The sequence below is a fragment of the Crotalus tigris genome, unplaced genomic scaffold (genome assembly GCF_016545835.1).
Source record: "Crotalus tigris isolate CLP2741 ecotype Arizona unplaced genomic scaffold, ASM1654583v1 scf7180000023830.6690815, whole genome shotgun sequence".
Classification (NCBI taxonomy): Eukaryota; Metazoa; Chordata; class Lepidosauria; order Squamata; family Viperidae; genus Crotalus; species Crotalus tigris.
This window is the reverse complement of record NW_024100214.1, coordinates 4062932-4351289: the sequence shown is the minus strand read 5'-3', so window position 1 is coordinate 4351289 and position 288358 is coordinate 4062932. Positions and strand designations below refer to the sequence as shown.

Here is a 288358-nt window from a genome sequence, read left to right as displayed (position 1 = left end):
AACTGCTAGTGGGGAAGAGGGGGCTTTCATGGGTTGGTTGCAGGTCAGTGCTATCTCTGGTTGGCTGTACAGTTGGTTTGGATTCTGAGGGGTTCGTAGGCTAGTTGTAGGTCAATGTGTCTGTTGATGGAATTGCCTGTGAGTGCCAAATAGATGGCCTCTTTGACTCCTTTCAAACCAGTGGTCCTTTCTGTCCAGGATGTGGACTTTGCTGTCTTCAAAAGAGTGACTGTCAGAGAACTAATGACCGACCTTCAGAGTGCTTACGACCAGATGAATGCAAAGAATATAAATCCTTCCATTCCCACCATTCAGTCAGAACTGAAGAAGCTTCTTGGATGAGAAGTGAAATATTTTCAATAGAAAAAAAAACCCAAGAAAGTCCAGCTCCTTTTTTGCAAAGCACCTTCAGGACAGGAAAAATGGTAAATTCTTTCTTTCTCTCCCTCACTCCCTTCCTTCCCCACTTCAGCAGGCAAGGTGATCTGCCAGTCAGTAGAGAAATATGGCCTGGACAGAACATCAAATCTTCAGTGTGATTGAAGCAAAGAAAAGGCTTGAAACTTAGAAACCAACTTCATTTTCAGTGAGTTTATTTGTGGGAAAGGAGGCAGAAGAGAAAGAGACAAACAACACAGGTCTGAAGTGTGGAAACGTTTGTCAGCTATTTAAGTTCCACTCAGAATTTGATTTGATATTTACACTATTTGAGATGAGTCTGCATAAAATTAAGAACTTAAAAAAACAGTAGTTTGTTTGTTTTTTTAAGTTGTTTTGTGTTGCTCAGGGCAAACGACTCAGGTATGTTCTCAACAAGTTTTATTCAAGAAGTATAAACAAAATACAAATAAACTGCACCTGGAACTAAGGTGTACTCAAAGCTGTTATATTCTCACTTGTGTTATTGTTTATGTCTTGATAAGAAGGCCAGCTTTCAAAAACACTATCATTGTTACTGTAAGAATGGAACATGTACAAATCACTTCTGGATGACAACTTTATATGCCACAGTTTATTTGTGTGTGTGTTTTTTTTTCCTTCTGGAATCAGACATCTAGAATGTGCAGTGGTGTACTTCAATTTATGAGTGTATGAAATAGACTAGATCAAGCCTCTGGGGTGTGTTTAGACATGAGAACATTTTACCTCACTCCTATAGTTTCTGGTGCAGAGGGGAGTGCGTGTGTTGATTGCTATTTTCCATATAAAAAAGTTACAAGTATTGAAAAGGGGAATCTAGTACAGAATGACAATTGATCTACCTCTAGGGCAGGGGTGTCAAACTGCCGGCCCACAGGCCGGATGCGTCACGAGGAAACTGTGCCCACTCCATTGCTGGCAATGGAGGAAAAGCTCTGATATGTCGCGCGATGTCACGTTACATCATGAGTTTGACACGTCTACTCTAAGAAGAGTTAAGTTATTTAAAATGGAGAATGGAGGATAGGATAGCCTTTGACAGTTTTTCAGAAGGGTGCTTTTTTCCTTCTTCATCTACTAAAACCTTTGGGAAAAAGCTAAATCTTCCACAAGTTCTTATGAAATTCCAAAGGGAATGTGAAGGATTAAAGCAAGTCCACACAGCATATAGTCAAAGTTGTGGTTTTCCCAAAAGTGATACATGGCTGTGAGAGTTGAATCATAAGGAATGCTGAGCTCCAAAGAGTTGATGCTTTCGAATTATGGTGCTGGAGAAGACTCTTGAAAGTCCCTCAGACTGCAAGCAGATCAAATCAGTCAATCCTAAAAGAAATCAACCCTGGTTGTTCTTTGGAAGGACAGATACTGAAGCTGAAGCTCAAATACTCTGGCCACTGAATGAGAAGAGAGGACTCCTTGGGAAAGATGTTGAGAAAGATTGAAGGCAAAAGGGATGGCAGAGGTGGTTAGGCAGTGTCATCAATGCAGTAGGTATGAGTTTGGGCAGACTACAGGAAACAGTGGAGGACCTGGTGTGGGGCCTGGCATGCTACGATCCATAGGGTCACCAAGAGTCAGATACAACAACAAGAATAACAATCACACAGCAGCCTCAACTGCTCATTTCCCATTCTGCTCCTGGATCTTCTGGAACCCCGTTTTCGAAATTGCAGCTTGGTTTAACAACAGGGCTGGGGCCAGTGCTCAGTCCAGTTTATGGCCACTACAGGCCATAATTGGTCTTTCTCTGGCTTCTTGTCTTTCATATCTGCTGGCTCTGCATAGATCAGTGTACCAATGCTTGCCTTTTCCTTTATGGAACTGTTCCATTCCTCAATAGTCCTTATACTTCTCTTTTCCTTTTTCAGATCTTCACACACATGGATGCCTTCATAAACCTTTCCCAAGGGAACACAAATACATGCCCTTTCTTTCTCCTCTGCCCCTTCATTTCCCCAGAGTAGGGGAAAGGGGGGGAAATTCTTCACCAAGCCTGGCATAAATCAAAAGATAGCCCCACAGAGATGTAAGGATGAACTGAATGGAAAAAAAAACCTGTAGAGAGATTGGGAAAATATAGGTTGAAAAAAGACTTAACAGTTGATTGTTGGATCGACCCCAAAGTAAGTTTAAAAATGGAACTGCTGACCAGCAAAGAATATTGCATCTCAGCAGCCCAAATGACATGACTGCCCAGGACAATGATCAATTTACTGGAGGAGTGGAGACATGCCAGCAATCAGTCATAGCTGAGGCTTCAACTAGAATGGTATCAAGTACTTCAGACTATCTATTTTAAAGAGCTTAAGACACAACAGGTTGGAAAGTAACAGTTTTGAATGAAATGGCCTTGGGGCAAACAGAAAGTATGAATCTGCCCTCAGACTAATCTGATTCACTTTGGACCATTTCAAGAAAGATTCACTTCAGTTTGGAAAAGGCAAACATCTCCAAAGTGACCTATGTTGCAGTATTAAGATTTTGCCCGAAAGAAATGCACAATTAATGTTGCTGAAGTCTTCCTTCTTTATTCTCCTTTCTGGATAAGAGGGAGCATTATTTGTTTAACTAAGGAAATTGTTACTGGAGTTTGCCTAGAAGAAGACCAGTAACCATGCAATTCCTTCTATTACCTCCAACTAACCTTGTTACACCACTGCTCCATGAGCTGCATTCATAACCAGTCTGCTGCTGGATGTAATTCAAGGTCTTGATGGTCACCTTTAAAGCCCATCATGGTATGGGATCAGGTTACTTGAGGGACCATCTCACCCCACTGGGATTGGCCCGTACCACTCGTGCTGGCAGAGGAGATATGTTGTGGGTCCTGTCAGCCTGATTATTCCAGTTGGCAAGGTCTAGGAGGAGGGCCTTCTCTGCTGTTACTCCTGCCTTCTGGAACATCCTGCCCCCCGATGTGAGGTTGGCCCCAACCCTCCTATCTTTTTGTAAGGGCCTAAATATGTGGCTGTGCCAGTCAGCTTGGGGCCCCAGTGGGTTGAGTGAATAATAACAAATCCCACCTCTCCCCAACTCTGCCCCCGCCATCCCTATGCGTCTTTGGTTTTAATGTTTGATTTTAATGGTTTATGTTTTAGCTTATATGTAACTGTAAGCCATCCAGAGTTTTCCTATGGTAAAATGGGTGGCCAATAAATTTTATGAGTAAATAAATAAACGAAAAGCTCTCATTATAGTGCGGAAATGTCTTAGTTCTCCAGAATTATTCAGATTATATATTCAGTAAAACTCCAGTGGGTTATAACTGTAAGAAGAAGTTTCAGGGAAAAGCCCTAAAATGCTGGTTGGTGTAGCTTGTATCATATTAAGCTGGAATGTGTGGAGGTGGTATACAGCCTTAATTAAATGAGTGACATCTAAGATTGCATAATTACTCCTGGATAGAGGGAATGGCAAGTCTTCCTTTGTTGTTGTTGTTAATTGCGAAGTTGTATCCGACCCATCGCGACCCCATGGACAACGTTCCTCCAGGTCTTCCTGTCCTCTACCATCTTCTGGAGTCCATTTAAGTTCACACCTACTGCTTCAGTGACTCCATCCAGCCATCTCATTCTCTGTCGTCCCCTTCTTCTAATGCCCTCAATCTTTCCCAGCATTAGGCCCTTCTCCAGTGAGTCCTTCCTTCTCATTAAGTGGCCAAACTATTTGAGTTTCAACTTCAGGATCTGGCCTTCTAAAGAGCAGTCGGGGTTGATCTCTTCTAGGACTGACCAGTTTGAACGCCTTGCAGTCCAAGGGACTCGCAGGAGTCTTCTCCAGCACCATAGTTCAAAGGCCTCAATTCTTTGGCGCTCAGCCTTTCTTATGGTCCAACTTTCACAGCCATACATTGCAACTGGGAAAACCATGGCCTGGACTATACGCACTTTTGTTGGCAGAGTGATGTCTCTGCTTTTTAGTATGCTGTCTAGAAGTCTTCCTTTAGCACCATACAATAAATACTTCTGGTAATTCAGATAAAAACCAATGAATTATTATCTTATGTAAAGCTTGGCAGATCAGAACATTTTGATATAAAGGAAATCTGTGATGGATTTCTTCTCCGATCCTATCTCTAATACTGAAGCAATATAAAGAGACAAACAGGTTTCTCTACACAGCCTTAAAATAAATAAAAATACTGATAAAAAGTATTTGTGAAAGCCACACATGTCAAGATATCTGGGGTGAGAGAAAGGAAATGGCATTACTGTTGTTTATGAGAATAGCCAAAACAAATTATGGACAGCCGTAGAAATACAATCCCTTATAATTACATTAGAACCCTGAACGGAATCCTTGAGCAATGTGCTGAAAAAAACAACTTAATATCCATAAAGCCTGAGGTTGCAGCGAGTTCTGTGTTGATCCAGCAAGTTAGTCTATTATTTAAGAAACCAGCTGTTTGGCGGTTTACTACCAACCTTATTTGGAATAGTTATCAAATTCAGAAAACTAATGGGTAGGGATTTATTTAGAACATAACCTTGACCAATGCTTTGCATGAATGAAAAAAAGGCATTCAAAGGGATTTCATATGATGTGAGGAATTCCTCTTTATATCCGTCCACATTATTTCAGTATAACAAATCAGAAAATACTGAACTCCATAACCAGCAATGCTTAATATAGCAAACCTACACAATGTGGGGTAAATATAGAATATTTCTATTGGTTTCTTTAGCCAATGCCAAACAAACCTAGAGAATTTATCTGTACCCTTGTATTATTGCAAGTCTTGGTATTATCCCACACATCTCTTTTGCATCTTACAGTTCTTGTACCTCAAAGCAAGTACAGTAAAGGCTGTGCTGTGGTCAAGAAATTTTAAAATGCTACAATAGAATCAAAGCAATATACCACAGAACAGTTCACTATGCCTTTCCTATATAGGTCCATAGAAACTTGGTAGCAAGTAAGAACGGATAGATGGGCTTCAGTGAAATAAAATAGCAAAATTCCTACATTGCAAACAAATTATGTTTTGCAATGTTACAGAAAAGGAAAGAGTTGCAATATTGTGTGGGGAGGGCATAGGAAAGTAAGAAGAGCATTGTCCAGAACCGAAAGGATGACTGGCCTTTAGGAAACGTAAGGCTGAATGGAGCATGAGTTTCATTGACTTAATGGGGGTTCTATCTCAGGACTCTGAAACCAGTGAGGGTGAACCTATGACATGGATGTCAAAGGTGACACATCACAACATTTCGGGTGACACGCCAGTGTTCACCAAGACTCGACAATAACTATTCTCAAAACCACTCCCCATTCTCACACAATTTTTGGAGACCACAGAGGCCATGTGAGAAACAGATGTGTTCTCATGCAGCTTCTGAAAGGCCCATAAGAGGACTTGCTCTCATGCAGCCTCCAGGGCCTCCAAAAATTTCTCGAAAACAAGGCATGTTTTGGGACAGTTTTTAGAGGCTGCAGAAGAGCATTCTCCAAAGCTGTTTTAAAGACAAAGGTCTAGTAGAGCAGCCTTAGGTAGGCTACAGGGGACCTGTCAACAGAAAGAGAACACTACCTGATGGTAAGTGATGTGAGAAAGATCTTGGAAAACATTGAACTGCAGGGGCAATTACATTGTCCCCCAAGATTTGCACACCTTGGGGAATGGCATGAGATGGCCTTTCTGAGTGGCAAGGGTGACACTAAGTAGAGCCGAAGCCTCTACTTTAGGCTAGCCTCAGGACAGCCATCAAATGCCGCTGTCCAGGGTGACTAGGTGGGGAGAAAGAGAGAGAGAGAGAGAGAGAGAGAGAGAGAGAGAGGGAGGGAGGGAGGGAGGGAGGGAGGGGGAGGGAGGGAGGGAGAGATAGAGAGAGAGATGCCAACATAGGCATTTTCTGAATTTTTAACACACCCAAAAGGTTTGCCATCATCATTTTCTGAATTTTTGACACACCCAAAAGGTTTGCCATAACTGTTCTAAAACAAAACAGCCACCTCCTGAAAGCCTAGAATGAAATGGCTGCACAGGACAGTGACCAGCTGCTGGAGAGGAAGGACTTTCTGAACCCTGCAGCCAATGGAACTGGGGCTGCTGTTAGAATTGGAACAAGGTTTTGGAGATTGTCCACTCTGAAGGGAATAAGAAAGCTCAGGTTAGGAAATAGTTGTTTTGAACTGAAGCTGGAAATCAAAGGAATGGGATGAAACTGGAAATCATGTGGGTGCATTTACAAAGGGGCAGAAGTGAGAGGATGACGTCTTCTGATCTTGTTCTCAGAAACCAGTGAGTGGCCTGTACTGATCATGGGCTAAGGAAAAAGTGAAATCTCTATGCTCTCTCACTCACAAGATTTTTTTAAAAAAAAAGGATAAATACTATATATGGTACTCTAGGATCTTAAAGAAATGCTTCAATAGAAATTTTTTGAAGAATTTAAAAGCAGAGATGACCTATGGAAAGCTACAAAGAACCAACACTGGATGCAACCAACAGAGGAACTGGCACCTTGGTTTGGCAAAAGTGGGAAGTGTGGAAGTTGTTGAATAGACTGTGCATGGGTACAATAAATCCAGAGACACTTTGAACAAATGGGCTATCCGGTGGCTTCTTCCCTTTGCGATTGTGATAACATGCAGACAACACATATGTAGAGTTAAAACAATTAATCAGTGGAACAACCTGCCTCCAGAAGCTGTGAATGCTCCAACACTGAAAGTTTTTAAGAAGAGGCTGGACAGCCATTTGTCTGAAATGGTATAGGGTTTCCTGTCTGCGCGGGAGGTTGGGCTAGAAGACCTCCAAGATCCCTTCCAACTCTATTATTATTATCATTATTATTATTATTATTATTATTATTATTATTATTATTATTATTATTATTATTATTATTTACCTGCCCTTTGGGTCCTGATCAGTGCACACAGGACCTCATGGCAATGCAACAGAACACAGTTAAGGTTGTTAGTTTCTGGGCAAGATCTGTTTAATCTTCTATTTTATATTTTAAATTTTATGTCATATAGTATGCCTTATTTAAATGGTGATGCTTCTGACACAAATAAACAAACAATGGAAAAGTGATTGGTATACAATAAAAAGATATCCCTTGATTCATCTTCATCTGAAACCCTGAAACAGTCCAACTGTGTCTTTTTTACCAGTCACTTACCATGGCTGGGATTCACTTATATGTGAACTGAATGTGTGGGTATGGGCAAATATGCTGAGTGGTTTGCCCATCCTTTGTTTGGGATATGGCAATATTTGTTTTTGCCTGGGCTGTCTCTGCTCCCCAACTGAATTGTTGGCCCACAAGCATTTGCTCCGAGCCAACTTGCCCATGATGATGAAATTGAATTCCCATTTCTATTTTAAAGGAAGGAAGTTGAGCTTGAATTATCTGATTGCCAAACATGTGTCAGACCTGTAATTTCCCCAGGTTTTTGACTTTAAAAAAGAGCTACTTCCTTTGTTAGAATGCTTTTTCTGAACGTTCTCTCCTCTCTCTGCACCTAAACAGAAACAGCTCTATCCCAGCAATCTGTTGACTGATAACGTCTGGGATTTTTAAAACTGGTGTTTATCTAGCATCCTCCTGCCCACCAGGTTTCCTTCATTTGCAATCCTCGGGATTCTTTCTCTGTCTCCTTTGACTGATTGAAGCTGGATATGAGAAGCCCAAAGGGTGCCTATCCAAGGATCCACCCTGTCACGTGTTTGGTGTTACATTTTGTGCAAATCGTTTTTTGCAAAATTGCTCAGGCTAGCTGGTGGTAAGAAAACAGGAAGTTCACCACACTTACGTTTCAAGTACTCAGTCTCCTCCTTGGATGAAATCAAAATTGCAAATGTTTGATGACCAAGAGTGCCTTGAACTAATGACCCAACATTGAGATGTACATCTTCAAAATTGTCAGTGGTTTAGGAGACAAGAAGTATGCATCAGTTTGATGTGGCAATATAGCCACATATATAGCACAGAAGCACGCTACCTTTTTATGCATTTTGAGCACAGGTTGTAAGCAATCGTTGATTGTTATAGGGAGGAAGATTCACTGTATTAGTCCTATTGCATGATCTCTGGAGAAAAAAAAAATCATCAGTGGATCACTAGCCTGCTATGAAATGCATAGAGAAATGTTGTGAAACATTTCTTTGAAATGGAAGAGCAAAACATTTCTTATTTAGAATCTATTATTACTTATCAATCTGGCCTAGAAATGTTTATATGAACATTTTTTGGTGAGGCTATTAATTGTGAGTTCACAACCAAATTGAAGTAAAAGCAGAGGAAAAGTTTTTGTTTACCAACAGATAGTGACATAAGTCACATGCTGAATGTGATCTTATTAATCCTATCAAAGAATATGACCATGTGCATATGCTGCCAGTGTATGTTTTATTCACACTGTTGTTATGGCACAACCATGTCATAATATTAAGTCTTCTCTATTAACAGAAGCATTCATTAATTTATGTTCTTACCAGTGTTTAAGGTCCTCACCAAGAAGATATTCCTCCCATGGATAAGATTAACAATGTGATTCATTGATATAACTATTGACTCCATGTTAACCTAGGCATATTTAAACATATTTTAAATAAGAGCTTCCATGGGGGAGCAAATTACTGGTCCCTGCAACTGATAGTCATGCCTCCAGCAATGGCCTATATACTTAATTCAGCAGCAGCAGATGCCTCGTGACCAATTTTGAAGAACTGCTTGCAGAAAATAAATACATTTTGGAACATCGTTCTGGTTAGATCTTACTTTTATTTGGGTCTTACATGGTTACTGTAGCAGCATCTATCCAGTGCTTTTTTTGTAAAAAAAAAAAAAAAAAGGTGCCGGAACTCACACATCATACAACTCGCCTTGCCTATCCTACAAGGTTCCATCCAAAAAAGGTGCCGGAATTGCGTTCTGGGCATTCTATGATAAAAAAAGCCCTGCATCTATCTCACTCACACATGCATGAGCACACTTCCTCTAACATGGCCATGAGAAAGACTTAAGAAACTGTGACTTTAGTTACTTGTGTTATCTGAATTCAGTAAACAATTGAATATTGTTTCCTCCACCCCAGATGAAATCCACCCCTCCTAATTGTTGTGCCTCAGCGTTGTCATGATACTGCCTACTAATTTTTCAGAATCAGAAATATTCATATTCTGTATTCAATAGACTTCCTCAAAAGGATCATCAGTTATATCAATGAAGGAGAGTTATCCGTTATATGTCTGCTTTTAAGCAATTGCTGGCTGGGATGAACCAGACTGAGATGGGGACAATATACTCACCTGGTCCTCTCCTGGCTGATACTCAGATTCTTAATATTGTTTTAAAAGCAGTTCTAGACCATATCAGGTCTTATGTATGGAGTGAAATGGATTCTGATCTGCCTTTCTTTTGATTTGTATTTTCATGCAAGGGTCTTTGGCTCATAATCTTTTTAAGCTTCAGTATCGAGAGAAATTATATAGAGCATACTGTTTCTCTTCTTCAGTAATATTGGTATATTCAACATTTTCTCCACTGAGTCTTGTGTTAGTAGATTCGCAGAAACATTGTTTTGCAGGTCTAATCTTAACAATTTGGTTAAAAAATTATTAAGATACTACATAGAATCTCTCAAAAAACTCCTCTCAAAATAATATGTTCTCGATTTTAAAATATTTTCACAAAGAAATGTACTAAAAATGAACTATGAACTTCATTCCTCTTCTGAAGCTTAATTTAAACTGTATCATGGCATGGGCTGAAATGCCATCCATATGTTCACCTAAAAGACCAAACATAATTCTCAGAATATTTTCTTTTTTCCTCTTTTTTTTTTCCTTATTTTGTTTCTCCATTCCACATTTATGTGAATTCCCTATTCTGCCCCTTAGGGCTATCCCTGAAAAAACAGGAAACGCATCACTTTGCTTATCCGATCTTCGGAAGGATGCAGGGCCTTTTCTGTAGCAGCTTCCTTATTATGGAGCTTTCTCCCCAATGTGGTTAGGCTTGCTTCCTCTTTTCATCCTATAAATGGCTGGGGAAGGCATCACTGTTCATTTGCTCTTTAATAGTATATTTACTTATGTACTGTATTAGTATGCCATCCATTCCCAAAGGCTCTGTAATAGTTAATTGCACTTTATGACTTCATTACTAGGCCCTAGTTTTAATGTGCAAAAACATTTGTAAACTATTTGTACATATATTGTTTATATTGTTCTCCATGTGACTATTGTCCAGAGTGTCTATGGGCAATAGAGTAATGCAAAAAGATTCCAATAAATAGGATTGTTACGAGATGACTTCCAAGTGGCTTTTTTCCTTTTGACTGCCACAATACGAAAACAGAAGATGGCTGATATATACTGTCTTCCTGTGTTTGCTTCCATTAGAAAATGGATTATTAAACAGGAAATAAACTCTCATAAATGTGTAATATTCTGAACTCTACTCTATTTGAGGAGGCTATATATTTTGGCTGAAACTGAAATGGACTAGCAATGCTTAACATCTTTTACAAAGAACGGAATCTCCCCTGGAAACCTTTTGAAAAGTTGTCAATGCTTCCCAATGAACAAATGCCACTTTGCATATATTTTGATTTATTATTACTTATTATTTCCCATATTATAGGATAAGGGTTAAAAACACTGTGTATGCTATTTAAACATTGGGCACAAATTAAGTCCCTTGAGTATATCATTTTCCCTTTTAATTTGTCCATTTTTTGAAAAAAAAATCTCATTGTTTCTTTTTTCACCACAATTGCTTCATGATGTCAATGTACCATTGAACTACATAGAAATGATAATAAGGTTCCATTTTAAGGTCTCTCTCTTCCTATTCATTTATAACCAGTCCTTCCAAGACTAACATTTTGGTGAGAAAAGGCTTGTATTGCCCATTTTGCCAATACCTCTCAAATAATTTTGGAGGCAGTCAATAGTAAAACAAGCAAAATTATCATTGCAAAATATATAAACAAATAATCAAGCAAATTACAAGTATCGCAACAAAGAAAATAACTGAAAAGGAAAACACTGTTTAAAAGGAGCCAGTTTTTGATAGAGAACTACTAAAATGAAAGTGCCTGTCAACCTGCCAGTTTAAAAAAAAAAACCTGCTTGGAGGTTTTATATATTTTTTTCTTTTCAAATGTACAGTTGTATATCTTTCTTTATCCACATTAATCCAAATATGTAAAGATCACCATCATATTGTTGTTGATTCCAAATTGATTGGCATCTTGAGTTTGACAATGCTGCATACAAACTAACCTACAACAGACTCCTGTGTTTTTCCATGTATGAAAATAAATGTCATTTTTCAGGGGTATGCCCCCATTTTCCAGGATTCCACCATAGGAGGCTTGGATGGAGAGAAAAAAAGACCTTGAAAAGGTTGTTTTAGATTTATCGGTTTTTCCTTCTTAAGTTAAAAAATTTCACTTGTTAAATAAGGATACTGCATAGAAGAAATAAGATTATCTAAATAAGTAAATAATGACAGCTAAATGAGAGAATAGCAGAAAGGACGCAGCTTTTTAACATTTAACTTTATGGTCTGACATATTTGCACGGAAACAAATTTCATTGTTTTAATTTCTGTTTTATTCATTTATAAAATATACATATACCATAATAAGGTTCCCATTAAAAACTCCCCAAATGGCTTATAAACAATAAAGTTTCGATGCAAAATAAATAAATAAAAACCGTTCACAGCCAAAAGAAAAGAGAAACTAGCACTAAATCAAAAACGACGCACAGAAAAAAAGTAAAAATACATAAACTTTATTAAAAGAGGGAAGGGGAGGGGGGTATAACATAACAAAATATCTTCGGATCGCTACGATCACCCCGTCCCATACACTTTTGTTGCAAGCAGAATCACCAGCTTTGGGGTTTACGCTTTCGGGAGGGAGGAAGGCAGAGGCTGCCCAAAGAGGACGCCCTGCATTATTTTCAGGGTGTTGTGTTGTTTCGGTGCAAACAGGGTGCTCAAGGGTGGAGATTCCGGTCAGCCTTCCCAGAACTATAAAAGGCGCCCCTCCTGTCAGTCGCAGCTCCCCAAAAGGCGCCACGAACCCCAACCTCTAGCTCTCCTCCTCCTCCTCCTCTTTCCTGAGGTCGCAGCCCGGCCTCAGCCTCCGAACGCAGAGCCCCAGACGGACCGACGGGCGGAGATATGCAGATCAGCTGGGCTCTAATAGGTGATTCCCGGGCTCTCCTCCCCCTTGGCTCGGCCCCTCGCGGCTAGCGTTTTATAAACAGGCGGCTTTCCAGCGAGGCACAACAGGAGTCCAAGTGGGCAGCGTTGGCTGGAAGTAGAGAGGCGGCGGCGAGAGTTTGACGAGGGCGGTGGGCTCTTTGCCGGGCCCCTTTTCTCTCGGGGCCACTCTTGGCCTCTGCCGGGGCATAAGGCCATTCCTTTCCGACTTCAGCTACAGTGATAGCTAAGTTTGGAAAGACCAAAGAGAGGGAAACCGTGGCGTCCTCCTGCACCCCTTTTAGCCCCCCCTTCCCGAATCACCCCGCGTTTCTCTGCTTTCTATAGATCTCTCTCTCATATACTTCCACCCCTCTGTCTCTCTCTCTCTCTCTCTGTTGCCTCTGCTCTTGAAAGGGCTTGACAGCCTCCGCCACTGAGCAAAAAAAAAACAAAACACAACGGGTCGAGAGGTGACCGCGGATTGCCATGGCTCGGTCTGCAACAGAACGACAAAACAGCCAAGGCTGTTGTGGTGAGTGCGCGGGGGCCAGCGGGCTGGGCTTGAAGGAACGGCAGCGGTGGGGGAGGCCGTGCTGGAAGGGTTACACGCCTGTGGACCCGGTGGGCTCGTCGCGCAGGGAAGGCGCTTTTCCCGGGGCGCGAGTGGGGCTGGTGCGGGTGGAAAGGATGGAGGGGCGGGCAGGGCAGGCGGCCAGTCTGCAAAAAAGAAAGAAAAAAAGAGAAAGGAACGGGGAGGGGAAGCATGATTCGAGTATCAAGTGGACTGTCGGGAAGAGAAGAGGGCTTTTCCTGTTGTGCGAAGTTGACTCCAAGCATAAAGGAACCCCCGGTTCTTTTTAGAAACTGGGTTTAAATAATATTGGGCCACTGGAAAGGAGGGGATGCTGCTATAGAAATTCTCTTTTTGCTCTTTTGATAAAAGATGCTTCAGAGCATGCCCTGACCAACTGTTATAAGGCATGACGTTCGGGTCCAGAATGATATCAATGAGATTAATGTCCTCCTGCACATATAAAATGATCAGCATATATGTAGAGAGAACTGCAGATAGTTTGGGCTATCTACAGGCTGTATGATTGGGGACCATTTTTCTCGGGTTACCATCCCCAAATGGGATGTTTTCTGGCAGAAAATTGAGTTTATGCAGTTGCTTGTATGCCCTTTGGACAACTTTCTGCATTAAAATTCTAACTGGTAGGTGAACCCAGTTATCCCTTCTATATTTGATTGGAGAGCTGTCCTTCCAAGTGTATGTACAGCACCTATAAATAAAAACATTTGTGATGAAGGATATTATGGACATAGAATGGGAGTAATGGAGATGATCAGGGACCGCATAATATGTTGACTAGCAAAAGGTATTACAAAGCAGTTAATAGACTTACTATTAAAGGATGGCAAGTATTTCTTGAAATATTTACATTAATGAGTAACTGTCAAGTTACCTTAGCAGTAGAAGTAAAATAAATATTCATCACATTCAAATTCTTTAAAAGAAAATTCTGAATAGTATGGTAATAGCAAACACTTGCAGTAATAATTTACTAGACATCAACCTGTGTTCATTACAGTGCTTTGTTCTTTCCATCCTAGAATCCTGTATTAGCTATTTGACATCTGCAAAAGTCCTCCTGTACTTTGGACATGCCCTATCCACTTGGGTAAGTGAAATAAAACCACAGGAATTTGCATTTGATTTGAGGATAATTAATATGTATTATAATTACTTGGATACAAGTGCATTTATATTACTATATTATAGCTAGCAAAAATACAGCCAGTAAATTTTGCTCTGGCATAAATTACAAAATCACTCCTTTGGAATACTACAGTCAGTAATACTGCAATTAGGACTGGAGTTTGGACTTTCTAATTTATGGATAAAGCCCATGATTCACTGATTTTAAAGACCCTTATACAGTTGTTGAAAGGTAGGTTCAGATGCAGCTATATTTAAGGGTAGATATTTTGAAATTGGTGAACCCTAGCCTGATAATTATAAATTTGTTCCCTTGGTTTCAATATGTTTACTTAAAAAGTCACTGGCTGGACTCAACCTACTGTTTACAAAACAAAATGAACTTTGCATGTGATTTGAGGCATTTTTATTCTTTTGGCAAGCTTCCATTTTTTTCAAACAATGCTTGCAGCTCAATAATCAATGGATTTAACTCTTAGTAACTTTTGATATTCTATGGATACGAAGTTTGAGGTTTTGCATTGCAAATAGAAACTACTTCTAGAAATTAATTGTTCAAGAACTTGGATTTGCATCACAATTTTGTGGAAGGAGAACTTTTTAAAAAAGCAGATAGAGTACATTGCATTTCCAAGCAAAATTTAAAACAGCAGTTGGTAATTTTTATGTTAGCTACTGATTTTTAGTTATGTTAATTATTATGAATTGTGACCTATTAATGTTTAACAATGTCTTTATCTTCAGAATTTTAGAAGAGTGTTTGTGTTATGGTAGATTGAAATATTCATTTTTCCTGCAGTGTTCTATATTTGAATTTAAAAAATTATTTATTTTTTCACTACAGTAGTAAGAGTTTACATGAAAAAATATCTGATTGGCAACAATGTTTGAAAAAAATATTTACTCAATCTACTTTTATTCTGCCTTTCTACTTAAAAATACTCAAGTAAATTAGAAATAACATTCAAAATATATCCTATATTTAAAATTATGATTAAAAGTATGTATGAGGGAGAGACAGAAAAAGTATTAGGTTGATGAACCTGACACCTATATTTTGATTTAAATCTGATTTGATTATAAAGTTACTAATTAGTGTAAGAATTTAATATAAAAGCATTGTATATACTCTACTATGACTTCAGCTTTGTGTCATGAATAGTAGTTCTTAATATAAGATCATGACCATCCTCATTAAAATGTCCAAAAAATGTCTATCATTTTATTATCATAAAAATGTATTTGATATTTCACTGATTAAAATTAATAACTATAACAATAGCACGTTTGATTATCTCTTGATTTAATGAATTATATGGCTAGCATTATGATCTAATAAGGAATTAAGCATTATTTATTTCACTGGATTGCTTTTGGGAATTTAGAATTATGGCATAATTTTAAATGGCTATGAAGTTCGTATGATGCCAGAATATACTTGTAAAAGTTTCTGCATAATTCATTAATGATAGCTTAGACTCATATATTGTCTGCCTAAGTAATTTTTTCTTTAAGTAGAAAGTAAACAGGCAAATATAATAATATTGTCTGGCTAAAACATTTTTTTTCTTAAATAGAAAGCAAACAGGCAAATAAATACTTTTATAAAGTAGCTAACCTTTCATACCATTAGTTAAATTAACTTTATAAATATTGCAACTTCAGTAAATATCAGTATTGCTTGTTTAGCTATTAACTTGGAAATAAGAAACTCTTGCTAGAACTTCAAAAATAGCATGTTTATATCTTAAGTTAAAAACTGTGGCTTCCACTTCATGGCAAAGTCAAAAGTAATTACCTTTTCAGAGCTTCCTTATTAGACCTGTGGTAATTTCATTAAACTGTGGTCAGTTCATACCTTATGCAAAAGCAAACTCAGAAGTGAAGAGTACATTCCAAAGAGTTGATGTTAATCATGATTTCCTAACAAACTTACCTCATCAATCTGTATACTGTATTCCTAACTTATGTTTGCCAGCGGACGCTGAAGTACCTTTAAGAGTGCACATAAAATAGATTGGGCCAATGTCATATGCTTTATATACTTGGGTGGATTCCCAAGGAAGCATTTGTAGTGCAAACACACCTTGCCTTATTGTCAGAAGGTTTATGAGAGGCCAAATGAAGGGTATTTCTAACCCAGTGTTTTCTCAATACTAGTTTTTTCTCTTCCTCTAACAATATATTTTTTTAAAAATGAATAATTGCACAGATACTTCAGATTAATAATACTCTCGTTGTTGTCAGATTATTTCTTCTATGATTGCTTGCATTCAGGCATTTATATATGAGCAACTTTGGTATTATTGTTAGTTACCTGATTTTTTTGTTGTTGCTAAGAAAAGGGGACAAATACGTGCAAAGAATGGAGATAATGCATACACACATAACAGATAGGCTGTTAAAATATGAGCATTGCAAAAGAAATGGTCATTAGAGATATCAGCTGGCCAGTCTTGTTTGGTCGTTTTCGGTTCTTTCAATGATTTGACTAGGTATTGAGTTAACAGGAATCAAAATCAATAATTCCTATATTTTTCATGGACAGAACAATGGAATGCTAATTGATTGTAGCAGAGCTACTTATTATTAGGACTTGTAAGAAAACCCAAACACATAAGTTGACAGAACAACTGACACCGCTCCAAGTTGTCCTGTGAGTAAGATAAGCAATCTTTAAATTCAATAAACAAATAAATAAAAATTCCTGCCAGCCTAGACATTAAGAGACTTTTCACTCTGCTAGTGGTAATGTTGTATTTTATCAGTGAGGCAGTATGTAGGCCTTAAGAGAGTCTTTTCCAGGTTCCAGGTATTTTGAGATTCACAATTTCCAGTGGCCATGCAATCCAAAGATATTAATGTTATAATTGTAGGTTTGGTTGAAGGTTATTTATTTGTTGTTTTCAGTGCAGAGAAAGTGTACAATACAGCAAATATAAAAAGAATAAATATAAATAACAAAAATTATATAAAAACCATCTCTCACACACTTAAAGCTTGTCAGAAGTAGATAGATTTATTGTGAAACAATGAAAGGAAAACAAGATGTTCCCTAGCAAGGTACCCCTACTAAAAAAGCACGCCCCTATTCAATTTGAATGTATTTCATTGACGATACCGTATTAGCAATGACCTCCCTGTGTAGATGTTGATATTAATTAGTGTATTTTATATATATCTAGGGCAGTATTTCTCAACCTTGACAATTTTAAGGCATGTGGACTTCAACTCCCAGAATTCCAGAGCCAGCATTGCTGGCTGTGGAATTCTGGGAGTTGAAGTCCACATGCCTTAAAATTGTCAAGGTTGAGAAACACTGATCTAGGGTATCTTGTCCAAGCATACCTCTTAGCACTACAATGCGGATACAGTATTGTTGGTAGTCCTAGTTTATATACATCCTGAGTTGCTGGATGTATCATATGTATAATGGACTTTTTAGAACTTGGGAAAGAGAATGATAGTTTTTAAAATATTCCCCGGGATAGAACATGTGTACATTCCACCTGTATTAGCGAATTAAATAGCAATTTCCTTACTGCTTTAGGAAGCAGCCTGCTAAGGGGATCAAAGAATCCCCATCAAAAATAAAAGCTGTTAATAACTGGGGTACTAAAATCCATGTATCTTGTTCTCAAGATTCTGTAACCTATCCCTTTTTTCCCTCTTAATGAATCCAATTATTAAGATTATATGAGAATCTAGCCATTTTGGATAAGAGTGGCTGAAAATGTAATACCGGTATATACATATTTAAGTGATACATGTTTTGGCTATTTTATTGATATTTACTTTGAATGTTGTATAACACCTTACAATCTGCCCAAAGTTTTCTACTTATTTGCAGATTTAAAAAGCAATGAATAATGTAACATATTGTATTCATTCTAGGGGGATCGTATGTGGCATTTTGCAGTGGCTGTCTTCCTGGTTGAATTATATGGAAACAGTTTGCTCCTAACCGCTGTTTATGGATTGGTTGTGGCAGGATCAGTTCTTATTCTAGGTGCCATTATTGGAGACTGGGTAGACAAGAATTCAAGGCTCAAAGGTCAGTAGTGTCATACTTCGTGATTGAAGGATATTTGCATGGAATAAGGGAAATCTAAATCACAAAAAAAGCATGGAATTTGCTGAAACAATTGTGTCACTGCCAAGTTTTTAATTACAGTGTGCTTAATTTACAGTATGCCCATTTGGCTGATTGCACCTAATTAAGCTTGAAAAACTTTACCAGACTTATTGACCATCCTAAAATAGAATCCTCAGCTGCATAGCACCACCTAGCCAAAGATTTCCATAAAGTTTCAGAGTTAGTTGATTTTGGAAGGTTCTGAAAAGTCTACAGAAAAGCCACTTACATGGAAGATCATTTGAAAGCCATGGGCTAGACTGATAGATTAAACAAACATAAGGGAGCAAACCATTTTTTTTGTATTGCTGCCAAGAAAAGTTAATGGTCATGTTCATCAAGCACCAGGTATCAAGTTTGACTTAAAAGCAATTTTACACCTTTACTCTTTAATGCAAAATTAAAGGGTCACATCCCCACTTCAGAAAAAAAAACACTGGCTTTTCTGTTAACATTGATGTAAAGGAGGCTATGAAAATAACAAATAGACTACCCATTCATATCTGCGTTTACTTATTCTTCAAGAATTACAAGCTTCACTGGGACTTATTCCATAATGAGGCATGACTCTATAGAACCTGCAACTACTTTAGAATAGTAATTTGAACTGTTTATTAAAAATGCACAGTAGGGACGCTACCTCATACTTCAGTGGCTTCCATAATTATGTTATGTGCTCTTCAGAATTAATGTTTAAGTTATTAATATGACTTAAATCTTGTCTAGGTGTTTGACTAAATACTTCACAAATAATTATCTAGTGTACACAAAGCTAATTTTGAATAATGAATGTCCATTAAATGTAAATATCAACTACTCAAGCTGGGTGTTTCCTCCTTGGTAGTAGCGTTAGCAATTTGAAAACAATGCTTTCTCATCAAGAAGGGACCGTCCATTGTCTACTGCTGTTTAAGCACTAATGCAAAGGTGAATGTCTCACTTTCTTTTACTTGTTAAGACCATATTTAGGACATTGGCCTAAAAATGTTGTCTTGAGAACAGGTGTAAACATCTTGATTTAATAATAGACTGAAATATTTCCTATTTATCGACATTGTGTGCCCTTTCTTTTCTCCTAAACAGTAGCCCAAATGTCCTTAATTGTGCAGAATGCATCCGTTATTTTGTGTGGCATCCTTCTGATGATCGTTTTCCTGTTTAAAACGCAGCTTATAAATTTGTATCAAGGATGGCTTCTTGTAAGTGCACAGAACTTAAAAACATTTATAAGCATATACAAAGTACTTTGCTATTAGCTGTTTTTTGAAAAATATATTAATGTTTTGTAATCAGCTTCAAGCTTTAGGTAGGTTTTTGATCAGCTTTAAGCTTTAGTGTGTGTGAATTGTCAATACCTATACAGTCAACTCCATTTACGCCAGTAAAGCCAGATCAGTTTGCCTTCACAAGTTTGCATTAGCGCATCGTGAGTATTGATTGCAAAGAACTACTGACTGCAAATGGAGATATACTGATTCTTAAAAAGAGTGAGAGATCAGGACTGCAGAAATTTCAGACAGCTAAAGTGTTTTATATCAGGGTAACTAGTGATCATTTTTGCCAGCCTTAAGCAGAAGGATTATATCAAGCTATGCTATGGCTTATGATAACTGTTCTTTGTTGACTAAACTTTGTTGATAACTGTTCTTTGTTGACTAAATTGTTTGTTGACTAAATTTTGCATAATTACCATGGTTCATAAACCACAATTAGCTGTATTTACAAAGTATCTTTGATAGGTTCACTATAGAATAATTACAGGGGTTGAATCCAGAGAATTGTCCATGGAAAGAAGGAGCAGGTTCTGGATTTCCTGTCTTCCTCTGTCCCAACCAGCCCCTAGAAAACCTCACAAATCTAGCATTATAGTTACAGGGTCATAGGAAGCATGGCTAGGAGAGTTCCAAAACAGAAGTCTCTGATTTTCTTCAAATGTGTTTCATCCTCCCAAATAAAAACAAGGTCTTTAGATCCTGGAGATATTTTGGGAGAGAGCTTTGGGGCTAGGGGTTAAGGAAAGAGTAGGGAGATCAGTTTATGCTTGTTCCCTATGTGGCCAAATATCTTGAGATGTAAAATTCATGCAAAAATCAGCAGTTCAGGTGGGAATGTTGATTTAAATAGTGAGGGGAAGGCCTTGCTTTCTTTTTCCATAAATAAGTTCTTTCCATTCCCATAGACCTTGTGCTATATTCTAGTCATCTCAATAGCAAACATTGCAAATTTGGCCAGTACAGCCACAGGAATCACCATACAGAGGGACTGGGTTGTTGTTGTTGCTGGTGACAATAGAAGCACATTAGCAGGTAAGGTATATTTGTTTACCTTATTTTATTCTGTATGACTGGGTTTTTAAAAAAATGAATTTAACACGTTTTGCTGAACCCATTGTGAGAACATGAGTTTAGATTTCTTTTTCAGTTCTTCTTTTTCTAGTTTGGATAAAGCAACAGATCAGAGAATTATCTAATTTGTATGAACAAGTAGTCAACTCTAAATCAATTATAGTTTCATCAAGGTTTAGCAAACAAATTGTAATACTCCTTAAAATACTTCTTTGTCACTTCTTTGTCAAAACAATATTGTTTATATGGTAAGGAAATAATTATTCAGCAATTCATTGAGTTAGTCAATCAATTTATGTAGATGCCTACTCAACATGCAACTCAGGATAGTATTCACAGTTAAAAACAATAAATACTCATCATCATCCAAAGAATAAAATACAAAGTGCATTGTGCCAGAAACAGCTCAGATAATTCAAAATAATTAATCAAGAAAAGCTCACAAATTCTCTTGACTTTGTGCCTGGTGGAGAGACCAAATCACTAGAGCCATTCAGAAGCGGGGCAGAATTGGGGACACATGGATTTTGGAAGGAATGCTGTTCCATGGAGCAGGCATAGAGACAAAAAGACACATCTCCTGGTCCCACCAGATGACCATGCTTAAGTGATGGAATTTGGAGCATGCCCACCTGGTCATCTGACATCAGACAGGCAGAGGTAATTGGAGGCAGGCAATTTTGCAAGTAACTAGGCCCATTCTACTTCTACCAAATTAGATAGGATCATGCTACTTCTTCTGTAGAAAGAAGAGTAGGTTGTGTTGCAAACTGACAACAGCAGCCTTAAGTTCTAATCCTAAGCATTCTTGTAATGGTAACTGGATAAGGATGCAATACTAGTTAAATACTAGAATTTCATGAAACAAGATGTAACAATAATATATAAAAGATTAACTATCTGGTTTAAGGTTAGTGTGGGTAAGAAGACTGAGATAGACATAATATCTCTGCACCCAATGATATTTGTTTAGAACAAATGTTACTACACTTGTGCATGAATATTTATTTAACATATTTTATCTAGCCCTCAAGGAAGGTTTATGAAACAATCTAAATATCTAAACATGTATTCATACTAAGCCAAATATTTATGCAACCAGAAAGTGTAAAATTGACAAAAACCCAGGAAAAAGTCGAAATGATCAATAATCAAGATTTAAGAAAAGACTAAAATTATATTTGCAAAGCCTAAAAAATGGCGTTCTTTTTCTTCAGTAATTGTTTTATTGCAGTAGAACATGTGAATAATACATTATGAAATACATATATTAGCTGGACACAATGGTATAAGCTAGAAATTGTTCACACATAATAGTTTAGATAATTTGAAACTTTAAAGATAAGAAGAAAAAAGTTCATGTTAAATATAAGTTCTAAAATGTTGATAAATATAAGATTGTTTAAATTATCCAATTAAAAATAAGTGTAGTAATGATAGACAGTTGCAAAATAAATGCTTGTATAATATAAAAAAGGTTTCTACCTTTATCTTAATGCTTATTATTAAGGTCTCCATTGTATTATTGTTGAGATGATTTATAAATATTAACAAAAATGAAAAGCAGAATAAAAGAAAAGAGAAGCTGCTTGGTAAAGTAAGCAGTTTTTCAACTGGACTCATAAAAATTGCCATTTCTGAGCCTGCCTTTCATCCTGTAGGTGTGGCACAGAAAAGAGAGTTAGTTTGTGTGACATTGTCAAGTACTAACTTCCACATTGGCTTATAGATATGAATGCTACCATACGAAGGATTGACCAGTTGACCAACATCTTGGCTCCATTGGCCGTGGGACAAATAATGACTTTTGGATCACCAGTGATAGGGTGTGGATTCATTTCTGGCTGGAACTTGATTTCCATGTGTATAGAATATATGCTGCTCTTCAAAGTGTACAAGAAGACGCCTGCTTTGGCTCACAAGGCTGGTCCAAAGGGTGAAGAGTCAGAACTGAAGCAGCTCAATGTACAAAAAGGTAACAGGATTTCAGAAGTTATCTTTGATCAAATAGCAGCGATCTTTTGCGTACTTCTTTTGTCATTTTACGTTCAACTGAGTTAATTATTCATTCTGTTTCCTTATAATTCTTTATATAGTATACTTTTAAAAATCCATTCCATTCCATTGGAAAAGGCAGTAAGACAGTGGCACACCTGCTGCTGAAGCACTTGATGCTAAGGATTTATTTGACATACTCAGAGCTCTAAGTCAGAAGAGCAGACATGAGGAAAGAGAAGCATTTGGTGCTTTCCTGCATTCTTTGTCTTTCTAATGGAGTGGGGGGAAAAAACCTTTCCAACTATGCAATGGGAACCAGTTTTTACATGTCAGCCAATTGTTTACAACCTGGCTCTAGGGTGGAGCTCTAAAGTTCCTTGCTAATAGCAGATCTGTTGTTCATTGGCGCAAATTTGTTTGAATGGGCAATCCTTATCTGCTGCTTCTTTCTGCAGATGGTGAACCGAAAGGTACTGAAGGAGTCCAGTTAATTCACAAGAAAGAGAATGCTGTTTCTGAGCCTGAACGGGAAAATACTAGCTGTCTTTCTCGCATGACCGAGCCCTTCAGTACATTCCGTGACGGATGGGTTTCCTACTATAACCAGTCAGTGTTCCTTGCAGGTCTGGCCCTGGCATTCCTTTACATGACTGTCCTTGGCTTTGACTGTATTACTACTGGCTATGCATACACTCAGGGACTGAGTGGCTCCACCTTAAGCTTATTAATGGGGGCCTCTGCCTTGACTGGAATCCTGGGAACAGTAGCCTTCACTTGGCTACGTAACAAATGTGGGTTAGTTCGCACAGGCATCATCTCTGGAATAGCCCAGTTGTCTTCTCTTCTTTTGTGCGTGATCTCAGTGTTCACACCAGGAAGTCCTTTGGATCTCAGTGTTTCCCCATTTGCTGACATCAGTGCTAGGTTGTTTGAAAGCAGTCCATTACCCACCCTGGCGCCTGATGGTGATATCCTTGAAATGGCTTTTACCACTGAAATGCCTGCTTTGGTCAATGCAACGTCTTCTGATCCAGGACTAGCTCCCAGCCCAGTGCCTCTCATCTCTGTTAGCCTTCTGTTTGCGGGAGTGATTGCAGCAAGAGTTGGTACGTATATTCCTGTATAAAATACTCACCTTAGAATACAAATCTATACTTCTGTAGCAGTTGTGGAACTTTCATGAATCATGTATTAATTTTAGATCAGTGGTTCTCAACCTGTGGGTCGGGACCCCATTTGGGGTCGAACGACCATTTCATGGGGTTCACCAAACAACACAGTCCACCATTTTTCCCCCTTTTCCTTAGCTGTGCTACTCCCTTTTATTCTATTGGCTTTTGAAAGCCAATAGAATAGACTCTCTTGAATAGAGTCTAATTCTATTGGCTTTCAAAAGCCAATAGGAATTGTCCAGGCTGTCTCTGCCCTGCTGAGCCCGCCAAAAGTCCCATTCTGCAAACGGTGCTGCACCAGTTGAGTAGTCCTCGACTTATGACCGGTTGAGTAGTCCTCGACTTACGACCGGTTTGGGGGGGTCACGGCATTAAAAAGGTTGAGAACCACTGTTTTAGATTTTCAGTTTGGTCTCTAGATACAGTTGGATTACAATTTGTGATGTATTGGATTGCAACTCCTAGAATTTCTAGGCAGCTGAGCATTCCAGGACTTGCTTCCCATTCCCAACACAATTGAAGAAGATTTTATTGATAAAAAGCTTTTAACACCATGTTCCTTTGCATAGCCATTCAGAAGCAAGTCTTGTCACATGCAGTGGGGAAAATTAAGCATGGGTTTAGGTGGCCTAAATTGTCTTATTCTTGTAAACAAATGCAAGATAAATAAAATGGACTAAAAATTATAAATCTCAGCGGTGCAGAAATAGCGTCATCCTAGTTGCTGGGTGTATACAAGTGTAGCCTGCATTGCAGAAAGAAGAATTGGAAGTGGTTATCTATTTCCATATCCCAGCCTTTTTCCAATCAGCAGAACTCTTCTGATTGGAAGACCAGAGCAGAGTTTTCCCATTGTATATATTTGCAAAATGCAATGGCAAGACTCTTAACTGAAAAGATGAGGATTTGTTTGAAGAATAGAGATCTGTGCTTAATAAACAAGTATTCTTCTCTTTCTCCTGCCCCCCACTTCAGCTGGAATTAAATACTTTTTCCTTTTGTTTGCATTGAATAGGCCTGTGGTCTTTTGACCTGACAGTCACACAGTTGCTTCAGGAAAATGTGATAGAGTCCGAACGAGGTATCATAAATGGTGTCCAGAACTCCATGAATTATCTTCTGGATTTGCTGCATTTCATCATGGTTATTCTGGCTCCTAACCCTGAAGCTTTTGGACTTTTGGTACTCATTTCTGTTTCCTTCGTCGCAATGGGTCATATCATGTACTTCCGTTTTGCTCATAAAAGCTTGGGGAGGCACGTCATTCTTTGCTGTACTCCTGAGGTAAAGTCAGTTGCCAATGAGCCCCCAAATTCTGATGAATCCAATGCATAGAGAGGATTTTGTCTCCTCCAGGTGTTTTTTCCAGTCCAAGTTGACTGACATGCTTTATTATGGGTCAGAAGCATTTGGCACCTTCTAAAATGGTGTTCCTTTCCAACACCCAAGCCCACAACTTACCTTGTTTTCCTTTGCCCTTGGGCAGGTAACCAGGTATGGATTTTTACCAGGTGCAAGAGATACACTTATTTATTTAAGAGGATATTTCCTCAAGAGTTAAAGTTTAATTTTTTTTAAAAAAAAAGGCAGTTGACTAGAAGGACATAATGTTGATTCTTTTCAAATACACAATTGCTATTGATTGGATTGGGGCAGAGATTAAAAAAAATAAAATATGCTCTTATATTTAATATGATTAGCAGGTGTTACTTTTCTTATACAGCATAGATGTGTAGTTTTTTTTTCTTTTTTAAAGAAATAGATGTGAAGAAAACATTATACAAATCAATGACAGCAAAGTTTATTGATAAAGTTCTCAAATGTGCCTTTAAACAAACAAACAAGACCTCTCTTCTATGACATTACTTCTAGTTCAGTTTTGGAGAAACATCTGGGTTATTTTAGTATATTATCTATATAACAAATAATGCAAAATATTAGAGAATATGTATGTAGCACTTCATAGGAGGCAAGATTAACCTAGCATAAGCCGAAGCTATTTATATAATACATTATAGCATTGTAAATCATAAGGGGGAAGTATTTTTGGTTTTATAAATTTTCAATAACATATTTACTAAGCCTTGGTTTCATAGTATTAAAGGCCAAATATAGGAAGTGTGAGAACTAGGATGTGTGTATGTGTGTGAATGAAAGAGAGTGCAAGAGAAAAGAAAGATGCAATCTTTTTTTTTCAAAATTATTTAAATTATTTAAAACACCTAAGCTGCAAACTGCAACCATTTATTTTACAATAGCCCCCCTAATATCTTGAAGAAATCAAGAATATGCCACGAGCAATTTCTTTATATAAAACCCATTTCAAATGAATAGGAATTGACAAAAAAGCAATTTGCTTCCTAGATGAACAATATGAGACATTATGTATGAATTCTTTGTGTATTCCTATCTTATGTATGTCAGTAATTTGGAGAAGAAATAAGCTGTAGCATGAGTGTAACTTGTGAACACATGATTAATAGTTTAATCACAATTAAAGTAAAAGCATGTCCCTGATTATAGATCTATATCTGAAAAAGCAACTTGCATCCAGAAGGATGCATAGAAGTATTTGTATTATCAAACAGCTTCTTGGCAGCACTGCTGTTGGCAGCTCCAAAAGTATGTTGGGGCAAAAGTTTGGTGAAGACTGACAGTGGTGCATATCTTCTATTCAGTGGCAGGATTAGTGTAGTTCCGCTGTGCTAATCAGCCAGCATGGTTTGCACTCAGAAGAAGGATCAGCATGCAGAGAGTCCTGTTTCACTTACACTGGTGAATTGGGGCACATCTGTATAGTTTTAATGTTTTGCAGAGCTGATACCCTTATGTACTCTGTTTTTTTAAAAAGTACCTTTTGTACCCTAGCTTACTAAAAATGCTATTTTAAATAAGTTGCAATTTGTTTGGGATTTGTGTGCGTGTGCGTGTGTGTTTATATTTTTTTTTTAAAAAAAAAAACTTGTTAATGTAAAAACAAATTGATTATCAGTGACCGACAATGCCATCTATGTACGAATTGCTTTTGGAGACATTTTATGGTATGCAGAAATGAGTACAATGCTTTTTACAGTAAGTTTCATGCACTTTTGTGGAAATTGCAGTAATAATGCTACAAGCACTTTGCTTTCAAATAGAGTTGAATCCTCTTACTCTACTCTGGAGTTTTGCTAAATGTAATTTTCAACTTCTGTTGTTAAATATTTGTAAAATATTTGTATGCATAAATATAAACTATTTTTCACATTTTTGCCTTTTCTTTATTTGGCTAATATATTTTGCACACAATACAGTTAATCCCACATCTGAAATTAAGTGGCAATTCACAGGATCTGTGTTTAGAATTTTCTCTAGAATTTTCAGTCTTAAACTGAAACTGAATTTTATACACAGATAAAATGGAGATACGATTGCTTCTAGCATAATGAATTGTAGACAAGTCTTGGATTGATTTGAGAGAATTATAGTAGCAGTTCGAAAGCAAAACAAACAAAAATCCCATATACTGAATGTTATAATTCATTGTTGCATATATTTAATTTAGTGTCAACTCAATACTGTTTTCAATGTCATTACAAAATTGTATTTAGTCCAATTTTAAACTTTCTTGATAAATAACTCGAGGATAAATATATAGTTACTTTCTTGGATCAAAACATACTTGGATTGGACACTGAGTGGCTAATGTTTTGCCTTTTTAAGGGGGATTGTAATATCCCAGCATTTCTCTGATGATGAAAATGATGAGTGGAGAAGAAACATATAATCTGAAAACATATAGTTTGGGAGACATATCTATTTGTATAGCATGCCTACTAAAATTGACCAGTAAAGTGCATTTTAAAGAAAAGAATAATAAGAAAACATACCTATTTTATTTATAGAATTTATATCCCACCTTTTTATTTTATACCAATGATTTCTGACCTCTGAAAATAAAATTTGTCCATCAGAAAAGACAATATGAGTTTGGCTGGCCTCAGCAAGGAAGCAATAATTTGTATTGACCGAAAAGGACATATGATCTTTCTCACTTAATATGTAACTTACAATCAAATGACAATAGTTAGCATCATGATGCCATGATGCTTGGACAACTTTGTCTCTCCCTTTTGCAAAATTATGCCTGAAAATTTGTGGAGATCAACACATTCCTTCAAGAGCTTACCTGAAACACCACAATCTCATGCAAGACCTCTTGAGACTTTGATATTCACACCCAAGTTATGGATTGCAGGTTTCTTACCTCCTAGGTCAGGGGTAGGCAACCTCGGCTCTTTTATGACTCATGGACTTCAACTCCCAGAATTCCTGAGTCAGTAGTCATAAAAGAGCCGAGGTTGCCTACCCCTGTCCTAAGTCATTGTGCAACATTGTGCCATGGGGGCCTGAAAATGTTAATTGATTATTAAGCAAATTCAAAGCTTGGTGAGCATTAGTTGTAAATGAGGAGGTACAAATGAATGTGTTCTGCTTCCCTTTTTACGTTAAAAAAGTATTTTAAATCAAGCTTCTCTCCTGCTGATGGATGCTCTTGGCAATTTTTGGTTTGTCAATGCCACCTTCAAGAGAATCGCCATTGGCAATGAAGACCCTCTACGTGTGGAAATTCTTCATCAGATTAAGAACCTTAGAAAAATAAGATTTGAAATCATATTGGGGGATCTACTGCAGACAGTTGCCCCATATATGAAGGTTATGAATATGAAAGAAAGAGTGATTGCATGCCTTAAGGCATCCTCCTTCTCTGTAGCGCTAATGTGCCCCTAAAGATGCCCAAAGAGGGCTTTAAAAAAAAGGACTTCTCTTGTGAATTTGCAAGAACAAGAAACCGGTGTGTTTACTGAAAGGCCACCAAAGGAGGACAAAGTGCATGCTGTACAATAATGCTTATCCAAATACTTCAACCTGTTCTACAATCAGTCAATAGTTCTTTATAGTTAATGTTTTCCTTGCTGCATTTTGCAAGAAGAAAGGTACATAACAAAGGGCATAGAGTAGTCCACCTCCAAATATCTCTAATGACAAATATAACCATATCTTAAAGACATGACCTCACTTTTAAATGGGAAGAAGTCAAAGGTCTTAGCTGTAATGATAGTGAAATCTAGGAAACTTGTGTGGATCATTGAATAGTATGTGGATCCTACATTTTGGTCCCCCCCCCCCAAGTCTTTTTCTCAGAATTGACTTTTTGCAATGTGAGGCTGAGAAGTTCGGGTATCTTAGATGTGATCTTTTATCATCCCGAATCACTTGACTAGCACATTTTTCAAAGGAAATGAGGATTTAGTTCTAAGATACTAACAGATACCTACATTAATCTCAAAATAACTAAGCAAATTTAGTTAACAAACTGATGATACAGGGGGAAAAATCCCCTATGTAATGATAAAACTGGTGACCAGTCTTGACACCTTTATTTATGGATGTGTTAAATGGAATTTGTCGCAAAACAGTTTGGCAACATATATCTACCACTAGAAATTGATCTGACCACTAAACATTTTATTTTATTTTTATTAAGGAAGAGAAGAATAAATATTTTTTTTTCTTCAAAACTTCCCTTAGCTATGCTTTGTAAATTTATAGCATTCAGTTTTGGGATGGACTACCAGTCAAATCATAACTTGCTGTCACTTTATGAGAGATTTAGGTTAGCAAGTCTGCAAAGACAAGAAAAGGGTTTCTTTCCCACCAACTTGTTTTTTTTATGATACAGGAAAAGGTGAGCGGGAATGAACTTCATAGCTTCATTGCAACCCTAGCAGTTCCATATCAAAACAATGAAGTGATTCCTGAGGAACCTACAAATCTGTAGCAAGATGGCTTGGAGAGAAGATTTCTTTCCCAGATTCATTGTCCTATAGTCCCCTAATGACGCTATATAAGGCATACTGGAGACAGAACGGTTGCTGGAATTGGGTATGTCTAATTCAGTGTTTCTCAACCTTGACAATTTTAAGGCATATGGACTTCAACTCCCAGAATTCCACAGCCAGCACTGCTGACTGTGGAATTCTGGGAGTTGAAGTCCACATGCCTTAAAATTGTCAAGGTTGAGAAACACTGGTCTAGTTTAACGAAGAGAAGGATGAGGGGGGACATGATAGCAGTGTTCCAATATCTCAGGGGCTGCCACAAAGAAGAGGGTGTCAAGCTATTTTTCAAGGCGCCTGAAGGCAGGACAAGAAGCAACAGGTGGAAACTAAGCAAGGAGAGAAGCAACCTAGAACTAAGGAGAAACTTCCTGACAGTTAGAACAATTAACCAGTGGAACAACCTGCCTCCAGAAGCGGTGAATGCTCCAACACTGGAAGTTTTTAAGAAGAGACTGGACACCCATTTGTCCAAAATGGTATAGGATTTCCTTCCTGAGCAGGGCGTTGGACTAGATGACCTCCAAGGTCCCTTCCAACTTTATTATTATTATTATTATTATCATCATCATCATCATCATTATTATTATTATTATTATTATTATTATTATTATTATCTTAATCATAAGATCTGCATTTCATAGTTCCAAAGGGAAATCAGCCATTTTACTATTTCTCTCTTGATTTTTATATCCTGTCTATAAATATTGGGTTTTTTTCTCCTGCTGCTTTTTGAGTGTGTTAATGCTTTGCTAACTGAACGCAATAAAATGTGTTAGGTTTATTTATTTCATTAATTATTAATTATTTACACACAGGGGGTTCCAAACTTACAAAAATCCACAAAATAAAAACTCATAAAAATTCACCCTTCCCCCCCCATAACTATTTATCAACACAATCAAATCAACCATTTGATCGGTGCCATTTCCATTCATGCTCCCCCGGCCTGTTGACATTAATGCAGCTTCAAGAAACGTAAAGAAATTGTTTTTGTGAACACTTACTGCTAAAAAAAAAAAAAAAAAAGCCCTTCCATCTTTCTAAGTTCTAAGTACCTTAGCCCTCTGGCATCTCTGCAAAACCATGTTATTGTTTTTGGTTGAGCAACAGAAACTGGGCTGTGGGCAAATATCCATGCCTATGTTTGCTCAGCTGTTAAACTAAAAATGTCAATCAATGTGGGTTTATAGCACAAAGTGCCCTGTACTCACCTGAACCAACACACAAAGCCCAGAGGTCACTACTGGGACACAACTTTGACAGAGGATACAAATAACAAAGGGAACAACATTTGCATGGTCAAATGTCTTTCTTTCTTTGACACTTTGACACTGCCACGTTTTCACTTCCCAACCTTTCAAAAAGGATTTGAAGTCAACTTACCATTATCTCAACTGCTGCAAGGTCTCAGAACCCTGAAAATAGCCAAGAGATCTTCCTTTCTGATATTAAGAGAACACAAAGCACATCCCTGAATCAGGTCCCCACCCCAGATCCTGCCTGCCACGTCTTTAGTTTTTATGTTTTGCACCTTGCTGCATCATTTCTTTTTCTCCAAAAGCAATCCTTATAAGGGGGCAGAGATCTTCCCTAGAAGGGGAGCTACAAAGCCACAAAGTCACTATTCTTCTATTGTGTTTAAAAGATCTACAACCTATGTGGAGAGAGCAGGAGAGAGAAGCTGGTCTGAGCCGAAAAAACAGGAGATAACAAGAACCTGATAAGAATACATACAGTACATACAAAAGCTTTGCAGCCCTCATATTGTAGAGAGTAAGACTGTCTTCTGTACGATCCTGGAGACACTGAACCAAAAATAGACTCAACGCAATGTTGTGAAATCAACAAGTGAGAAGGTACTTCTGCAGTTGGGTGTAGAAGAGCCTTTTCTTTCACCCAGAGATCTAATCTATGTCAGGGATAAGTCTAAATTATTATCTGCCTAGGGCATATTAGAAATTTTGTTTTCTCAAAAATAAGGTCAATAATAGCAGAAGTATGTCCTTGACTATTATAAAAATAGTACAAGCAAAGAGGAACATGGTAGTGAGATATACCTTTTTCACATGGAAAAAAAATGAATGGGGAAACTTATTCCCATCTCTTGTAATACTATAATTTGCGTCACATAACATAATAGTGCAGTATTATGCACTGAGTTGTTGAGCCATTATTTATAGAGGGTAAGCTTAGTATAGATCAGGAGTCTTCAAACTTGGCCCTTTTATGACTTGTGGACTTCAACTTCCAGAATTCCTCAGCCAACATGCCTGGCTGAGGAATTCTGGGTGTTGAAGTCCACAATTCATAAAAAGGCCAAATTTGAAGACCCCTGGTGTAGATTAAATAAATCCAGGGAAGATATAGCTTACTTGACATGCCACTTTCAGAGAATGAAGCAGCTACCTCAATAAAAGTGAGCCACAATATGTACATAGTGTGTCTTCATTATATTACCAACAGTGGTCTTTTTATGACACCCCAACCTATAATAACAAGGGCAATCATACATCTGAATATCAATATCTCAGCCACATAGTTGGGAAAGTATTATTTCATTCACTGATCCAATGTAATCAGCTTGGTCATTTTGAGAATATAATGCTGAACCAGATGAGCCATTGGTTTTAACCAACAGACCTTGTCTCCTGTTAACTACTTGTTCACAACACCCCCATATTTTATTGCAATTTAATATATATTTCCTGTAAAATATTCATACAACAGCAGTGCGTTCTGGGGTTAACAATTAGACCAAAATATTTTGTGTTATTTTTACTATTTGCTTTGCTCTCTTGCGCAACTCAAAATGTGACTCAGCAATTTCTAATCAGCAAAAGAAGCAGCCTCAGAATTACCTGATTTGCCTCTGCCTAATTGCTGGCACAGTTCACTCCTTATGTCTTATCTCCATTCACGTGATACAGCTATCGCTTTATGTCAGATGTAAAGCACAGACCTAATGTTTTCTTATGGACTGGATGATTGTGCTAAAATAGAATACTTGATACATAATATGCCTGCAAGGGTTTTTTTATCAGTCTTTCTCAGTTTAGTGCCTTCCAGATGCACTGAATTTGCAAGTCACAAAATTCCCAACAAGGGTAGCAGTTCTCATGTTGGCTAAGCAGCTAAGCAGAGTCTTCAGTCTGTGGGTAACAGATTAGGGCTTTACTTTATCAGTTCTCATTGGTTCTTTAGAAGTATGGAGGACACAGAATTGTTTTCACCTACCCCAAGAAGTAAAGCACTAAGAGCAACTGTTCCTTCAACCTGTGTCCAGTAATCCCTAGAGCTTTTTTCATCTGCAATTACTCAAAATGGCTGAAAAGAGAGAGACACAGAGACAGAGATGTTCCTTGACTAGGATATATAAAAGTTTAATAGGAATTTTAAGAAGTAAAAAAAACCTAATAAGTTTATGGAAGATTTTAAAAAGAGTGAAGAAAAAAATAAATTAGTACATGGAAAAATTGAATTAATCAAGTTGTAAATTCTAGTAATCTTCAATGTACACATTAATTATCTTTCAATATTTTCCATAAATACAAATAGAAGATTTCATTTTGTTGTAAGAATTGTGAGATGGGCAACTTTATAAGAGAGGGGGGGAGAGAGAGTGGGAGAGAAAGAGGGAGGCAGAGAGGGAGGGAGGGAGGGAGGGAGAGAGGGAGAGGGAGAGAGGGAGAGAGAGAGAGAGAGAGAGAGAGAGAGAGAGAGAGAGAGCTGGTTTGCCCACCATATGCTAGCTCTTCATACCTGGTAGCTCTTGGTCACACCACAAACATTAAGAAAAGTATTTCTCAATCTTGGCCACTTTAAGATGTGTGGACTTCAATTACCCGAATTCCCCAAGCATAGCTACCTGGCGAAATCTGGGAATTGAAATCCACACATCTTAAAATAGTCAAGATTGAGAAATCTGGTCAAGAGTGACCCATATCTAAAGACAGATAACCAGAGAGCAGAAAACCCATTTTCTTCATCCTAGCCTTCCTCATTGTGTTGTCATATAGCTTCTAATATCTTTGATTGCTAGCAACCTATGCTGGTACTGACAGCAATCATACTGTAGGTCAAAACCACTGCCTAAAGTTGAAAAAAGCTTTGAATTCATTTGGAACTCTAACTCTCCCCAGATCTGCTCTGAAGATGTACTTGATATTGACAGGAGGTATCTACAGTATGAAGAATAAATTAGAGGTGAAAGGGAAAGCAAGCCCCAAGAATTCCACTTTGGTTTTATGGCAACTTTTAATCTTGATCATTGGCAAAGAAGGGAGAAAGTCATTCTCATCCATTCTCTTTGAAACCTCTTTATATATATAAAGAAATGTGGTGAGAAGTCAAGGCAATCAAGAAGCTTGTCATCATGCTGTCAATAAAAGTGCACACCCTAGATGTTCCATCACATGCTGGTCAGAAGTGAAAAGCTGGGAAAATGTATTGATTTTACCCACGTGAAACATTCCCATAAAAATCTTAATTGAAATTACTTGCTGCGTAGTCATAGCCAGGCAACCTTTTGCTTTATGAAACTACTTCTTTCAGGACATTGCCATGTTCTTTCCATCCTTGTAAAATTGCTGACAAATGTTTGTTTCTCATTCAGCTGATCTGGAGAAGATAAGGCAAGGTTCAAAGAAGGACAAGTAAAGTTTCTCGGTACACACAAGATGGAGTTCCCATCCCAATATATTCTTCATTTTACAGCTGCCAAAGTGTTGCCCTTGATAGTGCGGCACTTCCTTGAGTTGCATTCTATTGAATAAAAGTGTTACTGGAAGAGAATAAATATTTTTTTTCCATCATGGCATAATTTTCTTCACCACCAAATTATAATGACATTTGTCTATACATGAAAGCCAGTTTGGTGTAGTGATTAAAGGCTCCAGAAAAAAAGCCAAGGAGATTGTGAGTTCTAGTCTTGCTTTAGGCATGAAAATCTGCTGGATAATCTTGGGTCAGTCATTCTCTCTTAGCCATAGGAAGAAAAAAACCAAGGGCAAACCACTTCTGAAAATCTTGCCAAGAAAACTGCAAGGACTGGTTCAAGGAATTGCCAGAAATCAACATTGACTCAAAGGTACAAAATAGATACCACACAGCTCCTAGACCATTCTTCCACCCATTAATCTGGAGCTTATAACATTGTAATATAGTAAATTGTTTGTGTTGTGCTCAGTTACTTAATAAAACCATACATCTTAACAGGAATTATATTTGTTTATGAGAGGATTGACCCCTGCAAGCACTTTTAAGACAAAATGGGATGTTAGGACTTTCTCATCTTTACTTTGTTCTCCTTTTAATACGCTGCTGGTACTTCCTAAAAATGTCCAGAGTCAGTTTTGATAGTGAAATGGGCAGCATATAAATTTAATAAATAAATCAATGGTTATTCCTCTGTGTTGAAGAACATCTGCTCTGATGTGTATTATGCTGGATGGGAGAGGAAAATTTGCCAGATAACGCACAAACAGAACTGGCTTTGATACATGCCAGGAGCATTTTTATTTTATTTTTATTTATTAATTTTTTATGCCACCTATCTCTCCTATAAGGTGACATTGGAAGCTGTATCTTGATCCTTTTAATCGTATCTTGATTCTTGTAACTGCAGAATACTGCACAAAGCCATTTTAAAACTGAATGCAGGGCAGGTTCTATATTTCAATAATAGATTCCACAAAGCTATAAACATGAATTCTCTCTCATTATTTTATTTGAGAATTTATAGGACATCCAACTCAAACAGCATGATTCTGACTGGCATACAAGAAACAACCAAGATAAAAACAATAATCAGCATTAAACAATATTAACAGGAAAAAATCCATCATAAAGAGCCCACAAATTTAAATATACAAGTTAGAAGGAAATATTTTCCTCAGAATGCAAAACTTGCATTAATTTATCAACTGGCAAAAAAATCCACAACGCATCAATAATGGCCTAATCCAAATAATGCTGCACTAATGCTGTGTTATTGTGCAGATATGGGAGTAAGATTGGAGAAGCTTGTCATAGTTAAAGTTAAAAATATTCATAAAAATCTATTTTAAACAAATATATGCTGAAATGAAAGAATTTCAGTGACTACGCAAGAAACATAGTAACCTGAAGATGTGTTCTCAATTTGCATGGAACTAACCCTGCTTTTAGGAATTCTGGCAAACTAGTCTTCCAAGCACTTTTCCAGTATGGTGAACTACAAGTCCCAGAATTCTCAAGTAGACCCAGCAAGGCAATTTCTTAAGCTAGACCAATGATGGCGAACATTTTGGGCACAACAGGTCAAAAATTCAGAAAATGCTTAATTCTGCTGGAGTGTCATCCTGCCTTCACCCATGAACAAAAGAAAAAACTTCCCCTTCATCTAGGCTACTCTAAATCATGGCACTTGGTGGCAGCCCTAAGCCTGGGCCTGAAGTAGAGGCCCACCCTTTGACTTCAGCTCTAATGCCACCATTGCCACTCTAAAAGGCCACATTGCACCATTATACAATAGGTGTAAGCCTTGGGGAACAGTGCAATTGCTCCCACAGCCGAGTGCTCCCCAGGCTCTGTCACACATTGCTCACCTTCAGGCAATGTTCTCTTTCTGTTGACAGGCCCCTGCAGCCCACCCAATGCTGCTCCAGGTCACACAAAGCCTTTGTTCTTCAGGTAGCTTCAGAAAATGCTCTTCTTAGTCTTTGCAGTCTCCAAATATTGGGTAAAATCACACTCTGTTCTTGTGAGATATGGAGGGGGTGTTTTCTGGATGCCATGCAAGAGCACAGCCCATTTTTGCACAGCTTCTGCAACCTTTGAAAATCCTGTGAGAATTGCTAAGGTCTATAAACCGTTGTTGAATTTGAATTTGGAAAGTGAATATGTAAAGCAATGTATGATTCAGTGGGCAAGGAATAAGATATAAAGTAAATTTGGATATAAGGTAAAGCTTGAACAATGGGAAAATATGTGGACGAAGGTTTAAAATTTACATTAAATTATAATTTAAAAGAACATTTTTATAAGAGGATATGTCACTGGTGTTTAACACCAGATAAGTTATTGAGAATGTATAAAGGTATTTCAAATGAATGTTGGAAATGCAAACATAAAGAAGGGACTTTTTTATCATTTATGGCAGACAAGAAACATTGGAGTAGAATTCATATTCTAATACTAAGGTGACCAACCGTCCTCCTTTAGGGAGGACAGTCCTCCTTTTGTAAGTTCTATCCTCCCTCGAAAAGTGTCCTCCTACATGTCCTCCTTTTCAATATTTGAAGACTAATCTGCAGGGCTTTTTTTTTCTCATAGAACGCTCAGAACGGCGTTCCGGCACCTTTTCTGATGGTTTTTTTTTTCAACTTTTGCATGAGCTGTGCTACTCCCCCTATTGGTTTTTGAAAGCCAATAGGAATTGCTGCTGAGCACGCCAAAACAGCCGGCCAGCAAACTTTGCACATGCAAGTTGTCTGCAGCAAAGGCGAATTGGCAGGAACTTTGCACCCCTCCCTGCTACCCAACTACACCATCTCCTAGTTAGTCCTGAAGATACCTGGAGGAGACTAACTTCCATTTAGGGATGGAAAAATCAAAAAAGAGGAAATGCCTTTTCAATGATAAATTGAATAAGGAATTTCCATTCATCACATCAAAGAAGGATAACATTGTTTTCTGCAATATTTGCAGCGGAGAATTTTGTATTGCAGTTGGGGGCAAAGCAGCTATTACGAAACACTTGACCACCAAGAAACATAAGCAATCGTCAGATGTATCTGCTTCCAGTTGCAAAGTAACAAGTTTTTTTAAAACTTCATAGTATTCTGAAGATGAAAAACAGTTAGCTGCAATGGAGGGAAATTTGCATTCCATACCATACCATAATTCACAATCAAAGTTTTTGTAGTATGGATTGTACAACTAAATTATTGAAAAAGTTTCACAATGCTAAATTTTCATGCGCCAGGACAAAATGTGAGGCTATTATTAAATCAATATTTAAAAATTACTGTGACAAAATACTTACGGAAGACTTGGAAACTGCAGCATTTGTAACGGTTTTATCTGATGCATCCAATCGTAATGAAACTAAATTGTATCCAATACTAGTAAGATATTTTAATGTTACCAAGGGTAAAAAAATTAAATTTAGAATCCATTGAGGGCAAAACTGCTGAAATTTTGTCAAACCATCTATGTTGTTGTTGTTAATTGCGAAGTCGTGTCCGACCCATCGCGACCCCATGGACAACGTTCCTCCAGGTCTTCCTGTCCTCTACCATCTTCTGGAGTCCATTTAAGTTCACACCTACTGCTTCAGTGACTCCATCCTGCCATCTCATTCTCTGTCGTCCCCTTCTTCTATTGCCCTCAATCTTTCCCAGCATTAGGCTCTTCTCCAGTGAGTCCTTCCTTCTCATTAGGTGGCCAAAGTACTTGAGTTTCAACTTTAGGATCTGGCCTTCTAAAGAGGAGTCGGGGTTGATCTCTTCTAGGACTGACCGGTTTGAACGCCTTGCAGTCCAAGGGACTTGCAGGAGTCTTCTCCAGCACCATAGTTCAAAGGCCTCAATTCTTTTGCGCTCAGCCTTTCTTATGGTCCAACTTTCACAGCCATACATTGCAACTGGGAAAACCATGGCCTGGACTATACGCACTTTTGTTGGCAGGGTGATGTCTCTGCTTTTTAGAATGCTGTCTAGATTTGCCATAGCTTTCCTCCCAGGAGCAAGCGTCTTTTAATTTCTTGGCTGCAGTCCCCATCTGAGGTGATCTTTGAGCCCAGAAAAATAAAATCTGTCACTACCTCCATTTCTTCCCCATCTATTTGCCAGGAATTGAGAGGGCCGGATGCCATGATTTTGGTTTTCTTAATGTTGAGTTCCAAGCCAACTTTTGCACTCTCCTTCTTCACCCGCATCAAGAGACTCTTTAGTTCCTCTTCACTTTCTGCCATTAGCGTGGTATCATCTGCATATCTTAGGTTGTTGATATTTCTCCCGGCAATCTTAATTCCAACTTTTGGTTCATCTAGCTCTGCCTTTCTCATGATGTGCTCTGCATATAAGTTAAATAGGCAGGGCGACAATATACAGCCTTGCCGGACTCCTTTTCCAATTTTGAACCAATCAGTGGTTCCGTGTCCAGTTCTCACTGTTGCTTCTTGACCCGCATATAGGTTTCTCAAGAGACAAATGAGATGGTCTGGAACTCCCATCTCTTTAAGAACTTGCCACAATTTGTTGTGATCCACACAATCAAAGGCTTTTGCATAGTCAATGAAGCAGAAGTAGATGTTTTTCTGGAACTCCATAGCTTTCTCCATGATCCAGCGTATGTTGGCAATTTGATCTCTAGTTCCTCTGCCTCTTCGAAATCCTGCCTGTACTTCTGGTAGTTCTCGATCCACATACTGCTGGAGTCTAGCTTGTAGGATTTTAAGCATAACTTTACTAGCATGTGAAATGAGTGCAATGGTGCGATAGTTTGAACATTCTTGGGCATTGCCTTTCTTTGGAATTGGAATGTAAACTGACCTTTTCCAATCCTGTGGCCACTGTTGAGTTTTCCAAATTTGCTGGCAAATTGAGTGTAGCACTTTTACTGCATCATCTTTTAAGATTTTGAATAGATCAGCTGGAATACTGTCACCTCCACTAGCTTTGTTGTTGCTCAGATTTTCTAAGGCCCATTTCACTTCACATTCTAGGATGTCTGGTTCGAGGTCAATGACCATCTCATTGTGGTTATCTGGGATGTTAAGATCATTCTTGTATAGTTCTTCTGTGTAGTTTTGCCATCTCTTCTTAATCTCTTTTGCCTCTGTTAGGTCCCTGCCATTTTGGTCCTTTATCATGCCCATCTTTGCATGAAACGTTCCCTTCATATCTCCAATTTTCTTGAAGAGATCTCTGGTCCTCCCTATTATGTTGTTTTCTTCTATTTCTTTGCACTGTTCATTTAAGAAGGCATTCTTATCTCTTCTAGCTACTCTCTGGAATTCTGCATTCAATTGGGTGTATCTTTCTCTTTCTCTTTGCCTTTCGCTTCCCTTCTTTCCTCAGCTATTTGCAAAGCTTCCTCAGACAGCCATTTTGCTTTCTGGCATTTCTTTTTCTTTGGGATGGTTTTAGTTGCTACCTCTTGTACAATGTTGCGAACTTCCATCCATAGTTCTTCAGGCATTCTGTCTATCAGATCCAGTTCCTTAAATCTATTTGTCACCTCTACTGTATATTCATCAGGAATATGATTTAGTTCATACCTGAGTGGTCTAGTGCTTTTCCCTACTTTTTTCAATTTAAGCCTAAATTTTGCAACGAGAAGCTCATGATCTGAGCCACAGTCAGCTCCTGGTCTTGTTTTTACTGACTGTATAGAGCTTCTACATCTTTGGCTGCAGAGCACATAGTCAATCTGATTTCTATGTTGACCGTCTGGTGATGTCCATGTGTAGAGCCGTCTCTTGGGTTGTTGGAAAAGAGTGTTTGTTATGACCATCGTATTCTCTTGACAAAATTCTATTAGCCTGTGCCCGGCTTCATTTTGTACTCCAAGGCCAAACTTGCCTGTTATTCCGGTTATCTTTTGGCTTCCTACCTTAGCATTCCAATCCCCCATGATGATAAGGACATCATTTTTGGGTGTTAATTCTATAAGGTGCTGTAGGGCTTCATAGAACCGGTCAATTTCATCCTCTTCAGCAGCAGTGGTTGGGGCATAGATTTGGACTACTGTGATATTGAATGGTTTGCCTTGGATTCGAATAGAGATCATTCTGTCATTTTTAGGATTGTATCCCAGTATTGCTTTTCCTATTCTTTTATTGACTATGAAGGCTACTCCATTTCTTCTGAGGGATTCTTGCCCACAGTAGTATACCTGATGGTCATCTGAGTTAAATTCACCCATTTCTGTCCATTTTAGTTCGCTGATTCCTAAGATGTCGATGTTCAGTCTTGTCATCTCTTTTTTGACTAGTCTAGCTTGCCTTGATTCATGGATCTTACATTCCAGGTTCCTATGGAGAAAAGATCTTTACAGCATCGGACTTTCCTTTCACCACCAGATATATCCACAGCTGAGCGTCCTTTCGGCTTTGGTCCAGTCGCTTCATTCTTTCTGGTGCTACTAGTACTAGCCCTCTGCTCTTCCCCAGTAGCATATTGGACACCTTCCGACCTGAGGGGCTCATCTTCCAGCATCATATCTTTTTTCCTGTTAGTACTGTCCATGGGGTTTTCATGGCAAAGATACTGGAGTGGTTTGCCATTTCCTTCTCCAGTGGATCACATTTTGTCAGAACTCTCTGCTATAACCTGTCCGTCTTGGGTGGACCTGCACGGCATAGCTTATAGCTTCATTGAGTTACGCAAGCCCCTTCACCATGACAAGGCAGTAATCCATAAAGGGGAAACCATCTATACAGAGTAATAAATGAAAACAATTTGAAATGATTGTAATACAAACACAAATTTTGCTGGGCGAAGACGCAAAGGGGTGAATAATGTGTATGTAAAATTACAAGATTTACTCCAAAAGAAAATACTAGGAATAGGTTGTAATGCAAATATTTTGTCAAATCAAACAACAATCAACATGGCGTCATGTGCCGTGCCAATTGATGTAGAAGTAATAATAACTACAATTTATTTGTATTTTAGTCATTTTACCGTTCATGTGGCTACTTTAAAACAATTTTGTGAAGAAGCGAATGTTCAATACAAAAAATTTTTAGGATATTCAAAAGTTAGATGGCTTGCTCTAACACCTGCAATAGAGCGTGTTCTACAATTATTTGAGCCTCTCCGTTCATATTTTTTAAGTTTAGATAAATGTCCTAAAATCCTGGAATCGTCTTTCAATAATGAAATACTTGAGATATTAATGTATTTTGTACATAATCAAGCATCTATTTTTCACAAAATGATTCAAAAGATTGGAGGTGAATACATTTCAGCTACAGAAGTTAGTCTTATTTTGAATGACTTTATCCTTCAATATAAAACTCGATTTGAAGAAAAATTTCTTCCTTTAGTTATAAAAAGAAAATTGTCAGACTTAGAGGAATTCAATCCGGGCATAACGGAAAAGTTTATCAAAGAAGTGCAGAATTTTTACCAAACATGTTTTCAATATATCGAAGAATTGTCTGAAACAAACATCACGAGAAATAACAGTTTTCAATGGTGTTTTTTTACTTCATCGCAAGTATATTGGACAGATATTGAATCTTGTGTTGAGTTTTTATCTAAAGAAATGCCAGACATTAAAATAGACGACAATTGTCTCTTTGAAGAAATTAGAAGACTGAATGTATTTTTAAATTCTGAAAAATTAATACAATGGGAAAATAAACACGTTGAAATTGATAAAAGATGGGTGGAAATATTCAGCCATTTCAAAAATGAACATATTCCATGTGAAAATTTATTTATTCTTGTTCAATTTATGTTGTGCTGTCCTGGAACTAATGCAGCAGTTGAAAGGGTTTTTTCAATTGCTAATGATTTTTGGAAAAGTGAGAAATTGAGATTGATTGTTGATACTCTAGCTGCAGCACTTGCTGTAAAATTCAATATGAAGGATATTTCTTGTTCAAATATTTCCAATATATTGTTAGAAGATGATACATTGATAAAAAATATTCAATCAATGAAAAAGTACTCATTTAAATAATAATTAATAGGCATGTAAGCATAATTACAATATAAAATGTTATTGTTACAAATGTTTTTATTATGCATTTATCATATTATAGTGTATTCTGCATTATTGCTGCAATGAATAAAATGTTTCTTTTATTTACAATATTTTTTTCTTCAATTTATTTGTGTCCTCCTTTTCATTGTAAAAAAGTTGGTCACCTTACTAATACAGAAGATTCTTAAAGTGAATATAAAGATAAAACCAGAAACTTTTTGGGGGGAGGGGTTAATGGAAAAAGACTTGGGGAAAAATTTGGAACTTTGATGTTGTTGCTTTGACAGCAGCAAGATTACTTTATGCACAAAAATGGAAGGACGCTTCAATCCCCACAATGGACAAATGGTTGAAAAAGCTGATGGAGTTAGCAGAGATGGCTAAATTGACTGCTTTGATAAAAGAAAAAAAACAGAAGTACTTTTGTTTCTATTTGGAAACCGCTTCTGGACTTTGTGCTTGAGGTGGAAAAAAAATGAATTTTGGGTTTTACTGATTAGATAGATCTGTTGTTATAGAATTGGCTAGTTTATACTATTATGTAAAAGTAAAAAGTTGAGGTTCGATGTTATTTCTTATTCTACTGCACCTAAGGGAGTCGGAAGTCAATGTCTTTTCTTTCTTTTTCCCTTCTTCTCTACACTTTTCTCTTCCCTTTTCCCTCCCCTATTTTTCCCATTATTTGCTTTTGTATTTTTGTATTTTATATCATAAACTAACAAAAAGGATTGACATGGAAAACAAAATCACATGAAAGTAGGACATGTTTTCAAAAATAATTGTCATGGGTCAGTAAATGCTGGCATGTCCTCAAAACGCCACAGCATGTCACCTCTGACATACTTGTCATAGATTCGCCATTACTGAATGGATTATGCATTCAGAGTCACTTTGCACAAATTAACCACGCCTTAGCTATAAAGGAAATCAGAATATTAATGTTTAATTTTTACATCCCATTTCTGTGTCATGATGATTCCAATAAATAGACACTGACTAGGAAAAAAATAGTCTGCCCATGAATAATAACAAATGAGTTCACTTTAAGAAATTTGCCAGGTTTGATTCAGAAATAAAAAAGCGAGAGTATGTGAGAAGAATGGGGAAGTGAGTTTTTATTTCTTCAAATATCAATGGTTCCCAAACTAAAGCCTTCTTAAGTTAATAAATAACTTCTCAATCTCATCTGCTGTAGGATACTGACAAACATAACCGAGGAAGTGTATGTGGGAGAAAAGAACAGAGAACTGAGTTGTTCGTTATTATGATTTGATTACCCTTGTGTGCTTCAGAACGGGAGTCCCTATGCCATCTGATTATAGAGACCATCTGAATAGCAGAGAAACGCATGGCCTTACATGATGGGAATAATTTAATAAAAATGTGATTTTTTTTTCATGACAATAATGAGTTCAGGAACCTGTATCTACCGGACAGGCCATGCAGAGAGCATATGAATGCCTCAGTGTCTCTGTGTGCTAGAGAGGAATGGAAGTTTGGAGTGTAGCCAGCAGATAAACCCCTTCAGCCCACTCACTAGCTATCTGCATAATGAGAGAAATCCACCCTCCTCCAAAAACCATATGCTCAGAGGATCTCAAAAGCTTTCTGGTCATCTCTTATTTTTCAGACTCAATGTAGAGCAAAGTTCAGCTTCCTGGTCCTCTTGCTCTTGGCAAGCAGTCTAAGCTTAAATTTAACTGTAGATGGAATCTTGCCCAGTTTGAGCTCGCTCGCTCTCTCTCTCTCTCTCTCTCTCTCTCTCTCTCTCGCTCTCTCTCTCTCTCTCTCTCTCTCTCTCCTTTATGTTATATATATTACTCTGCCCTTCACCAGTTTTTAAAACAGATTATCATCTCTTTTAAACTAAACATAAATTCTATTTGTTCATCATTACACTTGCAATCGAACAGGCCCAACTCAAAACACATTTAGAGAATGGAAATGAAACTGTGCATGATGTACCGATGGGCAAACATTTATATGTTCCTGTATTGACAATAATGATTCCCAATCTAACCTGCTAAATTTGGGTAGGCAATGCTGCGGCAGCCACAGGGTGTGGAGGAGGGCAGGGGTGGAGCTTGAACTGATAGTGTCACTCTAAATTGGTTTCCTCTTCTCACAAAAGACTGATTTGGAAGACTTTGGGGTAAATGTATACAGGTAATCCTTGAGTTATGAATGTAATGGAGCCTGCAAATTAAATTTGTAATCCAAGGATTTGTAGAAGTGAATCACGTAATTTGAATGTGATCATTCTCTTTCGCCCACGCATTCGCTAATCAAATGTGTGGGTCGTTAAGTGAACGAGGTATCTCAGGGTGGGGAAGGCCATGAGGAGCCTAGTGCTTCCGACTATCCAAGGCCTCCCCCAACCCACAAAAATATCTCATGCTTCCCCCTCCCCCCATCTTGTCCTACTGGGTCACCTATCTTACATAGCTCTCAATGATCAAGGAAGCTATCTCCTCTCCAGCCTCTCTGCCACGGTTTTGCTTTGAACAAAGGCTTGCCAATGCCTGCAGGGACGAGAGATTACGTCCCTATAAGCTCCGGTTGTCTTTGCAAAAAGTTTTTGCCACTGAGAACAGAGCCCAAGAGGGGCGTGCGTGTCCCTCCGGGCCTCTGTTTACTTACAGCAGCAAAGGCCTTTCCTCAAGGCCTTTTTCGCCATGAATGAAGGCCCAGAGGGAAGTGTGTGACCCTCCTGGCCTCCATTCTCGACAGCAAAGGCTTTTTGCAAAGATGGTGAAAGGCTTTGCAAACAAAGGGAAGGCTTTGGTGCTTCAGGCCTTCCCTCCGCTTACAAAGACTTTTGCTGCAGATCTCAAGCAAGCCTCTGTTTGCAGAGAACAGAGGCCTAAAGTACCATAAGATCACGCAAGATCAGTAGCACGCAACATCTCACACTACTGATCTCACATGATCTTGTGGTACTTTAGGCCTCCATTCTCTGTGAACGCATCAAAGCAGGCCAGGAAACTGAAGCCTTGCTTGACCTTCACAAGGTACGTATCCACAGGCCCAGTACCTGTGGACACCCAGCTGGGAGGGGGGAATAGGCAGAATGAATGTTGCAGTATCTCTGCAGTCATTCGTAAGGGTGAATGATTGCCATGGTGCTAAAACATTCATAACTTCGGGACTGAATTGTAAGTATTTGGGGGGGATGTTATGTTGTAACTTTGAACTGTTGCTAAGTGAACTGTCATAAGTGGAGGATTACCTGTAATTTTAACCCCTATGCACATGACAAATTTAGAATTTGGGTTATTCTCATTTTGAAAATACCATGGGGTAATTTTTTTAAAAAAAATGTTACAGACAATTAGAGATATTAATACTTTGGAACAAACCTATGCCAGTCAAGTCTCCAGGTCATTGTGTATGGAATTTGGATTATCTAAAATCGCGACATTTTGCAGTTTGGCAAGTATGCATCAGCTACATCTACAACTTCTGAAGTGTTGTTAAGGCTAGTTACTACTATTGGAATATACGCTTTGGATCATCCTAAATCAACAGTACTTTTAAGAAAAAAATATGCTTCTACTTTTGGCTCTTTGGGCTTTAAATTCTGGTAAAATTAAAAGTGATTGAAATGAAATGGCACTCTATGTGTAATGAGAACAATTGCTCCAAGTTTCAAAGGTTACTTCCTGAACAGTAATAATATGTATGAATGATTCACACCATGTAGCAATAAATGGAAGACTATGGGAACTGGTTTGATACTTTTGGAACATTGGAGAAGGTTGCCATACATCTTCCATAATCCTAATTAACACCAGCTCCCACTATTAGGTATGAGCTGGACTCCAATTTATTTAAATACTATGGGAAAGGGTTGGTAGGAATTTCTGGTTAGCCAGATCATTAAAATAGGAAAAGTAGAAGGAGAAACTTCAGTAGAAAGCAAGACTCATCAGATGGAGAAATAGCTAGTGCAGCTAGTTCAAAGCACATAAGATTCACTTTTACAAGGTTTGATGATGAACTTCAGACAACCTTCTGAATATGTTTGGATGAATAGATTAGCCAAGCCATTACAAATTGTTGATTCTTTTTTATTTTTTGCACATACTCCATAACTCCTCAACTGGCTTTTAGTGCACATATTAATAGTATTGACCAAGAGCACAAGACAAAAAATACAAGTTGGTTTGCATATTTCTGTGTTCTGCTTAACAAAGCATAACTCTAATGAAACATACTGTGACTACGCTGGCATAGATTCAGTTGTGGAATTCAGCCAGTTTGCACCAGTTCGGCAGAACCGGTAGCTAATTTTTTGCTGCCCAGAATGGACTTCCGGAAGCGGCATCCACACAGAGAACCAGTTATTCGCATATTTGAATCCTACCACTGCATAGACCAAAGGCCTCTTTAGCATTCAGTATCCTGTTTTCTACACTACTGTCTCAGAATACCATTGGACAATCCAGGAGCAGTAATAAGTACAATATTCATTTTTCCTGCCACACTCCTCAGCACCTAGTATTTAAGAGTCAACTCTTCTACTCAACGGAGCATCTGATATTGAATTGAAAGAGGATCGCTTAACTTTTCCGAGACGGCTTTTTCAGACCATCTCAGAAATTTGACCTGGAAATCTGAAAGACTACAGTGCCCATATGGCATGACCTGTTTGTCTGCTTCAGTTCTACTCTATAATATCTGAAAATGAGCAGCAATAGTATGTAAGTCTTGCAGAAATCCAGCGAAATCCTCAATTTCATCAGTCTATCCTATAAACAAAAGAAAGGTTTTTATTTAAACATCAAGCCGCACAGTAACACATCTCTCTTTCAGTAAATGAAGTACTTCAAGATGATTAAGAAGCCAGCCTTATAATTTTTCATTCAACAAAACATCATCAGGGTTTATGACCTATTTTATGTCTTAGGTAGACTACACCCTCATACACCTGGCAGTAAAAAGTATCAATTAAGAGAAGATTCATTATAGAAGAATCACTCAAATACTAGAAATGCTAGCAAAATAATTTGCAGCTGCCCATCTTTTTAATGTGAGGCTAATTTAGTGGATTGTTTTACATAAACAGGTTCCAATCTTGTAAGTGTTGTTGTTATTCCTTTTGGATTCCTCAAATTATAACTTGAGTCTATTTAGTAATGGACAATATCAGCAAGTCAGATCTGCTCTTTAATGATAATATGAATATTATAGTCAAGTATTCAGGGCTCTGGAGTAAATAATACTGAACAATCCCAAAACCCGGTACAGCCTTTATAAATAGCATGGCTAATAAGATTTAAGATTAATACTGGAATCAACTATATGGGTTGCTGAAATGATTGCCCAATCAAAGCCTAAATCCTGTTAGGGTAAAGTTTTTGGGACAGGAGTGAGAAGTCATTCAGAGACGAGGTCCAGTTTTCTTCTCTCTGTTGCTTCCATGGTTCCACATGTGTCAGTTGCAAGGCAGATTTAGCTTTTAGGAGAGACCAATAATGAGAAAAAACGTGCTGTATGCAGACGTCAAAAGGTTGAACTGAATAAAGCATTGAAATGGAATATTTCATCTGTTTCCTCAAATCCCCACTCTTCTTATGCAGAGGGGATTTGACCTGTGTCCTCCTGGAACAAGAGAATTTCAGATGTAATCAATGAAGTTGATAAAGGAGAACTCTCAAGTGTTCAGAGGAATGTGATAGAAACTGTTTCAGTCCGTTCTGTTGGATCCAGAGGGTTGAACACTCATGGACGGGACCACTTGGGACAAGTATGGGGCCTATACACATGATCCTGTGCTCCTTAACAGTACTTTGTAGTGCATAATACTGAATAGGACTACAGTCTTTTATGGGTCAAAACCAACTGTAATTTTGTCTTACTGTGCTTTTTTTCATTCCTCATAAAGGGTTTCCTGTTTTTTTCCTTATGATTTATAAAAATAACATTTCTGAATGGGAAGTCAGACAGCTGATTTCAAGATGCTTCTGGATGGTGTGTTGCCTAAGTGTGTGAAAGCATATGACTATATAAATCAAAGAATTACAGAACTGTAGGGGGAAAGAGAAGGCAAAATTAACTTGTTTGCTTAGAGAAAGATCAACTATTAACATTTTATTAGTGGCTGGAAGCTCCTTATAGCCTTTTTTGGTGAAAAAAGAAATAATGAACTTGTGATTTATAAGTTTGATGTTAGAAATGGTAGCTTAAGGGAGAAGAAAATTATTATACAACCTTAGAGAAAGAGGATAAAACATGAACACATAACATGTTGTATAACTGCTGTCAAAAAGATTGGATGCTGCTTCTTTATAATGTTTTCTTTTTTTTCTTTTTCTACTTCTATTTCTTTTTCTATTTTCTTATTCACTAGTCTTTTTTGTTTTTCTTGTTTCTTTCCTAAAAATTGTATTGCTTTTATCTTGTTAAACATTTCTTTAATAAAAATTATATATAAAATTGTAGAGGAAAATAGCCTCATGGGTGTCTACAATGAGTGAGGTGAGTGTAGCGCAGTGTAGTGTAGTGTAGTGTAGTGTAGCGTAGCGTAGTGTAGTGTAGTGTAGTGTAGTGTAGTAGAGCAGAGCAGAGCAGAGTATAATGTGACTACCTTTACACTATCTACTCCCCACTCTACCCAGTGAAATACTGTAGCCACTACCTATATAAAATCCAAATATTTATCCAATCAATTTCTGAGAGCCAGATTAATATAGTGGTTAAGATGCTGATCTAGAAACAAAGAGACTTTGAATTCTAGTCCCACTTTAGCCATGAAAGCTGGCTGGTGATTTTGGGCCAGTCATTCTCTTTCAGTCCAATTCACCACACAGGGTTGCTTTGGAGAAAATAGGAGGAAGAAGTACAAGGTATGTTCATTGCCTTGAGTTACTTATAAAGTAATAAAGATAGGATAAAAAAAAATCTAATGAAAAAATTAAAAATATAGGGAATGAGCAATACATCAAATTGTATTTTGCCTGAGGCAGCAATATATATTAGCGTATTTCTATGCCCGAACACTGATTGCAATCCTTAAATAACTTTGCTGATAAAACTTATCCTACTCTCCCTGCTTTTTAGTGGTTTATCGGGATTTTTTTACTGACTTTTAAACTAAGAGTAGTTTAGATGGGTAGCATATAAATATTGACAAATATAAATTCATTTAGGTTTGGCCAGATCATCTAATTTTGTCCTTTTATTTTTGGTGTATTGTTAAGCCAAACTTTTTAAATTAAAACTTTGAAGTGAAAAAGAGGAGGATTATAATTTTCTTCCATAAAACTAATAGCTATAAGCAATGTTCTAAAACAGAGACTCAGTGAACATACTTGAAAATCAACCAATTCATTATTTTCCTTTGGGGTATGGTAATGTTTGCATTATTATTGTTTTCCATTAAATGCTAGGATTGTTGTGATTATTACCCATTAAAATGAATGAATTCTTATCAAGGATTGAGAGAAAGGCAACCTCTTGCTGAAATTGCTTACAGTCTAGGAAGAATTATGCAGAAGGATCAACAAATACATCATGATAATTGTATTATCTCACAGAGGAACCCATGAGTGACTGACAAGAGAGACAATTCATTTGTGGCTTTTCCACAGAAGAAAAAAGGTCCTTCTACAAGACGTTGTAATTATTTCTCAAGGGGCTGTAATTATCACAGTGAAAATTACATACATAAAATGATCAAGGCACTAGACCTTTAGACAATATCGCAAAAGAGAGTGAAACATGGCTTAAGAGCAGGAGGATAAATATTTTGAAGGAGATATCTAACTCTAGCAATGCAAATGCAAATGCTTCCAATGAGTCATGTCTATATTCTTTGAAGAAGATGATCCACAGGAGCATCATCTTCAAAGCATTCTGATAGTTTGGACTGAGACTAGAACAGCAAAATGACACAAATACAACATACAATTTTCTGGGCTGTTCAGTGATTAGTAAAGACCTGAAAAATAAAATAGGTCAGGACAATTGATGATAGTCTTATACACATATTTTTATAGTATAAGAACTGAAATTATAAGTAAAAGGTTGCTACAGGTGATGTCAAATAAAAATAAAAAGAAACTTTAATATATCTCATGGACAGCCTGGAACTGGAAGTCGGTGGTTATGAATCATTTATAGTAATAAGTCCACTGAAAGATCAGTTTCTTAACTTCATTCTTGCCTGTGCTAGCCTTTAACTGGGGAATTCTGGATGTTCTCAGTTAAGAAACCAATCTGGTTTCAAGCCTGCTTTTGGGACTAAAATAGTAATGAAAGTCTACATGGGACTAGATTCAGGCTATGTAATTCTTCTGAAATTCTCAGATGCTTTTGCAGTTAGTTAAAAGTGTTTCAAGAAGATAAAACTCAGAAATTTCTTTTTAGCCCATAATCTTGGCTTCACCATGGTCTCCTGGTTTTCAACATTTACATGCTGTGGAGAGCCATTTGGGATTTGTGTTGATATGTTAGGTACGCAGGTGTTATTCACTATTGCCCCAGATTTTCATCTATTGATCTACAAAACTCTTGAATTGAGATTTGAGGGTTGTTTTAGGAAGGATGAGAATAAACAAGTGAAACTTGATTCATACCAGTTGTTACTAATATATTGCAGTGAAGGAGGTTTCAACCGATCTTAGGTACAGTTCTATTCTCACTGAAAGACAAAATGCAGAGTTAGGAATTCTGGATTATTTACTACGACATCTGGAGCAACAGTGTTGGCCAGGAGAGACTTTTTAGCAGCTTGTGCTAATATACTAGCTACAGTCCTATCAGGATTGGTGTAATCTTATCAACTATCTGCACTAAAGTATTTTAATGTCCATTACATAAGACAGGTTGGATTTCAGTTGACGGGAGCACTTGGTCAACTTTGTATTTGGAAGCTAAGCTAAGCTAACCTAAGGGTTAGGTCTTAATACTAGAAAAAGTTAGATAGAGAAGTAAAAAAAAAGTCTTTGAAGAAGTCAGTGGCAAATGACTTCCATATTATTGTCAATCCATGCAGGCACCAGGAGTTAAGCTTAACGTGAAGGCTACTTTATTTTTATTTTGGTGTGACTGTCTTTAAATATGGTTTGGTAATTTCAACTGATGTACAATGCGCCCTTCTGAATATTCCTGGGAAATTGAGATTGGTTAATATAACATCTATATTGCTTCAATTGCTGTATTATTAATGAATTTGTTGTCAGATTTGAGATGCTGACTTTAGCCAATAAAACCATTAACTGTTTGAGTCCAGGTTATTTGAAGGACTGGAATATAAAGACTCCTCTATGTTTGCCCACTGCCGAGAGCAGTAACATTAGTGGCCACGATGAAGAAGGATTTTTCAACACTGAATCTACATCTTTACAGCACTTTAGCAACAGAGGTTTCTCAAGTCCCATCACCAAAGAAAAGCTGATTATTTAAGCTGTATCCTCATGCAGCTGGAATATAATTTTTTAAAAAGATGCAGTTTACAATTCTTCAAATTAAGTTTTGCATGCTTCAACCAAATACATTTTCCTCAGACTTTGTGATGTACAATCTATCTCATGCCAGCAATCAATCACCCTATCACCCAGATGAAGTCCAATATGGCAGGGGTCCTCAACCCCAATCCATGGACCGGTACTGGGCTAGGCATGCCAGCAACCGGTCTGCACAAACAAAGCCTCATCCCCAGGATGCAGGCAGCACACAAAACCACTCAATCTCCAGTCTGCGGAAAAACTTTCTCCACAGAATGGGTCCTTGGTGCCCAAAAGGTTAGGGACCTCTGCAATATGGCACAGAGCCCAAATCTTGGCCATTTCTATAATCAGTTAGTTGCTCACATATTTTTCTTTTCCAACCCTTTTGTATGGACCAGAAGGATGAATGAAAATAACACTTGAGCCTCAAAGTTCATTATCTTTTTTCCTAGAGAAATCTAAATTACTTAATATGGTCATAGCTCTTCTTGTTAATATCATCTGTCCTCTCATGGATGAGTAGGGTAGAAGGAGGCCCATATAGAACTTCTGGTTCATGCAAATGTCTCCTTTCCATGCATGTGTAGAAGTATAGGGGAAGGACTGACAGAGTCAAGGGGACAGGCACAGTAAAAGAGGCATCAGTTTAGAATTATTATGTAGTCACAAACAAAGTCAACTCCCCCTTGTATGCCATTGACTCTTATCTAGTTCTAACCGGGTGCTAACCATTAGTGTGAGAAGATTCCTATGCATAGGTTTAACAATAAGGTGACCAACTTTTTTACAACGAAAAGGAGGACACAAATAAAGTGAAGAAAAAATATCGTAAATAAAAGAAACATTTTATTCATTGCAACAATAATACAGACAACTTGCATGTGCAAAGTTTGCCAGTCGGGTGTTTTGGCGCACTCAGCAGCAATTCCTATTGGCTTTCGAAAGCCAATAGTGGGAGTAGCACAGCTCATGCAAAAGTTGAAAAAAAAAACCATCAAAAAAAGGTGCCAGAACGCCATTCGGAGCATTCTATGAGGGAAAAAAAGCCCTGCAGATTAGTCTTCAAATATCGAAAAGGAGGACATGAAGGAGAACACTTTTTGAGGGAGGACAGAACTTACAAAAAGAGGACTGTCCTCCCTAAAGGAGGACGGTTGGTCACCTTATTAACAATAAACCAAAAATTTTGAACTTTTACATTTTGACCTGGTTTTTTGTGCCTGGCAAAAAGTTTGGAAAATAACAGCCCTTTCCCCCACCCTTCTTGTTTTGAATTCATTTGGTGTTGGGAGGTTAGAAGACATTGCAAAACTTGTAGAAAGTTAAAGTACCTCTTGTAGATTTGCAATCATTCTTTTAAAAAAACAGGAATTTTGATATGTTCTTGCCAATGTGCTACCTAACTGATAGGAGCAATGTTTGGCAACAATTCTTCTCCTTCTACTGTGGTCAGTTTTAGTTGGTGTTGGTGTGTGTGGGGGGGGGGAATCTAACCCCAGCCACCTGAAACATAGGATGCCTCAGAATTCAGAATTGAATAAGATTGCTGGCCCGTTTTTTACTGATTGCTCAATCTTGTCTATTATTATCTGTAACTCTCAAAGATCGGAATTGTTTGTTACCTGAATGTTAATGCTGAAAATTAGAAACCTGAGAACCTTTGCATGCATACTGGTAAATATTTCTTCCAGAACATATGGCTATATCTACAGTATATTCACTCATTCATCCAAAGGCAGAAAACAGCGGTGGTATTCTGAAATAATCATAATACACAAAATGAATGTGAACATTGCACAATATATTGTTTTTCTTCTTAATCCTCCATCTGTGGGTAAGACAGATCACATTTTTGGTCACCTTCCCAGCCACTTAACTATTTGTTGTTCCAATTCTTGCTCTTGTGAATTCTTTAGCCTGTTACTTTCTTAGGAAGCTAATCTGTGACTAGCTAATTAAAAATATTGCTGATGATGCATTTATTGGTGCTATAGAACAAGTCTTTCATCAGTTTGACTGAACTATCAATTGAAAACTGTCAATTGAAACCTATTGAGTCAAATATGCTGTTATACAGTTAAAATCTGCTGTTTTGAAAATAGCAATAGGTAAAAAATATCAATTAAGATTGATTTCATTTTTAATCTTATTGCAACTTGATATGAGAATTAATCTGGAAGCAGAAGACTTACAGGCAAAGATTCAAGGATGTGGTTTTTGATAAAATAGCTTGATTACCTGATGCTAACAAAAGTCATTAGTATAAAGAAAGCCAGCAACTGAAAACACAGTTAACACTGTTGCATGTTGCTATAAGGGATCCGTCCAAACTCAAGCCCTCTGATTCCAACTAGTCCAATCGAACATTTACTGATGCCCTGGGGCAATTTTTTTATTCATGGAATCTCCCAGATACATTGCAAATCAAGACTCATCCTCCCCCTCACAGGGCAGTATTTACAGGAGCCAAACCAAATCCATCTGGAAGAAGATGCTAGATCAATGCCATATGACAGAGGCAATTACGACATACTTTAAAAAGATAGTCTAAAAGATACTATGATGGGTAGTAAAAAGGAATTTTTCCCGACTTCGAGTTGGCACAATGCTATGGGATCCGGATTCCCAATTCCATTCTGGAACTCCAGGCTAATTTTTTGAAAGTTGGCACAGATCACTTCCTTCAGACAGCCATTCTGGGAGTTGAAGTCCACAAGTTGCCAGGTTTGGAGACCCTTTGCTTTAGAACATGTGTTTTAAAAAGTCATCCTGTTTGTTATGGAGAAACAGATCTCCTTTCCCTTTTCTTGTCTTTTTGCATGTCAGGCGAGGAAGACTTTTTAAGTTTTCCAGACCTTTTTGTAATCTTTCTAACCAACTTTCTTAGTTGGTTATATTGGAGACACTGCTTTTTAATTCATTATATACTATTCATGTTGTGTGTTGGTATTAGTGTATCATTATGAGCAGGGTGGGAAAGAGTCTATTTGGAGAGAGAGAGATCTTAATAATTGGTCTTGCAAATTGCAACAGAAGAAGGTATTTTGGGGGGGGGAATGTTATCTATATCAGAGGTCCCCACCCCCAGGCTGCAGCCCACTACCAGGCCGTGGCCTATTCGGAACCGAGCTGCACAAGTGGCGGGCTAACACGCTCGCGCACACCCACAGCTCAACTTATGCGAGCGGTGGACCTCAACATGCACAAATCGAGCTGTGTACACATGTGTTTGTGCGCTGGGCTGCCTCTCATGCAAGTTGACCTGCATGCACCAGGTAGTGACCTAGTTTCCCCCTCTCTCCCCCCCCCGCCTCCAGCTAGGCCACCAAGTCACAATGGTTGGGGACCGCTGATCTACATTATAGATACTCTTAGTGCTTCAGTGTTTCAGGAGAGAAAAAAATCTCATGCCGTCTGTCATTAAAGAATTATTAATTGAGTACCAGGTGCAAACTCAGAGAGAATGTGTTTCATGGCTGAGATCCCACCACAGGTTATTCTATCCTCTTACAGTTACTTGACATTTTACTTGATTGGGACCGTTGGGGCTGTGGTTGATCGAAAGCAGGGATGTATTGGGGTTTCCATTTGAAGAAAAGAAGCTGAGGCCGCAGGCCTAAAGGTCTGTAAATGTTCTTTCACACTCAAATAGAACATATTTTAATGTTATTATTGCTTGTTGTTTGCCTAACATTTAACATAAATGACTTTAAGTGTTTCTCAGGTAATTTTAAAAGAAATTTGCTTGCTTAATACCTTCTGTTGCATAATAATGACTAAGATTATGCATTGAAAAATTTCAGATTCAGATCCAAGTTAAACAATACATTTTCTGAGGCTGTAATCCTATACCAATTAACTTGGGAATAAGCACAATAGAGCTTAACATTTTTTCTTCTTTTGGGTAAGTTTATATATTGTTTTTTATTACAATTAGCTCTATTGTAGTTGATGACTCAGCATTACCTACTAATTCTTCTATGCAGTACTTTTTTTGTTAAAAAAAAAGTGTCGGAACTCACACACGTCATACAACCCGCCTTGCCTACCCTACAAGGTTTACCTTTGTAGTTGGAAAAAAAAACCCTTCAATTTTTAGTGTATCTAAAAGACTAGGATTTTGTTCAAGGTAAATTAATACTATTAATATTACCATGCACTGTGTGGCTTTAAATTACAAGAAGGCATTTTATTAATCTTTTGGGACATTTACCACTGGCATACCCATTTAGTTTAATGTGTAGAAATGTCAGCTTTCTATGTGGAATAAAATTGGCCCAATAAAACAAAATTTGGTTGCTTGTAAAAGATTGAATTATTTTTAAGAAGTTGTCAAACAAGGTGGAAAAATTTAAATTTGGAGTTTAATATGGATATTGACTTGAAACAAATTAAAGTTGAAACTTTGTCAGTGAACAGATTGCTTTTAATTTACCTTTAAGTTACACCAATTTAATAAATAGATCTGATTAAACCTTATACTGTAGGTCTACCTTTACATCTGACCAATACATAATTAATATATATTATTAATAATAATAATAATACCTCTAAATCACAAGACATTGGCTTTATTCTTATTCTTCCCCTCTGCAGCTTGAATATAAAGTATAAAAGACTAAAAAGAGATTTTCATAGATTTCCCAGCCTTCAGGAACTGAAACAGCAAAGTTTCACTGTCGGGCAAGCTTCCACGCCAGCCACCTTTCTTTCCTCTCGCTTTGCCTCTTTTTAACCTCACACACACTTCACCTTCTGTAAGGGAAGGCAAAAGATTCACTCGTGAAAGATGGCCTCCATGTTTATGTGTCTCCCACCGCCACCATTGGCTTCCACACCATATGGTCCGACCCAGCCAATCAAGCCGTGCTCTGGCTGTGGTGCTCTGGCACCTTATGGCTCCTCCTAGAGGAGCCAGACAGCATCGGAGGGGACCCCACTCGTACCGTACCACCAGCAGGGCATTTTCAAAAACAAACGAGGATAGGAAGGGAAACAATAGGAAAAGAATGCAACTCTGGAAAATCCGTCAAAAAAAGGTGCCTGAACTCTGTTCCGGTGTGTTCTATGACAAAAAAAGCCCTGCTTCTATGTACTAATTCATTCTCTTAGCATTATCTGATATAGCCAAAATGCACTCCTTAACTTAATGAAAAGTTCTGGAGAAAGTACACGCTTGCTCCATACTTTCAGAATTTTAACTGATTTTAATAAATGTATTTTATTAACATATTAATAAACATTTTAATCCTACTCCTAATGCAGTGTTTCTTAAACTTTTTTCCTCAAAACCCCTTTCCGCTTTTAAAAATTGTGGAGGACCCTAAAAGAGTGGTATTTTTTAATCTATATTTATCATATTTAGAATTAAAATTGACATATTCACCGTGACTATGTCTCACAATTCTTTGATGGGATTTAATATTTTATTGTTTTTCAGTATAGGCTAGCAAATAATTTTGATTTCACAGATCCCTAATAGGGTCTCGGGGAACAATATTTAAAAACATTGCTCTAATGTGTTGTCCATCTGCAGGTTTTAGAATCTGAAGTACCAAAACACAATATGAAATCTTATTCTGTAAATGTATGTCCAGTATCATAATTGATGGCTTTTTAGATTTGTCAGCCAGTGTGAATGTAGAAGTGTCATCAAGAGGCAGGATAGCATACATTAAATGGAGAAAATATCACCAGCAGTGTTTTACAAAATCATCGCAGTGAGAAACAATTGGAATTGTCTGTAAAGAAAATGGTACAGGAATGTTGCTATTCTTGTTCTTATTATTCAATTAAATCAAAAATTCAGCATCTGGTACTGCATGGCCAAAGATAGGACAAATGAATAGTGAATTAAAAGTCTGGTAATTATGGTTGAAAACCAGGTTAGCAACCCAGGCGCGATCTGTGTCCTCACATGGTCGTCCAAATATTGTTCCTGGCCAGCTCAGCAGAGCCTGGGAACTGCTTTGCAGAATTAGCTGATTCTTCTATTTCACTCACTGCTAAGTTTGCTGTGTGGGCACTTTCTAGCTTCATAACAGGAACTTGAGTCACAAGCCTTGCGATCTGTGACCACCAACTCAGCTACCTGAACTTTTTAGGAAAGCACCGCCTAGGGAAAAAAGAAAAGAAAAAAGAAAAACTTTGCTTTTTTAATTAAAAAAAACCCCAGCACAATGTGCTTACACACCATGATATCGTAGTTTTTTGTTGTTGTTGTTGTTATGGTATAACATTTGTGCACTGACCGATCAACAAAAAGATGCATCTGCTGCTGAAACCTTTTGTATTTATTCAGTTACTGCAGTATCAAGCCCATATACAATACAGGAAGAACATTGCTGGGCAGAACCAGATAGTCATGTTGCAGAAAACTGGCATGTCATTTGCTACCAAAATCCTTTTCTGCAAATAGTAACAAAGCTGTGAGGTAGGAGAGAGATGAGTAGACCAGATACTTGAAATGGTGTATTTAGCTACCTCCCAAGCTGTCTAGCAAACAGGTCTTAGGCATAATATTTTCCATACCTTTCTCCTATCAACCGGCTATTTCTAGAAAGGCAGTAGACCTGTTTTATTGAGTTTATTCTTTTTCCGAAACAATACTTAATCTATGCCCAAAACTAGACTAGCTGAAAAGTCACAGGCATGGAGGAGGAGTGCATATTGAAGGGGGAGGGGGAAAAATCTACACTGAGCAAGCTCCATTCACAACTTGGATTCCTATGGACTGGCAGTGAATCCAGTCTTTCCTCAAGGCTGGCAACACCTGGAACTGGCCATGAAGCCAGAATGAACTGGGTAAAATGGTTCCACTCTTCCAAGTCATAAAAATAATAAAAATACATCCATACATAAAGTACAGCCACTCTCCATTGGGTGAGTAGTAGCAGAATGCCTGTACTATAATCAAATGAACTAGCAATACACTATATTATACATCATTATTATAACATTATAATATGTTGTATATTTATATTATTATGTATTATGATATTAATATTATAATAAGGTTATTATATTATAATAATAGTATAATACACCATTTTATAAAAAAGATGTAGAAACTCTGAAAAGAGTCCAGAAAAGAGCAATAAAGATGATTTGGAGGCTGCAGGCTAAATGAAGAACAATTGCAGGAATTAGGTATGTCTAGTCTAGTGAAAAGAAGAACTAGGGATGACATGATAGCAGTGCTCCAATATTTGAGGGGCTGCCACAAAGAAGAGTGGAGTCAATCTATTTTCCAAAGCACCAGAAGGCAAGACAAGAAGCAATAGATGGAAACTAAGCAAGGAGATGAGCAACCTAGAACTAAGGAGAAATTGCCTGACAATGAGAACAATTAATCAGTGGAACAGCTTGCCTTCAGAAGTTGTGGGTGCGTCTTCACTGGAGGCTTTTAAGAAGAGACTGGACAGCCCTTTGTCTGAAATGGTGAAGGGTCTCCTGCTTGAGCAGGGGTTTGGACTAAAAAACTTCCAAAGTCTCTGTTATTCTGTTAAGACATAGCTGGCAGCACCCTAGCTCTTATCCTGGCCTAATTTCAGCTCTTCTGCAGCAAAAGATCAGTGCCCCCTTGAAAATGCCATTTAGGTTTTACATGCGAAGATGCCTCTTTCCTACAATACAAGAGAAAATGGCCTGGAAATGCCCAGCAGCCCGAGGAAGGGCGGGGTGGCCCATAGCAGTCTAATGTGGTCCTAACCACAATTAAGTATCCTAGATTATCTCCAGAGTGAATCTTGTTGGGCAAAGTTGAAGCAAATTGCCAATTTAAAACAGGAAGAGTGAAAAGTGAATTTAACCTGGTTAATCTGCGGGTGGGGAGCAGGTGAAGGCAATGTCTCGAGGACGTGGCATAAAGTAATTATTAGAGGGAGTGAATATTTGCTCACTGTTCATTTTTCTTTTCATTCTCAGTCTAGATCTAACAACAAAGTGGACATATCCTCTGGATCCATGTGGCAGAAGCCTACCATCTTTGACAAAAGAAATCAAGTAAGTGAAAATAATTCCTGGGTATTTAAAAATGGCAGAATTGGGCAAATGTTTTGGATTCCTGCTAGGTAGTGATAGGGGAAAGACTAAGCAATTCATGAAAAGAAAAATCAGGTAACCAATTTTTATTCCATCATTTTCTTCAGTGGTTCTCAACCTTTTCTTCACCACGGACCTCCCTTAAATACATTTTGTGGCCACAGTTCATGGCCATGGACCACTGAGACTTAATCCAAGATTTAAATCATAATATTTCTTCAAGCTTTCGCAGACCCCCTGTGACAACAACGCGGAGGCCCAGGGATCCGCAGACTACAGGTTGAGAACAACCAATTTACTTCATTTACTTCTATGTTGTTCAATCACTTTAGTTCCAATGAAGAAGTGTGAAAGGGACTGATGAAGTAAAGCTTTGGCTAAACAGATCATAAAGGTCTTGGGTGCAGAAAAGATAATCCAGAATCTACTGTGACATTGGGTTCAGTTCTAGTAGATCCCATCCATCCAATAACAGAACCGTTTCCTTTTAGAGTCTAAGCCTGAGAACTTAAAATAAGGAAGAATTGTAGATGAGTGATGCCATACAGTCCCAATATCACTAAATGAACATCCTAACTCAGATTCCAGATACAGCGTTGGATTCTTTTTCCAAAACAATGACAGTTTTCAATGGGAAGAGTATAGATGTCCACAAGAGCAACATGTTACTTAGTACAGCAAGTTCCACATTTGAATAAATTTGACATCTTTCTACATATCTTTAAATGCGTAACTACTTCAGAGCTGCGTAACTTAAATGCATAACTACTTCAGTCACATGTAGAGTAGTACAATGCATGGATTAAGGGAGGAATTAAGAAATGCAACTAAATGATTGGCATCATTCACAAATTCAAACTTTTACAGTCAATGAATTGTTCTGACTTGTAAAATAGAAACATCACTGGTTAGAATTCTTTAATTTTCTGGTTTATGTTAAGTCTTGTGATACTTATAAATAATATTATGGGATATTTTCACTCTTTGATTCAAATCCAGGAGAAACAGACCGTTTCTGAATTTCAGCAAGAACATTTTCAGAACACACACAAAATATTCTTTAATTCATCTTAAAAGAACAAGATAAATTGTCCAGCTGGAAAGGAAGACAGATCTCTTATATTTCTAATTGCTGCGTAGGAGTTTTGGCAAATATAATTTGGCCTGGAAAAAAAAATACGCTGCAATTCCCTTTCCTACCCAGTCAATAAAACTTGCATCTGATCTATCCAGATGAAAATGTAAAAATTGTCATATCCAAAAGCAATTGGGATCAGTATTGCCTTCGCTAATTGATGTGATTGTAAAATGCAACACATGAGACCATGGAAAGTGGTGCATACTGATGGAAACTCCAGCACATCTATTTGCTGTCATTAGGTAAAATACCATAGTTCATTTAGCAAAGACATCCTATGGTTGCCATTTGCAATCTCCTGTCGGCTTCCCCATGGATTTTGCTTGTAGAAAACCAGCAGAGGTCACAAATGGCAAACATGTCATTGCAGAATGCTGTAACATTGTAATTATGAGCCAGGTACCAAGCACCCAGATCACAGTCACGTAACTGTGGGATGCTGCAACCAATTGAATGAGAGGTAGTTAAGCAAGGACCAGTTGAAAGGTACCGTATATTCCAGAGTATAAGGCGACCCGGCATATAAGACGACCCCCATCTTCGGCGCCGAATTGCATGCCTAGAAAGTCATCTTATACGCCGGAAACTACCGTTATTTCCTGCGTATAAGACGACTCAGCGTATAAGACGACCCCCGATTTCGGCGCCGATTTTAACGCTTGAGAAAGTCATCTTATACGCTGGAAAGTACGGTATATATTTCTATTTGGAAATTCTTCCAATTTTGAATGTGTCTTTTTATGAATCTAAGTAAGAATGCAGAATCTGTGACCTTCCAAATGTTACTGGACCCCAACCTCCCATCTTCTCTGACCATAAGGGACCTGCAGAAATGTTTACAGTAGTTGGGGAAAATTCACAGCATGGATTGCTACAACACTTGTATGAATTTTCTTCTGAGTATATCCTGTTGTTTAGAGTTGTGATATTTCACAACTTATGCAGAGAAGCAAAAGCTCTTGGGAATTTGAACATTAAAGTTGAAGAGTGCTATAGACAAGTTTCATGGAGCAGAGATAATTTAATTGCACAAACACAAAACAATAAAAAGTTGGATGAATATAATGTTCACACTGGATATTTTTGACATTACCATCCAAGGAGATTCTAAGTTAAATTTGGTTGTGTTCACAGCATTTCATATAAAACTACTATTTGTGTCAAAATGTATGTAAGCAAACCATGGGTTAAGGCAGGGGTGTCAAACTGCCAGCCATGGGCCGGATGCGTCATGGTGAAACCGTACCCACCCCATTGCCGACAATGGAAAAAAAGTCGCGATACATTGTGACACATCACATAATGTTGTGAGTTTGACACCCCTAGGTTAAGGCAATATATACTTGTACATACATAATGAGAGTTCCTAAGTATGCTAATCAGATTATGTTACTGGTACAAAGGCATGCCATTATTTAGCATTCAGAGCTCACAACTTGCTTGCTGGAAATTTATATTGATTTTGTTTTGTTTTGTTTTTTTCCTGCAAAGTTATAGATGAATAAAATATATTCAGTATACAGCATAGCCTATGACTTCATGGAACAGCCTCCCAGTTGAGAAGTCTAGCGTTCCACTAGACTTCTAGTGACTTCTTAATTATGAACAAATTCCAGGTGGAATATTTAAATCTCTCTGTCAATTACAATTGGACTTAGCTTTAATTCTTCTTCAAAAGCATCACCGAGTCACCTTTAAGTTTTGGATCATACAGCACCACTTTTTGTTTTCTTTCCTGTTGTGTGTAAATATTCAGGGACCCAATTCAGATTAGAGCCACCATTCACAGAGAAGAGGAGCTACGCCTTGGCCATGAATTACTTTTGCATGCCATGGCAATTTGTAATTTTTCACCATTCAATCAACTCTCCACAAGCATATTACATAAGGAATAACTATGCTACCTTGGGTGATGAACCTGAGCTGGACCGAACATGATCTGGATCCTGAGTTGCTTTGCATCTATTTTCTCCTTTAGAGGAAGGCCCAAGAAACTCAACTATCCCTGATAATCATAAGGAAGATTTAATCAAGGAAATGGAACAGCCAGAATGTTGAGAAGAACAAACATAATGCTTGAGTTCTTCATTTTAAGGGAAATAAAAACAATGCCTTTAAACACTTAACTTGGACTTATGCAGGTTTTAATATTAAATAGCTCCCCGTGTCAGGAGAAACTAATAGCTCCAGATTCATAAGCCTCTGCAAGGGAACAGGGAAGTGAAAATGCAACATAATGCCACAAGACAAATCCCATGACTGACATCCTTGTCTCACATCAGGTTATGAATGCAAAAGGACTAGGTTTGCATTGTGATATTCTTTCACATCAGCCATTTTTTTCATTACGCAGAAACCTGCAGATAGCTATTGTATGTCCAGACTTGGCCTAGAATATCAAGCAAACACTCTCTATGAAAGCTTGATAGGTAAACTTTGAGGTGGACAGGTGACTAAATTACAGGAAGGCTTTCAAGCACTCCATCTTCTCTGAAGTGAACTCATCCGGCCAACGCCAAGTCAGAATTTCTGAAGGATGATATCTACAGGGAGGCAAAATGATGAAAGCACCATGACAGTAATGTGTCACAAGCCTTGTCCCTTTTGTACCTGCAGATTTTCTGCTCACACATAAATGGGGTGGAACATGCAGGAAAATGTCAAAACCTGACTGCCAAATCCTGTGGAACTGCAAAAGGAAATTATGAAAATTGCCAACCATCTTTAAGTAGGGGAAAGCTGATTTTAACTGCAGTTACAATTGCTCATTTTGATGAAAGTTAGTGTTCTTAAACTCTCCTCTAGAGTTTACTCACATACTTGTGAGTAATTGGTATGACCTGAGAAATTTTAAAACTATTCTGTTCTTAGCAAGATACTGCTTTGGGAGAGTGATAATACAGGAATTTAGCATGGATTTGGCAATGCAGAAATGCTCAAGTCCTGTCTTCATTGCAGGAAATGATTTGCGTGGTAGGGTGGATGAACAAGCAAAAGACACAGAGAGCCACTCCTAGTCCTTCTGAAACATGGGATTATAACAATACATACACATAATGCGAAAAATTGTTATTACCAGAAGAAGAGAGGAGGTATTGGCAGGTGTAACACTGGACTTAGTTGGAAAAACTTATATGCATCACCGAATTATTAACGGACTCAGTCACCACATTATTTATGGAGCACCTGTTTGTGAAAATAGAAAATCAATAAAATATTTATTAAAAAAAAAGAATGGATTTCCACCTAAGAGGCAAATTAAAAATAATATGCGGATGATCTTGAATACATTGGAATACTATGAGATGCACCCTGGAAAGCAAATGGCACTGATCTTCCTTGATGCACAGAAGGCATTTAACAATGTGAACTGGCAATTTATGCTTTTACAATTAAATATATGGACTTTGGAGAGAAATGTATTAACACAATTAAGGCAATATATTAGAAACAAACAGCAAAGGTGATTATAAATGGGGACCTGACAGAGAACTTTAATATAACTAAGGGTACAAGGCAAGGATGTCCCCTATCTCCATTGTTATTTATTTTAACTTTAGAGGTATTAAATATTAGGCAAGACAGTGGAATAAAACTCATGAAAATAAAGAAGGGGGAGTATAAACTACAGGCATTTGCTGATGATTTGGTGTTTATTTTAGAAGAACCACAAGAAACAGGACCTAAACTAATTGAGAAAATAGAAGAATATGGTGCAGTGGCAGGATTGAAAACAAACAAAGAGAAAACCAAAATATTAGTTAAAAACTTTACGGATAAACAGAAAAGAGAATTTGCAAAGATGATGGGTATGCAGATTGCAAAGAAAGTTAAATATCTAGGAGTTCAACTAACAGTAAGATGTGTAATTATCAAAGAAGATAACTATGATAAATTGAAAGCGCAAATTAAAGTAGATTTGTAAAATTGGAAAAACCTACAACTGTCCTTGTTGGGTAGAATAGCTACAATTAAAATGAATATTTTGCCAAGATTATTGTACCTGTTCCAGACAATTCCGATAAGACTAGGGAAAAAATACTTTGAAGAATTAAATAAAATGATATTAAAATTTATATAGCAAGGTAAAAAAGCAAGAATAAATGTAAAAATGTTACAAGATGCCAAAAATAGAGAAGGCTTTGGCCTTCCAGATTGGGAGCTATATTATCAACCATTGGTAGTCACGTGGGTGAAAGAATGGATTAATTTGAGGAACATAAGATAGTTAACATTGGAGGGTCATGATCTTCAATTGGGATGGCAAGCATTTTTATGGTATGGGAAGAATGATATACATAGCTACTTTCAAAGACATTATATTAGGAATGCATTACTGCTAGTATGGACAAAAATTAAAGAATAACAGTATTTGAAAATACCAGTCTGGTTATCTACAGTGGAGGCGTTAATACATCCGAATATAATTAATATGGATAAAATTATAAGATACAACTATATATTAAATGAAAAGGGGGAACTTAAAATTAAACAAGAACTTAATAGACTAGGTCAGTGATGGCGAACCTTTTAGAGACCGAGTGCCCAAAAACCGCCCCCACTCCACCCATCCCGCCCCCTCCCCCACACCCACACCCTGCTCTGCCCCCATTCCGCCCACCTCCATGACCCGCCACAGATCGCCCAGGCAGCCCAGCAGCGCCATGGTGGCCATGGCCTCTGCCCACACCCTGCAGCATCTATGTGCAATGGAGTGCAAGGGTGGAGTCTTTCCCCGCTGCCCGGCTCCATGTGCTTGGCTGCGCTGTTCTGTGTGGGCCACACTTGCAGGTGACTCTCCTCCGGGGGGGCTGGTGGTGAGGAGGGGGCCGTGGGGGGAGGCGGGACTGGGGCAACAGCACATGTGCCCACAGAGAGGGCTCTGAGTGCCGCCTCTAGCAAGCGTGCCATAGGTTCACCACCACTGGACTAGGTATTGACATCATGGTGGCTACAGTTACAGATACAATCCATATATGAAAGAGACAGAAAGTTATATGGCTTTTATAAAGAACCAACTGAATTGGATCAGATTCTAATGGGGATAGACAAGAAATTAATTAAAAGGATATACAATTATTTACTAAGTACTAAATTGGAAGAGGAACAAGTAAAGGAGACAATGGTAATATGGGTTAAGAATTTTGGCTATACAATAGAATTAGATAAATGGCAGAAACTGTGGGACAGAAACTATAAACTTACAATGTCAACAGCATATAAAGAAAATCTTTATAAAATGTTCTGCAGATGGCACTTTTCACCTGCTAGACTAGCGAATATGTATAAAGATAAATCTGCTAAATGTTGGAATATATTGGACATGCCCTAAAGCAAAAAAAAATTGGAATAAAATGCACATATGGTTGAAAGCAATGCTAAAACAACAAATAGATCTAAAACCCAGAGATATTCTTACTGGGCATGTTACCAGGAAATTACAATAAAGGTAATATTTATTTAGTTTTACATATTTTAACAGCAGCTAGAATAGCATATGCACAATTTTGGAAAAATGAAGAAACTCCTATAGAGGAGAATATAATTAAAAAAATACTGGAATGTGCAGAAATGGATAGGTTAACGTTAAAAATTAAAGAAAAAGAAGAAATGGAATGTTATATGACATGGGACCTTTTTTACCAATGGTTAGTTGATAAAAACACAGGTTAGAAAGTTGGAAATACGAGAATATGTGCATTATGTGAGCAAGATTTATAACGGATTAGTAAATACTTTGATTGTTATATAACTAACGTTAATGCAGGTAACACTATTTTTAACAATTTGATGGCTATTTTTAGTATATGATTGTATTTTGATAAGAGTATTATGAATGTGATGATTATTATGTTTAATACTTGTGTACCTAGACAACACACTGTTCAGTGTAGAAATGGATTTTTTTAAATAATAATAATACCAAATTTTAAAAAACCCAATACATATATTTGATAAGTCTATAATACTATAGAAAAGTCAGTGTGGTGTAGCAATGAGGGCACCAGACACCGGGCACCTTGCTTCACAATGCAAGGTCTTCCCCTTTTATAGTCACATCCTGCCCTGAGATTGTGAATTCTAGATACAAAGCCAGCTTGGGGGGGAGAATGCGCTTACTTCATGTATCTCCCAGACTTGTTGATGTAGATTGTAGAAAGAATCAAAGATGAAAAAACTATAGCCACATTTCTTGTCATTAATCATTACATACTATCTTTCATCATTAGTCTGAGAAAATCCTACCGCTAAGACAAACGCTTATTAAAATTTCTAAATAATAATTAATGAACAGGGAGAAAAACTCTTGTATATTTTGAATGACAAGTCAAGGCAGTCATGCAGGAGACAAACATGTAAGTAATGACAGTCATTCTGCAATTAACTCATAATACAACAGATGCTACCCAACAGCGTTGCAATCATAGAACTTGTTAGACATTAGAGTTTTGTTAGCATCCTACCATTTTCTTAATGGAGCAGATTATCCTAGAGTGTTGTATTCCTAAATACTGACAAACAGATGAAGCAATCTAATACACTGAACTTGTTTTATTGGTTTGTAATGTGCAAGGCCAACTGCTACAGTATTTTTATTTCCAGGGTCAGAAAGCCAATTAGCTAATTACGTGTTTGTTGAAGGGTGGATGTTTCAGAGAACTATAGTGCATATTCTATTTTGAAACTAGTCAGAAGTTGTATTGTGTCCATCTATAATCCAAAAATCCACAGATTAGACATTCATCCCCCCAAAAAAAAAGATTTGAACCCCTCACAAAGCAATCCTGTGCTGTCCATGGGCTTGATACCATATGATGCATCTGAGATTATAGCCTTGGCCAAGGGGCTTGATACCATATGATTAACTCAGATGAATCTGACAACTCAGGAATCTCATAGCACCTTTTCAGACTAACAAATGTTATTAAAAGGCATTCACTTTTGACAGCTGTAGCCCATGTCATCAAATGCATGAGGGACAAACTGATATAGGATTTAAATTGGAGGAAGTGGGTGGGGAAAAAGAGGAGGTGGTTACACATATGCAGATTATACATGGAACAATTTACAGTTACTTTCATCAATTAACAGTTGTAAAACTGTATGTTAAAATCCAATTATATCTAACTTTTGAGAAAGCCTGAAATCTTTTGATATATGCGAGTTCAGCAGTCTTTCAATTGACTTGTGCCATTTTTGTTTTGTTCCAGACCAGTACTTTGAGATCAGTAATGGATGCTTTGGTGGTTAAAATGCTATATTACTTTGTCTATTTTGATGTCAAACTTGTGTCCATTCTTTTATGTTTTTATTTGATAACCTACCCTTATTATTTTTATAAATAACTCAGGGTGGTGAACATATGTATTGCTCCTTCTTCCTCCTATTTTCTCCATAAAAACCCTATGAGATGAGTTGGGCTGAAAGAGACTGGCCCAAGGTCACCCAGCTAGCTTTCATGGCTAAGGCTAGACTTGAATTCACGGTTTCCTGCTTTCTAGCCTGGTGCCTTAACCATTAAACCAAATGGCTCTGTGCCTAACTATTTGTCCTATACGAGCCCAGATGCTATTTGATGATGGCATATATCACATTAAAAGAAAAAACATGTATGGATGCTCCTAACCTTGTATGCAAAGATGTTGGAGTCAGTAATAGTGATAGTGATGTAAATTTTGTGGGGGCAAAAGAGATGTCTGAGTTTCTTGGTTTATCTTAGTATCATCTTCCTGTTGTTTCTGCTTGCTGGGAGAATCTGCTTCAGTTTGGATGTCTGTCACTATATAAGCATGGGCATTCCACTCAGTGCCTGAGAAAATGCAACGTCATTGTTCATTTTGGGTTGTAGCTTATTAACCCTTCAGTGTTTGAGTAGCTTGAACTGTGATGGCAACACGATAGATGCTACGACACTGGGATATACTCACCCATAACTGCTTAATCTCTGAAAACAACATAAACCTGCAAATCAGTACCACAGCCCCGGACATATTCATGGCTCTAAAATATGCCAATATTTTCATGGCTTACCTAAAACACTTTATCAACTCTTAACCCCAAAAGCTGTTTTTATCGATATTGATTCACCGATGACATGTTTATCATCTGTATTTACCAAAAAGATCAAATTCTATGAGACCCTCAACAATTTCCACCTCACCATCCACCTTAACCTCAACCTATCTACAGAACAAATCCACTTCTTTTATGTCACAGTAAAACTATATAAAGGACATATAAATGCCATGTTATACATGAAATCTCAGATCACTGTGTATCTTTTTTCCAAATTCCCATCAGGGACACCCAATCAGATCTATGAATATATTCTGGCATAATAGGGATATGGTTTCCTTCAAAGCTTCATTTGTTTCCATATAAAATTAATACAAAATCCAAGCCATGATTATTAGTAAATAATCTCAATAAATGATGGATAAAAGTTCAACAAAGGCACAAGTTCTATCTGGTTAGCATTCCCCAAAATTATTTTTATCTAGCTCCAATCAGAGTTCAGTGACTGCTTTAAGAAATTATTTTATGATGCAACATGGGCTTTTAAGTTCATTTTGAATTAGCTACTATTCACAAAGCAGTTTTAAGTAAGTCCAATCTAGTTCATAATGGGAGGTGATTATCTTCAAACAAGTGACTCTCCTTTCATGTCTCAAGTTAATTTGAAAGCTATCCTATTATTAGTGTCAATCAGGGCAGGTGGGGGAGAAAATCCTAGCTTTTGGGATTGTAGAAATGTTCTTCTGTTATGATTAAAAAATTAGGTAAAAAAGCAATAGTGGATCGAATATATTACAGGTAGTCCTCAACTTACAATCACAATTGGGACCAGAAGTTCCATCCTAAACAATGTGGTTAAGTGAATCACATCATTTTTTTTTACAATTAATTGAATCATATGGTCACTAAGCAAATCCGGCTCCCTTCTTTGCTTGTCAGAAGCCACCTGGGAAGGCCAGAAATGGCAATTATGCAATTATTGTAAATCAGTGTCAGTTGTCTGCGGGGATGCTGCAACTGTCATATGTCTGAAGACTGGTCATAAATTTGAACAGACATTAAGCCATTGGTCGTAAGTTGAGGACAATCTTTAACGAATCCAGATTATCAGCCAAATATAAGACTGTATTCTGTTCTAGATGCATCTATAATTATTCCTATTCCTGCAAGAGTGTTCTTGAAATCTGGAACCAAAAAAGAATTTGTTCAAAAGATGGCAGATGAGGAAGTGTCTTATCTCTGAAGCCATCACTCATCAATTGAAGGATCTATGGGAAAGAAATTCAAATGCCTGATAGACTTTAATCTATTCATTAATCTATTCCCAATAATGTATTTACTAACAACTGAGGTCTGTAGTTTTTCTTAGTTCCCAACACTGCAGTCATTTTTTTCCTGGCACTTACACCTAATTAATGTGATTCTGTATGGATCTTGATTATATGCTGCTGTTAAAGGCTTGACAGTCATTGTTATTACATTTCTCATACAGTACTACAGTGATTATTTCCCCGTTATTCCAAAGCTGATGTAGACAAAACAGGTGCAGTCTTAAATAACGGGCATCCATGTTTACTCCCAATCCTGAAATAATTTTTTTAAAACATTATCGTGAAGATCCACATTAAATCTTTTTTGGGTTAATGTACTCATTGCAAAAATCGTTTTGCTGGACTTCTGGAGAAGCAATAGCAAACTGAAGGTGGCTCCACTGAAAGCAGAACTGACTGTGGCAGAATGATGAGCCGGTGAAGGGCTCTGCTTCTTGGAATTTCTCCCCAGAAAAGGAAAGGACTCAGGACCATCCACAAGCACTCCAGATAGTAGCTTCCTGTGAGGACACCATAAGATAGTAATCTCCACCAGGCTTGGGGCTCTGGAGAGCTGAGGGATTGCCATCTTTGCCCAAGCCACAATCGGCACCATTATAGGCTCAAGGTTGGCACACTTCCTTTCTTAAATCGCTTCTGAAAATTGCTTGTTAACAATTTTTGGGATGTTAAGAATCTCCAAAACAGCAAGTATCACATCAGGGAAAGACATTTCATGCAAGTTTAAGGATTTTTTTAAAAAAACCCACTTATGTCAGAATAAACAGCAAAAGCGTGATTAGAAAATTGATCCTGAAGAGGTATAAATAGACTAAGGAGCTAGATGAAATTTGAAATAAGAGTGATTAGAACATTGGTTCTGGAAAGTTATAACCAGACAAAGAAGCCAGATGAATCTGAAATAAGACTTTGAAATTAATTTCAAGTCTTCCTGTTGAGTGGTTCAGAATTCTATCAAAAATATATAAAGATTTTGAAATTAAACAGAAGAAACCTTCTCATAAGAAAATGCTGCTGATTAGGAAAATAATGAGAATTTCAAGCTTTGACGCTAGAACAGTGGTTCTCAACCTGTGGGTCGGGACCCCATTTGGGGTCGAACGACCATTTCACGGGGGTCGCCAAACAACGCAGTCTGCCATTTTTTCCCCCTTTTCCTTAGCTGTGCTACTCCCTTGTATTCTAGTGGCTTTGGAAAGCCAATAGAATAGACTCTCTTGAATAGAGTTAATTCTATTGGCTTTCAAAAGCCAATAGGAATTGTCCAGGCTGTCTCTGCCCTGCTGAGCCCGCCAAAAGTCCCATTCTGCAAATGGTGCTGCGCCAGTTGAGTAGTCCTCGACTTACGACCAGTTGAGTAGTCCTCGACTTACGACCGGTTGGGGGTCACGGCATTAAAAAGGTTGAGAACCACTGCGCTAGAGGGAACTAGAAATAATTTTCCTTTTTTTCCCCTTAGTTTTTTTATCTTTAGAACTGTAAACTTTAATGCAAATCATTTAAAAAATAGTTTTGCTGGTGATTTATACAACTTAGAACATTTTGGGGCAGTCATTCTTTGTTTCTGAAGCTGTTTTTACCGCAAGAAACAGTGCTAAGGGGAAAACCATTCTGAACCAACAAGTTGTTTACAGTATCAAATTCATAAGAGCCCCCTCATCCCAGCATACACAGTCACACACGCCTTAATGCTTAAAGCAATTTTCTTTTCTGATCAACTGTTTTGCACAGACTGCTATTTTTCAGCATCCTCAATGACCTCTTCATTAGCTATTTCATTTCTACTGTATGCATTTGACAAAAGGGGATTTGTTTTGAATGTTTTACAATTTCCAAACTCTGCCCCAGGCATCTCTAGACGTTTTAGGAATGCAGATTAGCAAATACGTCTTTCAGCTCAGAATGGGTTACTGGTTTTCTTCTTAAGCAAAAGATCCCTTAGCTTCCGTGTTACAGCATTATTTATTTTTTTTAAAACACAAAGCAGGTAAATGCTTCCTATGTCTAAAATAAGATGCATTTATTTACACAAACACTTGAATTGCAACGCTCTTGAATCTTGGCCCAAAGTAACACATAAAAGGAAAGACTCTTCTAACAGTTGAAGCCCTGTTTTCACCACAAAGCTCTCTCTTTTTTTAGGCAAGCATGCTCAAGCCTAATGATGGGTGATGTCTAAGAATGCCCTGAAGATTTATTTTATATTAATAGCAAAAGTGACAAAGAAAGCTAACTTTTATTTGGCATTTTATTAAATTACTGGAAGAAATATGTAAAAAAGAAAAAAGAAAGTCTGCAAATGTCACAGGTTTAGAGTCCAGAGGCCCAGCTGTAGTCCAATTTCCTTAATTTACGAAGTTCTCTTTCCTGAAGTTTTGATAATTTAGATACACTCTCCCCAAAGCATTCTGCTGTCTGTGAAGCCTCTGGGCAAACTTCAGTAACCTCCGATTCCTCTTCGGACTCCTTCTCTTCACTGTCACTTAGCATTTCCACTTCATCAGCAATTTCACTAGTGCTGTTTAAAAAAAAAAAATTATGTAAGCCATTCGTCTATTTGTCTCAAAAACAAATTTAGAGAGGTCCTAAATAATGCCAAAAAAGCCCAGCAAGTTATCTCAGTCAACAGTTCCACTGCAAATAGTCCTCCTTTCCTCTTAAATGTTTTCCTGAACGGTTTTAGTATAAAAAGCACCACAAATTCCTCAAATACGTATTTTAAAAAAAAAAAAATTTCTAAACAGGCACTGATGGAGTTTATATATATACCAGGCTACATCAGGGAAAGCCAGGCATTTTCCTTGAGATGCCAGCATTGTATGCATTTGCAATATATCCTGGGGGGGGGAGGAGGAGCTATTATTAGGTTAATATGCATACTTGGCAGTCAGATACTTTGTGCTTTGGGAGATTAATAATGAGGCCTTGAGTTGGGTTTTGTTCGTTTGTTTTTGACAGATATTTTGCCTCCTGGCAAGGCTACATTGGTGCAGCAATTCAGTGGGAATTCCCTTGTGGCATTTGTAGAGCTGAAATTTGAAAAGTTGAAATCAAGAAGGCTGGTGATTGACAATCTCCAGGGTCTTGGGGCAGAATCTCTGCAAAAAATCGGATCAATACCAGATTGATTTGATTAGGACCAAATCCAGATTGTAATCTGAAGAACCCAACTGGGACTACCTCTATTCCAAGTACTCCATGAATCCACATCGTGTCTAATGAGATACTCCAAATGATTAAATCCTCCCCTCCTTGAAAAAGCTCCAAAGAGTAAAAAAACAAAACAACCTGGATCAACCCTCTAAAGACCAGAAAGAACAGCCCTGAAGGGATTATGGTCATTGGCAGAGATGTCCAAACAGGATCAAAAAAGTCAACGTTAAGAGTCACAAGCCATGTGATCAAAACTCCACATACAAGACTGTAAAAAAAAGGGAACATGTTGATTGCATGATTGCGTGTCCTGGCCTCCTTCCTGCAGACAACTTTGGCAGAGGGCCGAAGGTTTGGGGTCCACAAATTTCTAAACTTTCTAGATCAGTGGTTCTCAACTTATGGGTCGTGACCCCATTTGGGGTCGATCGACCATTTCACGGGGGTCGCCAAGCAAGGCTGTCCGCCATTTTTTTCCCCTTTTCCAGTGGGTGCCTTACCTCCCTTGGGCTGGGCCAGCTGGTGGCCCAGCCGGTGGTCGGCCTGCTCCGTCTCTGCCGCTTGCCAGCTATGCCTCGGCCGGTGCAGGGGGCGGCACCACGCATGCGCGGCGCTCCTGGGCAGGGAAAGTCCTCGACTTACGACCAGTTGGGTAGTCCTCAACTTATGACTGGTTTAGTCCTCAACTTACGACCGGTTGGGGGTCACGGCATTAAAAAGGTTGAGAACCACTGTTCTAAATATATCCTAAATACAAGAGGAAGCATCCCTCTCTTAAGCTGATATTTCACTTACTTTCCATCGGTTGGACAAAAAAGGAAAGTGTACAAAGTAAAAAGGGCAAAGGAAGGACACGCGGATGTTTCACATCCTGCGCCTTGGCAAATAATCTAATCCTAACAGGTGATTTGGGGGTTTGATTTGAGAGGTGACAGTAGTTAATTCATTTTTAGAACTCCTGCCAGGGCAGATGGGATATCTCGTAAATCTCTGAACACAGCAGCATACATGCAGCCTACATGGATATCTCTGCGCTTGGATCCCCTCTCAACCAAACTTGGACAATACATTTTAGTATATTACATCTGAGGGACCTCTCAGGTTTCTTACCTTGTTCTAGGCACCAGCAAAGAGTGAATAAAAAGAGGACATAGGAAAGAAGCTGAAGGTAACACATGTGCTGGAGTATGAAGCAGCTGGGGAGAAAACACAAGCCAGTGAGACTAGAGCACTTTCTTAAGAGGTCATTGCAAAGGTATAAATTCCGAGTATGACTTAGATCCATTCTTACTTCTTTAATAGCAGGTGATTCTTGACCTAGCAGATTCTGCACGGGAACTTTCCCAATATCCATTCCCTCTTTCATTTGCTGCCGATGCTTCCCCAGCAAGAGGTAAAAAGGAGTCATGGAAATGTTCTCCTCAACTGCTAACTAAGAAGGAGATGGAAAAACAACCACATCTACATTAAGGCATAGGCAAATAATTTTCAAGCACAGGAACAGAAGTGCTACAAAACAAGAAAACAGTAACTTATCTTTGGAGCATATGCTTGTTCAGCAGTCAGGTGCAATAGGATGATAGGCAGTCATTAACTAGGTCAGCCTTTGTATCCTGGTGGAACTAGAGTGTCTATCTATACCAGTGTTTCTCAACCTTGGCAACTTTACGATCGTAAAGTTGCCAAGGTTGAGAAACACTGATCTATACTATGCCACCAGCAGAGGGAATTGTAGAAAGCATCCTTCAACTTGCTTAGGAGGTACCAGATTAGGAAGGCAAGGTTGAATTAGCAATACCTGGCCAGAAGATTGGTGCAATCCATAACCAGCTTGGTGCCTTCTCCGTGATTTTTAAGAGCCCCAAAACTCCAATAAAGATACTATAAATCCTTGAGATGAAGGCCAATTGTCATTTGGAATTGCTTTATCTTAACCCAATTGTAAATTATAATATATATTTATACTATTTAAGGTAGATTTTTAATTTGGAAAAATTAAATATCATACCCATCTTGGATCAATCCTTGGATGCAGTATTTTCTTCCAAGCAACCTTCACTCTTTCAACTAAAACAAAGCTAAAATTATCTGCAGATATCGTTTTTACTTAAGCATTCAAAACTTAATTGGCAACTCTCACTATTCATCTTTATTGGTATCCACCATGTAGATGGGTGTCTCAACTTTTTCCATAGTGTTTGCCATCTTAAATGAAAAAGATTCAATACTATCCTGGCCAAAGAAGGTGAAAGATAGGTGTCCTGTGATGAGACATGAAAAATTAAGAACAATGTGAAAAGAGATAGTGTTGTAGATAGAGCAGGGGAAAAATTTTTGACACAGCCTTTTGGATTCAGAGACACTCACTGAGGTAGGCCTTGCCTTAAGACACTGAAATATTTTAATATGACTCAGCATTCAAAAAAGGGTTTTCATTCATTTCATAAGTCATTTAGCTATGAAAATTAATACCTGTCTACTGGAAGGCGTAAGTCTCTCTTCTGGGGTCTTTGTGCTAAAAGTCATTAATTCCTACACAATCAGAAGGGAAAAGAAAAGCAAGATTACAGACAGGAAAGGTATCCTTATAATTACATGAGTTTTTAAAATGGCGCACACCATTCAAAATACCAGTCCAGAAGCATATGGATATAGAACTAGGTGAATTTAAATATGAGATGTGGCTGTTAGCCAAAACATGGGGGGTAGTAAAAAAAAAAATTTGCTACTCTTTGGAACAATGCCTTTCCTTTTAAATATTATTATAGGGAATTTCCTTTCCCTCTAATAATGACCAAATAACACTCTTTTTTTAGTGCTGTTGGGGAGAATACATTACCAACAAACCAAGTACAGCATTCATATAAAGCAATATTGGATTTAGACAGGCCGAATTTCATATCGGCGTAGTATTGCTGGCTGGAATTAGATTGCAGGAAAATAATCTATATCTTGACACAGTTAAGAGTTATGCAAAATGCAGGTTGCTCAGAGAAGCCCATAAATGTCAAAACATTTGACAGAGCAAAATCTCTATAGCTGGCAAAATATAGTTTATCTAAGTTGCAATCCTAAATGGAGTTAAGAGCCTCTGAACAAACAGGACCTATTACTAAAGAAGCATGCAGAGTGTGTCATTAGTACTTGCAGAAGTAATATGTATGTATACAATTTCTATAGCTGTCCATCCCAGTCAATAATTTTTTTTAATTTAAAAAAATATATTGCAATTAAAAATACTAAAAACATTTTGGAAAAAATAAAAGCATTCAGATTAAATATACATTCTTCTTCTTCTTGTGCCATATCCGTTATCGTACATTGGCGATCAAGTGTCAGGAACCACAAAAGTCTTTAAGTTATTTTTTTCTTGTTTCTACCTCCCACCCCAACTAGGACAATATTGTAGTGACAGTCTATTGGAAAGACTGGCAAAAATGAATATTATAGCCTCTTTTCAGATCTCTTAGTCATCCCTATCAGTTTCACTCTAAGTGATGTGTCATGACATATCGCAGCTTTTTTTGCATTGCCGGAGCTGGGGTGGGTGTGGCCTCGGCATGAGGCAACCAGCCCACGGGTCGGCAGTTTGACACCTCTGGTCTAAATTATTTTAATAAACTCGGAACTTACGTGCGTTTCAGTGAGAAAATAAAACTGAGACTGGCTAAGCCACTGATATTTTTCGGAGGTAATATATTCAGGAACATCTCTTGGAACAAAGATAGCCCACTGGACTTTCCCTTTGCAGACATTCCTTTGGATACACAAGGGCCGTGGTTCGCTGGGCTTGAACACAAACACTAAAGCAGAGAAGAATATCTTTAGCCTTTGAAAACAACCCTGTCTGTTTTTCTGACTCAGAGTTGAAGTCATTGAGTTACAAAGCCACAACGATCCCAAGAGCATGGAGTCCCAGCCTTGATATTGCTAATCAATCTTGTATAAGGCCAACTTAACAATTAATCTGGCAGGAAGAGCCAAACTGGATCATTATAGTTGTAATAGTGTGAGAAAACCACTGCCAGATGACACCTCTTGATGAGAAATAAGCTAGCTGAGCCTTCCCCAACTAGTCCCATTCATAGATTGGGACTCATAACTCCTTGAATTTCCAACTATCATGCTGGTTCAAAATCCTAACCTCTAGATTTGGAGAAAATCAAGTAGAGATGGCTACTGTTCAGGAAAAGGAATGGTAAAAAAGATTGATTTTTTCATATGGCCTTCACTCCTACCTACCATGACAGTTTTTTAACAATGGGATTCAGACACAGAACTCTGTACTTTTTCTGTTATTTTCTCAACCAAAATGGCTTGTTCATAAAGCGAAACAGTATTATTATAAAACTGATATCAAGATTACTAGGTTCTCTTTAAAAACATCTTTTCTTCCTCTGTAACAAAAATCTGAAAACCAGAAGCTGCTTTAACACTAAGAGATTAAGTAATAACTAACAGATAGATACCCCCCAAAGGAAAACAACTCCCTCTATATGTTATTTATTCCAAATACAGTGAGTAATTGGGTTTTGATCCTAAGATAAAATTCATTTCAGAAGTTCCACCATTAATCAATTTTTGGCAATTATTCACTTCTACCTCAGCATCGCTCTGTACCTTTACTCATATTCAAGAGGACCCAGCCCTCTGCAGAAAGGTCAGGCAGTATCAAAGCAAAGGAAAAGATTGAAAAACTAACTACACTGAATTTCCTGTTACGTTTTTGGTAGGATCTAAGTTTCCAGGTTCAGCCTAGTTAAAAAGTTTGTTTTAAGTGGCATTAAATCTAAAATATTTTTCTAGGCATGATAATACCACAACTGGGATCAACCATTCTACACAAAGTAGAGAGGTCTCTTTGTTCTCACCATCTGAATATTCTGAGTGCTGAGAAATTGCGACAATATTCTCAGACAGATGATCAGGCTGAAGAATGTTGACATGTAACTGGGCACTCCATTCCACTGAAAAGAAAAATAATCAGGTCAGTAAAAAGAACCACAGACTATGCAAAGAATTATTTTTTTTCTAGGAAGGGCACAACTTGCAAGAGAGGCAGATTCAATTCAAATGCAACTTTCAAAATATTTTGAGTAGGGTTTGCATAAGGGATGAGACTAAGAGGGTGTTCCCCAATGATGGCTGGCCTAAGGTTACCCAACAGAACAAAAAAGTGTCCTGAAATCCATCAATCACATTTTGGCCGCCATCAGCTCTAAAGATTCTGTTTAGTTCATCTGGAAAGGAGAGACCATACAAAGTGGCACGGGATAAGCATAACCCTGATAGATTCACATTTTGAAATCATGAACCGTTAGAACTCAACTAGTCATATAATTTACTATTAGTCTTTTATTTAATAATAAAATACATTAAAATGTGCTCCAGTAGACAATTAGTTTTCTCTAAATCCATAGGACAAAGGCAGATTACACTTTGCCAAGAATAAAAACAGACAAAAAAAATCATAATTTTCATATAATGGTTACTATTTAGATCCCTTTAACAGAGAGGTCCTCAACCCTTGGGCTGTGGCCCACTACTAGGCCGTGACCTATTCCCAACTCACACCCCCCGTTTCCCCTCTCCTTCCCCCCCCCGGCCAGGTTGCCAAGTTTGGGGACAGCTGGTCTAACACCATAGTCTTCTCAGGTAGTCAGGAGAGACCTGCTCAATGTTTCAGGGCTAGGAAATGGGATGTTTTCTACTGAGGCACCCAACTCTGCTGGTCCTCCTCTTGTTTGGTTATTAGAATATTTTGTCTTGTGGCTTTCAGATTTTGTTTAGTTGCCTGGATTTCTGTAAATCATTTATTTATTCCTAAAATAGGTCTTTCTTCCCACCTCTCCAGCAGCTCCTCAAAACTCTTCTGGAAGAACTTCCAATTCTCTGAATTTATAGGAGAGCAATGCAAGGGGACAGGCAGTTATCCCTCTCCCAACTCCACTGCAGGCTATCCGCATATAAGTGGCATTGAGTTTCCCTCGTTGTAAGACTAACGAAATAACTCTTCCTGACAGGATTACTAACAGCATCCTAAACTAGACTACGGAATAAATTTGCTGATGCTAAATGACTCATTTCAATTTGTATTTAATATAAAAAAATCCATCTTATTTTGTACTAGCTGTACCCAGCCACGCGTTGCTGTGGCTCAGTCTGGTTAAATGGAAAAGAAAGAAAAGAGAAAGCGCACGTTTGTAATATGTTTAATTTCACAATGCTTGTGGGTATACAATATTTTTTGTTGTTCCATTGTCTGTGCAGATATAGAGATTGTTTGGTTTGCCGGCGCTGTTTTTCAAAAAGAGCATGTTTTTATCTGTCACAGGTGTGACATCTATAGGTGTGATATCTAGTAAGTATATAAAAACACGTGCGTATTCGAATGCAACGTTGTGTCAAAATTTCAAAGCAATTGGTGAAGAACTTTCGGAGATTTAAGATTTTGAACAAACGAACATTTACATTTTTATTTATATAAATAATGATCTTCTAACAGTTGGACTTCATGCATCTCTTTAACAGCTTAGTTTTCAGCTGAACAAAAATTTTGGCCATTTGTCAAAAAGACACAGATTAACTCAGTATCTTTTGGCAAAATGTACCACAAATTAATAATAGCAGGCAGCTGGTAGTTAGTAACAGTAATCCAGGGCATGTGCTAGTGGATTAACCTGCCATTTATTGTTAAACATTTACCATATTTTCCGGCGTATTAGACGACTCGGCATATAAGACGACCCCTGACTTCAGAGCCGATTTGCATGCTTAGAAAGTTGCCTTATATGCCGGAAACTACTGTAATTTCCGGCGTATAAGACGACTCGGCGTATAAGACAACCCCCGACTTCGGAGCCGATTTGCATGCTTTAGAAAGTCGCCTTATGCGACGGAAAATACGGTACTAAAAGGATGTTCTTTTCCCAGATGAAATGAAAACTGAAAAGGTTTTGTTTGCACGGACCCCTTCTTTCAACTATTGGGTTACTGCAGCATAAAATTCCGAGGGAGAAAAGAAGAGGCAAGAAGTAAAAGCAAAGACTTACATGAACAATTCAGCAAGTTCCAGCAGCACAAAAAGCCACTGCTGGTGGTGCCAAGAAGATATTTGGAAGAAATGAGCCTCCCAAAGCATAGGCTCCTAAAGGAAGGAAGGAAGGAAAGGTCAGAATAGTTGCCCAACTCCCAATCTCGCCAGTAACATTCACTGCTACATTCGTCAGCATCCAGGATTGAAACTGGTGGAAAAAGAGCTGATCGTCCCCAGTTCAGCGAGATATTTCATAATATGCCCCCCTCTACATTATCCAGGGTCTATCTCAGAAACTCATTTCTCCAATTTGGTTATAAGACTCTTATGCTGGCCAAAGATACACCTCAAAGTGATATACTGTATGCTCAACAGCAACTTATCTATCGTGGTTTGGAGAACAAAGGTAAACAAGAAGGACATCGAAAAAGTTCCTGCAAAAGGAAGGACATCACTGATGTTCTGGCCAGCTGGACGTTCAGGAGTTAAGGTTAGCCAAAGCCTTCCAATTTCACCACTGAGCAACTTTATGGTCTTTTTAACCTACATGTCCTAGCAGTGACTATATGTACAGACCTGGGAACAAATTCCATTTTACAACGGTACAATTCAAACCGCCTACTAACAGCAATCAAGCAAATGTTTACCCAAAAAGGGTCAAGGAAGTCATTTGAAAAAAAGAGCACCTTCCGAACAAACGGTTCTGTTGAAACCATTTCAGATAACAGGGCTCTCTGCAAGTGCTGACAGGCAGGAGGTCACGATCAATTTTAGACCTTTTCAGAAACTGTCTTGCTGACGGAACAGTAAATTAGGAGGAACTGGCTTTGACTGCGGTAGCAACCAAACGTGAGGAATTCAAGCCGACTGAGGGCAGAGAGGCATTGAGAACTATAGCCATCAATTTACCTATTTAAGAATATTGTATCACAAGCGCTCACACTTCAAAAGGGTGATCTATTTACTGAGAAGCACAAATGCAGCCACAATCCTTAGTTATAATGAATTGTTGATTTAATCATTCATGTTAACCAGACTCCTTTTACTGGCTGCGGGAAGTTCAGAAATGAATACAAGAGAGGGCCCAATGACTTTGCTTGTTATTCCAATGCGCATTTTAGTTTCATAGAAAAGCAATTTTACATTTTTTTTTAATCTCAACCTTTTCCCCGCTATCTCTCTTCCCTCGTTTTATTCTTAACCCAAAGGGTCCTGATCTAAGCTAAAATTATACATACTGCATGTGCTGTTCCAGGCACAGAAAATGAGTTAATTTATGAAGACTGTTGTCTCTATTGTCAGATCCTGTTCTAAAATTAATTAGGGCAGGTTGTAAGCTGAGAAGAGCATTTCAGACTCACTTTTGAAAACTGCAACATTACACTTTTCAAATGAACTTTTTAAAAAGCCATTTAAATACTAAATAAGCAAAGCTATAAGACCCGGAAGAGCAAGCATACAAAATACATACGTTATAGTCCCTGGAGGATGGCAGAAAGTGCATTTTAAATCCCACGTTTCAGAATCCCACAGGGTGATCGTTTTGTCAAAGCTAACAGCGAGTAAAGAGCCATCTTCAGAGAAGCAGCAATTTGTAGCTTGATAATTATGATAGCTGCCCACAAAATCGCAGGTCCAAGTTACGCTTTCACCTGCTGGGGAAGAGGCACACGGATTTAGGAAAGGAATATAAATGGCATGGAAAAGATCATGGGAGAATTTTAATTTCACAAATTTGGCCTGGTTCGCTTGTGAGGTATCCACTTGCTCCTTTCCTTGCAAGAAAACTCCCAATTCTTTGCAATGGAGCAATATCAAACTAATGTGGGACCAACGAGACCCCATTTTCTTTTTCCACTGGAACAGAAGAAGGAGAGCTTAGTCCATGTTGATAGTCCAGTGGATCAATTCCACACAAACCGCACGTTACTCTCTCTTTTTCTGAAGCAGGAAAAGCCACAGATTGCTGGGGAATATTTCTATCCAAGAGACAGAAATTTCTGAACCAAGAGACCACTGTGTGGGAGTAATACTTGCCATGGCAAGCAAAAAAGTGAAAAAACCAAATCTTTGCTATTTAAGTTTATTTCTACACAAAATGGAATCTTGCTAAAAAGCACGGCCATATATAAGTGACTGTATTTTTGCTGGCACTTCGTTCAAAAGAAATCCTAGGCTACCAGCCACAACTGCAGAGGTTTGCCTGAGGCAAACATAAATCCAGAGACTTCACTTTTAAAAGGCTTCTTAATAAGCTATTTGCAATCACTAATTTGTGCCCAGGGCTGCAGTTTTTCTTGGAATCCATCTCCTTTCAGACCACATGGAAGAGAGAATTTAGAGTCATGAAAGACACATTACATTTAATACAACATCTGAATATACCACATCAAGAAACGAACAAACAAAAAAAGCTCAAACACAACACTCAAAATAGCAAGATAGATGCTTCTTAAATAGGTGCTCCTACCTGCCACTTTAAATGCCCAGATTATGAAAACCATAAATAACTTTCAAGTATAAACAGCACTCTTTTCTACAAGAGTAGGTATTTTACACATGGAAAAATGCAGAAACTTAAAATTAAGGGGGAAACAAAAAAAATCTGACAATTCCACAAAAATGTCCCATAAAGATTAGCAAGCTTTCATGATTGAATGTAAAGGGGTAAGAAAATACTACAGTTACAGAGTTCCTATCCTATCCTAGTTGCCATCAATCACAGAAGTTCAATCACAGCTACGCTAAAGTCTTTTTCTCTTGTAATATATATGATTTTATTCCAGTTGCAAAGTTTGCCAATGGTCAAATTTGACCGCACATAGAACAGCTGACATAGTCATGTCTCTCTGCATAGAGCTAATTTTTACCTATTTAAATACATACATATACAAATACACACAAATACGTACGTACGTACTCCAGAAGGAAACAGAAAAATAAAAGTAAGTCATGCTGCTTATCTGAGTTTTAGAAACGTCATAAAGATCCTTTTTTCTTTAGCCTTTAGCATGGCCTTTTACAGATTTAGAGAACCAACCAGGAAATGGTCACCTTGCACTGTAATCAATCCTCGGCTGTTCCTCCAATTCCTTAATTTCATTAAAAAGCCCAAACTGAACACTTTATTCACGTTGCAAATGAATGAAGGCTACTCTCCCCATTTTACTTACTTTCACTGTCTTTATCCATCAGCAGCATCCAGACCTTGAAGTGTCCATCATTGCTGGTTGTTACCAGAGTAACATTTTCAGAGCCATCTGTGTCACGGAAACACATCGCTGTTATGCAGTCCTCATGTGGTGTATTTATTCGTGTGTTTAGAGTAAAGCTAACATCAAAAAAGTATATATTAAAGTATTCTCATAAAGGAAATGGGCTTCAAGGCTTGTCATATTATGCTGGCTTGATATATTACATATTTTAATTCTGAACAATGATCATATCAAGTAAATGGATGATGTAATTATTGGATATTACAATTTCCAATTGATGGTGTTGCATTTTTATCCTCAAATAAAAGTGGGGCATTCTATACTACTGTACCACTGATAGAAATAGTCAGTATAAGAAATAGATCTGGTTATAAAGATATATCAAGATATAAAACGTAGTAGTTGCCTCTGAGTTGAGCTTGACTCCTGACGAATTACACATAAATATTCATACAACTTTGCCATTACCTTATTTTGAAGTGTTGTTTCAACATTCTCATTTACATTAAACAGACCTCATAGAAGAGTGTGTCTTTCCTGTACAGTTAATACTCTTCTATCGAATTCATATCCTCGAACATTAAAAAGAGGATACAGCAATGTAAGGCTTGTAAGGCATCTCTCTACTTATTGAATCTAGGAGGTGATTTATAGATATCACTGGAATTGCCCAACTGTCAGAAACCATCTGTTGTATTATGTTAATTATATAAATGGAATAGGAATGAGAAATAAGGTAGGTTGCCACTCGTTCCATGTCATCATTCGGTTTCCTAAGTACTCCGCTGATAATTAGCATGGTCAACTTAGGGTAAATGATATACATTTATACTTGTACAAAAATAGAAGCCAGAATGTAAAAGTAGCTGAAACACCGGGAACACTGAGAAGATGCTTGCCATCCAAGTCCTATCGAGGTTAACCTGTGTAACAAATCAGAAATGGAATACCAGCTTTCTCCAGACTGATGCCCACTAGGTTAACTTGGGACTTCAGTTCTTTGGCCGTTTTAGCTGGGAATGCAGAGTGACAATGTTAAGATTAATTGGAGGCTCAGCACATAAATCACAGATTTTTTTTTCCTCAAAAATCTATCTCTCCCTGAAATAAACGATGTTACTGCCCACTTGCACTATGTCGTGAAGTCACTGCTCTGCTTCCCTGGGGGCCTCCGTTCCCTGGGGCTCAAAACAACGCTGTAAAAAAGGCCAATTATGAAAAAAAAATGACCCGTCCTTGGGCTCTTGAGACACTTGAAGTCTTGATATTCATTCTCCATGTCTAAAAGCAAAATCTATGCTTTAAAATGATCTCGGGGTTATGTGTCTGCTCTGCAAGGTAGAAACTATAGGAATACAACTCCCTTTGTCCAGCACAAATTCAGACCTGTTTACCTTTGGGTCTGCTCACTATAGGCCCAGAGCTTCAGCTGCATCTCAATCTCACTGCCGCTTCCTTGCCGTTGTTCCACAGTAGCCAGCCAGTCGCCTTTGGAATGAAATGCAGCTTTCATTAAGTCAATCTGGTCCAGACCCGACTGATGAATATACTCCTGCTGCACAACATCCAGCTGGGCATTTCAGAAAGAGGGAGAGGCAAAAGAGTTGTTTAGGCTCACGTACATTGGGAGGCAAGTCAAAAGCAAATCAGTACAAAAGACTTTGCAGGAGGTATATCAAATCTTCTCTAAACTAAGCAATATCCGTAGTTCTTGACTTACGACTGTTCGTTTAGTGACCCATTCAAAGTTAGCACTGAAAAAAAAGTGACTTATGACTGGTTTTTTCACCCTTCCAACCTTTGCAGCATCCCCTATGGTCATCTGATCAAGATTCAGATGCTCGGCAACTGACTCGTATTTATGACGGTTGCAATGTCGTAAATTGCAAGGTCATGTGATCGACTTCTGCGACCTTCTGACAAGCAGTCAATGGACAAGCCAGATTCACTTAACAACTGTGGAAAGAAAGGTTGTAAAAATGGGACAAAATGAACTTAGCAACCGTCTCACTTAGCAACAGAAATGGTGGGCTCAATTGTGGTCGTAAGTTGAGGACTACCTGTACAAGGAAGGAGGCAACCTAAAGTTAGGGTGAGTAAAGGAGACATAGATACCAAAATGCATTCACACCATTCTTTAGGGTTTGCTACCAAGCCATCTGTAGTTGGCGTTCTTTATAAAAATGAACAGTTGTTTCATTCCATTATATTGCTCGGTCAGTAAGATCAAAATTTTGGATGATCTCTGTTATTTTGCATGTCTTACGTTGTATACAATGCGACCCTTTGATGAAAGTATTCAATTTCAGCCCATTTCAATTTGTTGATGCTTAATATGTTCATGTTTCTAGTGGTTTATTCATTTTTTTAGTTTTGTACACCAATAAGAGTCCGCTGGAGCTGGGCGGCCAATATATTTAAATAATTTAATTAATAATAACATGTGGTCATTTCACCTCATCTTTCACTGTGTTAAACAAGCATAAGGTTAAATTAAAATTTCAAAATAGCATTAGATTAATGCTATACATTAAAGTATCTTGTATCAACTGAGAACTTTAGGTTACTAAAATCAATAATTAACTACAATATCTTATATGATTCTTAAGTCAAAGCAAAAAGTTACAATATAACTTTTTATAAAGAATTCCATCCTTACGTAGAATTAAAATTCATTAATAGTTTCCAAGCTGAATTCTTCTTATTTGTTTTTCATATGTAAGGGTATTTGAAAATACATCAAGTCTTGGAGCCATAATTTACTTTGCCATTATTCTATGGATGGAATTATAGATGTTTTCAAGTGAAAAACATAGTTACCATATGCAAAACTAACTTACAAAGTCTTAGTCACAAATAGTATGCAAATAGTATACATCTGCAATCCCATACTTCCAGTCCTCCCTGGAATACTTTTTGCAAGTCTTTCACTTACAAACTTAACAGCAACAGTTAATTCTACTTCTTGCTGTGAAATAAATTGCCATGCTGTCTATGCTGTGAAATAAATTGCCACTGACATTGAAATCAGTTCTGTCATCATTACCATTCAGAAAGGGGCATATTTCCAATTATCTATCCAGGTTTTTTAATATTTTACTCTTTATCGTTTATTGGTTGTTGTTTTTTTAGAAAATATGTATTGTTGCCACTCCTATCCCCAAAACACCATAAAATGATATAATACAGTGGTTCTCAACCTTTTTAATGCCGCGATCCCGAACCGGTCGTAAGTCGAGGACTACTCAACCGGTCGTAAGTCGAGGACTACTCAACTGGTGCAGCACCGTTTGCAGAATGGGACTTTTGGCGGGCTCAGCAGGGCAGAGACAGCCTGGACAATTCCTATTGGCTTTTGAAAGCCAATAGAATTAGACTCTATTCAAGAGAGTCTATTCTGTTGGCTTTCAAAAGCCAATAGAATAAAAGGGAGTAGCACAGCTAAAGAAAAGGGGGAAAAAATGGCGGACTGTGTTGTTTGGCGACCCCCGTGAAATGGTCGTTTGACCCCAAATGGGGTCCCAACCCACAGGTTGAGAACCACTGATATAATAGAACACTGCCTTCAGAAAGATTGAAACAAGTACATACAATCAGCTGGAAGAAGACTGAATATATATATATGAAGCTGCCTTAGCCCATGATCCATTCAGGCTCATCTCTTCAAACTAGTAGTGTTAGAACTACTTTCCTATTGTCTACAGCTTCTTAATTTTGTTAATTAGGCTTTGCTGAACATTCTGCATGAAAACATACAATCCACTAATTATCTTACTATCCTTTCTAGAGTAAAAATAAGAGGATATATAACTATTACTCTCATGCAATTGTAAAGTGTATTTTGATTTTTTTAAAAAAATAAATAAATAAAAGGGCTTGTCTTTTCGTAAGGACACAGTCCTTTACCATGCTTTTTCAGTGGCTTCCATTCAAAGCTTTTGCATACCTCTATGTATAACTCAACCATCAACATCACTTGATATCACCATATTTCTTTGCTTCTGTATAGAAACTCAGAGACTTTATTCTCTTTAAGCCCATTATCCATTTATCCTAATGGCGTTAGTGACTTCTACTTATGTATGACAGAGTCTACCTTTTGCCCCCCTATCACGTGGCCTTTTCCAACGTCAGCAAAGCTTATCCTGAAGTTCAGTACTTCACCTTATCACATCACCATCCCCACTCCCAATCCACGTCATCACACAACTCTATGGCTACCCCATACAGAGACAACTCGCTTAATTTTCACACAAAAAATCCTTCCCACAACACCAAGGTATTGCTCACCCTGCCTTGTTGAGTACCTTGAGGATGGCATTTAAAAGGCATATATTTAACAACTTGTCTGGTAAGTAATTAGAACAACCCATTAGCAACCTTGGAGTCTCTTCTTCTTTTCCACTATCTCCTTGACTAGACGAAGAGAAACCTACTGCTCAGTTCTAGTTCCCTGATATTAATTTACCTAATAAAATATATTTTTTTCAGCCTGTTATGAGGTCAATATTGGGTATTTTCCTTCTCAACTGGTTGAATGGAAACACAAGCTCTTTTGTAAACTAGCAACTTCCCTGAATTTACAAGGTTTTATCACATATTCACTAATTTAACTTACATTGTACAATAATTTATCATTTTGCAGTGAATAGAACTGCAGGTGTCCAGGCTTGCCATTTAGAACCAAAGCTTTCGTTCTTGGATCAACTATCAAACCAGTCTTGACATCACTGCCTGAAATAAAAAAAAAATGGTTTGAAGCAGAATGCCATTTTTTCCTAAAACACAAAACACAATTCCATCCCCACCCCCACCCCCCCCATCCCCAAACCTTTTACCCTACATACCTTTGATTAATCCTTGAATTACTGCAGAAACTTTCAGGTTGCTATGTATGATTACTATCTCTGTGTGTATAAAAAGAAGTTAATAAACGTAAGAAAAAAAAAGGCTCACAGAAGGTAGAGAAAAGTTATCATCTACAACTGGACAATTCAGAATATCTGCTAGATCAGAAGATACTTCTATTGGGGGGGGGGGGAAGAGCTTGCTTTTGAGGGCTGTTTAAATCTTGGTAGCATTTCTGTAATTGGGCCTGGAACAATTTGGTTGAAGCAGCAACCGACAATACTTTGGTTCAGCAGCTTTCACAGAGGCCAGCAAACCTCTTTCTAGGACGGGGTGTCAAACTGCCGGCCCACAGGCCGGATGCGTCATGCCAAAACTGTGCCCACCCCATTGCCAGCAATGGAAAAAAAAAAGTCGTGATACATCACGACACGTCACGTTGCGAGTTTGACACCCCTGTTCTAGGATAAGGCTTTGAAGATAATCAAATGTCAGGTGACCTCAAAAGTAGTCCACTGTAATGTGTAGCTATTCTTGAAGGCTGTTCAAAATTAAAATTACTTTAAAATAAGGTAGCAGGACCATTTTGTACTGTAAGTCACTGTAAGTAGCTAACTCCCTCCTGTGCAACATGGATCGGGTGTATGTAGCTATCAGAGCTTGATAGATGTCAGCTTAGGTTGTCTAATCAGCACAGTAAGTTATGGAAACTGGACTCCAAAATATCTGGAGGCCAACAGCCCCCCACTGCAGAGTTGCAGCAGCCATAATTTTTGGACCAAGTAATGGGGGGGGGGAATCTGCTGTAACTTTGAAGGGTCACTAAACGACCAGTTGAGGACTACCCGTATATTATAATAAATTTCGTATGTAAAACCAAAAAACAATGACAAATCTTCCCGGTCTGGTCTTACTGTTATCGGAATGTGAAGTACAAAGAAGAGTTCCATCAGGTGAGACAGAGATATGCTGTATTGTGGCCCCTAAACGAGGCAAGAATTCCTTTTTAGCATCTGACCCATCTCGCCACTGAACCAGCACTGATTCAATCCCACCACTCAAGAGGCTAGTGCCTGTTGTTCCAAACAAAAGGAAAAAAAAAATGAGTCAGAGGGCGGATGAATCTATTAACAACCAATAAGAGAATAACTTATAATAACTTACAGTAAGAATAACAAATAAGAAGCCAAGAATAACCGAGCAGCGGTTCTCAATTGTTTTCAATGTACTCCAGTGATTTAAATTGTTTTACATTTATGCCATTGCTAATAAGAAGTAAAGCCAATTCTTGCTCTGGCTGAGTAGCCAGTACAAGTATTTGGATCCTATGAGGACTTGTCATACTAAGTGGAAATAAAAAGGGCTATAAGACCACAATCTTGCACAAAATGACTGAGGAATGAGCTCAGTGAACTGACTCCCTCCAAATTGTGCCAGCTCTCTGTATGATAAATGTCCTGCTGGAAAGGTGTATAATGAGCATATCTTTTTATCTCTGTATATAACAGGTCTCACAAACCAAAATTCAACTTCTATAATGCTATGGTTAACATTTGCTTTAACAAGGGATTAAGGTTTTTCTTTTCACGTAAGAAGCAGGATTTTCAAGCCAAACCTTAACGCTTTGCTTACGTTAGCAGAAAAATATGTTCTGCTGCCACACAGCAAAATTCTTCCTCTTTCCTGTTCAAATAAGAAGCCAAGAATAAAATAAACACCACAGAGGCCACCTCAAGTGCTTGGCAAGGTCCAGAATTTTCCAACAGAGACAGCTGATTTTCCCCCAGCTACTTAGGGAATGGCTCAGCTTCCCTGTTTACATACCCTGATATAAACAGGCATAACCATTTTATTACCTTGCCATTAATCAACCCATAACCTTGATTCTGTTTTTGCTGTGAAACCATTTCTAAAACCTCGTCTTTGATAGATTTACAGGTAGTCCTCGACTGACAACTACAATGGAACCCAACATTTCTGCCCCATTTTATGACCTTTCTTGCCACGGTGGTTAAGTGAAACACTGCAGTTGTTAAGTCAGTAACGTGGTTGTTAAGTGAATATGGCTTCCCCACTGACTTTGTTTGCCAGAAGGTTGCAAAAGGTGATCACATGACCCCGGGACACTGCGACCGTCATAAATATGAGTCAGTTGCTAAGCGTCTGAATTTTGATCACGTGACCATGGGAATGCTGCTATTGTTGTAAGTGTGAAAAGTGGTCATAAGTCACTTTTTTCAGCCTCATCATAACTTTGAACGGTGACTAAACGAATGGTAATAAGTTGAGGACTACCTGTATTTAGCATATCAAACTGTTTTTCTCATATGTTTGATGCTTCTGTGTTACATTTTCAGCAGTCTGCATATTTGCCGGTCATCAAAATGTGTATGCTTAAAAGATTAGTAGCATATAGAATACCCCAAAATATTCCCTCTTAAAACTGGGCTTTCATAACTCGGGCAATTTTACCTTCTACAGAGAAAGCAAGATCGATAACTTCATTGTGATGCCAGTGCATTGTAGAAAATGTATATTCTCTCTTATGGTTAAAATTTCTCCTGTAGGAATAAAAAACACATTGAATTGCTATTAACTTCTCAAGAGTTAAAGAGGAGCTAATATACAAATCACTTGGTCAAGTGTTAAACCAACCTTTCCCCAATCCAGTGGTGTGAATTTCTCTCTCTGGCCCGCCAGTGTGGCCAATACAGAGAACTGAGGACACTGAAATCTATGTATCCAAAGACACTTAAGCTGAAGGCATCTGGGCTACATATTTTTAATTCTTAAGCTTGCAAAGTAAAAATGTTTACTTTTTACATTATCCCTAGTTCCTACCAAAGAAAATATAGGTGAAAACACATATCTGCTTTCACAGGTGTATCACTTGCCTGGGTATAAACTACTGTAAAGGGTTAAGTAATAAGCATTTTTGAAAAGCAAAACCTTTACATTTGACTCAGAGAAGAGTACAGAAGACAATTGCTCAGGGATGGGTCAGATTTGGAATTTTGAGAGCACACCTCTGTCACATACAAAATAGTTGTCATGAGAGACATGTCTACTCACAAAATAAGTGTTACAGTGGATGTGACCAGTTATAAAGAGCCATTTGCCAAAGGCAACAAAAGCCTCCATCTAGACATTTTTTAAACTATCCCATCCCAAGGAACTTTCTGGGTCCAAAGACACTGTTGTAAAACAAATGTGCTAGAACATGGTGCCTTGTAACAAGCATACCAGCTTTCTATTTCATTCTCGATTAGTGTTTTGAATCAAGTGTGTATCCAAACGTATAATGCAAGCGTCTTCAAACTTGGCCCTTTTATGACTTGTGGACTTCAACTCCCAGAATTCCTCAGCCAGGCATGCGTGCCTGGCTGAGGAATTCTGGGAGTTGAAGTCCACAAGTCATAAAAGGGCCAAGTTTGAAGACCCCTGGTATAATGAAATGTATGCTTTTTTCAATGCCATCAAAAACTATTTCATTTTTTTCCCTTACGTATAGAAAACATCTGGATTAAGAACCGAACGCCTCCTGCTATCATTCATTGATTTATCAAATTTGCATAGCTTTGCATACATTTGTTGTCATTAGCCCCAAGGATGATCTCAAAGCAAGTCCCATCACTTAAGATAAGTAGTTTTAACTACAATATCCCTGCAAATCTGAATTCTTTGCTAGAAGACTGTCCTCTAATTGCGACAGCCTTCTGAAAAAAAAAAATCTTTCCTTTGTTATGTTCTGAATGCAGCCTCATACCATATTATTAATCCACATTCCCATGAAGGATAATCATCGCCTCTGATTAAAATTTAGGAACGTTAATACATTTAATCTACTATCAGAGGAAACATCTGCTACAAGTCTTCCAAGAATGAGCACTATGCTGCTTATTGTCAAGGCTCGTTTAAGGTTTTATTTCTCTGTACAAGCCCGTTGGCAATGTGGTATTTCAAGCTGGGCTTGACAGTATTAATTTTATTTATAATCTTGTGATCTGTAATGGATTGAATCCCCCTCCAATCTCTTCAGAGTGACATTTTTCTTAATTTGCAATAAATCAGTGCCATCTTGCAATCTGCATTGAATTCATTGGAAAACAGCTTTTTACCAAGCTCTAGACCAGGCACACTCAACCTGCAGACTGCGTACAGCCCTGGACAACTAGTAATGTAGCCCCAAGACCATAATGGAGGTTTGCTATCTATATACATTTAACTATATATGGTTTATATGCAGCCCAGGACAACTCCTCTTCACTCAATGAAGCCCAGGGAAGCCAAAAGGTTGGACACCCTTGATCTATTCTAGGCAATACAGTTTTGCCATACACTTGGGTATACTGGTGGCCAGAGGTTATTACTCTGACCTTACATTTTTCAGGAAGTATGTGCTTAGAAACAGCTGCCAATCCCAAGAATAACAAATGCTTGCCTCACCAAAGACGAATTTTGCCATCTTTGTGTCCACTTGCTATGCAGTCTTCCTTTGGGTGACAGGCTACACAGGTGAAATAGCTGGTTGAAGCATTTCTAAGATTTTTACCTATAGAGAAACTTCAAAAATAAAAGTTAGAACTTAGTTAGTTGCAGCTATTAAGCAGAATTATCCAAGAAATTAACAAAATTAAAATGCTATCTGCAAGAGCCATTTCCTAACCAGAATGCAGCATATGTAACAACACAAAGGTAGAAGACTGCAATAGCGTCTACATGAGACTACCATTTGAAGTCTATTCAGAAACTGATTCAGAATATTTCTGCCATCTCTGTATCTATTTTGACATGCATTTCATTTGCTTGGTGTTCAGGAGTCCAGCCATCTTCCAACTTAATTATTTGACACTCCTATGTTCAAAAGGTTTGGGAGGTAGGAATGGATTCTATGAAGAAGAACATATATATCTTTTTAATTTCTCCCTTAATCTATTTTCCTTTCTCTTTCATTGCTGTCCTGGATGGAAATCAATTATACCAGCTACAGAAATTGAATGGACTGGAAATTCTGGAACATTTAAGGACTGAGTTTGAAAGATACTTGACCTTTCCACCTCTTTCTCTTCTAATAAAGAATTCTAAGAAGCCAAAATAGAAAATGCTTACTCAATATCCACAGAAACCTTTAAAATCTGGGCCAACCAAATAGTGGTAAGAATTTGATCTTTTTGCATTTTTTTTCAAATTGCATGTTGTTATTTAAAGCAAATCATAACAACAACTCGCAACAAGTTGCCTCTAGGCAAGATGGGCAGTACAAATAAACAAATTCATATTATTACAATAGAATACATTTCTGGATCGCCAAATTATTTTTATTTAAAAGTTTTATATATACATCCATCCTACGAATCAGAATCCTGGGCAGCTTATAAGCAATAATAAAACAATAAAAACAAGCCATTAAAATCCAACAAAGAATCTCCCAATGCTCCTGACACACCTAGGAAAAAAAAAAACATAAGATTTCCCAGGGCTCCATCTCCTATACATAGTAAGGATGTGTTAAAAGCCTTCTTTTAAAAACCTCTTCCTAGGTTTTCACAAGGCCAGCAGGATAGGGGCCTGTCAAATTTTAAGGGGAAAGGGTGTTGCAAAAGGACAGGGCTGGCTATCGAAAAGCCACACTCCTAGGCCCCACTAGGCCAGGGGTAGGCAATCTTGGCTCTTTTATGACTCGTGGACTTCAACTCCCAGAATTCCTGAGCCAGGCTGACTCAGGAATTCTGGGAGTTGAAGTCCACAAGTCATAAAAGAGCCAAGGTTGCCTACCCCTGCACTAGGCAGAAATATTCAAGGGAAGGAACCTGGACCATGCTCACCCTATTCAACCTGCTGGAACAGGAAGACATCCTCAGAGGGAGACAAGTATCCTGCCCCCTTGTCATTCATGGCTTTAAAGATGAAGCCAGAAACTTCAAAAAAGCACTTTCGTTACTGGTTTATAAATAGTTTTTATTTGTAGTAGCCACACATCCTTACAGAAAATCTAATCAATTAACTCAGTGTTTCTCAACCTTGACAATTTTAAGGCATGTGGACTTCAACTCCCAGAATTCCACAGCCAGCAATGCTGGCTGTGGAATTCTGGGAGTTGAAGTCCACATGCCTTAAAATTGTCAAGGTTGAGAAACACTGAATTAACTGGTTAAACCCGAATTGGATGTTCTTTTTTTAAAAAACTCAAATCAACAGATTCATCCCTCTATAGCCAAAAGAGGAAGTAAAGAAGAACTGATTCATATTGCTTTGGATATTACACAGTAGTCAACTTATGCTTTTAATTCTCACCTGTAAATCTTATTCTTCTTGAAGAAACAAACAACAAGACGAAGCTTCCAGACTGATACTACATATTCACCCTGTCATAATGAAAATATAGTTGGAGATTTCAACCAGCTTCAACTTACATCTTACTTTGCTTAAGCAATTTGTTGAAAATACCACTTTAAGTTGCGAACCGGGGCTTTAGAATATACGGATGAGTGCATAAATTGTAATAAGCCAAAATCAAGGGAAAAATATAGCTTGGGGCCAGGTATGAACTTGGATTTACTTTCTGTCAAGATCTTAAATCTTTACATCAAGATGCCTGTCAAGATCAAAACATTCATTTGACTATAAAAATAATTAGAACAGTTGGGAAGCCCATTAATTTAAAGCAACCCCCGAAAAGTGACTTCATGCACCGGGAGGCGACCTGGTGCCTTGCAAATATTTTGGACCTGCTTTCATCGGCCTCAGTCATTATGATACATGATAACGGATCGTAGAAGTTGTAGAACAAGACATCTGGAAATCATTAGGCTACTCATTCCATTGTTAAAAACACCAAGCGGTTACATGTTTGATAATGCAACTCAGCTGTCACTGAAATGAACCGTTTCCACATCACAAACTGGACAGGGAGCAAGGCTTTAGTCAAGAAAAAAAACTGTAATTTATAAAGTTTACCATGAAGGAACTTTGGGGAAGGAAGAAAGGAAACAGCATGTATGCTGAACTGAGACATATAAAGCACTGTTGACTCCCTGAACAGGCCATCTATTTTTTTATCACCCGTGTCATAGATAGGTGCCCAAACTTTTGCTTTTCTCCTGCAGCAGACTAATCAGAGAGATAAAAAGAATGATCTGGAGCCTGATTACCCCAAACATTTCTCGGTATAATGTGTATGTTACGCAGGTATCCTCCTTGCCAGACAGTAGACTCAGAAATCCATTCATCTTCTGGTCTACTTGGAGAATTGCATTTATTTAAAACTAAAATAGATTGTTACAGAGTTCATCTTGTTTATTTTTGATGAAATTGGTTTACCTCCCAAGGAGGGAACAAAAGCCTGAAAAACTCTAGTCCCTTGCCTATACACTACCTCAGAGGTCCCCAACTTTGGCCACTTTACGATTCGTGGACTTCAACTCTCAGAATTCCTCAGCTAGCCATGCACTACCTGACCGAAAGTAGTGGCTTTTTTTAAAAAAAAAAAAAAAAACTTTTAATTTTTGACCATTTGATCATCAAAAAGGCAGCACAGATTTTGGAAAAGAGTGGGATGACTGATGGTGTCCTCCCATAAGTGACAACAGGGAATTACCAAGCCACTAACCCATCTCCACAGGATCAGCCATTTTTGCTACAGCATAACAATAAAGAAAGTATACATACATCTCTTCCAAATGCAGTACATTTGGGCGACTGGCTTACACCATTTAAAACCATTTCTAGTTCATTGGCTTCTACTTCTTGATCGGGTGTTTTTGGAAGTTTCACTGTCATTAGTTGAAACGTATCTGGTGAAATAAATATTTCTTATTAATAAATTGGTACAAATGGATACGAGCTGACAGTAAGATATTAATTTAATCATGGCTTGCTGATTAAGGAATAACAATCAGATTCACATATAATATTGAATCAAAATTAAACAGCATTTTAGTACAATGCATAAATCATTTTCTCCTATGGCTTGAATTATAGAACACATTCACTGAACTCATAAGAGAAATTTTTCCTAACCTGCTCTCCCCATCTCCCAATTCTCTCTAGAGAGATAAAGAATTGGAGCTACATTTAGAAAAATCTACTTTGGCTTCAGTTTTGGGATAAATTCATGATGCTCCTTCATTTCACCCATCATGGAAAGTCAATGAACATCACATTGATAGGTTGCTTTTTAGATCACTAATTTACAAAAACATCATAATAAAATTATTAGCATTCAATCGCAGCGCTTCATATTGTTTTTGCAACTTGCCACAAGTATACATCTAAAAATCCTGTCAAATAGTTAGCAATCCTGAGCTGGGGAGAGGAAAATAACCTTAAAATAAAGTCAGTAATTCTGAGAATGTAAGAGAGCTCATACATACCTACTTTTATTTTTCATAATACAAGAGGTAAAGTGCCACAAGCAGTGAATTTATTTTACCCTAGACTTCCATTCTTTAACCAAAGTTTTAAAGAGGTTTACGAGAACATAAGATCTACAGAAGAAAATAGACATAGGTTACAACATACCTGATTTTTCATCGTTAGGATTTGAAATGATGATAAACGCAGAATTCTCCAAACTTGCAAGGGTGTAAAATGCAAAGAGTTTAGACCCAACAACAAATGTCTGGAAGAAAAGAACACAGCAACACAATATCTCTATTAAGTCTCAGCCAATCTCAAGATGAAATCCTGGCAAGACATACAATTTGTCCTAAGTTCCAAGCAGCTTCTGAAAGTAGGAGAACAAGAAAAAATACTCCCTGTCCCATATTCCCAACGTGGTTTATTGTTTTGGTTTGGCTTGGTTAAAACATAGTTGCTCTTATGCCAGTACAACTGAAATTACTGCAAGAAAATTGTAATAACAATCATACTGAGCAACCATAACCAAAGATAATATACTATTTTTTCTAGTCTTAAAAGCCACTGAAAAACATAAAAACTTGCCATCTATATATCAGGTTAAAATAATAATAAAGTAAAAAATAACATCTACTAATATGAACATTTGTCTAAACATATAAATTTGGAACATTGATGACATTAAACAATATCTCAATATTGAAAAATAACAGGCTCACAACATCCCAAATCCCCAAAACCTCCTGAACAGCCAGGTTTGCATATCCTTCAAGATCATTATGAGCCATTTGAATTTCTGGATAAATTTTGTTTGATACTTTAAATTATGTCTTGGATTACATTTCATGTGCAGTAAATGATTTCATTAGCTAACATGTGGCTTGCATGATAATGGCATATTATAACCTGGCCATCATACAAAAATCACACCTAACATAATCCCATGATAGATAATGCATATTACTTAATTTAACTGCTGAAAGCAAGGGTATTTTTGGCATCATTAGGTACAAATCTATTTATTAATCTGTGATTTGATATCTCTGTGAGCATAAATTATGAGTGATGTGTAAAAGATTAAAGAAAAGGAAAATTGAACAAACCTTGATAAGAATTCCATCCATAAAATCCCAGAGTTTAATAGTGCCATCTAGAGACGATGAATAAAGCTAGTACGGAAAGAGGGAAAAAGAAGTTATCTATAAGTTCCAATGTAGATAGATGTAGAAAAAAATGTTGAGTTTCAGTACTCCTAGTGGCTCTTGCTATATTTATGACATTATAGCATGTGATAATTTTAATGTATTGGCTAAAGCATTCATTTAGCTAAAAAATCATGTGCACATACCGTGTTTCCCTGAAAATAAGACCCACCCCCAAAATAAGCCCTAGCCTGATTTTGGGGGGTGGGCCTAATACAAGTCCTACTCCAAAAATAAGCCCGGGAGAGGGGGGGGATCCTAGCTGAATCTTCAATCATCAGAGATAATGGAAATTGAGATCCAAAAAATTTAGAAGAGTTTCCCTAATTTTGTTTTAAATTGTGCAGGCCTCAAATGGCATGGAACTTTTAACTGCACAAGAAACAAGTAAGTTAATGCTGCTGGACTGATATATGTCCAGCAATTTGATCCAAAAGTTTAGCCTTCTAGATAGTGAAAAGTAAAAGCCATAGACAGTGAAAAGTTAAAGCCAAATTTAGAGTGATCGTTAATCCTACTTTCAGCAGACTTCAATTTTCAATTATTAGCCCTTTATATGTTAGTCTAATCCAGGGGTGTCAAACTGATAGTCTGCAGGCTGGACGTGTCACAAGGAAACCATGCCCACACCATTGCCGGTAATGGGGAAAAAGTTCCGATACGTCACACAATGTCACAAGTTTGACATGTCTGGTCTAACCCAATGATGTTTGAATGAAATGACATGCAAGAATTAAGTTAAAAAATGCTTTAATCAAACCGATAACAACCTGTAAATGATTTTGAGGATTCAACTGGATTCCTGTCACTAGATTGGTATGACCTTGTAAGATATGTAGACATTCTTCTGTAAGTGTACTATAGACTTTAATGTAGTCACCTGAAGCACATAGGAGATACCTGTAAATGATTCAAAAATAATAATTTAAAAGGCATCTATGTAATTCTAACAACATACTGCATATTAATTAGAATTAGAACATGATTCTTCAGATCTTTAACATTAAAGCTAAAAGACTAAAATAAAAAGGTGCTCAAAATCTACTAAACTATGTGACAGATCAGCACTAAAACTCTGTATTAAACCTAGGGTGCATTCATTCAAAAGCAGAATACATGATAAAGGTATTTCAATAACTATGAAGCAATAATAATTTTATTAAGATTCATATACTTGTATTATTTTATATTTCACATCAATACAAAACAAAATATAGGCCCACCACCTGAAATTTACAAGCCAAAATCCCAAAGAAGTGATGTCCTTAGTCTACAGGAAAACAAAAGGGTTGTGTGTCTATTTTTACATGCTCAAACATATTGACCTAACTGAGAATCCCAAAGGTGCTTTTTCAGAGTTGTTGCCTCTTGAAAAGGCATCTTTGGGACAACTATGACCTGGATGCCTGAGAATTTCTATAGATATGGATCTAATTGAGAACTAAATCTAGATTCTCTATTCAGAAAAACTAAAGATTACAGCACGAATCGTAATAAAAGGGAAGCCACATTCCAACTGCAGATCCTATGGCACTTTCTCCTTTTGAAGTGACATTACCGACTGCAAATTCATCTAAAGAGGGAGTAAATTTTTGGAGGTCAAAAGCAGTTGCCTAAAGATATCAACAGCATATAACCCGACCATCTATTCAGAAAAGACATACCACTACAATCAGTTGAATATTCCCGCTTATATGTCTGCAGAATGTATAAGTGTAAGCATTTTATATACAAGTGTATTGCAAGCGCGCAGGTACATGTCAATAAAATAAACACCATCCTTCCTGTAATCGCAGCTTTTCGCGTAATGGAAACTCGCCGCCTAAGAGAAAAGAAAAAAACTCTTCAACTCTGAATTCTACTAACTTCGAATCCGCAGAAAACACCGCGCGACACCCGCTCAACCAGCTCCCGCCGCAGCGAACCACGCGGAGTTCCTCCCGCGCCACCATTTTTCCACACGAGCCGACCTCTAACCTTCATGTCCCTCCCCTCCAGGAAATCTAGGAACAGCCGCAATCTCTCTAGCTAAAATATTTCCTGCAGCTCTATCGTATTCTGTCCTCCTTTCCTATAAAGGAAGTGAAGGTGGGGCGAGTTCCATTTTGTTGCTTATCGTTTCAAGCTTCCGATTAAAGTACTGATACATAGAGAGGGATTAGATTACCAGAGTGTCTCTCTTGCCCCAGCTTGGGGAGGGGTCATATTGAAAACGGAGGAGGTTTGCTTGAGGAGGTTGGTGTGAAAGGTAATTTGAGTTTGGCTAGCAAGACATTTGCATAGGAAAATACATCTGCGCAAAGTTTTGCCATAGCTTTGTAACGTTAGTGATTCCCCCGACTTGCAATTTAAGATGCAAAGGCTTTAACTATGGATTTACGGCAGTGTAGAGCGACACCGCTGAGTTGCAGAAGAGGTTGTCCGAGATGACTTATAGAGAAAAGTTTGTATAGTGTAGTAGTGTATCCAGCCTGTGTCAAATTTCCTATTTGAATCGAAGCTGCTCTGTTTTCGCAATAGTTCCGGGCTCAGTTGAGTACATCGGCTAATAAAACTTAGGGAACTAAAACGTAAGTTGAAAAAATGCTTTGTTATTAATTTTGTGGGTTCTATGAATTGTTTCAAAAGACATGCTATCTTACATACGTTAAAACCATTGCATACACTAAATGCATTTAAGAGCTAGTTTCGTGTAATGATTAAAAGGCACAAAAAAGGCCAGCTAGGTAATCCTAGATCAGTCACTCTCTTTCAGTTCAGAGAAGCAGGCAAAAGCAAACAACTTCGGAAAATCTGGCTGAGAAAGTTACAAGGATTTGTCGCCAGGACTCAATACTGACTCGAAGGCGAACACTCACCCCAAAACATTTAAGTTAGAGCAAGGATGGGAAATAGAAAAGTATTGTGACTGCAAAAATGGGGTTCCCACAAGAAAGATAAGCAATTCGCTCAATACGAAAATGCAATTATTCTCCAAATTTTATAGTTTGAGTGTCATCATCAGTCTTAAACAGCATTTTTGATTTGCTGACTTCCTCCATATAGGATATAGGACTGTCTGGATAAACAAAAAAAATCAAATCATACACTATATCAATTAGGATATGAGTCAATCCTATTTGTAACAAATCTATGCTAAACATACTAAGCCCCGCCCCCGCCGGCCTTTTCCCACAGTCCTCTTCGCATCTCGTGCTCCAGTTTTCGCCAGCTTCACTTCAGTGGTCGAAAGGCGTGCTCGTCATATCGCGCACCCAATCAAAATCAGTGTGGTCATTCAATCGCTTCTGCTTCAAAGTCTCCAGGAGAAGCAGACGAGCGTGGCAGCAGGGTGGACTAAAATTGTGCGTATGTCTGCGAGAATTAAATAACCAGATTAATATTTTACAAATTTTTAGAGGCGGGCAGCGGTGGGAGGGAGCTTGTTTTGGGGAGGTTAAGTCTGAAGATACCCTAGAGCAGGAGCGGAGGAACTATGGTCCTTAATTTATGACTTATAGACTTCAACTCCAGGAATTCTGGGAGTTGAAGTTTGCAAGTCATAAAGGGGCCATAATTTTCTACCCCTGCTCTAAAGTTTCTGGTTGAGGGTGGATTTACCTGCTGTGAGTCGCTTACTTCCTTGGCCTCGTGTAAACCAAGAATGGACAATATGTACCCCTTCAGAGGCCTCTTTAATGGGGCTGATGAGGACATGCTGGGCCAAGGATGCCTTTCCTTACAGGTGTTTTCTGAAACAGCAACCCCACGCGGTGCTTGAGAAGGAGTGAACTGCTCAAAATCACCCTAAGAATTTTATAGCTGAGAATAGATTTGAACCTGGACCTCTCTGATCCTGAGTCCGATGTTTATTTAATTTATTTATTTATATCCCACCTTTATTTATTTTTTTAATAAGTCAGGGCTGGAAACATACCTAATACACTTTCCTCCTATTTTCCCCACAACAACTACTCTCTGAGGTGAGCTGAGAGAGGGGACTGGCCCAAAGACACCCAGCCAGCTCTCATGCCTAAGCTGGGATTTGAGGATCAGTTCATATTGCTGGGGTAGAGAATATAAAGAATATATAGAAAAAGAAGTGACAATGCTCACCTATGTTGTGCTCAAAATTTGGCTCCCATAAAGCATCTACATCATTTTGAAGATGCAACATAATTATATCGGCGTGTGGTCAATAAAACAGTATTTCCTGGACTCCCAGCTGAGCCTTGGCAGTGTGTTGGCAGCCCTGAGCAAAGGCAGAATGTATACAGGCTTATACTGTATATAACTAGTGGTAATGGCTATTATTGATAATGGCCTACTACATTATAAAGGCAGGACAAAGAAAAAGGCAGACATAATGTAAATTACAGCATGACATTGGAATATGTGAGATAAACCTATCTGGCTGACCATATTATTTATTTATTTATGAGACTTATATACCACTTTAAGTGCAAGCACTCTCTAAGCGGTGTACACCAGTAAGCAATGTATATATATATATATATATTTACATTGCCCCCAACAATCTGGGTCCTCATTTTATCCCATATTATTTATCCCTTCCAAGTATGGCAGGTGCTATACTTGGAATATAGTCAGTAAATAGTAACAATGTGGTTTCCTCAGCCACAGGTTCCTGATACATTCTTCCTCCTGGCACTTCTAAGGGTGAACGCTGCTTGCTGTGAATGTTTTCTTACACTGTTCCTTCAAGCAGCTCAAAAGAATTGGGACGGGGATATCTTGGAGGTTTGGTTGTGAAAGCAGCTCAAATGCATATGGGAGGGGTACTTTTATCACCACACCTATTCACAAAAGACGTGCAGCTCTCTTCCTTTATATGGAGATTTTGCATTGGCTACTGGCTGTGAATGTCATTGGAGAATTACTCTGGTTTCTTGCTTTCTTCAGGTCTTGAGATCCTGTCACCTTTAAACTGTCAAAGGAGCAGTAAGTGATTATATCTGGCATCGAAAAAGAACCTGGGCTCTTCTGACCAGTCAACAGGAGCAGATGTCAAGCCCGGCACTACTAGGGGAAGGGGGGGAAGGGTCAAAGTTGCCTGATAAAGAAGAGCTGAACAGAAAGGTCAGTGGAAAAAGAGTGAAATTATAAGAATGAGAGACACTAATATGGACAAGGTACATCTGTAAATGCTGATTGTAGAATCTTGATAAAATAGCACTAAACTATGCTTTTTACAAGATGCGACAGAGTAACTTTCAGAAAGGAATCCTGTTTAGCGATACCAACAGTTTTATAGCCCAAAACTAATATGCTAAACACACATTAAGGATCAGGCTTCATTAGACTTGGGCTTATATGCAACCTAATGTAGTTTGTTAAAATAATAATTTCTCTTTAAAAATATGATTGTTCTTTTAAAAAAGCAATTCTCACTGAAAGGGGATGCTCCTTTTAACAAGGAAATACAGTTTGGATTATTTTGAATTTGTAGAAACTGTCAAAAGTATGCATTTTTTCTCCTTGCTGAAGCTGGAGAGTTAAAATATCTTCGGTTTGGCTTGTTGCAAAAATTATAGGTGAATATGAAAAAAAATTGCTGGATGTGGGAAAATAGATTTGTCATCTGAATCCATGTGATAATGATAATAAGTGTCTTAAAATCTGAGCTTTAAAACTTTATATTTTAATTATAGTGGATGCAGTCTCTAACTAAGTTTTCTTGTTGACTGAATCATTTTAACCATGTTTGGGATATAAGTATTTCTGTATAAAATACCATTTATTGGAATGACTTAAATGTATATTTATCTGAATTAAATTCTGTGTTTCTACTCATGTGATTATTCAAGTGAATTATAAGGCAATTGAAAGTTAAATGGTTGGTGAAAAGATGGCCCTTTAAAAGTTTTCTGAATGCAGTGGAAACTAAGCCATAGCTCCTGAAGAAGTAAATTCTATAGGCTGCAAGCAATATAGAAGAAGCTATCCGCCAGATAGCTCAATCTATTTTAGTAGGGCCATCTCCTATTTGCATGTTCCTTGACTCTTCTGCGTGAAGAAGATGGTAAGAAGCCTACACAAGAGTTTCTAAATAGACATCACTTCATCAGATTTTATGATGGAATAAACTTGATACATGTAAATAAGATGTTTATTTTACTTTTTTAAAATGTCTGTCTGTGTGTGTGTGTGTGTGTGTTAGGTAGATTTAAAAAGCTAGTTTACAAATTATGCTTAGAAATCTTGGGCTTATTTTTCATGGAATTGAGACCTTTTTTCATCTTGCAGATTAAAGAGCAAAAAATTGTAGTTGATGAACTTTCCAACTTGAAGAAGAATCGTGTAAGTTAGTGGTTCTTAACCTGGGCGATATTGTCCCCTAAGGGACGATTTCATTTTTCAGGGGGGCAATGGAACGAAAAGGGGGCGATATGGGGGTGATGGAGAGAGAAGTTTTGGGGACACTTTTGAGACTTTTTCATACAGTGAATTGCTGTATATCTGTCGTACAAAAACATCAGATCGCTCACTATTAGTGGATTGAATTGTGTTTTCAAATGTTCCTCCAGCTAGCTTCAGTACAGAATGCCGTACATATGTGAAGATGCATCGCTTATCTTCATGCGCGTTGCGCAGCAGCCTCTACCCATACAGTGGCGCACCTTTGGCCAGAATATGGGAGATATGGGAAAAAGACTGGAAATAAATTATTTGCATCGATATGTCCTGATGACAATTTTGAAGAAAACAAAAAAAGTGTTTGCATAAATTGAAGAATTATTTCCTATGTTGTGATTGAGAGGTTATGTTGGGGGAGGGGGGCGATGACAATTTCCTCATTGGCTCAAGGGGGCGATTCGTTCAAAAAGGTTAAGAACCATTGGTGTACGTGACTACAACTGTCCTAGATAGCCTAAAAAAATAAAAAAATAAAGCTAAAAAAAAATCTTATCTCTTTAGTGTTGAACTTTTCAGACTGTTTCTTCTTAATTTGCAGAAAGTTTACAGACAGCAACCGAACAGCAACATATTCTTTCTAGCAGACAGAACTCAAACTCTCTCCGAATGCACAAGTATGTTCCTCAAATACATTTATATTTTAGATATGTTAGACATATAACTTAACAAAGATGATAATGTTCAGTGAGATGAATGGACATTTTTGTTTTCTCACTCTGGTGTTATAAAATATTGACATTTCTATATATGCTCAATGGATTATTTTTATCTGAAGTTATAAAATAATGCTACAAGTACAGAAATTCAATATGTGTATGTGCAGGTAGTCTTCACTTAACAATGGTAATTGGGACTGGAATTTCTATTGCTAAGCAGTGCCATCATAATGCAATGCAATGCAATATGACCACACTGCTTAGTGACAGGAGTTCCAGTGCTTTCATTAGTGTCAATGAGCAAATTCCATGATATCGTTAAGCACAGCATCACATGGTTGCCATTTGCAACCTCCTTCCAGCTTCCTCCTTCCTTTTGCTTGTTGCAAACTCAGTGAAAGCCATAAATGGTGACTACAGGATGTTGCAATGCCATTATTGCAAGCCAGTTGCTAAGTGCCCAGATCGCAATCGTGATGATGGGGATGCTGTGAGTATTGTGTCAGAGCATGCACAGTCTTATTGCGCTGAGGTAACCCAGGAGAAATACAGTAAGCAGTGGTTTGTAATTAAATGGTGGTTTATATTACACTATATCTACAAATATATACTAAAAATAAGATACATACACGTGGTGAAACAGCAAACTCAAATACACAGCAGTCAAACGGATGAGAGAGAAAAAAACTAAAGTAAAAAACTCCCCTTTTATACTCAGTCTCTTAAAGGGATACACACACCTGCTGAGTCATTCCTATATTGCATTATCCACATTACATTACATCAGCTGGTTAGCCTTTAAATTATTACCTTGACATGTTGTAAGTACAAGAGCCAGTAATAAGTACCATTTGTTCAGTGCTGTTTTAAATTCAAACAGTTGCTGAACAAATGATTGTTAAGCAAGGACAGCCTGTATAAACTTATGATAAGAAGCTCTGAATATTAGATGGGGAGCAATGATCCAGGTCTCTCTTTAAATATATCCATATGACCACTTTGGAACTGTATCTTATGAAAAGGACAATATAAAATGAACAGACTTTTGATCTTAGCTTTATGAATAAAACAGTGACTAGGTTGGCAAGAAAAAGTCTTGAAAAGTAGGTAAAATTCTGACTTCTGGCGAAGAAAAACCATACTGAAGATAGTTCCTCTAAAGGCAGAGCCAGCAGCTAGGGCAGAAAAAAGCTGGAGAATAGACTAGTTCTTCATAATTCTTATCCAAAAAGGAGGAAAAAACAAATCCAAAAGATACTGGGTTTGCATAATTTCCTTTTCTAAGCACTTTTGGAAATTGCTTGTTAGCTACTTTTCAGCTATTAGGAACCTCTGAATCATCAAACTTTATAGCACTGGGTGAGTTTTCTTCAAGCAAAATAAAATAATGGGAGGGAAGGAAAGCATAAGGGTTATTAGAACTTTGATTGTGGAAAGTTATAAACAGACTAAGGGCCCACACAGATTTGAAATAAGATCCTGGAATTGATTATAAGAATCCTTCCCATGGGAAAATACTTTTTTTAAAGCAAAGAAGCAAAATATTTTAACATTGGATATATTGAAGGATGTTTTTGAACAATGGACATTAAAAGTTTCTACCTTCTTTATTCAAGAATAAGTTTTACTGGACAAGATAGACTGATCTGAAAGTGGATTGAAAAATGACTGGCTACAAGAATGATAATAGAAAAAGGATACTACACTGGGCCTCCAAAGGGAACCAGCTAATTATTCATAATAATTAAAAAGGGTTATACAAATAACAAACTAAGAGAGTGACCTGGCTAATTTGTCTGTATTGTATTTGCAAAAGAGGCTTGTTAAAGCATTGAAGAATTTTGTGAAAAAGGACAAAGAAGAGATGAAAAAAAAATGAAGTTGTAGGACATTATTTGAAGGAACTAGAGATCAAAATTATTAAAAGTAAAAGGAAGGTATATAAAGTTGGTTTATTTGATCAAGGTTAAAATACATACATTGTTATTTCTGATAAATTTGAATGGATTTCCACTGATCAGGATTGAAATGACTTGGCTTTAAGGAGTTGCTGATTGTTAAGAGCTGGGATATGGAAACAAGAGGTCATTTGTTGTATTTTAAGAGAAGACAAATTATTAACATTGTTATTACTTACATAATGACAACAAGTCACGGGGGGGAGTCATTTCTTTATATATTTCTTTCCCTTTCTTATATTCTTATTTATATTCTTTATTTTCTATTATTTCTATTTTTTACTTTTTTATTTTGTAATTATAATTTTTAATAAAATTACAATTAAAAATAAAAGGTAAAATTCTAAGCAAGTTAAGAACTTATAACTGCCTGGAAAAATAAATAGATTTTTTTTGTTTGTGGCATCAAATATATCTGTACAGGAGACATGAGCAATCTTTGACTATCAGAAATTGTTGAAGTATAACTTTTAGTAGTGCCAGCTGGTGTATGGTTAAATATAGTAAAATTTTTAGTTCAGTAGTAACTGGAATGTCATGTATTGCTCATCCCTTCCCTTTGGGAATGATCCTCAGTTGTGCTATAGCAGAGAAGACTCTTTCCTTTACCATCAGGTAACACAACACGGGAATACATAGCCTCCCGGCAGATCTTCAGGAATGGGTCTCCAACTTTTTAGAACGTGAAAGTTAGATACTGTTATTTAAGTTAATGTTAATTAGGTAACTCCAAAACTCCCTAAAATAATTGTCCATCTAGCTATAAAGTTGTAATTCTGGTGATTTGATTTTGAGCGAATTCAAGATATCGCAGTCAAGATTATATATCAACATTTTAATTATATTTGTTTGACATTTGCATGAAACCAAAAGGTTAATGTTTAAATCGACTACACAATCAGCTAGCTAATGTACAACTGGGGAGGTTTCATTATGAAATATAATTATACAGATAAGGATCTGATATTTTCATTTCAATTATAAATGCGGCAGTAAATATTCTGACGGGAATTACATTACTGTAATTAGAAAAGGATTTAGCAGATATTTTCAGGTACTGCTTTAAAAATACTGAATTGAATGATAGTACATTATCTCTATGGGAGAGTTTCTTTCATAAATCATTTTGACAGTATGTTCCAGTAATAATGCTTTTTCTTACTGTTACATTTTCCATATGTAAAAAAGGCAGTAACCGTAAAGAAGACTTTTTTCCATTCTGTACTTTGGTTGAGATGTCCCTGAATAACTGACCAAATCAATGGTCTTTTGTTGCACTCACTTCTGTTAGGTAGGGAATGAAACACATGGACCTGCTATTTATTCCTGCTCTGGATTAGTATATTTGGAAGCATTGTAAGGTAGATTCCTGTGCGTGGGTTATGGTAAATATATGTGCATTAATCTTGCATTGAACAAAATTGCATATGTACTTAGGGCTACTTTAAATATTTGCGTGATTCTCTACACCTTTTAATTAATGTGTTAAAAATGAGATTTTCTTTTATCCCCAGTTACTTTAGATGAACTAAAGAAAGCTCATCAAGAAATAGAAAACTCAGAAAAAACCAAGACCAAGAAATAGTTAAATCCAATACAAGTTTACAATGTGTGGAATTTGCTGTGTGGTCAGCTTATCTGCTCATGCCCCTGGAAGTAATATCTTGAAAGAAGATATCCTAAACAATCTTAAAAGAAGAGGACCCGATAGAAGCCAACAACTGGAAAAGACTGGGTTTCATCTTCCATACTGGTGCTTATTTTCTGGCCATGTACTTCATTTAAGGGGGCTAATGACTCCACAGCCATTGGAAGACTCTGGTAATGTATTCCTTTGGAATGGAGAAATCTTCAGTGGAATGTCTATGGAAAGGGAAGAGAATGACACACAAGTTATTTTTCGCCAACTCTGCTCTTGCAATCGTGACTCTGATTTTTTGACAGTGCTGTCCTCCGTTCAGGGTCCATGGTCTTTTATTTTTTATCAGGCATCCAGGCATTGCTTATGGTTTGGCAGGGACTACTTTGGTCGTCGAAGTCTGCTGTGGCAGTTTAATCAAGAGAGTGACACTGTTCTTGTACTGAGTTCTGTTGGTTCCGCCTCTAATAATCAGTGGCTGGAAGTTCCAGCATCAGGAATTTTTCAGATGAATCTGCAGGATTGTGTTGTTCATAAATCTATTACTTTAATGTTACATCCTTGGAAATTTCCTCGCAGAGAAAATGTAGTTGAAAATGTAATCTCTGGAGATTTAAGCATAGTTTCTAAATCTCTGCCTACTTATGTGTCTTTTGTGATAAATGCATCCACGTCTTTGATAGCTCCTATCATTCCTTTAAATGAGGAAATTTCTGACATGACAGTAGAATCCCAATTACTTAGTTTTCCCTCACCTGTAGCTGATGCGGAAGTTCTTCAAAAATTTCTTGCAGAACATCACAAGAAGGAAAGAGTCCATCAATTTATTGATGTATTGAGCAGAGCTGTAAAGAAACGAGTTTTATGCCTAATGAGAAACAGTGATCCATTCAGAGGAGAAATATCAGATATAGATCTGAGGAAATCCTATATTGCAATACTTTTTTCTGGTGGCCTTGACTCCATGATTATAGCTGCCCTTGCTGACAGGTATGTTCCCTTGGAGGAACCAATTGATCTTCTCAATGTGGCCTTTGAGGTTACAGGTCAAGGTAACCTGAACAGTTCCATTAAGAAATGCAGCAAAGAGAAGAAACGATTTCCCCCTTGTCAGGAATCTTTAAATGTCAAGAATGCTGTGACCAGTGACTCTTCTCCTTCTTTTAATGCTCCTGATAGAATTACTGGCAGGGCAGGATTAGAAGAATTGAAGATAATTAATCCTTCAAGAACTTGGAACTTTGTGGAAATCAATGTTACGCTTGAGGATTTAAAAGCAATGAGAGTGAAACATATAAGACACTTAATTTATCCACTGGATACTGTTTTGGATGACAGTATAGGTTGTGCCGTATGGTTTGCTTCCAGAGGAGTGGGTCTACTTACCAATCAGGGAGCCGTTCTACCATATAAAAGTCCTGCAAAGGTACGTAATTATTGAACTTCTCCCTTGTCTCCAATATACTAAAACTCACACTGCACACACAACTTACATAACAGGCATAGCTGTAAAATGGAGAGTGTTTTGTAGTAAAATAATGCTACCAATGATGAAAGAGGTTTAGGGCAGGGGTCCTCAACCGTGGCAACTTTAAGACTTGTGGATTTCAACTCCCAGAATTCCAACTTTGCTGGCTGAGGAATTCTGAGAGTTGAAGTCCATAAGTCTTAAAGTTGCCAAGATTGAGGACCCCTGGTTTAGGGAATGTTTGTAGTATACAAGGAAGTAGATACACTGACTTTAGCATTGAAAATTGCGACAGAGAAACAAAAAAAAAAAGTCTCCGTTTCGGGCCTTATGCATAATTTGCTTTTTACATTTACAATTTAAATTTCTTTTGTTATATTTTTTGATGATTATACTTCAAAAACAAATAATTTAATAACCATTTTTTTCTTTTTTGTGTTTTGGAACTAAATGGTTTTCATTGTGGTTTTTATATAATCATGCTACATCTTGTGGCTATGGCTAGATTTTCATTTGTTAAACATTTGTATAAATTAGATTCTCTATTGTCAATTACTTTTAGATTTATTTGGAATATAATGCTGATGTCTACATTAATATTCTGTAATCTCTGCTCATTACATGTTGTATTTCTATATTCATTACAGATTGTCCTTACAGGAATTGGAGCAGATGAACAACTTGCAGGGTATTCCAGACACCGTATTTGCTTCAAAAAAAGTGGTTTTGAGGGCTTGACTGACGAATTAAGAATGGAACTAAGTCGCATTTCTTCTAGGAATCTGGGTCGAGATGATAGAGTTATTGGAGATCATGGCAAAGAAGCCAGGTAAGCAGCTGTGCAACAGATAAGACTATCCTTGACTGGACGTACTAAAATTCAGATAGTGATAAGGAATAAAGGCAGCAAATATCTAATAGATAAATGGAAGAAACAATTCACGTGTTATGGTAAAAGAAGGCAGAGTCTACTTTCAAAAATCCTTTTTTGTCATACACTATTCTGGTAAATATCCCAGAGTTGAATAATGTTAATAGCTATTAATTCAGTACTAATAATTGCCATATCAGGATAAAAAATGTTTGGAATGGATCCTTGAGATTTGTTTGTGAAGTTCTCACAGACATGAACTATGATGCATTTCTCTCTTGGGGTGGGGGAAGAACATAGAACAATATTTAATAATTTTTATCATTGATTTTCTTATCTGTGTGCAAATAATCTCACTGGGTCAGATCCAAGAAATTCTCCACTTATTCTGTGAAATAGCATTAGGAAAAGAATGTTGAGACTAAAATGATATCTGAGCCCTTTAGGGGGGGGGGGTTATTGAAAGAAAACAAAAAAATGCACTTATTGAAATTGGTGATTATAGAAATAAAATAAATAAATTTTCAATATTTCTGTATGCTGTAAATAGATAAAAGGTAGATCTGGACTAAAGCATTGAAATTAATGGGAACAGTTAATTACAATTGTCATAGCATTCAGGACAGCAGCTGCCTACAGTTTTGCACTAATGAGTCTTTACAGATGAATGTATTAAAAAAAGACATTTTTTGAAATATGTAATTAACCAAACCAGTTCATTAAAGAAAGCTTTGTTTACATTTGTTTTGTTAAAACTTGATTTTATACTTTTCTTGCTATAATTTTCCCTTTCAGGTTTCCCTTTCTTGATGAAGAGGTTGTATCATTTCTTAACTCACTTCCTGTATGGGAAAAAGCAAACTTGGCCCGGCCTCGTGGGATTGGAGAAAAATTGCTCTTGCGTCTAGTAGCTGCTGAGCTGGGTCTGACGGCCTCTGCTGTTTTGCCAAAACGGGCCATGCAATTTGGTTCTCGAATTGCAAAAATGGAAAATACCAGTGAAAGGGCATCAGACAAATGTACAAGACTTCAGACAGCTTCAAGAGAATAAGTATATATAATTATATATAATTTTATATATATATATATATATATATATATATATATATATATATATATATATATATATATAATTATATATATATATAATTATATATAAGACCTACATACAAACACCCGCGAAAACCTCAGAAAACAAATATCGAACCTCTACGGGGAGGAAATCCACCATCTGACCAGGACCTATGAAAAACTTGAAGTCAAAAGAGCTTCCATTTTATGTGACCTCACATTCCTACGCAACTGCCGAGATCAAAATTTAATCCCCACATGTTTCCAACTGAAATTCCACTCCAACTCTGCAGCTACCAAATGCATCCTGAAAAGAACAGAATTGGCCCTAATCAGAAATGAACTTCACACAAAAAGATTCCTCCTAGACTGAATTAACAAAGATCTCCTCACACTTCACCTCAAACTCAGCAACAAGATCCACCCCGCACTTTGGGACAAATCCAAACAACTCGCCGTCTGGAGAGCTGAAACACAGACCACCCTCAAGACAGACACACACACCAACAAACTCCGAAGACTACAAGAATGCCAGAAACAAACCCCTCCTCCCTCACAGCCACACATGAAACAAACAGTGCATAACATCTCAGATAGGATCCTCACCAAAGCCGAAACCAATGTCCTTTCCAAAGGATTCAACTTTGCAGTCGCTCCCAAGCACATCCCCACTGAAACCATTATATGTGGAGTTGAAACCAGCCTGACCAAAATCAACCCTGACGACGCTAACAGAATCAGACTCAAAATCACCAACTTCCTCTATGCCAGCAAGCCACCCAAAAGCAACTTACCCAAAGAGGAACAGACAGCACTAAACCTGAAAGAAGACACCAGCATAATAATCCTACCAGCAGACAAGGGCAACGCCACGGTTATGAACACATTTGACTACCAAACCAAATTAACCAACCTACTCCAAGACTCCACATACAAACCCCTAAACACAGATCCCACCACCTACCTGGAAAAAACCATTAGATCCAAAATAAAAGCCTCTCCCATTAGCGAAGAGATCCAGCAAAGAATCATTCCCAGAGAGAAATCATCCAGATGCCCTAAGCTCTATGGTCTCCCTAAGATACACAAAGAAGGAACCCCACTCAGACCTATAGTCAGCTCCATAGGCTCACCTCTACAAAACCTAGCCAAATTTCTCGCCAAACAACTACAGCCCTATGCAGAATCCATCACCTCACACGTAAAAAACTCATTCCAGTTTATAGAGATCATAAAGAAACAAAACTTACAGCCCAGCGACCTACTAGTGAGCTTCGATGTCATATCCCTCCTCACCCAAGTACCTATCAAAGAAGCCTTGACAGCTATTCAAAACAAATATAACACCCCCAAACACATCTTAGATCTGACCAACCACTGCCTATCCAACACATACTTCATCTACAATGGACAAAAATACAAACAAACAGAAGGAGCACCCATGGGACACCCTTCTCACCTGTCAATGCCAACCTCTACATGGAACACTTTGAAACCCAAGCTCTAGAAAAATCTGATCACAAACCCCAACTCTGGCTCAGATACGTAGACGACACCTTCATAATCTGGCCACATGGGAAAGAAAAACTGGACAACTTCCTCACACACCTCAACAGCCTACACCCCAAAATACAGTTCACCATGGAAACAGAAGCTAACAACCAACTTCCCTTCCTGGATGTCTTAGTCTACAAGAAATCCAATGGCTCCCTAGGACACACCATCTACCAGAAGAAAACACACACAAACCGCTATCTGCACGCTCTCTCACACCACCACCCAGCACAGATCAACTCTGTAGCCAAGACACTCATCTCCAGAACAAAACGCTTAGCTGACGAACAACACCTAAAACCCGAACTACACACTCTCACCAATGTACTAACATCCAATGGATTCCATAGAAATAAGATTACAAACCTAATCCAAAAAGAAACCCCCACTAAAATCCAAGACAAAGAACAAGAAAACGGCAAAGCCCTCCTCCCATACATAAAAGGCACCACAGACAGAATCAGTAAGATCCTCCATAAACACAACATCAAAACAGCATTCTGCACAAACAGAAAAATATCCACCATCCTTAGAAACCCCAAAGATAAAATTGAATTAGAAAATCAAGGAGTATACGAAATCCCATGCACCACTTGTCCCACCACATACATCGGACAAACCAACAGAAGAATAAGTGCACGCATTGAAGAACATAAGAACTCAGTCAAAAAAGAGGAACCAACATCTTCCCTGGTCCAACACCTTAAAGCCACAGGACATGAAATTGACTTTAAAAATACCAGAACCATTGCCAAAAGTGAACATTTTAATAACAGAATAATCAGAGAAGCCATCGAGATAGAAAAACGCCCACACAGCATGAACAAGCGAGATGATACCTCCCGCCTACCAGCCATTTGGAAACCCGCCCTTATTGACAAACGACTCCCTAACACAAAAAATGATACCAGACCCACACTCACAAAAACCACACAGGATGTCACCACCACACATCCACGCAAAAAACAAACCCAAAGCCACACCGATGACGAGACACGACCACAAACCAGAAGCCAGACCACAGCTGCATCATTAGCCACTTTAAACCATAAAATCCATACATAAATCCATACATGAAGCAAACTGACACCCCCCATGAAGAGGAGGCACGACCACGAACGCGAAGCCAAAAAATAGCAAGGCAGCCCAAAATCTTAAACCCCTCTGCAACTCAGACTAACCTGAGCACAACCAAACAGAACACTCCCCCAGCCAATCAGAGCACAGCCAAGCCCCTAACCATTCAGAACACACCTCCACACAATCAGAACACAGCCAAGCTCCCACCCAATCAGTTCATACCCCCACTGGCAGTTAAAAGGAAGAAACAGCTAAGACCACACATTGCTGCTCAAAGCACGAAGCTGAAAACACCAGCCTGAAGATGACGAATGGTACTTTGTCAAAACGTCGCCAAGACACTTCCGAGAAAACCCGAACAACCAAAGACCTACATATATATATATATATATATGTGTGGGTGTGGGTGTGGGTGTGGGTGGGTGTGTATATATATATATATACATATATATATATATATATATATATATATATATATATATACACACACACACACACACACACACACACGTAAAAATTTGACTCTTGGGAATTTCCATTTTTTATTAAAATAATGATCACCAAGAGAAATTTAAGAAATAAAAGTTTAATCAACCAAGCTTTCGTCAAATACACTTGACATCATCAGGGTTAAAAGGTAGATGCTGAAAGAAATCTTACATATAGTTGTTAAATGCCTATCTCTGGTTCCCAGAGTGCTTTGTTGGATCCAGTTGGCCAGGCTGCGTTTTACGTGCACTTAAGTTAACGTATATTCCTTTCTTTTGTTTGAGTCCCTTATACGTTGTTTTATCTGCTAGTTCGGAGATAGGTGGGTTTAGGCTGGAGATACTCTCCCCTCACCTGTATCCAGTTCCTCTATCGTCCTGCGTATGGCTTTCTCTGATGGGTGGGGGGGTGTCTGATTTATTTTTCGTGCTCCTGTGGGTTTGGGGTCTGTTTTGCTTTTGTTTATTTATCTCTGAGCCACGGTGTAAATTCCTCCTCTCATTTCGTGTTATTCTTCCTCTTAGCTTCTCTCAAGTGTCGTCCTTATCGGTTTGTTGTTTGTTCCGGCGTCGCTTCTCTCGCACATGCCCAGAGTGTCATCTGTTATGATCTCATTGATAGTACTCCGTTGCTCAGTCTGTTGCCAGTGAGTGTTGTTTTTATTTGTTTCAGATTTTCCACCTTCGTCTCTTATGGCACTCTCCTGTCTTGGCTGTAATTGCTGTTCAACCGATCGTCCTCGTGTTGAAAGCAGGGAGGGAGGGGGAGTTTCTTTTTATTCGATTTTGATCGGGTTGTCATCTCGTGTTCCACAGAGCAACTGGAAGGAGGTTCCTCCTCGCAACCACCCCCAGATTTCACCACGTTTCGTTCATTCTGCAATTTCACGAGTCTTATACCATTGCTTTGCATATTATCTTTCCGTTCTAAAGGGAGTCTACTTACAGGGTGTTGTAGGGAGTCATGCAAAGACTGTTCGTTATGATTGATGTGTTGATGGCTAAACGGTAGTTGTGTGTTTATTGGTGGGGAGCTGTCAATTAGAGCTCCGTTCATATGATCAAGTGGGGAGGGGTGGGGGGTCAGGGGGTTGTCCTTATGACGGTTATATGGTTTACAACTGAGTCTTCTTTGGAAGTTGGACTGGTAGCTAGCGTTTAAAGTTCTTAGAGCCTGGTGTGCTGAGCATAGGTCCACATGTCGGTTGATCGAATCTGTTCCTGAGAACCATGCTTCTTTCAGTAGGCGGCCTCCCTTTGTAGCGTCATTAGCTAAGATTTGGGTGTTCTCAAAATCAAAGTAATGATCATGCTCAGCTATATGAGCCCAAATCTGTGAATGCTGTTCACCTCGTCTAATTGCTAGTTTGTGTTCACGTAGGCGTGTTTTTAATCTCTTCGACGTTTCACCTATATAATAACTCTTGCAGTCCATACAATTAATCTTATAGACTATAGCTGATCTCTCGGTGGTGGGGAGTTGGTCCTTAGGGCGCATTACTTTTGCTCGTAAAGTCTGGTTGGGCTTGTGGGCCACCTGTATATTGTGTGGTGCTAGTAACCTGGCCGTGGCTTCAGACACATTGTTAATATATGGTAAGGACACACGTACGGTTCGTGTTGGGGGTTCATCCTTCTGCTGTCCAATGTGGGATTTAGATGCCATGCTATGTCGTTTAATGAACCTTAGGGGATATCCGTTCATCTGGCAGATGCGGAACAAATGTTTCTTTTCTTCTTCTTTTGACTCAGCAGTGCTGCAGTGCGAATGCACCCGTTTAAATAAGGTTTTAATGCAGCTGACTTTATGGGAGGTAGGATGATTGCTTAAGAAGTGCACTTAAAACGCAGCCTGACCAACTGGATCCAACGAAGCACTCTGGGAACCAGAGACAGGCATTTAACAACTATATGTAAGATTTCTTTCAGCATCTGCCTTTTAACCCTGATGATGTCAAGTGTATTTGATGAAAGCTTGGTTGATTAAACTTTTATTTCATATATATATATATATATATATATATATATATATATATATATTCCAAACATCAAAGACTTTGGATACAGTTACATTAGGACCATGATTCTGAATGTTTCTTTGGAAATAAGCACCTGAGATTTTATATTATTTCTTAAAATGTTATACATAGGAGTAGGGACTTCCCATTGAGGTAAAAATTAAAGAAATAATAATTAATAAAAAGTGTCTTATAGTTTTGTCATAACTATTTGAATTACCTGCAATAAATTTTATACATTTTTTGTCACAGATTTATTCATTAAAGTAATATATTGGCTGCTGCTTCAAAGAAATGTTAATCAAATCAGATTCTTTGCTTGTTTAGGTTCTACAATAGAAACCTGAAAGTACTCAAGTGATTCAAACTGCCAAGAGCAAAGCATTTGTCATCTTTATTCTGATATTTCATTGTATATCCAAGGGTATGCAACCTTGGCTCTTTTATGACTCGTGGACTTCAACTCCCAGAATTCCTGAGCCAGTATGGCTAGCTCAGGAATTCTGGCAGTTGAAGTCTATGAGTCATAAAAGCCAAGGTTGCCTACCCTATCCAGTATTCATCCGGAAAGTCCTCAGAATCCCAGCTATTGTTTTGAGAGAATGTTTATTAATGGATAGTTCTAAATCTGTTAGCTTTTTTTACTATTGGCTCTTCCTTCTTGAAATTTTAATGTGTGAAAATCACACGCATCTTCTATCCGGTGTCTTTGACTAAGTGTGACCAGTAGGCAGTTCTTATCTCTGCCAGACAAAGCAATGAGCAATCAACATGTGATGCCAGCTTCATAGCAATCTATTCAGTCATCTTGAAGGTACCCATATTTTTAAAAAAAACTTACTTAGACCAAGTGCTACTATTGGAAAAGCTTAACATGAGATGAGATCCCCCTCTTTGCTCCCAAAAGATGTAAATTCACCAATAGTAGGATTCTTTTACTGTTCTATGGTATCCATAGTGACAACCTTTCCTTTCTACTCCCTTCTTCACCATGTAACAGCTGAGGCTGTGAGCTGGAGGCTCTCTAGCCCTGGGACAAAAGGCAAGACTGCCACTTATTGATATATTTACAGGCATGGGTTTGTGTTTCAGTCACCTTGCTTATCTGGGATTGAGTTTCCAGAGACCTATTAGAATTTTTTTTTTTTCTGGTTTCTGTTCTATTCCCTGATTTGGGAGAGGTAACCTTTGAATGGTTAGGGGGTATCGGAGGTGGCTTACTGCTTTTTCTGCCTTTTCAGTCAGGATGCTTAAAGAGCACGAAAAAAAGTATGCTTCTCTTTTCACGCTCCTCCCTTCCCTCAGGCTGAAATAACAATCCTACCTAAAAGCAATTTTCCATCAGACCAAGGGCTGAAGGGATGACTGTTAGCTCAACAATGGTAGGGATACACATGACCTCTATAGCTTGTATGTCGCTACCCAGTCCTGGTTCACTTCCTGGCTAGATTCATGCCTCAAGCCATCTGTTTTATTAAACTACAATTGGTTATATCCGTGCATTATGTTCTGTCAAAGCCAAGCAGGCTACAGCTTGGCGCAATGTGTACACCCAGTGACATCTTTCTGGAATACCTAAAGAGCTCTTATATGAGGGCCAGTTTGATGGTAACAGTTTTTTTAAGAGGCACTGCTTTGTCTCCTACATCTACGCTGCAGATGGCTAGAAAATCAGAATGCTTGTTATCTGCACTCAAACTTTTCATTCCATGTTTAGGAAAGCCCCTCAACTTTTTATCTTCTATGCTTTTACACTTTTTTTGTCCAAGAATTTTTCTGACAAACTTTTTTGCTTACCGTGTGAGCAATAGTTTGCTCTGCATTGATTTTACTAAGTTCAAATTATTGCTCATATGACATATTGTCACCTAGCTATCTTTCCTGACAAAAATGGGACTTAAACTCACAGCGTCCTGCTTTGTAGCTTGGTTCCTAAACCTCTATACCAAACTGGCTCTGTAAAACTCAGTACTATTTCTTGTTTTTCTTATATAAGTGAAGAAGACATAGATAAAGCAGTCACACATCTTTTGACTGATTGCACTGCAAACTGTCTGCTTAGAAATATCCCTGCTATTGTTAACTGTATTGCTTTCTGAAAAAAAGAAAAGAAAAAAAAAAGAACCAGAAAGAAATGAAATAAATTCTTAACACTACCTCCTGGCCTTATGGAGATGAGGCAAGGAAAATCAACCACATCTTCCCCCTTTCCTTTTTGAAAGGTCAGCCAGTCTCATAAAAGATATTCAAATCTCAGGTACTGATTTATCAGGAGCTTCCATTTAAAAAAATACAAAGGAAAATAAAAGACTCAGATTATAAGATGATGCTAGTCTTCTAATGAAGAGCTTGTAATATGCATAAAACGATAAGAAATGAGCTTGTACTATTACCAGGGATAACATAATCTGACTTTAAACACACAAAAGACAAAAAACCTATCCTTTAAAAAATAGTTGTTTTCCTTTAAAAAAAATATATATCCATCTATCTCCAGTCTTTCTGGACAGCCCTTCTAGATCCCTGAGGATTCTAATCAATTTTGAGGATTTTGAGGAGATAGAATGTGCTCAGTTTCTTCTCTCAGACTGTTTCCAAGTTTTTGGAATTCCTCAGCCACAAGTCTTAAAGTGGCCAAGTTTGAAGACCCCGATTTAAAACAACTCATATAGTTGTTTCTTGTGATGGGGGTAATTACGTCATCTCCAGTCATACCCTATTTGTGCCTCAGTCATCTTGAAGTATAATGAATCTCATACAATGTTGACTGTAAGTGAATGTGGTGTGGGGCTTTCCTGAACATCCCCTGCACACCTATATTGTTGCTTTCTCTTTTTTCAAATGCAAAATTAAATCTAAATTTAATTTATTGTTAATTTTTGTGGATCAATCAAGAGATTCCAAAAGTCACAAAAAACAAGAAAGCTGTAGGCTGCTTCTCACACCATTAATAAATAAATATCCATATAGTTTCACTTCCCTAGAATATCATTTGGTCACAAAATGGTAGAAAAATAATAAAAGTCTACTAAAAGTTCATTGATTTTAATGGCTATATTAAAGTGCTGTTTATCTCCCACTAAACAAACAAAAAAAATGGTTCTATTCGTATTCTGTTATAGATGGGTTGTATTCAAATCATTTCCCTTCTAGTTCAGATATTCAACTTTAGTATTACAGGTAAAGTGTTATGGTTTTTGCTCCTGTTCATATTAATATATGTCCACACTAGTCACTAATTCAAATAATCTAAAAATACATTAATAAACTATAAATTAAAAAAGGACAGAACCTGATTCAAATCTCAGTACTGTAAAGTATAAAAAAATCTTGTAAAAAACAGAATGTTGTTTCCAGGCATTATAGCTAAATAATGAATGTCCTATTGGAGAAATAAGAGGGAAAGGGCATACAGAACAATATAAAATGAGAGTAAATCCCACTCCCTACTAACACTGATGATGTTTGGTAATGAAATGTCTGCAGAAAAACAACCAAGTTCAGAGAGCACCAAGGACCCTTCGTATATTTTTCTTCCAGCAAATGTTACATTGCTTAATTTTAACTTTTAACTTCCTTTACCCCTCACCCCAAAATAATTTACATTTCAAAACAGCAGAACGGAAAATTTTGAAGGATGTTGAGACCAATTAAGAAGCAAGCCCTTAGAAACGAGCAAGCAGATGAAGCAGCCTACTTAGCCCACCTGGCAGCACAGAGGAATGCTAGTGCCTTCTTTGAGAAGTACGAGCGAAGTGAGCTTCAGGAACTACTTACCACTTCATTCTGCAGTTGGTTGGCATCCAAAGACGACATGCGTCATCCATTAGAACTTCCCAGTGGACTTCTGAGTCAGATGAAAAGCATCAATACTTCCATAGCAATTATACTTATGCCAGTGGAGCCAGGCTTAGATTTGGACTGTCGGGAAATTCATCAAATGATCAGGGAGTTGGCTGTGGGCATTTATTGTCTGAACCAAATCCCTTCTATCAGTCTAGATGCCAATTATGATCAGAGTACTTCCTGTTCACTCCCTCCGGGGTATTTTGATACAAGAATAGGACAAATATTAATCGCGGTTGACTATATGTTGAAAGCCCTATGGCATGGAGTATACATGCCCAAGGAAAAAAGGGTACGGTTCTCTGAACTCTGGCGCTCTAGCATGGATATTGATCAAGACGGGGTTCCCCAAACATTAAAAACGCCTGCTGCAGAGTTCTGTCAAGCTGGTAAGTTTTGTGTTCACATGTTTTTGACCACTGCATGAAACGTGGTTCAATGTACATAGGAAGTAATGATCAGGATGAAAAGGTATCACATAATATAACTGTACATATCTGAAATATGCATGTTGTGAATACATATCATGAAGCTTCCATCACTCATGGCTGCTTGCAAATGTACATCTAAGTGAAACACATATAGGACCCAGAGCAGTCATTGAAGAGATTGTTGTCCTGGTTCCACTCCAGAGGTGCCACCCAATGTCACTCCCCATCTCTTCCCCAAATAGCCAAGCTTAACCAAATCCCTGAGTGCCCAAAACCAACCAAAAGGTTGAGTACCTAGTTCCAGGCAATTGTTCAATGTTCTTTGCAGTCACAAGCCCCTTCCAGCAGGACATGTGGTGGCAGTCAGACCAGACCCCATTGCCGAGACCAGGGGTAGGCAACCTTGGCTCTTTTATGACTTGTGGACTTCAACTCCCAGAATTCCTGAGTCAGCATGGCTGGTTCAGGAATTCTGGGTATTGAAGTCCACAAGTCATAAAAGAGCCCAGGTTGCCTACCCCTGGCTAGACTCATCCATTACTGACCCCTCCTGGAAAAGCAGCACACTATTGTGCGACTCCAGCAGCGATGTTTCCAGAACTCTACACTCCCTTGTATCCCTTACTAATCCACTATTTGTTCCTGTTACCTCATCTGATGAGCACCACCTCTCAGACTCCGTTACAGGAAGTTCATGTTTGAGCTACCAAAGTTTCTCAAGTCAAGGCCATTTACTTCTTTTTGCAGTCCTTTTCAGTAGGTACTTTATCTCCATTCAACATAGTTCTTTTCTTCAAACATAGTCCTGCCCCTCCCCAACACTTCTCTGCCAGATCCTGTTCGCTTTTTCTCACCTCATTGAAAGGCTCCTTGGCCACTACCACTGCAAGATGCCAACTTCTTTCTTCCCAGTTCAGCAACTCACTGCCACACTCCAAAGCTGTAACTCACTTCCTTTCTAAGTTCTACACTTTAATCCATTACTATTCACTTTTCCCCGGCATATCCCTTAATGATAACCTCTTCCTTAACATCCTCAAATGTCACTAAAAATTATGTCAGTAATGAAAGGCTGGCCCAAGGCCATCTTAATAGCAATAATCTATAAAGTCCTCAATCTATTATTTCCCCCATGCCCCAGATCGCCAAACACTGTACTCTTCTTACTGATTGGTACTTCAGGATGTAGGCAGTAATGGAGGAGTCAGGGAAATATAAGGCAAAAAAGAGCCCCTATTAGCTGTATTGAATACAGTTGCTTAAGCATTACACTCTTACACATTCAGATTCACCAAGCCTCACTACAATACAATGCAGGTAATGCAAGGAATGTTGGAGAACACAAGATGTTTGACAGAGGGTTGCATGCACAGATCTATATTTAAGCCAGGAACAGCACAACAGTGGTGTAGATTGGCCCAAGATGGATATATCAGCATTTTAGCCATTGTCTATCTATTATAGGATGAAGGCCTCTTCCGCATGTTTCCAGCCTGTAGGATATATCTATATTTTAATATGTTTATCTTTAATATATTTATAGAACTTATATGTGCATGTATATGGTATAGGTCTAATAGATATTACAAAGGAACCAGAGTTCCGAGGAATCTATGATGAAAACATGAATGAAGATCCAACTTACAATCCTAACAGCGTAGAAGAAAAAATGTTCTTTATGCAGTTTGCGGACCATATAATACTTAAGCTGACATTTGCCACTACAAAGATTCAACAGTATGAAGATGTGTTCCTATTTGATGCAGCGTACAACCTCACCAATGCAATTAGAATGACTGAGGACCACCTCGATGCTTTTTCATACCAGAGACTACAGCAGAGGCTCACCCTTCAGCTCAAACTTGTGAAAAAGCATCTAGAAAAAAAAGAAGACATTCAAAAGAACATAGCATACATGAAGCTGATATGCTTTCTTATCCCATTTATCATTAATTTAAAGAGAAAAAATAAAGTTCCAAATTTAAGCCGGCTTCTTCAGCCCTATTCAGGTAAGAGTATGCTGTGTTTGTTGAAAGAGATTTCTTAGTCAGACAATAAAAGCCATTGAAACTGGTATCACTGGGATGAAAAAAATTGGGTAGTACCGTTACAATTACAAATGACAAACACACAATTATTCATGCCACAAAAATAGGTTTGAGTAGACTAGAGTCTAGTCTATGGAGATTCTCAACCATCCAGACGGTTGACCCAAAAGTGCTTTTTTTTCCCCCAAAATTAGCTTGGCGTTTTTTTCTTTTTCTTTTTTTTTTCTTTGAAAACATTTTGCTTCTCATCCAAGAAGCTTCTTCAGTTCTAACTGAAGCTTCTTGGATGAGAAATGAAACATTTTCAAAGAAAAGAAAAAAGAAAAAAAGCAAGAAAGCCTTTTGGAAAGAAGCATCTTTGTGACTAGAGTCTAGTCTATTCTCTGTCTAGATAGGCCAGGTGAACAGGGTTATTTTTTAAAAGAAAGAAAGAAAGAAAAACTATTGAGGAGGCCTCAGAAACAGTAAGTGCCAAAATGGAGAAAGGCATAACAGCTATAACACTGGAATTTCCTTTATCATTTGTAGTATGGAGTGTGATAATACTACATTTTAAACAGTTTTGCCTTCCACATACCTCCCAGAAACTGGTTAGATTTTTCATCTGCCTGAAGACAAGAAATGAGGCTGTAGAAAAAAAATAACCCCAGTCCTGTCAGAATTCAGCATACAGCACAGTTGTTGATCCTGTATCTATTGGATGATGTTGCTTTTACAAGCAAGTCTCTGAAAAGTCATCTGGGTTCCTCCTTGGTTTGGGGGCTCAAGACCCGGGGTGTCAAACTGCCAGCCCCTGGACCGGACACATCACGCAGAAGCCGCGCCCACCCCATTGCCAGCAATGGCAAAACTGTCTCGATACATTGCGCGACATCACGTGACGTCGTGAGTTTGACATGTCTGCTCTAGACTGTGATCCAGAGGCCTTGTCCTATTTTGCAACACTGGTAGGCTGAACAGGTACTATATAAGAATCATATAATTAATTCTCATACCTCTTTTTACAGACTGAACGGCTGGGTTGAGACATAATGGCTTATAGCAGTCCTGCAAATGTAACCATTTGTATTGCTTGTCAAAAGTGGTATGCTCTTTATTTGGTCTAGAAAACCCAAGAGAGTGACTTGAAGGGCATACCAGTTTCAACATGCACTATCAATGGTAAAGTTTGCAGGATTGCTATAAGCCATGATAGCCATTAGTGTTGCCCGCAAATTGTTACCATAAAATGTTTAATATTTGGTTTAAAAATAAAATAGTGTTGACCATGAAAGAATTCTCTCAGTGATCTGGCGCCAATAAGTTCTTTTTTTCATCTGCCTCAAATAAAAACCTGCCAAGAGAGGGGAAAAGTGACAAAGACCATTTGGCCTCTCTTTTTATTTTCTAAAAGCATGGGTGTATAACAGAAGGACAGTGCTTAAAAGGATGTGGGCTTGGCAGGTTTTTTAAAAAGAACCCCAAGATATTAGGAACCCCCCAAACCAACCCAAACAGCACCAAGGAAACTCATTAGCTACAAAAGCTGACCAGCTAGGGGAGAAAAATTGAAAAACTGAGTGAAAAAATAAGTAGAATGAAAACCTATATCAGAAGCTAACAGACATTTTTACAGTTGTGGATAAATGTTTTTTTTTCATTGCTTATTCTTAATATTAACATTAATGGATTGTTTTATACTGACCAGTTGATTCTTCTTTACTGTTATGCCTTTTTTCAGTTGTGTACCCAGTTCTACGAATCTCAATGAATCGCAAAAGAACTTTAAATACTGTTCCTTTTAAATGCTTGCATTTATTATCCCTAAAATATATGTCCTTCATTATAAACTCATTAGTTCTCTGAGTAGCCATTTCAAAAGTTTTTTTAAAAAAAGTTTATTTGTATAGATATGGGTAACTTAAATAAAATATGTTTGGGATCGTAAATTTGATTTTTATTCATTTTCCAAGCAAATTGACTTTTGGGGGCCATGTTCCAGAACTCCTTTCATTTGAAAATTCAGTTATTGGTTTTATTTTAATACAATATACTTTAAAAATGCAAACACACATTTACATATATTCAGTAGCTTTTTCTTTCTATATTGTTATAGCAATAATTAATTTGCCAAAGAAGCAGTCCTCTTAGTTTGATGAAAATATTGAAAACTAGTTTCTAGAAGTTATCTGGAAAGTGTAATTTCTTTTTTAAAAAATTGCCAACACGGATTGATCAATAGTGACAGTCATCATTCTGAATCAAAGTCTGTTTTTCCTTTTTATAGATGACAAAGTTAAAACCGAACGTGAATTACCCCCATTTATGCTTGGAACAGATTTCAAATGCCAACATTTTTTGTATGCCCAGAATCAGTATTTCCATCTCCACGGTGGCATTGAATTTGATGTTGGGACGCCTTCAGTTGAAGATGTTTCCAAAGAAGTTAAGGTATCAAGCTGGGTTTTTTTTTTAAAGAACAAAAACAACCGCACTAGTTATTCTTCTATCACAGAGATGGATGGGGGGATGGATGCGGGGAAAGAAAGGGAGAAGGAGAGGGAGAAAGAGGGAAAGGGAAAGAGAATTACTATCTCAATTGTGGGCAGAAGCTTATTTGAGTTCAGTTGTAAGGTTAAGTAGTATTTAATTTGAAGGCTCTGCTTCATAACTTGAGAGTTCGGGAAATCAGCTTCATTGGGTATTAATATAAAAGCAGCAGCACAGAATACTTTCAGATCCAGATTTCTGTAATGACTTTCTGTAATAGAAACTTAATTAGCCAAAATTATCATACATACAAGAATATTTTTTTGTTAACTGTCTCCTTTTGTTCATTATAAATTCTCTATATATCAGCATGCAAATTACAATACTATATGGGATGTTCCTCTCTAGAACAGAGGAAAACGTGGAAATATGTTGCAAAGGTAAAATATTTATGATAACAAAAAATTTGTGGTAAATTTACAAATTTGCTAATGTCATTAGATATATTTAGCATGTTCTTGTTATATAGGCTGCCTATGATGAAATGCACACCTGTGCAATAAATCATCTTACTCAACTGCTGGACCCAGATGCCCCCTACAGAGAACATTATTCTATACCAGTAATGGATTTTGATGGCAAAAGGTAAAGAGCATGTAAAAATATTTCCATTCATTGAGAAAATTCACCAGATTAAGTTCAAAGTAGCTTAAACATTTTGAGTCCTTTAGGTACTCAAATTGTAATAGTAATTGCACTTAGACTTATATACCGCTTTGCAGTGCTTTATAGCCCTTTGTAGTGCTTTACAGAGTCAGCATATTGTCCCCAACAATCTGGGTCCTGGTTTTGAATTTCCAATAGCCGCCCCTCCCCTGGTGGTCATGTGATCGCATTTTGGTCACTCACAGCCCACATTTACAGCCATTTGCAGCATCCATCATTTTACAATGGATCTGGCAAAACCCAGCATTTACTTCTGGTTTTCAATTAAAAAAAAACTAGCCTATAGCAAACCATTGCTTTGCAGTGTATGCTTAAGGACCATGGTGTTTGCTTAGCAACCACTGCAAACAAGATTATAAAATCATGTCGGTTATGTGAGTGACTCGATTTACTATTATCACAACTTATAACCATGATGGTCAGGCTCCATTATGGCTGTAATCTGAGGACTACCTGTAAGTAACAATGCAGAAATTATTACAAATGCTGACAAGCAATCAGAAATGTTAAACAAAAAAGAGAATTTCCCTATAAATTAATTAATTCAAACACACACACACACACACACACACACACAGAGCCCTATAGAGCAGGGGTGTCAAACTGCCAGCCCGCAGGCTGGAGCGTCACGCCAAAACCGCACCCACCCTATTGTGGGCAAAGGGGAAAAAGTCGTGATATGTCATGACACATCACATGACGTTGTGAATTTGACACCCCTGCCATAGAGTCTCTCTACAAAGCCATTGTGGTATGGCATTTGATTAGGAGGTGTAAATTAAAATTTCTCACAAGCCATAAGATTTACTGAGTGACTTTGAATTCTTCTCTCTGAATTTAGTAAGAGTTATCATTTATCAAATTAAAATACTGTGATGGCAAACTGTATAGTCTGTTAAGGAAGGGAAGATGAGATAAATTAAAATAATTCTATTCTAGTATATGTATGTCACCTCTCCTTCACTGGAGGTATATGAATCAGCTTTCCCTAAATAGGTGGCTTCCAAATGGCTTGGTTTAATTAAAACTCATTAATTAAAACATCTACAAAGTTAATGGTACAAAGCTGTAGTCTAAAAAATCTGGAGGGCATTAGGTTTGGTCAGGTGATTGAATTGAATTAATTAAATATATACACAACTTGTAACCAGTCACACTGCCATCCAAGTATTGGAGACTGCTAGATTTCAGTTCAATTTAACTGTCAGAAATGAAGTAGAAATAGCTTTATTTAGGACTAATGAATATAGATTGTGCTCGGTTGAAAGATTACCACTAGTGCAGATTCCTTCCAAAAGCATTTGTTAAATATACGATCCATTAAAATATTTGATTATTAACATAATGTGGCTTCTTTTTTTAAAAAACAGATATTACGTAATTGGCATTGAGCTTGAAGCTTTTTATATGCTTTTTAAAAGTCAGTGGTGGGGAGCTATCAATGAAATAATAAGCATCCTTAAACCAAAAAGGCTTCCATTAACTGACACGCAAGCAATGGATCAATTCAAGAAAAGATTTGGCTATAAGAAAGCTATTAAATGTAAGGTATGTTTTAAGGGTTTCAATATTCTAGAGAACAAATCTGTCAACACCTGTATTTATATTCTTATTGCTATGACAATTATCTCTAAGCAGATGTATTAATCACCAAAACAAACTAATCTTTATTACTGTCCTTCAAACACAACTTCTGTACCCTTTCTTCTAATGCTTTTCCTTTCTGCTCCTTGATTTTGTATTTAACCTCCATACAGAACAGGGCTTCTACAGTTCAACAGCTGTAAAATAGCAATAATAATAATAATAATAATAATAATAATAATAATAATAATAATAATAAGAAGAAGAAGAAGAAGTAGTAGTAGTAGTAGTAGTAGTAGTAGTAGTAGAGTAGTAGTAGTAGTAGTAGTAGTAGTAGTAGTAGTAGTAGTAGTAGTAGTAGTAGTAGTAGTAGCAGCAGCAGCAGCAACAATGGTGCATTGGAAGATCTGCAAGAAATATCATTTGCCTGTAAGCAAAAACTGGTGGGATCATAAAATAGAGAAAGTCATAGAAAATGATAAAGTTAAACTGCTCTGGGACTTCAGAAGTCAAACAGACAAGCACCTGCAACATAACACCCCGACTTAACAATTGTCGATAAGAAAGACAAAAAAGTCTGGATAGTGGACGTGGCAGTGCCTGGAAACAGCAGAACAGACGAGAAAGGACTGGAGAAGATAACAAAATACAAAGACCTACAAATAGAAATAGAAAGACTATGGCAAAAGCAAGTAAGGGTAGTACCAATAGTAATAGGCGCCTTGGGTGCAATTCCAAAACAGCTGGAGCACCACTTGAACACCATTGGCATTGACAAATTTGCCATTAGTCAATTGCAAAGGCGGCCTTACTAGGAACTGCTTCCATTCTGCAACAATATCTGTAATACCATCAAACATCCGCATCTGCCTATCCCAGGTCCTTGGTAAGGACCTGGGATAATGCCAAATCCAGTCTGAACATCTGGCTGACTGTGTGATGATCAATAATAATAATAATAATAATAATAATGGTATTACAGATATCGTCACAGGATGGAAGCAGTTCCTAGTAAGGCCGCCTTTTGCAATTGACTAATAGCGAATTTGTCAATGCCAATGGTGTTCAAGTGGTGCTCCAGCTGTTTTGGAATTGCACCCAAGGCACCTATTACTATTGGTACTACCCTTGCTTGCTTTTGCCACAGACTTTCTATTTCTATTTGTAGGTCTTTGTATTTTGTTATCTTCTCCAGTTCTTTCTCGTCTATTCTGCTGTCTCCAGGCACTGCCACGTCCACTATCCAGACTTTTTTGTCTTTCTTATCGACAATTGTTAAGTCTGGGGTGTTATGTTGCAGGTGCTTGTCTGTTTGAATTCTGAAGTCCCAGAGCAGTTTAATTTTATCATTTTCTATGACTTTCTCTATTTTATGATCCCACCAGTTTTTGCTTACAGGCAAATGATATTTTTTGCATATCTTCCAATGCACTATATCTGTAATACCATCAAACATCCACATCTGCCTATCCCAGGTCCTAGGTAAGGACTCGATAGGTAGTCAAAAAGCCAAATCCAGTCTGAACATCTGGCTGACTGTGCGATGATCAATAATAATAATAATAATAATAATAATAATAATAATAATAATAATAATAATAATAATGGGGTTTATAATTTTGGCGCAAAACTATTAGACTTGCAAGAGCCCAATGCAATTTTGCAAATGACTCTCTGTTGGTTTATTTGTGATAACTCATCCACACATTGCACTTTTCAAGTGATGAATTTGCATCCTGGTTTCTTACTGTTTCATTTTTGAGCAATGTATGCAATGGAGGGCCAAAGTAGACAATGTTAAAGTGGTCTTTGAAATTAAACTTCTGTTTTTTTTAAAAAAAACAACTAATTAACTTCATTTAGGAACTGAGGTAGATAATTAATAGATGTGTACATATGCTAGAGGAGAATTCAAATTTTTCTCTCTGTGATGTAATAGCAAACATCTTCCAGTAAAGATACTACTTAGATTTGAAAAGAAAACTACCAGTGGCCAGTTTCATATTCAAAAAATAATTTTCTCTTGAGGACTGGAGGGGGGCAGTGTGTGAGACCTGTAGGAGAATTTCCTTATACATCTACCAGAATTCCCTCCAACTGCCATATCATTTTTAGAATATAAATAATTTCATCAGTTGATAACACATTCCATTAATCTAATTTTTAATATCAGTCTGTAGATTTGTTTCCAGCTATATAGAATAATTCTCTTTGCTGAAACCCTGATTCAACAGAATTCTTTTATAAATATCAAGATTCATACTTTTTAAATACAATTCAGCATCACAATTACATTTTTTTACTTTATATTCCTTTTAAAATAATAACAGAAAAGAAAAAAAGAAAGAAACAAAATACCGGCATGATTATAACACAAATACATTCTCAAAGAAAAAAAGTAACATATAAAAAGGGCTTTAAAAGTGAAAAAATATAGCAGAAAAAAAAAAGAAAGGAAGTATATTATTATACAATGGTTGGTTACACAATGAGCCAGATGTTTAGAGTGGGTGGCATTTTTTTTAATCCACTTAGTTCTTCCCAAGGACCTAAAATAGGCAGTGGGTGTTAAAGGTATCATGGCAGAAGGGAAGCTGTTCCAAGTAGAACTGCCTTTTGCAATTGACAGATGGTGATTTTGTCAATTCCAATATTGTTCAAGTGGTGCTCCAATTGTTTTAGGATTGTCCCCAAGGGACCTATTACTGATGCTACCTTTGCTTTCTTTTGCCACAGTCATTCAACTTTTATTTGCAGATCTTTGTATTTTGTGATTTTTTCCAGTTTTTTTCTCTTCTCTTCTGCTTTCTCAAGGTACTTATTATTATCATAACAATTACATCTTAAACTACATCCCCCCTCCAAGATTAGAGTATCATATATAACAGTGGTTCTCAACCTTTCTAATGCCGCGACCCCATAATACAGTTCCCCATGTTGTGGTGACCCCCAACCATTTATACATCACCGGGTGCCAGGGGCATGGCCAAAGAAAAAGGGGAAAAAATGGCGGATAGCCTTGTTTGGCGACCCCCGTGAAATGGTCATTCGACCCCAAATGGGGTCCCGACCCACAGGTTGAGAACCACTGATATATAAGGACTTGAAACCAAGAGGGAATCATAACTGAAAGCACAAATAGAGTGAATGACCTTCACTGTTTTCATTTCTGTGGTTTTAGAGCCTGTCTTTTGGCATGAAATCTGCTGCTGATAGAGGACTGGCTGCCATCTTCCTTACCTTCTGCCGCAGGACCTCCATCAACAGTCTTGCTATTACAGATGACAATGGTTATGCATATATCCATCATGCCGCTATTTACAACCGTGTGGCAATTATAGCTCAGGTGGTTAAATTGCATCTAACTATTAATCAAAAGCGTTCTATTCCAGCGAGCCAAGGTAAGAAAGAGTAGATGCTGCCAACAACTTGTGAGTGTCGGAGTTCTACTCCTTCCCATTTATATGAAACACTAAAAGTCTGAATTTAGAAACTATATATACGTATATATAAAAAGAAATGGATATGGATATTCTGCAAAGTATTCATTTCTCGGGGTGTCATTTGTTTTATTTTCCAAAACTTATGAGATCTTGTTTTGCTCCTTCTATAGGTTTCATAACTTATGGATGTGGGATTCACACTCAATATCTGTGCTCAACATTTGTCCTTAATATTCTGTCATCTAATTAGGGCAATTTAGCTAACTTGGCATGTTGTTTTCCAGTTTTTATCCTACAGACTAATTAAGAACCCAAGGCTTGAATGTTTACTTCAGTGGTTGGGTTCACAGAGCATGCTTTGTCAGGATTTGATAAACATAGTTTGTTGAGTAAACTCATTCAAGACTAAGCTTCAAGGTAAGGACTAAGCCAAAATCAAAGCACACTATAGCCTAGCTGAATATATGAACGGGGACGCTGTAGACTTTTTTAAAAAAAATTGAGATTAAAACTGCAAGGCATACACAGTAGTCACTTAATCCTCACCTATTAAATCACCCTAACATTGTCATTCCACAATCTTTACTTAGTAATGAGTAGTAAATGTTTAGAGGTTATCTTTTTATGTGTGCTATATCTGTTATTAATTTATTATTTATTAATTGTCATATGATAAGGCAAACTATCATATAAAAATACAGTAACAAAGACAATATCAACATAATTTTGGGTTGGTTGTTTTTTTTTTTTTTTCAGGAAAACGTTTCCAAAGACCAGAGACAAAAAGTGGTATGTTATAAATTTATTCTCCTCTTTTTATATAAAATAAAGCTTTAGCAGCTATCCCATTTTATAATCAATACTATTTAGCAGTAATGAGACAGAGGTCTTCCAATAGTTGGAAGCATTGCGGGAGCATTCATGCATGCAAATTCAATGTTATGTGAAAAATTATTTCAAAAATCAGTTTTACTCAAGAACCAGCTGGAGGGGCAAACTAATTTAAAGTGAAGTTTATAGCATTTTGTGAAAGCCCTAAAAATTCTGAATAATTGAGATTATTTTGATTGTGTGTAATACTAAGTCAAAATGACATTGTAGCTAAATGTGATATGCTTTTATCATATTATAGCTAGCTATAGATAGATAGATAGATAGATAGATAGATAGATAGATAGATAGATAGATAGATAGATAGATAGATAGTCCTTGACTTATAACCACAAATGACTCCCAAATTTCTATTGCTAAGCAAGACAGTTGTTGCCCCATTTTATGACCTTTCTTGTTAAGTGAATCACTGCAATTGTTAAATTAGTAACACGATTGTTAAGTGAATCAGGCTTTCCCATTGATTTTGCTTGTCAGAAGGTAGCAAAAGGTGATCACATGTCCTCCGGGACACTGCAGCTGTCTTAAGAGCCAGCTACCAAACATCTGGATTTTGATCACGTGACCACGGAAATGCTGCAATATGTGAAAATTGGTCATAAGTCATTTGCTTCAGTGCTGTAATGAATTCAAACGGTCACTAAATGAGTGATTGTAAGTCAAGGACTACCTGTACAAATTATAACTATGACCTGAAAGTGATCTATTTTTTATTTTCAGGAAGACCTGCCTTCATAGAAAAGGATGTCATGATTGGAGAAAAAAGTTGTGAGTAAACACAATAAACCCAGGATTAACATTATATTTATTAAGGATATTTGCACACATTTTTGTGTACAAAATTGCCTTATTTCAAACACTGACTTTTTTTTTAACAGAAGATGCTGGTAATCATCTCCCATTTGCAGATTTTCCTTTGTACTCTTGCAGTTTCTTCCGTTTTGTGGAAATGTGTGTTAAGAGGAGAATCATGGAATAGTGGTATAGTCAGTGGTGGGATTCAGATATGTAAACAACCAGTTCTCTGTGTGGATGCCGCTTCGGGAAGTCCATTCTGGGCCTGGGCAACAAAAAATTAGTTACTGGTTCTGCCAAACTGGTGCGAACCGGCTGAATCCCACCACTGGATATAATGCTTCTTTCTTAAGTAGGAGTACAGAACGTACCCTTTGATATGGCATGTTGGTAATGATTACCATGCTCCTGCCCTGCACACAAACTTCTCCCCTTCTCCAGTCACATAGCCTCCTTTTTTGAGATCCAACTTAAAAAAGAGAAATGACTTCCAAGATTTTAAAAAATATCATACAGTTAGGACATGGTATTGAAAGTAATTTATGTTTTTGAATTGCATTAAAAAATTAGCGTAACTGGCACCTGCTGAAAATAAAGTGAGATAAGTTGCACTAGATCCATCTTGATATCAAATGCAAATGTTCATAGCTATTTCTCTTGCTATCACATCTGATTGCCTTTTCTATTCTAGTACGTATATATTTTTTAAAAAAGAAAACATTCCCTTCTCATCCCTCTGGGTGGTATGTGTCCTCCTCAATTTCAGGTTGTCTAACAGAGGCCTGGGAGTCTGAGGGTTCTGTGCAGGATCTTAGCTGTTCCTAATGCTGCATTCTTCTGGACAGAGAGCTCTGATGTTGTTCTTGGGATCTGTTGGGACCGCTTCCCCAGCTGGATAGTGCTTAATAGCACAGTGGTTAAGAGTGCTGCCTTTGATGCAGAAGACTGAGATTTAAATCTGGCTTGATCCATACCTTACCAGTAGGGGTCCTTGGGCAAAGACTCCTTAATGCAGGGGTCCTCAACCTTGGCAACTTTAAGACTTGTGGACTTCAACTCCCAGAATTCCTCAGCCAGCTGGGAGTTGAAATCCACAAGTCTTAAAATTGCCAAGGCTGAGGACCCCTGCCTTAATGTTTCACCTGCCTACCTCAAATATGCGAGTGGCATGAACTAAGAAAGCCATGCTGGCTTGGATGTGACCCAAATTAACAAGGTCCACCTCAGATGTTGGGGAATCAGGACAATCTGATGATGTGGGCTACTGAAATAAACCATACATGGACAAAACATGAACATGTATGTACGTACTATGTATAGGTATATTAATACAATACACACACAAGGGCACTTGAGCAAGTTTATAGTCATGTCAAGGAATACTGAAGAAAGATAAAATTTTATCTGGACTCACTAGAGATCGCTGGTTCCCTCCTTCCCTGTTTCAAGAAATCCTGAGTACAATCCGTCCAAATGAAGCACGTTGATCCAAATCCATTTATTTCAAAAGAAAGAATTTAAGAACGTTATGTATTCCCAGCTGTCCCTTTGAAATGCTATATAAGAACTAAACATACTTAACCTTGACATTGATCATTTGCTTGTGCATATTAAAGTGCTAGTCGTCCATACATTTTAACTGCAAGATATCAGGCCCTAAGATACATATGAATACATGTGAATGTCAATGTTTCCAAAGTATACATGTAAGAAGAAGATAAAATGGAAAAAGAAAGCCATAGTGCCAGAGCTGCAACAGCTCTAATGCAGCTTGAGAGCTTCTGTTTTATGCAGTGCAAAGTGAAAATCATTAAATATATTCCATGAATTCAAATTCACTCTCTTTAATTAACATGAATGGATTGAAGTCAAAATTTTGTTTTCAATCTGTTCCCATTCCATGTTGACTCCATTTTGTTCTGGTCCCACCCTCTGCCTATTTTTTGGAGCGTCATCCCTATTTTGCCCAGTGGAACCTTCAGCTAGAAAAGTCTGCCATAAAGTATTCTTACGCTTTTATGAGATGGTTAAAAACACATTGGTTATAAATTTTCAAATGTGCGTCATTTATAGTTGGCCCACCGTTTATTTTGTTTTGAGTTATTAAATGCCAGAATGCAGTTCATTTTATGCCTGTCTGCATAGGTTGCTTTTCTGACATCAAGAGCTGCAGCTGATACAGCTTTGGATAGCATAACTTTAATGTTAATTATGCAAAAACCAAATGAGGAATAGAGCACAGATACATAGCTAGCATGTAAGCCTTCTATTCTGTAGAGCTTTAGCTTTCCTTCCTCCAGGCCAGTGGTCACTCTTGCCTCTTGTCATCTCTCAGCTTGGGGACCCACAGCTTTGCACCTAGCAGCCCAGTGCAGCTCCCTTGAAGCGCTCCATTTTCTTCTGGCTTTAAGAGCAGATTACCAAATACCCGATGATCGAGGATGGTTGCCTATCCATTTTGCTGCCTATTATGACAACGTGGCCTGTATCACAGTCCTCTACCGAAAAAACGCAGAGCTAATAGAGGCAGAAACTCAATCTCTGTGAGTAAGCAGAAGCAGGCGTCCCGGAAGAATATGGGGTGGAGGGGACCAGAGACAGGTTGCTTGGTGGGTTTAGGAAGCTGGTAGAGTTGAGAATGAAGAAGTGGGTGGGTGGAATGAGAGGGGTGGTGGTTCTGGACTGCTGTGAAGCCAGGTCAGAGTGAGAAGACCTGTAGTATTTATTTGTTTGTTTGTTTATTCAATTTCTATAGCTACCCAACTCAATCAAGTGACTCTGGGCAGCTATATACAGCAATTGGATGGGGTTGTCAGCTGCTACCTGCACTGACTTGGTTATGGAGTGGAGCTTCAGTGGAAAGGAAGCCTGAACAGAGGCTTGGGAAGAGGGTGGAAGCAAGAATTTTGGCAACTGACCCTCAAACACAACAATCTAAGGCAGGGGCTGAGAGTTGAAGTCCACAAGTCTTAAAGTTGCCAATGTTGGAGACCCCTGATCTAAGGCATGCTAGTAAGGAATCTGGGCAGATAGAATGAGGTCCAGTCAATGAATACATATGCTTATACAGGTAGTCCTTGACTTATAATAGTTCATTTAGTGGCCGTTTGAAGTTACCAAGGCACTGAAAAAAGTGACTTATGACCATTTTCACACTTATGACCATTGCAGCATCCCCATGGCCACGTGATCCAGGCACTTGGCAACTGGATCATATTTATGATGGTCGCAGTGTCCCAGGATCATGTGATCACCTTTTGTCAGACTTTCTGACAAGCAAAGTCAATGGGGAATTCACAACAACCGTGTTACTAACTGAACAGTTGCAGTGATTCACTTAACAACTGAGGCAAGAAAGGTTGTAAAGCAGGGCAAAGTTCACTTAACTATTGTCTCACTTAGCAACATCAATTTGGGGCTCAACTGTGGTCGTAAATCAAGGATTATCTGTATATGCATAGATCTTCTGTGCTAGCACCAATGTGTTTTGTTAGATAAGGTCACTCCTGAATCAATTTCCCATGTCTCAGTGTGTGCAAATTTTATCTAGCTTGCCACCTTGATTTAATAATAAATCCTAGGAAAGATCAGCAGAGGGGAATGTAATATTATTGGAACAGAAATTAAAAAACAGACTTTAAAAAAAAGGATATGAAATTCTGCTAGCCTCCTTACAGAAATTTCTGTAAGGAGGCTAACAATTTACCTCAATTTAACCCTAACCCTTGAACTAAGTGATACTTGTCCTTGATTCTTAGTATAGTTCACCAGAAAAGTGAGTCTCATCTAATAGTTAGTGTCAGTGGCCTAGACTAGTAATGTGCTGTGTAAGTTTAATTTATTTACTTAGACTTCCATTGAGTTTTTTAGATAGATGAAGTATAGGTAGTCCTCAACTTAATGAGTGCAATGGAACTTGCTTGTGACAGTCCTAAGTCATGGTGGTCATAAAAGTGAGTTCACCACATGACCAGACCTGTTTTTGCAAACTTTTTTGCTGGTGGCCACAAAGCGAAGCCGTTGTTCACTATGGGGCATATTTGTAAATAACAGTTTAACATGGTAAAATGCAGTCACATGATTGGCAGACACTGCAAATGGTCGTAAATGCAGGCCAGTTGCCCTGTGCCCAACAAGTGGTCCCGTGACCAGGAACTTCAGAACTGGGTCATAAGTATCTTTGGGGGAGTCCATCATAATTTTGAATGATTGCTAAGCAACTAGTCCGAAGTCAAGTACATGAAATAAAAGCCACTGTATTTCTTTAGATTTGGTTCAGTTTGTTTCATACCACAGTATTTTGTTCTTTTTCTATCAATAGATATCATTCCACGCCACTTTTGCTTGCAGCTGTATCTGGAGCACTAGATAGTATGAAGTATTTGTTTTCTCTTAAAGCCAACTGGCTAAAAAAAGACAGTGAAGGAAATAACATAATACATTTGGCTGCACTGAACTTCCATACAGAAGTTTTAAAGCATTTAATTGAGCTGAATAGCCCTGATCTCCCAGTTTGGAAAACTCTTGTTGGTAAGTACCCTATACAGTAATTCTGATTAAATCAGAAAACTTTCAGGGTGGGATTAAAAAGGTAAAGGTTTCCCATATCCAGTCGTGTCCAGTTCTAGGGCATGGTGCTCATCTCTGTTTCTTAGCCAAGGGAGCCAGCATTGTCCGAAGACACTTCCATGATTATATGGCCAGAATGACTATAAGCCATGATTATATGGCCAGCATGACTATAAACCTTGATTATATGGCCAGGATGACAAAATGCTGTTACTTTCCTACCAAAGTGGTATCTATTTATCTATTCACATTTCACATAGTTTTGACCTACCAGATTAGCAGGAGCTGAGGCAAGTAACGGGAGCTCACCCAGTCGTGTGGTGCTTGATCTCAAATCTGTGCTATCAGCTTTCCATCTGATAAGTTCAGTGTCTTTAATCACTGAGCCATGATTAATATGCCAGCTTCATGTTTCCCTTCTCCTGGGTGACTAAAGCTCTCTTTTGGTGACAACATAAGGGTGACGTGATAAAAAAAAAAAAAACATTCTGGAGACGTGCTACAGCAGCTGATGAGAGATTCCTACTCAATAAAGATAATGCTGCAAAGGACCTATCTCTACTGCTAGTTTGCCTCATCAATACAAGCCACCTTTTTTGGATAGCAGGAATAGACAATAGCATTCTATACTCATGATTTACCTATCACGGAAACAGTCTTCGTTTCCCACTGTGCCTTCAACATAATGTTTTTTGCACTTTGGCTACTTTGCACAGGTAGGAACATCTCCTTAACTCGATCAGTGGATGCCATGGTCTTCTAGAGAGCAATTTTGGAATAGCCACAATTCATTGCATATGTATATGCAAGTGTGTGTATGTGTTCAGTAAGACCTCTCCTTAGAAAGGAAAGCAATCGGTCATTGATACTTCCAGAAAGGACAGTTGCAAAGGAATTGTTCATTGGGAGGGCCTGTAGTTTGCTTTCCCAACTGAATTCTTTGCCAACTGTTGCTAGATTGGACAGAATTTTCTTAAAATGGCTTAGTCTAGTTAACAGGACCCATAGGACAGAAGTGCCTTAAGGGTGTACTGCAGATAGACCAACAAGGAAACTGGATGACCCGTTGGTGGCAGCACAGGCTATAATATTATCATAGGGGTTATAAAAAATTTGCGCCATGACCCCTAGAATTAAAAATATGTGTTTGGGTACATACAGACAAACAAACCTGAGGGACTTTGTATTAGGCAAGAAATAAATACATCACTGACTTTTAATATGAAAAAAAATCTGTATATAAAATAAAACAAACACAGATATTTCCAAATTTATAAAATCAATCCCCTTATTTAGAAATAAATAGTAATAAACCAACAAATTTAAAAGTAAAAATGTATCGACAATGAGAAAACCTCCTCACTTTTGCAAAACTCCAAAAATCTGGCTATTGGTTTTGATACAGTTACCTTTGTTTCTGGTTCCCTATTGATTTTAGATCAATATCTTTTTCTGATTTCTGGAAAACCTTGACTGTTTGCTTGCTTACTCAGGCAGAGCAGATGTGGATGCTGAAGGTGCTCTTTGGGTGCATGTGCTGTGAGGCTTGTAACTCAAAAGTTATAGTAGGACCCTGTCAAGTTTATTTCGGGCTTTGCTTGAGTAAGCTGGCTGCTGGTTTGTCCAGTAAAGCAGAAGCAAGTTTTGAGAACGATGCTGCTTTGTCAGTAGAAACTCCCCAACCCAAGTTTTGAATTTCTTCCTCAAATTTGCTTCTAATCCAGCCCACAGTTGGAGAACCTCTGTAATAAGAGAACCACAAGCCTTGTATTCACCATTAATTTTCCTGTTAGACTATAAAGAAAAACACTGTTATAAGCCAGAATTAAGACAAATGCCACGGGGCTGGCCATGTTTAATGCAACCATTAAATGTTTAACAAATTATTTTTAAAAATCTTAACAGGCATGCTGAATTGCGAGTCCTATAGTAGGAAAAAAATGGCAATACGGTGTTTAGAAGTACTTTGTCTTGCCAAAGATGATTACTGGAAATGTATATTGCAGGCAGGTGAGATATTATGTGTACCATTTGTCACTTTTTCTGCTAGAAGTTATTTTAATAATAATAAACATAGTGAAAGATATCAAACCGGCTTCTCTGTCTTCTAGAATAGGGGTCCCCAACCCCTGGGTCATGGCCTGCACTGGTCCACGGCCTGCCAGGAACCAGGCTGCACAAGCAAGCAAAGCCCAATCTGTGCAGCGTGTGAAGCCACGCCCCTCCAGTCTGCAGAAAAACCACCCTCCACAGAACCGGTCCCTGCATCCAAAAAGTTGGGGGGGGGGGGCTGTCCTAGTATACTATTAATCTGTAGCCTAACAGTTTGGCTGCCTGACACAGCTGGTGTGACATTTGGTTACCTAAAATTCATGTCTAAAGGCACTTTAATGTCCAGGCTGAGATTCCCTACTAAAAAGTGGCTCAGGATTTAATTTTCTCCATTATGACCAAGGATCCATAACCATACATGAAACAGGGTCTATTAGATTTGGTGTTTTCTTTGAATAAAAGCGGTGAGGTAGCGTTGCTTTATGTGACCCTTTTATCATCTTCCTAGACAAGTTCATTCCTAGCCTTGGCAGGAATGGGCTGGAAGAGGGGGGGATGTCACTTAAAGTGATCCAATCAAATTGCCTAAAAGAAGCATTTCTCAAAGGTTTATGAAAAGATACTCTTCCTTTACCTGACAACTCATTGCAGTTAATAGTCCAACCTCAAGCATTTCATTTCTGGAAAAGATAAAGGAAAAGTTGATAATTTCACAACTGCAGACACACCTGTGTAATATTGATTATCTGGATCTATTTCAATTGGGCTTTTTATCTGAGACAGAGGGCACTTAGATGAGCTATGACTGAAGAAGAATAGAGAGAGTACAGCTCATCTGATATTACATTCAATAATTTTCCCAATAAAACAAATTTATACTAGGGAAACATTTATGCAAATATTAAAAATATTTCTGGAAATAACTTATCAAAGCATCTACTTGAAGCAATTATCTGAAAAATTGTATATTTGCAAATTTACAAAACAAAAATATGCATTTCAAGAAATTGATATCAATACGCAAATATCAATTGGAGGGGCAGGGTTAAATAAAAAGAAAAGGGAAATACAGAGAAAATACTGCTTATTACTTTATTGTCTGCCTTCCCATGGCAAAGGCACAAATGCCTTTTTTATCTTATTGGTTTAGCAACAAGGAAGGTAATAGCAAGCAAAATCTAAGGATCTGCATATTCTGTGAGGTTTGCTTGTCAGCATAAGTTTATATAATGGCCGTCTAAGCCATTTTAGGAGCTCAGGCAGAACCAAATAGCATCCCACCCCCCACTGGAGTAGGATTCCTAAAAAATGTGCTGTAACATTCAGGCACCCAGTTTTGCAGTCCACCATCGGTATATATACTCATTCCATAGTGCCATTGGTTCCCCCTTCAGATTCCACTGCATTTGCTCCCTACTTTTGTCAGTTGCTCAGAAGTTTTTAACCAGTGGTTCTCAACCTTTTTATACCGGCGACCCCGGTCATAAGCACGCAGCGCGCATGCGCGACGTGGCATGCATGGGTGGCGGCGCTGCCCCATGCGCCCCCCCATGCGCGCCGTGCATGCGCGGTGCCACCCCCTGCGCTGGCTGAGAAAAAAAATGGCGGACAAAATGGCGGATCGCGTTGTTTGGCGACCCCTGTGAAATGGTCGTTCGACCCCAAATGGAGTCGTGACCCACAGGTTGAGAACCGCTATTTTTAACCAAAGGCATACAATCATCTAAAGAAGTCGGAACCTTGGAGAGATTCATAGCATGTTGCCTTGCTCTAACTGGTGGGTTACTTTTGTTCTTGGTGGCAGGTACCATACCCTCATTAATCAGCTTGTTGAAGAGCAAAGACGTCAAATTGGAGTGCATCACTCTGGGAGTGCTGAGTAACATCTCCACCCACGACTCAATTGTCAGAGCCTTTGTAGAAGCTGGAGGCATTCCCGTGTTAATTAAGCTCTTGACTATGGAAGAACCTGAATTGCTGTCTCGTTGTGCAGTGTTTTTATATGATATTGCCCAGCTGGATAATAATCAAGTCATCATCGCTGAACTGGTAAATCTAATCAGGAAAAAAATGTTCACTTTGGTGGCTAGCCCTTCTTCAGTAAATTAATTAGAATAATAAGAAGATGGGCATGTTTTGCCATGGTAAGGGACACACCTTTTATTATTTGTGACATTATTCAGACTTGTTTGATGTTTACAAGTATTACAAGTACAGGCCTGAGTGGATTTGGCCACTTCTAAGTGCTGTTTTGACATTGCAGCCACAACTGTGGCTTTTTTTGTTCTTGTTGTTGACTAGGTTTGAGAAATCAGGAACAAGCCGGATGAATGTAACCCTTTCTTTCCGCAGTAACCTTTGAAATGAATTTTTTCCCAGTGTTAATGATTGCTGAGCTATATCTTGAACTAATTTTAATTGTAGTTAAGGTTAATCTTGATCATTAGGATTCTGCTTGACTTAGAATATGAAATTTTTAAATCACATCTTTGGATAACAAAAACACTGATTCACTTGAAAAGGGGGGGCCATGTTGTTGATGAATTGAAGGCGGAAAGGAGAAGTATCCTCAAGGTTAAATGTATGCAGTGCTTTTATTCTAAAAAAAAGAAAAAGGTGCCGGAACTCACACACATCATACAACCCGCCTTGCCTACCCTACAAGGTTCCATCCAAAAAAGGTGCCGGAACTCCGTTTTGGGTGTTCTATGAGGAAAAAAGCCCTGAATGTATGCATCTTGAAGGTGGATTCTGTTTTGTGAACTACAGTGTATTTAACATGACAGATTAACTTGAATCCAGACGTTTTTTTTTTATTATTATGCTAGAGTTCTGAAAGAATAGTTCTGCTGGTGGAGAAAAGGAAAGTAATCCTCACTGATTTTTCCCTTCCTTTCATTCCACCGACCCATCAAGGCTAAGCAAGATACCATAAACCCTACTTCCCCCCCCCCCGCCATACTCCAGCAGATCTCAAGAACTGTGGAGAGAAGGAGAAAATTAGGAAAGATGACCTTTTTAGCTTATGAAAAATGGAGATTTTTGTTAGATTCAACCCACTGTATTGTTTGGTTCTTAATTAATTCTACTTTTGCCTACGTCCCTTACAACTTTTCTTAATGTAGGGTGGAATTCCTGCTCTCATCGATCTGTTGGAATATGACTTACAAGATCTGCTTGTGAATGTAATGAGCTGTATCCGAGTATTATGCAAAAATAATAAAGAGAATCAGCTGAAAGTGAAGGAAATGATAGGCATTGAACCACTTGTCCAGTTCTTACGTTCAGATTCAGGTAAAAACAAAAACAGCAAAATTAGGTAATCGGTTTTAAGGAAATGACACAGCTTGCTGATCACTTAACTTTCTTGATCATTTTACTTCTGGGGTGATGGGACTTGCAGGAGAAGACATCCCCTTCACCAGCCGTATCTATTTTCTAATAGGCAGACATAGTTAAACTCAAATATGAAGTGCAGCCTTAGATGTCTCAGTGCCACGGAGAGCAGATATTTTTACTAGAAACTTTACCTTCTCATTCTTGGTTCCATCATTCATTTGTATAACCCATTAAGGAATATCTTGCTTTACAAGTGCTAGAAAATTGATTTTAATACTTTGAAGGGGGAAAAATCTAACATCATTATCTAAGTACTTAATAATTACACTAAAATGCTTAACAAATCTTTGTCAAGCATTTTAGTGTAATTATTAAGTCAGGAAATAGATATAGTAAAGAATAAAATAAGACCATATGCACTAATACAGGGGTCTTCAAATTTGGCCATTTTATGACTTGTGGACTTCAACTCCCAGAATTCCTCAGTCAGGCACGCTGGCTGAGGGATTCTGGGAGTTGAAGTCCACAAGTCGTAAAAGGGCCAAGTTTGAAGACCCCTGCGCTAATATTTTAAAAATCTAACATCTACAGTTTATTTATTATTATTTATGTACATTGTTATTTCATAATTTTTCCATGAACATTGAAAACATATACTCCTGGCCTGTCAATACCAATATAAAGAGGATAATCTGCAATAATGTCTTCTTTTAAAGTGGGAAGATTAGATGAAGGGTATACAGTAAATGATTATTTCAAAACTATATGTATAATAGTGACTACCCTTTGGGGATGCATTGATGATTTTGAGGTGATCTATCATTGGTCAGAGAAGTAAAAAAAAATCATTCAAAAGAAAATATTCAATTTGTAAATTGTCATTATTACTATAAGTAATAAGAGTCATTAAAAGATTGAAGCAGATTGTACATGTATCTGGCTTTTATTTTTGTAAAAAAAAATTTCTGCTTAAAAGATGTCCTGGTGGCAGTGGCCTCAGCCGTAATTGCAGAAATTTCTCGTGGGAATATGGAAATGCAGAATGCTATCGTGGCGGCCAATGTTATTGATCCTCTAATTCAGCTTCTCAGAGGAAGGAAAATCAGTGTCCAGGTTAAAGGAGCAATGGCAATTGAGGCCCTCTGTGAAGGGAACACTCTTATCCAGATGAAATTTCTATCCAGATCTGTGACCAAGTTCCTCCTGAAGCTCCTAAAGGCAAGTTTCATTTTTTTAGTGGGTTGTCTTACCCAAGTCATTGTAGATAAGGGATGAGGATGACGATGATGAAGACGGTAATGATGATGACCACGTGCCATCAAGTATTGTCAATTCTTGGAGACCACATAGCTAGATTTTCCCATGATTTTATTTGTCCCTAACCTGGTCCTTCAAGTCTCCCAACAATAACTGAAATCATCCACTTGGCTGCTGTGGGTCCTCTTCTTTCCTTTCCTTTCGTCTTTCCCCAAATCAGAGACTTCTCCAGAGAGCTGGGCCTTCACATAAAAGCTTTAAAGTAGGATAATTTCAGCCTCGTGAGATCTGGATTGGTTTGTTCGATGGTCCATTGGCTAGTTTTCTTGGTTCTCCGTGGTATTATCAGGAGTCTTCTTCAACAGCAAAGTCCCAAAGCATCAATACTCTTCCTATAGAGTAGGTATACTTGTGCTTGTAAGTTTTCATATATAGCTTTCTCGTTTTGGTCCAACTTCCAGGCCTTTCACTTGAAGGTGAAGGAACAAGGGGCTGTAACCCTCTGGGCCCTAGCTGGACAAACCCTGAAGCAGCAGAAATTCATGGCAGAACAGATTGGGTACAATTTAATTATAGACATGCTTCTATCACCGTCTGACAAAATGCAGTGTGTTGGTAAGTCACCGTTGTTCTGCAATCCCAGGCACATTTTTTTAAAAAAAATCATGTAGGAGTTCAAAACATTCTTAAATGTATATGTTACTTTTGTTGTTTTGGAAGGAGGAGAAGCTGTCATAGCTCTTAGCAAGGACAGTGAAATTCACCAGAACCAAATATGCGAAGGGAATGGAATTGCCCCTTTGGTCCGGCTGTTAAGAAGTGGAAGGATAGCAGAAGGCACCCTCCTCAGTGTGATCAAAGCCTTAGGCACAATGTGTGTCGGTCTGTAGTTCCTTTTCTGTTGCTCCCAAAGTGTTAAAGCTTTTGTAGAAAGAACCATGGAAGGGCCTAGGAAAGAGTAGTCTTAATGCTATACAATATTGGACAGATTTGAGAGCTATAGCAGTCCATTTCCCCCTGTATGGCAACCCTCTTCACAAAACAGATGAGTTATCAAAATAGCTGCAACCCTACATCTGCACAGTTGTGACTCGCAAAGCCAACTATAGCTCAGTCAGGATTTAGTTCACTCTTTTTCTGAATTTCCTGGTATACGCTTTTTGAGATATAGTTGGCTTGCTGAGCTATTTTTTAAAAAAGAAAGAAAATCTAAAGAAATCATCAGGAGAGATGGTATGAAATTATTGCTAGCAGCTTATATTTTAGTCCCATTTTTTTCTAGAAGACCTTATCCAAGGATAGACCTTAATACAATCATTTCCAGCAATGTCTTCCGAATATACAGTATTGTTTTAAATCAGATTAATCAGTCCATATATCCTTCTACCTCAGTACAGAGTGCTCTACAGTACTCTGATACTACTGTACTGTACAGATGTCAGCTGCAGACTCATCCTGCTATCTGACCCTTTTTTAACCTAGGATACTACCAGGGTCTAGTAAGAAAGCCAAAGTAAAAACTAGCTTTATGGGGTAAAATCAGTGCAACTGACAGTAATGTCATACTAAAATCAGTAGTAAAATATTGGTAAGTTCTAAACATCCTGAAAATATTTTTTTAATATCTGGGAATCTCTTTAATATCCAAAAATCTCTTCATGTAGCATTTTAAAACTTTAAAAGTAATCCTAATTCTATTTCTCATAAGATATGTTTCCTAATTTGGGGAGTTGTTAGATTTTATCTATCTATCTATCTATCTGTCTGTCTGTCTGTCTGTCTGTCCGTCTGTCCGTCCATCCATCCATCCATGCATCCATCCATCTATCTTTGCACCAGTTTTGATTCCTAGCAACTGCCTGGACAAGTCCTTGCAGTTTTCTTGGCAAGGTTTTTCAGGAGTGGTTTGCCTTTGCCTCTTTCCTAGGGCTGAGAGATAGTGACTGGCCCAAGGTCACCTTGATGGCTTTGTCCTAAAGTGAGGGTGGAATTCCCAGTTTTCCACTTTCTAGCCTGGTGCCTTAGCCACAACACCAAATTGGCTCTCTCATATATTGTTTATACTTGGACAAAAAAGCATGCCTCATTTCTGGACTCAAAGGGCTTTGCTAGCTCTTGATTTATGAGGACTTTCCATTGATTTGAGCTAGAGCAGTGGTTCTCAACCTTTTTAATGCCGCGACCCCCAACCAGTCGTAAGTCGAGGACTACTCAACCAGTCGTAAGTTGAGGACTACTCAACTGGTGCAGCACCGTTTGCAGAATGGGACTTTTGGCGGGCTCAGCAGGGCAGAGACAGCCTGGACAATATCTATTGGCTTTTGAAAGCCAATAGAATTAGACTCTATTCAAGAGAGTCTATTCTATTGGCTTTCAAAAGCCAATAGAATAAAAGGGAGTAGCACAGCTAAGGAAAAGGGGGAAAAAATGGGGGACTGCGTTGTTTGGCGACCCCCGTGAAATGGTCGTTCGACCCCAAATGGGGTCCCGACCCACAGGTTGAGAACCACTGAGCTAGAGCATGGAGCACATACTTGCTTAAAAATAAAGAACAGTTAAGGGATCATATTTTACTTGTGCTCATTTTCCTCCCCCCCCCCTTCTTTTATTTGTATGGATCTTTTGTATGGATCTCTTTGCCTGACATCAAACTTGTAGGTGAAGCTCATATAAGCAATCCACTTAGTCAAGAGAATGTTGTGGATGAAGGGGCTTTGCCGATACTTGTTCATTTACTTAAAACTCATCCATCCCTTCAGATAAAGGTGAGTTTAAAATGTTTGTCGTACAGATCTAAACTAGAGAATCTTAATTTAGCAACTGTCTCAAATGGTGACTGTTCGCAGCTACAATGGTGACCAAAAAATAATTTCACTATCCTCACATTTGTAATCGACACAGGTCTACAAAGCAAAGGAAAACTGAAGTAAAAATATAAGCATAGTTGCAGTTTCATTTAGTGACTGCTTCTCATAACAACTGAATTGCCGGTTCCAATTGTGGTTGCTAAACGAGGATTACCTATAGTTCTTGAATGGCTTTGATAGTTTCTCCTCATTGGATAATATAAAAGAAAATAGATTTGCGGGATGCTGAAGACTCTACTTGCTGATAAATAGCTACCATATTAGATAATGGAACTTCAATCTTAAGAACATGTATTTGATTTTGCCATAATATCAGCATTAATTAAAATATGAATAATATAGTAATATTATTTCAGTCTCTAGGAATGAAGTTAGAAGATGAAATATACATAGCTACCATAAAAAGAACTAAAATCAAGTGGGCAGAACCTTTATAATCAGTAGCTGACTTCCTGGGAGCAGAAGTGGCTAGTCATATCCTAATGACACAATGATCTTGAGAGGAAGACAGTGTTTCATAGAAACACTGGCTTAGTGGCCATCAACTTCACCCTAGCACTAAAATCATAAATTACACTGGCACATATATACATGTATAAAAAGAAGGAGCATTAAAGATACTCCTGCAATTAGTTTCTGTGATTGTCCTAAGAATATTAAAATGTTCAGTGAAATGTATTTGTTATTTGCACAGATAAGAAAGTTGCTACAATATTTATGCCTGTGCATTTTTCTTCGGTGCATGCTCACTTTGTTACAGTACCTAGAGCTGTTTGCATGACATTTAGGATAAACAGAACAGGAGAAAAACCCACAGATTTGGGGATTTGAAAAGAAGAAAATACTTTAAACCCGTAGAAAGATTTTTGCTTTTAACTTTAGATTTTATGATATGCTTCGTGCCCATATAGTTTAATTCATTATTTTCTTCTAAAATATGATATAAAAAGGTTGAAAAAAATCTAGATGTCACACGCTGATAAGGTTACAGTACCAGGTCTGAGCTGCAAAACTCTGGACAACCATTAAATAGCAGCAAAGAATATATAATAATTTTACTTTTTTTGCTGCAATCTAGAAATACAACTAGACATTTGCAGCTGAGATCTAGTACTAATAATTTTGGAGAAAGAGGATCTTTCTGAAGAAAATATTCTTGGGCACCAAAAGCTAGATTTCCTGAAGCCATAACAAGTTATAGGATTATTTTCACTCCTCATAAAGTATTATAATTCAAGTTTTAATTTTTTCTAATTCATCTTTAGGTTGAAGTTGCATTTTCCTTGGCTTGTATTGTTTTAAAGAATAGCAGTCTGCAAACTGTATTGCAAGAGAAAGAAGGTTTTTGTTATTTGGATGTCCTTAAGCTTTTTTATGCACCAGATAAGGTAATAATGTCAGTAAAATATTTGGTATTCAAATTATAAAATCAAACAATAAATTAAGACTCTTCAGCATCTAGAGCTGTGGACACATTTGGAATTTTGAGGATGCACAAAAATGGTTGGAATTAGCTCAAACCACAAAACACCCACTTTTACTTTTGACAAAGGACAGAACTGGCCCTGTGGACACTAGTAGATGACATTCTGTGGGAAAGGAAGTAGGACTCTTCTGATGTTTGTTCATCTCTCATCAATTATCCTTTTGGATCATTTCCACGAGATGCACTTTGAAGACAATGTCCTACTGTGATGCTACTCACACATGCAGGAAAATTTTCAGAGAGCAATACTGGATGATGGAGCCTTGGCATCCTGGCAGTTCTACTGTGGGATACCAAAAGGTATCCCACTGCTTTGATATCTATACAATGCTGCTGAAATGGCCATCAGAAGCTTGGACAAGCAATACTATCAGCATGCTGATGACACCCAGTTCTATTTATTCAAAACTTCTGTCAAATGTCTGAAAGCAATGATGAGTTAGTTGCAATCCCCCCCAAAATGAAGCTGAATTCTCACAACTTCTCCCTCCATGATCTAGTAGTGCTTTCTTGCATTTGAATGTGGACTAAGACATACTGGTATCAATAATAAGATTTAGGTTGTCTTTATACTCTGGTACTGGTGATACTGTGGTGTGCCTGTGAGACTTATATCTGGTGGGAAAGCACTGACACAGTTCCTGCTGTGTGCTTGCCACCTTGTGTGAATGAGGATGATTTCATTCTCCCCCCCCCCCCCCCCGCACTAGAAGATAACATGGCTGCATATTGTCCTTATCAGTACAGGTACCCTCTACTAGGTATTAAAAAAGGTGATGGCTAGGGCTGACATCAGTGGATAACCTGTTCAAGGGAAGTATTGCATCCTCTGGCATCTTTTCTAGGGGATACCTAGATTGTTTTATGTTATAGCTAAATCCCTAACTGAAATTTTGTCGTTCATGTACATTTGAAAACTTGGAGGAGTGTATGGGTGAATCTATTCAGAACTTGAATGTTAGAAGCTCCAGTGAAGGCTTTATCTCATTGGAGTAATTACTAGCTGTACATATTTGCAGGAAGAAATAGTTTGCTTGGGCCTTGCAGTCAATCAGCAATTGAATAATGCATTTGATGAATAAAGGCTCCTTGAATATAAAATCTGGGATGCAAATCTCCAAACCACAATTAGATGGGAATAAAGTGTAAAATGTTCTCTCTCTTGTGTACCTAATAGTGATCCTCAGTTTTATAACACAAGACTGGTAGCCCTGCTGTTTTGAAATGACAATTTATTATGCAAAATAGAACAATTGAGATGTGGTATTTACATGATATAGCTAATGTGGGAGAATAAATTGAATCCTACAAAAATCTGGAAATTTTGTATACTAGACACAGAATTAACTCGATCAATATTATAATGTCCATGTGGCTCACTTGCATGTGAAACCAGAACCTTTGTCATTTAAATAAATAATGAAATTTGTATGCAGTCCTTTAATTGGTGACAACTAAATATCCACATGTCCTTTTGTCTGTTTAATGACATTTGAATAACAGATAGCATTCACTCTGACAGCATCACCTTTTCTTTTTATTAGAGGTTTTTTTGTTATCTTTTCTTTTTCTCTTCAGGAATGCCAAATTACTTACACTATCCTGATTGTCTTTCCAGATGAAGAACAGAATATCAAAACTTTAAATGAATAGTATAAAAAGAAAAGAAATTAAATCCTTTTAACTTCCCTGGAATTCAAAGTAGATACGCTGGCTTGGTTTGTGTGAAAAATCTCAGTATCTAAATGTGAACATTTACATGTTACTATTTTCTTGTTGTTTTAAGGATATCCGTTTACGAGCAGGATATGCTATTGCAATTTTTGCTTACAATAATCCTACACAACAGATACTGATTTTAGAGTCTGGACCCATATCAATCCACATATTTGAACCTCTTCTGGGCTCAGATGTAGAGACAGATAGAGCAATGGCTGCTTTTCAGGTACAAAACTGGGTATTGCATGAATAGTTGGTTCAGAATTATTTCTGCACAATTATCAATTAAGCATTTTGGAAGAATGGAGTTTGCCACATAGAACTTGGAACTTTCCTGTTGGGAAGATTCTGTTGGAATCCAAAAAAAAAGTAGACTTCCACAAAACCTGAATATGGAAAGGTTATGACCAGATTTCCTAGAAGACGCCGTTCTCTGGAAATTTCAGATTCTTAATTCCCATCAGTTTCCACAAACCTGGTTAATGACTGGTAGCGATGTGGACTGCAATAGAAAGCCTTTCTAAAATAACTTTTTGTAATGGAAGGCTTTCCACAGATTGAGGCAGGTTAAATTGATGGAGTGTGCGATTAAACTGATCTGGGATGGACCGTTCTTTTTGAATGGTCTATAGAAAGTGGAGTAGCTAGATATGATGAAAGGCAAGGGCTTTTCTGTCCATGTACAAATGTTTTGAAAAACACTCTACAGGGAATCTTCTCTGACAAGGCCCATTTCTACTTTTTGTTGGTGTGTTAAAAATCTTAATTTTTCAGGAAATCTTTGAGGAGTTTGATGGCTGATTCAAACCTCTTCAGATATTTCTGTGAGACGAATTAATAGTTTGAGAACATTTTGCTTGTTTTGTTTCCAGTTCCTGGTTTGTTCTTAGGTGTTATTGGACACTTTGAGCCCTTTTGCTAGAATTGTGGACCTTTATCATGTTATACTGCAAGTCTAGGTAGAATTAAAATTGACTAAATTATGTGAGATTTACTGAAAGGTAAAGTATATTTAAATTTGAAGCATAATGAATATGGAAATATTCCAATAAATCAAAATGAGGGAGTGATGATGATACGTAATATAAAATGTTTAAATAATTTTAGCTAACTAAAATTAACTAACCTTAACTAATGCAATTTTTTTCTCCTACTACTATGGTTTTGTAATTATAAAATTCCCAGTACTATGTGTATTTAATACTGTCACTAAAATTATTAACTATTGTGAAAAATAAGGAATGAAAAAAAGGAAAATTATAGGAAACTTGTTTTATCTGTTGTGTCAAAAATATATTCTATTTCAGATTGTAATACTAGCAAAAATTATAATTAATATGGATCAAGTTAGTTTGTCTGCAAGAGGAATTTCTATCTTGGTTGACCTACTATGTTCAGAAAAATCAACCACTCTAGTGTTAACAGGTAACTATGCTGTAAAAGAGCAAATGTATATAAAATACCAAAATACTATGCAGTATCACTGTAGTAACAAACTGTTATTAATTATAATGTGGTGCCTAAGAGTGAAGATTTAATGAAGGAAACAGGGATAATCTTCACTAGAGCCATAGGCATAGTTAGAATGCAGAATTGCAGGCTAACTCTGCCGACTGCCAGCAGTTCAATCCTGAGTGGCTCAAAATCGACTCAGCGTTTCATCCTTCTGAGGTCAGTAAAATGAGGACCCAGATTATTGGGGGCAATATGCTGATTCTGTAAATTGTTTAGAGAGGGCTGTAAAACACTGTGAAGTGGTATATAAGTCTAAGTGCTATTGCTAAAGTGGTTCCTACTGTATATCCTTCTTGAACAATCTCAGAAGGATTCACATGATTGTGTTCATATAGACCAGTGTTTCTCAACCTTGACAATTTTAAGGCATGCAAACTTCAACTCCCAGAATTCCACAGCCAGCATTGCTGGCTGTGGAATTCTGGGAGTTGAAGTCCACATGCCTTAAAATTGTCAAGGTTGAGAAACACTGATATAAACAGAAAAAAGCATCACTCCACGCTGACTTTGAAAGATAAATGAAATGAATAAGAAATTAGATCACCATCTAAACCAGTGTTTCTTAAAGTATTGTTTTGGGAACTCTGGAGGTTTCTAACACTCAGATCAAATTATTTGCTAACCTATGTTGAAAAATAGCATATTAAATCCCGTCAAACAATCATGAGAAGCAGTAGCAGCACTTTTAATTTTTAATATGGTATCAGTAAATATAACCCATACAAACAAAACCTCTTTTGGGACCTCCATAATTTTTAAATCTGGGAAAGAATCCCGAGAAGAAGAAGTTTAAGAAACACTAAACTAGACCATACTAGATAGGAAGTAAAACATGCTACTTTGATGGTCAGTTTTTTTTCTTTTTAAATAATAACTAATATAGTATTTAACTCTCTCCCTTTTTTTTCCACCTTTCAGCCAAAGGATACCATTTGCCATCTTTGGGGTCAAACAGCACTTCAGGGAAGGGAGAATTCCTAGGAGATGGTGGTGGAAGAGATTAATTTATGATACTTCAGGCAGTTAACAGGAAAGAGTTAATTGGAATATACTAACAAAATTGTAAAAACAATAAAATATATTAAAAAATAGAGAGCCAGTGTTAAAGTATTGGCCTAGAAACCAGGACATTGTTAAGTTTTAGTCCTGCCTTAGGAAGGAATGCCAACTGGATGATTTTGGGCCAGTCACTCTCTCTCAGTCCTGCCTACCTCAGAGGGTGGTTGTTATGGGGAAAGTAAGATTATTAGGTATGTTCATTACCTTGAGTTATTTATAAAAATAATAAAGGAAATATAAAAATCTAATAAATAAATAAAAATTGTGATGTAACAAGGGTCTGGATTGTTGCTTGCTTCTATTATTTTGAAACAAAGCCTACACTTAAATATCACCACATTTGCTTTGCGGTTGTCTAAGTTATATCACTGAAGTAATTATATGACTGGTAATCCACTAAAGCTTCATCACAATTTTCTGGAAAATATCTCTGAAATAAGCAAAGATTTTAGTCAAGATTTTAGTCAATTTCAGTTAAGAAGTCTGATTTCTTCATAGACACATCTGTGCACTTCTTCAGCTGAAGAAGTGGTTAACTGAATACTTAACTTTTCACCTAGCTGAGCATACCAAACAAAAAGAAACGAAAACAAGGAAAACTGAAATATATTAAAGTCTTGTTTCATTAAAATATTTAAGAAATTACAATTGACTGACCACAGATTTTTTTTTCAGATTTTTCAATGCTTGAACTCCGTAAAACAAATAAATGAATGTGTATAATTCCCATGAGTGTTGAGATTAAAGTAGAGCAAGAAAGAAAAATCCTATTTTTAATAATTTAACATTAAACTGTATCTTACCCGTTCCACAATTGCCCAGTAGGCTAATGCAGGCAAAACCAAAAGCAAAGCCCAAATCATATTTTCAGTCTTCCATTGTCTGTGCTAGGCAAGGTTTTCAAAAAAAAATGAAAACCAAACCCATTTTAAGTGGCCTGTGACCCCACAATAGGGCATTCTGCTTCAGTTTGAGAAACTCTAGTCCGATATTTTGGAAGTTCTGATTGTACTGAACTGTGTTGGATACAATTTATTTGCACAATTTAGAAATACTTTAATTCCGTTTCCCCACCCCTAGGAAAATTAATAGCTAGCTTGGCCCACACAAGGGCAGGCATTCCAGAAGCAATCACAAGCTTGGGAACTGTCCAACGTCTTTGCTATCATTTATATGCAAAGGAAGAGGAGGTAGGAGTTTAAAATTCTGATCAATTTTCATACTGTTTAGCAGAAACCAGACTCTGTCCCTGCCACTCAATGTGAATAGAGCACCACATCATGTAATACTGTTTTGTCTTGTACCATTATATGTTCATTTCACTTTGAGTTCTTAGATCATCTTTGCTTTCTTGGACTGTTAGTGGCTCTAGTATATTTAGACTGTGATTTGCAGATATCAACCTCACCCTGGCTCATCAAAAATGTAATAGTGCTCACAAACTCATACATACAAAATTGGGCAACAGGGAAAGATATATCCAAATAATGGACAGAAGTGACATACAGTATACAAAATTTCTTCAGGACGATCCAGAACTTTTATAGTAGTTTTCATAGTTCTCTTGTTTTGTTGCTTACTGTAAAATAGTCTGATTCACTGACCCTAAATAAAATTAATAAACTGTATTCCTACAGTGTTGATGTCTTTTCTAGGTTCGTTCGGCTGTGGCATGTGCTCTTGGCTATCTAACATTTAATCGGACTGCATATCGCCATCTGTTGGTGCAATGTAGGAATAAGCCCAAGTTGTTCAAGAGGCTAATAATAAATCTCAGCAAAGATGCAAAAATAAATTCGGATTTTGTAAAGGAATTTAAGAGACAAAAAAAAGTTGGTCTCCCCTCTCTCAGGTATGAACAGTATTTCAAATGCTAGTGAAGTTTCAGAATACTGTGCACATCAGTTTTAGAACAAAATATATTTCTGTTTGAAAAAATAAATCACATAGATGTTTCAGAAATATTCCAAATATGGAGGCTTGAGACTTTACCCCAAAACTGAGAAGATGAAAGATTTTTATTTATATACAATGAATGCCCTGGTATGAACTTGGTGAAAGTCTATTTCTGGCTGGAAATAGGACTTTATTCCAGAACAAAACCACTTGGAGTTTTGCAAGACTACCTTTAAATATTTTAGAAAATATGTTTCAAGAATGAAGCCTTTCATGTTTACTTGCTGAATTTACTGGATTGAACCACAACAAATTCTCTTTTTCTATTTACTGGGTAGTCCTTTTGGTTTTTATAGCATTTGTGCAAACAGGCTTTATGGCATTTTAAAAATGGTCTTGAACTTATTAGGAAAATGTGGTGTTTTTAATTAATATTGTTATTGAAGTGCAGTAGTTCAATTTAGTTCACAGTTTAAGATACATATCTTACTAAGCACAGACTACTAGAAAGCCTGAGATTTTACATCAGGGGTTAAATATTTCCATAAATACTGTAAATGTTTAACCTTGATCAACCATGGATTCATACATTTGCTGTCATGTGATCATTGTCAAATTTAAGAAGAGTAGCCAACTAATAAAGCAGACAAAACGAGACCTGAAGCCTGCATATTTATTGAGGCATCACTGTCAGCTCAATCAAATTATAGTTAATGGAGACGTTCAATGAAAGTAAACCTATCAGTTTAGAAACATAGAATGGGTTATATTAGGTTTAATTGTTAAACAGGAAAAAAAAAAAAGAATGGTTAACAGAATTCTCAAACTACATTATTTAAGAATAGTTTCTGGACTTTAATGAAAGTACTTCACAGAGGGCCTAGGCAGTTATCTGCATCTTAACTTAATAGCTGTTTTTTATTTATTTTCAGCCTGGAGATAAATGGAGGGCCACCTGCTGTCCCTGTACACATACGAGGTAATTTATGCCTAACTAATCCAGGTAGATTTGTGGGGAGTGAGCTGGGCAAATATATAAAAAAACCCATTATCTAATAAGCTTGTGACCCACAGATGTGGTTAGACCTCTAATGCTGCATTCCACCAGGAATTACTTATCATTCAAACTGTTGTTCTTGAAAGCTCATCAACTTGGTGAGATGGTCGATCTAAAGAAAGGGACTTTAAAATGAATACATGGAAGCCAGTGGCATGCTAGCTGGGGAATTCTGGGTGTTGCAGCCCACGCATCTTTAACTTTGAAAAACACTTGATCTAAAAAGATCAGGAGCTGGGCACTCCTATATCCAGGTTCCCTCCATAAGAATGACCACTGCTGCTTCTGTTTCATATCTGGGTCTCACAATCTGCTTCCCCAGCAACCTTCTCCAGATGTCCACTCCCAAAGGGAAGGTTGGACACCAGACAGTAATTTTGTGGCATGGCTGGATTAAGAGATGGCCTCACCAGGACACACACCGCCGCCATTTTCAAGGTGGCTGTAACTATTCTCCAATGCCGCTACTCACTCCACCTCCAGCTATTCAAATGAACCAGGTGGAATAAGGATCCAGCCCACAAGTAGTCCTACTCATGTTGCAACATTACGTGACTGAATAGTCTAAAATACTCTGCAGATAATACTGATGATAGTAAAAGCAGTGTTTTTATTTTCTAGAAAAATTTCGAGGTACTGGTGTTAAAGTATACAAAGGAAAGTTTCGTCCGAAGGATTCTCTCTTTTTAATTCCCTCAACTTCACATATAATGGGAAGATTAAAAACTCCGGAGAAACCCCGCATTCCAGCATCTGGACACTATCAATTTCCACACACAACAACATCTGACCTCATTGAGGTTTCAAGACCAAGAATTGTTAATGTCGAGGCACTCAAACATAGTTTGTCCAAAGAGAAATTTTAAATGTCTATATTGTGATAGCGGAAAAGATGTTGTTACCATACAGTTTCATGCAAATAAAAATATGATTGCATTTGTAATGGATTTATTCCAAATTGGGAAAACAACCGCAAGAAATTGATACAGAAGGGATAAAAACCGTGGCAATCAGATATGACTTTATGTGTGAAAAGCAATTAATATGAAGAATCAGGGCAAATTAAAGGTATCTTTATTTCAAATAATATAGCATTGCAGCAAAAAAGGGATACGAAATGTTAATACCATTCATTCACTGATAAGCTCTTGAAAACAAGCACCCTGCATGAGGCAAATCGCTGTAAAGATGCCGCTGCAAATCTTGGATAACTTCAAAGATTATCTGGTGTTTACCTACGAATTCCATGTTTTTTTAAACTCGCATAATTATTTGTTTCCTTTACACGCGAGTTATTTCTGCTACACGTAGTCCTCAACTTATGACAACTGAGCCCAAAATTTCTATTGCTAAGCAAGACAATTGAGTTTTGCCCCATTTTACGACCTTCCTTGCCAAGGCTATTAAGTGAATTGCAACAATTGTTAAGTTACTAACACAGTTGTTAAGAGAATTTGGCTTCCCCATTGACTTTACTTCTCAAAAGATTGCAAAAGATGATCACGAGTCCAAGGCACTGCAACTGTCATAAATACATGTCAGTTGCCAAGTATCTGAATTTTGATCATGTGACCACAGAGATGCTGTGTCAAGGTCATAAGTGTGAAAAAGGATCATAAGTCACTTTTTCAGTGCTGTTGTAACTTTGGTCACTAAACAAATGGTTGTAAGTGAAAGATTTACCTGTATTCAAATCTCCATCTATTTTTCCTCTTCTCACCATTGTAGCTATTCCTTCTTTTTATTCTATTTCCTTCCTTTTTCTCCCCTTAACTTTCAGCTGTTTTTGCTGGAAGAAGGGAAGGAAATATTTGTGCATGTGTTTGTGCATTTCTGTTGTGTTGGAGTGGTTTGCATCCAAGAGAAAGTATGGTTGGTTTATATATTAATGGAAATCAATCCATTTGGTAAAGGGAGAACCTTATTTTACAAGCAATTGTATTTAGTAGTTATTAATTGAACCAAAGTGATTTTTTGGGGGGGGGGGGTGTCCTGCTTCTATGCTTTTTGGAACATAGCTTCTGGCAGTTATATCCACTTGCATACATATATAAACAGATGTAAAAACTGACATGTGCTCACTTATACTGGGTGATATTGAAGATTTATTTCAGCAATATTTATTTGCAAACCAAGATTACTTAAGTGGGGAAGCTGGGTACTGCACTTACTCCCCCCCCCCTTATTTTTGTTGGTATTATTTTAAATTCAGACCAAACATGCACAATATCTAACTTCTGCAAACAATTATTATTAAACCACTGAAAAATGCCATAAATTAATCGATAATGGAACATATGTCCAAATTTACAAACAATAAAATGTTTAGAAACCCCTTCTTCTTTATAGTGACTAAAAAATGTATCTCCTGTTTTTTTCATGTTCATATCTTAATTTTTCCTCAGCTTATAATTAAATTATTTGGCAATGTCACATAATTGGTCCAGATGACTAGGGGGCAATAAAATGGAGTTCCCATTAAAAACTTTTTTGAAAATAACAATTTCACTTTTTTTCCAGACAATTGAAAAATATCAAACATCATACTGCTAGATTTAGCACTGGCACTTTGATGAAAGCTTCTTTTACTTGTTCTGAGATATCAGTTCCAAGTGGAGCTCTAAAAGATAACACAAAACACTATAATTAAACACATAACACAAATTTAAGAATGTAGAATCAATTATATATTACACATATATGCATATTTCGCTTCTCTGAGATCCTTCCACGTATAATGAAAATTACTATAAAATCAGTAATTTTGGGGATGTAATTTTTTTAAAGAATTCAATATACACCACCTTTTTCTTATCCCAATTTTCTTTCCTATGATTTTGAGCAGCATATTGACAATAAAGCAGACAAAGAAAAGTTCAGTGAAATAATTAATTACTTACTTTGGTTCGTACCTGAAATTTTCTAAATGATAAAAGATATCTAGTCCTGCAGAAAGTTTTTCAATTCCATTCCTATAAAGGAAATATTTACGCAATTAAGTAAAACAACTTCATTTCTCTGTTACCTTACAATGAATATAAAACATTGATGACATTGATCACAAAACAATTATGGGGCAGAGTCTTCAACCATGCTGTCATATTTTCCATTAGATATTATCCCTGTTAATCTAATTATTTTCACTATAAGAAGGAACTTGAGGCATCTTTCTTGCAAAATAAACCTGATTTCCTTCACATTTTTTTAATTTAAAAAAAAAGCAAAGGCAGCATGTTTCTGTAAAATCATGATGTGGGGAGGGAACTTTGTACATAATGAATTATCTAGGTGTTTGCCAATTTCATATAGGAAATGCATCTCTAATATTTATGCTTACGTATAGGTAGTCCTTGAGGTACGAGAGGCCATTTTATACCTTTTAAAGTTACATATGGCCCCATTTTAAGGCTGTGACAACTGCAGTATGCCATGTGCTGCAGTCATTTGCCCTTAAAACCCACCACAGCTATGCTGTAGCACCCCCACCTTTCCCCAATCCCAACTCACCAGAACCCTGCAGCACGTGGACTTCTCCCCATATACCCATCATGCACCACACTTACCTTCTGAAGTTCTCCAGCTCTCAAGTTGTAGAAGGAGGGCAGGCCACATGTTTCCAGCCTGCGCAGTGGCCATCCAAATGTGGCTGCCCTTTTGCCCTACCCATTTATGGGCAGAATAAAATGGCAGTCGCCAGACAAACTGTTTCATGTTGCTGCCTTAAGAAGACCTGCACAGGGCTGCAGAAACTTTTGACTGCTGCAGAACGCTTCTGCGGCACTGTGCAAGACCTTGTTAAGGCAGCCAAATGAAGCAGTTTGTCCCTGAGGCATGGGTCAGTGACCCAAATGTGGCTGCCATTTTGTGGGCAGACAAAATGGCAGCTGCTTTCAGAATTGCTCCATGTGACTGCACAAAGAAGCAAACCGTTCCAAAATCTGGAAAGCTTTGGAGCTCTTTGAAAGGTAAGTGAGGAGGAAGGTGTTTGGCCTGGTGGAGTGAGAATCAGGCCTAAGATTGGGGGGGGGGGGAAGCCAGTCAAGACCCAAGATGTGAGAAGTGGAGCATGGGGCATCTTAGGGGTGGGGGAGGCCTTGGGAGGGCTAGGGTAGGCAGGCCTGCGCCTGTGCTAGGCCTCCAACTGTCTCCCCCCCCAGTAAGGCACCCCACACTCTGCTTAGCAAGTGTGTTAGTTTGATGATTCACTGAAGAGACCAGTGATTGGGGGGGGGGGGTTGTTAGGTAAGACATTTCACCTAAAGACTGTCACGACATTTGGCCATAATGGGCAGGTTCCATTATGGTCGTATCTTGAAGACTACCTATGCTCCAAAGACATACACGGTATATTCACACAAAATGTATATGATGTTTCCCATTATACTACTTATGCATATATTTTGGAAAATTATCATAACATTCTGCAATTATGCATCTCCTTCAACGCTGAAAAAAAATCTTTTCTTACCATGCAATCATAACACCGTTGTCAGTGCAAAGCCTTGGAGGTGGACAAACCAATGTGAAATTAGTAGCATCTGCTAGAAGTTGCAGAGATCTACGGATATATTGGTTACTTGCGACACCTCCTGAAACTACCTGAAAAAAAAGTTGAAAGAGTAAATAGTTGCATGTCAATGGGGAAACATAAAATATGAACATGCTGTTCTTATAATCTTTCAGAATTAAATATGATACAGAAAAAAAGGTAAATTTAAAGGCTGCAAAGTACAGTGCATTCAGAAAGTATTCAGACCCCCTTCACTTTTGTCAATTTTGTTACGCTAGACTTGTTCAGATTCATTTTTTTCTCAACCTACACTCAATACCCCATAATGATAAAGTGAAAACAGAATTTTAGAAATGTCTGTAAATTTATTATAAAAGAAAAAACTGAAATATCACATTGGCGCAAGTATTCAGATCCTTTGCAACAACATTTGAAATTTAGCTCAGGTTCCTCCCAGTTCTCTGGATTATTGCTAACATGTTCCTACACCTTGAATGGAGTCGACCTGTGGTAAATTAAATTGATTTGGAAAGGCACACACCTCTCTATAGAAGGCCTCATAGCTGACAATGCGTACTGTGGCACAGCAAAAGCCATGAGGTCAAAGGAACTGCCTGCAGAGCTTAGAGACAGGATTATTGCAAGGCACAGATCTGGGGAAGGCTACAATAAAATTTCTGCTGCACTGAAGGTTCCTAAGAGCACAGTGACCTCCATAATTCTCAAATGTAAGACGTTTGGCACAACCAGCACTCTTCCAAGAGCTGGTCGCCTGGTCAAACTGAGCAATTAGGGGAGAAGGGCCTTAGTAAGAGAGGTGACCAAGAACCCGATGGTCACTCTGACTGAGCTCCAGAGATCCTGGGTGGAGATGGGACACAGTTCAGAAGGACAACAATCACTGCAGCCCTCCATCGATCTGGGCTTTATGGCAGAATGGCTAGATAGAAGCCGCTCCTCAGAACAAAACACGTGAAAGCCCGCTTGAAATTTGCAAAAAAAACACCTGAAGGACTCTCAGACTGTGAGGGACATGATTCTCTGATCTGATGAAACCAAGGTTGAACTGCTTGGCCTCAATTCTAAACATTAGGTCTGGAGGAAACCAGGCACCGCTCATCACCTTCCCAATACCATCCCAACAGTGAAGTATGGTGGTGGCAGCATCATGCTGTGGGGGTGTTTTTCAGCAGCAGAGAGTGGGAGACTGGTCAGGGTTGAGGGAAAGCTGAATGGAGCAAAATACAGCAATATTCTCAATGAAAATCTGTTTCACAGCACTCAGGACCTCAGACTTGGCTGAAGATTCACGTTCCAACATGACAATGATCCTAAACACACAGCAAAGACAACACAGGAGTGGCTTAGAGACAACTCGTGAAATGTCCTGGAGTGATCCAGCCAGAGCCCTGACTTGAACCCTATTGAACATCTCTGGAGGAACCTGAAAATGGCTATCCGCCGACCATCGCCATCCAATCTGACTGAGCGTGAGAGGATTTGCAAGGAAGAATGGCAGAAAATCCCCCAAATCCAGATGTGCAAAGCTTGTCGTGTCATACCCACAAAGACTCGAGTCTGTAATTGCTGCCAAAGGTGCTTCCACGAAATATTGAGTGAAGGGTCTGAATATTTATGTCAATGTGATGTTTCAGTTTTTTAAAAAAATAAATTTACAGACATTTCTAAAATTCTGTTTTCACTTTGTTATTAAGGGGTGCTGAGTTAATTAATTAATGAGAAAAAAAATGAACTTCAACAACTGTAGAATCAGGGTGCAGCATAACAAAACTGACAGAAGTGAAGGGGGGTCTGAATACTTTCTGAATGCACTGTAAATTCTTATTATCACAGTGTTGGTAACAGGTCCCACAGTAACTATGAGACTCAAGAAATATACATTTAAATTGCTGGCCAGCTCACTGTTACCATGATCAAGAAGCAAACAATTTTGGAATCTGAGATAAGGAAAGGTGTAACCTTCCCACAGAACTCACCAAAGTTTCCTTTCCTGGGGGTATGATTCCTTTCTCTTTGCAGAAGAGAATAGCCCGATGTGTTCGCTCAGCAATGTGAACAGTCATTGCATGCAGGGCTGCGGCAGCAAGATCCGGAAGACAGGAGAGATGTTGCCCTTCCAGAAGGCCTGCAGGAATTACCATCAGACAGATTTTTCAAAGCAGACATGCAGCAAAACACACACACACACACAGTTTGTGACTCTTTGGGCAAATACCTTCTGCCTTTTCTTCTTTTGAAATCTTTCTAGTGATTTCGCTTTGCAATCCAGCAAAAGAGAAGGTGCAATCCTGGTATCGCCGCATCGGGATTGTGAATTTGTAACGCAGAATGTTACCCTGCTGGGCCAAGGTTTCTATTGCTCTCCCACCATTCATGCCAGAGCACTCTGGATGATTATGTAGAGAAAGACTTCTAGCTACCTTAAGAAGAAGAAGAAAGTAAAGGAAAAAAAAAATCTGTTCACAACAGATTCAGGAAATATCTCATTTCAAGTTTACATTATTTTTTAAAGCAATCTTTCTTATTAATTTACCCAATAGGTAAGTGATATATATTTTCATGATGCAGCACAAGTGAATATGCTTCATACATAAATGAAGTGCGCTGACTTATATCAATAAAATTAATCATGCTTTTTTTTAAAAAAAAAATGGATAGATTGTATTCCTATTTAAAGAAAGGATTTCCCCCCCCCCCAAAAATATGTGTGTTGCACCATGGGATATCTTAAATTTGGTACAGGTAGTCCTTGACTTACGACCACAATTGAGCCCAACATTTCTGTTGCTAAGCGAAACATTTGTTAAGTGAATTTGTTCATTTTATGACAGTTGCTAAGTGAATCACTGCAGTTGTTAATAAGACCGTTGTTAAGTGAATCTAGTTTCCCCACTGACTTTGCTTATAAGGTCACAAAAGGTGATCGTATGACCCCGGGACGCTGCAACCGTCATTAATATGAGTCAGTTTCCAAGCATCTGAATTTTGATCACATGATCATGGGGATGCTGCAACAGTCATAAGTCTGAAAAACGGTCGTAAGTCACTTTTTTCAGAACTTTGAGTGGTGACTAAGTTACAGGTAAATCAAGGACCACCTATAATCTATACAATTAACATACTTTTTCAGGTAAAAGAATAGACGACTGAAATGACTCCTGTTCCTAGTTTTTATTACCTTACTGGCATTTTGGCGAGTGGGTTTTATGTTGATGGAATCAAGCCTAGGGGCTGCATTTTGCCTTTGGGTTATATGAGTGTTGCAGCCAGTTTGGCTTATGTTATCCTGCCATTTCCAGAGTAAAGGAGCTTTTTGGCCTGTTTTCTGAGTATTTTAGAGCTGGAGAGGTTTAATGAGAAAATGGAACAAAATCAATACCCATCAGAATTGGGATGGTGAAATGGTAACAGGCGTGTGGAAATGAGATGCTGGGGAAACACATGCAATCAAGGGCAACTTACACTTGCTGTAAAAGAATGCTCCTGAAAGACGCATATGTAATGGATCCCCAAATGTGAAAAACCTCTAAGAAGTTGCCACCAAAATATAATCTCATAGAAGTGAGAAATTATTGAGTACATGAAGGGTAATTTTGTCGCTTTAAACTTTACATTTGTGTACTAGCCCTACTCAATTTTTGGATGGTGCCTCAGTATATTACTCAAAGGATCTCGGTTTAAAAATATTTATACGTCAATAATCTATATTAAAATAAATCACCTTGTCAAGCATATCCCCCGGTGCGATGTCCTTGGTCTGTCCAAGGAGAAGAAAATCTGAAACTCCTTGAGCTACTGCCAGTATACAGTGACCCCCCGAGAGTAAAAGGACAAGAAAAGGAAATGCTACAAGATCCGTCAGTCGGGCGGTAAGTGCGTGTGCTTCCATATGATGGATAGGGATAAAAGGTTTCTGATGTTTCTTCACCAGTTCTAAACTATATTTCAATCCGGTTCCAAGGCTTAACGCAAGTCCTGGCATCACAGTTGTTGCGATAGCCGAGATATCCTCCATATTGACGCCACTGGCTGAGACCGCATGTTGTACTACCCTTGCGATATTTTCTTGGTGAAGCTGTTGTGCTACTGAAGGAATAATGCCACCTGTTCTAATGAGAAACAAACATCTGCATGTGAACTCTATTGTAATAATTTTATAACATAATCATATTATATACCATATATAATCTTAATATATTACCGATAAGAATGTATATGTAATAATACTGCAATTTGTTGTTAATTGCGAAGTCGTGTCCGACCCATCGCGACCCCATGGACAAGGTTCCTCCAGGTCTTCCTGTCCTCTACCATCTTCTGGAGTCCACTTAAGTTCACACCTACTGCTTCAGTGACTCCATCCAGCCATCTCATTCTCTGTCGTCCTCTTCTTCTATTGCCCTCAATCTTTCCCAGCATTAGGCCCTTCTCCAGTGAGTCTTTCCTTCTCATTAGGTGGCCAAAGTATTTGAGTTTCAACTTCAGGATCTGGCCCTCTAAAGAGCAGTCGGGGTTGATCTCTTCTAGGACTGACCGGCTTGAATGCCTTGCAGTCCAAGGGACTCGCAGGAGTCTTCTCCAGCGAGTCCCTTGGACTGCAATTACATCGTGCTTAATATATTGTTATAATTTAATAATAACACAGGAGGATTGATGTTCTGCCAGTTCCCTTTTTTTCCCTTACCTGTCTTGCCTGACTGTTCTGCCATATCATCTTGACACTACTGACAGATCCTGCCAGTACAGATGGTCCTTGACTTACAACAATTCAAAGTTACAACGGCACTGCAAAAAAGTTGACTGGTGACTATTTTTCACACTTACGACCACTGCAGCATCCCGATGGCGACATGATTTACACTCAGATGCTTGACAACCGACTCACATTTATGACGGTTGCAATGTCCTGCCATCATGTGATCCCCTTCTGTGACCTTCTGACCAGCAGTCAATTCACTTAACAACTGTGTTATTAATTTAACAACTGCAGTGATTCACTTAACAAATGTGGCCATAAAAGTCATAAAATGGGGCTGAACAAATTTTTCACTTAGCAACATAAATTTTGAGCTCAATTGCGGTCGTAAATTGAGGACTACCTGTATAGTTTCCGAAACAGCAATGAAGCTTGAGATTATGGGCCATTAGAGAATGGTAATATTTTACTGACCCTTTTTAATCTCTTGATATCATTCATCACATTACAGTGATTATAATTAAGTCTGTCTTATAGGATTCCTCTGACGGGGTGAGAGAAAAATCACTGATTTATTCAGAAATGTATATAGCTGCTCATAAAATACCATATAAACTCATTAGGATTCTGGAGGGAAAATGGCAAGTAAGTGCAAGAAACAAATTGTCATTTAAATCTAATTTTTCCAACTTCCTATGGTGTTTTAGATCCATGGGCTCCTTTTTCTTTCCTACCTTACAGGAAAGCTGGTAACTCAGCAATTCACGACTTTTAATTCAAGCAGAGTTTCCTTGGAAATGCTTTTGGTCAAAAACCCATTCTTTCACTGAACCTGAAAACCTCACAACTATCATCAATGCTCATAACATGGAAGTTTTGCTACAGAACATGCTTTGGGGGGAAGGGGGACAAGACTTCAAACAAGAGTATTCTGAAATTCCAGGGAATAAAAACTTTTATCAGCCATTTCTTGATACAAGAAGGACCTATTTGGCCTGTTCCACCGATTTTGAATAGAAAACTAGAAACAGTGTGACAGCAACCGAACATAATTGGCTAATATGAACTACAGGCCATTTTCCAGGTATCTTTAAATGGGGATATAAAACATGACACCAAATAGTTCATATTCCAGTATTGGTTAAGTTTTAACTTCCTTATAAACTATACTCATTCTTTGCTCCCAAAGGAGGACTCTACAAGAATGTCATGTTCCTTTTCTAAAAATCAATTTTAGCAGCATAAAATAAAACTTTTTAGATTTTTATTAAGTTGTAATAAAATGTTTTCTCTGGATGCCTTCAGTGCTTCATTTGAGTCAAAGTGGCATCATTTCTATCTCAAAACCCTAATTTTAAATCAAATTCTTTGCTTTAAAGATTTCTAGACCATAGAAGGAATGCACAGAAAACACAGAAATGGCAATATTTATACATACACACACACACACAAATACACACACATACACACACACACACAGAGAGAGAGAGAGAGAGAGCAACACAGCCCAGGCAAATTTTAGCAACTGAAACATAATTTCACCCACAATAAGAATTACTTACTTTAAATGAACATCAGTTTGAGAATGTAATGCTTCTCCTAAAATGCTACCAGTTTCATCCACCACAGCAGCTCCTGTATCATCGCAGCTCGTTTCTATTCCCAGGACTATTTTAGTAGAAAAGGATTTGCCATCATGAACAGAGACCTTTCTTAAATAATCATTCCAAGAACCCACAGGAATCTTCAACGTTCTTCCCAAACTGGTCGCGGATAAAGGTTTCAGAAAATAAGGACTCCTACAAAGAAACTGTATAAAAACAAATTTTAAAACAATGTCTACTAAAAATCTGCTTCTTACACATTCTAAGCTGAGAGTGTTTCATGCTGATGAAACCAGAAAGGTTTTTTGTTTTTGTTTGAGGGAAGCTATGACTAATGTACCACAACAGGTACACCCATACAGCATGCTAAATGTTTTGAGTAAACTTAGAACTAAAGTGCATATGGGATAAAGTTGTGTAAAATATTATTGCTGCTAATCCCTAAAGATGAAACGGCCAGTTTGCTGTAGTGATTAAGGGATGAAACTAGAAATCAGGAGACTTATGGGTTCCAGTCCTGCCTTGGTCACAAAGACAGCTTGGGCTAGTCCAGGGGTAGGCAAGCTTGGCTCTTTTATGTCTCGTGGGCTTCAACTCCCAGAATTCCTGAGCCAGCATGGCTCAGCTTGGAAACCTCTCCCTTTCCCCTCAGCATGGCTGGCTCAGGAATTCTGAGAGTTGAAGTCCACGAGTCATAAAAGAACCAAGCTTGCCTACCCCTGGGCTAGTCCCATGCTCTCTGACCTAGGAGGAAGAAGGCACTGGCAAACCACTTCTGGAAAACCTTGCCAAGAAAACTATGGGACTAATCCTAACAATCACTAAGAGTCAACACCAACTCAAAGGCCCACACAGAAGAAAAAAAATCCCTAAAGATCTCACACTTTTGCAAGTGTGACAAAAAAAGTGTTGCAAAAGGTGGCAAAACTCACTTAACTATCTTCCTTAGCAATGGAAATTTTGGGCTCAATTATGGTTGTAAGTCAAAAACTACCTGTAGTCAGTCATTAAACAGAAGTCAAGATAACTTCCTTCAGAATTGTGGAACATTATCTTATCATTTCCTTGAACTCAGAAGTGTACTAATCTGTTATTGGAATAAATACAATTCTTCCTCCTAGTAAATACATCGGTTGCTAATGCTAGTGCTGCATCTTGGGCCTTTACTGGTACAGCAACAAATAATACAACACCTAAACCAGGGGTAGGCAACCTTGGCTCTTTTATGACTTGTGGACTTCAACTCCCAGAATTTATGACCCATGGACTTCAACTCCCATGGCTGGCTCAGGAATTCTGAGAGTTGAAGTCCACAAGTCATAAAAGAGCCAAGGTTGCCTACCCCTGACCTAAACCATACAAACTTTCCCCATTGTGTAAACCTTAAATTTGTAGCGAATTCTGTATTTTTTTTAGAAATGAGTTGGCTGCATTGCATGAAGTATAGCCTATACATAAAACTCGTCATCTATATGCAAAATATTTCTATCTAGATGTAAAAACTAAGCACTGAGATCAGCTGAATAAGCTAAAACTGTCTGAAAATGCTTAATATATGGTGTTTTTACCTGTGTCAAAGCCATGGTTTTAGGATAGTCTTTCTGAATTCACATTTTGCATTTCCAGATCTCCTAAGATAGAGAAAATTTGAAATAAGAAATCTACATAAAATAGCATTTTTCGTGTGCTTTCCCAGAAAAGTGAGTTAAGTAGCTTAATTCCATATTTCTCATTTTTGCAACTGTAACTGCAAATCCAAAGACAACTGCAGGTAAATTGGGTTCAGTTACAATCAATAGTGACTTCCATTACACTATTACTGAATTATTGTATATCTTATCTTTACACTTTAAGATGGTCATGCAAAAATTATGCCTAAAGAATTGGATTTTGACACATTGCAAATGCAACAAGGGGGAATTTCAGCAGTAGACCAGAAATGAAACTCTGCTGATTCTTTATTTGAAATCAGCACCCACTTAACTGTCTCAATATATGTTCTTGATGCTCAACGGTCACAAAAGATTTTTTTAAAAAGGTCATACAGCCTCCCCCACCTTATGTCCACAATAGGTACATATGTATACATAATTTAGATTTCAAGCACTACCCAGTTCATAAATTCCCAAAATGAATAAATAAAACTCTTTAATATTTCTTTTAAAATATATCCTAATCTCAAAGCACATTTTGGCTTAACAAATCCATCTTATTTTATGTTTATGTTACGTTTATGTTCCATATAGCCACACTTCTACAGAGAAATCCCAGGGGCACCTTAGTTTTAATTATTAGAAATAAGATTTGTTACATCAATGTTCTTTTTGTACAACTGTTTCCCTGCCATTAAAGTCAAATTTTTATTACAGTGAACACAAGAACTACAAGATCAGTATTTGTAAACACAGTGTTGGAATTTTCCTACAGGAATTATCTATGCTAGAAATATTACATCTGTTTCTTCATGGCAGGAATGCAATGGTCTTAATGAGCCTGAGCAGATTCTGAACAATCTTTGCACAGGATTTCTGTCATCACTAGTTTTAAACAAGATAATTAGGAGATCATAAACTCATCATTAAATTGTTTTAATGGCGGCATGCTTTTTCTTTTAAAAATCATTGAATTACCATTCCTATGAGTGTACACTATTTATATAATAACATCGTTTTCTAACATAGCCCTCTTTAACCCGATATCCTCTAAATAAATTGGGACAACCAATGCCAATACCAAATTTGTATTAAAATCAGTTTCGATATTATCAATGCTATGAATTCTACACAAGAACAGAATGGTAACCAGATACTAGGTATGTGTGCCAGAAAATCAAGATTTAATTTATAGCTTAAGAACCGAGATATATGTAAACAAAAGAAGATTACAACATCAAGAGGAAAAAGAACTATGATGATAATGTATTCAACTAATGCAATAGCTTGTATTTTTTCAGGTGAACATCAAAACTACTTTCTGTGAATCACACTGTACACTCTAAATACGATATATTGAACAAAAAGTAGATATGTTGAAAAAGGGAGGAAAACAAACCAATTCCATGTGTTTTTTTGATCTTATCTGCATCCTAAACAAAACATAATGCTACTTTCCCTCTGTGATACTGAGCAAACAGGCTCTTAAAAACAACATCTATTTGTCCTTGCAAGGCTGAAAAAAAAATCACAAGAAAACCAATCGCCTGATAATATATCATGTATAAATATACTAAACAATGCTTCACAGTTTCTAATGCTCCAAGGAACATTATAAAAAAACTCATTTTTTTCTGATTGCAGTGTTTCAAACTAATGTAAAATTAACTGGAGAGCCAATGTTTAAGGCACCAGGCTGGAAAACAGGAGACTTGAGAGTTCGATTTCCGCCTTAGGCATGAAATTCGGATGGTTAGTTTTGGGCCACTCTCTCTCAGCCCAACTCATGTCACAGGGTTATTGTGAGAAAAATAGGAGGCAGAAGGAGTATTATGTATACTTGCTGCTTGAGTTACTTATAAAGTAATAAAGTCAGGATTAAGGGATCTGAAAGAGAGGGGCAATTAAAAGATATGAAATATAAATAAATAAAAGTCGAATAGATAATAATTGCGTTATACCTAAACAGTACAGGTAATTCTTCACTTATAATGGCAACTGGGGCCAAAATTGCTGTCACTAAACAATGTTGTTGTAAAGCTGATGCCATGTGACCATATCACTTAGTGATGTTACTTCTGGCAGTCCCAGCTGCCATTGTTAAATGAGGACTTCATAAAACTGCAATTTCTGATTTCCTGCTGGCTTCTTCAATGACCTTGTAAAAAGCTATAGAATAACATTGGAAATCACAATCACATGACTACAGTTTGCAAAACTTTATAATTGCAAACTGAGTGCCTGGATCATAATCACATGACCACTGGGACACTGCAATGGCCAGAACTATGAGGACCCATTGTAAGTACCAGTTTCCTGTTATATATTTGGCAGTCTACAGAGAAAATATCTGTGTACAATGAATATAGAAAATCTACATCTCCTGCTAAAATACCAGGTTTCTGAGATGTTAAAAATATTAGACCAAAATAAATCACTTCAGAATCTAAAGCTGTACAATTCAGTCAAAAAACAAACTGAAAACTTGTAGGGGAAAAAATAAAACATATAATGTGGTTGCATAAACTCATACTTTGTTGAAGCATCTTTTGATTTTTATGACAACATTCAGTCTTTTGACGTTGGAGCCTATCAGCATGGCACATTCTGCCTTGAAAACCTTTACCTACTCTTCTTTGTAAAGACCCCAAATCTGTCAGCTTGCAAGAGCATCTCCAGGCCACAAATTTTCAGTTGGATTCAGGTCTGGCCGATCCATTCCAAAACTTGGATCTTCTTCTGGTAAAGCCATTATTTTGTTGATCTGAAGGTGTGTTTTGGGTCTTGTTATATTGAAAGGTGAAATTCCTCTTCATCTTCAGGAACGGGCTCACTTAATCACGACAAAATCAACCAGCTATATTCATGGATAGAGTGCCAGCTGTGCTCTTTCTTGGACCAGGAGTCCCTTCAGATAATAACTCTTGTCCTGATCATTCACAATTAGATATGGGTTTATGTGGGAAGCAGTACACGAAACTAATATGATACTGGAGAGAGAATGCACTCAAGTAGCTGTCTAGTCAAGAAGCGTGGAAAGAACGCTGCCTTGGAAACGCCGCTCCCCAGATGCACATCTTGAGATGGAATTATTTTGCATCATATGAAAATAAATAAGGCAGGGTTTTATCGCGGCAGGATAGGAAGGACATGCGAGGGGTACAGGGCTGATTCTCCAACACGTGGTTTCTGGATTTCGCCTACATTCAGGTTAAGCTCCTTCCTTTCTGCAGGAATTCTACATAAGTCGGAGTCAGCACATTGAAAAGATACCAGAGGAGAGAAAGGCTTGTTCGCCGGTTCACAAGACCCGCAGCTCTTTTAGCATTTTTCTCAGCAATAAGCTTATATTAGCAAGAGTGGCTCCATGCCTAGCATAAAAAGCCTTTGCTTGTCACAGCCTGTCCTCGGTTTCCGAAGCCTTTCTCGGCCGAATATCGTCCGCCGCCCCCCCCGCCCCTCCCCGCATATTACCTCACGTTTGGGGCACCCGCCTACCGTACAGCCTCCGCAGAAGAATTTCCCCTTTGGCCCCGGTAGCGTAAGGACGCAGAGACGCCCTTCGCCCCGAGTCTCGGGAAAAGGCCATGGTCACGTGAGGGGACGACGGCCAATTGAATTACAAGCAAGTTATTGCACGACTTGCCGGAGGGGGGAAAAAAACCCTCTTCGCTTCAGAAGAGGTGGCAAGGCTAAAGAGGGTGATTAAGAATAGCAAGCACCATCAATTTCCGGTTTGGAGGAGGCTGAAGTGAACAGAGTGCGGATCGCTTGCATTTCATAGGACTGCTTTGAGAAGGGAGAGGGGATAGCAAAGTTACGATTACCTTTGATGGAATTTTTGAATGAAGCCATAACAAAAAAAGAACTAGGCAGTTATGGGGAAGTTCCACGCATAGTCATTTTTGATGCATAATTGTAGATGACGCTTGCATGGTTTTTGTTTTTGTTTTAATGGCCAAGAAGCCATTAAAGTATATTTGTTGTGGATGCGATAACTTCTATTTCTTTCCACTCTGTAGTGGCAGATATTTTGCTGTGTGATAAGTCATGCTAAATGTCTATGGAGATTCTCAGTCATCCAGGTCACGGATGTCCCAAAGGTGCGTTTTCAAGAGGTAACTGGACTTTGTTTTTATTTGAAGATTTTTGCTTTTCATCCAAAAAGCTTCTTCAGCTCTGACTGGATGGTGGGGAATGGAAAGATTTATATTCCTTGCAGACAGCTGGTCATTTGCATTCTTGTAGATGGGTTGAGGCCACTTGGAGGTTTATCTGTGTCCTCAAAGTCACCTGACTAGTGCAAATGGATGTGGAACCTTCTTGGAACTGCTGAAAGGACTGTGTTGTAGACTGTAGATAGAATAACAGAGTTGGAAGGGATCTTGAAGGTCATCCATTCCAACCCCCCCCCCGCCCAAGCAGGAGACCTTTTTGAAACCCTCCAGTGATGAAATTCCCACAACTTCTGAAGGCAAGCTCTTCCATTGGTTGATTGTTCTGTCAGAAAATTTCTCCTTATTTCTAGGTTGAATCTTTCATAGATCAGTTTCCATCCATTATTCCTTTTCTGGCCTTCAGGTGCTTTGGAAAATAGGTTGACCTCCCTCCTGTCTGTGACAGTCCTTAAATATTGGAATGCCGCTATCATGTCACCCCTGGTCCTTCTCTTCACTAGACTAGCCATGCCCAGTTTCTGTAACCGTTCTTCATGTTTTAGCCTCCAGTCCCCTAATCATCTTCGTTGCTCTTTTCTGCACTTTTTCTAGAGTCTCAACATCTTTTACTGGATGCAGTACTCTAGTTATGGTCTTACTAAGGCTTTATAGAGTGGTATTAGTACAAGTGATCTTGATTGAGTCTGTTAATGCAATTTAGGATTGCATTGGCTTTCTTGGCTGCCGCTGCACACTGTTGGCTCATATTTAATTGTCCACTAAGACTCCAAGATCCCTCTCACAATTACTGCTACTCACCCAATCTATATGTGTACTTTTGGTTTTTCTTGCCTAAGTGTAAAACTTTACTTTTCACTACACTGAATTTTATTTTGTTAGATAGGGCCTAGCGTTCAACTCGTCAAGATCCATCTGGATCTTGAGCCTATCATTTAAGGTGTTGGCTATTCCTGCCAGCTTAGTATCATCTGCAAATTTGAGAAGTACCCTCATCTAAGTCATTTATGAAGATATTGAACAGCACTGGGCCTAAGACGGAACCTTGTGGTATGATGCTGTATTCCTCCCCGTTGAGAGAGCTGTTCAGTTCTGACATAGATGGCCTCTTTGACCCCTTTCAAAGCAGCAGTCCTGTCCCAAATGTGGACTGTGCTGTCTTCAAGAGTGGCCTTTGTCTTTTAAATGCAGATGGATTGCTGAATCTTGTCCTGATGGGTTTGTTCTCTTATGTTCTGCCATGCGTTTATGAAGTGATTTTGTTTCCCCAATGTACAGATCTGCACATCTCACTGCATTATACTGCATATACCATGTTGCTCAGTTTGTGTCTGGGTGTTTTAACCTTGGGGTGGATGAGCTGCTGCCTTACATTCTTGGGTTTAAAGTGTGCATGTATGTTGTGTTAGCTGAAGAACGTGTGGGCCAGTGCCTTACAAATCCACGTTTTATTCAATTAAGACCATTTTTGAATTTATATGATACACTAAGCCAGGGGTGTCAAACTGCCAGCCCGCAGGCTGGATGCATCACCAGGAAACTGTGCCCACCCCATTGCCAGCAATGGAGAAAAAGCTCCGATACGTCCCACAACATCACATAACATCACGAGTTTGACATGTCTGCACTAAGCCATTAAGTGTGCTGAGTTTCTGTAACGCACCAGGGCAAAATGACGTTGATTGGTTTATGATGCATTGTGTTAGCCAAACTGATTAGAATCACCAGCACCTTCATATTATATTACAATTGTATGTTTAATAAGTAGCAGCTAACTGGGTTGATAGAAGTAAGGTTTATATGTATAACACAAGGTTTATAAACCATAAAGCTATTATATGGTGATTTTTCATGTTGTTACTGGATTAAGAGCCATGAGCCTAGACATGTTTCAATTATAGTGAAAAGAATGGCCTAAAGAACAGAATTTTCATTGCAAACTTGAGAAAAATCTGGATGATTTTAACTATTTAACTCATCCTACTCTGGAATACAGAATTAAAAATAATAAATGTCTAGGATGTTTTATCAATAAGATTATCAATGGGATAAAAGAGAAATATAAGGTCTTGTGTGGCAGACTAGGTACTGTAGTCCTAATGAACATCTTCAACAATATCTGGAGAGCTACGTATTTTCCACTCTGCAATGGAATCAATGATGGTTTTAGTATTTTTGGTATTTGCAAATCATCAAAAAATGAGTAAATCTTCAGTATAGTTATATTATGTACAGCTATATAATAATCCAATCACTCCAAAAAATGCTAAAATTGAGTTAGCGGAATTCAGTTTTACTGAGGAAACCTTTCATTATTCAGAGCTTGGAAATAAATGGAAGGCAAGGAACTGCATTTCAGATTACTAACTCCTATAAGAGGCAAGCATGATTTGATACATTAGATATTTCTCATGAAAGCCAGTGCTATATACCTGTTTTAATATCTAATTGAATGGAAATAAAGTGATATTTCATCATTGATCTTAAAATAAATTCAATTTTTTTCAGGACAAATTATTTTAATTGGTATAAACCATAAAAATCAGTACTAGACAGAAAAACCTACCACATCAATCTTGTGTAACTATTGAAAAGGCTTCTTACTTAGTTTTGCATACAATTAATATGGAGGCCAAAATACCATCGCTACATTATCACTAATTCTATTTACAGTTTAACAGCAATTTGTACAGTGCTGTTTATCACAGTGAACTATACTTACAATGACCCATACATATGATAAGTTCAAAGTCAGTTTATTATTATAAAACACGGATATTTTTAAAAGATATTTTCAAGAAGCAAGATCAGAGAGAAACTGTAATTACCTGAAAGAAGTCAGTTCTTACTTTGAGGACATAATCACCACTGCTCTAACTTCAAGGGTCTTTGTGGGTAGAGAAGCAGTTAAGCAGAACTACTACTAGTTAGTTTATTCATGTTCAATAACCCATTATTTTTCTGCTGTCAACATTAGGCATGATTGTACATTTCCGAAACTACGACCTTAAAATCCCTACATCAAAATGCTCCAAATGCTAGATATAAAAAACACAACTGTGTTGAATTTTTACTAAGTTCCTTTGGATGCAAAAACAGTGATTGGACTGTGCATGCTTTGAAAATGATCAGGAAGGAGCATTAGCAGACCTCAGGCAAGCACACTATTTCTCTATTATCTGTGAAAGCTGCCCACCCATCTATATTGCTCCCCAATGGATCACTTTAGAACTCACATTAAATTTAATGAGCAGACTCCATAAAGCAGAGGCATTTTTTTAGTCTTGCTTTGGAATATTCAGGGTTATTATAATGAAGGCCCAAAGCACTTCTTCCAAATCAAATCTGTTCCACAATGAGAACAAGTTATGCTCTGCTTGAAGTTTGAAATTCTTGTCACATAAAGTTTCTATTCAAAATTACTACCTTTCCTAGAATTTCTCTAACAGATTGCAGTTCTAATCAGTAACAAATAGGCCAGAAAATTCAGTTTATTCATTAGCTTCTGCTAGTTTCTGACATTAGGAATTTTTTTTTGTTTATGAGGAAAGTTTTTTTCAGATACAGTAGAATGATAATAATCACCTACTTCTGGAAAATAAGTAGTATGATACCAATCAGTTTAATTGTATATAAAGCCCTGAAAAGTTGACATGTCATTCCCAGAGTTCAAAGATCTCACACTGCAAAAGTTCACTCTGATTAAAAGACACATGAATAAGGCATGAAAATCACAGCAACTCATTAATTTTATAACATCTCAAGCTGAGTGGCAAATCTTGCCCTAAAATTAGCCAAACAAATGACACCAAATGATAACTGATTGAAGTCTGTAAAACAAAGAATTGCTGTATTTCTTCCGTCCACTCCTTCATTGTTGCTGACTTACTTGTAAAAGATTACAACTTATGCGTCAATAACATTTTTCGTATCCCTTTTCACTTTACTTGTTATTTCAGCCCATTTCCAGTCAATACTGTTACCTTAGGAGAGCTAGGCCTGCCCAGCTATTTACAAAAATCTGTGCTCCAAAGATCTGTCATCAAGATTAGTGTATCTTCTGATAGTCTCCGATTCTCTTGTAAAGAACAGCATAAGCTTCTTCGCACTAGAGTCTCCAAAGAGATGTGAAACTTATCTAATAATACATAGAATAGGCTATTCCTTCTGTCAAGGACAAGGATCAAACCAAGCCACTTTTTGGTCAGAATGCTCACATTGCCCATCTCCAGCTCAATATTTGTTGATTCCAAAGATCCTAACTCCATGCAGCTGTGGCAGTTTGGGAATAAGCACACTCAAGAGAGAAGCTGTGTTTAGAATGAAATGGGTTGGGTCGTATTTGGTGTAGAAGCTTGCCAAGAAATACCTGCATTGAAAAGAAAAGAAAAAAAGATACAGAATATCAGAATGAGTAAAAAGTTAAAATTTAAAGAAGAGCAAAATTTGTTATTTTGGAATGAAGAAAAACACCATCTTTTTTTCTTTTCATGTAATCATTTCATCTCTGAATAAGAATAATCTTTCTTATGATACTGGTAGTCTTCAACTTACAACCATTCATTCAGTGTCTGTTTGATATTACAACAGCGCTGAAAAAAGTGACTTATGACTTTTTCACACTTACGATCATTGAAGCATCCTCAGGGTCACATGATGAACATTCGGATGGTGGGCAACTGGTTCTTATTTATGACAGTTGCAATGTCTCAGGAGTCGTGATCACCTTTTGTGACCTTCTGACAAGCAAAGTCAATGGGAAAGCCAGATTCACTTAACAACCAGGTAACTAACTTAACTGTAGTGATTCACTTAACAACTGTGGCAAGAAAGATCATAAAATGGAGCAAAACTCATTTAACAACTGTCTCACTTAGCAACATAAATTTCAGGTTCCACTCGTTAAAATGAGCACTACCTGCACTTAGTTGTTGCTTATATTAGAAAAGGAATGACTCAATTTGGCCATTTTGATGGCAAAGTATTTTGAGGAGTGTACAAAAAACGAGAAAGGTATTGTTTTCAATCTCAATCAAACCACTAAACTCTAGTGCAGTGGTTCTCAACCTTTTTAATGCCGCGACCCCCCAACCGGTCGTAAGTCGAGGACTACTCAACCTGTCATAAGTCGAGGACTATTCAACTGGTGCAGCACCATTTGCAGAATGGGACTTTTGGCGGGCTCAGCAGGGCAGAGACAGCCTGGACAATTCCTATTGGCTTTTGAAAGCCAATAGAATTAGACTCTGTTCTGCTATTTTTGAAGTTTCCTGTTTGTTTTGAATTAATGCCCGTTTAAAAAAAAAACCTATCCCAATTCTGCAATATACTTCTCTGTACATCTCTGCAAATTGCTGTGCATAAAGATGTCACTTCCATTACAAAAATTCCAAGTATTGTTTACAGAAACATATTTTTCTTCCCTTTAAAAGCATAACAATTCAGATACCTGAATAGTAGAACATATTGATTTTAAATAATTTGCAGAGTTTAAGTACTGCAATATTAATGCCACACCAAATCAAAGATTTGATTTAAATCTGCAGTGTTAGAACAGTCAATGTAGAATTTTCAAAACTTACAAAATTATCGGTGAAATTGTGAAGAATTTTCGTGAAGATGTAAACTGTACGCCATAATCCAGCTGTTCCCAATGTGTCAGCAATCTTGCTTTACCTTGATCAGGTGTTTCAAAAGGTGTTCCTTTTACTGCATGCAAAAATACATACATTCCCTGCAAAGGCAAAACAAATCCATCCAAAACAAAAATCATGTTAGCTATGTTTCATTATTAACATAATATATGGAATCTGAGTGAGGATTGGAAACATTCACACTAGACTTTTAAAATATGAATTATGTTCTGTGATTTTCTGTGATTTTCTGTGATTTGCTGTGATTAATAAATATTTGAGCAAGAATACTAAGATAAAGATGCCCTCAAAAAGATTAATCCAATTAGACGTTTTATTCTGGCCCAGATCTGTTATTTCTACTTTACCCTAGCAACTTGTTTCAGTAAAGCCAGAAGATAGTTGATACAGGAATGAACAGCATGACTAACAGAGAAATTCATCTTAATACTCTTTGTAAGCTGAAGACAATAACTCTTGCAAAAGTCCCCTGATGCCCATGATTCTTGCTTTCGATTTCATAAGACTAACAAAGTCTATGTTAATTTGTTCATCTGTTTTATTAAAATATATAAAGATTTCTTGCTTTCAATTTCATAAAACTAACGAAGTTTATGTTAATTTGTTCACCTGTTTTATTAAAATATATAGAGATAGCAGTTTGCAAACTCAATCTATGACAAAAAAAGTTGAAATATAGCAATTGATCTTACAACCAAATGTAGACACAATGGGGCCTTACAGGGTAGCTACCTACTTAAAGTTTATGACATACACTCTCCCCCCCCCACTTCAAAACAAATTGCCAATCATTCAAGGAAGCATTATTTGTGTATCATTGGTCCAATGCCAGAGAAATATGATTAAATTTATGCTTAAGTATATGCTGCATGTTTGTGCCAAGTTTCATTCACTAATTCAGGAGTGGAAAGCTTAAGGCTTTCTAGATGCAACAGGATTGCAACAGATGAGTATCCTTTCTCATGACTCCCGGGAACTGTAGATAAACAACGTCGTAATAGGTTCTCCATCTTATTCTAATCCAAAATGGATGAGTTGGTCACAACACATGTTTTAAGGAAACATTTAAGGAAATGTTCCACTCTTAGCGATAATCGAGAATGGAAATTTGATTAACATTCTACTTCTTTGGTTATCAGTAATGTAGGCACAACTGGTCATCTTTAATAGATTTTAGTGTTAAAGGATATTAACTTTATACAATATATTTGTCCATTTCTGTTAGTTTAAGACAATGGCTATGATTGCTATAGCACACTGGTTTTGTTAAATTTATATCCCACCTTTAATTTTGTCTAACACAAAGCAGAGTATATTATACTCCCTCCTCCTGTTTTCCATATAACAGCTTTGTGAGGTGGTTCTCAGCTGAGAGTCCCTGGCCCAAATCATCTTAGTAGCTTCCATGCCTAAAAGAGGTCTGAAATTCATACCTGGTTTTTAGCCTAGCACCTTAGCCACTACACCTAAGCGGCTCTCTTGTCATTAGATGATAACTGTAATATTATGTACAGGTAGACCTTGACTTACCTTTAATTTAGTGGCCAGTTGAGGTTACAATGGCACTGAAAAAAGTGACATTACCGTTTTTCACACTTACAACCATTGCAGATCCTCTCGAGTATGTGATCAAAATTCAGATGCTTGGTAACTAGTTCCTATTTGATGGCTGCAGTGTCCCAGAGTCATGTGATCATCTTTTGTGACCTTCTGACAAGCAAAGCCAATAGGGAAGCCAAATTCACTTTACAACTGTCTCACTAACTTAACTGCAGTGATTCACTTAACAACTGTGGCAAGAAAGATCATAAAATGGGGCAAACCTCACTCAACAACTGTCTCACTTAACCATGGAAATTTGGGGCTCAACTGTGGCCGTAAGTCAAGGACTACCTATACAGCTCAGGATTAAGCTGTGGAGTTCTTGGTGCTCTTTGAGCTTACTTGCTAGCTTGCAGATGTTTCACTACCCAACTACATAAGAATCACTTGGTTGAGCTGGGCTCATAAAGAAATTGAATGAATAAAAATAAATAACTATCATCGGTGCAAGTGAAGGTATGGTTTGCTGCCTATTTATATATAATAGCTTGCCCTGCCAGTTTTTGGCAGAGGTGGGTTTTCTCCTTGGCGGTTCCTTGATTATTATTTTCTGCCTAGGTTTTCTGGTGTTAATCCCTATTTAGTTGAGTGCTGGCTGCTGCATATAATGTGTTCTAGTCTGTTTTCTTCTTAGTTACTTTGTTTCTTTTGAATGATATGCAGTCTATTATAATTGTATACCTTTACAATGATAATTAATAATGAAAGAAAATAAAGATAGTGCCAATAGTAATAGGTGCCCGGGGTGCAATCCCAAAACATCTGGAGCACCATTTGAATACCATCAGCACTGACAAAATCCACATCAGCCAATTGTAAAAGGCAACTTTAAGTGGAACAGTTTGCTTCCTATAACAATATCTTTAATACCGTCAAACAACATCTGCCTACCCCAGGTCCTTGGGAAAGAATATATGGATAAAAATGGCAAATTTTTAAACATCCAGTTGACAGTGCAACCAATCATACAATTATATAATTATTATAATATAATAACTATTATAACTGTGAACCACCCAGAGTTTAACTCAGTCTATAAATAGACATAGATGTCCCTCTGGCACTTCTGCAGTTCAGGATGCTCACCAAATTATGAATAATATTGGTTAAGGTCCAAGCCACTGGAACACTGAAGAAAGGAATGCTGAGCAAGACAATATGAAGCAAACCAACTCCAAGGGCGTACGTGAGCCACATTCCTCGACTGCTCATGACCCTTGTGTTGGGATTGACTTCGCTGTGAGCAACCCCAACATTCATCTTTTTGCTTTGATTCTGAAAAGTAATTTTGGAAAAGAAAATGTTCATCATAAGGACTAGTCATACCACTGTCAGACTTGGGGAGGTCATCAACTACTGCATAAGACTAACTCAGCATCTTACATATTAATAGTACAAAGTATTTGATATTGTTGGAAGGCAATTCAAAACAAATAACTTCTTAAAAATCTAAAGCAGCGTCCAACCCATGGCTCGGAGGACATATGTGGCCCTGAACAGCTAGTAACAAAGCCCCATAAGATCATACACTTTTAACATTATTATGTGATTTATATACATTAACTATATTATATCTTTTATATCCAGTCCAAGATAATGTCTCTTCCTCAATGAGGCCCAGGCAAGCCAAAAGGTTGGACACCCATGATCTAAACTTCTAAAGCAATAAAAATAACAGTCAAAGAATTAATACAAGTTAGAGTTCCATGCATTTATATAATTGCAATCAATACAATCTCAATTTTTATATCTTTCCACAGAATATTTCCATTTATTTATTTTTTTCTATACTAGAGAAAGCTGTTCAAGGTTTTAAAAAACAAATTCTTATAATTGGGTACATGGACCACTAAAAAGCAATTAACAAATCCTAAAAAGCAATTAACAAATCCTAAATATCAAGCTAAAAACAAATCAGCTTCATGGAGGATTTACAGAATATTTTATAGGTAGAAAATATCTTACATGTCAATAACAATTAGGTATCACTGCTAGATTTGTTATCTATTTCAGAATGGGGGGAAAAAAGAGCCCTTCCCCAAAATTGTATATGAAAAACAAAGCTTCTGTTACATTAGCTTTGTTCAACTGACTGCAAGTCAACCCAGAGCCTTTCATAAGTTGATATGTATTGTATTTTCTGACCTGTCTCCTATCATCTCTCATACATAACACCTAGGTTGAATACTTTAGCACTTAAGGTTCCACTGCCTGTTTTTATATGAAAACAATATTTTTTTTTATCATTCTGGTTACAAGCAGATAACTGAAGGAAGGCTCTCTGACTTCTGAAGGCAATATAAGCTATTCAATAAGTTCTATCTCTGTGGTAGGCACGCACCCACTTATCCATCCTAGTGAATCAATTCAGAATGTTTAACATGAGCATCCAGTACAAAGGAAAACAATATTTAAAAATAAGATACACAAGTCAAACAAGAGTAACACACAAATCACGAAGCCGCACACACCCAAGATTCACACTATAATATAAATTACAACTATTTGAAAATTAGTCATTTTCAGTAATTGCAATTAGTCATTTAGTCACCATAGGATCAGCACAGCTTGTGTACAATCAGAGATCTAAAACATAATTGCTTACGTATGTTCAGGATCCAATCAGAGATGTCTGGCATATGATCAAGGATAGCATAAACTAAGTGAACGGCAAATATCCTTCATCTTTAATTATTTAGTGTATCATTGTCCTTAATTTTCTAAGTATCATATATTTATTATTTGGATGTAATCTACACAGCTCTCCCAAGTTTTTTTTTTTAAAAAAAATCCGCGTTAAAATTAAGCTGGAATTTAACCTTTAATCAACTGAATAGTAGACTAGCCTAGATAATCAGAAAGAAGCTCTTTGTTTATGCCGCTGGTAACAAACCAGGAAAGGTCTCCTACAACTAAACAAAAGAACCCCTATAGCTTTCAACATCCGACCGAGTCAGAAATTACAGAAATTAGCAGATGTCCTCAGATGGTCCACGTTCATTTTTTTTATACCTCCAGCATAATCCCACACCAAGGCACAATCGCGGCAGATACAACAAGACCACAGAAATTTGTGCGTTATTGCACGCGACGCTCCTGTTCGGAAAACGCCAAGCAGGCGCAATCGGGCAAAAACCAACCGTAATCGTGCAAAAAAACTCGGTTGCAATGGCGCTTCCTTATTTATTATTATTCTGATTAGGGCTTCGGGGCGACGGCGGCGGATCTAGCAGAAACCGGAGGGCCCAATTCCCCCAGCTCTAGGATTCCACGCTACGGCATCGTTTGCCAACGAGCGCAGCCGCTTTGTCTTCGGCCGGTCCCTGCGCTGCACACACCTTCCGCCACGCACACCAGTTGCCACTAGCCCAGGAACCCGGCCCTAACCACGTTTGTGCACACAACCAACCGACCAGCCCCCCTCCCTCCCCTTTCCGTCTTTCCTACTGCACCTTCTCGCTAACTGGGGGAAAAGAATCCCGCGCCGAACCGCCTGCTACCCAAAGCTGCTCCGGCTCTTCTGAAGTGTTGCGCTGTGAGCAAGGGAGGGAGGCGCTTGGACCACCGTTATAGCTCCGCCCTTTCCCTTTCAGGCACGCAGGCGGCGGGGAAAGCTGCTTTGGCCCAGTCCGGGGCCCGAAGGTTCCAAAGGAGGTATAAGAGGGGCGAAGGGAGTCCTTTGACCGCTCCGGAGGAGGAAGTGCGGTAATGGCTTTCGGCCGGTCCTTTTGCACAGCTTTGTTTATTTATAGCCCTCCACTCCCCCTCTTCGTTGCTGCTCCAGTGCGATAGGCCTGGGGAGGTCACGTGGCTCAGGCGAGTCCCAGTTTGGAGCTGGAGCAAGGAACGAAAACAAAACCAGAGGCTGAGCTCTCTCCGGCTTGCTCGGTTGTAGGCCGCGTGTTATTTTATTTTATTTTAATTTTTTGAATGACTGCATGCTTCTATGAAATAGGGGCGAGTTACGGACCGTGAATGCATGCTGCAAATGAGGTGAAATAGTTGTTGGGCAAAGCTGTACAGGGTTGCGTGTTTGGTTTGGGACTAAATCCAAAATCACCCTAATCAAAGTTTGGAAGGCTTGTGGTTATAAGGAGCATTAGCACCGTTTCTAAACAAGCAGCCTGGTAAAAACTGAGGACTTTGCTGAGCTCTGGGATTTATTTCCATATAATCTTGCCTATATTACTCTATTTGTCAATAATGTTTACTTCATTGTCGTTTAAAAATATTTTGTATTTTTAGCATTATCATAGCATTATCACTATCATACTATTTAGACAGGAAACCACAGGAAATGCCAGGTCTTTAGATTGGATTGAGAAGTTGAAAAGGCATCCCTGAAGGATACAATAGCAAATCATTCCCTTATTATTGCAAAGAAAATAACATTCCTGTGCATGTCCATGCCTGTGCATTCATTAGGAACTGAATTCTACTTGAGCAAGAGTTTTAGTGTTTCCAGTTATTTATTTTTAAATTGCTTTTCCAGTACAGCCCAATTAAGATGATAAAAAGCAAAGAATACTTCAAAGAATATGATAATCTTATATTTATAGAATATAAATAGAATTATGGTGCAAACAGAAAACTGAAACCGGCCACTACCAACAACACCATCAACTATAAATTATTTAAAGTTTGGGGCTTGCTTGAAAGTCTGTGATAATTGGAGTCTTAATATATTAGCTGGAGCAAGATTTCAAAAGAAAGTACCTTTGCAAAAAAAAAAATGTGTTTATGTCTCTCAATCTAGTTTCTTGCACAAATAACTACCGATATAAGGTTTATAATGCTGGTCTAAGAGGGCAGGAAACTTGGGGTGGGACAGCATTTTAAATTGAACCAGAGAAACCATGGCAGTGCAGCAGGTATAATATATCTGCTTTAGGTTTAACAACTTACTAGTTTCCAAGCTATTTTTTAAAGGTAACTCTATCTAGACAATATATAGCGCAGGCTGAATACCAATACTGTGGATTACGTTAGGGTGTGTTTGCACAACAAGCTAAATTATATATTAGGCCTATGCCAACTACTCAAGCAAAAGCTATGCTCGCAGATGAGATTCCTCTTTGGATCTGCTTCTCAGAAAAGCCACTTGAAAACATTCCCTGGAGACATTCTGCTGTGTGTTGCACACAGAAAATACTAGATCTGGATTAAAGCCTTCAAGTCACTGCTTGGATTCAAAGAACATGTTAATCTGGCATGAAAACGAAACTTGAGATAATGAGTTTTAAGGGAATAGCAGGGAGTGGAGAGGTTAGGTTCCTATAATCATCCTTTTCCTCCCCAAGCTCTTCCTCCTACTCTTTCTTTCCATACATTCCCTGTATACAATATTTGCATTTGTTCCTCTTTGATTGTGGCAAGTCTTGCTGGTCAGCCCCATCTTGATATTCCCCTCAACTTCTTCACAATTACTCTAGTCTAAACAATTGATTGGCTGCCTAGGGAGAAAGACATCTCCTCAATTCCATTTGGCACAAGCAGTTTTCTTTAACCTACTCCATTCTTTCCAGAGTTTGGAGGGAGTTTTGTTTGTAGGTCAGGACCCCACAAATACCTGCACACACTGCTTGTTGCAAACTATATTATGCTGCTGTACACTAGCAGTGTCTGGAGATCACCTGGAGGGGAATTTCAGTTTCTGTGAATGGTTTGCAAATAGGGCAACTTCTACCACAGGGGTGTCAAACTCAATTTCATTGAGGGCTGCATCAGCATTGCGGTTGCCCTCAGGGGGACGGGGATGTGTGGCCTGGGTGGGCGTGGATGGAGTGGGTGTGGCCTACTGGGTGGGCTTGGTTTCAGCAGGCAATAGGGTGCTCTCCTCACAGCGCCGAGAGGTTGAGCCAGGCGGTGTGAAGCTCGCTAACTTTGCACCTTGCTGCCTGCTGAAACTGGGCAGGCTGGGGGTTAGGCAGCATTGCACTTCTCATCAGATTTGCGCCACCCAGCTCAGCTCTTGGCTCTGTGAGGAGAGCGCCCCGCTACCTGATAGAACCGGGCAGGCTGGGAGCTGGGCGGCCTTGTGTTTCTTTTGGGATTTGTGCTGCCCGGCTCAGCCTTTCGGCACTGAGGAGAGCACCCTGCTGCCTGACGAAACCCCTCCCCCAGAGCCTATCAAGCCAGATATGTGAAGTAGGCGAGGGCCATTTGCTGGCCACTTCCAGGTGATGGTGCATTTCTTCATTCCTCACAAAGGGTGACACCTCCCCAGCGTGCACCCAGGGAGTGGGGTTGACGCGGCATGGGCTGGTTCCTCACTGTTTCCGGACAGCCTTGTGGAGCTAAGACTGAATGCGTTTCAGCATAGATGGCCACCAAAAAAATTGTACATTGGCTCCCGGCCAGCCAGGGCCAAGGCAGTGGGGGCCGTTTCCTTACTGTTTCCAGGATGGCTTTGCAGGCCACATGAAACCACTTCACGGGCCGCATCCGGCCCCTGGGCCTTGTGTTTGACATGTCTGTTCTACCATCACCAGCTAGGCAGTCCAAAGAAGGCCAGCTACTCCATGTGAACATGAGCCTAAGTAGGTTGTTCTTATAATGCTGAACTATAACGTAGCATTAAAGCTGACCTTTTGAATAACAGATACTAAAACAGTGCAATTTGCTATACTCTTAAAAAATACTGAATTTTTGCAGTTTAGCCTTGAATCTGATTACCTGCCTTTGAAACTTTCTTCTAAGTCTTCTCTATCATGCCTAAGCCGAAATAATGTCTTTGAAGATAACCCATATGATGTAAGAGCGTAGCTTTCTTTCTGTAATGAGAAGAGTATGCAGTTTTCAGATTTCTGAAAGAAAATTTTGAAAGGTGGTTGTTGTGTAGTTGTGCTGCTAAACATAGAGATACATTTTGATTAGATATTATCCAGAGATAGGTTAATTTCTAATATTGGATTTTAATAACAGGAAGGCAATGAAAAACTCTAAAACTGTAAGAGAATAAGTCCTGATCTTCTAAGAAGATATATTTCCAATATTTGAAGAGTGCTGTCATATCCCCCATTTTTTTTTCTCAAGGCTAAATTTATTAACTTCTTCAGTGTCTCTTCAGCTTAATTTCTAATTCCTGAGCATCCTTGTTGGCTTGGCTGCAGATCCATTCCAGTTTTTGGAAATCCTTCTTAAACTATACGTAGCTGCAGTTGAGTGAAATGAAAGTAAATGAAGGGTTACTTGCTGTAATTTCAAAATTATGCTTTTATTGATGTGCATCTATTTTATGCAAAAATCTGAAATATGAAACAAATATAATTACCACACATATAAGTAATCATCCTTTTAAATAATAATTAAAATTGGGTAGTAAAGTTGCATTCTGATTAAAATACTGCTAAACAGGATATATCTGGATCTCCAGGGATAAACTGGTCCACAAGTATGGAGCATACAAGAAAATCATCATGCTCTTGCAAACTGCAGAGATGAAGGCGCTACCCTAAAGTGAAGCAGTTTTGCAGTATCTGCATGCCAAGCCATAAAAGTTCCAAGTTAAAACCAGCACTTAAATTTCTATGTGGAAGCCTAGGCAACTCAACAACGTCAGATGGCACCAGTGACTCACCTATCTGGTATCTGCATTCTACACCAACTGAATCTTTCAATCATTCTTTAAAGGCAGCTTCAAGTAGAACATAATTGATGTCAATTTGGGAGTTTGTGAGACCTTGGGTAACTCCTGACATGTCCCCATGTTCCAGGAAGAAATGCAATAAGCAAACCATCCAAAGCTAGACAGATTCCCCAAGTAACCATAATCTCCATTCTATCTATAGTTGTGGATTAGAAGGATTCCCATCTCCTTCAGGGCAAGTAATTCCCTCCATACATATCATAGGAGAGGCAAAACATTAGCTGGTTTCCAGATAAACAATACGTATGTCTCGCAGAGATTCAGTCTCAGTTTGTTTCTTCTCATTTACTTCTTTAATCTTACAGAAACCTGGCCATGGCTTCTGCATCCCTAGCTTTGGCTTGGACACAGTTGTGTAATTGGATATGACATCATTCCTCATCCTAAATCATTAGATCACTCCTCCAATTAATTCTTGTAAATGTTGAATAACAGGGAAGAGGATTGACACATTTGCAGGACTCAGGACAAAACAGTGTTCCCCCCCCCCCCAATTCATAAAGGTGGTCCAGCAGGATAACATGGTCAAAAAATACTGAAAACCAGTATGTAGGCCCAGGAGGAGTGGACTCCCCCATCCAAGTCTTGATGAAAGTCATACACCACAGTCACCAGTATATTTCCATCTATACTCAGGCTTGAACCCTGATTGAAAGGACCTACATAATCCATGCAAAGGAATGCTGCAGTTGCAATCTTGCCACTTAACATCCTTTCTACAGTGGAAATGCTGGAAATCAGGTGAGAGTTTCTAAATCAGCTAAGTCCAAGGAGGTCTCTTCAGGAAGAGGCACACCACAGTAACCCGAGATGCTGACCACTTCTAAGTTCAGCCCCTCTCACACAGATACATGCTTGCAGAAGTAGCCAGGTAGGACTCGAGTGTAAACTAGGTGTAGTACAGTGATTCTCAACCTTTCTAATGCCGTGACCCCATAATACAGTTCCCCATGTTGTGGTGACCCCCAAGTGGGTGTGGCCACCAGTAAGAGGGAGTAGGACAGCTAGGGAAAAGGAAAAAAAATGGTGGACAGCATGGTTTGGCGACCCCTGTGAAATGGTCATTTGACCCCAAATGGGGTCCCGACCCACAGGTTGAGAACCACTGGTGTAGTAGAAGTCATTCCATCAGTCATCCTATCCACTTTCTCAGAATGAAGAAACTGAAATGAGTCTGAGATAACATGGCAAGACGCTATCTCAGGTACCTCAAACCGCTCATACAGATTCCAGATGAAAGTATATTTAAATGCTACGCCAAATTATTGGTCAGTAATTTGACATGACACTTCTTTTATCATCAACTATTCAGGGGAAAAAACAATTAAAAAAAACAGTATCATACTCTCTTGAATTGTGATTTTATCTTTTTAGAAATCCCGTTCCTGAAAGCCAAAACATGAAACAGCTACCAGCGGAAACTGTTCGACTTCTTTCTAGTTCGCAGGTCATTGTATCAGTTGTCAATGTGGTTAAAGAACTGGTAGAGAATTCTTTGGACGCTAATGCAACCAGTATTGATGTTAAGTTGGTAAGTTTTTCAAGACTAAAATTGGGATGAAAGTGTGGGTGAGAAGACCATATTTCTTTGGAAAGTAAAACTGATGAAAGACTTAAACATTCTCCTTGCTTGCTGAATTTATTCTGTTTTAATTTTTTAATTATTCGTTTATTCAGTTTTGCCTGTGTCTAGTCATCTAAAATGAGTTTACATATGCATTCTATATGAAAGAATGAAAGATTCCTTTAAACTTGCCTCTGAAAAATGATTGTGCTTTTACAAAAATTACTTTTGATAATCTTAACAGTTAGGAAAATGCTGGTGTTGGCAAATGTATTCTTGATTTTAAAACATAATTACATGGGGCTTCCTATTGAATTCATGCTTCATTTTAAAGAATAATCATACTATGGGGTTCTTGGTGCTCTCTGAGCTTGGTTGTTTTCTTGCAGACATTTCATCACCAAACTAGGTAACATCAACAGCCTTAGAAGGGAGTGTGGTTTGCTTTCTTTATATATATATTAGTGATTTTGCCCTTTCAGTGTTGGTGAGAAAGTTCTTGATCAGGCTGTTGTTTACTTTTAGCTTGTTTGTCTGAGTTGGTAGTTTCTTGATTGGGGATTGTTCACTTCTTGATTGTGTGTCTAGTGTTAATCTTGGTCAGGAGTCTTCAAACTTGGTCCTTTTATGACTTGTGGACTTCAAGTCCCAGAATTCCTCAGTCAGGCACGCTGGCTGAGGAATTCGGGGACTTGAAGTCCACAAGTCATAAAAGGGCCAATTTAAAGACCCCTGATCTTGGTAATAATCTCTGCTTATCTGAGGATTGATTGCTGGTGAGGAGTGTTTTAATCTTTTTGTGTCCTTTTTGGCTTTTTGACTGTCTCTTTTGAATGGTATGTAGATGTTTATCTTCATGTGCCTTTTGATTGCTGATTTGTCTGAGTGCCAGGTTTTCAGGAAATCTCTAGCGTTTTTGGACTTGGTTTGGTCACAGTTTCCCAGTTAAAACTATGATTAAGTCCGTCCATGTGTTGTGAAATTAAGTTTTCGTCATGTCTTCTGACTGCTAGTTAGTGTTCATGGATGTGCTCTACTAGTCTTCTGCCTGTTTGTCCTACATAGTGGCTATTATAGTCCTTGCACTATATATTGTAGATGACGTCTGGTTTTTGTTTTGAGTTCATTTGGTTTACCAGGGATGTTGCGGAGGGCTTTAGTTGGTTTGTGTGCTACAGCACAGGCCCCCTACCTATGGGCCACCGCCCAGTACATCTCAGCCACTGGACTGCAGGAATTGTTGGCGAGTGCACGCACGTGTTGGCGAGTGCCCCCACTCACACTAGCACCACCGTGTGGGTGCTAGCGGTCCCATTTGTGCATGGGCAGGAGTGCTAGCACCACCATCAGCATCACGTGGGTGCTAGTGGCCCATTTGCACATGCGTCAGTGCTAGTGGCCCATTTGCTCATGTGCACGGACACCAGTGCCGCCGTAAGTGCATGCAACCCGCTTGCACATACCCAGACTGCCCTGCTCCTCCCTTTCCCTCTGGGCTGCCGAGCTGGAAAGGTTGGGGAGCTTTGTGCTACAGTAATGTCATGTGGTTGTAATAATCTGTTGGTTTCTGAGATATTGATAGTTTCATGTGTCCTCTCTGGTTGAATATTTTTTTATTGTGACAAAGGTGTCATTTACATATCAGATCCATACTTTGGGTTATATGTGGGGAAGTGCTATACAGATTAGGTTTCTACTTGCTATTTTAGTAGCAGTCAGGTTTTTTTCAGAGTAGGGTTGCTAGACCTATGCCTAACCCTCCTTCTCCTTTATCTGAGCTTGGGTCTGGCAACTGCAGATGCTGATCTACTGAATCCCCCTAGTGCCCACTACAGGTGGATTTTTTTTCTTCTTCATTGGAAGAAGCTTGGCCTCTATGCTCTTCGTACAAAAGGAACTAATGATGATGATGAAGCCATATAGATTGCAGGAGTCACTTACAGTCTCTACTGTGAATCATGAAAGCAGTCGTCCCCTTGGTGTTCTTTTGATTTGTTGGCATATTTGGCCATCAAACTAAAAGTATGTAGTCAGACAGAGTTGATAAAGTTCATGGTTTGGATATTTCAATCTTGGTATATTTATTTAGGTCAGGTGTGCTGTGTAAGTAGTGCTGCTGTGGATTCTTTTGCTAATCCCAGGTCTATGGATGGAAAGAGTACTGCGACATTGAATGAGATCATGATTTCATCTTCATCTGTTGTCAAGTCTTTGATTCTTTGGAGGCACTGTAGTAGGGAGTTGATGGAGTATTTGCCTCCCTCTGTGAGAAGTCCAAGCTTTTTTATCAATTCTTTAGCAAAATTATAGGTTGGAGAACCTGGTAATGATACAATTGGGCAGAGAAGTATGTGTGGTTTCTATGTTTTGAGGCATCCATAGAAGCATGGAAGGACAGGTCCACTGCTTTTCATCCACCGCTGTCCTCCTTTTGTGACTTCATTGTTTTTGATAAACTACTAAGAGTTCTCTTGATCCAGCTGTCTAGTTTCTATATTGTGATCTGTCCATGATAATTGTGGTTCAGCCTTTATCTGCTCTTCTGTAGGTTTTTGAGGACTCCTGTTTCCTCTGCTTTGAGTTGGTTCTGTTCTTCTTCTGATTTATGACAGTTTGTCTTATGCTTTCTTGGATCTCTTAAATGCTAACCCTGTAAAGAATTCTAATTTATTAGCATCATCTGTATTGGAGCTGAGACTTTTCTCTAGAATATTGCTAGTTCTGTAGTAGATAGAGGGCAGCTGGACATTATCTCAACCACTACAACCCAACCAACATAGGCTGTTAAAAAGATAACACTGCCATAAATCAAAAAGAAACTACCAATGGAATATTATAATCACGTGGCATAACCATAGTACACAAACTAAAGCACTCCACAACATCCTAAGTAAACAGAAAGACCCATCAGTCTCAGAGATAAACAACATATACATCTGATGGTAACATCTCATGTTATCTAGTTTGGTAATGAAATGTTTGCAGGAAAACAACCAAGCTCAGAGAGCACCAAAACCTCCACAGTCCAACCCTGAGCTGCAAATACGATCTTTTATTGATAATAATCATACAGTTAAATATTACTTTTCATGTATAAAAATGTACTACATTCATTGTTTATTCTTTTTGACTAGAAGATTGTTTTAAAGCTTTAATGTCTGAGAATAGCTATTTAATCAAAATGGCAGAAAATAGCCTTCATATATTTTCAATATGTTTCTACATGACCTATACAGAAACACATTAATTTTTTAGGACTTGCTTCACTTAAATACTCTTAATTGAAGACTTTTGTAATTGCAAAAGAAAAAAAGAGATTGATTTTAGAGGAAGATGGAAGGTGTAGAAATATGAAATATAAATAAATAAATGCATTTTAGAAATATGTTTACAATATTCATTTCCCACAACTTGAGTCAACAGAACTAAGTGGAAGTAGTCCTTTTCTTTAAAAATGTTGCGCACAGTGATAGAATTACAATTGTAATTTGAAAAGTAGTCATTTAATGAATAGTTTAGGATTATTATTTTGATATGCAGTTCACTTTCTCTCTAGAAGCATTGAGTAGCATTCGCTCTCACAATAACTTTGTGAAATAAGTTGGCTTGAGAGAAGTCATGACAGGTCCAATGATCTTTCAGAGCAGAGGTTGGAGTTGAACCTAAATTTGCTCAATTCTAATTCAGGAGCTTGAGTTATACCGGAACGAAGTCCAAGACTCCATTTTTCTAAAAAAGTGTTTCTCAACCTTGACCATTTTAAGGCATGTGGACTTCAACTCCCAGAATTTCACAGCCAGCAATGCTGGCTGTGGAACTCTGGGAGTTGAAGTCCACATGCCTTAAAATGGTCAAGGTTGAGAAACACTGTTCTAAAAGATATATTATGAATGTTGGCTGTCTGTCTGTCTAGTTATTTATAAGGCAATTATTTCCATGAACTTCAGTAGGATTTAGAGTCTAAATCTAGGTCAAGAGAGTAGATCCTTCCAAAAAGAGCAACAAAGGAAATGCTTATGTATTTATTAATTAATTTCTAAATATCCATCTTCTCATCTTACTTGTGTGTATATGGTAAATAACATTAGGTACCTATACATGAGATTGATTTGTAGTTTAAACACTGACAAAAGTCAAAAGTAACAAAAAAAAAAAAAGCTTCTTTCAACATGTAAAAAACAAGAAAAAAGTTAAGGAAATTATTGGTCCATTAGTGGGAGAAAGTGGCAAGAAGATGACAAGCAACAGGGAGAAAGCAGAACTACTTAACTTATTTTTTGCATCCGTCTTTACACAAAGGGAAAAAACAGTCCAACCTATCAAAAACAGTGCTGTAAAAAACAAATTAGAAACACAAGTTAAGATAGGCAAGAAAATGGTAAGTGAGCATCTGTCCAGCCTAGACAAGCTCAGATCACCAGGACCAGATGGACTATACCCCAAGGTTCTGAAGGAACTGGCAGATGTGATCTCAGAACCACTGAACTATATCTTTCAAAAATGCTGGAGCACTGGGGAATTACTGGAAAAGAGCTGATGTAGTTCCCATCTTCAAAAAAGGAAAAAAAATGGATCCAGGAAACTACAGACCTATCAGACTGACCTCAATACCTGGGAAGATTCTGGAAAAGATAATCAAGCAATTAATCAGCAAACATCTAAAGGAAAATAAAGTCATTAGCAAATGCCAACATGGGTTTGTCAAAATCAGATCATACCAGAGAAATCTTATTGCATTCTTTGACCAGGTGACGAAATTAGTAGACCAGAGGAATCTATGGATATAATTTACTTGGACTTCAGTAAGGCATTTGATAAAGTAGATCATAACCTACTACTTGATAAGATAGAAAAATGTGGGTTAGACAGCGTCATCACCAGATTGATTCATCAGCTAGGTGACCGGTCGTACTCCACGTGTGGTCCTCAATGGAACTGCATCTGCATCTACATGGAGGGAAGTGTGTAGTGGGGTGCCTCAGGGCTCTGTTCTGGGCCTAGTGCTCTTCAACATCATCAGTGATTTGAATGAGGGGATAGATGGGGAACTCATCAAATTTGCAGACGGCACCAAGCTGGCAGGAATAGCCAACATTCCAGAATATAGGCTTAAGATATAGAAGGATCTTGACAGACTTGAACACTGGGCGCTATCTAACAAAATGAAATTCAGTGGTGAAAAAAGTAAGGTTCTACATTTTGGCAAGAAAGACCAAATACACAGGTGCAGTATAGGTGGCACCTTGCTCAATAGTAGTAATTGTGAGAGGGACCTCGGAGTCCTAGTTGACAATCACTTAAATATAAGCCAGCAGTGTGCTGCAGCTGCCAAAAAAGCCAACACAGTACTTGGCTGCATTAACAGAGGGATAGAATCAAGATCACGTGAAGTGTTAATACCACTCTATAATGCCTTGGTAAGGCCACACTTGGAATACTCTATCCAGTTTTGGTCACCACGATGTAAAAAAGATGTTGAGACTCTAGAAAGAGTACAGAGAAGAGCAACAAAGATGATTAGGGGACTGGAGGCTAAAACATATAAGGAACGGTTGCTGGAATTGGTTATATCTAATTTAACGAAGAGAAGGACGAAGGGGGACATGATAGCAGTGTTCCAGTATCTCAGGGGCTGCCACAAAGAAGAGGGAGTCAAGCTATTTGGCAGGATAAGAAGCAACAGGTGGAAACTAACCAAAGAGAGAAGCAACCTAGAACTAAGGAGAAACATATAAGGAACGATTGCTGGAATTGAATATGTCTAGTTTAATGAAGAGAAGGACTAGGGTGACATGATAGCAGTCCTATATGTCAGAGGTTGCCACAAAGAAGAGGGAGTCAGGCTATTCTCCAAAGCACCTGAAGGCAGGATAAGAAGCAATGGATGGGAAAAAAATCAAGGAAAGACGCATCCTAGAACTAAGGAGAAACTTCTGACAGTTAGAACAATTAATCAGTGAAACAACCTGCCTCCAGAAGTTGTGAATGCTCCAACACTGGAAGTTTTTAAGAAGAAACTGGATAGCCATTTGTCTGAAATGGTATAGGGTTCCTGCCTGAGCAGGGGGCTGGATTAGAAGACCTCCAAGATCCCTTCCAACTCTATTATTATTATTATTACTACTACTAGTAGTAGTAATCCTTATCAAAGTTACGCGATGAACGTCCCTTAGTGCTTATGAGCAAGTTCCGAAGTTACAAATATTGCAGCACCATGGCAGTTGTTTGCCCTTACGAGTGACCACAGTGGCTCTGCAACATTCACCCTGGTTATTCCCTCCCTCCCCATACCTGCCCCAGGTCTCCCTAGGCACCAGGCCTTCAATACTCACCCTGCGAAGATTGAGATTCTTCGTTTCCTTGGCTGCTCCAGACCCTCGGTGGAGGCCTAAAGTAATGCAAGATCACGCGAGATCTCACACTACTGATCTTGTGTGATCTCATTGTACTTTAGGCCTCTGTTCTCTGCAATAGAGAATGGAACCGAAGCTGGGGGATGCTTCCACTTGCGTTTGGAGGCTGGATAGGGGCTCCCAAAGCCTTTTCCAAGCCACTGCCGCCCGAATTTGAGGACAGGGAACACCTCCGCGGCCTGATCTGGGCTCCAGAGTAATTTTCCAAGCCCGATCGGGCTGTGGGGTGGTGGTGGTGGTGCAGAAGCGTTCGCCGGCTCCATTATACTTGTAACTCGAGGACTAACAGTAGTAGTAGTAGTAGTAGTAGTAGTAGTAATAGTAGTAGTAGTAGTAGTAGTATTTAGAATACAAATGAAAGTAAGAAAAGATGGTTTTTGGACTTCTGGGTGACTGTGTTATTTGTTTGTTTTTCATTTTGAATAATGTGGACAATCAGGTTTAACTTGTATAAGATATTTAGCAGCCAGTAATTCAAACCAATGAGGATTTCTGAAAGTTTTTATAACGTTAAAAATCTTTAAGGATATACTGTGAGCTGATTTGCAGTCATGGATAAGGTATGCAGGACAAGTAGTTGGGTGCAATATTTGTGTCTGAAGTAGAGAGGTGCTTTGCATCACACATGGGCACCTTCGCTGTACTTTTAACAACTCCTTAAAGGAGACACACCTTTTCCTGCACTCACATAATAACCACACCAGCCCTCAAAGTACAGTCATGCTATTACCATTTTCATAATGATTCTTGAAAACACAATATGGGTGTCCATGCTGAACTTTGACTGCCTTGGATCCAAATGCAGCATTATTCTAGAATTAAGCACTTATACTATGCCAATTCAGTAATTCTGTATCGTTTTCTTCAATAACTTTAAAGAAGTTATTCAAGACTCCATTCTCAAGAATTCTGTCCAAAATTTTAAAAAGATTAGAGTGTCAAGTCCTGCGGGGTTTGCCACTTACCGTGTGTGTATCTCGGTGGCCAGAACGACAGCGGCTGGCAGCAGCAACAGCCATCCCCCTTTACCTGTCTGTGATGATCGGGGCTCAGCTGAGAGGCGATTGTGGTCAGGCAGCTGGGAACCAGCTACTGCTAGTGAATCCCTTGTGGCCAGGATTTCCGGATTTGCCGGATCAGCTGTTCGGTGGTCTGCTGCACAGCTGATCGGTGCAGAAAACAGAAGATTTGAACCTCGTTTGCCTTTCTGCTACGGAACTGAGCCTGAGCCGAGCTGCTTGCTGGAGGCGGGGAACTGCTGCTGTGAGCTGGATGCTCACAATCATCGCTCCAGATGCTGGTTAGGTGGGGGGGGGGCCGGTCCGGGCAGAATCGTCTATTTCAGTGTTTCTCAACCTTGACAATTTTAAGGCATGTGGACTTCAACTCCCAGAATTCCACAGCCAGCCCAGTGTTGACTTTGTTTTTGCGATTGCTTTGCATCTCGTACGCCAAAGTGTGCCTGAATAAACCAGGTTTCCTTTGATCCTGACATATCTGTTTTCTGTTGGGCTCAGGCCTGGGTTTGGGACTTTTGACATAGAGCATAATCCCACATACTGTATGTACATGAAGGGCTCTTCTATCTAAGATGGTGCTGGTTCAAGCCATTTACTTTCTGAATTAAAGCTGGAATGGCACTCCTTCCACTGAATCAATTCCTCCTGAAGTTGTTTCCATGAATCTGTCTAGCACATTTTTTCCATAAAGTCAATTGAGCATGGGAAAAAGAATGAAATCTGTTTTTATTAGATATTTATTCATTTATTTTTATTTATTACATTTATTTGCACCTGTCTCGCCATGGAGCTATTCTTAAGCTATTATGTTCCATATTTTTCTAACTGATATAATGTTCCCAGATATACTAGAGTTCTATTACATTTGGATCCTAAAATCTGTCCTTCCAATCAAAGTGATAAATCTGAATATTCCAAAGTTCCCTGTGTTGGAAAATTGACACCAATTGTTGGCTTCCAGTATTTAATAACTTGACAATAAATATTGATGAGATAGTTCCGGATTGGGAAAACTGAATTGTCCCTGATTAATTGGTAATTACACTTTTTGTAAAGGTGTTCTTGGAATCGAACAACTCCATAAAATGTTCTGTGTCACTTGAGATTAATAAATGTCTTCTTTGTGTAGGAGAACTATGGTTTTGAAAAGATTGAAGTACGAGATAATGGTGATGGGATTAAGGCAGTTGATGTTCCTGTGATGGCAATGAAGCACTACACATCAAAAATAAGCTCTTCGGAGGACCTTGAAAGCTTGAGCACATACGGTTTTCGTGGCGAAGCTCTGGGCTCCATTTGTAGCATATCACAGGTAAAAGGCTATATACAGTTACAGGTGTTTGGGTCTCTACCTGCAATTCTGCATAAGTGAAACATTAACCCTTTTGATTTTAATGTATCCAGAATCCAGATAGCCTTATTGGGAGAGTATATCTGCTGGGGTTTGTACGTACGGTCCCACTTCTTTCTAACTAGGGTGTCTGCAGAGAGTTATCTGCAGGGGGTGTTCAAAAATGACAAGATAATGGTCACAGCCCTGCCTGCAAAGTTGACACATGTATGAAAAGGAACATGTATGAAAAGGAACTTGGGGCACACGGTTACATTTCCATCTTGGCTGTTTTAACTCCAGTTATTGATGACATCCATGCTCCTAACTTTTTTTTGGGGGGGGGATGTAAATTTATGAAGAGGATACAGGTTTTGCCCAGTGGTTAAGTAGAAAACTTGAGAAGAAGGCATTGCTGAATTCTGACTGCAATGATCAGATGCTAATTGAGAAAATACAAAATAAACCTTGTTTTGTTTTTTTTTTTCTAAAAAAAACACACTGCTCATCTCCCAAATTTTGTTCAGTTATTTTCAGAGTAGGCTGTCTGAAATTCAAGGAGGAACAAAATCCCAATATACACAATATACTGGGTTTTCCTTCTTCCTTCCTTTCTTTTTTTCTTTCATTATCGATTTTTCTACAACTTGACATGTTTTTCCGGGGAGGCAACTTTGATGAATGTTTGCCAGAACAAAAGCAGTTTGCATACAGCTGCTTCGTGAGTCTTGCTGAACTTTAGTGAAATAAGAAAAAAGCAGCTCTGTTCAAGCCGAATAAGCCCTACCTGCATTTCCATTTTAAAAACTTCAGCAAAGAACAGAAAGGGACAATTTTTGCTTAGTTAAAAAAAAAAAAATTTGAAAAGTCGGTGGGACAAAAGAGAGAAAAGTCAACAGCAAACAAGCCAAGCAAGTTAACATACAAAGAGGCTAGGACAATAATAGCAACTGTTATCATGAACTGCATCAAGGGCACATGATCATAGGCAAAGTGCATATGTGCCAAGCAGCTAACCAAGCCAAGATAGATAATGTTTTGAAAAGACACTTTTTTTTTTTTTTTTTTTTGGCTTGTTGGCCTTGGGTGTATTTGGACAGGCTGTGAATGCTTTTTTGTATGTCAGGTTTTCGGAGTAGTTTTAAATGTTCCAATTCTCTTCATTTTCAAAGGCATCCTAAAATTTGAGCACAATACAATGCACAAGAATGGAATTGTACATCTAAGTATGACAAGCCAACATAAAAATGCTTTTTACATTTACAATCTGCATAACCATCTAGCAACACATTTGTATATAAACTGAAGCACAGTACAGTTTCAAACAGAAGAGGAATATTAAAAGATCCTTATTCAGAGGCAGAAAACTGTATTTCTTGTAGGATCAATAATCATTGTTGACGCTCCATAAGTTGGTATTTAGAAGTCTATTGCTTCTGCTCCTAGAAGACTCATAAAACAATTAGATCTTGTGTGTGATTTGAGGATTACTTGACTTGTGGCAATACTTTGAAACATCAAAGTACTTATTTTCTCCTTAAAATCAAATGAGGCTGTTTCAAAGCGGAATGGAACCTTTAGGCTCCCACCATTGGCCATGCCCGCTTCACCTCCAACCATTCTCCTCAGCCCATTCACTGCCAGGTTTCTTCCTTCTCTGGCCCTCCCCCAGCGATTCTCCCTGGCCCTCCGCCCCTCACCCTTCGACCCAGCCCATTCACCCAGACACAGTTTGTCCCTGGTGTTTCACTCCATAGGACAAGAAGCCGCCAGCCAATCAGGTGGCAGGCAGCAATGATGGTGCTGGGAAGAGTGACTGAGGGGCTGCAAGGGGGATGTGATTGGTGACAGATTACAGGAGAGAGCAAGATCTGCAGGAGGGGTGGCAGGCAAATGCTGCTTGCGCCCAGCTGCTGGGAGTGCCTAGAGGGGGTGGCAGACCATCGGCGGTAAGCGCAGCTGCTGGGAGTGCCTGGGGAGGCAGCCCATTCAGTTTTAGGCCAGAGTCCAGCTATAGAGGCAACAGCAGTGGAAAGAGTTTAAAATGGGAAGCCCCCACCCACTGCAGCATTGTCCATGGCAGCAATTTTCACCCCCACCCCCACCATTGCCTTTTACATGTCCAGAAGATAAATCTGTCAAAATGCCTTCTCTTAATGATTTTTACTCTTCTAGGAACAATCATTATTGATTATCATGATATTGTAAACCACACAGAGTTGTTGAGATTTGGGGAGATACAAGTTTAATAAATAACAATTCATCATCATCATGGTTTGTGAGAATTAAATAGGTAATAGAATGTCCATATATCTTTTCCTAAATACTTGACATTAGATTCTTTATTGTTAGGTTTCTATTACAACAAGGACAGCTGCTGATGATTTTAGCACCCAGTACAATTTTGATATAAGCGGTCATATAATTTCTCAGAAGCCATCTCATCTTGGAACAGGTATGGCTTTTAGTCACTTTATATTACTCTCTATCTTTGAATCATTAGTTCATGGCTATGAGTCCCTGTGATTTTTCTGCTTCAGATAACAGAACAACAATTGGATAACATTTTAAAATTTGAACTGATAATTAAAATTGTGATTTTCAGAATAACAAGACTAGATGAGTCAGACATGAAAAATCAAAACACACACCAAACTGAGATTTTACTGATGAGGTGTACTCATATACACTCAACATATATAACTCTTTATAAAATATAAAATTGGGTTCTAGACACGAAGGATTCTGCAATGAAAAATTCAGCACAAGGAAAACTACAGCAAAGGATCAGGTGTGCCCTCGAGGTTGTGTTAAATAGGAAAGCAACTTCTGATTGTTTCAGTCATATATAGTCTCGGATAAACCTGATTAACTATGCAACAGAAATGATTGTTTTAAATAGGAATCAAAATTGTAGAGTTGGAAGAGATCTCAAGGTTGATCTAGTCTAATTGTTCAGCATTCGTGCTTTCACTATCTACACTTAAGAATAATGTCTGACTATTTCTTCTTATGTTTTCAGTTCTCTGAATAAAACTATTATTTTATTTTCTAACTTTTTATTTCCAAGAAATGCCACACAGCTCAAAATGGAAGATGGTAGATTGTTTTCCTCTATCCAGAGGCTTTACATTCCAGAATCACTGCATTTCTCGAGGGGCTTAAATTTAACATTAGTTAAAGCATTTAGAGAAAACCTCTGAATTTATGGCATCAAAGTGATGAAAAGGGTCAGTCTTCTTTGAAATTTTAGTGACTTATGGATTACAAAATTTGAGAATCTCTCCTTATTTGCATTGTTATACCTTGCTGTGTTTTTTAACTTTGTTGCAATAATACAGCTTTTAGCAATAGCAACAGCACTTAGACTTATATATTGCTTCATAGTACTTTACAGAACTTTCTAAGCAGTTTACCGACCTCGGAAGGATGGAAGGCTTGAGCCAGTCAGGAACAAACTCCTGGCAGCGGGCAGAGTAAGCCTGTGCAATACTGCATTCTAACCACTGCACTACCATAGCTCTTTTTGGTATACCTTAACAACAACTACTTAGATATTTTTCAATTTAAAGACCTAAAAGGACAAATTATCATCAGAACTGATTGATGAAGCCAAGGTCAAAGTCTGTAGATGCTGTTGTTAAAGAGACCTATCAACATGGGTTTCTTCCTGCCGTATTTCCCCAGCCCAAGCACTTCTGACTAAACAATCTTGTTTTATCCAAATCTAGTACAAAGCAGCATTATTTCGTTATATGTACAGGTAATCCTTATTTAGCAACTGCCTCATTTAACAGCCATTCACAGTTACGACACTGATGAAATAGTAACTTTGTGACCAATCTTCATATTTATGACCTTCCTAGGTCTGTAAAACAAAAGAAAGCTGAAGTAAGATTATAAATACAGTCGCAGTTTCAGTTAGGACCACTTCGTTTAACAACCAGGTTGTCAGTCCCAATTGTGATTGCTAAATGAAGACCATCTGTATGGTGTGTCTCTATAAGCCAAAATGAAACACTGTCAGTGACTGTATATATAACAGTGTTCTAGGGATTGAATTCTAGACTTCTTTTTTTCTTGCTTTTCTGAGCGAACAGATATTTGGCTGTTCATTTTGAGGTCATATAAAGCAACTGGTAAAAAATTGTATTATATAATTGTGTAAAAATTGTGATTACATAACCGCAGGGCACAGCAACCCTTGTACATCCAAGCCAGTTTGCAAGCAACCAAATTGTGGTCATGGAACCACAGGAGTGGTTCAGTGGTCATGACTTTGTGGACAAGTAATAAGCCACTTTTTCAGTTCTGTTGTAAGTTCTAGCCATCATTAAATGAATGGTCGTAAGTTGAGAATTACCTGTAAATCTTTCAGTGATATAATCTTATGGTAGTATAGTTTTATTTGGTTTACATACACAAACACCAATGCAGAAAAGTCCTGCAGCATATTTTTTTATTTTTATGTAAGAAAACTTATATCACTGTCCACCTCACTCTCAGTGACTCCGGGCAATTTAAAAGAATAAAAGGATGTATGAATAGAATTGAAAGAACATTTCTGTAAGTTAATTTTCTTTGCTTTTTTTCTCACTTGCTCTTCTTGGTAGGGACAACTGTAACAGTTCAAAAGCTGTTCAAGAATCTGCCTGTAAGAAAACAGTTTTATTCTACTGATAAGAAATGTAAGGAAGAAATGAAAAAAACTCAGAAGCTGTTGATGGCATATGGCATTATAAAACCAGAACTGAGAATAATGTTTACACATAACAAGGTAATAATTTTATAAAATTGCTGCTTCTCATAATCAAAATCTGCTTTTGCTTTTCAATAAAGGATCCTGCCATAATCTCTGCATGGTTATCTCAAAGACAAGAGTGACATCTAATGGACAGATGAAATTTATTAAAATATTGGATGTTTCTACTTTTGCAAAAATACTTATTTTTTATATACGTATGTTTGTGTGTCCCAAAGGTGCTTTTTTTCAGGAGGCAATTGGACTTTCTTGTGTTTCTTTTGAAGACATTTCGCTTCTCATCCAAGAAGCTTCTTCAGCTCTGACTAGATCAGTGGTTCTCAACCTTTTTAATGCCACGACCCCCCAACCAGTCGTAAGTCGAGGATTACTCAACCGGTCATAAGTCGAGGACTACTCAACTGCTGCAGCACCATTTGCAGAATGGGACTTTTGGCGGGCTCAGCAGGGCAGAGACAGCCTGGACAATTCCTATTGGCTTTTGAAAGCCAATAGAATTAGACTCTATTCAAGAGAGTCTATTCTATTGGCTTTCAAAAGCCAATAGTATAAAAGGGAGTAGCACAGCTAAGGAAAAGGGGGGAAAAAGTGGCGGACTGTGTTGTTTGGTGACCCCTGTGAAATGGTCGTTCGACCCCAAATGGGGTCCTGACCCACAGGTTGAGAACCACTGGACTAGATGGTGGGGAGTGGAAGGATTTTTATTGCTTGCAGACAGATAGTCATTTGCATTCCTTTAGAAAGTCATTGAAACCATTTTGAAGGTTTACCTGTGTCCTCGGGGTAACCTGAGAAGTGCAAATGTGTGTGGAGTCTTCCTGGCTGCAGGATGTTTTCTTCCCTAGGTCCCTTCGCTGTTGAAAACAGGCACAGGCTACTGGGGATGAGTCTGTGCTGTCTGAATCTCAAACTAAAGCACAAATGGTTCCTGTGATCTGCAATATTTTCTGGAAATCCGTTCATAGCCTCTCACCATTCGAAGGGTGTTCATCCTGTTGGGAGGAACTCCCCCGTTCGGTTCTTCCAGCCGGGATTCTCCTTGACGGCACAGTGCAGAAGAAATAGATCGTGAAGCCAGCTACCAGAAAGAGGTTTTATTTCGAGGATCAGCGTTGAGTGACAATTCAGCTCGAGTCCCCGGCTAGCTAGACAGAGTGATCTTTAAACAGGGGTTTTTATACCCTTTTGTGGTTTCCAAACTTGTCATTTCTGATTGGTAACAAACTTACCATTTCTAATTGGTGAGTTAAAATTTGTCTTTCTTGATTTGCTGGTTTGTGACTATTGTTAGTTCCTTTTTCTTGCCTAAAAGGTGTTAATTACTTTTATTGTTGTGTCTTGATTGCTGCTAGCTGGTTCCTCATTGTGTGTGTCAAGTGTTTGCTGTTTTAGCCTCAGGCTGCTGTTGACCCAGTTTAGTTGGGGTGTTCCTAGATTATTTCTTAATTGGGCTGGGGAGGGGGTGTCCAACTCTCATCAATCCCAAAGTGCATAGCTAAATGTCTATGGAGGTTCTCAAGTCATCCAGGTATAGTTGTCCCAAAGGTGCTTTTTTCAGAAGGAAAATGGACTTTCTTGTGTTTCTTTTGAAGACTTCACTTCTCATCCAAGAATCTTCTTTAGCTCTGACTAGATAGTGGGTAATGGAAGGATTTATGTTGTTTGCAGACAGATAGTCATTTGCATTCCTTTAGAGCAAACTGCCGGCCCGTGGGACGGTTTCATCATACGGAGGCCGTGCCCACCCCAGCTCTGGCAATGCAAAAAAAGTCACACTATGTCGCGACACATCACATGATTGTAGCAAGTTTGACACCCGTGCTTTCGAGAGTCACTGAAAACATTTCGGAGGTTTACCTGTGTCCTCAGGATAACCTGAGAAGTGCAAATGTGTGTGGAGCCTTCCTGGCTACAGGAAAAAAGCATCTTTGGGACAACCATACCTGGATGACTGGGAATCTCCATAAATATGTTTGTGTATATTTAGTTTTTTAAAAAAATCAGGTAATATTCTTTAATGAGAAAGAAATATGATCCTGGGAAGATCATGTGCATTTACTGAGACCCAAAGCGGGCTAAATGAATCCAATTAACAATTGTTTAGAGATATTTGCTGCAATGGAAAGTTACCCCCCCCCTCCCCTGTCAGATTGCTTATTTTACCTTCAACTAATTTGTTCATGGCCCAAGTTGATTTCACATGAGATGATCCTGCAGAAAAAGTTACACCTCTGAACGCAGTTAAAAAGAAAAAAAGCACAAATATTTCTGCACATTGTTGGGGATATAACTTTCACTTTTGACCCAAGTTAGAGTCAAAATACAAGATGCATTCATAGCCTTTAGGGGTAAACTGAGGAGAAACGTATAGTTCTTGAAAATCAAACCTAAAACATAGATTACATATATGGGGTTTTGGCCACAAATTTAGGAAGTGTGTAACATACACTACCAGGCAGTGCAAGTTTATCAGCAGTCAAACAAACATTGCAGAAGGACCCAGGAGGACACATAACGATAGACATGGGATGACTAATACAGAAACGGAAACTAGAATAGGCCCCTCTCCCACTTCTATCAAAGAGAGAGGAAAGAATATCCACAAAGAAAACAACACTTGGTTTGATAGAGGTGACCATTATAACCTCAGTTTACAGACCAACCAGGTTACCTTGAAAATCTACCAGGCAATGCTTGATCATCTTGTTTTCTTTCCCCCCCCCCCCCCCCGAATTTCTTGAAATAGATCCAGACAACATAATCTTATATTTGTAGCCATTTCCTTTATTTTCACCAATGCATCCTTTTTTTAAAAAAAAAATTATGGCTTCAGTTAAGGAAGAAATAAAATAGCTAAATGTTGTTTCTTGCCAATGCTGTAGGAGCAACCCCTAGAATAGTAAGAAGAAGATAGTTTTGTAATAGCAGCCAACATTTACCATAAATAATTGTAGTGTCATGAAATTGGAGATATTTTCACAGGTGATCTGAGCAAAAGATAAAATAATTTTTATTTAGATTGTTGTCGTTGATCTCAGCCTGTTTACTGTTTTTTTCTTCTTAACATGGCTATTGAAAGCATAGTTTTAAAACTTTAACACAAGAGGTCGCTCATTAGCTGTGGCTCTAATTAGAACAAAACAAAACAAATAGCCAGAATAGACTTTTAAGTAACAAATTCATTTAATTATTATGGAGGGAGGGCCTTTGCATTTTGTGATGTTCACTACCATCATTTTGTACAGATACAATAAACTGATCTGAATAAAAGATAACAAGTTTTGGTTGTTTAAAAGCACATTTAGACTGTTCTTTACATTTTATTTTTATTTTATTCGAGTACTCAGGTTTATATATTCTTTGTTTATGCTCTTTTCTCCCAAAGTTTAAAGGACATTGTCTTAGCTTTTCATTTTTTGCTTTATTAAGTGACACTTTTACATGGGTGCATCTATACATTTATAGGATAGAAGATAATATATAGATCTTACTAGATAAGATAGAGGATGGTATAAAAGGCTGAAATTAGCCATCTAAATGAATAACTAGAGTAGTATGAAGGTTGGAGATTATGGATAATCTTGAAATGTTTTTGAAATTGGTAGCTTAGGAGTTTATATTGGTATAATGAAAAAAGTTTGTAGTTGCAATATAGGACTCATGGAAATCTGTTAGTTTGTGTACATTCTAATGCTGAATCCATCTTTATGTAGAAAGAAGTGAAATAGCTGGTTGGAAATGAAAGGAAAAAATGTTAGACAAGATATTACAGTTAATGTTTCTAAATCTGAAATTCTATTTTAAGTGTCAAGCTCTAGGGAAATCAGGAGATCCAGGCAGTTTAAATGGATATAAAGATTTATTGCAAGCTTAAGCGCTTTACAGGAATCTGAACTAACAGTCAAAGCAGTTTGGCAGTAGATAAGGAATGCAAAGTGGACTGGACTTAGATCTCTTGGGCACAAAGGGACTCATGACTGATGACACGTTTGACCCCTCCCTTGGACTCAGCCTGGTCATCTCCTACATCAAGCCTTGGAATGTTTGAAACTTTGAATTAAGTTTACCCTTTGAATGTTATTGTAAACTCTTTCATCACGTGACAGAAAAGCCATCCAAACTTTTTACTATGTTATGAACATGTCTCTCAATTTCTGATACACAGGCATGTTTGTAGCCACAGAATTATCATGAACAAAACTGAGGCATTGGTGTAATATAGTGATTGGTAGTAACTCACTATTGCAGAAGTACAAAAGTATTTAGGGAAAAGTATGGAATTGTGCTGGGGCAGCTCATTGGACATTATACATTATATAATTATATATATGCAGCACACATGGATTGCCAACTGACAACAACAAAATGGAAAAATAGTTGAGCTAGGGAACGGAATGGATTGGAGTATAACGTTGAATTGGATATAGCTGACCAACTAAAAGTAGAGCCAACTGTAGTGGAATAAAGAACCAGTAAGTAGACTGACTCTTTCTAATGAGTAGACAGACTCTTTAATTCCTCTCTGGATAAACTGCTTTTCAGCTATTAGGAACATTTGGATCGACAGACCTGAAAACCCCGGGTGAGTTTCCTTCATTTTTTAGTGAAAGAGGTTTTAAATATAAGTTTAAAGATTTTTAAAAAGACTTCAGAATAAACAGCCAAAGAATCATTAGAACTTTGATTTTGGAAAGTTACAAATAGAATAAGGGTCCAGATGGATTTGAAATAAAAATTTGGAAAGAAAATAAAAATAAAAGAAAACTTTTATTTTTAGTTTGTATTACTTTTTTATCATTGTAATTTTTAATAAAATTACCAATAAAAAGATATAGCTGACTGTTTAATATAATTAGTCATCCTTAGGGAGTTGGGTAGTCATATAAATATTCTAAATAAATAAATAGTGAATAGAGCATGCCACACTTCATTATTGCATTGTATCTCATTCTACTGTTCTAAAAATGGCTCTGAACTTTCCTCTTGCATATAATGCTTTCATCACATGGTAAATCATATGGTAAATTAATTTATGATATATTAACATATATTTAGCCTCTTTTGGAATCTTGTCAGGTATGTAATGTCCTATAGAAATTTGGCTATGCGTTTATAGCACTGTCATTGTTTCTGGAGATACATGTGGACTTTACAGTAAATATGTATTTTCTACAAACATATTAGGAACATTGTACTGAGAATAAAACCATCATATACATAAATGTTACTATTCCCTGTAATTGGAAGCTGGAGAAATAGGTTGTTGTCGCTGGTTGATTCCAGAAATCACATATGATCTTCTGTGGCCAGCCTCCTTCTCTAAACTGTATTGAAATAATGTATAACTGTGATCTAATCACAATTGGTAGGAATTTTTCCTTATCTTTAGTGCATTAAGAACTCAAGGATACTCAAAACAGTCACTAGATCAGTGGTCCTCAACCTTTTTAATGCCGCGAGCCCCCCCAACTGGTCATAAGTTGAGGACTACTCAACCAGTCGTAAGTCGAGGACTACTCAACTGGTGCAGCACCGTTTGCAGAATGGGACTTTTGGCAGGCTCAGCAGGGCAGAGACAGCCTGGACAATTCCTATTGGATTTTGAAAGCCAATAGAATTAGACTCTATTCAAGAGAGTCTATTCTATTGGCTTTCAAAAGCCAATAGAATAAAAGGGAATAGCACAGCTAAGGAAAAGGGGGGAAAAATGGCGGACTGCATTGTTTGGCGACCCCTGTGAAATGGTCGTTCGACCCCAAATGGGGTCCCGACCCACAGGTTGAGAACCACTGCACTAGATTGATATTATTCCATATCCTATCCCTGTATTCAGTTCATTTCTGACAACTTTTTAAAGCACACTGTGTGCTTTTATACCCCCCCCCCTTTTCCCCATAGATTGAAAAACTGTAAAAGAATACCACTTGGGTTGCTTTCTTAGTAATCTTTATGTTTTCATATTATTAAACCTGAAAACTTGGGATAATTATATTTTTTTCTAAAGTGTGTTTTGTTTTGCATTAACATTAAATAATGGTTTGCTGAACAGACATCCCTTGAACTACTGCTATTTTGACATCCTAGATTGAGTTGTGTGTCATCTTTTTGTGAAGGTTTATCCTGCCAAGACATTCTTTGAATACTGATAATGTTGATACGCCTGCCAGTATGGTTATGTTAGAAAGAGGTATTTTTCTTCTTTCATCATCATGTTCCTTGAAAGCAAACTGAATAATATAATGATCACAGGGAAGTCATTTCTTACCATTTTTGTTATGGATTTTTTTTAACGTTTCTATTATTGGAACAGGATTGGGAGTATTAGATGTTTATTTCTTGCCTGTTAATGAATGTAAAAAAAAAAAAATCCTATCGTATTTTCACTACCTGGAAATTTTAGCTGCTTTTTGCCCTGTAAAGTATATGGCTTAAACTGTTTTCCCCAAACAAAAATGGGAATCTGAATTCCCATTTGTGTTTGGGGAAAACAGTTTAAATGCTTTGCCACTTAAAATATTTCAAATTAGTAAAATTACTAGAAATGCTAGCAAGGTAGATTGGGTCCACATAAGAATTGCTACTTACATTTGGTGAGTGTGAAGCAAATTGGGATTAAGTTGGAATTCTCAGTCCATTCCAAAATGGGAGCCTACGAAAAGGTATTTGTATAACTGAGTTGTCAAGACTTTTTTCCTTTTGAAATGATATAACAAATTGGCTAGCTATAACAACTGGATTTCTGATGTCATGCAGATATTTTAACACAGACGGAAATACCAAGATTTTAGCTGCTTTCTGCAGGGCCCTACTAAAATAGTGTTGTTAAAGGGAATGTTTTGCGTGAAAAAAACGATAGCACATATCTATGTGAAAAAGGAAAGAGGAAGCTTGTTTACTAGAATAGGAAAATCTTATTGATTAGCAAGTGTATGTGGAGAAGATGGACACCTGTCTACTAGGAAATGACTGAGACCAACTCATCTTACTATCTCTCAGCTGTTAAATATTTAATGTAACAGCACCAGCCCCCAACAGGTTGAATGTGAAGTGTTGACCTAAAGGTGACATTTTTGTATCCTGTTACCAGTTCCTTCAGTCATCTTGTTTCTCATCCATCACATTTTTCAAACGGCAGCATAGCATTTACAGGAGAAAATTATATTAGCTGCTTGTACATATAGTAGTAGGTTTAATGTAAAATGTGAAAACGCGGGTCTTCAGACCTTGTGGGGTATATCGATTATTTTAAAATCCTGTGGGAAAGAACAAACGTCATTTCATCAGTGTCAAATACCATGAGAAAGAGATTTGTGGGATTTTTTCATTTTTGTATTGCCTGCTCCTGTGTTTGGTTACACAAATATTACTGTAGTTGTTGAGCATTATACTGGGGTGTCAGTTATTTTTTCTTTTTCGCATAGAAAAAGGCAAGAGGAAACACTCCTGTTACTTTTGATATTTCCTTGTTGGCTCTGATCAAGAATTGGCACTGATCAAGAACTGCCATTTGAATTTGAATTCCATTTGTATCATGTACAAATCATCTTGGAGACATCTTCTGCAGGCAGGACATAAGGGATTTTAATACCTGCCTTTTTTTTTTTTTTTTTTTTTTAGGCTAACTGGTAGATGGGTGCAAAGAGTGACAGGTAATGGATTCATAGAGGCAGAAGCTTTGAGGGTGATGAATGATACACTCTTATCACTTTCCTGCCCTCAGATAAAAAGCTAGATTGGGGATCTGGAAAGGGGTGGCATGCAAGCCAACATATTTCCTAATTCTTTGCCAGGAAGCGCCTAGAAGTGAAGTGACAGAATTGCTTAGAGTATTAGAATATTAGAAGACAAAGACTGTATATGGTCAGAGGGACATGACATATTAACATCTATATGTTATATAATGCTGCCCAAAGTAACTTTATATGGGAGATGCATATATAATTTACATACATACATACATAGTGTGGCAATAAGGGCTGCAAAGTCATTATTCTACTGTGTGTATTGCATTTACAAATTCACATTCAGCACCATTCTGTTCAAGGTTACCCAGAATGTTTTCAGGAAGAGTAAGTGGAATGGTTCTCCTGCACACTGCTGTAACATATTTGTGAGATTCCATGTGAATAAATCACTTGTATTTAGCTCAAAAGTGGATGTCACTTGGATAGAATATAGTGAGTGGTTTGGGGAAAAATATTGCAAGGTTATCTGAAAATGTTTTCAATTTGTGCAATCCAAGGAAGTGAGTAGGGTTTTCTGTATTATAATAGCTCTATTATTGGGGTGGGGGGGGAATCCATGTTCTGCTTGGCTCCTTCTGGTAACTAGGAAGGGATTTCCAGTTGGATACTATACTTGAAAAGTGCCTCTTTATGAGAGGAAGGGGTATCATCTACCTTGAGGGAAGCAATAATGTATCTGCTCCTGAGGTAATTTATCAATCTAACCATGTTAGATAACTTTGTCCCATCTCCAATCTGCCCTTTTTGGGAGAAGCTTTGTAGAATGCAGCGGGACATAGAGAGCCCTAGATGAAAAAGCATATCTGAAGTCCTCCCAATTAGGTTCACACCTGATAGCTTTCCCCAGTAGTATTAAATATTATCAGCCATGAAATCCTTCTGGACTGCTTACAAGAAGTGAGTGTGCTCTTTATGGTGTTTCTGAGTAGACAGTTTCAGTCCATAGTCACCGTAGAGGAAAAGTCATGGTTGTTGTTCCCATGGAAGGTATCTCAAAGGCTGGCTATCCATATTATTTTAGCATCTGTATTGATCTACAAATGTTAATCCATTGATTTGGGATGAAACATCTCCATGTTGATAATATCTAGTTATACCTTGTCACTTCACATCAGCAATAATATATTGGTGATCCTTGCTCAAAAATATGGAAGCTATGAGAGACTGGATGAGATGAGAACAAACAAATAACATTTTACAGAACAGATATGCAATTCGTATTTTCTGGGTCTCACACATGTCAATGTTCCCTCTGTTTCTTCTGCTATTGAAAAGAGGAGTTTTAATTTTTAATAGGATGTGATTGGCCTTTGCTTAATTGCTGGAATTATTCATACAATAGCTCAATAGTCTGTACTCCTTTGGACTTTGGATCTCTAGTGGTCTCTTTCAGTAGCTCTCTCATCTGTCCAAATCTTTTCTGTCATCTGCTTCTCCAGAATACCTTCCCTTTCAAAAGGAGGGTTCAGATGAGCAAGGAGAAATCTGAGTCTGCCAATCATGGCAGTGTCTGTTCTTAGCACTGACAGTGGGAAAATCCAGTAGGAAAATTAATTTTCAAATCCTGCAGAGCAGACCCAAAGATCTATTATTGTCCCAGTTGATAGCACCCTGTGTTGTGATTGAGATTGGTAACACCAAGTATGCTAAGAAACAACATTTTTTAAAAAAAATGTGGCTTGTTAATTGAGGAACTGAATTCATCTTTGGAATTTACAAGTACTTTACAGTGCTTCTATGGATCCAAACAACTCCTGATGATAGTATTATTTTTCATAAGGCATTAGCTTTCAGTGGTACGCATGGTCTCATCTGCTTGCAACTTTTTAACACAAGTTTCTAAAATTAGTACTTTTAAAACAGGTATGTCCATCTGGTAGTCTATGGACTAGATCTGGCCTCTTAAGCAATCTATCTTGGCTAAAAGTGGCTTTTTTAATAAAAAATGTGAGACATTTTTACCCTGGGGAACATTGCAATTTGAGTTGGGTTAGGATTAAAACCTTTATGGCTATGTTCTACTTAGTGCCAAGCAAAAAGTTTAAGAATCTGTTTAGGAAATCGGCATTGTACAATATGAATATGCCCATTCACTTTCTTTTTTGGGTCAACAGTGAAGAAAACCACTAAACTATGCTTAGGCATCCTTTCTGTTTCATCCAAGTTAGGAACTATGATTAGTAGACTCCAAAACAAAAATCAGTTTCATAAAACTGTCAATTCTGATGAACTAAATTAGAATTTGTATCTTAGCATGCTGCACAGATATTGTTAATATCGGCATACCTTTTGAAGTATTCACTGAACTTCCTATGAAACAAAATGAGTGCAGAAAATAACTTATTTTCTGGAATCTTTAAGTTTTACAGAGTCAAGGAATACACTAAACCAGTGGTGGCGAACCTATGGCACGCGTGCCAGAAGCGGCACTCAGTCCTCTCTGTGGGCGCGCGCGCCATGCCCCAGAAATGGCAACCGTCCCTCTTCAACCAGCTGCCCACTAACTCGCCGAGGTCCACGTGGCTGGATGCATCCCAGTACCCATGCACTCGCTGGCCTCTGTGTGCAGGGGCCGATAGTGTCAGGCAGCAGTCACCCCGGTCCCTGCTTCGCCTTGCCCTGCTGCAATGGCTACTCCACCCTGCTTTGCTTCACCCCGCAGGACGAGCCTCCTGCCCACTGCCCCACCTGCCAGAGACCCCCCCAACCCTACCCGGCCCCCATAGGCGTCCCTCCCCAGGAGCAACACTGAGGTGATCACGCCCACCTTGGCCATACTCACCCAGTCTGCCATGAGCACCACAGCCATGCCCACCCAGTGGGCCACACCCACCTGGCACTTGGTGATAAATAAGTGGGTTTGGGGCTGCAGTTTGGGCACTCGGTCTCTAAAAGGTCCCCCATCACTGCACTAAACATTTGATGAGCAGGCACCGTATTCCAGAAAATAAAAATGGGTGGCCTAAGTCATAAACTTAATTAGATTTCATTTTAATTATATTTAACATACTATGGTTGGGGCCCCATTTGTGTTGAGAGCGAGTGCTGAAGCACTACAAGTCCTGCTACTACTCCCTACCCCCAGGTTGACTCTGGGTATCTGGGTTGTGTGTTTGGGAGAGGACCCTCCCCCCACCCTGCCAGGTAAGGGAAGCAGAAGGCCAGGATTAAGAGGTAATGAAATATCTGGGGGTTTTGTTATGTCCAAGTGGTGATCAACAGGGATGTTTCAATAGGAGCCAGATGACAGGCTTTACCCAGGGAAGATGCCCTCGGTACTTAATACCAATGGCTGTTCTGTTTCATTTTGTAAATTATAAGTTCTTATAATCTTCAATGAAACAGAAGGCAAGATATATTTGGCTAGCTTTCACTAAACCTAAGATAGTCTGTATGTAATAGTATATTTTGATAGCATACTTTTGCAGTGTCATCATACTGCCTAGAGTCAGATTCATTCTTGGCTCATCATGGTCCCCAGATTTATATGACCTAGAAAATAGAGGGGTGTGCGACAATGTATTTATAGCATAATCTTCAGAATATAGTCACGACTATAAATCAAACAGTTCGGGAAACCTGTTGTGAGATAGAATGAAGAATCATAAATGTACTGTAGTACTTTATCAAGGCTTTAAAAATTAAATAAGACTATGAATCTTAATTAGAAATGATATCAATCTAGGATTAAAAAGTAAATATAAATGCCTAGGACAGTAACTGCTTTTGTTATGTGAACTTTGTATTTAGCAGATTGTCATGCTTCAAAGTTGGCCTGTTTTTTTCTCCTCACTGTGAGTTGTATCACATGCATCTTAGTTTACATGCAGTCTAGATTATTAAACTATATTTAACTAAATGTTTAAATATTAAGATTTTTAATCCATAGCTTGGTCCATGATTATTTTTATCCCAAACTATTATTTCTGTTGTTACAAGATTGCAGGACTTTATTATTTTCTTTCTGGCATAATTATATTACATCTCAATTTTAAAGGGTGTAGATTGTGTATCATTAATCATTAATTAAAGATCGATTAATTACATTATATATAGGAGATTTTGCATATGCAGGAATCTTATTGCAACTTCAGATTGATTTAGTGGGCGTTCTCTGGTATAGAAGAAAAATCCAGTGATTCTGAAACCCATTCATTCATTGCTCTAAAGCTGATGTCAGCTCTTAGCAACTGCATAGATTTTCTCCAGTCTGATTCTTCAGATCTTCCATAGTCACACCCATTGATGCTGTAACAGAGTCCATCTACCATGCTACATTATGGGTTTCTTCAAAAAAATGGTCTTCACATAATGTGTCCAAAGTGTGCTCATTTGAGCCTTGAATGAGAATTCCAAGTTTATTTATTTGATGACCCACTTGAGAGAATTGATTATCCATAATATTCTTAAGAAACTTTTCCAGCATCAAAGCATCAACACTATTTCTATCCTGCTTCTTCAGAATCCAACTTGGACTTCCATAATGTTGTGGGGAAACCACTGCCTTTGTGATTCTGATCCCAGCATCTGAATGTCTTTTCCAAGGCCTTCATGGCTGCTCTGTCAAATGTTAATCTGCAGGGTATTTCCTAATTGCTGGTTCCTTTCTGTTGATATTTAATCCTAAAAAGGGAGAACCCAGACACTACAACCTCTTATCAATTCTAAGCCTAGTTTCTGTTAAGGTTTACATTCTGTTAATGTTAATCCATTTTTTTCACTGTATTTCTTGACTTTCATTACTAAAGCTTGCAGATCATTTTCAGCTATTAGAATAGTGTCATCAGTATAGCACTGATTATTGATATTTGATATGGTTATTTTTCCTCCAATTAAAAACCATATTTATCTTCTTTTTATCCAAATTCCCTCAGTATGTATTCTGCATATAGATTGAATAAGTAAGAGGAGTATATATGGCCTAATCTTACTCCTTTCTGACTTGAATCCAATCTTTTGTTTTTTTTATGTTCTGCTCGACTGTGGCTTTCTGATTTATGTATGGGTTTCAAATGACAATAGTGAGATGCTCTGGCTTTCAAATTTTTCTAAGATGTTCTATAGTATGACATGATCAACATATAATCAAAGGCTTTTCGATATCAATGAAGCACACAGTGACATATTTTTGTATTCTTTGACTTTCGCAGTTATGCAGCAGCATTGACAATAATGTCTTCCTTGCCCTTTTCTAAGTAAGTTTGAATACATGGCATCCCCTTTTTCATGTAAGGCTCTAATTGGATGTCATGATTGGACTCTGTTTGTGTATGAAATTAAGATTATTGTATGTTAACTTGCTCACTCTGCCTACTGTCTAAGTCTCTGTATTGGAATACTGATTTACATCTTCCACTCTCTTGGTGACTGTGTCATTCTCCACATTTTGGTAGCATAGCTGGGTTAGATCTTTTACTGAACGTTTTCTATTGCTTGCCCCATTTCTGTAAATTTTTCATGATTTCCTGTAGCTTTCATTCTTGATAATGACCTGAGTGCTAATTTAACTTCAGTCAGATTAAATAATCCCTACAGATTGGAAAGTAGATTTATTGGATTTGTATGTATGTACTATTCCAGCTACACTATTTCAAAGGCGATAGAATTTCTCCAGCATGATTGGATGGAGAATCCACAAATGGGTTGTCTTAATCTTCCTGCTCAAATAAGACTAATTCTGAAAGGTTGCCACGCCTCTGCTTGTGCAAGAGCACCCCAGTTTACGGCTTAGTCTTTTGCTCAGCAGACACGTAAATTTTGCTCCTTTCAAGATCTTATTCCCCTGTGGATTTTCCTTCCTTCAAAACTTTATCTCAAAAGTCAAAATTTAATTTGGACACCTTCCAAAATATTGAATTTGAACAACTTAAAATTGGACTATTACATTGGGACTGAGGGAAGTTCCTTCCCTGCCTTCAGGGCTTCCCTGCAGGCCCCAACGTATTCCAACTGCAGGCCGGGGCCTCATTGTCTCCTGATTATCGGCACGGAGGTGGAGATCGCTTAAACGGCTTCGAACTCCCTCCCTCATCCTGAAAGAGCTGCCAGCGAACAGATACTTATCTGCCTCAGGCGACTGTTTGCAATTCCCCAGAGTAGCTCCTGGCTCCGTTCATTTTTTGCTCATTGCACCAGCTGATTGCTCGGTTCCCTAGGCAACGCAGACATTCCTTTCTGCTTGGCAGGCTTTGCAGTCCCTCAGCGGATCGGAGCGTCGCCGGAGATCATCGCTCCAGCCGGGGATTTCATTGGCTTGTCAGGCTTCCCTTTTGAGCGCTAAAACGCATGGCTGCTGGAGATCTTCGTTCCAGCCGGGGCCTCTTTGCCTTGTCAGGGATTCCCCTTTTGAGTGCTTAAATGTGCGGCCGCCATTTTGAATTGGCGCAACAGCCAGCTAACGGCCGTTAAATTGGGCACAAAACAGGTGGCCGCCATTTTGTCCACATCAAGGGCATACTAATTAATCATCACTGGCTCCTTTCTAGAGGTCTGGGGAGGGCAATATAAAATTGCCTGAGAACTTAACCCCACCCCATCACCCCTCCAGAAGTTGGATTCCTTGACTGAGTTCTGTCAGATGGAGGGAGGAGATCAGTCAGCGGTCTCTTATAGCATTGGGGGTACTGAGTCACCACAGGTAGCATTGCTATAGCTCCTAACGCTATCAGCCACTGGTGCTTGAAGGGACATTGGGAGTATTAAATCACCACAGGTGGCATTATTATAGCACCTAACGCTATCAGCCACTGGTGTTTAGAGGGACATCCATTGGTGCAGTGGTAGTAATTTCAATTTCCACTGCTGGCAACAGATCTGGTGTACCAGAGGATGTCAGATAATTCTGTCCCTCAACCGCCCCAGAGCATTTCGGACTCCCCCGCCAGAAAGAAACACAAATCCTCCACAATGGAGGTGGCGGGGATGCTGAAGGCAAAGGCCAAGGTCCAGTCCAATAAAAAGACCTCAAAAACAGGCAAAAAGGAGGCCAGCAGGCGACAGGCCTTAGAATCTCCAAGTACAGCAGATATTAATACTTCTGCTGGTGACGTCGCTTTTTGAGCCCCAGCTAGTTTCCTCTATTCTAGCCCCAAGGGCCTGGTCCCCTCAAAGGGAGGCGGCACAGGTAGAGCCTGTTATTTCAGAGCCAGACCTAGAAGCGCAAGGGGTTGCCGCTCAAGGCATGTCACTTTCTGGGGTGCAGGCTACCTTTATGCCCACTGCAGCAGCGCTCTGCCCCCCTGAACCACAGGCAGCATGGACTGAATAGTTTCAGGCTATGATGACTCAGGCCTTCGCCCAATTCATGGCCTCATCAGTCTGCCAACGACCTCAACAAGTTCCCGCAGCACTTCCACAGCCTTGCCTTCAACCAGAGATCCCAGACTTCACCCAGGATGTTTCTTCAGAATCAGATTCTGCGGAATTCGACCCTTCAGGTCTGCTCCTGTCGGATGACGAAGATGTTTCACCACCGGATCCGGCTCCCCCGCTGGTCTTTTTGATCATTGCTGCTCAAGGCTTGCACTGCAGCCAACATCACCCCGGAGCAGGATGCCCAGCCAACACCTTCTACATCCAAGGACCCCAATCCACTGTATGATGAACTGGTGGTGCTACAAAAACATGTTCCCTGTCCCCCTTCTTCTTCCGCAACATAGTGCAGAAGCAGTGGGGAAACATGGGATCTATTCCCAATCTGGGGACTTCAGAGAAAAACTTATTTAATGTGGCTCCCTCTTTCGCCTCGTTGCTGGAGGTCCCTCTAATTGATGAACCACTAAACTCTCTTTTTTCCAACTCTAATATTCCAGGGGACATGGCTGAAGCGCTCAAGGCAGAGGACAAAAAGTTTGAAGCTGCCTTGCGCAGATCACATCAGGCTTCGGCTTGGGCAATCAAGGCCTCCACATCCATGGCCTTCTTCACTGGGGCCTCCATCTTGTGGCTCCACAAACTCCAGGACATGATCCCTCCCGACCAGGTTCGTGTTCATCAGAACCTGGGTAAGTTGGCCACATCCCAGTATATGGCTGACGCCTCCCTCCATGCTGCAAGATACTCTTCGCAGTAGATATTTCAGCCTGCAGACTTTTGTGGCTCAAGAACTGGCGGGCGGACCTGAAGGCGAAGTGGCACCTGGCTACTAAGCCTAATGCTATCTTGCCCCACCCCCACGAACAAGAACAGAGTGAACCTCATGTCAGAGGCCATCTCCCACTTGTCAGAGATAAGGGCCATAGAGCCAGTACCGGAAGACCAGAAGAGACGGGGGTTTTACTCCACTCTTTTTGTCGTTCCGAAGTCCTTGGGGGGCTGGAGGGCAATTTTAGATTTAAAAGGTCTAAATTACTATCTGATGTACAGGAAGTTCAAGATGCAGTCGCTGCAATCGATCCTAGCCAGCATCAGAAAAGGGGATTTCCTGACTTCAATAGACCTAACAGAGGCATACTTATACATCCCTATTCTCCCTGAGCATCGCAAATTTCTCAGATTTTGTTATGCCCAACAGCACTATCAATACAGGGCCCTTCCATTCGGTCTCTCCTCAGCGCCCAGGGTGTTTACGAAGATTTTGACAATGTTGGCTGCCCACCTCAGACAGATCCCAATAAGGGTTCAGTGCTATCTGGACTACCTTCTGATACAGTCCCCCTCCATCCAGCTAGCTCAATTGGATCTTGCCCTTGCCGTCAGGACCTTTCAGGAGCACAGGTTTTCTGTCAATTTTCAGAAAAGCTATACAGTGCCCTCAACCCGTCTCCTGCATCTAGGGGCAATCATAGACATGAACAATTGCACGGTCTATCTGTCACAGGACCGACGGGACAGCATATGGGTCCTAGATCATCAGATCCAGAGGGAGAGGGTGGTCACCCTAGCTTTGTTGTCACAACTCCTGGGGAAAATGGTGTCCTGTATACAAATCATCCCATGAGCACGTCTTCACGCCAGGGAGCTGCAGTGGTTTCTACTTCCATTCCAGAGGTTACGCATCAGCACTTCCAACCAGAAGGTTCAAGTTCCGTGTCAGGCGTTGAACTCTGTTCACTGGTGGGCCTCCCCAGCAATGTCACGGGAAACAGAATTCAAGGAGCCTGCCAGACTTACTCTGACCATGAACGCCAGCCTCTTCGGCTGGGGAGCGCATCTCCAATCCCAATGGGCTCAGGGTCGGTGGTCCCAAGAGGAGTTGAAAAACATCATAAACTGGCTAGAACTCAGGGCCATACATCTGGCCTTACGACACTTCAGCAGCAGGGTAGCGGGACAACATGTCCTGGTGCTTACCAACAACATTGCTGCAAAGGCCCACGTGAACAGACAAGGGGGGACCAGGTCCAGTCCTTTCATGGAGGAGGCTCAATTGTTGGGGTCTTGGGCAGAGAACAATCTTGCCTCCATCAGGGCAGAACACATCTCCGGAGTGACCAACCAGCAGGCAGACTCATTGAGCAGATCAACTGTGGACCACGCCGAATGGCGCCTGGACCCGGGGTTGTTCAGGGAGATCGTGGACAGGTTTGGTCCCCCAAACTTAGACCTCTTTGCCTCCCCAGCCAATTCACAACTCCTGAGATTCTTTTCCAGGTTCCCGTCTCCGACAGCAGAAGGAACGGATGCCCTCCACACTCCCTGGCCCAGGGAGCTGCTATATGCTTTTCCTCCCTTGCCATTCCTTCCCACGACGATCCGCAAGATCCTGCTCAAATGGGTGGAGGTCATTCTGATTGCTCCACATTGGCTGAGACATCTGTGGTTCGCCGACCTGGTAGAGCTCTCCATCCCCCCCCCCCATGGAGGATCCCCACAGGTTGTATTACCCTTACTCAAGGAGTACTTCAGCATCCAGATCCACAGTGGCTCCAACTAACCGTTTGGCACTTGAGAGGCGGGCCTTGACCCGAGACTCATATTCGTCGAGGGTGATTGCCGTGATTCAGCAATCCAGGCGCCCCTCAATGAATAGAATCTATGTTGCCACATGGAGGAGCTTCTGTACCTTGTGCTTTGGCCATAAAGTGGAACTCTTGGACACCTCTGTTCTGATTGTTTTGGAATTTCTGATGGATGGGTTGGTCAAGGGACTATCCCCGAGCACCAACCGCAGACAGGTAGAAGCTTTATCAACAGTGCTCCTGTGTGACAATTCCGTTCCTTTGGCACACCACCCTACAGTGCGTTCCTTTTTAAAGGGAGCGACTAATGCCAGGCCACCAGCAGTTCACCGATATCCTTCTTGGGACCTACACAGGTGTTGCAGGCCCTCATCTCGCCACCCTTTGAGCCTATTAATACATGCTGTCTTAAGCTGTTGTCCATGGAGGTGGCTTTTCTAGTGGTTGTCACGTCGGCCAGGTGAATTTCAGAACTGGCCGCTCTCTCCGTCAGAGAGGACCTGTGCATCTTCCATGCAGACAGGGTGACCCTCAGACTAGACCCTTCCTTTATTCCCAAGGTCAATTCGTTGTACCTTAGATCCCAAGAGGTGGTGTTACCAAATTTCTGTCCTAACCTTTCCCATGACCTCGCAGGGCCCTGCGACATTACATCAAACAGACTTCGACCTTCTGTAAATCCGAAGCATTGTTTGTGTCATTTCAACCTTCCTCCATGGGTCAGAAGGTCTCTTCCTCAACGATAGGGAGATGGATTAGGGTTTGCATTGCCCTAGCATACCGGTCACAATCATTGACTGTTCCTGGACACATCACGGCCCATTCCATCCGTGGCGCCGCTACATCGGCGGCCTGGGCAACCCAGGCAACTGTCGGGAGATCTGTTGGGCGGCAACATGGTCCTCACCTTCATCCTTTGTCAAGCACTACAAAATTGACAAATATGCCTCCTCGGATGCTGCATTTGGTCGCAGAGTATTGCAACATGTAACATCAACCAACGGGACCCAGGCCCAAATTATTTCCTCCCCCTAGAGACAACAGGGCTTTGGTATGTCCCATTTGTGGATTCTCCATCGAATCATGCTGGAGAAGGGGCGTTGTCTTACCTGAACGCCTTTTCTCAGCATGATGATGGAGAATCCACTCCCTCCCTTTTACTGTCCGTTTGATCCTGTGTCCAGTGTAGGAGGACCGTTTGCGTCGGACTAATGTCTGTGCCTCACCTTCTTCATAAACTGGGGTGTTCTTGCACAAGCAGAGGCGTGGCAACCTTTCAGACTTAGTCTTATTTGAGCAGGAAGATTAAGACAACCCATTTGTGGATTCTCCATCATCATGCTGAGAAAAGGCGTTCAGGTAAGACAACGCCCCTTCTGAGCATGAAAGAAATGGAAACATTTCTTCTGTATATGATTATTTACTACTGATGAATTGATAGAAGTGAATTTGTCAGTTGCAAATAAAATACACAACAATAATTTAACTTGAATATCTGTTCTATATAAATTTCATTCAGATTTGTACAAAGACTGCCAAGTACCACTTTTTTCTTTATTTCCATATAATGGTTATAAGAAATACATGAAGTGAAGTAAAATTGAAAACAGCGTGTATGCAATTCTGTTAACTTTTGACTATTTTATTGTTTTACCTTTTTGAAAATACTTTTATTAAAATGATCAAACATATATTTACAATAAATCTGAACAGTAACATTTTGGGTTTTTTACATATTGTAACTTGAATGCCATGCTTTAAACCAATAAAGTAAAGCTTGTCTGTATTTTATGCATTGTAAACTTGGTTTAATATGAACTAAACATGAATTCCTTAATGAGGTAGAATTGTACAATTGTTTCCAATTGTATTAATTACTGTTTTGTAATGAATGTATTGAAGTAATGAATGTATTGACTAACTTCTTTCTGAAGTCACACTGATGGTATTTGTGAATCAAAAAGCCAACATCTTTGTGGATGTTTTTAAGCGTTATATAGTTGCGTATTTGTAAACTTCCCAGTTGTTAAAAATCTGCCACTAGACAAGAAATAGGTAAGGAACTCTAGACAGACAGCCCAGTTGCTACAAAATATATACTGAAGGACCAATTGTATATGCTGTACTCATAAGAAGGTACATGTGTTTAGGAACAGAATGTTAAAAACCCAGGACAAGTGTACCGTTTCATACACATATTTGTGACTAAATCTTGTTCTTATTTTATTTATATATATTTATATAAATATTTATTTATTTCATTTTAATGTTATAAATTTGGCTTTCAGACAATCATATGGCAGAAGACCAGGGTACTAGACCATAAAATGGCTTTCATGGAAGTAGTGGGACCTGCTGTTATGAAGAACATGGTACCTTTTCAACAGCACAATGAAGATCTGAAGTTAAGTTTCTAAGCCGTCACATAAATTACTTCTTCCCAGTATTATTTCAACTTAATATTATTTACATCTAATTTGTTGTATTTGAGTTGTTTTTCACTAATGGATTGACAATATAAACATTAAAACATCCATATTTCAATAAATTTTCTGAAAAAAATGAAACATACTAATCAAAAAAAAAACCCAGAGAATCTAATAGAATAATCCCAAAGATCAAACTGTCTTTATTTTTTTTCTATCTGTGCTGTGCTATATTGTTTTTAAGTTCTTAAATTGCTTGAATCCCAGTCATCTGAAGGAATGCTTCCCAATCTGTGATCCTCCCCCACCCACTAGATGTAAAAGAGATAGTTAAAGTTACAGTCTCGGCCTTTTATTTCTTTAATTATTTTACTTGCATTAAAGAACATAGAATAATACCTTGGAAGTCTTATATTCAACCCCTTGCCTGTGGCCTATGCCAGTGATGGCGAACCTTTTAGAGACTGAGTGCCCAAAAACTAGTCCCGCCCCACTCCACACCCTGCCCTGCCCATACCCCACTTCCCCTCAGGGCCATTCACCGCCTCCAGGGCCCACCACAGATCAGCCAGCAGTGCCATGGCCACACCCTCTTCCCACGCCCCGCAGCATCAACTGCATGATGGGGCGTGAGGGCAGAGTCTGTGGCTGCTCCGCGTGGGCCACAGTCGGGGGCGACTCTCCTCCAGGGTGGCTGCTGAGGAGGGGGTTGTGGGAGAGGCAAGGCTGGGGCAATGGCACATGTGCCCACAGAGAGGGCTCTGAGTGCCGCCTCTGGCACCCGTGCCATAGGTTCGCCACCACTGCCCTATGCCCGTCCTATATACCATTCTGGACTTTCTTTGGGCTTGATGGGATGGATACATGAGATCATAGAAAGAATAACAGAACAGAATAACAGAGTTGGAAGTGACACTAGAGATCCTCCAGTCCATCCCCCTGCTCAAGCAGGAGACCGTATACCATTTCAGACAAATGGCTGTCCAATCTCTTCTTTAAAATCTCCAGTGATGGATCACCCATAACTTCTGGAGAAAAGTTGTTCCACTGATTAATTGCTCTTACTGCCAGGACATTGTCCTTAGTTCTAGATTGGTTCTCTCCTTGATCATTTCCACCCATTGCTTCTTGCCCTGCCTCAGGTGCTTTGGGGAATCGGTTAACCTCTTCTTTGTGGCAGCCCCTCAAATATTGCAACACAGCTATCATGTTACCCCAGTCCTTCTTTTACTAGACTAGATGTGCCCAATCCCTGCAACTTTTCTTTATATGTTTTAGCCTCCAGCCCTCTTATCATCTTTTTGGTTCTTCTCTGCACTCTTTCAAAGAGTCTCAACATCTTTTTTATATTATCGCGACCAAAGCTAGATGCAGTATTCCATATGTGGTCTTACCAAGGCATTATGAAGTGGTATTAATTAATTGATTCTTTCCCTCTATTAATGCACCCTAAAACTGCATTGGCCTTTTATGGTGGCTGTAGCACACTGCTAACTCATATTTAAGTGATTGTCCACTAGAATTCTAAGATCCCTCTCGCAGTTACTGCTAGTGAGTCAGGTTCCATCAATTCTATTCCTGTCCATTTGTTTTTTCTTGCCTAAGTGTAAACCTTACTTTTCTCACTATTGAACTTCATTTTGTTAGATAGGATCCAGGGTTCAAGTCTGTCGAGATCCTTCTGTGTTGCTGTTCCTACCATCTTGGTGTTATTGCAAATTTAACAATTTCCCCTTTAGTCCCCTCATCTAAATCGTTTATGAAGATGTTGAAGAGTATTGAGCCTAAGACAGAACCTTGGAGTACCCCACTTCATTCTTCCCTCCATGCAAATGTAGTTCTATTAAGGACTACACATTGAGTACAGTTGGTCAGTCAGTTACAAATCAATCTGGTGGTGGTGCTGTCTGTCCTACATTTTTCTAACTTTAACCAGAATCTGTTTTTTTCCTTAATCTTTCTTTTTATTCATAGAAGAGTTATTATGTGATTCAATGTTATTTAATGATATTTTACGTTTATTATCATTATAGATATCTTTCAGTGGCTTTGTTCCAAAGCCTGATTCAGACAGAGGTTTGACAAGTCAGTCGAACTCAGAAAGAAGTTTCATTTTTATAAACAGCCGACCAGTGTATCAAAAAGAAATTCTTAAGGTACTACTTTTTCAATCCTATTTCTGTGATTTACAAAGCATTGTTTAAATCAAAACGTAGCTATAGCAGATTTGAATTCAAGTTTTAACTTTGTACATTAGAATGTAAGCCTGTATCACAAGTTGTTTTGAAATTCCTTTTAGTTTTAGAATTTTATTCCACTGTAGCATGGGATAAAGTTCCCATATTAACGGTGAATTTTGTTTTAAAAAATGTAGCCTGTTCCTCAGTAATTACTATTGTGCAGTAGTTTGCCTATTTTAATACAGGGAACTACTGCATCGGCATGCATTTAGAACATATCAAGTGAAATAGTATTACATTCTTGTAGCATGTCACCTTACCAGCAACGAAGTACTATTGCAGCCTAATAAAAGCTGCTATTTCTTTCCTCAAGCGAGATATTTATTTATTTATTTATTTATTTATTTATTTATTTATGAGACTTATATACCGCTTTAAGTGCAAGCACTCTCTAAGCGGTGTACACCAGATATGTGACTATAATTCTTGCTATATATACTCAGAGGTATAAATAAACAATAATAGTATGGAATCCAGTGTCATAGAAGCAAAGTTCTGCTATAGCACTGCTCCTCCGGAGCAGCTTTACACAGGAAAGGTCACCATGGGGAAAAGAAATATTCCCCACACAGTTTTTTTATGAAAAGTAATCCATTAGATTCTAGCAATAATTTGGTATTTAATTTAAAGTTATTGAGTTAATTTTATTCTTTTTTATAAATATTTTAGCTTGTTCAACAGTACTATAGCATATTACACAAGGATTTTTATCGATTGTTCCCGATTTTCTTTCTCAACATTACTGTTCCTCCATCTGCTGTGGATGTCAATTTAATACCAGATAAATCTCAAGTATTAGTACATAATAAGGTAGAGTCTTTAAGTCTTTTTCTCTTTCTTAATATGTAATTAGATACCGTAATAAAGATTTTACTCTGATGATGCAGTAAAATAATTGTTTCTGAGTCCATGTTCTTTTATTATCGCTTGGATTTTAAAAAGGGCAAAATTCTTGTGGCCTGAGGATAAATAAATTGTTCTGTAACAATAAGTAATATATTTTTACTGAATTATTTCTTCAATTTTTTAGGAATCTATCTGTCTTGCTATTGAAGAGAATTTGATATTATTATATGGACCATTAAATAGCTCTGTGTCTTATGAAATGAATGCAACCAACAATACCTCAAAAGATATTAATGAAGCTGAACAAGAAGTTGTAACCCAGTCTTGTACAAGAATAAATCCACTTGCTTGTACTTCACAATCTTCACTTAGTAATGACATGCAAAATGCTAATGTACAGGAAAACAGATTAGTTGGCAATCAAACAATATGTAATCATTATTCTCATGATACTTCTACTGAAATTAAAATACCTGATAATGAAATAGTTGGATATGATCAATTTCAGGATAACCAACCAAATAATGTACTTTGTCAAGATCAACAGAATAAGGAAATATTTAATCTAGATAATAATACTGCAATGGACATTCAGTGTGAAAATAGCATGGAGAGTGATTCAAGAAATTACAGTTTTCAAGAAGAAAGAGAAAGAGCTAAAATCTCTGCAGATTCATCTGAAATCACTGCTGATAAATGGAGTATGGGGAATGCATTTAAAAATTCCAGAGCAGAAAATCTGGAACCAGTTCAAATTTTAATTCCAGATAAGGATGAAGTAAGACCTCAAAAGAAAAAGGGTGGTTTAGCAAAACTTCAAGAAGAAAGTAACAATCAAGCTGTTAAAAAAACAAATGTGATAAAAGATAAAATGGGTCAGATTACAGCCTATGACTTAATTAGCAATAAGACTATCAGGAAATCCATGTCAGCATTTGAACTTTTTGTTCAAGACTATTCTCCTGATTCATTGAGTGAAATTGCCAAATTAAACTCAGAAAAACTACTGCTGAAAATGGAAGCAATGTGGAACTCATTGAATGAAGAAGAAAAAAAGAAGTAAGATTGTTGAACTTAATTCTGTATTAAAACTTGTCAGTTTAGAATAGACTGGATATAAATCCAACAAATAAAAAATAGTTTCGTTGACTTTGATAAGATGTGTTTTGATAAGTGTGGCTGCAATTACAGTTCAGCTTAATGCCATTGTTTTATGAATAGCCAACATTTAAGAAGGAAGCAAACTTCATGGTTTTCTGGATCTAACTCTCCCAAGGAGCCAGTAAGGGATAATGTTTTGAGGAAAAGTTATTTTCTGACAGCATCCAGCAATTTGCAAATAGACTAATTTCATGCAAAAGGATTTTTTCCTTTTGCCTTACATCGTTTCTGCATACATGTAGTCCTCAGCTTATGACCACAATTGAGCCCAAAGCTTATGTTGTTAAGTGAGACATTTGTTAAGCAAAAGTTGCCCTTTACGACCTTTCTTGCCACAATTGTTAAGTGAATCACTGCAGTTGATAAGTCAATAACCTGGTTGTTAAGTGGATGTGACTTCCCCATTGACTTTGCTTGTCAGAAAGTTGCAAAAGATGATCACATGACCTTGGGACACAGCAACGGTCATAAATATGAACCAGTTGCCAAGCATCTGAATTTTGATCACTTGATCATGAGGATGCTGCAAAGGTCATAACTTTGACAAATGGTCATAAGTCACATTTTTCAGTGCTGTTGTAACTTTGAATGGTCACTAAATGAATTGTTGTAAGTTGAGGACTACCTGTATATGGAGAAGGAGGGATCTGTTTTGTCTTTGGTTCTCTTCACTTCTTGTGGGAAATGTTGGCTACAATCCACTATTACTGAACACAGTTCTAATATATATGTTTTTGTTTTTGACAGAAATAAATGAATCCAAATAATTGAACTGTAGCTATAATATAGTCTCCATATTTGTATTAAAAAGGAATTGTTATTGAAAATACAGTGACTTAATGATACCTAAAACTATTAAAATGAAGCAGGAAAATTGTTTTTGGTACGAAAAGCAACACATTATGTATTTGTTATAACATCTTGTGCTAACACAATTCATGTACTCTTTGTTCTTTCCCATTCTCTTTCTTTATATAAGATATGAGGAAAAAGCTGACAAAGATCTGGAACGATACAACAGGCAAAGCAGAAAAGCTATGTGTCCTAATACACTAACATCAATGAGGGAGAGAGAGAAAAGACACAAGATTAAACTAAAAGACTGCTTAAATAATCAGCAAAAATTGGACACCCTTTTTAACTCGCAAATAAGAAAAAAGCATGATGATTACCAAGCAAAAAAAACTCTACAACTGCCTTTCTCCATGGATGCATTCAAACAAAAACTTCAAAGGCTTGAATATAAAAAGGCAGATAAAGAGGAATCTTGCTTAATTCGCCTTCTGAATTTTCCTGATGCGTGGATACTTGCCTCTGAAGAAAAAATAGAGATGCTAAATCCATACAGAATGGAAGAAGCCCTTCTCTTCAAAAAACTAATTGAAAATCATAAACTTCTTATAGAGAAGTTGGACACTCCTATTATATTAACTGAGAGGTAAAGTCAAAATAACATTCTAGAAGTATATCCATCTTAAGTAAACAGGAGAGCATAGGTTTTCATTTGTATTTTTATTTTCTAAATTAGATTGAATACATGATAAAATGAAACAAGTAAAAAAGCCACATATTAAAATAAAAGCATTCGGTAATAAAAATGTATTTTGGATGATAAAATTCAAAAGTTTTAGGGGTATATAACGGGTAAATAGTACAATAAGAGTCCCTTATAAGGCATTTACTATTAGAAGTCTGTATTTTTAAAAATACTTATATTTACATGGCAGTGCAAGAAATACATACCTTATTTAAATACTGGTTAGGATTCTAGATAGATTCACTGGATGATTTGCTTTTCATAAGATTTTAAATTAATTGCTCTTAACTGTAGAAATGGAACAGGGCTACATACAGGAGCTATTTTCATGCCATTGCATTTATTGGTTATTAGTTTTCAAATGATTCTGTTGCTCCTCTAGAATGTGTAAAACAATTCCTCCCCCCCCCCAAAAAAAAAGGTTAATGGCATGAAAAGTTTAGAAACACTTGGCATCTGTTCTTTCACTCAAAATAATTATAATGTTATCTGTGGTGTCTTTTGTGCCAGTGGAAAAGTCCCTTGGTACTTACAGTTCATGGAGACTTGAGATATACCTGATGAGCAGCCTTCAGTTGAAACAGTGTCAGTCAGTTGTAGAGCTTTTAATGACATGTATAATGTTTAACCATGGGTAACATAATAAGGAGAACCAAGTCAGCCATGAACACTAGCAGGGCTAGTCACTTTGTCTCAGCTCAACTCTTCTCACAGGGTCATTGAGGGGAAAATAAGAAGAGGAAGTATGTCAGATTTGTTTGCTGTTTGTAAAAAATAATACATAAAATAAAAAATAATGAGAGTAAAAACCATGCAGCTGGAACTGTGACACCCCCCCCCCCCGAAAAAGAGGAAGATAAACAGTAGATTCTTATGTTATGTTGTGAAAGGAGGTAGTAATTGGGCATAATAAATGCTGTTGTTTATGATATGGTGGAGCTTAAAAGTTTGTTTTCCACACAAGTCCTAAAATTATAGAGAGAGAAGCCAGTTAAAGAAATCAGTAAAATACATTACCTTTGCTCATTGGTTTATTGAAGAAAATGATCCAAAGCCACAAATGTGTATCATCAACCACTCCTACGGAGGACAACCATAATGTTAAATTACCTTCATTTGTTCACAATCTGCCTTATATTGGACTGATGAAGTCCAAACTCTTTAGAAATAGTTTTCACACCTTTTCCAGATGGTGAGCATCAATAAATGTTTTTCAGTGGTCCTCAGAAATCTTTGTTGAAACCATGACACATCTACATCCCTGCATGTAAAGATCAGATTTCGATAGAGGATTTAGTCAGGATCTTCTAAACATAAACTTAATTATCATCTCACTGATTGAAAAGTCTGATTCTAATCTCCCCTTCAAATGTACTGATAATCCTAAAGGTTGAAATGATTTTGCCACAAACAATTATGTAGCTTTGGGTTAATTCTAGTTTTAGAACCTATATCACATTTTAGGTCATATTTTTGTAGAAATATTGAAAATTCAAAAGAGTTCACAAACTTTTAAGTAGCACTGTGTATGGTGTTTATATCTGTAGTTAGGACAGGAATAGAGTCCCATTATAGAACTGAGCCCAAAATTTACGTTGCTAGGTGAGATGTTTGTTAAGAGAGTTTTGCCCCATTTTCCAACCTTTCTTGCCACAGTTGTTAAGTGAATCATTGCAGTTGTTAAGGTAGTATCATGGTTGTTAAGTGAATCTGGCTTCCCTGTTGACTTTGCTTGTCAGAAGGTCACAAAAGCGGTTCACATGACTCCATGATACTGCTACCACCATAAATATGAACCAGTTGCCAAGCATCCAAATTTTGATCACATGACCCTGAGGGTGCTGCAACGGCCGTAAGTATGAAAAACAGTCATAAGTCACTTTTTCCAGTGCTGTTGTAGGTTTGAACGGCCACTAAACAAATGGTTGCAAGTCAAGAATTACCTGTAGTTTAGAAGAATATAGAGTCACTACAGATCATTAAAAGCTTATTTAAGAGTATGAGCTTGCCTGAAGGGGGTTCATTCAGAACCTTGGAACGTGGAATTGTCTCCTAAAAAGAATCTGTTAGGATTTCCTGGCAGTCTCATTTAGCTGCTGCAACACAACATCCCACTGAACTTTGGATGCAACACATTTTCACTAGCAAATACTTTCTCATCGTTGTGTTCTTGGAGAATAGCTTTATTTGAAGCATATTCAAAAGTGGAGAGTTCCCTTTAGTGAGAAGGGAACTCACTAAACATCAAGGAGCAAGAGAGGTTAATTGCAAAGTGTAATAAGTCCCCCATTTCTTTATATTTATTTCAATCTACTGTTGTATTAGTTGACATTCCCTCCTCAGTAATCAAGTATGTCTTTGCAAAAGTCACATTTTAAACTGTAGACTGTTGCATTGATTCTTAGAAGGCTTCATTCACCCTAAGGAAAATAATTCAAGTCTTTAGAGGCTGATCCCACTAGCACATACTATTATGCCAACTTTAGGCAGCAACAACAGGATTCAAAAAGCCTTGGATGCATTCCCCTGACTTAATCCAAACTCTAATGCTGACTAGTAGTTCCAAGTCAGGGAGAAGACCTATCTTTGTTCGCTAACAGATCATGTTCTGTGAAATAGTTGTAGTTATGAGATGGGAGTACATGTTCTTTTATTGGGGGCTCTAAATCACGTTCAAGTGATAGAAAAATCTTTTCACCGAAGCCTTTTTTCCTTGGTGCCAAGCTGAAAGGGCATCTCTTTCAATCCTTTCATTACTGCTCTAGTAAAAATGTGACATTCATTCTCAAGAGTTTGTTTAGGTTTGTTCTTTCATTTGTAGTTTTACCTTTTTTGTTGTTGTTGTTCTCTTCAGTTAGTATGACTTTGTTGGGATTCAACAGAGTTTGCCTGAAATTTCTTGAATTTCACTTTCCATATATACTGTATCTAAATTAAGGTAGCAGCAAACTTTCACCTTCTAATATTATTCTGTGTTTGCTATGTTTGGGTGAAAGCCTTCTTATTAACATGGCCTCCCACTGTCAGGCCTTTATCAAACAGGTTGGGAAGTACAGATTCTCAAGGTCACAAATGCCTTTCTAGGAAAAGACTCTAGAAGCTGCAGGCCCAAAGATAAACTATAACCAAGTCGTTTTCAGTCTCTAAATCTTGGGTCCCCAATTTGTCAGTCATGTAGAAAGGTTTAAGCTGATTCTCTAACCCAGGACCTTGAAGCCATTGAAAAAGCCACAGCCTTTACATACCTGGGGTAATATAACCTACCAGGTCTCAGCTGCTAAATTTTTGTGAGGTTGATAAAATAATGAAGAACTGGTTAGCCCCATTGTCCTCTAATGCTGACAACATTTGTTTTTTCTTTACTCAGAGACTCCCCTGCAGCTTGCTGCCTTCTTTTTTGGACTTTTAACCAAACTGTTGTTGCAAGCACCCAGTTTCTTTCCTTGTTTTGGTTTCTCTGGTATTAGATATTATTATTGTAATAGTTGTAAAAATTTTGTTTACTGCTTCTGTACTTTACTAAATGATGTCTACTGAATAGACATAAATATACTAAATAGTATATTACCCCAGGTATGTAAAGGCTGTGGCTTTTTATTATAAGGTTATCCTCAGTTTATAATCAGGATTGGGATAGGAACTTCGATTGCTTAGCTGTATGGTTGTTGAATCACACCTGATTTTACAACCCTTTTGTCACAGTCATTAAATGAATCACACATTCATTAAAAAAAAATCAAGCTTCCTCCATTGACTTTGCTTGTTTGAACCCTTTGGTAGATTGCAAGTGGTGATCATATGACCCAGGGACACTTCAACTGTCATAAATACATGTTGCCAAACACCTGAATTTTAATATGTGACCATGGGGATACTGAGGATTGTTAAGTGCGACAATTAGTCATAAATCAGTTGTTTTAGCACTGTCATAATTTTGTTAAACAAATGCCTGTAAATTGAAGAGTATCTATAATAGATGTTTTTGTACCATTTCATTCAAAGAGTATAAGCTAACTGCAAATACTTGTAAAAAAATTAAAAAAAAAACAACAACACTACAGTCCTTGACACATCCTACCCCTTTGGAATACTTTTTAATATTCTATGTATCTCTTTTAAGAATGCTAACTTATGTGATTTTTTTTATTGTAGTCTTTTTAGTGACACTCATTATATGGAAGTGCTTTGCAGTATGCCTAGGGAAAGTGCAAGATTTGATGGATCATCCTATTTGTTGGATCCCAGACTTGTAGCAAATGGATTTAAGATAAGGATAATACCAGGTATCTATATCTTGGTTTCTTACCTTAGTTCTTAGTATAAATTTTTTATATAGTAAAGCAGGAAACTGATAATACTTGTAGTTCTTACACATTTATGACTGAAAAAAATATGTAATCCACTTGGTTTTAATAACCTAAAGCAGGGGTCCCCAACCTGTGGGCCATGGCCCAGTAGTAGGCCATGGGTTGCTGGCCACTAGGCCATGGGACAGGCTGGCCAGTGCACGCACACACACACTCATGCTAGTGCTGTGGTCTTGGGGCATGAAAATGAGATGACACGCCTCAGAGTACAAAAATGGGACGCTGCACTGCCCAAAAACAGACCAATGTTGCGCCTCGGCACAAAAACGATGCTGCACCTCAGTGTGCGAAAATGGGCCGATGGCATGCCTCAGTGCAGAAACAGCACTGTGCACAAGAACGGCAGGGCTAGTGAGTATCACGCAAATGCTAGCCCCACTCCATTTGCATCCGCCAACCAAGAAAGGTTGGTGACCTCTAATTTAAAGTATAACTCTAGAGCAGTGGTTCTCAACCTTTTTAATGCCACGACCCCCCCAACCAGTCATAAGTCGAGGACTACTCAATCGGTCGTAAGTCGAGGACTACTCAACTGGTGCAGCACCATTTGCAGAATGGACTTTTGGCGGGCTCAGCAGGGCAGAGACAGGCTGGACAATTCCTATTGGCTTTTGAAAGCCAATAGAATTAGACTCTATTCAAGAGAGTCTATTCTATTGGCTTTCAAAAGCCAATAGAATAAAAGGGAGTAGCACAGCTAAGGAAAAGGGGAAAAATGGTGGACTGCGTTGTTTGGCGACCCCCGTGAAATGGTCGTTCGACCCCAAATGGGGTCTCGACCCACAGGTTGAGAACCACTGCTCTAGAGATTAAGTTCATTATTCTGTATCACGTCTCCATCCTTAGAAGTACTATGTCAGGACTTCCAGGGAAGGAATGTCAGACTGAAGACAGTTCCATGGAAAGTAGAGCTGACAACTGTATCCGAATGAATAGCGAGCAAGTAGACCAGTTCTTTGTAAATACTCTCCAAACACGGAGAGCTCTTCAGATCATTCACAAATGTTCCATACAGTTGCTTCTCACAAAGAAACCACAAAACAACAGTCTCCAGCAGATTTATTGCTCTGGGAGATGAGGGAATAGGCATCTCGTTCAAACAAAAGTTGGTAGCTTTGAAAGGTTTGCATACTTCCTTTTCTAATCACTTTCAGAAATTATTTGTTAACTGCTTTTTAGTTATTATGACTTTGGATTGACAGATTTTATGGCACCAAGCAACTTTCCTTCAATCATTACCAAAAGAAGTTTTAGATACAAATTGAAGGACTTAAAAAAATAATAAACTGTAAAAAGTTGATTAAAACTTTGGTTTTAGCTAATTATATACGGATTAAGGATCCAGATTTTAAAATGAAATTTTGGAATTAACTATTGCAATAAAGAATTGTTCTGAGGGGAGGGATTACTTATTTTGAATTTTTTTAAAAGAATAAGACTTTAAAAATGGATGCCGGAGGAAACTAGGAGGAACTAAAGATTACAGTTAAAAGAAAAGAACACTCAACAGATACAGAATGAAGCAAAATATAACATTGGACATGTTGAAGGATATTTTTGAACAGTGGACCCAGAAGTTAATTTTAAGATTGTCTGCCTGTCTAGGTAGATACTATTTAAAAGATGGTATGAAAGAGAAACAAGCTTTACCTGAGAAGATTGAGATTTGATATGAAAGTAGATTTAAAAATGAGTCTATAAGAATTACATGGAAAAGGATGTTACATTGGACATACAAAGGAAACTGAAATAAAGATAATTTTGGGTATTTTAAAAGAAGGTGATAAATTACTAAAATTTGTTGCACTTGTGTATCTTCTTTCTTTGGTATCACAATAACACTGCTTGAGAATCATTTAAGAAGTAATTTAATCTTTGAATTTTAAATCTTTTTATTAACAAATATTAAGCCTTTTCAGTTTTTACTAAATTTTAAAATAACAAGAAATTTAAAATCATAGCAATACATGCATGTGAAGACAGACAAGACAGTAAGTTTTGCAAAAGATAGAACTACTTTGAAACTAGTTAAAGAAAAAGTGCTTTGTCCTGTTCTAAGGTACAGGATTATGCAAATCTAAGTGTGTTTGTAGTACAATCACATGTTTAGGACTGTCGTTTAGGGCATTGCTTGGTAATATACCTATTTCAACATACAAATCAGAATAATATGTAAACTATATCCAGTTATTCCATGTATCATGTATTTGTTTTACTATAAGGTACTTCAGCTGTGGAAAGTCAGCTGGAAATAGAAGGAATGACCAGCTGTCTGCCATATTATGGTATATCAGATTTGAAGGAAATTCTAAGTGCTGTGATAAATAATAATGCGCAAGAAGTCTATGAATGCAGACCTCTTAAAGTGGTAAACTATTTGGAGGTAAGAATGTTGTATTCTCAAAAGATTGTTCCACTGCTTAAGGCTTAAATATAAGATACTGTTCCCTGAAGGGTAAGAAAATTATTCTAAAAGCAGTAATTAAATTGAATAATTGGAATATTTCTTTTATTCTCTAGTACTAATTAGCTGTTATATCAGATGCATGTTTTTTAAATAATATAGCTATATCTACATTTTAAAACTTTTTTGGCAGTGTAAGAAACACAAAGCTTGTTCTCACATTTCTTGGATTTGTGCTGGATTTAGGCCAGAGTCATTTTCATTGTATTTGTTTGTAAAAACTGGTCGTGTGTGTGTGTGTGTGTGTGTGTGTGTGTGTGTGTGTGTGATTAGGCAAAGAAAGAAAATAATGTAATAGAAGATTACCCACTTGCCATGTTTCTCTATACTATTAGAATATATTGGAAATATATTATGACCATCACTTAGTACACATATTCTTCATTCCACAGGGAGAAGCAGTCCGATTATCCCGACAATTACCTTTGTATTTATCAGAAGAAGATGTACAGAATACCATAAACAGAATGGGAAAGCAATTTGGAACTCAACATAACAGCTGTGTCCATGGTCGTCCATTTACTCATTTCTTAACAAATATACCACAGAGTAACTAGAAGGAAATAGAAAATACTGTTTAGAATCATATTTCACCCTTTTATATACATTATACTATGGACATTTGCTATTTTTAAAATTAGTACCGTATATGCCGGCGTATAAGGCGACCCGGCGTATAAGACGACCCCCGTCTTCGGCGCCGAGTAGCATGCCTAGAATGTCATCTTATATGCCAGAAACTACCAGTATTTCCAGCGTATAAGATGACTCGGCGTATAAGACGACCCCCAACTTCGGCGCCGATTTTAACCTTTGCAAAAGTTGTCTTATATGCCAGAATATACGGTATTTGGCTATAATTACTGTATTGGAATTTTGTTTGAAATTTATGTGAAGATTATATTGAAAATAACCTGTACTTCTTTCTGCATATGAATACTCCAAGTTCACATCAGCTGGATTTATACATTTAACATTGCATACTTTTATTATAGCTAATCTTGCAAAAAATAACAGGAAAATCGTTAACTAAATTATGCATTTCTGTTTCATAAACATTGTTCACAAAATGGGTAAAGATATAACTTTATAGTTCTCTTGTTAGACATACTTTTTGATATAAAACACAATCAATGTAATTTCTTATTTTTTATAAGATATTCCTGAATAAAATGTATGTTGAAAAAACAGATTTTGGACATAATTATCTTTAGATTGGGAACAGCATAATGGCATAGTGCAGGCATGTCAAACTGCCGGCCCATGGACCGGATGCATCACGCCAAAACTGCGCCCATCCCATTGCCGGCAATGGGGGAAAAGTACTGATACATTGCGCGATATCACATGATATTGCGAATTTGACATGCCTGGCATAGTGGTTTCAGACTAATTATTTCAAAGGATTAGCAGTATTATCTGCATGAGTTTGGGACACCTAGTTATTTTGAGAACTAAAAATTCCAAACTATTGGCCCGGGTCATCAGTGTATCTAAAGAGGAATATAGTTTGATTTAGCATATTGTACAAAACTGGCCTTTGTTCATAAACAATGGTTTATGTCTTCATAATCACTTGTGAACTCAGCTGTTAGAGATTACTTTATAGATCACGGCTTAGCAGGATGTGTGAACCAGGCTTTCAGCTACTGTACAGCAGCATTTTGGTGTAGTCTGGGGATATCCAGAGACCCTCTCAAGGGTCTGTAAAATCAAAATTATTTGCCAGATTAATATCTGACACCTCACCTCACAGGGTATTTGCTAATGGGGGAAAATAGGAGGAGGAAGGAGTATTAGGTGTGTTTGCTGCCTTGACTTAGGTATAAAAATAATAAAGGCGGGAAAGAAAAAAATTGCATTGGTGCCTGCCTGTAGAACTAAGGGGCTTACATTTGACTTACCTGGTACCAGGAGAGAGGGGAGATCTCCTAGACTAATTCCCACGTTTTTTTTTTGGAGTCTGACAGAAAGCCAGGGGCAAAAAGCTACAAGAAGGTGAGGGAGGGGGGGAGTTTTGAAATCTCCCAAGATTTAATGGGTGAGGGAGGGATTGGTCAGGCCAGAGAAAGTACCAATTCTTTCAGTTTTAAAGACATGTTAATAATCAAGGTCTAGGCTTAAATCAGATCTTGGGTAAAGAAGAAAACACATTTTAAAACTGCCGAATATTCCAGGAGTTGGTATCAGGCCCTCTTGAAGCAGACTGAATCACAATATAGCGAAACCAATTATTTGTGTAAACACAGCTTATGCTATTATTTGTGTGGTTAGGTTTGCCCCGTGAACTGAGAAAAGGGCTTTGGGCTCAGCCAAGGGCTTTGGGCTAACATAGTCTGTGAATGCAGGTTAGTTTCTTTTATACTGCAGAGCAACAGTTTCTGAAGGGTAACTCCAATCACAATAATTCTTTAAACTGAATGTAATTACCCTAAAGGTGATGAAGCAGTTTGAAATTGCTTGTTTCTGAATTGAGGATCCTCTTTGGGACTGTTGTTGCTGCTGCTGAGGTGCTTGATAATGAATAAATAATGAATAAAGAAATAAGAGATAAACATTCATTTAACAACTGTGGCAAGAAAGGTCGTAAAATGAGGCAAAACACACTTTACTGTCTCGCATAGCAACAGAAATTTTGGGCTCAGTTGTGGTTGTAAGTTGAAGACTACCTATAATTGGTTCGAACAGTTTAAGAACCACCACCTCAATATTTCTGAGTTTGGGCTGCGTTCACTCAGGCTTGTGAAAATAAAAAAATCCAGCAAGAGGAGAACCATTGGTTCCTCATCCCTTCCCTAATTGGAATCAATAGACCAGACACACTACGGTAGTACACGGGTGTCAAACTCACGACGTCACGTGACGTGTGGTGACATATCATGACTTTTTTCCCATTGCTGGCAATGGGGTGGGTGCGGTTTTGGCATGACGCGTTCGGCCCACAGGCCGGCAGTTTGACACCCCTGCAAGTAGCAAAGAGAGAGTTTACTAGTCTTGTAGTAATAACAATTTAAAGTCAGGATGGATCAAAGAAGCTTACCTCAAACCAGGGATTCAAATGGAAGTATTGTTTTCTCATTCCCTACATCTGGAATTCATAACAACTGGTCATTTTTTCACTCTTGTCACAGACACTTAGAGCTTGTGGCTCAGTGTTACAGCCTACCAAAGTAACAATTGGAAGGGACCTTGGAGGTTTTGTAGTCCAATCCTCTGATCAAGCAGGAAACCTTACACCATTTCAAATAAATGTCCAATCAATTCTTAAAAAATCCAGTGTTGGAGCACCCACAATTTCTATTGATTAATTGTTTTATGACGATGATTTAACTATGGTTGAGCCATATAGACTATTCACCTAAGCTGTGGTATGAGTTTGGTTTTTATGTTTTTGTTTAAACCATTTCTACAGCCACCATTTCAATCACTTTGGGTCAAACTTGTTCCACTGCAATTGTAAAGCACTGCTGAATATTTATTTTTATTTTTTACTTACATTTAACTATTATTATTTAATTACAGGCCAGTCATATTGAAAGAAGCAGATTTATGCCTTGATTCCCTATATATAAAATTGAAGCCACTGAGGTAAATTAAACGATCACTCTGAAAAGGACTTTAATCTTAACATTAAGAGTAGACAGTGCCTGATATCATTCTATAGCAGTTCTTTATAATGATCCTATAATTGGTAAATTTAATTAGTATTTATAATAGCTTCAAAATTATTTTACAAAGTTTTTCTTTTATTCCAAGAGTTGCAAGCAATGCATTTAGTGTCTAAAAATGGAATATAATTTATTGAGTAGACATGGTTGGAAGGGACATAGAAGACTTTTTTCAAATAAATATACAATTTCAACCATGATTGTCATATTAATAGCTTAACTAATGTAGAGATATGTTACTGTTAGGAATTTGATACTACTACTTCATAATTATCATGGTTTTCTGCAGTGAATCTGATATACAACAGTTGGCAGGGAAATGCTGCTCAGTTGTGTGACTGAAGACTTTATAGAATACATCTGACATAATTAGTTCAGCATAGGACTACCATATCTGGAAAAATCCAAACTAGCACTATCATTTCATGTATCTCTTTGCTGCCATCTAGTGACTGTCCAGATTGCTGCTGCCAAAATATGGTAACTTAGTGGCTATTGAATTTTTGGGTGTTGTTTGCTAAGCTGTGGATAACTGGACCTATGTTGGTATAGTAGATCAAAGGAATATTGATATCAATCATACAATCCGTCTCTAAAAATCCATTCTGATTTTTGATATGGCAGTTACTTGCTTTCAGAATATCAGACAATAGTAGGCATTCCACATAGTAGATAGTTCAAGGCTGGTATTGTTCTAGTTTTGGGGAAGAATAATATCTTGATGTTAAAAGAAACTCATTGTAGACTCTGCATATATGGCATGGCATATAAAGATGCATCTGTGTGGCTAAGATACGTAATTTCAATTATGTTCACATTCTCTTCATGGTACGAAATAGTGACAGATTATAAAGAGAAAAGAAGAAGAATTTATTTTAAGACATGATTTACTGTAGATATATTACTAGCAAGATTGTTGTGGTCCCTAAATAAATTACAGATGGAAAATAGAATATCATTTGGTTTCTAACTCAGATGGACTTCCTATTGTTAAAATGATTGCCTACAATGAAAATAGCATTTCTGTCAACATTTTCTTATTGCAAGCAATGGGAATGAACACCATTAGTGAAAATCATTCAGTTCCCCTTGTCATATTGTTATTGATTCAGTCAAGGGGAAGTTCATTTACAGCTTACATAAACACGGCATAAACAAAGAACAAGCATAAAATAGTGCTTCTTGAACCAAATCAAATTCAGACAACTACCTACATAAGAATATTCAATGTGAATATGTGGAGACACAATCCTTTGTTTTAATAGCACATTATCCCATTCGCATGGGGCTTACATATGTACTTACTACTATCATCAACCTGAATCAAACTACTGCAGGATGAATGCATCTATATATCAGGTGTGATTTTTCCTATTTTATTCTGCAGAAGTAAAAGTCAATGTGCACAAAAACATATATTTTGAGAAAAACGTGTATGAGCAAACAGGACACTGATGAGTTTAGTGATGAGGATGACATTAATAACCTTGAACCTTTCTACACATTAATCTAAATGCAGATTGAATATTCATAATATAAGGCTTGTATCTTGTAATTTTCAAGCCAATGGATGGGAACCAGAGGATTTTATACTCAACAAGTGAGAATTTCTACACCTGTCATTAATGACTCTTGTATTCTTATATGGAATTATACCGCATGGGGAAAACTACAGCAGAATGGGAAAATTTAAAAAAAAAATTGGCAGGGCTGCTGTGAGCAAGTAGATGTGTCTTTCTATTCCTATTATGCAACCTCTGGCTTCAAACTAATTGCTTTATGTGCTGAATTATATAACTGACATTCTGATTTTCATATTGTGATAATATTTTAAATTTATAATATATAATATACAATATAATGCCTACTATTTTGTAACTGAATACAAAACATTTTTGACGTAAGCCTTTAAGGAAATACTATGAATCAAATTAGGCCAATATTAATGTTGTATTATGAAGTATGCATAAGTCAGTAAACAGTTTTTATCTATGAAAGTAAGCCTATTCATTTTAATTTGTGTTATTGGCAGATACATAATATTTTAACTAGTGTTGTTAATGAAATGTCATGCAACTATGAACCATTATTAAGTCATCACTTAGAACAGAATAGAAGCACAGTAGTTGGGATATTGTAACTTACGTAGGAGATTATTTCCGGAAATACTGGAACGAACAAACATAACAGCTGCATCATTAAAATATTATTCTCATGCCAAGTTCAGTTTGTTAATTCATGTATACACAAATTCAGTAATATATTCACTGTGTTTCTGAAGCATTCTATTTAAGTTAAACAAATTAATTACATTTTTCAAATAAAGTACATATAGCCTATTTCATTGTGCAAATCCTATTTTTCTCTTAGCATTCATGTAAACTTTTAAATTAAATAGGGGATAGAGGTACCTTATAGATAGATAAGATTTTCTAATACCCCTGTTGACCAAACCAAGCTGTTTATGTGCAAAATACTTAAAGAAGTTAATCTGGGGAGTGAACAGTTACAAATACATCTTACTTTGTTTTTCATCAGAGAAACTATTAATTGTGTAAATAATGTAATATCCATGAGGAATGGAGAGATTCAGTGAGCAAGAAACAATTTTTATCTTGGGTTTCAAGGAAGATTTGCTGGCTATTCTTTCTCTCCTTCATATATGCAGGAAAGCATAATTGGCATTTTTTTCCGACTTGTACCTTGTTACTTAGGAATTAATTCCCAAGTCATTTTACATGTAAAACATACAAGGTGCAATTGAGAAACTCCAGAAATTCTCTCGGTATTTCATACAAACATACTTTTATATGTTACTTTTGGCCTATGTAGTACACCAGGAAATACCAAGCATAATTATAATAATTTAGTATTTTAACAGATTAAAGCATGAATGGAAATCGTGTCTTCATATTTTACTTAAAGGATAAAAAGCAGGGGTTTAATTATATATCCATAAATGATAAAATGGAACACACGTCTGATTCACAGTAATGTATGATGTGGAAGCAGATCTCTGATGATGAGTGTAGACAAGAATTCTACTGGGAGGGTCTTAAAAATTAAGAGGACATAGAATTATATAATCATAAAATTAACTTTCAAAGATGTATGTATGCCTATATTTAATGCATTCCAGTAATCCAGTTTGGATTGGCCAGATTATGGGTATTAGTAACTGTCCACTTTATCTGTGAAAGGACATAGGAAGTACAAAATGAAAAAAAGTTTTAACTGCAGTTAATACATTCAGGAGGAAGAAAGTCTTTCAAATAGCATGTCCCTTAAGAGAGATATAATACTATTTAGAATAGGACATATTCCTAATTTGGAACTATTTACCAGCAACCCAAATTAATATACATTAATTTAATATGAACTCACCCAATCCTTTCCTGTGCTGTTCAGCCAGGTACCAATCAAGAGTATTCATTTTTTCTTGGCATTATGTTAAAGAAGAAAACTGTAAAACAAATTTTAGAATACCATTATTACTAGATTGCTTTCTGAGTATCTAGTCTTCCAACTGTAGATTAAAAAAAATCAGAGTAACTATTTTGGCATAGGGTAGATTGTTGTAAGGAAGATTTAATAGCTTCATATGTAGTATTTATAAACAGAAGTCATTTAGAGTTCAATGGATATATTTAGGATCAGCATTTGTGCATAGTGTTACCACTAAATAAAGTAATACTAGAGCAACTTACTAAAAATGCAAAAAAAAGACCAAAATTGTCACTTATAAATAAATAGATATAATTTGAAGATAGAGTTGTTTATTTAAAAGAAGGAATAGAATATTTTGCAAAGGTCTTACTTGTCTTTGCATATTTTATAATTCTGATATACAGGTAGTATATCAACTTACGACCACAGTTGAGCCCAAAATTTCTGTTGTTAAATGAAATATTTGTTAAGTGAGTTTTGCTCCATTTTACGATGTTTCTTGCCACAGTTATTAAGTGAATCACTGCAGTTGATTAAGTTAGTAACCCGGATGTTATGTGATTCTGGCTTCGCCAATCACTTTGCTTGTCAGAAGATCGCAAAAGGGAATCAATCACATGATCCTGGGACATTGCAACCATCATAAATACATGCCAGTTGCCAAGCACCCAAATTTTGATCACATGATCATGGGGATGCTGCAGAAATCATAACTGTGAAAAATGGTTATAAGTCAACTTTGAACAGTCCCTAAATGAACTGTTGTAAATCGAGGACTACCTGTAGTATACCAAAATCAAATTATCAACTTTCAGTGATGATTTGTTCGAAAATTTTAAACATGCATAATATATTATCAGAAGATTATAGGAAAATTACATTGCATAATTTCTAATGTAACTTCTGACATGATTATTTCACAACATTGGTAGTACCTAAAGAAAATACTAATACTACAATTTGACATATGCATATTCTGCTATAGAATAAAGTAAAACTGTGGCAATCTTTTGGATTCCTTAGTCATATGGATGACTATTATAATCAGATAATAATTATTAATCACTCTGATGATACCTATATAAAAAAATCAGGATAAATAATCTTTTTTCTGATTTATTTCCTTTTAAATATTTTTCCCATTTAAAAATGGCTTACAGACAATCTTCAACTTACGTCCATTCATTCAGCAATTATTCAAAGCTACAATGGTACTGAAAAATGGACGTACAATCGATCCTCAAAGCTGTGACCTCGCAAATAGCCTAATGACCATAACTAGAATTGCCAGAATTGCTGCTTTGAGTTGGTGCAGTCATGTGACATCATGTTTTACAACCTCATCACTTAGCAATCGAGTTCCCAGTCCCAATTACCATAGATAGCCAAGGACCACCTCTAGTATAGCATAGGTGGGGGGATTATGGTTACCCTTGCCTCTCCACCTAAAGAGACTTTGAAGAGCTGAAGTGAATTATTTCATGAGTTTTTGTAGCAATTATTGGGTTGCTTTGTTTTCAAGGTTTATTAGAAATTTAAAAGCCCCAAATGCTATTAACCAGTTTTGATAGATCTTCAGTGGATCTAGAGAATTGGAGAAATATAAAACAATGTAAATCACTTATTTTGTAATATGTTGCTTTTAGTTACCGTAAATGCCGGCGTATAAGGCGACTTCCGCGAGCGCTGAAATCGGCGCCAAAGACGGGGGTCGTCTTATATGCCGAGTCGTCTTATACGCCGGAAATACTGGTAGTTTCCGGCGTATAAGACGACGTTCTAGGAATGCGGCCCGGCTATAAAGATGGGGGTCGTCTTATACGCCGGGTCGCCTTGTACGCCGGCATTTACGGTAATTGTCTCTAGAGAATAATGTACTGATTGGAAGTACACATGGTTATATTAGATTTAATTACTTGAACAGTGAAGTCACAGTAATGGCTTTAAATTGCCAATATCTCTCCCTTCTATTGAAGCATGTTGTTGTTTGTTTTTTTTAAATTTAATGTCAGTATTTTTTATTTTTTTTATTTGTATTTATTTTTATTTTATTTTTATTTATTTTTTAATTAAAAAAAATACTACTGAAGTATTTTGATAGGATTTCTGTTGTTTGTGCTCAAAAATAGATAAACTTTATAAGACAAAAGGGATAATAAACAGGTTTGTGGTTCTAGCATGAATTTGCCTGGAATGGGATGATATCATTTGTTTTCCTTCAGTTTTAAGGAAGAGTTGAGAGGCAAATTAAGTTCTCAGAATTTATTTATTTTTAAAATATATAAGCCATCCAACTCTACAATTATTGTGGTATGCTATAATTTTTAAAAATGGTATGCTATAATTTTTTTAAAAAACCATACATGCAGGAAGAAAAGTATTCATAAAAAAATCTCTCAGGACCTGCCACCCCGATCTAACTCTGGAAAATAAGTCACGTTTTCAGAGCTTTTGAACGTATCCAGGTTAGGGGCCAAAACATACCTCAGAGGAAAGAGAAAGGTATTCCAAAGAACTGATACCACAAAAAGCATGTTTCCTAGATATATATTGTATTCTTAGACCAATTTTCCTTCCTCTAGTGCAATGGTTCTCAACCTGTGGGTCGGAACCCCATTGGGGGTCGAACGACCATTTCACGGGGGTCGTCAAACAGTCCGCCATTTTCCCCCCCCCTTTTCCTTAGCTGTGCTACTCCCTTTTATTCTATTGGCTTTTGAAAGCCAATAGAATAGACTCTCTTGAATAGAGTCTAATTCTATTGGCTTTCAAAAGCCAATAGGAATTGTCCAGGCTGTCTCTGCCCTGCTGAGCCCGCCAAAAGTCCCATTCTGCAAACGGTGCTGCAAGTTGTCTGCAGCGAAGGCGAGCTGTCTGGAAGTTTCCATCCCTCCCTGCTGAGCAACTACTAAAAATGTAAGTAAAAGAGGGCCAGGGGTGGGAGGTGGGAGGTTGGTGGGTGCAGGGAGGGTTGCTGGCACGCATGGAGTCCGGCGGGTGCCTTACCTCCCTTGGGCTGGGCCAGCTGGTGGCCCAGCTGGTGGTCGGCCTGCGCTGTCTCTGCCGCTTGCCAGCTACGCCTCAGCTGGCGCAGGGGGCGGCACCACGCATGCGCGGTGCTCCCGGGGCGGGGAAAGTCCTCGGCTTATGACCGGTTGGGTAGTCCTCAACTTACGACCGGTTGGGTAGTCCTCGACTTACGACCGGTTGGGGGTCGCGGCATTAAAAAAGTTGAGAACCACTGCTCTAGTGTCCTTCATAGTTCTGTCTATTAAAGCTTTTATGTTAATAAATATTATTTTAATATATTAGAAGCATTTTTCTATTAATAGATTTAGCTATCCCTAAAAACAATTAGGCTTTGAAAGCGGCAGACACCCTCCCAAACCTTAAAGCAACTTTAAGGAATACTAGATTGAAAAATAATGGTGTGCATTCCTCTTTAATTATATATCAGGATTTCATAATGATTATAGTTTGGGGAGTGTTTACCTTGTTTAACTACTGACAAAATACAGCATAGGATATATGGTTTTGCCACATTTCCACAGACATACTCCTAATCCCTACTTTGTGAGCTGAAAAATCTAGTGGATTCACAGGCAGTTAACTCCAGCTGTACATAAAGCATTGTTTGGAAAGTGTTGAGAGATTTTTAAATAGCTGGGTGGTGATTGTTTAGGTCTTTCTAAACAAATATTAGCATGTTAAAGTTGGCCTGGTAAGGTTTTTGGAGCATGGGAGATACTTTTGATTAAGTCTTGATTCCTGGCAACTGCCTGGACAAGTCCCTGCAGTATTCTTGATAAGGTTTTTCAGAAGGAGTCTGCCATTCCCTGCTTCCCAGGGCTGAGAGAGTCACTAGGCCAAAGTCATCCAGCTGGCTTTATGCTTAAAGTGGGATTAGAACTCACAATCTCCCAGTTTATTACCTGTTGTTTTAACCACTATACACTGGTAAGTTTAGAGGCAGAATTTCAGTGTTTTACTTTTTTTTAAATAATTTAGCAATTTTGTTTTTAACAAATTCTACTTTTCAAATAGTTCTATCCATTAGAGTAAATTACTGAAATTCTACCTTTTAAAAACTAAATTATTATGTAAATATATACAGAGATGACTTTTTGGGTATATAAATGTATATACATCAGCCCTCTTTAGCCACTACGGTATAAATATATTTGTCAGTTACAAATAAGATATAATGGGAAACAGATCTACATGAAATGTAAGAAACTAAGAACAAAATGAAATTATACATTAATATGAAAATTATGATACTTTCCTGCATAAAGCAATGACAACTAAGATAAATTCTGCAATTCTCCCAGAGATGTTAGAGTTCCAGTCAGAGAGCAAGGAACAAATGACATTGTCCTCAAGGCAAAAGGGAAATTCTGGTAGCCGATTAAAGTTTAAGGATGGAATATAAGTCACTGTACACGGCACTGAAGGAGCTCATGGCCTAGGGCAGGGGTGTCAAACTGCTGATCTGCGGGCCGGATGCATCACATGGAAGCTGCGCCCACCCCAGCTCTGGCAAGGGGAGGGGAAATCGTGATACGTCGCGACACATCACATAACACCCCTGGGCTAGGGGCTCAGTTTCCTCCAAAGCAAAGGATCAAGTTCAATTTGGAAAAGGAATACTACAGTATTCTCTCTTCCCTCTAATGCATAGGGCAAGTCATTAAAGCAAGCTAAAGAGAAAGCTCTTCAGTATGACGGGCAAATGATAATGAATAAATAGTTTGCTGGCATGGAAAGTCTCTTGTTTATATACCGCCAAGTTACAGGGGCCTGACACGCCCTGTTCTATCTGAAGAGCTATACCAAACACCCACTATCAGGTAACAATTCTTGCTTTTGAAAGCTCAAGGCTAGAAGGCAAATTACTTGGAAAACCACATTGGCATAAGCCACCCTGGATTCTAACTTTCTAAGAAGATGGAGAATTATCAAAAAAAAAATCATAGCAATCAGAGAATTATTGGAAAAATAAAGCTTAAGTAAAAAATAGAGCCCTTTCTGAGTAGTATGCCTCTTCAAATAGTGCTATTTTGAAATATTTAATTGAGTAATTTATTGATGAGGTAGCATCTGCCAACAGAACAGATTTCTCTACTCTTAAGGGAAGGAACCTTAACAGGTTTTATGTAGGCATTCTCTTCATCCATATTTAAATTTTTCTCATCCATAGTGCTTCCTATCTATTGATTATTTCCTTTGGTGTCTTGCCTTCTGCAAAGGGGAAAGCTCTGGTGTTGAAAGAAAAATCATCAGGTCCACTTCCAAGCTGGGAGTAAACAAAATGGAGGCTAAGACACTGGAAATAAAAATGGAGGCTGCTTAGAAAGGAAGGTTCTTGTTTATTATAGTTGCCAGAAACTTCAGTGACACAGCATGTTTCTGGGATAGCTGATAAAACGGAGTTGGGATAGGTGGGCTTTTTATACCTTGTGTAATGAGGTGGGCTTTGGTGTCTTTTGCTGGTCTGAAGAGAGTGTAGGATTAATCCTATTATGTCCTAAAGGTCATGTTCCTGTCTTTGGAGTCTGTGTTTTTCTAATCCCATCAGCTCCAGCCTTCCTGCTCCAGTTTCCCTGCATGGATTAAAAAAAAATTGCATTTCTAAAGGGCTGGCCTCCTGAGTTTCTGCTTGGGGAAGATGGTCATAAATTGTGGACTGTGTATATTTTTAATTGTAATTATTTATCAATATTTATCATATTGAATTACCGAGTAGAAAAATGTAATGGCTACTTCTAAGTATCCGTTAGAAAAAGACACCAACTATGGAAAAATGAGTTTGTAATCTAATCCGATTTTATATTTAGGAAAATTATATGAATAATGTCAGTGGTTTCCAAATTAATATACACATGCAATTTAGTAATTACCATAAATATAGATAGAAAAAAGAATTAATAAGTTACTATAGATATAACCAGAAATTTAACAGATATATTAATATTTTCTATTTGGGGCAAAACGCTAACCTGTGGAAGTGCTTCCTCATAAATCTGTAATATTTAATAAACGTTTTTAAAATATCTTCATTCAGTTTCTTCATATCCAATCCAGAATGTTTTTATAAGTTACAGAAGATATTCCAGTTTTTGCTTCACTCAATATGTTCACTAGAAAGCATATTTTCTTATAAACAGTTTTAGAAAAAAAAGTATTGGTAAATTGACATTCACATTCTCAGATACTAATGTCTCTCTGGACAAATAATCCTTGAGTTGTTTTGCAAGAAACTTTTTCTGTACATACACAATTATGTTACAGTTTGTTTGGGAATACTATAGTACTGTACTATAGTAAATGAAGCAAATGTGTGTTGAGCTAAATGCCAATGCTCAGTTTTCCTTGATTTTTTCCAGGTGTTACGACAAACAACTATTTTTTGTTGTATTTGATTTTATGGACAATCATTTAATTTGATTTTGAATTGTACATAGAATTATATTTTGCCCTATACCAGTGATGGCGAACCTTTTAGAGACCGAGTGCCCAAACTGCAACCCAAAATCCACTTATGCATCATCGAGTGCCGGGTGGGTGTGGCCCATTGGGTGGGTGTGGCCCATTGGGTGGGTGTGGCTGCAGTGGTAACAGCAGCCTGGGTGGGACTAAAAAGTTCAATCAATCAGTTCCAATTTTGCAAGATCTTTTTTTTTCCTGTGAGAAGTTGAAATTGACTGATTGATCGAACCTTTTTTTTTTTGCACACGGCAGCGGAGATCTAAAGCGAAAAGGTTTTATAAAACCCAGCTGAAGGCCTAGGACTGGGGCGACGGCGCGCATGCCCACAGAGAGGGCTCTGGGTGCCGCCTCTGACACCCATGCCATAGGTTTGCCACCACTGCCCTATACAGAGGAAGAAAGCACAAGAGTGGTTTAACGAAATATTTTCATATCCTCTTCATTTTAATTGTATCCTGTGTTCCTTTATCAGTTCTATTTAGTCAGTAGCCCCTTTAAATCATGCTCTAACTTGTTAAAGCATATTTGGCAATTATGAATAATTTGATGGAGGGCAAAACCATACATTTTCTAAACTCATATAGGAGAAGTTATCAATAATTACACAATATTTTATATGTTAAATTCTCGTGATAGTGGTATATTTGCAAGCTTTTGAAAAAAATATTTCCTGGCTTTTTATAATAATATTGTATACAAATACTTAAGCAAGTGAAATGCCATTAATGAAGGCCAGAATATTTGCTGATTAAAATATTAATGGAAACCTCAGTGGTATTTAAAGACTTGTATAATGAGTCATGTATCAAGCAAGTAAGGAAGTGTTGAAAACAAAATAGCAAGCAATTTCAACATTTAATGTAATTTATATGATAAATTGTCCTTGGACCCTGACTTTTTGTTCATCCTGTTTGTGTATGTAATATTGTGCTTTCCTTTCCTGATGAAAAGTCATGAAACTTCTTTTAGGGAGGAGTAGCTTCTATTTATCTACTACTTTTACCTCAACACAAAATATCCAGTACTGTACCTTATACTTGCTATTGAACAGTCTTTCAACATATAGGCATGAGGCAACAAATAAATCTGGAACTTTTGTATTGTAATCCTTTAATATTCACAGAGTAATCTAAGTGGTATAGGAACATATTTAACTCTTTCATGTCATTCTTTCATAAGTCAAAGCCAAACATTATATATTAGAGCTTCTATAGGCTGGGATGTAAAACCAGCGTCCAGGGCTGTAAAAATTCCTATGGGATTCATCACAGAAGTATAAAATGTTAATCTGGCTAAATTCCAAACGGGATGATTGCATTCTTCCTACCTAAATTCTCCTTGCAATTTCAATTAGTTATGGTATTTTCTTACTTCCTTTTCTATATAGGGCTGCACTACATACTATGAAGCAGTTGTTGTATTTCATTCCAGAAGTAGTTGCATTTCAGTAATTGATTAAATGATTGTTGTGCATAATCTGTAGGTACTACTGAATTAAAAAGAATTTTGAAACCATGCAACTGTAAAATCCTTGTATTTTCATGTCAAAGCTCAAGATGGTGATGATAAAGTTCAATGCAAGCATTCCAACAGAATGGAAACTATTTCATGCATCCATATTTCTAAAACCTTACATGCTAATTGGGACAAGAAGTCATGCAGCATAAATGGAAAATTGTAAAAGCATCTGGACAAGAATAGGAATATGTCTATTTTGGCAGCATTTGGCTTCTGCAGTTTTTATACTTTTCCCTAACCATGTGCCTGTAACCAGGTATTGCTTCAGGTAATGTATCTTAAATCTCGTAACCAGATGTTTCTTTAGGTAGCATATCTTAAACCTAAAGTTGTTGTTAATGGTGGTAATAAGGAAAGGCAATTCCACTGCTATGCAGTTGTAAAGCATGACATCAAGTGACCGTGTTGACTTACAATGGCAGTTGTTGCAGTCCCAATTGCTACTATTAGATGAATTCTAATTGTCACATGATCATCATTCATAACCTCTTGTTGCTTCTCCGTTTACTTTTCTTCTTGGAAGGTAACAGTAAAGGTTGCTAATGGTGATGACACAATCATGTGATGTTGCAACCATCAAAGTTGGGAGCTAGTTGCCAAGTGCCTGAATTATGATCATGTAATTGTGAGGATGCTGCAGTGATCCCATCTATGATGAACGATCATAAGTCCCCTTATTCATGCCATAGTAACTTTGAACAGTGGCTGAAGGAGTAGTCGCTGAATGAGGACTATGTGTAACAAAATGGAAAGAGGTTCCAGAGCCGACTTTCGGAAGCGGTGTCAACACAGAGAACTGGTTGTTCAGGTATTTGAATCCCACCACTCTGTGTGTGTGTGTGTGTGTGTGTGTGTGTGTGTGCGCGCGCGCATGCGCGCTAAAATATCTAAATGCTTGTTTGTTTGTTTAATATTCCTTAATTTCATCTGCAGTTCTTTCTTTTTCCTTCCAATCCATCCCTTTCCAGAATTACTAATTTAGGATAATCCATTTTATATTTATAACTGTTATTATATGCTATTTATCTTGATGTAAGCCACTTGGAGTCGCCTGAATCACAAGTTGGGTGGCAAATGAATTTAATAAATAAATAATCTACTGGCTATAACAACTGAACATAAAAAGTATGGCATCTTCTCTGGCAAGTATCTTGAAACTCTTTGTAATTCCATTAGAGGCAAAAATGCCTAGTCCTCACAAATTATTCAAGGGCATGATGATGTTCAGGGCTAGCAAGAACTGATCCTGGCATTTAGAAATCCTCCGTTGTTTGATGAAGTTTTCTCAGCCATTATTTTAGAATTTCTACCTCAGAAACAGATAGTGGAAAATTAGGGTATTAATAATAACAATCTTTCTTGTTCTTAAGGTTCTAATGACACTTTATGGAACTTAATATGTATATGTTTTCTTTTCTCCAAAAAAGATAATTTCCAAATTCTTTTATTTGTAATTCTGATGTTTTTGGATCTGTCAATTTTCAGAGGAATAAGATGAAGCATTAGCAAACAATATATGGACTTGAAATGTGGAAAATGTTCAGATTTATTGCCACAAACAAGCACTACAAGAAACAGGTACATTTAATTAAAATAATGAATATTGATATTGAAATGGTAAATGTTTTAAGAATTTATAAGGAACTGGCAACCAAAGGGCAAGGCAGCTTAAAGGCCTGCAGTGTTTAAATTGGATTCTGAACAAAATGTTGGTTGCTGCCTGACACTGTTGTGACTGAACAACATCAAAAATTCGGTGTTTCTTCTCCTCAAATGAGGTGATCTACTAGGAGGTGTAATAGTTGTCAGCTATAATGAGAAGTAGGAGTTTGTAGGAAGTGTATGTTAGAAAAGCCCAATCCAAATACAAGAATAGGCTACTCTGTGTTGTCATTATTTGTGATTTCCTAAAACGATGCAGGACTATGGGAATTCACTGGAACTCTTTATGGCATCAGGTAAAATATTATTATTACTATTATAATACTTGCAGAAGTTTCAAATGGTTATATATTTCCAGTCTTTCCCATTTTATATGTAATCTGGATTCTGGATAAAACATTCCACAAAAATCATAAACATAATAGGAAAAATATGAAAGCTGAGAACTTTGCACTACCATCAATTTAAATTTTATAATTAAAGGAAAGAAACAAATGTTACTGATGAAAGGGAACAATTTATAGGAATAAAGCATATTTTTCATTTTATGCCACAATATTATAAATATCAATTGTCAAACCACATGTTCTTTTTGCCCTTGTTAATAATTGCTAGAATTCTATCTTAATTTCTTAGAAGATACTTTTTCTGCACAGTAAAATGCCAGACTAGTTTTTTTACTCAGAACTGAGATTTAGCATTTATGTAGCATTGTTTCTAATTCATTTGTACTAAACAATTTTCAACAAGTGAGACTTCCTGTTTTTCTGTACAGAACTAAATTATCTAATTAAATATTTCAAATTCCCTGAATAATACACCACAAGCATTTGTTGGAATTCTGGCTCAATTGTGTATTCAGCTGTACAAGAAAGATTAAATTGTAACTGGAAACTGTGTTGTAGCTAGATCAGCTACAATATCTATAGTGCAGGTTTTTATTCCCTTCATAAACAGGACTACATCAATTCTTCCATATCAAGTCTTCTGGTATTAATGCAGTAAAACTTGATCACACATACTTATAAATCCTGTTGTATGCAGCTATCCTAATTCTTTGGAAATATTTCCTGGTTGCTGAAATCTTCCCATAACAACTCATATCCAATTTGATTTTACGGTTATGGATTGTGATTATTTTAGTCATTCCCAAATTCATTAACCTATCTTATTTAATCTTGTCTTTAGCTCTCAGCCTGATTCCAAATCTTAACAGTTGCATCTGGACCTAATCAGCTACTGAATTAGTGTTGATTCATTCACCAACCAGTATTTAGCCATTTCTTTTAAAGTGTAAGTTTAAAGTTTAAAGCCCTTCCATTGTAGCTGAATGGCAATTAGTAGAAGCAGACTTTGTCATGGTGCCATAGAAAATCTCACCAAATGTGAAGATGCCAAAAGAGTACTGCTAGTGGAGTGTGGTTTGACCATCAATTCAGAAGTCTACTGTGACGAGCCATTCATAGCAAGTGTCAGGGCACGCTGATTTCTGGTGTGGTATTGGTTCACAATAATGCTCTCCCGCAACCGCCAGTTCATTGATGAACAGGGGCCATTCCCAAGAGGGAGTAAACTGCATAATCGATGCCAACAGTCTACATTCTGCAGAAGATCCAGTGAAAGAGACAGCAAAGTACCACCCCACATAGAGAGAGAGAGACTCATACAAATGCATATCATAGGTATTCTGCATATCTGGTATCTCCAAAAAGTGAAAGGAAATGTAAGAACTTTTTAAAGTTTTTGAGAGTTTTTAACTTTTTAAGTCGAACTAGGATATTTTCTGCATTGGTTCATTCTGTATAAACTGGGTTGCATCACTTGGAGGCTGATGTGCTGTGTATTTCTTATCTTGCTATTTCTCCTTAAAAGATGCACAGAGAAATCTTTTAAGATAAGGTGCTGAGGCAGTTGCAGACATTCTGATGCTTTCCCAATAATAACCTATTGATATATTTTTTTAAAAAATGTAATCTTGAAGCAATCCAATTGAATTAATTGTGCCATCAGAACTTGAAGCATAAACTCAACTGGAGGCATACTCTATCTTCATATCTCAAATCGAATCAGGCCTGAATCATATAAATGATAAATGATAAAAGTGAGTACATTGGAATTATGAATTCAGATATCCACAGAAGATATTCAAGAATAATTTTTATGGCTATAGAGATGCCATGGTAGGAAGTGATTCTGACATGAATATGTTCTACAGCAAAAGTAGGGTGAAGGTAAATATGAATAATAGTTAAACACTTATAAACAGGTGCAGTGCATGTCTTCTTCTCTGGAGGTTTGCCACTGTTATGTGATAGCCTCAGCTTTTGTACAGCTGGGATAGCAGTGATACCAAATGCACATCACTCTACTTAAGGCATACAAACGAATATGTTTTGGTAAAGTCACGTTAGAGGAATATATCACTATTCAACAATCAATAGCACAGAATTGTGTTGTTTTTCTGAAAGTACTTCATGGAAAATAATAATGGTTTTCTTTTTCCAAATGTATTCTCATACTGTTCTCAGAACCTTTCAAATACCATGATTTATAGGTGACGGCGTATGCAGACAACCTCCTCAAACCCAAGTAAATTACATGTATCCTTATAATTTAAGGCTAATGTATAATATTGTTTGGAGAAATGGACTTTACTGACATCCAGTGATTATCTAGATTTTTGTATCAGAAGTTTGGTTGCCTTTATAGATAGCATGCTATCAGTAGATATTCTTCCTTTTTAGCAATTGAGAACTGGGTTTTATGCATATACATAATGCTGTGTGTTCATCACATATTTTTTTTTCATTGTTTCTGTGTGTCACACATATGGATCTTCCTTCACAAAGCATTTTAGAACTTTCTACAGTTAAACTTGTCCATTACCATTAACATTGTCCATAATCTTAAGGCAGTCCTATTCATTTTTCTGTTCCTTTTAAATGCCATAGAAATTCAAGATGTATTTTCAGATTGAATTATGTCACTGTGTTTGTTTACCTTTTGCTGAGCTTTTAAAATTTTGTTCACCATTTTTCCTTGGTTGTATGTATATATATATATATATATATATATATATATATATATATATATATATATATATATATATATATATTGTCAAAATAATGATCACCAAGAGAATATCTATCAAAAATAGAATTTAATCCACCAAGCTTTCGTCAAATACATTTGACATCGTCAGGGTTAAAAGGCAAACGCCGGGGGAAGTCTTATATACAGTTGTTTAATGCCTGTTTCCGGCTCTTGGAGCGTGTCATCGGCCCCAGCTGATCGAGTTGAGTCTCAAGCGCACGCCCCACATCAGCATCTATCCTCTTTCCATTGCTAATTTGCATTCTGTCATACGTTACTCCGTTAGCTGTTTCAGAGTTGGGGGTCAGGATCTTTTTGTCTCCCCTGCTCATAACTCCCCCACCATCCCACACACGGCTTCCCTTAGGGAGCGGGGGTGGGTAATTATTTAAATTGCTTCCAATATCCCTGCAAGCCCCAAGACCACTTTGATTTTGTTTATCTATCCCTCGGGGTTGTAACGCAGGCTCATAGTCACCACCCATGCTATTCCTCCTCCCCTCCTCCTTCCCGTGAGTTCTCCTAAATGATCTACTGTTCGTTTCCACGCTCTCTCCCTTGCGCGCACTCAAGATGTTTTCTGCCATTGTCCCATTGTCAGTGCCTTGTTGTTCCGTCCATTGTCGGTAAGCACCATTCCCACTCATCCCCAATTCTCCATTCTCACTCCGTACGGGGCTCTTCCCCTTTAATTGCAGTCGCTGTTTCACTCCGCAGCTTTGTGTTGAGAATGTCAGAGGGGGGTGCCTTCCTCTGCTCGACTGCGACCGGGTTATCATAATGTGCCTGGTAGTATCCTCAAAGGGGGATTCATCCTCGTTCTCATCGTCCTCGTTAGACTTTATTATATTCCGTTTTCCTTCCGGTTCCTCAAGCCCCACTCCATCTCCATTCCGTCCCAAAAAGAGTCTGCTCCCGGCGGATCGTGGCAAACCTAGCCGCAGTTGTCCGCTGGAGTTAGTCTGTTGTCGATCCGGGAGGGAGGAGCTGTCAACAGAGGCTCCATTGGTGTAATTACGCAGGGAGGGGGGCCGGGTGGTATTTTGATTACAAGTTTTTTGATTGGGTCCCCCCCACATGTTAGTACGGTTGCTGGCACTCCACATTTTCAGAGCTTGGTGCGCTGCACACAAGTCTACGCGCCGATTGATGGACTCCGTTCCTGAAAACCATGCCTCTTTCAGTAGGCGACCTCCTTTTGTCGTGTCGTTGGCCAAGATTTGGGCATTCTCAAAGTCAAAGCAATGGTCGTATTCTGCTACATGGGCCCAAATCTGCGAATGTTGTTCGCCTCGTCTAATAGCCAACCTATGCTCATGTAGACGAGTCTTAAGTCTTTTTGAGGTCTCGCCTACATAATTACTCTGGCACCCCGTGCAGTTGATCTTATAAACTATAGCTGATCTCTCGGCGGTAGGGAGCTGGTCCTTGGGGCGCATCACTTTAGCTCGTAAGGTCTGGGTAGGTTTGTGGGCTACCTGTATATTGTGGGGTGCCAGAAGCCTGGCTGTGGCTTCTGACACATTACTAATGTACGGTAGAGACACCCGTACGGTTCGTGTCCGGGGTTCCTCTCTTTGCTGTCCGTTTCGGGGGTCTGATACCATACTGTGTCGCTTAATAAACCTTAGGGGGTACCCATTCATCCGGCATATGCGGAATAGATGTTTTCTTTCTTCTGCCTTAGACTCCATGGTGCTGCAGTGCGATTGCACCCGTTTAAACAAGGTCTTAATGCAGCTGGCTTTATGGGAGGCCGGATGGTTGCTATGGAAGTGGAGGATTCGGTCCGTATGGGTGGGCTTCCGATAGACCTTGGTGTTCAAAGTTCCATCTAAGGAACGTTGGACCAATACGTCCAAAAAGGCTATCGAGCCCCGGATCTCCTCCTCCACCGTAAATTTAATGTCCGGATATATTGAGTTTAACACTCCCATAAAGCCAGCTAGATGACACCGTTTGACGACAGCAAAGGTGTCGTCAACATACCGTGCCCAAAACTTGGGCTGTTGACGGGTCATGGCCTCGTGTTCTAATTGTTGGAGAACCGCTTCTGCCACCAATATCCAGCGTGGTGGCAGAAGCGGTTCTCCAACAATTAGAACACGAGGCCATGACCCGTCAACAGCCCAAGTTTTGGGCACGGTATGTTGACGACACCTTTGCTGTCGTCAAACGGTGTCATCTAGCTGGCTTTATGGGAGTGTTAAACTCAATATATCCGGACATTAAATTTACGGTGGAGAAGGAGATCCGGGGCTCGATAGCCTTTTTGGACGTATTGGTCCAACGTTCCTTAGATGGAACTTTGAACACCAAGGTCTATCGGAAGCCCACCCATACGGACCGAATCCTCCACTTCCATAGCAACCATCCAGCCTCCCATAAAGCCAGCTGCATTAAGACCTTGTTTAAACGGGTGCAATCGCACTGCAGCACCATGGAGTCTAAGGCAGAAGAAAGAAAACATCTATTCCGCATATGCCGGATGAATGGGTACCCCCTAAGGTTTATTAAGCGACACAGTATGGTATCAGACCCCCGAAACGGACAGCAAAGAGAGGAACCCGGACACGAACCGTACGGGTGTCTCTACCGTACATTAGTAATGTGTCAGAAGCCACAGCCAGGCTTCTGGCACCCCACAATATACAGGTAGCCCACAAACCTACTCAGACCCTACGAGCTAAAGTGATGCGCCCCAAGGACCAGCTCCCTACCGCCGAGAGATCAGCTATAGTTTATAAGATCAACTGCACGGGGTGCCAGAGTAATTATGTAGGCGAGACCTCAAAAAGACTTAAGACTCGTCTACATGAGCATAGGTTGGCTATTAGACGAGGCGAACAACATTCGCAGATTTGGGCCCATGTAGCAGAATACGACCATTGCTTTGACTTTGAGAATGCCCAAATCTTGGCCAACGACACGACAAAAGGAGGTCGCCTACTGAAAGAGGCATGGTTTTCAGGAACGGAGTCCATCAATCGGCGCGTAGACTTGTGTGCAGCGCACCAAGCTCTGAAAATGTGGAGTGCCAGCAACCGTACTAACATGTGGGGGGGACCCAATCAAAAAACTTGTAATCAAAATACCACCCGGCCCCCCTCCCTGCGTAATTACACCAATGGAGCCTCTGTTGACAGCTCCTCCCTCCCGGATCGACAACAGACTAACTCCAGCGGACAACTGCGGCTAGGTTTGCCACGATCCGCCGGGAGCAGACTCTTTTTGGGACGGAATGGAGATGGAGTGGGGCTTGAGGAACCGGAAGGAAAACGGAATATAATAAAGTCTAACGAGGACGATGAGAACGAGGATGAATCCCCCTTTGAGGATACTACCAGGCACATTATGATAACCCGGTCGCAGTCGAGCAGAGGAAGGCACCCCCCTCTGACATTCTCAACACAAAGCTGCGGAGTGAAACAGCGACTGCAATTAAAGGGGAAGAGCCCCGTACGGAGTGAGAATGGAGAATTGGGGATGAGTGGGAATGGTGCTTACCGACAATGGACGGAACAACAAGGCACTGACAATGGGACAATGGCAGAAAACATCTTGAGTGTGCGCAAGGGAGAGAGCGTGGAAACGAACAGTAGATCATTTAGGAGAACTCACGGGAAGGAGGAGGGGAGGAGGAATAGCATGGGTGGTGACTATGAGCCTGCGTTACAACCCCGAGGGATAGATAAACAAGATCAAAGTGGTCTTGGGGCTTGCAGGGATATTGGAAGCAATTTAAATAATTACCCACCCCCGCTCCCTAAGGGAAGCCGTGTGTGGGATGGTGGGGGAGTTATGAGCAGGGGAGACAAAAAGATCCTGACCCCCAACTCTGAAACAGCTAACGGAGTAACGTATGACAGAATGCAAATTAGCAATGGAAAGAGGATAGATGCTGATGTGGGGCGTGCGCTTGAGACTCAACTCGATCAGCTGGGGCCGATGACACGCTCCAAGAGCCGGAAACAGGCATTAAACAACTGTATATAAGACTTCCCCCGGCGTTTGCCTTTTAACCCTGACGATGTCAAATGTATTTGACGAAAGCTTGGTGGATTAAATTCTATTTTTGATAGATATTCTCTTGGTGATCATTATTTTGACAATATGAATACTCCCAAGAGTCGCATTTTTGTTTTTATTTCTAATCATATATATCTATCTATCTATCTATCTATCTATATATATATATATATATATATATATATATATATGTATATATATGTTATCTGAGGTTTTCGCGGGTATTTGTATGTAGGTCTTTGGTTGTTCGGGTTTTCTCCCACGTAAAATTGGAAGTGTCTTGGCGACGTTTCGACGAAGTCCCATTCGTCATCTTCAGGCTGGTGCTTTCAGCTTCGTGCCTCGAGCAGCAGTGTGTGGTCTTGGCTGTTTCTTCCTTTTAACTGCCAGTGGAGGTATGAACTGATTGGGTGGGAGCTTGGCTGTGTTCTGATTGGGTGGAGGTGTGTTCTGATTGGTTAGGGGCTTGGCTGTGCTCTGATTGGCTGGGGGGTTGGCTGTGCTCTGATTGGCTGGGGGGTTGGCTGTGCTCTGATTGGCTGGGGGAGTGTTCTGTTTGGTTGTGCTCAGGTTAGTCTGAGTTGCAGAGGGATTCAAGATTTTGGGCTGCCCTGCCATTCCTTGGCTTCGCGTTCGTGGTCGTGCTTCCTCTTCATGGAGGGTGTCAGTTTGCTTCATGTATGGATTGGGGGGGTTTAAAGTGGCTAATGATGCAGCTGTGGTCTGGCTTCTGGTTTGTGGTCGTGCCTCATAGTCAGTGTGGCTTTGGGTTTGTTTTTTGCGTGGATGTTTGGTGGTGACATCCTGTGTGGTTTTTGTGAGTGTGGGTCTGGTATCATTTTTTGTGTTAGGGAGTCGTTTGTCAATGAGAGCGGGTTTCCAAATGGCTGGTAGGCGGGAGGTATCATCTCGCGTGTTCATGCTGTGTGGGCGTTTTTCTATCTCGATGGCTTCTCTGATTATTCTGTTATTAAAATGTTCACTTTTAGCAATGGTTCTGGTATTTTTAAAGTCAATTTCATGTCCTGTGGCTTTAAGGTGTTGGACCAGGGAAGATGTTGGTTCCTCTTTTTTGACTGAGTTCTTATGTTCTTCAATGCGTGCACTTATTCTTCTGTTGGTTTGTCCGATGTATGTGGTGGGACAAGTGGATGTGGCAGCTTCATTTTCCTTTCTCACATATCTGAAAGTACCCCTCATCACCTTATTGCATCATTATAAGAATCATTTTGTATATATGTTAAGTGACGGAATAAATTACTCTTCTAAGTTGGACATATATCGAACCCCTTACTAGTTAGATAGCAAATATTTTTATTCAATGGAAATCATGACTAATAAGTTATATTACATATAACTTTTTAAAGACAGTATTTTTAAGGTTGACATTTCCATGGACTATGCATAAATATAAACTTTATTTAGAAAATAACGTGGTGGGAAAGCCAGAAATACTTAACCCTCTCTATAACTAAGAAGTATTAAAACAACATCTGTAAAGACACTGAAAATGGAACAGACCTGGAAAAACAAGGAAAGTTTTCAAAAGAACTCTGAACTCAAAAACTCAGAAGGAGGTTCTAATCTCAAGTTGGTATGTTAAAGGACATCAATGGAGAGACAGTAACCAGTTGAAAGGAGATTAAATTAAGATCTAAATTAAAATACTGTACAATAATGATGTCAACAGCCAAGATCAGTGGTTCTCAACCTTTTTAATGCTGCGACCCCCAACTGGTCGTAAGTCGAGGACTACTCAACTGGTCGTAAGTCGAGGACTACTCAACTGGTACAGCACCATTTGCAGAATGGGACTTTTGGCGGGCTCAGCAGGGCAGAGACAGCCTGGACAATTCCTATTGGCTTTTGAAAGCCAATAGAATTAGACTCTATTCAAGAGAGTCTATTCTATTGGCTTTCAAAAGCCAATAGAATAAAAGGGAGTAGCACAGCTAAGGAAAAGGGGGGAAAATGGCGGACTGCGTTGTTTGGCGACCCCTGTGAAATGGTCGTTCGACCCCAAATGGGGTCCCGACCCACAGGTTGAGAACCACTGGCCAAGATAGAAGATATTCCCTACTTACAAGAATCTCTACACTTAAAAGATGACGTTAGATAAGCACTTCAGTCATTACCAACTCAGAAGGCTACAGGAGCCAATGCAATACCCAGTGAAATATGGCAAGTAATAAAGGAAGAATAAATCAAGGTTCTAATTAAGAAGAATGACACAGTAGCTAACATTAAAAAATGTCAATCTACATTCCAATACCAATAACAAATTTAACAAAGTGTACAGAGTATCATAGTATAATCTTAATTTGATGTGCTACCAAAATAATGTTTAGGATTATCCAATCCAAATTAGACTCCTATATGGAAAAGACATACCAGGTATTCCAGGTGGTTTTTGAAAAGGCTCTGGAATACAAAAAAACAACCCAGTTTCCCAGTAATTTTGGAACTTATATAAGGGTATAATACCCGCCATGAATCACTTGTAAATAATTTTCCTCCAATCTTTGTGATAAGAATCCTAATGTGGAGTTCTTTCAAAATATAATCCATTCCATATCAGATATATATTTAAATGTTATATCTATAATTGTTTGAGACAAATTAATCCCACTCCAAGTTATTACAGGATATTATATATTTTGGATATTAGCTTTTTAGAGGACTCTGAAGGTTCTGAATAAGATTTTCAAAGCCTACTAATCATCACAATGGTCTTTTATGGATTATATTTTTAACAAAAAGACTTATTTCATTAATTTGTAGCCAGACAAGGTTCATACATGCCAATTTCTGTTTTACAATACCTTTTGGCATTACTTGATTATTTATAAAATAATTTCTTAAACAGGTTTTGCTGTCTCCAGGGATTGCTAGATAGCCCTGCTACATTATTTATGGGAAAGAACTATAACCTATGATTGGTATTAATGAAGGGGGGTGGAATTAATGCTCCCCCCAGTAGTTCCAAACCTCAAAGAACAGTCAAGAAACCTATTGATACATTTTGGATTTACCCATATCTCTTGCTTTCCAAACCGTGTTTTATGAACAGCTTGGATTAACAATATAATAACATAACAATATAACAATCAGTGGGAGGAACAGATTCAATACATTTTTCTTACTTGGAAGAAACTCTGCAATATTATGGAAAGAAACAAGAGACAGTGTAAAAACCAAGATAATTTTCAGAAGAAGCAGTCATGATAGCCAGGGAAAGACAGGGGAAAAAAAGACTTAGACAGGAAGAAGGGCATATAGTGACAAACTGGCAAGGTTAATTAAAAAAAGGAAAGGAAAGATTTCTCAATCAAATGAACACATATCAAGAAAAGAGATTGTTTTAACTACAGCTAAAGTAAGACAAATCAAGGACAATTATACAAAAATGCCAGAAGAGGCACAAGGAATTAAAAATAGTAAGACTTTTTTTGAGAACATTTAAAGATGAGATCATAAAATGTCAATGTAGAAATTGTCAACATAAGAAGCAAAGGTATAGGTGGTCCTTGTTTAGTGACTACAATTGGGATCAGCAACTCAATTACTCGGCAATGCAATCACCAAGTAGAAAATCACATGACTGCAACTTTGTTCTGATTTTATTTCAGTTTCCTTTTGCTTTATAGCATGAGGTGAATGGATGCTAGAAGAAGGATATGACCTCAAGCAGCCAGGTGAACCCAAACAAGCAGAGAAGATTTCTGGAACACAAGAAAGGCCAGATAAAAAGACACATTTTACAGCCCTTTCTCCCTACTTTCCTGTCCTTTGAAATGCTCATTCTGGTGCTGGGATAATTAGCAAGAGAATTAATATGTATATTTACTTTCATTGGAGAAGAAGAGACGAGAGAGAGAGAGAGAGAGAGAGAGAGAGAGAGAGAGAGAGAGAGAGAGAGAGAGAGAGAGAGAGAGAGTGTTCTGGATTGTAAATTAAAAGGGATAGATTATGATGGGAAAACATCAATACAGTCTCTGGAGTTTGACTTGATGGCACTAAGAAAAAAAGAACATAAATGGACTTTCTGCTTCAGGACTCTGGTAAGTCTGTGGTCCCAACAGATGATTATAATTGTCAGTACAGTATCGGCAATCAACATACTGATTCTGCTGTGTGCAATCCATATGTACTACTCAAGGCCCTTCTTCCCTCCTCTAGTGTATAGAATGCAGGATCCTTCTGTAGTTTATATATGGAGCTAAATCGACAGATAATTGTATTCTGTTTATACTACCTTTATTCACAGGCAAAGAAAAATGCTGTTTGTGGTAATGGGAGATTAAAATTAGAATATCGTGGAATAAAATGGAGTGGGAGAAACATTTTATTTTAGGTAGTGGGCTTTATAATATTGTTTAGAATGACTTTCATACATTACAGTCTAGAAAACTGTCTTTTGGAAAAGATTGATCATGCAGTATCCTGGAATGTTACCATGTGAAACATAACCATTTGACCTCACAGTATCATCTTAGAGCAATTTGCATATTGTTCAAATGTTTTCATATGAACATATTTCTTGAATGCCAAACATTTGAGGAGATTGACCCCTATATCTTTTTGTATAGAGTACAAACTACTCTGAACCTTAATGATATTAATAACATTATATTCAGCAGGCAAGCAACCCTCTCTTACATACACTTATGCACAAAATGTATGAAATTATCTATCCCAATATCTTTTTCTTAGCATTGTATCCTGCACTATTTACTTAAATGTCTTGGCATATGGCATAGTTGAGTATTTGTAATTCATTTGACATGTATCAAGGTAGAACTTAATACATGCAGAAAAAATTAACCCTCCACAGACTTCTTGCTATATGGCCAGCATCACTTTCCTAATTGGTCTGGATTCTTCTGAATTTATAGTGATGGTTTTGGAGCCTTCCAGGGCAGGTTTCAGGAGATAGATGAAAGGTGGAGAAGAGATGAGAAATGTAGGGGGTGGAGAGAGAGGAATTAGTTCTATGCTAAATGTTGTTCCCCAATTAAATGAGCAGCACCAATATCCCATATTATAATAACTGCTCTTAATTGAAGAGTAGAATATTTCTCATACAATCATTCTGTTAGGAATTTCTAAACAATATTAAAACAATGTTATTTTCAGTATTTTATCTTTCTCTTCAAAGTTACATCTCCATGACATGATATATAGGATGAGTATAAGACTTTGTTGATGTTTTAAAATAGTTAACTCCATACATAGACTCATGACAGCTTACCTAAAATTATGAAACTTGACATGAATAAAGGAAGTTTGACAGAAACTGGAGTTTGTTGACTTTTAAAGTCTAAAAATTGAGATCTTGTACCCTGAAGAAGGTTGTTTTTCATTTTGTTTTATATTAGTTTTTCCAGTTCTGTGAGTAATATTATTATCCAGACCAGACATATGTGCATTATATGTAAAGCCTTTATTTCTCCTTTTCTTATTTAAGATATGCATCTATATTTAGATAGATAAAAAGCTTTTTTCTACAGTTGATAATACTTGGGGTAATCACTAATTCATCGAAGACATACTGAGATGCTTTAATCCAAGGCTGCATACTGACTGCATCAGCAGAAACTTTAGGAAGATGAGAAGCTCCTTCTGTTTCCTGCAGAGAGTTATAGATGCCTCAAAAGATCACATTCACAAGCTTAGCACATAAATTAGGCTTTAGGCATTTATAGATTTCATATATTATCTGTGTGTCTCTCTCTGTCTATCACATACATATACAAACATACTGTCTCAAGCAAACAGTCACACCGTCTTGAAAACCTAACTGCATTTTTACTTCAGGAACTCTTGTACTGTAAATATATTATAATCTTTACTAATTAACCATAGTGAAAGGTACATTTGAAAATTGCAGTATTCGGGATATAATGGTAAGATGGGAATTAATGAAAAATATATAAATATATTTGGTATGTTTCTGAAATCTGATAGTACATTTTTGTCAGAAAATTTCCTTTTATGATATTCTTTCTGGGCTAGTAAGTAATTTGCCATTTTGGAAGCCTGCCATGCATGCTATTATAAAATCTTTGTGATGAAGGACTTGTATGTTCATAATGTAGTCACCATGATGGTTTGGCTAATCACAAATTTGTGAAATTGCTGCCACCATTGCTGTCTCCAATACTACCCCCTTCCTATTTATACCGCTCCTCATAATTGTATTTTTTCTAGTTAAATAAAACCCTAAATTGTATTTAAGTGTTATTTTTAATTACCTGCAGAGTTTATATATTATGTAATTATAAGTGGATAACATGGCCCTTCAAATTGTCAGCATATTATACTGTATTAAAATAACTGCCTTGTAGATAGTGTATAATAGTTATTTCCCAGTTTACCTATTCCAATTGCCATTTACAACATTTGCTTTTTTTCCTGATTTTCTGAAGTAGAAGGTAATGATGGTATCTAAAGTTTTCTCTCAAAAAGCTCTGTGCCAGTGCTGCAGGTTGCTTGTTGTGATACATAGATACATTCATACATTCATCATGCAGAACCAAAGTCCTACACGAGAAATTAGAAATGAGATGAACCAACATTTTCTGAAGACCTGAATTATAGTGTTAATCTCCTGGAAATTGAAATAGTGTAGCAAGGAGGATATATTTGAAGGCCTTGTTTCCTAGTGCAATCTTCTTTGCAAACCATAAAAGCAGAAGTGAGCTTATTTCTGAAATTAGCAAAAGTCAGGCAGATTAACTGTATTGTTTTATAAACTACTTTGCAATATATGTATGTGTAGATTCCCAGTGCAATATTTTTAAAACGTTGGGGAGAAAATAGAGTAATATTTTGTCCATGTGATAGACAAATAGGTTTGAAGCTAATGATAAATTAGTAATATTTAGCATGTGCATCATCTTTCTGAACCGGCTATCAAGGAAACTTTTTCTATTTTAAATATTCACATAGATGGCCTTATTTTTGTATACAGTACTTGATATAGCTTTGCTAACATTAGAACCACAATTGCAGTATGATCCTTTAGGCAGCTGGCAATACTCTAATACATTTTGTAAGTGACTTAAAAAGGAAAGAGATATATCTTCTTTCAGTATGCATGTGTAACTCCAATTAGTGTTAATAGGAGTTACGTGCTTTGGGATGAAAACATGTCTCTGAAATATGTAACTATTTCCAGTTGAAAATAAATATACAGTACCCTATTAACACTTCATCTTATTTTTAATGTAAACATTTTTTCTCAAGAAAAATATATGCACTCTTGCAAATCTCTCATTTATTTCATTTTATATTCCTTATTTTATCAATGGAAAAAATGAGGAATTTCTATTCATCATTGTATGCATGTCTTTTACTTAAACTACTGATAAAAGAAATTGTCTACCATGCATTCTTGAGTCATCATTGTACATAGATAGAGTCTCCTCTCAATATCTTTCATGCATCTATCTGCACAAAAGATTCCTCTATTCTTGAAATTATTTTTATAATGATCTTCCAGAATAGGGATAGTGGTGGAAAAGGCTAAAAGAAATGAAAATGAACTTTGGCTTTCTTTCTTACTGTTCAGTATTCAGTAAAGAATAGATCCCTAATTCTCTCTAATTTTTTCCCACTATCATAGCCTAGATAATGCATCAATCTCTTCTGCATTCCATCTACTAATTATTTCATTTACTATGACACTAACAAGAGAAAAAGACTGCAAGTAACATTACTATGGAAGTATAAACTTTTAATTAAGAAAAAGAGGGAACCAATGAAAGCAAGTAACAATTGGAGTTAACAGTAATAGAAGAAGGAAAACTGACAGAGGAAGGAATGGATAAAACTGGATATTTTATAATCAGGGACAGATGTTTACTATTTGGATGTGGAAATTTTGGATTGTTTTAAATATAACTATTGTTTGTTACTCAAATTAGGAGTGGAATGTACCTTTTCCCCCTGCCTCCTGTGCTGTGTGAACATGAAGAAGATTAAAAACCTGCTTGGTCTGTTTTGGTAAAGTCAGTAGGGTCTCCTGTCTTCAGTGGAACCATGTCTGTGAGCTGCTACTCCATTTTCAATTCTAAGAAGAGAATGGATTGATCAGTATATTTCTAGGGCCTGTCAGTTTCATACATTTATTTTGGCTTGTTCGTATACAACCTTTTTTTTTTTTTTTTTTTACATAAACAAATGCCTGGCTGGGGACAGGCGGGTAATGTGATCCAAGATGGATTAGCAGTCAGGCTTTCTAATGGAGGCTTAAGGATTTCTGGGGCCAGCAAGAGATAATGCAGCCTAAAGATGGGCTGGAGGACAGATTCCAGAGGAGGGAGGAGAAGAGAGAAAAGGAAAAGAAAGTCTATCTGTATCTACTTGCAACAGTGAATTCTCTCAAACTGTGATATTTGCTCTAAAACAGTGGTTCTCAACCTGTGGGTCAGGACCCCATTTGGGGTCGAACGACCATTTCATGGGGGTCGCCAAACAACGCATTCCGCCGTTTTTCCCCCCTTTTCCTTAGCTGTGCTACTCCTTTTTATTCTATTGGCTTTTGAAAGCCAATAGAATAGACTCTCTTGAATAGAGTCTAATTCTATTGGCTTTCAAAAGCCAATAGGAATTGTCCAGGCTGTCTCTGCCCTGCTGAGCCCGCCAAAAGTCCCATTCTGCAAACGGTGCTGCACCAGTTGAGTAGTTCTCGACTTACAACCAGTTGAGTAGTCCTCGACTTACAACCGGTTAGGGGTCGCGACATTAAAAAGGTTGAGAACCACTGCTCTAAAACAAGGCTTTATAAAGTCTGCTGTATCCACATTCTCTTGAATGAGCATCTCCAACATTTACACTGACAACCTTAAGTTGGAATTTTAAACCTAATTAGTAGTTGAAAGAAGAACAATGTCATCTGCATAAAGCAAAGCACAATTTTCCTTTTGCCTAATAAAGGACAGTGGCTATAAATTTGATGTAATGTAGTCCCCAGTTCATTGACATAGATCTTAAATATGTTGGGGAAGAATACAATGTTGTCTCACACCTTTAGTCATTACTATGTTGCCTATAAGTACGTTTTTATGTTGCATCTAACCTGCATTATACTATCTTGATATAATGCCAACATTAAATATGTAAAGCTCCTGCTAGGAACCAAATTCTCTAGTTTAACCCAAAGTATGGGTCTGTTAACAGAATCAGAATCACTTTTTTTGAATAAAAATAAAAATTCATTTAAAAAGGAAAACAGAATATTTTCCAGACAAGTAGACTATTGTTGATTTATCCTGTCTAAAAATAACCTAAACATTGGCTAAACAATGTTCTTCAAGGTAGAAGGTTAATTTTTCATCCAATAGCAATACTGTAGCACTTAGACTAATACTGCTCCATAGTGCTTTACAGCCCTCTGAGTGGTTTACAATGTCAGCCTATTGCGCCCAACAACCTGGATCCTCATTTTACCAACCTCAGAAGGCTGGAAAGCTGAGTCAACCTTGAACCACTCAGGACTGAACTCCTGGCAGTGAATTAGCCTGAAACACTGCATTCTAACCATTGTTCCACCACAGCCCATGGCCATCTATTTAACTTTGTAATATAGTTTTCCCAGTACTGAAAGCAAGCTACTTGGGGAATAATTGACAGTGCTTTTCATATTTCCCTTGTTATACAGCTCAAATCCAGCCTGAGGCATTTGAATCTAAACTATTATAATAAATAGGCCATGGATCTAAGTTTCATTTGAGAAGCTTGATGGGTGTTCTATTTGGGCTGTCTGCCTTACGAGATTTTACTTTTGAAATAAAATAAGTAAGATCAACAATCACTTCATCAGACACTAGTTCCTAGTAGACAAGGTGAGCAGCTTTGATCTGATATTATTTCCTATATTCATAATAAGCTATTCCTGATCCACTTCCCAAATGATTTGAAATATTTTTTCCGCAGATCTTTGGTGGTATACCACAATCTTGAACTGCAAGAGTAATGAAAGCCCTGGAAATGAAACCACTCATCCATGTAATGAAAGATAAATAAGGCAAGTTGATTACTAAACTTTCTTTCAATCAATTCTGCCATTTAAATAATCCAAAATGCAAAGCACTTTTATTATATAACCCTACTTTCTATTTCCATAAGAAGACTGCAAACGAAGGTGTGCATAGCCTCTGAATGAGAACAATTACATATAACACATTGTATAATAATTCTGTATCTTAATTTGTTTTAGCATAGACATGAAAAGGACAAACAGGCTAACTGGCTGAGAAAGGTACAGTTTTTATTAGTTCTCAGAAGTTTTTTTTAGTTTAATTGACATTTTCCAAAAGTACTTTATTAGTATCAACTAAAATGACACAAAGAGAATCCAAGCAGGGGCAAATTCATTCATTTCTTGATTTAATAAAATCAACTGAATTAAGTTTAAATTTAAGATTATTTTTTTCATTACATTCCAATGGACTTGATATATTGCATATCCTTTGAAAATGCTTGCCATCACTTCACAAAGGTAAATCACCAGAATTTTTGGATTCCCTACATTGCAGAGATTATTTTTGTTTATGCACAAACACTTTGGATCCAGTTTAAGGTTGTAATATTTGTGTAACTACCAGTATTATGGGCAATATTTATTCACTTATTAACTATGTGCAATAATATCAAGGAATTACAGCACAACCTAACACTTCATGTGTAGCAAACTAATACTTCATATGTAGCAAACTGTAAAGGATACTGACTTTGTTTCAAGCTTTCTTTGCAAAAGATGACATAAAAATACCAGGGTTTGGATGTAGATCAAGAGTGCTAAACTCGCGACGTATCATGACTTTTCCCCATTGCTGGAGCTGGGGTGGGCGTGGTTTCGGCTTGATGCATCTGGCCTGTGGGCTGGCAGTTTGACACCCCTGATGTAGATTATGGGAAGCTGTTTTGGCATTAATACAATTGCTTTAAATTAAATAAAAAGTGTACTCTGCTTTGTGCACTTTACAGCAGAAGAGAAACAGTTATTAAAATATGAGATAGTTTCAGTACATTGTAACATATGTCTAAAGCAATGGAATATGACATTTTGACAATATCTTGTAATTTATACAAGCTATAGATACTACATATTAGGCTATGTAGTGATACCTTATGGCAATAGCATTATGACCGAACAAACATTTTAGCTATCTTAGTCCCAGACATCCATGTAATAGCCTTTTACTGCCAAGGGAGATTGTTTGGAATAATTCTATTGAGTCCTGCTAAATAGCAATGTAATGAAAACAAATGTTTGTGTGACTGTGTGTGTGATGCATTGCTTTCATCTATATAACTCAGAGTACAAATCACAGAGTCAATTACAGTTCTGTAATATGGATTGTTTTTCGCCTTTTGATTCGATGGAAGAATGGTGTTGTTTTTGGGAATTAGAAGAACATGAGCTGGCATGGGTGGCATGAGTATTACTGGTAGGAAAAGTCAAGGATAATGTGGATTTTAAAAACCATTATGTTAGACATTTCATACTGAAAATATGGAATAAATAAACTGTAAACCCAGGTTATATCAGAAAACACCTTTGTGGTTCTCCCCTGCAAAGCATTTAATAGACAAGACAAAGGGAAATTGTGAGATTTTTGTCAAGGAGAATGTAAAATTAAGAGAAATGGTGGCAGAGGAATATTATTGTCAATTATTTTCTTAGCTATAGTTATTAGAAAGATTTAAAATAGACAAAGATATTTATAGTTTTGACAATGTAAGACTGAGTTTGAAACAGAACTTTGTGAAAACGATGAACAACTATTAAAATGGTGAACATACAATTGCTAAAATGCAATTGCTTTGAAATTTGAATTTTATTGAATTTGAAGCAGAAGAACAAATGAAAGAATAATGGGGCTAAAATATATTTTAGATGGAACAATGGGAAAATGTGGTTGAAAGAAGTGAAATTTATACTATGTTCTCATCTTAAGGGGAATTCTTATAAAATGATGAACCATTGATACATGTCACCAGACAAATTGTCTACTCTAAAATCTATAAAAGGTACTTGAAATCTATGTTGGAAATGTGAATAACAAGAAGGGACTTTTGATCCTGCTTAGTGGATGTGTAAAAAAGCTTTAAAAATTGGATTTAAATATATATACTGATTCAGAGAATTTTAAACATTAATACACAATTGAGACCAGATATTTTTATTTTTGAATCAATGGACAATTGGAAAAAAGTCATGGAACTTTGTTTTTGCGTATGATAAGTGGACCAAGATTATTGTATGCACAAAGATGGAAAGATTCAGCATTATCCACAATAGAAGAATGGTTGGTAAAGACGATGGAACTTGCTGAAATAGCTAAATTGACTTTGTTCATCAGAGAAAAGCGAGTATGTATATTTATTGTTGACTGGAAACCCCTTATGGACTTTTTGTGTAAAACAGAAAAAATGAGCTTGTTATTTATGGTTTTGATTATTAGGCAGGGTAGATTATAGAAAGGAGAGAGTCATGTTGTTGTGGTTCCAGCTAATGAAACATTCCAAAGAACTTCCAGGCATTTATTTTCCTAAAAGTCTTTTATTGTTACAAAATATTGGCACAGGCACAACGGAGGGATGCTAGGATCTAAGTTCTCTTCCTCTTTCTTTCCCGGGGTTTACCCCCAATGCCCCTTCTGTTCTTTATTAACCCCATATTTACCAGACAATTCTGCATACTGTCAAAAGCAAGAATATACAATATTTGCAGTGTTGACATCCGGCCCCCCTTACAAGAAGGACGGATTCCGTAAAGTGCACAAAAGCATACGTTAAGGGTTATCTTTCGGTTTGTTGGGGTGTTTCATATGAAACCTTTTGACCAATCTGTCAGTTTTCACTTCACTGGATTTCACCCAACGGGTACCCTTCCATTGGATTAGGTACTGCAATTTCCCTTTAAAAATTCTAGAATCAAGAATACGTTTTACTTCATAGTGGGTCTGCCCTGCAACTATGAGGGATCCAGGTGCTTTCTTTGGGGGAGGTCTTAAAGTGGAGCCCCGATAAGACTTCAACAAGCTACAATGGAAAACTGGGTGAATTTTCCCTAAAAGTCTAGGGAGTTTTAGTTTTACTGTGACCGGGTTGATGATCTTTACTATGGGGAAAGGCCCCAAGAATTTTGGTCCCAATTTCTTGCTAGGCAATTTGAGGCGTAGATATTTAGTTGACACATGTATTGTCTGGTATGAGGATGGAGAACAGGAGCCACTCAATTGTCGCTTTAGTGGCATGACTGGATCAATATTAATATGAATGTCTTATGGGCATTTACCTGGACTGGACTGGATTGTACCTTGGGATCTGGATTTGGACTAGACTTCTAGATTTTCTTCTTTTTGGAGGTGAGGGGGCTTTTCTCAGTGGTATGGAGCTGGAGGATGGACTGTGTTCTCACACGGCTGCACTGGCCATATTTCCTACATTGCTATGACTGGCAACTGATGAAGCCAGAGGGTTTCAGAGGTAGCTGGAGGTCTGCTGCATGGTCCATCCTCCACTGATGATATCCAATTATATCTCTTCCCCTGGCAAATTAAGCCATGCCATGACTGAGGTTGTGGATGGGGTAAACCAGACTTCCACTGAATCCTGAAGACCGAGTGATTTTAGGTTTTGGAGCCTACTGATTATAGGACTTTGCCTTCTTTTGTACTGGATGGAGTTGCACTCCCCAAACAGACCCAGTGTGCAATCTGGGGATCCTTCTAGACTTATGACTCTTGCTCAAAGAGCAGGTGGCAGTCATAGCTAGGAGGGCCTTTGTACAACTTTGGGTTGTGTGTCAATTGCACCTGTTTCTGGATCAGGAGACTCTGCTCACAGTCATTCACGCCCTGGTCATCTCCTGGTTGGGCTACTTTGATGACTCTAATGAGGCTTCCATTTCAATTGTATCCAAAAGCTTCAGCTGGTACATGAAGTGGTGCAGGCAAACGTGTGTATTTCCATAACAAAACATGTCACACCTCTGCTCCATGAACTGTATTGATTGCCAATTTTCTGCTGTTTCTAATTCAAGGTGGGCTATCTGAAGGACCACCTGCCCCCGATTATATCAGCTTGTGCCATTAATTTTGACAGAGTAAGAATATTGTGGGTACCATCTGCTAGGGATTTACATTTGGGCCTTCTCTGCTGTGTGGCCCACCTCATATAACCTTCTCATTCCCCCCCCCCCCCGAAATCAGGTCAGTCCATCCTTGTTAATGTTCTGCAAGTTCTTGAACACCTGATTATGTCACCAGGCATGGGGGTTCCAGAGAACTAGAGACATTCTATGATGGTCCCATTATTGAACTTGATATAGTCACTCTTTGTGCTCTGTGGTTCATATATTTTTTAATTTTTAATGAATGTTTTTATATATTTGTTGTTTTATGTGATTGTTGTATGCCACTCAGAGATACTCCCAGTGAGATGGGCAGCTATATAAATTTGATTAATTTAATAAAATAAATAATATCACATTTTCTGTACAATAAAGAAATTTAGAATTTAAAAAGTGCTATATAGATTATCAGCCAGGAGTTGTAAGATGAAAGTAAGGTAAATCTTTTTCCATTTTATAATAAGTTCTGCAGACTGATTAAAATAAAGACTGCAGAACTTATGTCAAATGAAATGTTAAATAGCAAAACTGAGGTGATGATTCCTAGCATAGTCTGTGAGCTCCTCTTTCTTAGAAGATCAAGCACTCTAATGTACTGTTCTAGAAATTCCATTACTTCATCACGAGTTTTCAGGCTCATCAGTAAGACAAATATTTGCAAACTATGTTCTGAACTCAGTGTAAAATAAATATGTGAAATAGTTGGTGAGTGATGGCAAACTGTCATTGGGAGAGCTCCCTTCTTACTCAAGTTCGCATTGGCCTGAATCCATGGAAATGCTAAGGCTCCTAAGCTGCATGGAAATCCGCTAACAAAATCTGGCACCAATGTAGAATTTTGTTAAATGCCGTATGGCATGAGCATGCATGAATTATGACTAGTACTTTAAATAAAATTTCTCCCATACAAAGAATGCAGTTTGTATAATACAGTTTGTACAATACTAAATAAGCTTAGCATTAGAAGAAATATATGTGATTTGGTATTTACAAATTTTAAAGTAAGGATCTATTTATTTAGAGTGCAGTAAGGATTTATTTCCATAACTATTGTTTATTGCAGTATCAAATTACCATTGAACCCAGGACTTAGATTATTTAGTGAATCTATGTGTGTCAGTATATTAGCACATTAAGAAACTGCTAGCTGTTATCTTCCATGCTAGAAAGTCTTCCACATTACAGAAGAGCTTATTAATTAGCCTTTTCCTACTCTTGCCTCTGATACCCAAATAGCCATGCACTGTAAATTTGAATATAGTGGCACAGTAATATTCCATGAAGCCCAAATATAGCTGCCAGAAGGTAAAATCAGCAGCCTGACTTTGCCTTCATTATCTTCATGAGACTTTAGATTTTAAACAAGCATAACTAGATTGGCCACTATATGCAATTAAAAAAAAAGTTTAAATTTCGCTGAAATAAAAAATTACTTTACAAAGTTACAATGATATAAGTTGAGTGGGAAGAGGAAAACTATTAGTGACTAATATAAAGTTTGTTGCAGTCTCATGCAAATAAAATGTTAAGTTGAACACCAATATAACAACTTGAATTTTGATACTATAATTTTTTTAAAAAAATTAACAGAAATTTCATGGTTATTGATTGCATTTCAGTCATAGTTGATATTAAAATAATATTCCTGAGAAGAAATACAGTATGTAAATTGTGTTGAGCAAAATATACAAAAATGTGTATTACATATGTTTATTACATACATATAAAATAAATCTAATAACATATTATAGCACTTGAAAAAATGCCATCAGTTTTACATTGTGAGCAATATTACAGGCTATGAAAAAGCTGATTTTGCTTTAATTTGATCAATACAGAGGTCATTATTTGTACAATTAGATTTAAAACATATCAAATAAAGAGGAATAGTAGTGTTCTGAAAATGCTTTTTCGAGATTTTATGGAAGAGTTTAGCTTCACCCATCACAATAGTCCTTTATTTTGGAAAATAAAACCTTCATGCAGATCAAATTTTATGGAAGTCCATACTGGGATTTAATTTAATTTTTCTCCTAATGTTTTAGTGCAAAGTATAAAACATTATTCCTATATCTGCAAGGGCATCCTTAAACAGACCACATAAAGTCTCTTATGGATTACTTTGCTGATGTTCCATATCAACAATTACTATGTTCCATTAATTCTTCCAATTAACATTCTTGTTAACTTTGAATGAAGTAGGGTACATATTAAAAAAACTAAGAATATTTGAGTGAAGTCATAAGTACTATGGAAGATTTAATGTGCATATCTGCGCTTTCTCATTGCAAAAGAATAAAACAATTTAACATACCAGTAATCTAAGTACAACTTTATGTGGTAGAAAAAGACAAACCCATGTGGCACATCATATACTCAGAGTAAATAAAAAATAAAAATTTATTTACAATACAGTATTTTGTGTGTGTATATAATAACAAAACTTATAATATCAACATTTTATTTTACAGTATTGTGCTTATTAATTTTATCAATTGTATGTCATTAGGCAAACAATGTTGCAGTATGTTTATAATAATTTTATAATAAAGAACCAATTTTGCTTTTGCTTTTGTAATTGTCAGTAGATATTTGCTACAATAAGGACCACACATAAGCACACACAAACTTTAATTAAAATGTCCATGCTTTGTGAATAATTAATAAATTATAATTGAGAATTCTATTTATTGTGCTTTATGTTTCCTGAACATTAATGCCTGAAATCTTCTTGGTGTGTATAGTTCTACTACAGTATTCAATTTAGCTACATTGCAGTAATCTTATTTTGGGTTCTTGCAGCAAATAGTTAGGAGTGCATATTGAATCTACTGTGATAGCACCATTGCCAGAAAATAATTAAAGTAGTAATTATAAAAGGAATGAAAAGACAATGCAGTTATCATAATTTGTGGATTTGTTTGCTCTCTGGAATTTCATCTTATCTGTTTTTATACTATAAAATCAGTTCAAGTGTTTGAGGACAATTCAGTGGTACTCATCATTCTGTGTTTTGCCAGAATATCCTCTAGTGTAAATACAAGAGTAAAATAAATTGTTAAGACTATGTACTATATTAGTAAACTCCTTTTAATTCTCTGGAATACAAGGAGGAGTTATTTTATCTATTTCTATTTGTTGAAGTTACTGTATGATTATGGTGTATGCATAAATGAAAAGATAGCTCTTTTCATAGCAAGTAAATCACAAAATCTTGAGGGGTTGATTGTAGCTTATCATATTCACTGATTAAAAAACACCACTTGCATAAAAAAATGTCTTTCAGTTCATATATTGTACTTTGCCTGTTAGGAAATCTTTACAATAGCCTAAAATATAACCTATGAGAGGTAGGCCTATTGTTTAAAAATTCACAGTTTCCAAAATTGCTGAAAGGAAATATATACATATATAAGTAAATTCCATATTTTATGAAGCAGCAAACTTAATGCAGAATTCATGAGCAGCCACAACGATCTACTACCATAGCTGGTATTTTCCCATATATTATTTGTTCTTTTCCATTGAAGTATAACATATTTATTGGGGACATCTTAGTAGGTGTGCAGCAAGGGCCTGCTGAACCTCTTGGATTTGCTTGATGTACCAGATGAGTATGTGGATACTTTTGTAAAAATACAAATTCACATTCTCCAGAGCAGTAGTTTGCTTTATATCTTTTGGGTGCAATAATCCAGTCCCACCCAAAAGCTTCAAAATCCACTGTCAATGGGTAACGACAACATCGAGATTCTGTTGAGTGTTCGTCACAATCAAGCCCAAAATCTCTGCGTGATCTTTTTGGTGTATCTGTAATCTTGACCTCTAAAAAAGGATTCTATAAGTAAAAGAAAATGAATAGTACATTGGGAAAAGATATATTACTCAATATTTCATATAAGATACATTTTTCCTACATATTATCTGGCATTTAAATACTGTTACCTTTGAAGGTACAATTTTGACTGCAAAATAAAAAATCCCTCGCAACTGATTCTAGTAATATTTCTATAAACTTTATTTTTGTAGATAATTTTAAAATTTGAACTCTAACAAATATCTCTTATCCACTGAATGTTATCCAAGAACTGCACAATACTTTTAGCCTTGAGTTTCTTGAGCAGCAGCACCCTCTAGTACATGGTAATTGATTTTGGAAAACCAAATGTATTTTCATGTTGTTCAAAGAATAAAAAGAATAACCATTGTTTTAATAGAAAAACAAGATTTTTCTTTGTTTTTACAAGTTCCTATGTTTTCCAATCTGTTCCAAAAGACTCCTTATTTCTCTGAAACAGAATAAGGGGTGATGGGGAACTGTACTGAAAGATAATTCATCCCACAAAGAACAGTCTATTGATGTATGAACATAATTTAAATATTCCCTTAGCAATTGTCAGGTTTTTGGCAGGGGAGCATTTAGTTACAACTGTTTTCCTCTTGTCAATCATATATAAGAGAATAAATGAGTAGCAAAGGGGGAAAAATAGATTAAGACTATTGATTACTTGATTTTAAAATCTGTATTTTTCTGTGTTCTGAATATCCATAAAGTTTCTCAAATTTATCACAGAGACACAATGTACAGTATGTTTATATACTTTATATTATAGATATATAGATATATACCATTGTTTCTTGTCCTCCCTCTGGTGCTCTGCTGAACAACATGACTCCCTCTTCCTTGTGGCAGCCCCTCAGATACTGGAATACTGCTGTGTCTCCCCTATTTCTCCTTTTCTTTAGACTAGCCAAACCCAAATCCTGTAGCCGTTCTTCATTTGTTTTAATCTCCAGGTCTTTGATCATCTTAGTTGCTCTTCTCTGAATTTTTTCCAATCTCTCAACATATTTTTTGTGATATTGTGACCAAAATTGGCTGCAGTATTCCAGGTGTGGACTTACTAGGGTTTTATAAAGCGGTACTAATTCTTCGCGTGATCTTGATTCTATGCCTCTGTATATACAATCCAGGATTGTATTAGCTTTTTTGGTTGCTGCTGCACACTGCTGGCTCATAGTCAAGTGATTGTCCACTAGGACTCCAAGATCCCTCTCACAGTTACTGTTTTTAAGCCAGGTCTCGCCCAATTTGTACTTGTACCTTTCATTTTTCCTGCCTAAATGTAAAACTTTGCTTTTCTCTGCATTGAAACTCATTTTGTTGGATAGGGCCCATTGTTCAAGTTTGTCTAGATCTTTTTGGATCCTGAGTTTGTCTTCTGGGGTGTTAGCTACTCCTGTCAGTTTGGTATCATGTATGATTCTATGTCCGTGTATACTATTATATTTACTATTAAACTTGTTTCATGTTTTCTAAAACTACTTTGAAGCTTAATTTCCCCACATTTAAATATTTATAAAAATCCTGAACCTATTAAGACCGTAGCAATTTTTCCAGCAGAAAAAATTTGTTAGCAGGCTATAATTATTTTAAAATAGCTCTATTTAATCATGTTTACTGTATTCAATTTAATAAAAAGGTGTAGTAGCTTCTTGAAATAGAAAAATTAAACCATATCTATTATAAATGGATAATGGAATTATACTTACTGAAATATAATGTTAGGGATTTACAATTTTTGATAGTTATTGTATTTAGTCACTGATGTTATAACTATTACAAAATGAATAGAATAGTTACATAAGAAAGTGATGAGTAAATGAGCACTCCACTGAATTTCACCATTCATTAAGTAAGTTATATTCTTTCCTCACCAATGTTATATCAAATGAGATGTCAGATCTTTGAACACTGATATTTTTCAAAGAAGAATAAGAAGGCTATTTGTTGCTGTCTGTTTTCTAGGGTTTTAAGATAAGATAACCTTTATTGTCATTTTTTTATTGTGGGCACAACAGCACACATCAAAAATGAAATTTAGTTGCCTGCTCTCAAAGTGAAACACATGCATGACATACACCTAAAACATACTATGTACAACATAAGTATAGATCATACCCCTACATATACATAGCAAATAAATATTAAATACTGTCCATCTTGAATATATAATGGAACGAGGAAGCTTGAGAATTCACAAGGTTAATGCTATATGGAATGAATCTATGGCTGAATCTGGATGTTCTACTACGGATACCACGAAGCCTCCTCCCAGAAGGTAACAAGGAAAACAGATCGTGAAGAGGATGTGTAGTGTCCTAGATAATCTTACAGACCCAGCAACGTGCTATGTCCTGGATGGGAGGGAGGGAACAGCCAATGATCTTTTCGGCCATTCTCACCACTCTCTGCATCACCTTCCTGTCTGAAGCAGGGATGCTTCCAAACCAGACTGTGATGCTGTATGACAGGATGCTATCGATCGTCCCCCTGTAGAAAGTGGTCAGGACTGGGGAAGAAAGATGTGCTTTTCTCATGCGATGCAGATGCTGCTATGCCTACTTCACCAGTTTCTCACTGTTGAACAACCAAGCCAGCCTACTAGTTAGCTGCACGCCCAGGAATTTGATGCTGGTAACCATCTCTACAGATGAATCATTTATGCACAGAGAAGTGTGGCTGTGCCTGCCATTTCTGAAATCAACAATGATCTCTTTGGTTTTTCCGGTATTTAAAACTAGGCTGTTTTCCTTATACCAGTTCACCAACCCCTCAACCTCCTTGCGGTAAGCTTCCACCTTGTCATCCTGAATAAGGCCCACTACTGTTGTATCATCTGCAAACTTCACAATATGGTTGGTGGCAAGCCTAGCACAACAGTCATAGGTCAACAGGGTAAACAGCAGCAGACTTAAGACGCAGCCCTGAGGAGAACTTGTGTTCAAGAAAATGGTATTAGAGGTATTTGTTCCAACTCGCGCATATTGGGGCCTGTTGGTAAGAAAATCAAGAATCCAGTTGCACAAAGTGTTTAAGCCTAAAAGGCCCAGTTTGTCTACTAAATGCTGGGGAATGATTGTGTAAAACGCCGAACTGAAGTCAACAACAAATGCATGTGAGTATTCTTTCCTTTAAGTGCTTCAAGCTCAGATGGAGAATGGAAGAAATAGCATCCTCCATAGAGCGATTTGGTCAGTAGGCAAACTGAAGTGGGACAAATGCTGGTGGGAGGCTAGATACAATAATGTCCTTTATCAGCTTCTCAAAGCATTTCATGATGGTGGATGTCAGTGCAACTTTTCCTAAATATCTTATTGTTCACTCTTGGAACCATGATTTTAAGGCTATACATTTTGGTCTACATAAACTAATTTTGAATATTAACAAATTGAAAATGCTGACCTATACAATTGAATATGCTGACCTATACAAGCTGACCTAGTAGTAATAAATATTATTAGCTTCATTGACAGAAAATTAATAAGAATCATATTTAATTTTACTCCATTAATTTGCCAGTGTTTTCCTATTACAGTCCTAAACAAAATGATGTGGAGATAAATCCCAGGAAGTTTAATGCCAAGTATATATGCTTATAATCACCATATTTAAAAAGCTTTGAGCTTTTTTGCTCATTACTGACATTAAGTGACAAACATGCTGAGGACTTTAAAGAAGAACTTACCAAGCCTTCTTCTCCTGATCCTGGATATGTCACTGCAATATCTCTTCCCTTTTCATTCAAAGCTTTGATTTCAATGCCCAAGTTGGATTCAGGTTGTTTAAGCCAATTTTGCAAAACAGTCTTCACATCAATACTCTGCCAAATACCAGTCCCTGGGTTCATGTCAAGTTTCAAGGATCGAATTGCAGTCGAAGTTGTACCATCTTTCATAGGTCTGATGAGTCTCAGGATCTGCACAAATACTGTTGTAGGCTTCTGGACTTGTCTTAAGTATATCCACAACTGGGCTTTAACTACTCTGTTATACTGTATTTTAGAACTAAATTTAAAGAAGCAACATTTGGGTTTTCCTTCCACAGGTATAGGGAAATCAGCTATAAGTAAATGAATAAGAAAAAAAACTTGCTTGCAAATGACTTTTTTTTAAAAAATATAATCATTATATATATTCTTCATAAAATATTTTCAGAATATTTTCATGATTGTAGATTAGCAGTATAATAGCAAGGAGAATCACTCTGAACTGTGGGAATGATCCACAAAGTAGGCCATTTCAATGATCATCCCTGTGCCCCATATTATACCTTGGTACATATTAGACCAAACCATTTCTTCCTATATTACCATGTTTCCCTGAAAGTAAGACCTATCCAGAAAATAAGCCCTATCTTGATTTTTGGGGGTGGGCTTAATATAATCTCTACCCCAAAAATAAGCCCTATCTTTGGGGCAAGGTGCATGTCTAAAAATCAACCTAGGGCAGGGATGGGGGTTGGAGCTTACCATTGCAGCCAGGCCTCCATGGATCAACACTTGCCTCACCGGCCCATTTCTTGTGTAGCCGAAGGAGCAGCTTCATTCTGCAGCTGAGAATGGAGCTCAGACCTGCATTTTGCATTTAGGAGGCCTTTCCTGAAGACCTGTGCATCCGAGAACCGAGCTATGGATTCAATCTTAGCTGCAGAATGAAGCTGCTCTTTCGGTGGCAAAAGTGGGCCAGCTGGGCGGGGCTGTTGCTGCCGCTACTGCAAGGAGAGTAGAAAAGCCACACACACACACACACACACACACACACACACACACCAGAAAATAAGACTTGGTACCTCTTTTGGAGGCAAACAAAAAATAAGACCGGATCTTATTTTGGGGGAAACGTGGTATGATTTTGCTACCTCCTTCCCACATGCTCTTGATATGAAGTTAATTTTTATGGTCAATCTCAATGAGTGTAATTTCTATGTGGAACCATTGCATCAAATTGTTTATTACATAGGCACAAGCCTGTTTCCATGATGGTGGCAAAAAAAAATGATTTTTTTTTTACGAAGGTAAATAAAAAGGAACAGTGAAAAAATGCATATTGTTTACCACTGCAGAAAGAAGGAACCTGTGCCTTCAAGTACACAAATTCAACTCCCTGCATCTCCAACTTCTACATCTCTCATCATGGACCATGTTGGATTGGACTTCTAAGAACTATGGATTCTCAATATCTGTGTGTACTCCATCCTTGCCACAGGAATTGTACTGGACTTCAGCATGCATTCTATAATCTATTTATTTAGTAAGAATAAAAATTAAATTACCAAAGTTTCTAAATTAGTTCACAGTACTCATGACATACAATAATTATTTTAGAAATGATGCTATGGAAACACATATAGGTAGTCCTCGACTTACAACAGTTCGTTTAGAGACCATTCAAAGTTATAATGGCACTGAAAAAAGTGACTTATTAACATTTTTCACATGACCATTTCAGCATCCTCATGGTCACACAATCAAAATTCAGATGCTTGGCAACTGGTTCATATTTATGATGGTTGCAGTATCCTGGGGTCATTGGATCAGCTTTTGCAACATTCTGTACAAGCAAAGCCAATGGGAAAGCCAGATTCACTTAACAACCGTGTTATTAACTTAACAACTGGAATGATTTACTTAACAACTCTTGTAAGAAAGTTTGTAAAAAGAGGCAAAACTCATTTAACAAATGTTTCACTTAGCAACATAAATGTGTGGAGCTTAATTGTGGTCATAACTTGAGGACCACCTGTAGTAGAAAAATACAGAACTTTGAAATATAAAATTAAAATATTTTAACTTTATTAAGTCTAAGAAATAAAAAAAACCTATGGGACAAATTCATTTAATCTTAAGAAAACTAATGGAAATATTTAATTCAAAAGCTGCAGAGTAAATTAAAATGTTCATGGCACTAGCATCTGCATAGATTTTTTAAATTTATCTTTCAGCCTGGCATTTCATGTTTGGAATGTGCAGTGTTCTTGTGAAAAGTTACTTAAGAAGAAAACAGATTCTAAATACTCCCTGGGATTCTTTGTGAGTTTATTACTTAAAGTAACTGACCAGCTGTACAAGTCACTCTTTGAAAAACCTTCAAACAAAATAGCAAGAAATGTTGAATCATTGTATTATATTCTCAGACTGATAAAGATTGAGCACCTGCGATCTTAACTGAATATTTTTTTAACCTTAAGTATTTAATACAAACAAGATTGCAAAGAAGCTATAAGAGAATTCAGATTGATTTTGCTTGTGCAGTAATAACACTTACGTTATTATTTTATTTAAAATTATTTGGCCATGTCTAATCTGGTTTATCAATTCTGAAATTACATTACAGTTATCAAGAAACTAATGTTAGCATATAATGAACTGAGAAAAACAACTTACCTAAGAATACATATACATGCCTGCAAGATGTCTTTTTTATATGTTCCTTGGTGTGATATGGATTATATTAATAGAATCACATCACATCAGTGTACACAAAACCATACCTAGAAGGCACGTATATGTGCTTGTAACCAAGTTGCTATTCTCAATAGAAGTAAGAATACTAAAATTGTACTTATTCTTTGTCTCTTTTTTATGTATGACTCTGCCTCCCAATTGAGGTGAGATTTGGGACTGGTCTGGAGATTATTGAAGAGCACACCTGAATGCCTTGCTGTGGTTTAACAACAGTGTTTAAATCAATTTTGTAATCCTGGAAGTTAGATCCATTGAATTATATTCTTGAAGTTAAACTCCACCACATTTACACATTTAACACAATGAAAATTCAATTAAATGAATGAAATTCATTTTCATCATAAATGAAAATTCAAATAAATAGAAAAAAGTTTTTTTCAGAAGGTTCTCCAGGCAACAAAGATAAATAATTTTTGAAATAATTTGCAGAGATTTTGTAAGAAAAGCAATTTATTTCCTTCTTAATAGTTACAATAATTCTTAATTATATTTAGATTATCACATTTAGATAAAATAGATGCTATTCTTGGTATTATATCAAATGAAATCTCAGTATAGTATATCACTGCAGTCTGCTGGTAGCAAATCTGTGTCATCTGGGCCTAAGTTTTCATTTTACAATATTTCATCATTGCCTTAAGTGTTATTCTGAAGACAGCTGCCATGTCCAACTTTAGCTAATGAAGAACATAGGATACTATAATATAAATTCAGCAAAGATACTTGATAGGACCTGTGGCAGATGCTCAGCACTAAGGCGATAACGAAGAAATGCTCATTCAATAAATAACTTCATTTCTTCTTAACACAACTAATGTTTATTCATAAACATTAAATATAGCACTGTTGCCAGTTAAGGAGTGTGTTTCATTATGTGGCTGTTAAAACTATATATTTGTGTTCATTGATATTTGTTGACAGGCCCATGAGTTAGAAAAAAGAAATATATAACAGGTTGTTGTGAACTTTTTGTATACCACTTAATTGATTTTCCAATTTCACTGATTCGAGGGGAAAGGCTTCATTAGGACAATTTATCTGAATGTGCATTCCAGTGTTTTGGATATAATTACAACTGGGACAAGGATTCAAGGTGAAAACCTTGTGGATTTTTATCTTGGTAATGAATTGTAATCACTCGGAAGTGAAATTTAATTGGTTCTCTGGATGTATGATGTTATAGTATTTGCTATGTTATTCCTGACTGGCTGGTATTATGTAAATGCAAAAGAAATTAGAATAATTAAAAAAACATATACTAAAAAAACAAACCTGTAAAGGTAAACATAACTTTTACTAGTGTAAACAAACTGTATGAAAAGCCAGTTTGGTGTAGTGGCTAAAACACAACACTAGAAACTGGGAACCCCTTGAGTTCTAGTCTCACCTGATGTAAAAAGCCAGTTAGGTAACTTTGAGCCAGTTATTCTCTCCCAGCCCTAAGAAGCAGGCAAGGGCAAATCACTTCCCAAAAAATCTTGCCCAAAAACTAGTCCAGGGACTAGTCCAGGCAGTTACCAGGAGTCAAAAACTAAATCAAAAGCACCAAAAATAAAAATAAAAATCTATAGAATTGAAAAAAATGATTTTTACATAAATAGGTTTAAAACTCTAACTTATATATCTCTATAATAAAAACATTAACATGTGATACATGAGCTGATTGGAGCTATGATATTTGTTTTACCATGTCATTTATATGAATGTATTTTATTTTTCAGGAAAATGTTTTTAAAACCTGGATCTTCAGAATGTTTCAGTATGTCTTTTCTATGTATTTCTCATTCTTGTAAGCTTTATAACCTTTTTACATATCAACAGCAAACATGTTTATTGTAGAATAGTTTTTATAAGAAAGTATCTTTCTATTTTAAAAATAGAGTCTCTCTGTAGTATGTGCTTTAGAAAGCAGTTTGTTTGAAAAATCTGAAATGTGGCTTCTCAGCACAAAGACAAAAGTGTTTGTTAATAAAGGAAGTATTAACAGAAATTACTTACAGTCTGTAGGCATTGTAATAATAGTTTCAGTTGTTGCATGATAATCATCATCTTCTAAAGAGTCATCACTACTGTCATCTCTCTGGATATCATACTGATCAATCAGTTCTTGCAGTGGAGGAGCTCTAGGTAAAAGTTGCCTTATAATATCCCGGCTAATGTTAGGTGCTTGTTCTAGACGCAGTTTACTGAGGATCTTAATTTTTATAGCTTCTATTCTTGAAGATTTTGTATTTTGCCTCCATGTACATGCGTTGCATAGTCCACCTTTTTCTGTATTCTCATTTGCCTGATTACTTTCATTAAGTTCCACAGGTATGATGAACATGAAAAGATAAATACACAGATACATTTTTAGCTTGTGTGTAATCACAATTTCAAAACAGTTCTTTTTCCTTCTTTTCTCTTTCTCCTTTTCTTTCTCCTTCTCCTTCCTTTGCTTATTTTTTAAAATCTTTCAGTACTTTGTGAACCACCGAAGGCAAATGCAATCTGAGACACTTCAACACTGAATCTTGTATGTTCCAAGAGGGCTTTTTATATTCCAACCTTCATTAGACGTGTGTCGTCAAAACTAATGATTGGCTGTTAAACCAATAATGAATCTAGCTGTCAGATGCTAAAGCTGTGTCTGTCATAAATTGGTTGGCTGTATTTTGTTTCTGCCAATGATGAACTAGTTTGCTTATTATTCCATAGAGAGTATCTGCTCACATGCTGAAAAAATATTTGCAAAGAGCACAGTGAGCAGTATCAAAAGATAATATTACCATTCTTAAATTTGAATCAGCTGTTTATTTTATAATGACTCTGTTCCTGTATCTAAAAAAGTCAACTTATGAATAAAAATAATCTTACATTTTAAAGATTTTATCACAAACATTTACCCCAAATATTAAATTTCAGTATTAGTTGGAAAAAATGAAATTCATTTGATTCCAAGTGATTTAGAGCTTGATACATCACAGCAAATATTAAGAATATTTTTATTCATTTAATTATATTTAAGAAGACCATACAAATATTAAAAATGAAGCGCCCCTCCATTTGAGTTTGGTTCTTGGTACCTGAATCAACACCTTCGTGATGTTTTCTTTAAAAAAGTACAAAAGTAGTTTGCATTTTTTTTCTTTCAATGATGCTTTCCCAAGTTCCTAGTTTATCCTATAGTCCTAGGATTTCCTAGTGGTCTCCTACCTAAATATTAAATGAGCCTGATCAATCTGAACTTATTTGAGATCTACCAAAATTGGCTTGGGGCTGCCATGTGCTGTGGTTATATATTATTCCATGCAGATGGAAGCAGATGGAATTTCATTCTTTATGAATGTTACATTCTTATCAGTGCTGGCTGATAAGTTTTTGGGAGCTTAGCCAAGACACTGTCAGAGGGAACCCAGTATTATTCACTGTGTTCCTGTTCTTTTTTAAGTTTTTAGCCATCGGATCACTTGTTATGTAGAGAACCAGTGAACAAGCCGTATCTAATGTTATAACTGCTCCTTCTTGTTACCATTTTTTTTTTACTGATACCCTTTGGCTTAAAGCAAGAGGTGAGCAAACACAACTAACTTGGAAATATTAGAGTCTGGAATGGAAGATCAGGCTCAGAATCAATCATAGCAAGATCAAGTAACTGTGCATTTAGGGACTTCCCATTTTCGGGGATTCTTCAAAAGTTCATTCTCAATGGTGTTGCACTCCATAGTTAGGACTAGTGTGTAATTTGGGGCGTCTTCCTAGACTCTCCACAAACTCCTAGCTCTTAATCATTGAGCAAGTTGCACTTCTGGCTAGGAGAGCCTTTGTACAGGTTCATTTGATGTACCAATTTGGTCGTCTGAATCAGGGAGCCCTTCAATTAAAGCTGATAGAAGATTCAGGAGAGTGAATAGCTATGAGCATACCCCATTTTACTCAGGCAACACCTCAGTTGCATAATCTGCACTGACTAACAATTGGCATCTAGATGCAATTAATGGTGCTAGTATCAACCAGTATGACCCAGGCTCAGGACCTAGATACCCATGAGATTGCCTTTCTCTGCCCATCTTGTAAGATTTG

At 37.8% G+C, this 288358-nt stretch overlaps 9 protein-coding genes and 1 long non-coding RNA gene across 33 annotated transcripts; 6 read left to right on the top strand and 4 right to left on the bottom strand.

Annotated features, from left to right (window-relative positions):
* Positions 1 to 12663: 12663 nt before the first annotated feature.
* SLC40A1 (solute carrier family 40 member 1) lies at positions 12664 to 27208 on the top strand. The gene is made up of 8 exons (XM_039321906.1): positions 12664 to 13122; positions 14205 to 14272; positions 18205 to 18364; positions 19529 to 19644; positions 20625 to 20751; positions 22520 to 22765; positions 23244 to 23894; positions 24976 to 27208. Exons 1-8 carry the CDS (start codon positions 13077 to 13079, stop codon positions 25293 to 25295), a joined length of 1734 nt encoding a protein of 577 aa, XP_039177840.1. The 5' UTR covers positions 12664 to 13076; the 3' UTR covers positions 25296 to 27208.
* Positions 27209 to 55530: 28322 nt separating this feature from the next.
* LOC120298319 lies at positions 55531 to 79890 on the top strand. Of its 2 annotated transcripts, none has more exons than XR_005554044.1 (4): positions 55531 to 55615; positions 59920 to 59997; positions 78481 to 78661; positions 79529 to 79890. It is a non-coding gene; the product is annotated as an uncharacterized LOC120298319 (long non-coding RNA). The 2 variants fall into 2 exon arrangements; XR_005554045.1 differs by having other exon boundaries at positions 79507 to 79890.
* Positions 72523 to 100429, bottom strand: WDR75 (WD repeat domain 75). Of its 4 annotated transcripts, none has more exons than XM_039321919.1 (21): positions 100200 to 100429; positions 99104 to 99233; positions 98235 to 98300; positions 97294 to 97393; positions 96442 to 96566; positions 95068 to 95138; positions 93220 to 93336; positions 91246 to 91334; positions 89688 to 89846; positions 88773 to 88832; positions 88544 to 88659; positions 85320 to 85495; positions 83884 to 84041; positions 82182 to 82365; positions 80727 to 80821; positions 78546 to 78641; positions 77308 to 77477; positions 76147 to 76206; positions 74966 to 75106; positions 74785 to 74870; positions 72523 to 73039 (listed from the first exon to the last, which is right to left on the bottom strand). In XM_039321919.1, the coding sequence occupies exons 1-21, from the start codon at positions 100283 to 100285 to the stop codon at positions 72832 to 72834; spliced, it is 2493 nt and encodes an 830-aa protein (XP_039177853.1). In that variant the 5' UTR covers positions 100286 to 100429; the 3' UTR covers positions 72523 to 72831. The 4 variants fall into 4 exon arrangements, 3 of the variants coding, with proteins under 3 accessions (XP_039177853.1, XP_039177854.1, XP_039177855.1); XM_039321920.1 differs by having other exon boundaries at positions 82182 to 82362; XM_039321921.1 differs by having other exon boundaries at positions 99214 to 99233; positions 100200 to 100305.
* Positions 100430 to 100498: 69 nt separating this feature from the next.
* Positions 100499 to 109018, top strand: ASDURF (ASNSD1 upstream reading frame). 3 transcript variants are annotated; one of them, XM_039321923.1, is made up of 7 exons: positions 100500 to 100581; positions 100866 to 100903; positions 101511 to 101677; positions 103236 to 103412; positions 104580 to 104633; positions 105289 to 105364; positions 108879 to 109018. In XM_039321923.1, exons 4-7 carry the CDS (start codon positions 103338 to 103340, stop codon positions 108947 to 108949), a joined length of 276 nt encoding a protein of 91 aa, XP_039177857.1. In that variant the 5' UTR covers positions 100500 to 100581; positions 100866 to 100903; positions 101511 to 101677; positions 103236 to 103337; the 3' UTR covers positions 108950 to 109018. The 3 variants fall into 3 exon arrangements, with proteins under 3 accessions (XP_039177859.1, XP_039177857.1, XP_039177858.1); XM_039321924.1 differs by lacking the exon at positions 100866 to 100903 and having other exon boundaries at positions 100513 to 100581; XM_039321925.1 differs by lacking the exon at positions 101511 to 101677 and having other exon boundaries at positions 100499 to 100903.
* On the top strand, positions 108937 to 112393 carry ASNSD1 (asparagine synthetase domain containing 1). Its single transcript, XM_039321922.1, has 3 exons — positions 108937 to 110429; positions 111119 to 111300; positions 112138 to 112393. Exons 1-3 carry the CDS (start codon positions 108972 to 108974, stop codon positions 112391 to 112393), a joined length of 1896 nt encoding a protein of 631 aa, XP_039177856.1. The 5' UTR covers positions 108937 to 108971.
* A 5699-nt stretch (positions 112394 to 118092) lies between these two features.
* On the top strand, positions 118093 to 158031 carry ANKAR (ankyrin and armadillo repeat containing). Of its 7 annotated transcripts, none has more exons than XM_039322098.1 (25): positions 118093 to 118367; positions 121173 to 121788; positions 123402 to 123839; positions 126145 to 126308; positions 126877 to 126992; positions 128444 to 128621; positions 131839 to 132058; positions 132857 to 132889; positions 133712 to 133759; positions 136122 to 136329; positions 138108 to 138316; positions 140261 to 140365; positions 142212 to 142456; positions 143533 to 143701; positions 144723 to 144964; positions 145465 to 145618; positions 145724 to 145885; positions 147662 to 147768; positions 149136 to 149258; positions 151143 to 151301; positions 152383 to 152500; positions 154730 to 154839; positions 155305 to 155501; positions 156478 to 156524; positions 157224 to 158031. In XM_039322098.1, the coding sequence occupies exons 2-25, from the start codon at positions 121191 to 121193 to the stop codon at positions 157466 to 157468; spliced, it is 4395 nt and encodes a 1464-aa protein (XP_039178032.1). In that variant the 5' UTR covers positions 118093 to 118367; positions 121173 to 121190; the 3' UTR covers positions 157469 to 158031. The 7 variants fall into 7 exon arrangements, with proteins under 7 accessions (XP_039178032.1, XP_039178035.1, XP_039178031.1 ...); XM_039322101.1 differs by having other exon boundaries at positions 121170 to 121788; positions 123597 to 123839; XM_039322097.1 differs by having other exon boundaries at positions 121170 to 121788.
* Positions 158032 to 158360: 329 nt separating this feature from the next.
* OSGEPL1 (O-sialoglycoprotein endopeptidase like 1) lies at positions 158361 to 172695 on the bottom strand. 5 transcript variants are annotated; one of them, XM_039322038.1, is made up of 9 exons: positions 172560 to 172695; positions 169002 to 169064; positions 167392 to 167639; positions 164855 to 165242; positions 163349 to 163553; positions 163110 to 163258; positions 161071 to 161201; positions 159503 to 159574; positions 158361 to 159222 (listed from the first exon to the last, which is right to left on the bottom strand). In XM_039322038.1, the coding sequence occupies exons 2-9, from the start codon at positions 169014 to 169016 to the stop codon at positions 159144 to 159146; spliced, it is 1287 nt and encodes a 428-aa protein (XP_039177972.1). In that variant the 5' UTR covers positions 169017 to 169064; positions 172560 to 172695; the 3' UTR covers positions 158361 to 159143. The 5 variants fall into 5 exon arrangements, with proteins under 5 accessions (XP_039177972.1, XP_039177976.1, XP_039177974.1 ...); XM_039322042.1 differs by having other exon boundaries at positions 159515 to 159574; XM_039322040.1 differs by having other exon boundaries at positions 172584 to 172660.
* Positions 172696 to 175758: 3063 nt separating this feature from the next.
* On the bottom strand, positions 175759 to 184102 carry ORMDL1 (ORMDL sphingolipid biosynthesis regulator 1). The gene is made up of 4 exons (XM_039322113.1): positions 183969 to 184102; positions 181603 to 181791; positions 178843 to 178994; positions 175759 to 177629 (listed from the first exon to the last, which is right to left on the bottom strand). The coding sequence occupies exons 2-4, from the start codon at positions 181774 to 181776 to the stop codon at positions 177494 to 177496; spliced, it is 462 nt and encodes a 153-aa protein (XP_039178047.1). The 5' UTR covers positions 181777 to 181791; positions 183969 to 184102; the 3' UTR covers positions 175759 to 177493.
* PMS1 (PMS1 homolog 1, mismatch repair system component) lies at positions 184057 to 237127 on the top strand. Of its 8 annotated transcripts, none has more exons than XM_039322107.1 (14): positions 184057 to 184170; positions 188801 to 188905; positions 189539 to 189695; positions 198290 to 198472; positions 200843 to 200945; positions 203104 to 203267; positions 223185 to 223301; positions 225356 to 225478; positions 226232 to 226372; positions 226593 to 227467; positions 228549 to 229007; positions 233259 to 233389; positions 235696 to 235856; positions 236330 to 237127. In XM_039322107.1, the coding sequence occupies exons 2-14, from the start codon at positions 188835 to 188837 to the stop codon at positions 236492 to 236494; spliced, it is 2850 nt and encodes a 949-aa protein (XP_039178041.1). In that variant the 5' UTR covers positions 184057 to 184170; positions 188801 to 188834; the 3' UTR covers positions 236495 to 237127. The 8 variants fall into 8 exon arrangements, with proteins under 8 accessions (XP_039178041.1, XP_039178045.1, XP_039178039.1 ...); XM_039322105.1 differs by having other exon boundaries at positions 184103 to 184221; XM_039322106.1 differs by lacking the exon at positions 184057 to 184170 and adding an exon at positions 184340 to 184509.
* Positions 237128 to 275602: 38475 nt separating this feature from the next.
* MSTN (myostatin) lies at positions 275603 to 286785 on the bottom strand. The gene is made up of 3 exons (XM_039322115.1): positions 286295 to 286785; positions 281519 to 281892; positions 275603 to 277827 (listed from the first exon to the last, which is right to left on the bottom strand). Exons 1-3 carry the CDS (start codon positions 286644 to 286646, stop codon positions 277447 to 277449), a joined length of 1107 nt encoding a protein of 368 aa, XP_039178049.1. The 5' UTR covers positions 286647 to 286785; the 3' UTR covers positions 275603 to 277446.
* Between the last annotated feature and the right edge of the window lie 1573 nt (positions 286786 to 288358).

What these genes read in the sequence shown, in the direction of transcription:
- SLC40A1 (XM_039321906.1), top strand. Translation starts at nt 13,077, where the DNA reads ATGGCTCGGTCTGCAACAGAACGACAAAACAGCCAAGGCTGTTGTG. An exon ending in TGTATCAAGGATGGCTTCTT is followed by an intron (nt 19,645 to 20,624) that starts GTAAGTGCACAG and finishes CCATTCCCATAG; the next exon opens with ACCTTGTGCTATATTCTAGT. An exon ending in AGTGATTGCAGCAAGAGTTG is followed by an intron (nt 23,895 to 24,975) that starts GTACGTATATTC and finishes TGCATTGAATAG; the next exon opens with GCCTGTGGTCTTTTGACCTG.
- WDR75 (XM_039321919.1), bottom strand. Translation starts at nt 100,285, where the DNA reads ATGGTGGCGCGGGAGGAACTCCGCGTGGTTCGCTGCGGCGGGAGCTGG. An exon ending in GAACTTGCTGAATTGTTCAT is followed by an intron (nt 78,642 to 80,726) that starts GTAAGTCTTTGC and finishes TTTTCTTTTCAG; the next exon opens with TGGAATGGAGTGCCCAGTTA. An exon ending in TTACGCCTTCCAGTAGACAG is followed by an intron (nt 75,107 to 76,146) that starts GTATTAATTTTC and finishes TCTCCTTCTTAG; the next exon opens with TTAGCAGTTGAGGAGAACAT.
- ASDURF (XM_039321925.1), top strand. Translation starts at nt 103,338, where the DNA reads ATGTCAAGCCCGGCACTACTAGGGGAAGGGGGGGAAGGGTCAAAGTTG. An exon ending in AAGAAGAGCTGAACAGAAAG is followed by an intron (nt 103,413 to 104,579) that starts GTCAGTGGAAAA and finishes TTCATCTTGCAG; the next exon opens with ATTAAAGAGCAAAAAATTGT. An exon ending in AACTCTCTCCGAATGCACAA is followed by an intron (nt 105,365 to 108,878) that starts GTATGTTCCTCA and finishes TTTTATCCCCAG; the next exon opens with TTACTTTAGATGAACTAAAG.
- ASNSD1 (XM_039321922.1), top strand. Translation starts at nt 108,972, where the DNA reads ATGTGTGGAATTTGCTGTGTGGTCAGCTTATCTGCTCATGCCCCTGGA. An exon ending in CATATAAAAGTCCTGCAAAG is followed by an intron (nt 110,430 to 111,118) that starts GTACGTAATTAT and finishes TATTCATTACAG; the next exon opens with ATTGTCCTTACAGGAATTGG. An exon ending in GATCATGGCAAAGAAGCCAG is followed by an intron (nt 111,301 to 112,137) that starts GTAAGCAGCTGT and finishes TTTCCCTTTCAG; the next exon opens with GTTTCCCTTTCTTGATGAAG.
- ANKAR (XM_039322098.1), top strand. Translation starts at nt 121,191, where the DNA reads ATGTTGAGACCAATTAAGAAGCAAGCCCTTAGAAACGAGCAAGCAGAT. An exon ending in GCTTCTTCAGCCCTATTCAG is followed by an intron (nt 123,840 to 126,144) that starts GTAAGAGTATGC and finishes TCCTTTTTATAG; the next exon opens with ATGACAAAGTTAAAACCGAA. An exon ending in AGAAAGCTATTAAATGTAAG is followed by an intron (nt 128,622 to 131,838) that starts GTATGTTTTAAG and finishes CTGTGGTTTTAG; the next exon opens with AGCCTGTCTTTTGGCATGAA.
- OSGEPL1 (XM_039322038.1), bottom strand. An exon ending in AAAAGAAGAAAAGGCAGAAG is followed by an intron (nt 163,259 to 163,348) that starts GTATTTGCCCAA and finishes TAATTCCTGCAG; the next exon opens with GCCTTCTGGAAGGGCAACAT. An exon ending in AATTTCAGGTACGAACCAAA is followed by an intron (nt 159,223 to 159,502) that starts GTAAGTAATTAA and finishes GTTATCTTTTAG; the next exon opens with AGCTCCACTTGGAACTGATA.
- ORMDL1 (XM_039322113.1), bottom strand. Translation starts at nt 181,776, where the DNA reads ATGAATGTTGGGGTTGCTCACAGCGAAGTCAATCCCAACACAAGGGTC. An exon ending in CCAATATTATTCATAATTTG is followed by an intron (nt 178,995 to 181,602) that starts GTGAGCATCCTG and finishes TTGCCTTTGCAG; the next exon opens with GGAATGTATGTATTTTTGCA. An exon ending in ACAATTTCACCGATAATTTT is followed by an intron (nt 177,630 to 178,842) that starts GTAAGTTTTGAA and finishes TTTTCAATGCAG; the next exon opens with GTATTTCTTGGCAAGCTTCT.
- PMS1 (XM_039322107.1), top strand. Translation starts at nt 188,835, where the DNA reads ATGCAAAGGAATGCTGCAGTTGCAATCTTGCCACTTAACATCCTTTCT. An exon ending in GTGGAAATGCTGGAAATCAG is followed by an intron (nt 188,906 to 189,538) that starts GTGAGAGTTTCT and finishes TTATCTTTTTAG; the next exon opens with AAATCCCGTTCCTGAAAGCC. An exon ending in CCTATTATATTAACTGAGAG is followed by an intron (nt 229,008 to 233,258) that starts GTAAAGTCAAAA and finishes TTTTTATTGTAG; the next exon opens with TCTTTTTAGTGACACTCATT.
- MSTN (XM_039322115.1), bottom strand. Translation starts at nt 286,646, where the DNA reads ATGTATCTGTGTATTTATCTTTTCATGTTCATCATACCTGTGGAACTT. An exon ending in TATTACAATGCCTACAGACT is followed by an intron (nt 281,893 to 286,294) that starts GTAAGTAATTTC and finishes ATTTACTTATAG; the next exon opens with CTGATTTCCCTATACCTGTG. An exon ending in GATCAGGAGAAGAAGGCTTG is followed by an intron (nt 277,828 to 281,518) that starts GTAAGTTCTTCT and finishes TTTTACTTATAG; the next exon opens with AATCCTTTTTTAGAGGTCAA.